Source organism: Cyprinodon tularosa, unplaced genomic scaffold (assembly GCF_016077235.1).
Source record: "Cyprinodon tularosa strain WSP-4 unplaced genomic scaffold, ASM1607723v1 ctg56, whole genome shotgun sequence".
NCBI classification, from domain to species: Eukaryota; Metazoa; Chordata; class Actinopteri; order Cyprinodontiformes; family Cyprinodontidae; genus Cyprinodon; species Cyprinodon tularosa.
The window spans coordinates 979,401-1,206,966 of record NW_024039296.1 but is presented as its reverse complement, the minus strand read 5'-3'; the positions used below and the strand labels follow the sequence as shown (position 1 = coordinate 1,206,966).

At 37.2% G+C, this 227,566-nt stretch overlaps 6 protein-coding genes across 14 annotated transcripts; 3 read left to right on the top strand and 3 right to left on the bottom strand.

Moving 5' to 3' along the window:
• Window positions 1-5,341: 5,341 nt before the first annotated feature.
• On the bottom strand, window positions 5,342-13,073 carry mlc1 (modulator of VRAC current 1). 3 transcript variants are annotated; one of them, XM_038305586.1, is made up of 12 exons: window positions 12,767-13,072; window positions 11,176-11,455; window positions 9,268-9,357; window positions 9,099-9,152; window positions 8,859-8,960; window positions 8,644-8,745; window positions 8,488-8,553; window positions 8,297-8,413; window positions 8,150-8,206; window positions 6,006-6,128; window positions 5,724-5,882; window positions 5,342-5,499 (listed from the first exon to the last, which is right to left on the bottom strand). In XM_038305586.1, exons 2-12 carry the CDS (start codon window positions 11,431-11,433, stop codon window positions 5,419-5,421), a joined length of 1,209 nt encoding a protein of 402 aa, XP_038161514.1. In that variant the 5' UTR covers window positions 11,434-11,455; window positions 12,767-13,072; the 3' UTR covers window positions 5,342-5,418. The 3 variants fall into 3 exon arrangements, with proteins under 3 accessions (XP_038161514.1, XP_038161516.1, XP_038161515.1); XM_038305587.1 differs by having other exon boundaries at window positions 5,344-5,496; window positions 12,767-13,071; XM_038305588.1 differs by lacking the exon at window positions 11,176-11,455 and having other exon boundaries at window positions 12,767-13,073.
• A 3,166-nt stretch (window positions 13,074-16,239) lies between these two features.
• Window positions 16,240-128,801, bottom strand: btbd11b (BTB (POZ) domain containing 11b). Of its 2 annotated transcripts, XM_038305565.1 has the most exons (17): window positions 127,949-128,801; window positions 46,149-46,298; window positions 37,266-37,470; window positions 31,146-31,298; window positions 30,743-30,908; window positions 29,734-29,823; window positions 25,597-25,698; window positions 23,003-23,096; window positions 22,645-22,780; window positions 20,506-20,726; window positions 20,191-20,369; window positions 19,523-19,628; window positions 19,204-19,306; window positions 18,959-19,040; window positions 18,264-18,332; window positions 18,009-18,122; window positions 16,240-17,860 (listed from the first exon to the last, which is right to left on the bottom strand). In XM_038305565.1, the coding sequence occupies exons 1-17, from the start codon at window positions 128,799-128,801 to the stop codon at window positions 17,651-17,653; spliced, it is 3,033 nt and encodes a 1,010-aa protein (XP_038161493.1). In that variant the 3' UTR covers window positions 16,240-17,650. The 2 variants fall into 2 exon arrangements, with proteins under 2 accessions (XP_038161493.1, XP_038161494.1); XM_038305566.1 differs by lacking the exon at window positions 25,597-25,698.
• A 6,537-nt stretch (window positions 128,802-135,338) lies between these two features.
• On the top strand, window positions 135,339-155,625 carry cry1b (cryptochrome circadian regulator 1b). Of its 5 annotated transcripts, none has more exons than XM_038305461.1 (12): window positions 135,339-135,411; window positions 135,781-135,944; window positions 144,253-144,361; window positions 144,868-145,010; window positions 145,103-145,287; window positions 146,948-147,036; window positions 148,955-149,095; window positions 149,243-149,554; window positions 151,281-151,432; window positions 151,750-151,952; window positions 154,364-154,492; window positions 154,837-155,625. In XM_038305461.1, the coding sequence occupies exons 2-12, from the start codon at window positions 135,787-135,789 to the stop codon at window positions 154,920-154,922; spliced, it is 1,707 nt and encodes a 568-aa protein (XP_038161389.1). In that variant the 5' UTR covers window positions 135,339-135,411; window positions 135,781-135,786; the 3' UTR covers window positions 154,923-155,625. The 5 variants fall into 5 exon arrangements, with proteins under 5 accessions (XP_038161389.1, XP_038161393.1, XP_038161391.1 ...); XM_038305465.1 differs by having other exon boundaries at window positions 135,381-135,403; XM_038305463.1 differs by having other exon boundaries at window positions 135,397-135,414.
• Window positions 155,626-161,651: 6,026 nt separating this feature from the next.
• Window positions 161,652-166,085, top strand: zgc:153031 (uncharacterized protein LOC557552 homolog). Its single transcript, XM_038305581.1, has 5 exons — window positions 161,652-161,766; window positions 161,856-161,961; window positions 162,074-162,200; window positions 163,922-164,037; window positions 165,907-166,085. Exons 1-5 carry the CDS (start codon window positions 161,676-161,678, stop codon window positions 165,995-165,997), a joined length of 531 nt encoding a protein of 176 aa, XP_038161509.1. The 5' UTR covers window positions 161,652-161,675; the 3' UTR covers window positions 165,998-166,085.
• A 4,267-nt stretch (window positions 166,086-170,352) lies between these two features.
• mterf2 (mitochondrial transcription termination factor 2) lies at window positions 170,353-173,792 on the bottom strand. The gene is made up of 2 exons (XM_038305580.1): window positions 173,739-173,792; window positions 170,353-171,883 (listed from the first exon to the last, which is right to left on the bottom strand). Exon 2 carries the CDS (start codon window positions 171,852-171,854, stop codon window positions 170,727-170,729), a length of 1,128 nt encoding a protein of 375 aa, XP_038161508.1. The 5' UTR covers window positions 171,855-171,883; window positions 173,739-173,792; the 3' UTR covers window positions 170,353-170,726.
• A 36,681-nt stretch (window positions 173,793-210,473) lies between these two features.
• Window positions 210,474-224,498, top strand: si:ch73-62b13.1 (uncharacterized protein LOC100002270 homolog). Of its 2 annotated transcripts, XM_038305600.1 has the most exons (4): window positions 210,475-210,847; window positions 213,234-213,377; window positions 214,781-214,952; window positions 218,728-224,498. In XM_038305600.1, exons 3-4 carry the CDS (start codon window positions 214,814-214,816, stop codon window positions 219,852-219,854), a joined length of 1,266 nt encoding a protein of 421 aa, XP_038161528.1. In that variant the 5' UTR covers window positions 210,475-210,847; window positions 213,234-213,377; window positions 214,781-214,813; the 3' UTR covers window positions 219,855-224,498. The 2 variants fall into 2 exon arrangements, with proteins under 2 accessions (XP_038161527.1, XP_038161528.1); XM_038305599.1 differs by lacking the exon at window positions 213,234-213,377 and having other exon boundaries at window positions 210,474-210,847.
• The last annotated feature ends 3,068 nt before the right edge of the window (window positions 224,499-227,566 follow it).

Genomic DNA, 227,566 nt, shown 5'->3' with positions numbered 1-227,566 from the left:
CTATCTATCTATCTATCTATCTATCTATCTATCTATCTATCTATCTATCTATCTATCTATCTATCTATCTATCTATCTATCTATCTATCTATCTATCTATCTATCTATCTATCTATCTATCTATATACACACTGGGTATGGAAAGTATTTTGTCTGGAAAATTTATTGGAATAAAATCCATGCCATTCTTCCTTGCAGGTCCTCTCCAGTTCTGTCAGGTTGGATGATGAGCGTTGGTGGACAGCCATTTTCAGGTCTCTCCAGAGATGATCATTTCAGTTTAGGTCAGGGCTCTGGCTGGGCCAGTCAAGAATGGTCACAGAGTTGTTCCTAAGCCACTCCTTTGTTATTATAGCTGTGTGCTTAGGGTCATTGTCTTGTTGGAAGGTGAAGCTTCGGCCCAGTCTGAGGTCCTGAGCCATCTTAAAGAGGTTTTCTTCAAGGATATCTCTGTATTTGGCCACATTCATCTTCCCTTCAATTGCATCCAGTCGTCTGGTTCCTGCAGCTGAAAAACACCCCCATAGCATGATGCTGCCACCACCATGTTTCACTGTTGGGATGTTAATGGGCAGGTGATGAGCAGTGCCTGGTTTTATCCACACATACCACTTAGATTTAATGGCAAAAAGTTCAATCTTGGTCTCATCAGACCAGAGAACCTTCTTTCTCATAGTCTGGCCTTGAGTCCTTCATGTGTTTTTTGGCAAACTCTATGCAGGCTTTCATATGTCTTGCTGAGGAGAGGCTTTCGTAGGGCCACTCTGCCATAAAGCCCCGACAGGTGGAGGGGTGCAGTGATAGTTGACTTTGTGGAACATTCTCTCATCTCCCTACTCCATCTCTGGAGCTCAGTAGCAGTGATCTTTTGGGTTCTTCTTTACCTCTCTCAACAAGGCTCCTCTACAGCGATTGCTCAGTTTGGCTGGATGGCCAGGTCTAGGAAGAGTTCTGGTCATCCCAAACTGCTTCCATTTAAGAATTATGGAGGCCATTGTGCTTTTAGAAACCTTGAGAGATGCAGAAATTAATTTATAACCTCGGCCAGATCTGTGCCTTGCCACTATTCTGTCTCTGAGCTCCTCGGGCAGTTCCTTCGACCTCATGATTCTCGTTTGCTTTGACATGAGCAGTAAAGTCTTATATAGACAGGTGTGTGCCTTTCCTAATCAATGCCAATCAGTTTAATAAACACAGGTGCATTCCAATTAAAGAGCTGAACAATCTCAAGGGGGATAAAAATAAATGACCATCATGTGAATCATGGGTCTGAATACTTATTTGATTTTTCAGTTTTTCTCTTTTAATAAACTTGCAAATATTTCTACATTTTTGTTTTTTTCTGTCAAGATGGGGTGCTGAGTGTACATTACTGAGAAATTAAATGAACTTTATTGATTTTAGCAAATGGCTGCAATGAAACAAAGAGCGAAACATTTAAAGGGGTCTGAATACTTTCCGTACCCACTGTATATATTTTGATAAAAAAAATTAAAATAACCTTGGTTGGAAATAGGATGAAAAGTCAGACATTTTAAAATCTTTTCTTAAACCTCTGTAAGGAACAGAAAGCAGTGCCCATTATCAAGACTGGAAAGGCTGTAACACGATAGCAAAGCTTTTAAGTCAGACCGTAATGTAATTATGAAACTGAGGTTACCAGGATAGTGGAAGTCTAGATTGGCTTTTGAAACCACAAAAAATAAATTTGCAAAAACAACAACCTCTTACAGGGAAAAGAGGGAGCTGACTGAGAGAGGTACTTTACCTCAAACGATCTAAATCAATATCTCTAATTGTCTAGTCTCTAATAATGTTGTCACACCTAATAACACTAATCTATACTGGATTTAAAGTCTATGAAAAAGTACAGTTTATGTAGTTTTGTGCACTTTGTTTCAGGTTTAAAATGATATTTTTTGGTCTACAGAATATATATTATATTTCATATGTATTTTGTGATGAATAATTTTATTCACCAATAGTAATGAAATTTAAGATTCCAGGAAAATATTTTACAAAATTAAAATGTTAAAAAGAAAATGTAATTTGTTTTTTAATGTTTTCCTCAATTTTTAAACCCATAGTCAATGCACTTTTGAAAGCTTATCAACATAGTGAGAAAAAAAATACAAGAGGTAGAGTAAAAATCCGTATGTACACGTATTGTCGGCTTTACAAATCTTCGACTTGAAACAGCCCCAAGAATCTTCCTTTGTTTTTAATTAAGAATCTTTAAGGCTTTTAAAGCATTAATGTTTTCTTTAGATCTTAGCTGTTATCACACTTCTTATTTGGGCATCATGCCTAATTGTCACACAAATGAATGTCATACAGAATAAATCTTGATAGAAAAGATATGAGGCACACGAGGCTTTCACTATCTTTTTTATTACCAGAACCACTCAAATAAATCTCCACACAGAACCTAAACTAGGAACATGTAGAATGCAAACATCCAAAACACTTATTATACAAATATTTATCTGAATACTGAATGGATCCTCATCCAACGCATAAGGGCTGTGTACACATAAGGGCGGTTTAATGTCGGTAGCGTGTGAAGTTTCCAAGCTATTCATACTTGGAAATCTAGGTCAGTTTGGATAGCTCACCCCCTTCTTAATGAATTAAATCACCATTTAAAAACTGCTTATTGTATTTACTCAGATTATCTTCATCGGATTTTAAAATTTCTTAATGATCTGAAACATTTACAAAAATAATAGAAATGGAAAAAATCACCTCTTAACCTCTAGCATACATGACACAACTCTAAGTAGAAAGCTGTTTAATCCAATGATGAAATCAAAATATGCTTTAACGTTTTATTAAAATATAGAAGGTCAAACATTTCCTCTGTATTAATTGTGTGTTCTTTACAGACCTTTCACAGTAGTTAACAGGAACTTTTGCCTTTTTTGTGTCTGCTATATAGCGCATTTTGCTCACCTACAACTTTTCAGATATGTTGACAATTATCTATACGATTCAGATCAGAGCTTTCCCTCCAAACACCAGACGTCATTTAGACGTTGGTTTTAAGTCTAAATCTGGTCATTGTCTAACATTTACCACATTAGTCCAATAACAGATGTTGAAAAGACATTGCAAACCCAGTGTTCAAAGCCTTTTCACCTCTCACTTTTAAACCAAATGTAGATGTCTTTACAATGTCTTTTCAACCAAGGTGGGTCAAAAACGTTGACTTTGTTGTCATTAGGCCTTTTGTAAGTACTTTGATAGTATACTTACAAGCATTGACCATATCCAATAACTCATTTGTGCCCAAGTTAAAATTTTCAGGATTGTTTTGCTTTAATACTTATCCCCCTAAACACCAGACATAGTTTAGACATTGGATTTTAGGCTGAATGTCGTTGGTGCATCATAGTCTGGCTTTGGTCCAGAAATCATTGTTGAAAATTGGGCTTTGTTTGGTCTGTCTGATTTTGTCCCACTTTATTTCAATAATAAATGATGAAAACCCAATTTTTAATGTCTTTTCAACGATCTGAATATGAGGGCTTTTCACCTTTCATTTTTCAACAAAGTGTAGACATTGTTTGGACGTAAATCATGTCGCCTTATCAATGTCTTTTCAACCAATTTTTGCTCTGTGGGATACGTCTTTTATGTCCACATATTGTCAACAATTTTGTAAAGCAAAAGATCCACACAGTATTATGTACCCCTTAGTTGAGATTATATATTCAGGTTTCACTTTTTTCTTCAAAATGTAACGGCAGCCATCATAGACAGACACTATCATTTTAATCTCACCAGACCACAGAAGATGGATCCAAAACAAACAGGCTTTTTGTGGTCAGATAAATAACTTCTTCCCAGCCCACATTGGTACAGGAGTTCTTTCACTGTTAATACCTACCCTCAGGCTTCATCAAACATCTTCACATAGTGTTTACCTTTTATTTTGCATCTTGAAGGTATAGCGAAGGATGCTCTTTTTCCGTGTGGATCATCTCAATAATTGGTCCTCCTAATTGTTAATCATTCTGGTGATATGTTTACATAAGGCCGTCCTACGTGCTTGTCTCCATTTTCACTCACAGGTGGTGAGTCTGAGATAGAGGCAAAATTGCAAATCTTCTTTTGGAAAGTAAGCTTGTATGAGTGATGCAAACAGCAACTTTTAAACAGAGTGTGTACGAAGAAAAATGGGCTTGTGCATGCTCTTGCATACGTTTAATAGTTGTTCAATCTCCGGATAGGGTTCAGGTTGTGCGTGTGCATTTTTTTTAAGTTGAGAGGGCGGGTCTTTTCAAAATGTGCGAAAATCCTCTACTATACCACTAACATTAGGTTATTTTCACCTTTTTACTTATCAGCTTTTTTTGTGGGACATAGCCCTCCTTCCTAAATCTTATGATTGCCAAACATTCCCATTCCATTAAAGTATATCAACTAGTTTGCCTCTATTTCACCCAATAAGATGCAAACAAAGCCATGAGATTTTCTTCCAGCATTCTATTAGCTTGTGTAAAATGTCTACAGAAATATTAATCTTGTATGTGACATTTTAACTTTAAAGAAATTGTATAAAAGAGCACTAAAAATAAGATATCATGATTTCAGCATTTGCTGAATTAGATTTCATTTTTAATCCTCAATGATCTGAACAGAAACAGTTAATTTGTTCTTTTACAGTTTATTACCATATGTCTGTTTTCTATTAGTGACCATTAAATGACGAATAAACATAACATGTCAAGTAAGTTGTAATTATGTTTTTTGATCATTTTTAACAACAGAGATTTTATAAATATCTGATCATATCGGCAGGATAGAATCAACACAAAAGCACCCTGATAAATTCCAATCTGGTTTTATAAAACATATTAATAAGTACTTTCTATTTACATCAATAAACCTTTTGGTTCACAGTAACAGATTAGCTGCTTTGCAATAACACATTGCCTTTGCTTTCTAAACACAAAGAATGAATTTACTATAGTGAATGCCTTAACATTTATTACATCTTAAGTATGAAATATAAAATAAGATGCTCCACTGAACCATTCATGTTTTATTATGTAACTGAAATAATGAGCTCTGTGTCAACTTAAGCCACTGAACCACTGCTGATTATAACCTCATTTTATTTATTAGGTAAAACTAAAATAATGGGTTGAAAAAAATCTGTTTTCTGATTAAACACGTCCTAATTATAACTGAAATCATCTAACAACAACAGAAAAGAGAAATTCCAATTTATGGAAATTATAAAAAAAAATAGACTTTCTTCTCAGTCTTTTTTTTTTTATTTTCAGTTCTGTTTCCCTCATTCTCTTTTATTCTTTGTTCACATACTTGCAGAGCATGCTCTTTCTTTCTCTTTTCTTGTTTTTTTTTTTTTTTCTTCAGCTCAGCAAACATCTGTATATGAGACAATATTGCTCACTGGGCCATTTGGACCAAGACTGCCTTCCAGGCTCTGTCTTTTTCGTAATCCTGCAGCGTCCCATTAGGCGTCTGCTGCTTATGAATCAAAACACAAAGGAGAAACAGAGATTAAAAGAATATAATGAAAAAAAGTCTTTGTAAAACACTTATTCTAAATTCGTTGTCAACGTCCAAGTTTCTGTTTAAATGTAGTTTTGATACATTGAAGCTGTAAAAAAAAAAAAAAAAAAAAAACTAAAGCAGAGTTTGTCACTTGAGAATGACCTTTGACCCATTTGTCCTGTTTAAACATGCTATACCTCATTGAAATGAGTGGTCTGCAAGCTGTCCTCGCACTCTGGAGCCCCCATGCGGAGCCGACTCTTGTATGCTGCACAGTGCACCACAGTGGCTGAAGTAAGTACTGCCTGCACCAGCAGCAGCACCATCAGGATCAACAGCAGGATGTCATAGGATTGCTGGGAGACACACACAGGAAATCAGAGGATATTTTTGGTTTTCTCAGGAATCATCACAAATCATTCAACCACTCTAGCTGTACAACCCTGTAAATCGTCAAGCTTCTTTTTATTTATAGTCACCTTGGCTGTAGGCACATCATAGAGGAAAATTTCTATAAAACTGATCACACTGCTAGAAAGGAAACCAGAGGCAGAAAAGAGGAGGGGTGATGTCACACTGCTGATGGCTATCAGCACCTCCACCTGAAACAACAGAACAGGGGCAAGTAAGAGGAAATAAGTTAATTGTTATTATTGGCTTACAAGAGAAGATACAGAAATGTAACACTAAGACACTGTTTATTATATACAACATGATGGTTAACCTTTGGAGAATGTGCAACATAATGATTAAAAACTACAATTTGGCAGATTTAATTAATTAAATTCACAATTTTTCATTTTTTTTGACTTCGGTGGTCTTTAGTATTGAAGCCACAGTCTCAAAATTTTTCTTCTTAAAGATTCTTTGAACTTGAATAAAAAAATTATTGTCAACTTTAAAAAATGTAACTGCCTTTTTTTCAGCCCAACTGCAGCCTTTAAAAAAAAGGTATCAATGTTAAAATTGCAGCATCAGCTTCCAAGCATCTACAATTTGGTCATGAAACTCGTTCGAAAGAAGCTACATAAGCACACCAATCATGATTCAAATGCGCAAACACATATCCCTCAAACAAGGCAGGAGGATGACAGGTTGCTCATTGATTGATCATTTATTTGCATCTAACTTGGAATGTGCTTTGGAGGATGGACATCAATGCTGCTTAAGAAAATCTGCTCTCTGACAGGCTGCTCTGGTGCAACCTGACAAAACTGAAAAAGACTACTGGGTATATGTGGAAACCTCCTCAGAATAACTGAGCGAAAGTCTGGATGCCTTCGATTAAGACTGCTTTTTGATTATTTATTAAATATAAATATATTCTATTTTACTTTACTAGAATCAGAGAGTGTATATTTTTCTTATTTGCATCACATTTTATCTACACACTGACATGTATTTCATTAGGATTTTATGTAGATTTCCAAATGGGTAAGAAATTGATATGTTATATAAGTAATATTTGTCCTGCATTTTATCTACCCTTCTTTACTTTGCCACTGCTAAATAAGACCGACCCAAAACCCTTTAGAAATGGCCTATTACCTATTGTAAGTAAATAGTGCATGAGCCATATTATTTCTGAAATTTTATTAATAAAAAAAAAGTATGTATGCTTTCCCTTCCACATCACAATTATGGACTATTTTATTCTGGTCTCCAACCCACAATTTAAATTAAATTCATTAAGGTTTTGGGTTCTAATATACCAAGCATGAAGGAATTTGCTATATACAGGCGGAGACAATCAATACTATTGGCTTTAAAATCTGTTGGGGGGGGGGTTCTGCTGGAGAAAATAATACATTTTATTGACTCAGTGAAGCAAATAGAGAATTAAATTGAAAGTGGAAAAAACATGCTTTTGTAGTACTATTTAATCATGAAATTTTAAAATTTATTTTCTTTCTCTGATCACATCTTCATTGAAAGTCATGAAGACATTTATTGCACTTATTGCACCAACCTAAAACCTTGAAAAACGATTGTTGTCTTTTGTATGGAAGAAATAAAATGTATAGACTGTAAGTTGATGCAGTCAGCTGAGCCTATACAGCTTAACACCTAAAAACAATAATTGTTCATACCCCTGGCAGCATCAGCTGCTGGAGTTTTTTTTCTTTTCTATGTTGCTTTGAACGGGTCTATTCTGTTGTTAATGATATTAACGTTCAAAAGTGAATATCATATCTATTATATATTCCTGAATATTCCTGAAACAAGATTATTGGTTTCATGACAAAAATAATGAATCTAATTTTTCCAGGAGAGTGAATCCTCTTGGACTTCATTGTAATTGTTTATAAACTGGTATGGATTCATAAATTGAACTTTAGACTGTACAACTGGATCAACTGGATAAGCACTGATTGGAATTGAATTAGTCAAAATATTAAATCTGATTCTTGCAATATGCAATAAGATGACATTTGGCTTAAAGCTGTGCAAAAGCCTGAGTAGAAATAGACAGAATTTAACTAAACCTTTTTGAAAATAAATATTAAAATATGAAACTATAGGTCTGCTGCACCTATGCATTGCTTTTTATTGATTATTTTTAAATTAAACAGCTATACTTATCATTTTTCTAATCTAAGAGTTACAAAATAATCATACTCACCAAGCATTTGTTGGGGTATTCTGACACAACATGACTGGCAATCGCACTTGGAAAACACTGCGAAGGATTAAATTCAAAGTTTCATTCACATCTGAATTTCTTTGAAATATTCAGATTTCTCAAGTGTAAGAGGGTGAGAAAACCTACAGCTACAAGGATCCAGAAAAATGTGACTGACAGGTATGGGCCAGGAAGCAGAGCGTCCATGTTGAGGGCGATAATCCCTCCGAATACAGCAGAGATTCCCACAATGACTTCGATCACCTGAGAGGAACACCTTCAGCAATTAAACAACATTTGAAGATTTTTTTTTTTATACAGGTGAAAACTTTACTCACAGAGTATGCTTTGAGGAGTCGAGTGGGGAACACGGCTGGTTTTATGACCATGGGTCTGTTATATGACTTTGAAATACACAGAAAGATTGAGAGGGATTAGGATGGAGGAAAACAAAGAGGTATTAGGTGGAAAAAGACAAAAGCAACCAGTCAAACCTTCCTATGGCAGCAGCAGTCGTCTGCAGAGCGGGCTGACAGTATGACAGTGGTAGCCATCAATACTTCCAGTACAATCATCAAGATGAGGTTGAAGTTGATCTGGGAACAGAAAGAGGCGTGTTTAAAAAAAATGGAAAACAAAAACCACTGAGGAGTAGAAACTAAATGTTCTTCAGAAAAAATAAGCAATCTTAGACTGAGAGAGGATTTACATTGACAGCAGAAGGATTCAGGACCAGTTTACAGCCAAACCACACAAGACAGGTGGTCGTCACTGCAAATGTTGACACATAGACAACCTGGAAATCTGACACCTGTAAGCAGAATAAAAAATAATCTTAAAATATAAAAAATAAAAGCTTTGTTATTGTCGCAACATAAAAAAAAACACTTATAAGTTGTAGCTCTTACATAAAAAGTAACAGCTCTTGTGCTTTTAAGCATTCACTTACCGCAACATGTCTTTTCTTGGCAATAGCAAAGCTAGCTATCGCTGCAGGTATGCCCTATGAAGAACATAAGTATCTTACACTAATTATCCTAAGGCAAATGCTGTTGCAATAAAATGCCAAAAAGCTCTCATTGAAATGGCGTTAAGTTGGGTCAGAGATGGTCACTCACTGAGCCCGCAGCACAGCGTAAGTAGTCCATGGCAACAGGAAACAGGTTTCCCAGGTACAGAGAAAAACCAGATGTGATGAGCAGACTCCCCTGGGGATGTTCAAACACAGACAGATAGAAGGACACAGATGCATGTATATTTGCCGACCCACACTCTACCAGTGAGTTTCCTTCCAGTCATCTTAAAAAAAATCTGTGTTTTTGAATTTGGTTAAAAGATGCATTGAGTCTTCAGTGTGAGATCATAATAACAACTTCAATGACACATAACACCCGATTGACCTGTGGCTCAATCGGGTTTTAGGTGTATTTTGCCCAATAGTGTTTCTTCAAACTTCTTTAGGTTTGGTGGTGAGACTGGTGAGCAGAATCCACAGCAATGCCTCCTCAAGTCTCAATATAGGCTACAGTGGTCAAAGAATATCCTGGAAAAAACACTTTTTTAAAGCTTTATTTTGCTTTAAGACTGTATGATACTAACCTTTTTGAAGTACACATATAGAGATGTTTTTTATGGGGACTGTTTGTAAAATGCGTCAAATACCCACACAAATACCTGTATAAAATTGTTATGTTATTTTACTTCTTATTAAACCTATAATGTGAGTAGGTAGGGTACGTATCTAATGCGTATTTGATATCTTGATCCCTTTTTTATCCCTACTTGTATATAAAAACTACTAACAAAAAAATCAGATGAGATGCATGTTTTAAATTTCCAGTGTAATCCAAGTTCAATTATTCCAAATTGTTAAAATTTCAATATGTTTTCTTGCTCGGGTTATACGGTTGAGGAAAGATAATATTATAATAATTGAATTTTATTAATCTTACACTGGAGAATTCACCTCTGTATTTTGAACCATCCCCTTGGGGAGCAGTGAGCTTCCACCATGTGGGGTGAAGGGTCTTACTCAGAAATCCAGAGTAGAGGGTGTGGGGATTTTTTCTTTAGAGTTTTGCCATATGATCCAAAAGGTTGAAGAATGGCATCTTTTATTTTTATTTTACCTTTATTTTACCAGGAAGTTCCTTGAGATAAAATCTCTTTTTTGATGGAGACCTGGCCAAGAGGCAGCAGTACAGTAAGACATATAAGAACAGAGGACAACATAATAAAATCAATCATAAACTAGACTCTAGAATAACAGTTACAATTCTCTGTGCAAGCGGTTTTCAATAGTGATTTAAAATGCTGTAGCGGAATAAGAGTCCATAATTGCAGGGAGTTTTAAATATTGTGCCAATTTAATTTGTAATTTGGTATTAGATAGAGTTCCCTACCTCAAACATGTCAAGGTTGATAATCAGTTTTGTAAGAAGGTTGTAACAGGGTGATAATCCCAAAAAATACAAAAAGACTAATTTGAAATACATTGATCAGGGTAACTTCAAAGTTATAGAAAGCTCTCATCTCATTTCTATTGAAAAACGTGGACTATGTCTAAAAGCCCTGTCTGTGTAAAGAAATCAAGAAAAAATAGATTAATTCTATGAGTTTGATTCAGATACCCAGACAGAATAGGTACAGAAGGTGGCTGATGGATTCAAAAAGCTGCCGTTAAGGTACAACCTGCTAAGGGTCATTTAATGAACACATTTATAATAATAATGATTCCTTAGAAATTGTTAAACCACATTGCTAACTTGGAGCAACCCACAGCCTAAATTAAGATCTTGACAGAAAGGAAGCTTATTTAATCCATCACTGACCATCTTTCTCTACTTCTGAGGCAGAAGCACAAAACAAGAATTTGTTACCATATTTCATTCAAAACTCGTAGACTGGGGTATATTTCTTCCTGAACAGAGTAAATACACCCAGCCTTCTAAGTTTTTATGATTTGGACAGGTAAATTCTTTATTGTGTTCCATTTTTTTTTTCTTTTCTGACCATTTCCCCCTCACCCCTATGAGGACACTGTAGAGCCAGGCCCTGTAGCTGAAGCAGGGGTGCCTTAGAGCCTCCGGCTGGGCCAGCTGCAGGTCACTGGCTCTCACGTCCACAGTGTAGCTGTCGCGCTCTGGCCTTTCTCTCTCCATGCGCTCTGGCCGTCTCTCCAGACTCCGGTCGCCTCGCCGTCCCAGAGTCCCATTCCCTCTCTCCAATGTGGAGGTTCGGCTGTAGGTGAACTCTTCTCTGGCAGACAGATCTTCACGCTGCATCTTTTAAATGACCTTTATCCAACTTAAGGAACAGAATGGAAAGCACATTAAAAAAATCCCCACAACTAGTATTTTGCCAAAGTCTTTACCCCTATCAAACTTGTATATTTTATAGATTGTTACCAACCCTGTAGCGTGTAGTTCTAGGGTAAAATGAAAATGCTTTCCAAACATTTCTACAATTATAAATCTTGAAAGCATTGCTTAAAGTCAATGCCATGTAGAATCGAGTCTGCCAGCTTTGCAGATGTAATTCAATTGATTCTTCCAATTCATCATTTCACAATTACTGTAGAGTTGCAATTTTCAAGACCTGCATATGATATCTAATTGTAATTAGTGCTGCTTTTTGACTGAACTGTTCTAGCAAGATAAACTGCTTTATTTTAAAGCATTCCATTTTAACTCTAGATTTATGTCTAGTCATTTTGCGCTAGTAGTGTTCTTCCTGGATGGCCCTATGCAACCATCACCACATTAGGATTTTTAAACCAACTTTATTTTTAAAGTTTGGTTGTGTTTTTTTTAGAATGATGTTCTGAGTAAATCTTCTGTAATGTATTTTATTTTACATCTAGGCACAAATGTTCAGCTATGGTATCACATGACCAGAACACCCTTTTCCATAAGTTTGCTTTGTCTTCTGCATTGCAAACTGGAAGCGGATTTTCCCATAACTTTATCCCTAACCTGTCTGAGGTGTTGATGGCCATTTAAAAAAATTGTTTAAATGCTTTAATAAAGCAAAGAGACCTTTTCATAATGGTTGAATTGATACTGACAATAATCTTCATACACGGAAGGCCAGTTTAACAGCCTGTTGATATTTGAAGGCAATTAGCCTAATTATTTTATTTAGGGTTATCAGACTGGAAAGAATTAAAGCAAAAATAACAACCATGTTCTCTGTAGCTAACCTTCCTTTTCCCAATAATCCCAATACTTGGTATTGGTCTGTAACATAAGTTCACATTAAAATACACTTGCGTTTTTAGTTGTAACATACCAAACTATTGAAATTAACCTTTCCATAATTTGTTGTGTTACATTCACGAACATAAATGTGATGCTTGTATATAAATATCTTTGCAAGGTCTAGTATGTCCATATTTCAACATTTTTGCCAGTTTAAGGTCTTTTAAGCATTTAACATGTAGACTGGAAGCATTTCAACATTGGCAATAAGTCCAAAAACGTTTAAAGCGTTAAATATAAAAACTTTTAAACTCTTAGTTATGGAAAACCGCAACCCCCATTATTTTCATGTTAAAGCTATGATGACACATTGCAATTCTAGCTTATTAATAATTTTTGGCACACTCTTTATCCTTACCTGTTGTTGCAAATGTTCCCAACAGAATTAACTTCTGTCAAAAATCCATATACAAGGCAGCTTATCTCTGGGCCATCCGATGTCTCATCTTTCTCAGAGTTTACTTCTTCTTTAACTGCACCCCCCGTTTTTTTTGTTTTTGTTCTTTCTCTCTCTGCCTGTCTCTCTCTCTCTCCCCTTTTCCCTCTGACACTGTGCAATGTTTAGCAGGAGCAGTTCTGAGAAGTTTTTGGTGCCCTTCAAAGCGTGGAACTGAAACACATGGCTGTTGTGTTGCCAGACTACTTTGTGCCAAACGGAGAGCGCTTGTGCATGACAACAAGGGGGAGGATGAAGGGGCTCACACTGGGGGCAGAGTTAGTAGGGCAGACACCCCTGTTTTATCCCCCCTCCTCTTTGCTCTTGCACACAAACACACACACACTCAAATATGTGCGTGTCAGCCCACTTAGAAAACTGAACAATGGGGCGTTCAGAACAGAACAACTCAGACTGTTTTTACATCATCAAAGTGACAGTTTCAGATAAATCTCTTTGGGGACAGTTTGCATTCGTTCTCCTGCAATATTTCCCAACACAGCTTCCCCTGGTGTTACTTAAGTGCTTCACTCTTGGTTTACAGCTCAGTAAATTAAGATACCCAGCAGTGCTTTAGAAAAGAGGCAGTCGAGACATTTCCATGGATATATCAAATGCTCTTCTGTCTGGCAGGGCTAATCAAGTAATGAATATTTTTCTTTGTAAATAAAATTTAGTTAGAAAAATGCCACCAATAAAGAAAATCCAAGACTAAGTGTTGATTATGTCTACATTCAGACATGTTGCTGTTTGTTCCACAGCATTCCCAGCTCCATATTGTTCTCGGGGAGCTGTAGCCATGGTGACGTCTAAACAACTGTCCTTCAATTACTAAGTGCGCTCTCAGAGGGAGACATGCACTTTTCAACAGTCTCCAGAAACATTAGAAGGGATCTGTGAAACTGGCTGGTTGCAGCACCGTTAAGCATTAGAGCACTAATGTAATCAGAGAATTGAGCACTAATATAAACTTAAATAAGTGTGGTGAAAATCAGCAAAGGGGAAGAAATATGGCATTTCAAACCGTTGCTGGCATTATCATTGTCAAATTGGACAAACTTCAAACCAGTATCAAACATTCCTTAGCTTCATAAAGACACCAGAAAAAAGCAAGAATGTTTCAAGCACAATGTTTGAAGAGAATCCAGTGAAATAAGAATATATTTTGTCAGCTTTTTCCTTGATTAGCCCAACAGAAGATGTAAAAATATAACAATATTTCTCCTGTGTAATGACATTTTGACATATTGTTAGTATCTTTCCCCTGATTACTGAATTCCATAAAACCCAGTGAACTTATTTATGTATAAGCACTAATCAATTCCTTTATTTATTTGTCATTTTAGGGGGAAATTATTTAGAGAAAGAAACATACAAGACCAAGTCATCTACAAAGGTAGTGTAAAGTAAAATGCATAAAGTTAACAGTTATTTTGTTTGATAAAAACTTCTAAGAGCTTCAGAAAGCCTGTGGATCCACTTTAACCCTCACTGAATAGTCCTGTGTACTTCAGGCAAAAATGGAAGGAGAAAATAATCATCGTGAAAATTTATGTTACACAACTTGAAACAATTTGGTAGATGAGGTTAAAAATTATATAAGGCCAAGTGGTCAATTTTTTTTTAGAATATATTTCATTGTTAGAAACACTGCAGGGTTTAACTTTCTTTTCCCTGGAGGAAGTAACTCTTTTCAATTTCAATTCCTGTTTGAAAAGAACTCCATTGGTTTAATGTTGTTTTTCTTCTGTCTGTCTACTGTCATTCTATCCCATTTGGTCCCAGAAATGGCCACTCATAGAGAGCCTGATTCTAATGGAGTTTTCTCCTTTCTGAGACAGATGGGTCCATTTCTGCCACATGCTTATTCAGAATGGGAAGTGGCTTCAGTGTCAGTTACTCAAGAAATCAGTTGAGTTTCCTTAGATAAAGAACTTTTATAATAAATAATTTTTACCTTAAACAAAATTGTATTGTATTAGATTATAATTTGGAATGAGTAGGTCAAACATAATTTTCCCTACATGAGTGAATTATTATAAAATCCATGCATTACAATATGTGGTCTTTCAGGCTGTGTTGGTTAAACACCATCCTCACCCACCAGCTGGAGAAACCCTTTGATTTCTCCTGAGCATTTCATATTTCAGTCATGTGTTGTAGCTGCAGGTAGCTGTCCAGTGTAAAGTGCCGACTGGTTGGCCTAGATTTGTGATTACTTGCTCAGAAATAGCTTTCTGCTGGTAAAATCTCTCATTGGCTGGACCATGGTTTATTCTCCACACTCTGAACCTTATCTATTAAAAACTACAACTAACTACTTCAGAGTAACTATAAAAATCAGAGTTGAATAAATTCAAGTCCTCAGAAGTTTCATGTGGTTTTATTAAACATGTACCTGGTTTAGTTTTGCACAACTACTTGAAAATGTAGTTTTAATGCTTTATTTTATTTTACTTTATTTATTTACGCATATGCAACCTTACAGGCCGGTGAATCTGATAACTTATCTTGGTTTTGCTTATTCTACTTCTATTATTTTGTCATTTGTGTTGCAGGAAAACGTTATTTTGTATTTTTCTGATAGAGCTGTAACATTACTCCTCTTGTCTTTTTATTTAAAAAAAGTTAACCTTGTAAACTGAAATATAAGCCTTTCCTGAGCATTTTACAATATTGCCATATGGCCTTCCTAACAAATTCTTTCTATGGAAGCTGCTTGCTTCCTAGCCTGAACCCTACCCTTACCCCCAGACCCCTTACATTAACCTTATTTACAAAGAACATTGGAAAGTCGTCAGATTGTGTGTTCTTTTATCAGAAATTGAGAACCAGAGGAGAAATGGTATAGATTTTCCTCAGTGTACATAATGGTGATCTTTGTTTTTAAGTGGTGAAGAAAGTCTGAGGTTATTTACTTTTAGGTTATCAACAAAGCTGAGTTCTGAGACTCACAAGCTGAGAAACAGAATCCTAAAATCAGCAAAATACCATAACTCGCCAAGTTATGCCAAAGCCTGATCAACGTGCCAGATTTGGTTGCAGTAATGTTACTTTTTTGTGTTAATCTTCTAAACTAAGGAACCACCAAGAATGTCATATGAACTCATCTTAAACCAACTGCAATCTAGTGGTAAGGTGGACTCAAAGCTGATTTAAAAATTATAAAAAATATTTCTATAATGATGCATACTTTTTTCATGTGTATCAGATTTTGTTTATCATTTATATATCATTTATTTATATATGTCAGAAAACTCTATTAGCAATATTCTGTTTTGGTTAGATCTCAGTAACTCAGCAAATATGAATGATTAAAGTCACAGACTCCGGCCAGTGTTTATAAGGTTCCTACGTAGTTTGTTCATTTCAAGCCAAAATGAGAATGCAGTTAATGAAGTGTTTTATATCTTTATTTTTGTCACAGATTTCAGGCAATTTGGACCCTACTGCCATGAGCACTGCTGGATCCTACATTAAACTTACTACCAGCAGAGATCTGACCTTTTGCTGCAGAGGATAAAATGACAACAGAGCTGCCCTAAAAACTCCTCATCAAACAGAATAAAAGATAAGAGCCAGCACCACAAGTAAAAAGCAAATCTCTGGGAAAGAAAATAAAAATTCCTGTAGCATTATGTTTGAATAAACATCCCTGCAGCCTCTAAGAAACAAACCAAAGATCTTATTTTACAGCGACACATTAATAGTGACCCACGGTAATGACAGACGATTCCAAAATGTGAAAACAGTTCCTTAGGTTCAAACATGCAACACTGAAACATTTATGTTTATAAGATGAACAAATTTCTTTTTACAGCAATATCTAACATTAAGACACATGATGTCTTAATGTGTGGATATATACATTAACTTACATCATCAATATCTCTGTTTTATCCACAAAATTTACAAAGCAGTTAAGGACATAAAATTCCTTTTTCAAAAGTCCCATTTCTTTAGTCACATCTTTCTTTTGTTGCCTTTTACTAGACTTGTTTGGCTTTACTCAGTAATTTGCAAATAACTGATCCATAAATATACAAATGATCTGCTCTGTACAGGTATTCCAGCAAACAATCACAAAATGAGGCAGTGGTTCTTCGTCATACCCAGGAATATTCTATTTAACCACATATTCTGAAGCTCTCATAATTGTGTTTGAGTTGCTATTGGCAAGATGAGATTTAATACAACTACCAGATGACAGTTGTGTTAGTAGATGCATATAAACAAGGCAAACAGACTTGTCACCATGTGCTAAGATAACAAAAAGCATGTTAGCAACTGATGACGAACAAAGATTATACTCTGAAGGTCTGTGGTTCTCAGATTTTATTCTCAACTGGAAATGTTCTACCACACAGATCCTTTTTTTTTTCAACTATTGCTCATGAGGTCTTGAGAAATGTTTTTTCAAAATAAAAGAGTATAGATTTTAAATCTGAGAGCAAGATTCCAAACAATCAGTATCTGATGTTAGAATTGCTTTACCTTAAATCTATTTAAAAACTAATGCTTGGTCACATTTATGCCTTTCTCAGCCCTCATGTTGCTTCTGTATTGATATCTGATGCTTCTTGACCAAATATTATTCCATCCTGTTTACTTCCCTTTCATCATGTACGTATTACTTATCATTTATCCATTAATAAACATTTCCAGCCAGTAGAATGACAGTGTGTTACTTCGATTTTAGTGCCTTCTATGAAGTGCACTTGCTTTTGCTATAGAATGGACTTCATATGCTAGCTAGATAATGTGGGCACACAATGTTTTAAACAAACATTTCCCCTATATAAGAGCTCAGACTATTGATCCTTTGGAGGAAGACAAGTGAATGGACTGAATGCGAATGGCCAGAGTTTTCTCCAAGGCCTGCAGGATGTCGCTGCCAGTGCTTTCAGGAGGTGTGTCATACAGCAGCTGTTTGAAAGGCTCCAGTTCAATCAGGATGACCATGTTTTTCAAGAAGAAGCCTTCTATGTAGGATGCTAAGTCTGGAGCGTCAAGAAACTGAGAAGAGAGGAGAATACCTAACTTTATTAACTTAAACGTAGCGTAAACAAAAATTTGACCACAAACATAAAAAAAAAATCATTAAATGAAAACATTTTGCTTTGAATTAAATATTTTTTGTAAAACTTTCCTGTTTTTTCTTTACCTTTGTGTGGTTATAGATCTCAACACAAGTTTCAGTGTTAATGTTCTTGGTGCAGATGATCTCACAGTGCCTCTGCAGAGCTTCCAGCTGAAAGAACTTGGCTGCAGACAACAGCTGGAAGAAAAACAACAAAAATTAGTTTAAAAATAATTAAGGCTACATAATAGTCAAGGTTTAAGAACTCATAGAGTGACATTTATTAAGGTTAAATTACAGGTTTTAGGATAAGAGTCGAAGGCTTATTGTTTATCTAACCTCCATAACATCTGTGCTCCTGATGTGAAGAGCGTCGGTTCCTCCGAAGTAAAGATACTGCATCACCAGCTGTTAAAATAATCACACAGGCACAATTATACATATATATATCTACATATAGACAGATAGATAAAGCAAAATCCTAGCATCATTTTAATTAATAATTAGATCACTCTCCTTAGTAGCGTTGACAATGATCATTTAAATTGATTGCTTCCTCTATAAGACCTTATATCTTCAAAAGTTTCAATAAGATTGACACCAAGGTTGGTTTGTTCCATATATCTATCATCAACATCAGCTTATCCGTGCATTATTGTCTAATTAATTTTGAGATACTGTATATAATGCAAGCTAATATTAGGCATCTGCCATGGCCTTACCAGATCTCACCCCTATTGTAAATTTGTACATCAGTCCAAAAACAGAAAAAAAATGTAATAAAATCCCATCATAAAATTCTAAAACAAATCAACCATTCCTTTATCAAATTCTGCCTACAAGAGCGGCCATTTTTACCATGTATTATACCATGAACCTGTTGATGGCTACAAAATGTGCCTGTTTAAACCTGTTATGCAGCATTTGTGTATATATTAGGGCAGCATGTATAATTTGTATTAGACTAAGTTCAAAGTGGATACATTTCACCAGCTCTGTTGGTACAAACCCATTATAGTAAGTATTTTCATTACCTGAAATATATGATATTTGACGTTGCTGATTTCAATGCATGTATTTTCGCCACAGGGTCTGTTTGCTAGAAGAGTTTTGAATCTTAAGAAAACAGATGACACAAAAAAGTATATATAAATTTGCTGAATGCAGTATTGGTCTCAGTTCAAAAATAACAAAACAAAATCACATTTGATGAGTCACTGCTTTTTTTTTTTTATCAGGCTGATCATACTTAAAAAGAGGAGACTTAAAATGTTTATACCTGTTGGAAGCTGTGAAGAGCAGGACTTTGTGAGCATAAAATGGCTTCCCGTCAACCAAAAAAGTCACATCAGACATGTCCTTATTATTCAGGAAGTGAGGATCTGAAAAACACAGTTTTTTTTTATTTTCTATTTTTTTTATTTTTGTCATCAACTTAGGGGAAAAAAACAGCAGCCCAAATTCCAGATCAGGGAAGATTTACATAAAAATTTAAATGCCCACTAACAACACTAGATGGTGTTATGAGCAACTTCATAACATTATGGATCCCTTTCAGAGCTGTTTTAAACAATAAAACCATAAGGAAAAATCCTTACCCAGTCGGGATGTCTGCTTTCTCTTTATCTCTGACAGTTTGGGAATGGGATAAGGGCCATAACACTGAGTAAAGATAGCAGACAGCTGCTGGCTGATCACTTCATTCTGGCAAAAAAAAAAAAAAAAACAGAGTTACAGAAGAGGTTAGCCCGCCATTTAGATATACTGCTTATTTCAGAGAGTTAAAATCAGACACAGTAAACTCATTAAACATTAGAAAGGAGCCAAACTGGTGGCTTTAGACACAAAAGCATGACTGCAGCAAGTGTGTAGAAAATTGTCAAAATAGTAGGCAGGACATGTAGAATGCAGTATAAGATATTTGTGTTTATAATTTATCAGAAGAAAAGTTGATTAGAGGGGAGTTGTCTTTTTAATATTAACCCTCACCTAAAATATCTACTACCATGATGATCATAGTTTTTTACCAATAGAAAAGGGATCAGATTTAAAAGGTGGCTCATTGAATCTAATGATGGAGGGTGGAAAGGAGATAAAGTAGAGACAGCAAAGCAAATATATTTAAATAAAAAAGTATATTATAGAGAAACTATGTTGAAGGAAAAATAATGATATTTATACAGAAATAAAAATACAAAAACATTTTGAATGCCATTGAATAACTGAAACCTAAGAGAAATCTGAAAGTCAGCAACTTCTGAAGTACCTTGCTGGCCCTAAGGATTTGAAACATCAGAGGAAGGCCATGTGTGATGAGCTCCTCGGTGTACTCCTCTTCCTCAATGCAGCTGAATTCTTTCAGTAGACCTTGGATCAAAGGTCGGCGGTGCTGCTGAAAACATGTACGCAGAGACTCAAGCCAAGTATGTAGTGTCCATGGGACCCCTGAGAAGCAAATAAGAAAAACATGAAGGATATAAGGAAGGTTTCTGCACATAGATGACATATATGTGGTAGATTATACAAAAAAAAAAAAAAACAAACAAACAAAAAAAAAAAAACATACGAAATGAAAACCCACCAAGGCTTCGAATATCTATGGTGATGTCAACGTGTCCATGTTCGGCACTGTGGTACATAGCTTCTTTGAGAGCTTTAAGTTTGGCCTTCCCACTTCTGATTAGATCAACCTGAGATGAACTTCTACTTTCTAGTTCTGAACCTTCAGCCAGAATCTCTTCCAATGACAAAACATCACCTTTTCCTTTATCCGAATGAGATAACAACCTTCGAAACACGTTTCTGTAAGCCACAAAACACAAAAAGAGAAAGCATATTGTACACATCATAAAACCTCAAAAACTGTTTTATCAAGGAAAAAATTATTATCATATTAATCTGTTTATTTAAAATTATTATAGAAACTATGTAAATAGATAAAATGGACACATTAAAAATTAACAGTCACTGAGTTGTATGTGAAAGACTACTACCAGAGTGACATGATGTGCTTGAAAGTTCCAGTTTTCTTTTCCAGTTACAGTTTTGTCTTCAAACAAGCTAAGATATAGTACAAAGAGCTATGGAAGAATTATGATTGTGGGATAGGGAAACAGAAATCCAGAGTTTCACAACAGAAACAAAATGAGGGTTTCTTTCTGTGTTTTAAAAGTAGGATCCTGAAATGACATTTTCTTATTGTGGTCACGAAAATTATAGATGAAAAAGGGGGATTTAGTTCCATAATACTTGACCACTAGTAAATTCAAATGATCTAGATTGTGGATCTGGGCTGCTCAGTGATACAGTGCATAGCACTGCTGCATTACAGCAAGAAGGTTCCGGGTTTGATTCCCGGCCCAGGTCTTTCTACATGGAGTGTGCATGTTCTCCCTGAGCATGTGTGGGTTCTCTCCGGGTACTCTGGCTTCCTCCCACAGTCCAGAAACATGACTGTTAGGTTGATTGGCATCTCTAAATTCTCCTTAGGTGTGCATGAATGCTTGTTTGTCCTGTTTGTCTCTGTATTGCGCTGCAATGGACTGGCGACCTGTCCAGGGTGTACCCGGCATTTCGCTCGAAGACAGCTGGAGATAGGCACCAGCCCCACCATGACCCCAAAAGGGATCAAGCGTGACAGAAAAAGGATGGATAGATTTTGGATCTATGTCATTTATTTTAATAAATATTTTATTTTTATGGATTCTTGAGATGGTTGGGTACTGGGTAGTTTTGAAAATGACTATAACACCACATGATTTGACAGCCTGCACTTAATGCTTACATACTAAAAAGAATTGCAGAACTTAAATTGCATTTAAGCATCCCTCATTTAGAAATAGGCTTACTTCCACTTGCTGAGATCTAATAATCTAAACCTTAGATTTTTAACTGAAATGAAACAACAATTTGATGCAAAAAATATATAACTGACGCATGAAATATGTTTTTATTCCAAAAAATAGAATACATACATGTGGATGACAGCATAAGCAGGTAAACTGTAGGTTTGTGAGATTAACAAATGCTTGCCATACATAAATTATGGAAAGACTCTCATTATTCCTCTGAATATTCCTCCTTTTTGAGGAAAAAAATCACTTATAGTAATGACTTAAATTGAACTAAGACTAATAGTTTTCGTCCTAAATGCTCAAATCAAGATGGCTGTCAAAAACAACACTGCCGTAATGGAAAATAGACTTGGACAACTTTTGTTGTCATTTTGTATACACAGAGTGAAAACAAAACGAAATTTTGTTTTGTACAGCTTTCAGAGAGTAAATGAGCAGCAGCTTAACAGTGAAATTAATATTTCCATTTCATAAAGTGCAGCAGTGATCAAATGTAAACATTGGTACAAAAAAAAAAGAACTATAGTTCAGTCAAGATATAGCACATAGAGGTAGGCCTTTTATAATTTTATATTTTAATTAGGTGGAAATACTTTTTTTGCAAAAATAAAACCAAAATTGAAGACTGACAACAAAATTAAGGTTGAGTTCATGTATATATATAAAAAATAAAAAAAATTAAAAAAAAAATGAAACAAAAATCAAATCAGTTAAGAAATGTAGTGCTTTAGTTTTGGGGTAAGATGTTATGGTTTTGTCTATTTGTGCATAATATACAGATACATTTTGAATAGAGTATGAATGTGTGAGCTAATCTGCGTTTAATGTATGTCTGCTGACTGAGCATTAATATATCTGTTGGCTACCTGTGTCCATGAGCAGCAGCAAGGCTGTAGGAGTTCATGTCTCCTTGTGGGGCAGTGGAAATCCCGTTACGGTACATGGTTCCCACCATGGGATCGGCACCCCGCTCCAGCAGCAAACTCACCAGCTCAAAGTTACCTGCAAAGGAAAAAAACACTGATGAAGCTACCAGACACACTTTATGAAAGCAATTTTTTTTTTTCTGCCCCTCTATCAAATTCATTCTCACTGGGAGCGTAGCCAGTGACCACACTGACAATCAGGTGTTGTGTTGGGCTACATATAGAAAGCCTCACGCTGTTATCAGTGTGAAGCAGTACATCTAGAGAGAAGTCTGAGATTGCCGCTGTGTGTCTGTACCTGCAGCGGCTGCCAGCTGCAGCGGGGTCTCTGTATAGTTCTCCATCCCATCCTGCAGGGAACCCTCCACATTAGCTTTGGCATCCAGCAGTAGCTGCAGATGGATAAACACAAGTATGGTAGGAGAGCAAACTGAGAAGACAGGGATCATAGATAAGTACAATTTCATAGGTTGATTTTTTATACCCGAAAAATAAAATGTATTTTATCAGGTTTTTACAAGGCAGACCAACTCAAAGTAGTACACGCCTGTAAACTGAAAGAATAAAGGTATATGGGTTTTGGATACATTTCACAATCAATATATCAAAAGTATGTATTGCTTTTGGGAGTATGTCTTTACCAGCTTAACTAATGTGATGACTGAAGTGTTTGCTAACTTTTATTGGCATAATAGCTAAAGCCCTTTTGGACAGCATCTGCTTAAATCAGATCAGTTGTTCTGGCTCAAATCTACTTTGCACACCCAGTAGTAGAACCAAACATGTAGAAGAATCTTTTAGGTTCCTATGATCTGGAATAAATTAATAGAAAACTGCATAATAAAAAAAGTTAAAAAACAAACCAATGGACTTTGTTTTCCAAGTTTGAAAACGATTCACTTTCTATTCAGGAAGCTTTCTTAATTCAAAATGTCTGGATTTGCGTTGAGTTCCAGACATTTTGAATTGAGAAAACTTCATGGATGGGGAGTGAAACGTCTTCAAAGTCGGAAAACAAAGTCAAGTGTTTGTTTGTTTTTTTTACATTTTTAGCTTTTTGGGACTGACTATGAGCTGAATGACTGAGAATCTTCACCAGCATTCAAAAAATAAAAAAATTGTATTTCAAGTGGCCTTTGACCGTACTATCAAAAGAAGAATATTTATTAAGTTTTAAGCCAACTTTCCTTTATTTTGTTTTTCCTCAATCATTGTATCTTTTTTTAATATAACCGTCTTATTCAAATTATTCATTTTTATTATGTGTATTATGTTGCCTTTATGCCAATGCAATGTGCCTTTTTTTCTTTTCATGTACTATTATTGTCTTGCCATTGAAATGTGCTGTATAAATAAACCTACCTTATCTTAATTCAAATGCCAAGTCAAGATTCTAAATGAAATTCAAGGTTTGGAGTTTGACTAGGCAAATAATGGATGCTTTGTTCTTAACAATTCAAGGTGCAGTTTCGATAGATGGTGTACATCAAGTCTCTTGTCTTAAAGCAGCCTCTCACAGGTTAATTTCTGTTTAGCTCCTTCCATCTTCCCATAAGCCTTGGACAGCAAGATTGAAAAAAAAAAAATCCCCAGCATGATACTGCCATCACCATACTGTTTCACAGTGAAAATGGTGAGTTCAGGCAGATTTCTTGCATTATTTTTTTTCACAAGAACACAATTTTGCATTTAGCCCAAAAAGATTTCAATCGAAGATAATTGGACAATCTTATACATCTTTGCTGCATTCAAATCATCAATCAGGCTTTAAGTATTTTTCTTTTCACCATCCCCAGAGAATAGATTTGCTAAGTGAATGAAGAACAGTTTTCTGTGTCTTCAAAATACCCTATGGGAATCCATATCTACTACCATGTCATTTCCTAAAAGATTAATTTTGTTGATACTCAAAAAACAGTTGTCATGTAAGATAAAATGGCCACCTGAGCAATGGATTTCTGCAGCTCTTTTAGGGCCAATGTAAATCAACCTTGGTGTTTTAATACTGCAGCTGCAATTTTGCCAATATTGTTCTCTTAAAAAAAAAAGACACCTTCACAGAACAGCTCCAGTTATTTAGCGATTAAATAGCATGTAAGCAGACTGTTTATTAATCAAGCAACTTTTTAATATTATTCAAGCAACCCTTTAAGGAAGCCAGTTGTGCAGCTTTTGATTTGTGGTTTTATGGAAAAAGGAGTTGACAACAAATGCACGTTGAACATTTATTCATCTTTTATTATATAGGCTAAATAACGTTTGACATTAACAGATAGTAATGTATTTCTGTGTTGGAACAGAGAGTTTCAGTTAACAAGGAAAATATGAATGTATTATTGGAAAATATAATATATTTATAATACGTTTTACAAAACTGCAACCAAATTACACTTTAGAACTTTACTTAGAAATAACCTTTTAAATTTGATTGTTTCCTGTATTTGATGCACTCCAATGCCAAATTACACATGCTTGGAATAATTTCCATTACTCTTTAATAATGCTTTAATCTAAATGACAGTCTACTTAAGGCAAAGTGAATTAGTTAAATGAGTTCAATACTAATTAGGCTGCTGAGTTTCCACTTTCCATTTCCTAAATGTGGCCCGAAACCATTTGAGTAAATTCAAAACTGGCAGAGGAACGTTCTGGATTGGAGTGACTATGTAAATGCCTTTTTTTTTTTTTTTTTTTAAATACAATAGGCTTTTAGTTGTAAATAAAAAAGAAACAGTTCCTGAATATTTTGTTTGAAAATAAGGACAAAACAGGAGAAATATTTTAGATGATTTTAGATGATTTGATGGTAGAAAATGACAGTAATGACCGACCAGGAGCTGAAGCAAAACAAAAGGATAATGATGAAAGAGTCACAGGTGAATGTGTCACTACCTGCACCACAGGCACATGTCCGTGTAACACAGCGAATGTGAGAGTTGTCGCCTGCCGCGTTTCGGGAAAGACTGAGGGGTGCTTGTGCAATGTGTTTGGCACCTGGGGAAGGGACACAGGAGGGTTGGATGGACAGGCAGAAAGGGTTAAGGGGTGGGTGGGGTTGGGGGAGAGAAATACCAAGCCATTAAAACTACTTCATGGAGAACAGAGCACCAAACAAGCAGCCACAGGGAGGAGAGGATAGAGGCAGGACAGGAAACAACAGGAGAAACATGAGCGATTAAGTAGAAACCCTGGGGCTGCAGAGGACATCCTGCCCTCCATGTTTACTTTCTAATGAACACAATGGATTGATCTGTGTCAATGGTCTTTTTTTTTAATGGCTTTACTCTGACTTGCTCTTAGTTTGTGGACTCTAAATTAATTTCTTTAGGAAGGTTGACCAAATGAAATATATGTAAATATAATTCCCTCCACATTGATTAGTAAACATTGTTAAAAAGTAATTAAATTAATTAGAACACTGACATAATGACTTTGAAAATATAAGAAAACCCAAATAAGTTTTTACTTGAAGGAGAAAAAAAATCTTAATACATGTTTATATTAGCTCAGCCTGTAGGTCAGCATTGAACATGGTACAGTTCAGGCTATACAGTATGACACAATCCTTTAATTTAAACCACAAGAGTGGCTCTATTGTTGTTCTTTTTGCTTTTCCTTTGATAAATTATTTTCAGAATCCTTTTGTCACTTCTACAGCTGTCTAACACTCACCTGTAAATTACTTGCATGGAAAAAAAGCTAATTTAAACCGAAGGGTTGAACAATAATTTTGTCTGCAGAGAAGACAATTGCACTTATTAAACTGGATCTCTAGATAATTTAGGGGAATAAAAAAAAAAGTAATATTAATATAAGGTGAATATTAAAATAATTATCACCACTGCTAAGTTATTTTCTGCACAGGATAATAAATATTATTTTTGTTTTAAAGGAAAAGCAAAACTGTAGTTTTATGTAAAGGTTTTGACACAGAATTTTAATGTAAATACATGTTTTTTTCTACATCTTGAGAATCTAGAAATGAGAGTAACTGAAACTTTTTATTTTTACAAAAAATTAGTTCAATGTTAGCCTTTTGTTCACACCTTTAAAGGGGTTACCAATGAACACAATACAAAGAGATACATTTTGTCAAACTGTTTAAGTAAGTCGATAAAAGGAATTAAGGTGAAATAAATATGGGTAAAAGTCAGTAAATGATGAAACAGCAGAGACATACATAAATAAGTGCTAAGTTATAGATAAAGCCAGTTGTGTAGTCAAGTATTATAAACATTACCTAAGACTGTGGTTTTACTTTTCTGCATTCTGAATACAACAAGAAAATTAAAAAATAACAGCCTATAAAAAAAAAAAAAAATTAGATCAAGAACCTTTGATTTCTTTTTAATTACTCCTTAATTAATTTGTCTTTCAACCACAATAAACACCAAATACTCAGAGTTGAAAACAACTTGGCTTGTATTTGGGAGAAAAAAAAAATGTAACGTCTATCTAATTTTTTCCAAATACTTTTTTACTATCCCTACCATTTTAAGGTTAACTGGTAACATACAAATTATTCTGTACATTTGATGTAGGCCTACTGCCCCAAATCATTAATCTGTAAGTTAACAAATTACTTCTCTAAGTTACCCTCTTCTGATCACTATATTTGTTTCGTCTTCAATAAAGTAATCATCCGTAACATTTAACAATCCAACTTCAATTTTGTGACAATATTTTAGGCACCAGAACTCCGACTTATCAAAATATGGATCTGGTGTCTGGCATCAGGCTGTGACAGAGAGTCCTAGGATCAGATGGAGATTGTTTGTTTGCCAGATGCTATTCCAGCTCTGTTTAGACCCACAAGGATCCAAATAGATTGGATTTTAATTTGATTTTATTATAACTCTACTCATGCTAACACATACAAAATATAAACATATATTAGGAGAAGCACAGGCTGAAGTGCAGTGTGTTCATACAAAAAAAACAACCATGTACTTTTTTACAACCTCAGAAAATCAATGCAATTCTTTAATAATTGATAAAAAAAAAATTGCTGCAGTTGCTGTTCTATTCAGTGAGCTGTACTGCTTCAATGAAACCATATTATCCACACCAGAATTGTCCATTGGAATAATAACAACAACACAAAAACTTATGTGGGACAGCACAACTGGGGCAGTCAAGAGAATGGACACAGTAGGCATTTTAATGTCATTTTAGGTCTTTAAATATCTGATTTTTGTCTGTATTGAATGTTTGTACTTATTTGTACATTTGGCGATCACAGTAGAGAATCTAAGCACTGATATGTTGTTATTCAATTTAGCACTTAGTTGACTTGAATTATGTCCTATAAAAATATAGAATAGTGAAGTAAATAAACTGCGATTAAATCATAATATCCATGAGCTGCTGTTAGTGGTAAATATGAATGCATGAAACAAATCTGAAACTTGTTTTAAATGCAATGGACTGAAAAGCAGATCTGGCAGAATGCTTAATGGGATGTAGAAATGCTGTAAAGATCAGGATCATGAGGCAATAACTGGATGAATTCGGTCAAGAATCTAGAATCTCTACACACCATGACAAATGTATTTTTTATTTTTTTGCAAAGATGATCCTTTCATGCACTGACAGAGACAAAGCATGACTCAGCAGCAAGCCTTTGAGCCACAGTTCTGACTCTAAATGCATGTGTTGTCATATTGACAGTTTGGGTGACCTCATGATTCCCACTTTCGATAACAAGACAACAGGAGAGAACAGGAGAGGATGAGTGAATGTATATTGTTTTCTCCAAATTTATGCCACACATTTTATGCTGATTAGTGATATCATTAGGAGTCATAAATCATCTAATTTTCTTATTTATCAACCTAAAAAAACTCTCTTATTATTTCCTTTACATTGTCATATCTACCATTATATTATTATTCTGATTACTTTAATCTGAGCTTTCCCTGATAATCAAACAGCGTTTTTGCCTTTCATAAAGATGTTGCAGTGCCCTGCCTGTTAGTGTGGTTTCACACTAATAAGCATTGTTTTTTTCAAACATGATTAACTTGTACCAAACTGAAAATAATTGCACGTCAAATCTTCGGTAAGTCATTTAAAAACTAAAGTTAGCCAATAATCAGATCATCAACAGAAGAAGAGTTTAAGTATCACTCACTTTAAGCTATTTGCAATTTATGCAGTTTAATTTACTTTAACTTACTATCTTACTTTACTTTAAATTATGTGTTATCCCCATCTTTTTTTTTTGATAATCTTTTCTTCCACTTAACCTTCAGTTAATATGTTTGCACACAGCACTTTATGAACTGTCAATTCTTTACCTGTTACCTTTCATGGCTAACAGAAGAAATTGGTCTGATTACAATTTAATGAAACTGAATAAAATATTATTAAGATTCAAGTAATTGTTTATCCATAAAAATAGTCATATTGAGTCAAAATTTTACTCCATCAACTCAAACTTGAACAAAAAACAACCCTTAGTGGAAAAAAAAACTTTTCAAAAGAAAAGAAAAAAACATTTTTCTGTGTAATCTATTTTTTGAGGGTGCAAAGTAGTCTTCCGTGGTTGCCTAGGCAGTTACATGCCCGCAAATCAAAAATAAGCATTTTAAAAATCCAAGTCTGGGTTAGTTTTTAATTCAAACATTATGAGGAGCTAAACTTTCATTAGCTGCAAGCCATAATCATTAAATCATCAGGAATAAACACATGACTGAGAATAACTGAACTGAATAAATCTTTTTAGTAATATTTAGAATTACTTACAGGCATCGGAATCTGTTGCTGTCAAGAAAAATGAATGCCATAGCATCTCGGGCATCATTTGTGAGTAAGATAGTGGGATACATTCAAAATGATACTGTAGAGGATGTAATGCTGATTAAACATAGGGTTATCTTTTCTTTCAAGTCGTTTATCCCAACCGACTTGAATTGGAACAAAAACATTCTAACAGGGACATCCCTTATCTGTATTTGAGTATTCTTAAAGTGCTGACCTACACTTCTTGAATCACAATTAAATGGGATGCTACTTGTAAGCACTCACCTCACTATTAATGTCTGCTCCTGCATCAAGCAGCATTTGCACCATGGCCTCGTCTCCACGGACACATGCATACATCAGCGGGGTCATCCCCTTCACAAGCACAGAAAACAATATGAGACATGAGTTCTATTTATAAATATTTCATCTTTCTGGTATGTCTCCAGATTAGGAAGTCATGCAAATAACAATAGATGACTCTTTAAAAAAAAAAAAAAACAGCAGAAATTCACATTCTGATCTGGTCTAAACTGCATCCTTAACCCCCCCAGGCTTATAGCTTTTGTGCAGATACTGTTATGGATTTTGTTTCTTAACCTTCACTCAATACTGCAGGCATCAATATTTCCTCAGGGTCACCTACAGTTGGTGGGAAATCCCAGAGAATTAATGAGCTTAAGAGTCTTGTTTTTAAAAGTTTCCACTAAGACCATAGGGTTGTATGTTTAATTTTCTCATGGAAACTCCTGAGTTTCACTTGAAGTAATACCCAGATGATTTACTGTTCAGGAGGTCAGTAGTCATGATATAATGCAGAGTGGCTTGGCAGGAGGGCTGCAGGAAAAAAGAAGCCAGAGAAAGATTTAATATGTGCTGCTGCCTTTTGCTCACAGGGTGAAGCAGCCGCAGTTTAAAAGCCAACAAAACATGTCTTTCCACAGGCTAAGTGTGTGTGGCAATGTTTCTGTTACCCTGTGGGGACAATTTCCTAGAAATATGCTACATTTTGGGGACTTATAGGTACTTGTGGGGACTAACAACTGTTCTGCATGAGGAGATCTTCCCTCCTTGGGGTTGGGTGTAGGTTTAGGACTATAATGTGAAATATGTTTAGGTTTAGGTGTGTGTTGGCAATGGTTAGGGTTATGCCATAGAAATAAATGCAATATGAATAGAAGTCAATAGAAAGTCCCAACAATGACAGTGTGACACAACATGTGTTTGTGTGTGTGCACTTGAGTGCAGGTCCACTAGGTTCTGCATTATTTAATATGTTGACTGTGCCTCTAACCTGCTCATTCATGCTGTTGATTCCATCTGGCCCAAGCAGGTTGACGGCCTGCTTTACCAGGTCTGTACGTCCACAGCTGAGCATACGGAAGCCCAAGTCCTGCAGGAACTTTGCCTCAGTAGAGGCAGCATCTAATTTCCTTGAGGCACAGAAGCAATCATCCGTTCTGAAGGGCAAAGCATGCACACAGATTATTAGTGTGACCTTAAGAGTAGGAGTAATGTCTTCTTTGTGTGATATATTGCCTGAAAAAAACCTGATGACATTGTTGTGAATGTAGAAGATTTTTTCTGAGAAATTACAAATATGGCAAATTATATTTGTGTCGGAAATGGGAAAAACAGAGGCCGATTTACAAGCATACTCTAAAGCCTAAATGAGGGGAAACATTTCACAGCCCTACCGGAGCTGGCGTGGCTCACAGTCGACTCCAGGCAGCAGCAGCCTGGCAGCCTGCCGGACATCATCGCTGTCTACAGAGAAGCTTCGCCTGTGCTCAGTATGGACAACAGCCACTCGCACCCACTCCATCAGTGGCGGCAGCACCATGAACGGCCTGTAGGAGGAGATAGAAGCACATTTATTCTGAACATCACAGAATCACTGAACTTCAGTCAGGCAGAGAACTATTTGTACCTCAACCCTGACTTGGAAAATCTGCCTCACACAGAATTTTGCATAAGATATTTTGTGCAGTGCAGTGGATGCTTGAGAAATGTTTGCAGAAAGCAGAGACACACTGAAATGAAGAAAATCTGAGGGGAATCTTACCATGTAACAAACATTTTTTGCAATGAAAAAAAGCAAAATGCAGGATCAAAAATCTGCTTACTATGCTTTTAATTCATTAAAAGTGACAGTTTTCTTTTTTTGCCATCATTTTTTTAAGTACCAATGCAGTATAACACAAGAGTTTCTATTATGCCAACCATATACAATCTCGAAACAATAACATTTATGCAGAACCATTTATAATACATTTTATGAGTCATATGTCATTTCTTCTTATCGGTTTTATAGTGCTCTTTGCAAACATGATGTGTGGAGCTGCTGCATGGCAGCATACATTATTTATGAGATCCCACTGCCAGCTGAAGGTAAACCCAAGGAGCAGCGATATTTTCTTAAATGTATATTGGCTCTCAGACAAGGGCAGGAGAAATCCATCAAACAGTTGATCCAGTCACCGGGGCTTTTCCTGGAAAGCATGAGAGAGTGTGGAAGAAGGTTAAAGGCAGACTGCTGTACAGACGAAAACCACGGTCTAGGCCGGATTAGGCAAAAGACTATGGTCCCAAAACTCAAATGAGCTCCAGCTTTACTCCAAATCATTAGGAACGTTTGGTTTAAATAAACAGCTCCTATATGTGGCTGTTCAACAAAGTCAACTGTGACAACTTCTCTGTCTTCCTTTGTTGTCACAGGGCAAGAATGAAGACTCTACCATTAGAGTTTAATTTAACATCCCAATAAAAAGGAAAGGAAAAGAATAAAACAACCTAGCTAGGCCATGAAGCTATAAAGTGTTCTTTAATATATAGGATTTTTTTAAAACACATTGTAAATGTCACTTATAATAAGAAATGTCCAACATTACCCACTGGAGGTTTGTTCTTATAAATGTATACAGCACAGTAACTAAAACAATGAATAAATTAAATATCTTCTATTCTTGACCCTCTGCCTTCTTTTGAATGGCTCTCATGATATACCTATTTTTTAATATGCAATGGCACTTGGGCAAGGACAGGGAAAGTCCATAATACTTCAAACAGTACAATCAGTTATCCTGCCCATTCTCATACATATTCATCGGCTGATTGTGGTAAACCACATAGCAGCCAAGGCTGCAGTAGGGCAGATTGAAGAAAGTGGGGCTATCATACGATCGATACCAGGTCAAATAGTATATTTAGTAGGTAAGCTCTTCTGCTGTTGTCAACACAGCTGCAGTATTTATTTGACTGATTCTATATATCTGTTATGTCTTAGTTTGTCAAAACATTTTAAGAGCAAAAAAGAAAATTGGCATGGCAAATTTTATTTGATAGTAAAACAAATAATGCAGTTTTGCTGACATGGAGACGTGGAGAAGATGAAGGAGATCATCATCGACTTCAGGAAGAACCGGCCTAACCACACTCCACTGCTCATCAACAGCTCAGCTGTAGAGGTAGTCAGCAGCACCAAATTCCTGGGGGTGTACATCAGAGACAACCTTAACTGGACTGTAAACACCACCTCACTGGTCAAAAGAGCACAGACTGCTTGTACTTCTAGCAGAGAATGAAGAGACCCCCCTGCCCTCGCCCATCCTCACGACCATCAACAGAAGCACAATAGAGAGCGTTCTGACCAGCTGTCTCGCTGTGTGGTATGGATGCTGCAGCGCCTCAGACTGGAAGAATGTGGGAAGATTGGCAAGGACAGCTAAGAGGATCATTGGGGCTCCTCTTCCCGCCATTAAGGACATTTCATCCCATCTCATCATCAGCAACCCCTTTCACCCCCACCATGGACTGTTCTCCATGCTGCCCTCTAGGAAGAGGCTTCGCCACATTCGCTGCAGGATCCGGTGGTTCTGCAACAGCTTTTTCCCCGCTGCCATCAGACTGTTAATCTGTTAAACTCTAAACTGCACTATGCATCACACTCACAGCATTATTTTGCACTACCAACGTGGTTGAAACTTTTATAATCATTTTAACTAGAACACAACTCAATGTACAGCATTTTGCACCATATTTACGTTGTACTGCACTGAACCTTTCCGTATCAATGCCTTTTGCACCATGACTTTTAACTGGTTTTCCTTTTCTCCTACACTGTCTATCTTCTTGATCACTGTTGCTCTTTATAAATGGTAATGCTCATTTCCCTGTTGCAAGATGCTTATTCAGTTTTTTTTTTTTTCCAGTGTCCAGTGTCTGGCAATGTCAGATTTTACTTGTACAAGTGGAGGAGTAGCGCTTTTACCATAGTGTTCTGCTTGATTTATGTATGTAAATAGCTTTATTAAAATTCATGCAGGGAGTATTTCAGATTATATGGACACTGCAATGGGAAAGTAGAACAGGAAAGAAAGAACAAGAAAAAGGAGAAAAGATGAAATGATATAACAATGACAAAACATCTTCAGTCTGCTTCATCACCTGCAAAGAGAGATGTAAAAATAACAGCACTACCAATGGATATAGTATAACAGATACAATAAAGTAAAACCTTGATATCATCTCTGAAGTATATGTAGTATTATTTAGTCTGACATGTAAATTGTTGTAGCTGAAGATAAAAATATGGGCTTTCTATAAGGAAGTAAATCTCTAAATACCTGGAACTAAGCACCTGTAGTTGTTTGTGAGAGTGCACTTGTGCATGTAAAGTTTATCCATAGGAAAGATGCTCAATAGTGGTGTGAGAAGCCAAAGACCCAACCCCCCAGAGCAGATAAGAGACGGCCCTGAGGAAATCCCCGAGCCTCCGCAATGTACTCTGGCTACGTCCCACAGTCTAAAAACATGACTGTTAGGTTAATGAGCTTCACTAAATTCTCCTTTGGTGTGGTTGTTTGTCCTATTTGTCTCTGTGTTGCCCTGCGATGGTGACCTGTCCAGGGTGTATCCGGCCTCTTGCCTGTAGACAGCTGGAGATTGGCACTAGCACCCCTTGCGACCCCGCTTGGGATAAGTGTGACAGAAAATGGATGGAATGGCAAACGAATACACTGTACATATGAAGTATATGCAGTATATCTGCACTTAAGACCAGGAGTTTTTTTTTTTTTTTTTTTGTAAACAATTCTAGGTCAACCTCTGAAACTCTGGCTGTACTAGAGGAGCTGGAAACTCTAGAACCCTAGATTTTTCTTACAGTAGCTTTGCTGCATTATGTTCTTAACTGTGCATTCCAAAAAGACTGAATTGAACCCATCAACAAAGGAAAAATTAACACACTACAAATATCGGTTTCTGTTCAAACTCATTGAAACTTTCGATTTCTGAATATCCCTTTTAAGCTTAATTTGCTCTGTTGATGGGATATCAACTTAAAAAAAATCTTTATATAGATATTTTACACCTGCTTAATCCTGTTGTTTTATCACACAAAAAAGAACAAACCAATATACATAAATACAAAACTGGAACAGCATCCATGAATCAGCTTATATTTAATATTAAATGTGTATATCTAGCAAGAATAGAATTCTTCTACACAGATAAAAAGTCACCCTGAGATGGCATTAACCCCAGTGAAATGCAGGAGGTGAGATTAAACCTAATAACTAGTCATGTGAAGTTAACAGTAGAGCTTTAGGACAATTTCTTTTCAAGCTCTTTATATGAAAACATCTCAACATATTAACAACCTACTGTAATCATAGTTTTTTACTTTATTTGTTTTTAAGAGATCTTGTTTCTGGGAATTTAATGATTAATATGTTACTTCTCTTTTGTCTGATGGTAGGTGGTAGGAGACCAGCCGACCAGCCGAATCTTATTCGCCCAACCAAATAGATCTCCTAGGAACTCTAAGCAGGATAATACTAATTAAGTTTAGAGTCCTGGTTGGTCAGACCTATAGCATCAAAACTAATGCCTGAACTCACCTTGATGCATATGGCTACAGCCATGATTCTACGGGTTTCATAGACACTCTTAAAGCAACACAGAAGGTTAGGAATATACAACGTGAAAGTTACACAAAAACGTAGAGTGGGGAAGTCAAAGTATCTTAGTGCTTTGTCCATGAGTGGTGATGTGATGGTGAAGGAGGGAGATGGAAGTGGAAGGTGGGAGATGGAAAGACGAATGGGAACTTTGTCGACGGCACTGAAGGCAGTTGATGGAAAGATGAAAAAGTTTGATTAAAAACTTCATTGCACAAGCAGCTCTCTGTTTTCTCTTAAAACGTTTTCTTTTCCAACATTCTGCTTAAGTATGTCTATAACAAAGTGTTAAATTCAATATTTGGAAGGGCAGGAAACTGAGCCAACACAGACTGGACACCTGGGACCCACATTAGCTGATAAACTGGTCCAATGCAAATGAAAAAGGCTGAACTGGAGCCCTAGAAGAATGTCAGGCTAATTCTCAACCGAAGGAAACTGAAAAGGGTTTTCTGCAGAATACTGAAGGGGAAAGGGGGGACAAAAAGAAAAACACCTCATAAAATCAGCAGAAAATGTGTTTCATGTGTTCAAACTGTAAAATATCTAAGTACTCTTGTGCACTTTTCACTTGAGGGATGAGGTGTGAATTAATTCCAATGGAAACCTAATCTAGTCCTGATGTCATTTAAAATAAAAAAAAGACTCCCAAAAGAGCAATTTCTTCAACAAGCCAAAGTATATCCCATAAAGCCCACTTTAATATCCAGCACATTGACAGTGTACTCATATAAAGCTCAGTTACTGATCAAAACACTTGGTGTGCCATTTTAGAGTACAGCTCAGGGGACCAGAAACACAATAAAAAGACATGTCTGCAGAGATGTACAATTGCAGCAGAATGATCCTCCCAGTCCTGATGGAGCTGTGCCGGTAAGCTGGAGCAGGAACGGAAAAAAGAAAAAAGAGACCAAATTGTGGACAGCTGTCGAAAATATCTGCCCATCGTTACAGTTTTCATAAATGGTTTCTTTATTTCTGACCCAGAGAACAGTAAAAAGGCAATATCTTTGACTTCCTCAAAGAGGATGGCAATATAAAAGAGTACAAAGAACAAATGAAAGCCAGACACAGTTTTCTAGTTCTCTTCTGTGATACTGCTTTTAAGGATTCTTTCGGTATTAAAATTACATTTTTTGGCAGCTTTTCCTATTAAGCAGTTCTTATTGCCGTGATTTACAGCCTGAAAGTAAATCAATCAAGGCTAGTATTAATTATTGTAGTATCTGTACATAGTATTTTAGATAATGATAGAAATAAAAAAAAAGCAGATTTGCTTCCATTTAACAGTCAGAAACCCTTTGGAAGAACAGTAATTTTAATAGCCTTTTATGATTCAAATAGTGTTTAGAAATAATATCTTCACAAAGCCTCTGATGCCACAAATAAAAAAAATGAATAAATGTGGCAAGCCATAACCTTACCTGGAAGCTTGCCATATGGTTTCAATAATGTACGTTTTGTAGAATTATCCTTCAAGGCTTGATCAAATATATTCAAAGTTTTTAAGGGTGTCAATTCTTTTTTAGTGTCTCAAACCCAAGACACAAACTAAAAGTGACCCCTGAATAAATTGGTATGATCACTGCTGCCCTTGGTTCCATCTAATGAGTCTAATAGCAGTCAGCATATTTATAAGGTCATGCATCATTTGACCTTTAAATGTAATGGAGTTGAACACAGTGTCAGACTTACAGTACAGTGACTGCCAAAGCTGTAAATGTCTATTTTGATTTGAGGCAGTTAGCGGAATAACAAATGCCTCCAGTCTATTTTTGATTTTTCTCTTGCCATATACTGTAACTTTTCTTTCAGTTTTCAAAGGAAAACCAGCATTTAATCCAGATTGGGTCTCACCTTTCTGTTTGTAAGGTAACCTTGGAGGGCTCAACGTTGGGGTTTTCCCACTCCATGTGAGGACAGTGCATAAAGTAGCACAGTGTGTAGATCGCTTCAGGCGACCAGTGAATCATGCAGCTTTTGTGGTGGAGTGGCGTCCCATTGCTGTGATTCTTCGTGTACAGTGGCTGAAGGAAATGCATGGCTCTGGACACCAGGTCACCTGTTCAGAAACACAGGTAAACAAAAAGCCATTGAGAAAGGGAACCGTAACTGTCCATAGAGAGGTAAAAAATATTCACAGTTATTTTTGCTCATTCCCTTGGAGCTTCTTAGATTTCTCACAGGAAATTGAGTTTCCACATTTTAAAGTGTGGATAAAGGCTACGTTTATCTAATTGTTTTTGGTAAATTTAGAAGATATTTGAATAAGTATTAAAAATATAACAGCATGTTTACAAAGGATAGGACTTATACCGTATATTAAAACTGTCTAAGCTAAGTTACCTGAATAATTGGTTAATTTTATTTTCAGGTTATATTCTACTTTTAAAATTAAAACTTGATGTTAAAAAACTCGTTTTTGTAAGCAAAGATTTTCTTCTTCTTTTCAATTTAAGATTTATATATCGTCCTACAGCAAGTGATGCTCTTCAGAAGGAAAAGTGTGAATTAAATGTTTCTTTTAGAGACATCCCACTTCTTTTATGAAAACATGATGACTGTGGCACCTCAGTTATTGAGTCGTAGTGAAAATGTCCTGTATTATTACAGCGTGGACTCAAATCCCATTTCAGTGCATTCACTCAGGTTTTTGTTGCTTCTCCTTCCTGTCCAGACCCATATTACTCGGAGTAAATGTAATAACATTCTGAAGCACAGAAGATAAATATATATTATAAAATGCATGCTGTGATGAATTACTCTGGCCGCTCTGATACAAGGCAGAGGCCTGTGCCTGTACAATACAGCATGAACAAAGCAGTCAATACCAAAGACAAAGCGGTTTGTTTAGTATTAAAATTGCACCCTTTATTGCGTGCCAAGATTCCATTTTCCCCTAAACAATGTGCAAGAAAAGTGTGAAAAGGATGCCTGAATGAGGGAAGCGCATTCATGCAATGAAGTCAATCTCTCAGCTGTCCTTTGGGATGACTGCCGCTGTGCTGATAGAGGAATGTGCTGGATATCACCCTGTGATGCAGTGAGCAGGAGACACTGGAATAGAAACAGTCACCTCTCATAACAGTAAGTGACTTGATCCATCTTTCTCTTAATTTCACATACCTCTCTGATATCTGGTGACTCAGCCACTTGCCTTCCCCTATTTATGTTGGTCTGTGATATTTGTTTTACAGGTTAAAGAGCTAAACAGGTCTGGTGAGAGAAATTTGATTTATGAAAAAAGTGCAGTTCATTGCAAAATAAAACACTAAGCTCTTCAAAGGTTTATCAAATTACATATTACCATAGATTTAATATAACAAGCCAAAAGAAATTAGCACATACTTGTGAAGTGATATGTAAATAATCTATTATTTTTACACAAACAGAAATATAAAAGTGTCATTAATTTGCATTCAGTTCCATCTATACCTCTAAATTAAACCGATTGTATAAGTCTGCAGAATTCACCAACAGGTCGTGGATCATCATTAAGATAAGGGATAACATTGTTGGGAGGTTAAAAAAGGTTGAATTACAAACACTTCTATGTGATAACAACATCTCATAAAAATGGAAAGAATAAGGAACAAATGTAATCTAAATATGAGTATACACCTACACTTACTTACATGCTAAGCAACTGGCCTAGAGGGCTATAGTAACTCTGGAGGAGCTGCAGCGATCCAAACATCTATTAAAAACATCTGGTGACCAGGCAACTCTAAGCCATGTACTTGACAAATTTAGCTTTACAGAGTGGAAAGTAGAAAGTTAAAGTTGAAGAAAATTCCATTAGTAGCAAGCCACAATCAATGAAGCAAACATGTGAGAAATGTGCTTTAACCGATGGCATTGAGATGGGATTTTTCTGCTTTTATGCAAAATACAAAATGTGGTACAACATGCATTGTTACAACCAAGATTAAGTTAAATCTAGTATTTAATTTTACTACAGTTTCTTCTCTGACTGTAAGTACTGTAATAACAACCTTCAGAAGCAGTCCAGCCAGAGTTTGAAAATCTAATGATTAGGAAGAGAGCAGGATGTTTTTCCAACTTTGAAAAGTTAATTAATCAAGAGAATTCATTGCAATAACAATGCAAAAATCATGTCTGTGAATGTAAGCAGCGTTTGATACCCTACTGGCAATAATTATGCTGGAATTAACATGACAAATATAAATATTAGTTGAAAATACGATATATAAAAGTTTATTGTTTGTGAATAACTGAAAAATACTGTTTGCATTTCAGTTTATCAATATCAAACTCCAATAGGCTCTAAGAGCATACGTCTAAGAATGTTTACAGGGTAACAAATTCGTTATCATGAAGCATTACTTTTATTGCTTTTAACTTGTTTGTATTGTACATCCATCTATGTTTTAAACAAGAATCAAACTCCCTTTAGAAAACAAAAAAAAGAAATAACCGGTAAGAGGCACACAACTTAACTCATTAAAGATTTTATAATGGATCCCACCTTTAAGATTGATATCAAATGTTTAAGATTAGGAGTAAACGTTGCATCATTAGAAATGTAGAAACATTCTCTTTAATGTGATTGTGCTAGTAAATTCACACCCCTGCAGAAAGTTAAACAGATATTAGCAATACTTTCACTTTGCATTTTGATGAATGGGTTTTCCCCACTTTGAGCTGCTGCTGAAATGTTCACACATTCTGTGTTCCAATTATTTGCTGCCATGCCACCATGATTACATTTAATGGGTGCCTGTAGCCATCCCGTCTCAACAAGATAAAGAGCCTTTCTTCCTACAGTTGGTGTCGTCCATCTTAAAAAGGTTTTTGCTTCTAACCTCAGAATAAACAGATTATATTGTGAGTTTACGTTGATTGTTAAACTACTGCTTTGTTTTTTTTCCCTTTTTATCTGAGTACACAGGCACAGAAACTTCTTTCCTATTAGCAATAGCACTCATGCAGTAATGATCCTTTTTTTGTTCTCACTTTTATCATAACCTTGAGGTTTTTAACACCTAGTTGGTGCAGGAATTATGGGACACAGCGGGGGAATATCCTAAATATTTCCTCAGGAAATTACTCAAATACTAACTGATAATTCCTAAAATAGCTTAGATGACTATCAATAATATCACTGAGACACTGAACAGAGGGATTAAATGTATTAAGCTATTTAACTTTGGTAGCTTTTAAATAAATGTTTCACTAAAACCTAAGCATAACATTATTACAAGTCTTGCTCAAAGGTCAAACTCATTGTCTAAGAAAGAAAAAGACCGCAGGTCTTAGGCCTCCAGAAAGAAGATTGTAGCAGCCTATGTATACGGGATTTAAATAGATCTCAAAAACATTAGATCAGTCAATTGCAAAATAGTCTATAAGTAGAGACAATTCAAAATGAAGTCCAACATCTTCACATATTCTTATTCAATGTTGCCCTGAGCAAAGATTGTTAGGTACTTAAAGAAGTCTCTAAAAACCCTTGAATGTCATCATAGGACCTAGAGAAGGGTTTTGCTACTTTTGATGTGGAAATTCATGACTTTATTAAAAAAATAAACAGATAAAAATAAAGAAATACTGGGTAGGTTCCAATTTAATATGAGGTGTGCAGAGAGGAAATATTTACCTATGCAAGAAAACTGTGACAGCCAGAATAAAATTTGCCAGATATCAAGACATTTTGACATTTAATGGACAAGACTCTAATTAAGTTAACGTTTGGGGATTTTTATTTGCAATGCTTATGTGGCTAGCTCACCATGGTATAAATCCATCATGGTTTTTATAGTGTGTCAAAGAGTGTTTGAAGAAAACTTGATTTCATCTATATAAAAAACCAAACCTTAAGCAGAACTGGACTGCACTGGAAAGCAAGGAGTGGAAGAAACACAGAGAAGGATAGATGGCCATGAAATTTCTAAAGTTATTTTTGTCAAAAAGATTAACAATTCTTTTGTCTATTCCCCAATAAGTAAAATGAGTTTGTTTTTGTTTTGTTGTTGCTTAGGGAATTAAATCACTCTCTCTTCCAACAAAAAACAAACAAACATTTAAATTAAACATCAATGCATGGCTGTACAACCATACCAATGAATATTTCTGAATTTCTACTATTGGGTTTCCAGAAGTATGATAAAAATAAACACTACATTGATTTGGTTCGTGCAATGTTATTATTCTAAAACAGTTAATGTCATGATAGGAGTATTGATTCAAGGTGTCTGAAAAACATTTCTTCTAAAAATGTCTGAAACCCCCAAAACCGACCGAATTGTCAGTATTGTTCTATTTTATTTTATTTTCCTCTTTTATTTTTTCTCAATTGTTTGTTTACTAAGAGCATAATTAAAAATCAACATATCTAAAACAAACAAAATATAAATAAACGAATCTGTTGTACCATACAGTTATCTAAATGAGGTTGCATTGACCATTTAGAGCCATCCAGAATGGTGCATGAAAAAATACAAAGATCACAAAAGCTTTTAAAACTATGAACATTTTTATTTTTATTTTATACCAATATTTCCTCCTCACTGACTCTTTGGGCCTTTTTTAATGGCAGAACTTAAAAAATGTATCTGAATTTTCATCCTGAAGTTAATGGAGGGAAAATCACCTACTAAAAGTTGCTATGTGGAGAAAATGTAAACATTTATGTGCACTTTAACTTTAGTGTTAACAAAATAAATGCTAAAAAAATACCCTAGTTCTAGTATTTAAAAACTCCTGATTATCCATTATTCCGACATTAACCTGCCTATATAATGAGTTGTTTATGGATATAAAATTAATTCTAACAGCATGTAGAATATATCCGCTGAGTTCGGCTTGAGGGTTAATTACACATTATCACAATTTTCAAGGCTATCATTTAGAAATATGTTAATATGACATTTCAGCAGAAGAGAAAAATACACAGGCAGAAAGAGTGAAGAACTGAAGTTGAGTCTAAATGTCAAATTATAAAACTGCCTGTTTACAGAAAATCTCCTGCTCTCTTCCTTTTTCATACTTGCTGTATGAGATCAAATGCTCCCTCCTACATCGCTTTAATAATTCTTGTTATTATGCATTTTCTCACTCATTCAATTTGTCTCCACTTGAACTGTGTGACTTTACATTTGTCTAAGTGGTTGTATGATCTGTCAGCAGAGGATGTTTGCCATGCCAACATAACAGAACCGATCATGGTTTGACCTCATCAATAAATAGGACTGGCAGTTTGCCCAGTTATGGCTTCTCCCCAGCGAGAAATTGGCACAATTTTTTAATGTATTGATAAATGTTTACAAAGGGTGTACAGGGATATTTCTTCAGTTATTTATGGAAAAAGACCCCACCACTCAATGGCTCTATCTCACTAATGAGGCAGCCAGTTCTTTTGAAGCCCTTGATTTTTAACCTTTATATCAGTTTTCTGGAATAACTTGAAGAGATCCTTTTTAATTCTGACAAAAAGCTTCTCTACATCCAAAGAGCACTTCAATTCTGAGTATATAACAGATTCATGTATTTACATTTAGTTATGTGCAGGACAGTTTACACTGTGGATCAGCATTATAAACTTCTCGCTGGATTTTAACCACGACAGCATATTGTATTATTTCAGTCAAGCACAATCTGTGAGTTTAGATTTTTGAAGCGATATAAAAGCTTATGTTAATTAATTCACACTGGATAAAAAAAGCCTATATGCATTGTGACACTATTGTGGCACAGCATTGTAAGGGGACAGATACTCAATAAACATTGTGAGGACTTGTCAAATGTATAAGCTAAACTCGTTCATTTTAATGAATGCTTCTGGTTCAATATAATAGCTGTCACTGACAATGCAACTCCTTCTAATTCAAATTCATTAAAATAGACTGGGATTAGGCAACTGAGATAGACAGACACTATTTAGGCTTTATTTAAAGAATAATTGTCATGTTGGTTTCTGATGCATACCAAATAGACATCCTGAGTATACATTTGGAAGAGTAGATAGTTTTCAGATTCATTTTTAAGAAGGAATAAAGATAATATAGAAAGACACATGATCATTAAGACATGGTATAAATCCATTGTTTTCAAGGGAGTAAAAACAACAGATTTATACTATGTTCATCGACAAATTGCTCCCTGCAGGTTAAGGTCAGTCTCTGATGCAAGTGGAGGAGTTGAAGCATCTTTGCATCCTCGTTAAGAGTGATGATAGAGCATGACAAAAACAGACTGATTCATGTCTACAGAGTACTGGGAAGTTTTAAAGCTGTGAACTGGGAAGCTCTTGGCTTCCTAGTTCATCTGTATTCTGACTTTCACCTACGGACATGAATTATTGGGTATTAACCAAAAGGTTCTGCTGAGAATAAGTCCTCAATAATGCTGGGCACAGGCGTAACTTTCTGAAGGACTGGTGTGGACATGCCCCCACCAATAATTTCCGCTTTTTCCCCCCCTTTCTGCTCATTTACTTTAACTGACCGCAACTGAGGTTGGGTGCAGCTAACTCAGTGCAGTCGCATTTCACCTTGTACAGACGTTGTTGGAGAAGAGACGCACAGTAGCACTCAATGAATATTAACCAGCAACTACTTCAATGTTTAGGTAAAAGTTAGGAGATGGGTAGGTTAAAAAATTAGAGATCATGCCACCGAAATATCTGTTCATTAGACATACGGAGCTTTTTCAGCTAAAAATGGCAACAGAGTGTAAGTTTATACAAGTTAGTATTATAAAGCAAGAAGCTTGAGAAAATATAGTTTAAATGTTCTTTAATGGGGAAAAAAGATTGGCTTCTCAGAGGACCATGACTCCCAGTTACAGGTTAAAATTAACACACGTTTTCTTATTGTATAGACAGAATCAGGCCATAGAGCTTCTACATATCTGGAAATTTAGATTCTGGCATCTTTATGTTAGTAAAGAGGTTCATAAATGTTTTTAAACAGAGCACAGAGGGAGGTAGGGAAAGTTGCAGATTTAAAGGTGAAACAGATTTCTTGGGATAAGCAACATGCAATAAAATATATATCCAAGTTTACCAGAAAGTTTACAAGAAAAAATATGCTATGCTATGTTTAAAATGCAGCATAATTATATTTTTCTGGATGGATGGATGAAATTGAAATTGTACATCTAGGGATGCATGATATATTGATTTTGGCTTCGGAATTGGCTGTTATTTTTTATACATTAATGTTTTTGGGCCCTATATATGTAATGGACTAAAATGTATCTCTCTAGCATCTACAAATATAAATATCAGTGTATTATGGTTCTCTTGCGTTGTTAACAATAGGAAGGCATTCAATAAATATATATTTGAGCTAATTTTGGGAAAATATAAAAACCTAATGAAAGCGCTTGGGTTGAGTTACTGTAGGTCCATCAGCCACCACCCTTAGAGTGTCCCAACCAACTTTTATTACATAGTTACACCCTTGAGGCTGGTTAGGCTTAATCATAGAGATAGAGTGAGGGGCCTTGTCATGCTGGGGGAAGTCAAAGTACAAATGTTACTCCTCTGCACTGAAGTCATTTTAAGTCCCAATGTATAATTATGCCTCTTAGGAGGTTTTGGTGGCATAACCTATTGTTAGAAGATTTCAGGACAGACCTAGAACTCACTAGAGTTACAAAATTTCAGTTATGACCTTGGAAAGCATTGGAATTCCCTAGAAAGAAAGGGAGTGTTCTGGTAGGGAGACAGATAGTTAGAGGTTTTTAGACCTGTTATCCCGTATCCTAACCTTGCATTGGAAATGCATCAAAGAACAGATCAAAATGTTTTTTTTTCTAATAAAAGATTAAAATAATCCATTGTAGTGCTTTAAAAAAGACCAGCAATTAAGTAAAGCTTTCTAAACTATGAAAATGTATACATATATTTTCTCCTCACCATCACTTTGGAGGGATTTTTAGGTAGAAGTTTTCATCTTGCAGCTAATGGAAAGAAAATTACATATGAAGTTGGAATGGGCTGCAAAGTTGCTGTTTGAACTGTTTTCTTACACCAAGAAGTTTAAATAAATATTTGCTGTATTTCTTTGTCGAAATGTCATGTTCTCCCTGTTTATGCATGCATCCTTTTTATAGGATATTAATATGGGTTAAACAGTCACTCATTATTGTCCTTACTTGTGAGTGAACATGTTTGTCTTTGTGTTGCTTTCGTTTTTTATCAAAAGACTGCCCCCTCGCAGTGAGTACCCTGCCTTACAAGGACTTTTAGAAACCAGAAAGCTGGCAAAAAAAAAGAAGAAGGTATTGAAATAGATGTCTTTGTGGGGTCTTGACACAAAATCGACTGATTTAAAAAGTGTGATAAGGTGCTATGTGACAAAAAGTCAGGCATCCAAATTAAAATCGAAGATTAATGTTAAAAGCAAAAATGATTTTTTGTTTGTATGGCTTGACACTTGATATAAAAGTTAGCATTTAATTACAATGCATATCCTTACTGCTTTATATTTTTTGTTTTATATAGAGTAACTGTTGGTTTTTTAGCTCAATTTGGACTTTGAAAAAGATATGAAAGCAATTAAAAATGATTCTAATTTAACTTTTCCAAATATAAGGTGTTGAATATGGGTGAAAGGGAAAGGGAATATCGGTTCAGAAAAATATTTTGGAGTAAAATATAAAGCATTATTGCAAACATCCTTTGTAAAATCAGAGTTTTTAGGTCATACACACACATGCTCTGACTATATCTAGCAAATAAGCTAGATAATAATAAAAATATCCAAAACTTACTGAGTTCAGAAATGCTGCCAACCCTTGTGGCCAGTAAGCATTGCTCAATGGTACGGAGCTCAGATTGAGTGAAGGAGTTACCCTCTCCGCACTTCACTGCTCTCTGCTGCTCCCTATGAAGAGTCAGACCCTCAGGAAGGCTGAGGACACCTGAGGGTGGAAGAGAATGGATTCAGTAAATCATCAATCATCAATCACATCAATGCAGTTTATTTGCAAGCCTTTGTAACAAATAGAAATGATGTGCATTTGTGCTCATTGCCAACCGATTCAATACTTTCTAAAACCACTTTAAGTTGCAAATATAATTTTTCTTTAAATAGGCCTTAAAGAAGACATTCTTTGATTTTGCTTTAATTTTAGCTCCCTCCATCTTCCCTTAAAATCTAAAAAAAATCCTTGTCCCTGCTGTAGAAAAGCATTCCATAATGATACCACCACCACGTTTCACCATGGAGATGATGTTTTTATATTTAGGGTTTTATGAATTCTTAATATTCTGCAACACAAGTCTTAGATATGGGTGAAATGATGTAATTTCAATCAGCCAGGTTTTGCTGTAGGTCTCTTGCTGTTAAGTAGGAGATTTCCTTACCACTATCACTACATGCATTCTTGATATGAGGGATTAATAAAAAAAAATGCAGCACATTGAATGCTACAGTCCAATTTTGCAACATGATCATCCACAGGGAGTTAAAAAAAAATAGATTTAATACTGTGCTCTGATCAATGCTCAAAATTTATAATATCCTTTAGTGACTAAATATTGCAGTGCACTTCTTCTAAACCTTGTTTTATGGTCTTCATAGTGGTGATTGTTCAATTACATTCTCTGATAAACCGCAAGGTTTTAAAAAGAGTAAGGGCCGGATCTATCAAAGGTTTGCGTGTATTAAAACGTGAGCTATTTCACTGCGCACGCTAAAAAAATGTACAAACTGATCTATCAACAGCGTGCTAAAAGCATTTGGTCTTTAAAACGTGCTAAATAGCGCCTCTGATCCATTTAGTACTTTTTCTGCAATGAATATGCAATATGGGGCGTTTACACGCTAAAGTGCGTCTTGTGGGAGGAGAACATGTAAATATATTAATTTAGCACTCGCAAAGTGATTTATCAAACTTGAACGCAATTTTGCTAACGGTATCTGACTCTATATTTAACACGTTTCAAAAGAAGGTGCAAATGGTCTGTATGCGTAATTGCGCACACATGGCAGCGGTTATTGTCGCAAGAAGGAGACATGGAAATAAAGCAAGGAGACGCAGAGAACGCATTTTTTCACTCCGTGTGAATATTTTTGCAATGAATGAGGAAACGATCATCAAAACATATAGTTTATCCAGCATTGCCATTTTGCAGCTGTTGGGGGAACTCCGAATGGATTTGGAGCCAGGCACAAGGAGGACCCACGCAATACCAGATATCACGAAACTCCTTGCAACATTGCACTTTTTTGCATCTGGGTCATTCCAGCGTACGGTTGCAGCGAGAGCTGGGATCTCCTAATCTCGTTTTTTCAGAAGTGCTGTCCGACGGGGTCGGGGTTCTCCCCCTGCGCCTGTGGAGCAACGTGCCAAATGCTGCGGGGATCTCATCCACAGTCACAGGCCAATACAAAACACCTGTTTTTTTTTTTGTTTTTTTTTTTTTTTTTTACTGCAGCACATACCACCTTAGGGAATAAAGGTTGCCAATTTATAAATATATATATATATATATATATATATATATATATATATATATATATATATATATATATATATATATATATATATATATATATATATATATATATATATATATATTTACTTATTTATTTTTTTTGTTGGGGGTCACTGTAAGATTTAAATTTCTTAATGCACTAGTTTGTACAGACTACAAACTACTTTGCCGCAAACCACAAAACGCGCAAAACCATCATTTAAATAGGGCGTCTCCAACAGTTTTGCACCTTCCACCAGTTACGCAATCACTCTTGTTAAATCACCCGCAAACCATGCTTCAGCCCCTCGCGCAAAATTCCAGTTTGCGAGCGCAAATTACTGCACGCAAAATTGGATCTTGATAAATCCGGCCCTAAATCTGTTTACCTCATTATGCAGTGACACTGAATATTCATTAGGGGTAATCACAGTAAAGGGACTCATTACAGATAGAAGTATAGCACATATTTACATGTATTAAATAATTACTATAATCTAGAAATAATGAAAGCCTGAGGAACAAAAAAGCTAAAGTATCTGTATTAAGTGTGAAACTGCTAGAGTAATGGATGTGACATGATGCAATCATTTTAAGTCCATTCTACAATTGTCAGAACTGTGCCAAATATGTAAGACTTTTTATACATGTTTCATTACTGACACCTCTTCCTCAGCAGTGTCTCTTTCTGTTTATCCTCCTAATCAGTAAGAGCCAAGCAGCTTTGGTTTTATTGTCCCCACTTTTATAATGTGCTATTAAATTAATGCACACACTGCCTGTGGCATATATAACCTTCTCTATTTAGTTTGCAGGCAAGGACAGCTGCTTATAAAGAAATTCATAAGAAAGTTTAGACTTTAGTTAGATGCCTAAAAAGCTAACTTAAAACTTCAGGCAATAAGCTCCAGGAATCATGGAAAAATTTGTAGTGGAAGTTATTGCGGGGACTCGAGATTCCTTTTATTAAACCAGCTCTCAGTAAACACTGCTTATCTCTGCTAAACAATCATAAGAAGAATAACACTATAACACTGTCAAAACAAAAGATTTGATTTACATAAATCAGGGTTTAAGCTCATGTAATTGTAAGGCTAGAACTTTCCCATTAAGCACAAATAATGCTGTCATCATCTTTATGGGTTTGCTGAGGATTTTATTTTGATTTTCCCAAATGAGTCACTTTGCAGCATAAGAGACAACATAGCAAGTTAAAGGTTAAGCGTACAATTCTTAGGTATCAATTCTTAGGTTTCAATGGTGTACTGCAGGTGTTTATTCAAAACTCATCTATGGCTGTTTTTTAAAGAACAACAATTATACCTCATGACATTTTGTTAACCCTTTTTATATGCCCTCTTACCAGGAGTTGAAAAAGTCAGCTTATGACAAGGTGTTATGAAATTGACATTTATGCTTTTTTTAGTTTTGTACATACATGTAGAATATACAACTCCCTAAAAGAGAAAACCAGCGAGGAACTTCTTTATTGGTGAAAAAAATAATGAATTATCCACTGGGGTGTTCAGTGTGGCAGTGGGTACCACTGCTGCCTTGCAGCAAGAAGGTTCAGGGTTCGATTCCTGGGCTGGGGTCTTTCTGCATGGAGTTTGAATGTTCTCCCTGAGCACGTGTGGGTTCTCTCTGGGTACTCTGGCTTGACATGACTTAATGATCACATGACTGTTAGGTTAATTGGCTTCTCTAAAGTCCCCTTAGGTGTGCGTGTGAATGGTTGTTTGTCTCTGTGTTGCCCTGTGATGGACTGGTGACCTGTCCAGGGTGTACCCTGCCTCTCACCTGGAGATTAAAAAATTTTTTTATGAATGCAACAGAAGCTTCTTCAATTTTATCAAGCAAGTACAGAAACAAAATGCATAAAAAGATTGCTTTAAAGGGCTGATTTAACTGAAATCATAGTCCTAGGTGATCAAATCAGTGTCATTTTAGGCTGTCTGCATGTAGGAGTTTTGAAGGTCAAGCAGGTGTCAGTCAACTTGGTATCAGTACAGTTTGACAATGTGTCGTAGTGCTTCATGACTCCTCATCAACTGCGATGGACTGGCAATCTGTCCAGGGTGTACCCCGCCTCTCGCCCATTGACAGGTGGAGATAGGCACCAGCACCCCTCACGACCCCACTTGGGATAAGCGTGTTTGAAGATGGATGGATGATGAAATTATTAACCTTGAGCTTATTAACAAATAAGCAACAAAATCAATGTCTTGTTTAGATAAGACTCAAGAACTAAGCATGATGTTTCATTGCCTAAAACAGACATCAAATACTGGGAAAAAAAAGGGTTGGTATTCGGGAAGATACAATAAGATCACAGTATATGGATCCGTCTGATATCCGGAAAATATCCAGACAAATCCGGTCTGATTGGTCAAAGATCTTTTCATATAGATCTGAGTGTTGTGAAGTTATGTTTATAAAAATGTTTTCTATGTACCTAAATTCAGTGATGGGAAGATAAAAAGACAGCAAAAATATGATTACAAGCATGTTAATTTATCTAAAGATAATATGTAAAGAATCTGAAACAGATCGAGAAAAAATATCTCTACTGGATCCTCACTAGTTGAATCCTTGAAAGATACTGATAGTGGTTATAGTGGGATCCATTAAAATTTGTCCTGCCAATTATACAAGCATATATTCATAAAACAACTTTGTGTATCTGAGTATTCCAAATTGTTCGATTTTTTCTGTCTGCTTTTTTGTTATATAAAAATTTTTAATAATGTACAGATCTTTCCAGCATCATGTGTGAGTGGCATTTCGGCAGTTAAAATAACAAAAAAGGAGTAACAGTCATTAAAATGATGTTGCTGAGTCAAAACTACAAAAACTATCGCATCCATGACATATACCGAAATTAAAAATGCCTTTTTTTTTTTAAAGATTTTTACTTTATTTATTTTGATATTATAGCCTCTAAGTTCTAACCTATTTTGTATTTTATAGTCTGTTTTTCATGTAACGAGGCTATATGATATTCACTCAACTAAGTTACCTTTTTTAAGATACGTATAAATTTCACCTTTAGGTGCAGTTGGAAAAACAAAGCATTGCTATTGGAAAAAAAACAAAACAACCCCAGTCATTTTCATTTTGCCTCAGTGTATACAGTGACCAATGACGTTTAAGTTGTAAGTATTTGGTGTGGCCAATGGAAAAAGGCGCAGACAAAGAGGGGTCAGTAGTTTAGAGCTACAGAGCAAAAGCAGTGCAGGTGGTTGTGGAAATGAAAATTCTGCAAAGACTGTTATACAGAATGTAGGGAATATAATTATTTTAAAGATATGGTTTTGGATGGACAGAACCCCCGTTTGTTTCACCATTGTTTGTCATTAGATGAGATGGTTCTAAGCTTGAAGTTAAATGAGTTAATTAAGTTCATCAATTAAAGAGACAGAGAATTTTGTTTTAATATGAAGTCTTATTTTTTTATTGCCAGCCTTTTAACTTTAAGCAGTGTGTCAGGTTTTAAACCTTGTCAAGAGTCTCAATATTCTCTATAAAATTCTGTTCTCTATTATAAACTTGCTTGAGCTTTACAGATTACCATTTATCATAACTATCCATTGATGTCATGCAAGTTCACTCCAAAGCCAAACCATGTATGCTCAGAACCCCTCTACCACCATAATTAGCATCTTAGATCAAATTTGAGGAGAAAACATACTTGATAGCATCATCTTAGTTAGCAATGTTAAAAGAATATAGTGTAACAATGACTTTTAGAGGGAAGAGAAAGTTATAAAGATGGTTTTATGAACCTCATTTGGCATAAACTAAATGCTAAACATCAGCAGACACCTTTTAGACCAATTGCGGTGGTGAAAGTATGATTATTTGTGCTTGTGTAGCAGGAAAAAAAACCTGAGCATCTTGCAGTCATTGAAATTGTTTCCTCTACAGTACATATCTAAATTTTGCAGATTCATGTAGGAGGGCATTGAACAGGCCAATGATCAAGGTGAACTTCCAGTGAAGCTGCCATAGTTTGAAAGAGTAAAGCAATTTCCCACTTTGAAAAAATCCAAGTCAATTTTTAAAAATTCATTTTTAACAGAGATTGCATTTTATGAATCAGAAAATAATTGCAGTTGGCTGCATTTATAACACATGGCACTTATCTTTCTGTCTTTAATTGTTAAAAAATGCTTAATTAAACCTTTTGTTGTTGAGTAATTCTGTAGATAAATATGTTTACACTTGAGCTCTTCCCTATCAACCTCCTTAACCTTGGTTCAAGGGAATGAAAGGCCCAGCTGACAGTGAAGTGGTGATTGCTATCAGGATGGACCAAGGCAAGGTGACTCAGTGACTCTGCCTCCTAATGCAAGGCTCAGTTTGTCCTCAGGGAGGAGCTGATGGAGCTCTCTCACCATGCCGGGGTTAGTATCCTCCTCATGGATCCACAAAACTAAACATCTTCCAAGAAACGTATTGTCCTGTGGTTTCCCAATTATAGTCATAATGACGCAGTGGCAGGTGTTGAATTTCCTTTGCAAAATGTTTGTAAGTTGAGGAATTAAAATAAAACACCTGAGTCTCTTTATGAAAGCCTGTGCTTTTAACCTTGTGGAGGATACAATATTCAGTGGCACTGCAGAAGAAAGACCAGATGATCCCTTTAGGCAAGAGACTGTCGCTGGAGAAGCAGTAATGAGGACTTTCCATTAAGATGTAGCTACCGTAAATGTGCACTTATCTTACTCCTTGATGGACAGCTGAATATTGACCATACTTTGTCAGGACAAATTACTGTTATTTTTTCTCTAAGTTATTTTATATGCTCATCAAGCTTAGGTTATATTGTTTTAGTTAACTGAGAAAGTCAGAACTTCTCATTATTTAAATTCTTTATTTAGGGCATTATGATAAAAATTACAAACAATATCAATGATTAAAAAGAAAAAACAAGAAGTAGGTGTAGGTTCCAATTTAATACTAACTTTTTTCTAGTCCATAGAGTGTCAGAATTATAGATACCATTTTAAATATGTAGGCCCTCTAAGTAATATTTTGTGAAATGTTCCAAACCATCCATAAGAGAAGATAAGTGTGTAAAGATATATGAGCAGCTTTCTTGGCAGAGAAATTGTTACTTTAAAATTGGTTGGTTTCCACACTAAGACTAAGCACTTAAGCATTTAATATTGCATGTGGGTCAAAACCTGAGACAAAACAATGACACCTGGGATATAATAATTAATAAAGGTCTTGAGAGAACTATACTATTGACTGCTCTGTACTCACTACCACAGAATGGGTTATTCATAGATGGTACTGGTTATTTTTGCATCCAACTTTTCAGAAAGACTAAAAATGAATAAACACAAGCTTCCTCCAAAGGACATCCTTTTGATTTACTGGTTTATACTTTAAACTCATTTCAACTTAACAGGCAGTATTTTTACAAGTTGTATAATAAAGAAGAAATATGTATTTATTCATTAAATTACTTAAATTTAAGAGCTGTTTACAAGCAAATATTTGTTTAATTTTCATTCATAGCTCCTAGTTTTTTTTCACATCACCCTCAGGTCTTAAACAGTGTAAGTGCCTGATGTAAAATAACAGTAAAAGATTAATTGGCTAGGCAAGGAATTGGCTATTTTTCAGTTAATGTAATGCACCATCAGACAGTTTTACAATAAGGTAAAATCAGTAAATTAGGCTACTGAGCCGCTGGTGGAAGTTGGACACATATATTAGCTATTTATTCATGTTTGATCAGTTAAAGTCGGAGATGAGATATTCAATTTAAATGGCAAATGATTTGCTTATCATTGACCACTTCATCAGCCACTTTTCCAGAATTCACTGAGGCTGGCAATATGCAAGCGTGGGCAAGTGATCTACAGGATGGGCCAATCCTAGGTTTGGAGAGCATCCATATTAAATTTTTGCCAATTATTTTTGTCTGGTACAGAGTGAACAGGGGAAATGTTACTCCTTTTAACACCAATACCACAGTCAAATATTCATTTCAAAGGTACTTTTATGTTTCTTACTGTTTTTTGCAGTTAGATCATTTTTCAATATGCTTTCAATTGAATCTTATTAACAGAAATACAGTTACTGTTGGCCTACTGGCCACAACACACGTTGTTTTGACTCAAAAATTATATAAATATACTGGGGAAAAAATAAAAAATCTAATTTTCATTCCTTTATGGTTACCTTTACTGGCGATCGTTCCTTAATAGTTACCACACCTAAACTTTGGAACAGGCTGCCCCTCTGCAGTTCTCAAAGATCTACCCCTTTTTAAGTCCAGATTAAAGAGTCATTTTCAAACTGGCTATTAATACTTAGGACGCATTGTTTCATGCTTAGGATTTTTGTTTTTTACAATGTTTTTATCTTTCTGTGAAGCTCTTTGGTCTTCCTGGTGTTGTTGAAAAGTGCTATATAAAAAATCTAATGCAACTTTTATGGAATTTTTTTATTTTCTATCTGAAGGCAACATAAACTTCTAAAGGACATTGAACCATTTTATTGTATTTAATTAAATAGGAGACTATAAAGAAATCTGAAGTAACTAATTTAATACAGTTTTGAGGATGGAAAATATATAATAAGCCAACTAGATTTCAAACAGGAGGAATTTTTTTTTTACAGACAATGCATTTTTGGACGCTTATATCTGAAATTGCAAATCTTGTAATTTTGCTGTAGGTTCTAATGCTTTCTCTATGCACAAGAATTAGTCTATGCACAAACTATGTTTTTTATGCATCTCTGCACAAATTAGTATCACCTTCAGAGATTAAAGAAATCAATAATTATATCATACTGTTAAGCAGCTAAACTTTTCAAATGGTGCTGACTTGCAGGCAACATTGAGATGGCATATAAAAACATTAAGTTCTCAAAGTTTTGTTCTTGGTCTGTCTGTCAAAGAACAGATGAGTGCAGTTTGGATGACTTGTCACAGGGTTGACTGAAGCAGGAGAGTAGGAACACTGACCTCAGTGCGGCTCCTACCCTGTGTTTAAATCTATTTTCGTTGGACACACAGGAAAGTACACTTCCCCAAACATATTTGAAATCTGTTGGAGCTCTTGCTTTCTGCTCCATACATAGATTAGAAGCATGGGCAGGAATTTCGACTTGGCAAATTGTGATTAGATTATTTGAGATCTGACTTTAGACCTGTATTCAAATCAATGGAAAAATGGAGAGGATAAATTAAATAAGATGAAGTTTCAAGGACGTAAAAAAAAAGCATATACTAAACATAATAGCGGCAGATTTTGAGTTGAGCATGCTTTTGATGCTGAAGGAGTTAATCATATTATTACTGTACATGGACCATGGTAGTGCAGCCCACTCCAGGCTCCAGCGCTGCTATGCCAGGCCAGATGGCTACCATATGCACACCAAGCAAGTGATCATAGAGGGAAACATAGCACACTGGAAAACAGGAAGCAGAGTCGTGACGTGAGTTTATATGTGTTAGAATGCCTTTCATCCCAGTTAAAGTAACTCACAACTGCATGGTAAGGTGTTGGAAAAAAAGAACTGTAACTGGGAGCAAAGGGTTTCAATGAGGAAAAACTGGAATACCCCTGGAAACTGTAAATCTAGAGAAACGACTTAGGTCTGGGTTCCGGAGGTGACCGCAGTATGGTCTGATGTATGGTTTAGTCTTGTTTTAGCCACAGGGATTCAAAGAAGGAATCCACAAACATGATTCCTGTGAGAAAATATGTGCATGCTTGCATATGTTTGCTAAAATTAAGAAACTAGCAGATGGTATAGTTATGTGAACACCAGATCCACCACAAACGAAACCACACACACACATAAAACACACCCAGAACTACACACAGTCAAAAATGAGCAAATAATAAATTGGGAAGTAGTTGTGCTTAAAACACAAAAATAACTCTACAATAAGATGTATCATGTCTGCTTCATGTGGGTTTTTAGTGCAGATCAATCAAGCCTGAATCTTTCTTCTATTGCTCTATAAGTTCAAGACAGACAGCTCAAGTTGCATGCCATAAATCAAGGGAATTACAAAGATCTCCTCAAAGGTGTTTAAACAATACAGAGCAAACAATGAACACTTTGAAATAGCATAAAACTTTTAAATGTCAATATTTTAAAAATGTTCAGGTAAAAGGCTTTCACAAAGTTTAAAGCTTGTGAATCTAAGAAAAAAAATATTTAGGCAGATCAAAAAGTGCATCCAAGGGTAAAAAATAAAATACCCAAAGAAATAATAAAAGACAAAATCACTGAGCACAGAATCAGAGTTTGACTGAAGACCAGCAAAATCTAGATATTGGTGGGCTGATTAGCCAAGTGGCTGCAGGTGAACAGAGGGGCAGAAAATGTCTGGTGATGCAGCTGGCAGGAAGTAGATTGAGTGGGAAGCCAGCTTGAAACAGTATAAGAGGTGATCAAGTGAACTCTGAGCTCATCAGACTGCAACCAAATCAAATGTACTGATTAAATTAGATTATCCAGACATATTGTTTGTGCCGCATCTATGAGTGATCACAATAAATTTGGGCATTTAGACATCACAAACCAATCTGTAGCTTACTGAAACAGTGAAAGGGGAAGGATATGCACAATAATTTTCTAAAATTCTTTTTTTTTCTTTTAATTTTTGTTTTCTGCCTAACATTTCCCAGAACATAATTAACTGTGACAGCTGTCCACAAACTCTTGTGTCCCATATTGTTGTCTTTAATTTGGCTCTACTACATTAAACTGGCAAAGTACCGATGCTGTTCAGCCAATAAAACTATTGTGTGTTGCACAGCTAAGTTTGCGTGACTACCTTTAAAAATTGAAAATAGCATAATGAACAATTGGTTGTAAAGAGAAACCACTGCTACTACTGGAAAAATAAATTAAACGACAGGTTGATTCACACACACAACTACCCAATATGTCATGAACTTTTCATTGATTTCCTTTGATGTATAAGGCATAACCCTGACCCTTAGTCTAACCATTTCAGGCACATTCCTAACCTAAACTGGATCACTAACCTGGTAGTAACCAGAGCGATATGTGTAGAACTGAGTTGAGCTCTGCATTATCAATCTGGGATGGCTGTCATTCAGTCTGTCCGTTAAAAGGAGGGACGTTTAGTAAAACACTTCGAGCTGATTAGGCGATGTGCCGTTGTAAGCTGATAAATAAAACTTTTTCCAAATCCTGTCGGAAGAAAAGCGCAGACATCTTTCCCATCTACAAATGAACAAAGTGCTTCTCTTTGCTCCTTTTAAAAACAACAAATTGTTGCTATTTTAGCTAAAACCAAATTAGTCAATTGTGGTGATTGGGTGATTTCTGCAGTGTAGCCATATTTGTAATGCCCCAGCAAAGCCCACCTGATTGTCCTCATTCCTACATGTCCCACCGAAAAAAACACTGCTGGCATGTCAATGGTCCGACTCACTGGTTGTTACAAGACGGACGTATTAGCAGGAGTCTTTCAAGATGGATTTGTTCTGAGACTGAAAACTCAGATCTCGTGACAATCCAGCTTGCAACGCAAGGTTAGAATCCACACCTTAGACCTAAAAAAACAGAAACCCCTTTTCCTTTTGGGTACCAGTTGAGTGGTCCCCGAAAGTCCTCATACATCCCCGCAAGTGCCTTTTCCTAGCAAAATGGTCCCAAGAAGGTAACAAATACATATGACCCCCCGCCCCAACACACACACACAAGATGGTGGCAAGCTACATTGTAGCATTAAGGGTAATTATTGGTCTGGCTAAACAGGCGAGATGTTCTGTATCTCTGTATGGGGGTGGGGGTTGCAATGATAGCGGGAAGGAATCAACTTGCAGCATTGTAGGTTTTTAAAAGCTGAAACTAACATAGATGGCTTCATTCTAACCACTCTCAAACCACCTGTCTTTGTGTAAAATGTGAAAGGAAGTGTTTTTTTTTTACTTTTTATGGAATAACTATGACTGACAATCTTCACCAGCAGATCCCTCGGTAGTTAGAACACACCCTCCGGTTCCCTTTCATATGGAAGCAACCATGCACCCAGTCTGCCAGTTTAGGGGTCTTGTCACCAAGTCAGCATCGACTGCCCAAAAACATTCATAGACCTAAGGTATACAGGGTAATGCCTATTAACCTCAAAAGCATTGCCACAGTGGAGTCTTCTAACCACCTCTGTGACTTTGGCCTGAATGATGAACAATGGGGCCAATTACATTGATGGATATCTTATGCATGAACACGGTGTTCATTATTGTCAACGCATAGCTTCAACAGAAGTCCAATAATCAAATACCATTTGGGTTCAGAACTGGGGTCCCAAAGACACCCCTTCAGGTGTTAAGGTCATTTCCTGCATGCACATTGAAGTCCCTCAGCAGAATGATGGAATTTCCTAGAGACCTCCATGGCTCCAGCCATATCAAAATATTACTCCATTTCCATTCCAAAATCTTTGCCATGTGCAAAATGTAGATGACTTTTTATCCTGACAGAGGAACTGTCCTAAACTACCTCTGAAAACATGAATTCTGACACGCAAAAGGGAGGTAATATTAGGGTTCGACAGACTCACACATCATAATTCTAACAGTCACTTTAAATGTCCGTGGATCAGGAAGCCTAACTCTCTGACTGTTGTCAAATCCTCTTTGCATCTGTTCCTTTTGGCATGGTCCCATGAGGAGGAACACAACCACCAGGCACTCACAGACTAACCCAGGCCTAGCTCCAAGGTGAGGTCCCGGCTCCCCTGTACCCCGTGAACTCACAGTCCTTGTCCTTAAGGCTTGACATTTTTATACCAATACCTAAATTTTTTCGTCTATATTTCCCAAGATATAAACAAGTAGATAATCTGTGTGGGTGCTCCTGTCTGGCCATCGGAGTCAGGACCATTTTTTCTGATTTGACCATCAAATCAAGGACTGGTTGTTATGAAGAGAGGACATTTTACTTATACATCTTATATCTATTATGCCAAAGGTAAGGTTTAGGGCTAAGGTGGAAATTGGGTTGAATTTAAGGTTAGGTAAGGTACGCATTGGTAAAGGTTAGGTTTAGGTTATTGTTTAGGTTATTGTCAGGCTGAAAATCAATGGAAGTCAAAGGGAGTTAAAATGTGGTCTTTACTAACTATAGATTGTCTAACTACTAACTACCAGAATGTCTGAATAACTATATGTGGTGTAAAGTGCTTTGGAGTATCTGGATTTGAAAGGCCCTATATAATTACAGGCCATTTGACCGTTTATTGTAATCCCGCTATTGTGTCAAAAACTATCTGTGTGGTGCCCCCCTTGGGTTATAAAAGTATTACTGCATCTGCTTTTCTGCTGTCAGCTTGGCTGGGGATGTGACATAACTCAGAAAGCTCATGTCAGCAGCTCTACAGTACCCTGGGCAGCTGCTCTCTGCTGACTTGCCACTCTATACACTATGGTTTGTTTACGGCCTGACAATAAATTAAATCATTTTCTAGAAAATGAAAAACAACATACTTTTATTTGTTATAAAAGGTAATCAAAATTATTAGATGTATTAAAAACTAGTCTGGATTATCTGTCCAGTCTAGTATAATAATTCAACATTAGTTTTGTGTTAGTCAATCACATGAACAAAAAGAATTGAAAAAAAACATTTTAATGAGTAACATTATGTAAAAAAGAAAATGCAATCCAATTGCACAAAAAGGAGTGTGTCTCGTCTTTCTAATAATTTGGCATAGAGTTGGTGTCATTGGGTCACAACCCTTAAAAGGTCCTTGTTTTTGTTCATCATGAGAGGTTGTGATGATGAAATGAGGACATGGGATAAAAAAGGAAGCAACTGTGTTTAGGTCTAGAGCAAACCAAGATGCATTACCACAAGTCAACAACACACACAAACACAGATGCAGTGACATCTTGTGACGGGTGACTGATGCACAACAAGGCAACTAGTGAACTTATGTAATCTTGTCCAATCAAAACCAGCTTCCCTGAAGGCTGTGTGCTATTTCACCCTAAGGGGCTAGCTCTTTCTATTATTTTCCTCTTTTCATCTCATTTCTTCTGTCAAGGGTAATAAGTCTGCGTGTAATATCCGTGAGTTGCACACTTCCCGCAGGACGCTTTCAAGAGTATACTGGCAATCATCAGCAGCAAGGAGAAGTCACTGAGCCGTAATCTCTCTGCTCATCCTACGATGCTTCTCTGGGAGCTCATGGTGGTGTCTGAGGAATAACTCTACAATATTTACATTCCTGCAGCTACCACCAGTAACAAGATACAGATAAGAAGGTTTTTTCTTTTTGTTTCTTTTTTTTTTTTTTTTTGCATTAGAGCAAAACATGGATATTGTTGCTGGAGGTCACCCTGGAAATTACAGGAAGTTGTGTAACCTCAGAGATATGCAGGCATAATGCTGAATGCAAGAATACTCTCAAGTAATTGCTCATTTAGTACCAAGGGCGCTGGGGTAATTAAAGGATATGACAAATTTTATAGAATGAGACTTTCTGCTCAGAGACATTTTCCTCAGGGTCATTTTAAGAATTGCCATCATTTTTAAGTTGTGCGTAAGGTTTTCAGTAAAAAAAAAAAAATGCTCCTGGACATCAGATTTCCACAAATATTAAAATATAAAGCAAGGGACGTAAGACGACCTGAGAGTTCTTAAGGCCACCAAAGTACAGTTAATGCCTCCTCTACAAGCTGTGCATGACTGAATGTTTAGTTTTGCGTTTTACTGTGTTTTTATCTCTATAACTGCATTTAAGTTTGGAAGAGGGGTCTCTATAGTGTTCGCTGTTCCTGTCAGGTGAAACCACAGCTCTGGATCTCTCTTAATCGTACTTAAGGATGTGTTTGCAAAATAAGGTTTTTAAAATACATTGGAATGGCAACACACTCCCTGCCCCCAACACACTTTATTCATTATAATTTGTCCCATTTTTAATGAACTTAGGAAAATGGCTTTTCTGATAAAAGTATCAGATGAAACATGCAACAGAAAACACACTTGCAAGGAAGACCAATGAGGATGATTCAATGCATTCTGGGAAAAGCATTACACAAGACAATGTACATAAGGAGCAGTGAAGCCTGATGACATTAGACTTTGCAATCCATCATTTAGTGAATCCTATATAGGGTAAAGGTTATGTCTGAATGAAATTTTCGACGATTAAGCTTATGATCATTGTTTCTTCACAGTGGTATCTTGTCTTACAGACAGACCAAAGAGAAAAAATCATTTTTCTCACTCACTCCAGGTGCTCACAAGAAGTCTGTGAGTTTTATATATATATATATATATATATATATATATATATATATATATATATATATATATATATATATATATATATATATATATATATATATATATATATATGTGTATTTTACTACAGCAATACTATGTTTCTTTTCTATCACCTTTATGTATGCATATAAATCTGAGATAAAAGATCTCAGCTGATCAAGGAGAAGTAAAGAATGATTAAACATTTTGTAGTAAGAGATACAATATTATATGTGTTTTTTATATATGTCCCTGCGATAGACTGTCCAGGATGTACCCCGCCTCTCACATGTAGTGAGCTGGAGGTAGGCCCCAGCACCCCTTGCTACCCCGCTTGGGATAAGCTTGACGGAAAATTGATAGATGTTATAGGCTATATGTCATATGTAAATATCTGCTTACAGCTGTGGCCTAGTAATATAAAAATGTCATGTAATTGTTGCAGGGATGTCTGGATCTGATTAGCCTTTGAGCACACCACATTCTGTACATCCTCACATTGCCAGCTCTTTATGCTATCATGATATACGGTTAATTAAAAAACAAACAGGAAATAGGCTCCAGCAGGTGAGTTGTTATCCACCCTTAAACCAAAATGATTGGGTCCTATATGCATTTTACTATGTTTTCTGTAGAATATTTTCTATAGACAGTACAGTAATAAATCAACCCTATATTTTTACCTCAGTCTTTAAATGTATGAAGTTTTAAACTGTATCCAGCTTTATGTTTATGGGTTGCCTTTCATAATTTAATTTCAATAATAAAACTTTTTAAGCTATTACAAATATTTACTTATGAAATCCAGAACAAATTACCATCATCATCATCATCATCATCATCATCATCATCATCATCATCATCAAAACTGCAAGCTACAAAATCTAATTTCCTCTTTTCTCCTCCTTTAAGTCCCTGGCCTGCAAGCATGCAGTAGGAATTTAATAAATGCTGCCATCAAAGTAGATAGACAAGACCCCTGCATGTTGTGCGTCACTGCAGTGCTAACCTATGGCATGCCTTTTACTCTCTTTGCATTTTCTATTAAAGGAATAGTACACCCAAAACATGATTAGCCTTCATTTTTTACTCACCCCCATGCTGAACAACACTCTGGAGTACTTTTTTGATATCTCAAATGCATCTGGAGATCTGGGAGGCTTCTTGCTGTCTGCTGACATTCAAATAATGGAGGTCTATGGCGCCCGAGGCAGAAAGGTCCATAAAAGTCCACAAAAAACGTTTCAATATTCCTCCATACTGCTCGTCCAATGTATTCCAAGTGTCCTGAGTGGGTAGCGTCCATAATTTACTCGAAACGAAGTCATTTAGAATGTTTTTAGAGCATAAACAGTAGTGTATAGGATTTCCTAAAAGCGCGTTCACGAGTCTACGGAAACCGCGGAAGACCAAACCAGACGAAAGTGCGCATTCAGCTCGGCAAAGAACTCATGCTCTTCCTCAACACTGAAGTCCTCAGACATTTTTCTTTCATTGTTTCTTTCTTTGCACAGGTAAACAGCACATTTCTTCCTCTATGCTTGCATTATCGGCAGAGCAGACGCTGAATGCGCACTTTCATCTGGTCTGGTCTGCCGCAGTTTCTGTAGGCTCGTGAACTCACAGGCGCGCGCTTTTAGGAAATCCTATACACTACTGTTTATGCTCTAAAAACATTCTAAATGATTTCGTTTCGAGTAAATTATGAACGGTACCCACACAGGACACTTGGAATACATTGGACGAGCAGTATGGAGGAATATTGACACGTTTTTTGTGGACTTTTATGGACCTTTCTGCCTCGGGCGCTATGGACCTCCATTATTTTAATGTCAGCAGACAGCAAGAAGCCTCCCAGATCTCCAGATGCATTTGAGATATCAAAAAAGTACTCCAGAGTGTTGTTCAGCATGGGGGTGAGTAGAAAATGAAGGCTAATCATGTTTTGGGTGTACTATTCCTTTAAAAACTTTATTGCACACAGTAAGCAGATCATTATGTTTTTATTCAACTGCAAGATAAAACGTGTTGCACTATAAAAATGTCTGTGTGATGATGTCATTACTTAACTCCTGTTTATATTCAGTTAAATTTGGTTTTCCCCAACCTGCGTATGCGCGCAAATGTGTGTAATCATATTCTGTAAGCCTCAACTTTTAAACTGCATGACAAGTGGATAAGGCAAGTACAGCTCAGAGTCCATGCAGTCAGAAAGCTCTCTTCCAACTTATATTGTTAGCATTAACTTCAAAAAGAAGCTTAAGAAGCTTTTCAGTCTCTCTTACCAAAAAGATGATCCATAATTCTTCCCAGAGTTGCTACATGTCAGGAAATCATCAATTCATGGGACACAGAGCTCCAAAGTGCCCCATAATTGTTTAACATACCTCTTGCAATCAATCATTCTGACTTTGCAAAGTGGCCTCACACAGCAAATACATCCACTAGAGGTGGGCCATGCCTGGCAGAGAATGATGAGGCCTCAGGCTGAGATCTGCTCCCAGTTGCTCCTTAACCATCCCCATCCCAGTCCTCCGAACAATGTCTCATACTGCCTAGGGCTCCTGTAAGCAGATATTTCTGCCATTTTCCTGATGAGACGACTCTCATATCGGGTGTGTAATCTTTCAACTTTCATCAGTGCACAAAACCTCAATCGTTTTGCTCTAAATGGAAAATGTGCATAGTCAGGAGAAAACAAAGCCCACTTTGTAAAGATTGGTGAGTGAATGATTGCATTTAGACTTCAAACTCAACATCAGCCCAACGGTAATTTGCAAGTCACATTATCACTAAATAAATCAGCTGTGCACTCTCGTAGCACAATGATTAAAGTCTTCACTTTGAACACCTTCAAGGGACAGTATGGATTTTCGAAGTGTGATTCTATTAATCTATCACCACTGTAATTTTTCTATACTGTCAAGGACAGATGTTCTATCGCAGTAAGTTAGTAAAAGAGATGAACAAATCTAAAGAATAATGGAAAGATAACAGTTTATCAAACAGATTAGGGTATTTAAGCCAATCTTAACAAATATGGAATGTTAATACAGTGATCAAGATGAGGACCTAGTAAATTCAAAACCCTATGTTAATTCACTGTTACTTTATAGTTAAATTTTGGGAACTATAAAAAGCAGAGCATAGATGTCCATAAGTGAATGACCCAAGAAGTTTATCTAAAACCCATGAGAACCTGGCTGAGCAAGAAAGGCTTCTTGACCTACCTTTTTTTCATATAACCAAACTAACTTGGACAAGAGAAAACCATTTGAAGTTTGAGTAAAATTAAGCTAAAATAATTTAAAACATAACGAACATCATGAATAATATGACAGCAGAAAAAAAACGCCCCCCATCTCTCTTTCCAGAGATGGAGGCGATCTCTTCTAGTATTGGTAAAGGGCTCTGATATCAATGTGTTTTACAGATCGGAAAATTCTGTTCAAATCCGGGTAAATTTCCGATCTATAAGCTATGTTTCTGCTGTAATATTTTCTGCTGGAAAGTCTTCAGTCTCTCTGTTGGCTGCTCTGCTAGCTGGCTGAGAGGTTTTCTGGAAAACAGCCGAGTTTCCTCCAGCTTTCAAGAAGAAACCGTTCTCTAGTGAGGAAATCCAAGTTACTGTGAATGTTTACACTTAACACTGACTGTCGTTTTCAGTAGAGACTCCACCTATCTGTGACCCAGTTTTAGGCCCTGCTGTCGCATGTTGGGGGACAAATCACTGAGAAAATACCGGTAAGGTGAGAAGGCATTCTGGAGCTCAGAGAGGAGCAGCAGGAAATCAGTGCAAGAACATCTGCAAAGAGAGCACCAGAACCAGGACAAGGAGGCCAGCTGTACCACCTTCTGGAGCTAAGGTACCACAGCGGCAGATAAGAGGAGCCCACTGGGCAGACAAAGCATCAGATTCGGTTTGAATGTACCTTTACAAAATGATAAAAATAATTTGGTTTTATATTTCACTTTACATGTGGTTTAAATATCTTGAATTGCTACAATTAAGATGGTAAAATCATAAAAGTATAATTAAAAAAAATTCAGAAAAAGTTGGAATAAAGTTAGGTTAAACATCTTGTCAAATTAACAATTTGATGAGAACAACCTTAAAACAAAAAGTACACTGGTATCGGAAAAGTATCGGTATAGGAAGATACCCAAATTCTGGGATCAGGATCAGATTAGAAGTGAAACAAATGTGAATCATTGCATCTCTAAATACCTTTAAACCCCTGGCGGCTGGCCAATAGAGGGCACTAGGGCGCCACCAAACCCATTAAGACATAATAAAAAAAGAAATTAAATTAAATTATAACATTAAAATGTTTCGAAGTATATTTATAAATATTTTTTAGATGTGCAAGATACATATTTAATCTTTAATGATGAGTAAAGCTGTTTCCTTTCTCATCGGATTGGTGGCATATTTCCGCCCTAGGGCGCAAAACTCTTTGGCTATAGGAGAGCTCTGGGCACACGAGAGCAGTTGTTGTGCGGGTGATTGACAGGCCCAGTCGTGTTAGTAAAATCCCTTAAAGCAAACATACCAAGAGAAGCTGAAGGTGAAAGCTTTTGGACCTGATCAGCCGGAGAACAAAATTAATCAGCAGTCCAAAAACAGATGGAAACGATACTCTTTTTCCAGGACCTGGTTTAGCTACAAGGCTTGACTAACTGCATGCAGCAAGGCTAAGGCTTTCTTCTGTTGCCTTGACTGCCTGCCTCCTTTTTCAAATGTCAGGATCTGACCCAGCATGGATAAATACAGGTAGGAGTAATTTGAAGCACGTTTTAGGAAAGGCAAAGAAGCATGAACAATCTGGGATTCACATGGAAAATAATATAGTATAGTGTACTTTTTCTAGATATTTGTCAATTTTCATAGTTGCTGTTAAATAAACAAGTTCTCAGAAAATAAATAGTTTTTATATATAAAAAAAATATATAAAGCTGACTAATAGTTTCTCCATTATTAAACTGGTACATTAGTTTTTAGGTTTATGACAATAACGGACCATTCAAAACACAGATTTGGCTTCACAAAACCTCACAACGGCAAAATTTATATACAAAAAGTAAAACATGAAATTATGTTTTGTTTTTATAAAGTGTTTTTATAATATTCTTTTATACGTCTATTTGGAACTTATAGATCTCCCTGGAGAAAACTCCCCCGGCCGCCACTGCTTTAAACAGTAAAGCTTTAAAAAGAGCTTATTTCTTACACATTATAAAATAAATAGCAATATGCAATGTTTCTTTACTTCTGTTGATCTGAGGTTATAACCCTATGATGTAATGTCAAAACTTTGTCCTATACCCAAACTGAGCAAAGATAAATATGTCTGGCAGCTGAAATCAGTAGGCCACAGGGAGTCAGGCAGACCGGGTTTCCCTCTTACTCCTCAGAATTCCCTTGTGTATTTTCCTCAACCTCTCCCCAAGCAGTTCCAGGTGCACTAACTTTGCTGTAAGATGCAAAGGTGGGGGAGAAGTTTCGCTGGTATGGAAAGCTACATTTCAGATTCAAAGATACAAAAATAAAATAAACAGTATATACACCACAGTGAAGCACAGCTCTCTCCACACTCAGAAATGTTTTGTGCAAATACCAGCACATACTGTAATTTTTTTTCCTCTTCCTGCTTTGAGTTGAAAATGCCATATCCAGCACATTCTGAGAATATGAAAGAAACAGTGTTAAAACAAACCATAAGTAATTCAGCTTTCAATCTTAGTTTTTGGGGTGTGGTTCATCTTAAAGTCTTAAAAGCACAAATATAAACAGGGAGGTCGCTCAAAAATACAAATATTCCACAGGGCACCATACTTAAGTCGCATACACTCAGGTTTCTTAATTAATCTAAATGGTGCCATAAAGATGGAAACTAGCACTTGTACAGAATTCCTCCCTCCTCTAATTCCTCTTAGTGAAGCTTCTCCCCTCAGTAATTATTTATACACCATCAAAATGCATTCATGCTGCTACACCCTTCCAACCAGCCCAGCCACATCCCCTCACATAACCCATCACAGAGTTGCAACCCATGCTTCTCTCTGATCAGAGCGGTTCATCATCTTCATCAGGTCACTCATGCTTAACTCATTAGTGATAATTAATGGTGGCTTGGTTATGGGCCGCCAAAGGCTTTACAGATTTCTGCTCCAACTTAGATCAGCTCTGCTCCACCCAGTAAAGAGTTGCGCAAGTTGCTTTTCAGCTTGAAAGGCTGTGGCACTTCATCCTCACACCTTAATGCACATGACTGCAGAGCCAAACACGAAAACTATACAACTCCAGAGAACTTGGATCCAAAGAAAAACAGGCAACCTTCTTAGAAAGAATAAGTAAATTTTCTGTTTAATGTATATCAGGTTTCCTCATAAAGAATGGCTGTCTGTGGATGCAAGCAAGAAGCACTATTATGAAACAGTTTTGTTGAAAAATTGCTCTTTAAAAATGTCTTCATAATAATTTAAAAAAATGCTTTTTTTAAGGAACTACATGACTGAAATATGATTGAACATTGCTGACAGTATTGGCTCTTTTAAAATTCTTTTTTTCTCACCTTTGGAAGTCAGCCTCTATGGTCATACAATCAGCGGTGCTTTCCTTTATTTGTAGTCAAGAGTTTTATTTAAGATTAGCACAAAGTGGCAATGTTACTCAATGCATGAGTGACTGACTGCTTTTACACAGAAACACTATTCTGTCTGTCATTAATTGGACAGAGTGTATGAGTCACATAAAAATCTGGGGACTTAAACTCATCATGCAAGTCGTATTATCTTATAGTTTGCTTGCCAAAATGGCAGAAATGTGAACAGCTCTTCCATGGGATAAAGTCATACTTTCAACAGTCTAGTGGAAAAATGGTACTGAACACTGCTGATGCCATTGTTTGATTATGGGTTGTTGTATTGCTTGCAGTTAATGAGTTTTAGTTTTGATTTTCTGTTTATGTTAAGCTCCTTGGTCCTTTAGCAATAAGCCTTTACTTTTATAACAGTAGCCACTCTTATCCGAGTTATATAATGATAGAGCAGCAGCCAGGGGTAGTACAGTCAAGCTTTTGATGGAGAGCATGAATAGAAGGCCTACTCATTGAACTAAAGTCTGCTTTCAAGAGTTTCCAAAAAGATTCGGCTGCAAGATAAAAGTCTAATTTCTTTGCAGTCATTTAAACTCAAAGTCTTTATTTGCTTTCCTTTAATTTTCCTCCATAATTCCCCTTCTTAACAGCAGCAGTGAGTGACCCACTAATGCATCATTGGCAGCAAAGCTTGACAAAGATCAGTGTGTCATCGTAATAATGCCTTTGGGGATGTGCGTTGTTCCTTTAAATTTGGATTTGTTTTCTGACATAAAACAGTTTAGTTTGCATGCCTTCACAAAATGTCATTAATTGTCCTTTTATTTAACCAAGAGTGTGATGACGGTCTGTGTTATCGTTTGATGCCATATCATATTAGCTTCCCTTATGTTATACAACCAGAAATATATGGTCCACAGCATTCACCAGTCATGTGAAAGTGAAGGCTAAATGACAGTGACAGAGGCCTTTAAACACGTCATAGGCCATCAAGATGGGTCCACAATATAGACAGCCTACATCAGACCATGTATATTATTTAAAGGAAAAAGTGTATAATTTGGTCACATCTCAAGGCAAAATTGTATATCAAGTTAATTTTGCAGGCTGAAACTAAGCATCATGTGGGACTCTCGATTTATTTGTTAGGTATCTCATTTTTGAATAATTACTTCTTATTACAAGGATAAAAATAGCGATTGCCGATCTGTATGTCAAAACAAGTTTGTATATTCAACTACCCTAGATACAAAGTTCCTCTGTGGGCTCTCTATATCCCTTGACAATGTACCATACAGGTTCTCGATACCTCGCGTAAATGCTTCCAACTGGTTCTTCATATCCCCTGGCTGACCACCCGACTTCCACTGAAAGTCTCTTGGGCTGTTCTCCACTTGACTCCAGAGTTCCTGCTTTGCCACCAGCATCCAGACCTCCTGCATTGCCGTCTTTAAGATTATTTTTTTTTCCCCAGACATTCTTCTTCTCAGGCCTCTACGCCATGAATATGTGTAAAAGGCAGGGCACACCCTGAACACGGTATCAGGCCATCACAGAGAAGTAGACAAACATACAACCATGCTTATAGACAAACAATGCTTATAGGACAAATTTGAAAAGCCAATAAACCTGTCTTGTTTTTGGACTGTGGGAGGAAGTCAAAGTACCTGGTGAGAACATGTCTACTCCATGCAGAAAGACCCTGTGCCAGGAATCAACCCCAGATCCTTTTTGCTGCAAGGCAACTGTCCTACAAACTGTTCCACCATTCAGCCCCCGCAACAGAAAAATAATGCTAATTTTGAATGTATCAAATTTTGCAAATAAGAATTCTGATACCAAATGCAATGCAACATCAATCCATCATCTAAAAATGAAGAGTACAGGACAAATGGATATCTACAAAAACATCTACCTCAAATAATGGGCAAGGCTAATGGTAGGTATGGAGGAGCTGCGTGGATGAAGGGGTCAGATAAGGGAATCAATCAAATGGGTGAGTATTACTCAGGCACATCTGAGATTTGGCCTTTATAGAAGAATGAGAACACACATGCCATTCAATGATATAGAGGATTCCGGATTTAGTCTGCTGGTGAAACAACAATAAACCACCTGCTTAAAAAAAAAACCTGAGGAATATTTTCCCAACCAAAGCCTTCATTCACTGCATGAATGTCTATCAGAAATCCCCAGCCAAATAAATTGTAAAGAGCAGCCTATCTGGAATAAAATACAGTGCCTAATGTGTCAAGGCCTCTAAGAAAAGCCCACAAAAAAAGTTTTTTGACTTATCTACAAAGTCTTCTTATGTATTGTGGGTCTACCATATTTTTAAACATCCTTTCATTTTTTCCTTCTATAGCACTCAAGCTTACACATACTAAGCCTGTTGGACCGTTTCGAGTTCAATATGACTGATGTGTCAACATGACACACAAGACCAAGGGCAAAATTTGTCCTCAGCAGCAGTTTTTACTGAATGCATGGCTGCCATGAAAAGAAGCAACCAAATTATACAGAGCGCTAGACACTGACATCTTAACAACAGAGCTCCATATTGCATTATGTAGGAGTTTAAAGTGTCAATTTTCAAGACTACATGGGCCAGAATATACAAAGTGCTGTGGAAAACGCTTACAAGTTGAAAAAATCAAACAGTAATTTGTTTCTACATGTTTTTCTGAAAATGCATTTGAAAGCAGAACGGCTTTTTTATACAGCTGAAGTGTGACTTTTTTTTTCCTGTCTTAGTACACCTGGTAGCAAAACTTGGGAATGCAACTTCCCTAAGTAAATGAATGTATGTTTTTCTTTTTTTACGTTAAAATCTACATGACAAAAGTAGGTGCATTTAGATAAATAGCAGATAGTGGGAAAAAAAGTGAAATATAAGCATAAGATAGGGTCTGCTGTTGGGTTGAGACAGTTCAGCATGTTATGCATTTTTTGAAGCTCACGATCTGGTGGAAGGAAAAAGCATTTGAGTTGTATGAAACAAAATGTTTAGGTTTGCTTAAGGGGTGAGAGAAAGCAACAGAGAAACAAAGACACGAATGAAAGTGGGAACAATTTGCTGGAGGGAGACAAAAAGACACTGGATAGACTTCCCATTAAACACTAATGGGAAGTTTAATAGAGTAAAGGCATATTTGTTTAGCTATAAAATGTTTGCTTAGGCTGCGTTCATGCCAGCATAGAACCATACTGAATTAAAAATCAACCAGAAGGTGGACAGCCTTTTCTTATATTGGAGTTCCTTTTTTAGGAAACATTATGAACAAAGAGTGAATCTTATGAGGGAGAGAACTGCTTCAGTATTACAGTATTTCTCATATGTTAACAATTCCTCTTACTTTATACTTTTTACTGGATTTTATTTTCATGCAGCATTACTGGATAGGGAGCCTGGAGTAACTCAGCTTATGTTGACATTTGCAGTTTTCATCTCAGAGCTATCTTGTCAAATTTCCAGTGCAAAGAAAATGCACTGGCTGCAAATTTATTTTAGATTTTTTTTTTTTATTGAATTGTGTTTTTAAAAATAAAAAAAAATCAAATCATAAATGGAGTCTCATTATGTAAAAAAATGTCAGCCCAAAAAATTCTGCATCATTTTACTATACAAAATTGTACATGTAATTTAGCACTCCCTATTTGGAGTCTGTGAAAAATTGGTCCCTGTCTCCAACATCCTGAGTATAGATGCACAGAATATATTTTTGATTTATTCATAAAAAAAAATTTTTTAAATCCATTAACTCCCGTTTTATAATTATGTACAATGTTTTGTCATAAAACTTTGAAATAAGATACAGATGATTATCTTTTTTTTATAATGAGAACATTTTAAAAAGATTTTTAAGGTGCTGTACTTTCAAAAGCTCTTTGGTAGAGATTATGTTTTATCAAATCAATAAAAACTACATCTGTATTGGTATGATAAAGAAGACATTTTTTACAAAATTCAAATATAAAATGTGATGTAGTTTTGGTCTGAATAGGAGGTAATTTCATTGTTACAGATAAGCTGTAAAGTACAGTTAAAACTGGATATGTGGATATCTGGTAGAGATAAACACAAAAATTATTTACATATTTTTACATCCACCTTCCCTAAGGTCACAGGTTGGAGGGGAATATTCATTTTGATAGAAATTTTAACAAGAGGCGTTATTAGTACAAATGATTTTTAGAGGTATCACAACTGGAGAAACACTCACAATTTTTCATAAGGAATGATAAATGATATAGTAAAGAAAAGCTACAGACAAACAGCTAACTTACAATTTAAGAAGCTTTAGAAAAGCCTAATTCAGTCTAGATACATTAGCATCTATAGCACTTTGAAGAAACCCAAGTAATATGATTTAAAGCATTATATAATTTCCCTTTGGAATTGATGAAGTATAATTTGAACTGATTTGAATGGAATAACAGCTACTTTAGTCAGTGGCTTGCCCTATGGGATGGCTAGTGTTTTTTATAAATCTCCAATCAATGGAAAAAGAGAGTAAAACCTCAGATACTAAACCTTTGTAGCCACTCTGTGTTTAATTCAACATCAGTCCTTACTAAAAGGAGGATGATAGCTATCTACACACAAACACACAAGAGAGATACAGGAAGAACAGTAATTGCTTTCATTTTTTTTTAAAGCAAACACATTATGTACAATTGTTGCCTAAATGTCTCAGTAAATCACTCAGCTTAACTGAAATGACAAAGTGGCATTTAGGGTTGTGCTAACGTATGCGTGGGTCAAACTAACAACTGATTCTTCTCCACCTTGGATGATCAATAAAGTGAATTTAAATGGAGGGATGCTGTGGTGCAGCTTTTTATATGCACCCTAATGAGAGAACAAAGTGTTCGATCTTTAAAGCACCACTTTAATGGCCAATATACTTTGAGCTTTGTGACTAAAAAGCAATTAAGTAAATACATATGCACTATTTACTGAGTGTGGAAAAACCTCTATGCGCTTTGTTGTTTGTGAATGGGAAGGGTGGCTGGACTAGTTTCAGTACAGCAGCTTGTGTGACACAGGTGCTTCTCCACTCCTGCAGGGATATTTTACTTGCCAATGAAAGTGGGCCATTCATATCTCACCCAATGGGTTGTTGTTGATGATTATTTATTCTTGGTCAAAACAGAAGAAAGACACAGGAGTATTAGAGGAGTTACATTTACCTTTATCTGCTTCACATGCAAGGAATGTAGTGTTGCTACAAAGTAAAATTCAGCTTTTGTCAAATATAGCAACCCCCTTTATTATGGGTAATCTGACTGGGCAACAGATGGCATTAAGCAGGCTTCAACGTTCCATTAGTATTTTCCAAGTTGTGCATAAGCATGCACACATACAAGAGTTTATTTGATTTGTTCGCCTGTGAAAAAAACAAAATAGAAAATACACAATTTTAGAAGAAAAAAGCTTTGATAAGTCTAAATAATATTGTTATTATACATAAAATTATTGTTTAAGAATATGGTACAGATAAGACACATTCAGTGGATGTCTTCTAAACCACCAAGAGATGGCTGTTGCTGAGTAGGCAGTCAGACTGCCTAGGCCACCTTCATTATTATTTGAAAGCATAAAGTTTCTTAGGTAGAAACTATGTTTTCTGTTCTGTTTATTTGTTGTTGTTTTTTTTGTTTGTTTGTTTATGCCAATGTTAAAAAAAATGTATGCTGATTTCCTAGGATCTAATGACTAAATAAAGGAGCACTATCCTAGTGATGCTACTGCATGTCTAAGATTTATTGCAGCTGCCAGTCTTATTTCCTCAGAGTCTGAGCCAAATTAACAGGGGAGCATTTGACTGCTGTTGTCATCCTAACGTAAAGCAGTATTCAGTTCTCTTCAAACCACCATATTTGCAGCATTAACCTAAAGTGCTTTTTTAGGGCCAATATTTTGTCTGACGGAAGCAACTAGGACAGCCTGATCTTCAATGGTTTCAAATAAACGGTGCTAAAGTGCATTTGGCTTGTGCAAGAAGTGAGTGAGGTAATCTGCAAAGATTGTCATGCAAATGTTAGACTGGCAAACTCCCTTTAAAATGACAATAATTATCTAAAGAACATAATATAGTGCTCTTGAAATTAGTAGCCTATTATAACGAGCTGCAAAATATAGGATTAAAATGATGAAAAACACTAAAGTTAGAGTGAAATATAAAAAATAGAACATTATAAATGTATGAAAGTCGTTTTCTATGCTGATTAATTCAGGTTTCTCTGAAAGTTTCACACATAGAAGGTTGTAAAAACAGTGCCCAGGATATAATGTTGTGTCTTCTATTAAGGTTTTGGTTTACCATGGTTAAAAAAGCATAAAGAAAAAATAAAGGACAAATTTGTTTAAAATGGGGACCAATTAGAAGACAGTGATAGACAGTCAAATGACTTGTAAGGATTAAGAGATGCACACTTGCTGCCAGGAACGAAATATCAATCATTGGCTAAAGTCTTTAAGTGTCTCTAACGATGACCTTGTGATACTTAAATTCAAGCATAGAAGAGACAAACCTAGAATCTTAGGTTGAGCTCAGTTCTGAGCTGTTTGGGTGGAAAATGTGATCATGTGTTTGCCTCTGTGCTGTGAGAGCTGGATGAAACGCCTGCAGGAGCATGTGAAACACAATCGTTTCTCATCAGCTGCAGGTCAGCAACTTTTACAGCACAGAAATAGGCCTTTACTTTCAACCTCTGTAATCAGAGTTTTAAACCCATATCCTAATTCATACAGCATTCGTCTCTCATTTACAGTTCTTTAAATTGTGCTGAGCTGAGCTAAAATAAAGATGCAAGCACAAAGAAAGCCCTTTAGAAAATGATGGAATGCATTGTGACTTACTGTTACCCTAGAGAAAAAAAACTAGTATAGCTGAGACTATTTCCTTTCGAGTGTTGATACCAGAAAAACTGCAGTGACTTCAGTAGCTGGAGGCCCTTGAAAACCCTGGCCTGCAGCCATTCAGTCAAAGATATCAAGATGAAAAGCTTCTTATTCCCAAATCTTGCCTGGAGAAGCTGCTCGGCCTCAATCAGGGGATTAACAGACTACCTTCACCCATCCAGAACATTCCACTGATTGATGAGAGATGCCCATGGACAAATTAGCTAATAGCAAAGGGAGTCAGAGTACCAGAGCACGTTGTTGGATTGGCAATGACGTGCAAAGCTATAAAAAATTTCTCCATTCAACCTAATGACTACAGCATGTGAACTGCAATCTACCCTTTATATTTATACTCCAATATATATATATATATATATATATATATATATATATATATATATATATATATATATATATATATATATATATATATATATATATAACAAATATATTACAAATATACACTTAATTACAAATATACACTGCTCAACAAATTTAAGGAACACATGAGATCTCAATGGAGAAAAAAAACATGCTGTTTATTTATACTGATATGGACTGGGTGATGTGTTAGGAACAAAAGGATGCCACATCATTTGATGGAAATAAAAATTATCAACCTACAGAGGGCTGAATTCAAAGACACCCCAAAAATCACAGTGAAAAAATGATGCAGCAGGCTAGTCCATTTTGCTGAAATTTCGTTGAAGCATCTCAAAATGGTATTCAGTAATTTGTATGGCCCCCACTAGGTGTATACATGCCTGACAACGTCGGGGCATGCTCCTAATGAGACAACGAATGTTGTCCTGGGGTATCTCCTCACAGATCTGGACCAGGGCATCACTGAGCTCCTGGACAGTCTGAGGTGCAACCTGGCGGTGTCGGATGGATCGAAACATAATGTCTCAGAGGTGTTCTATTGGATTTAGGTCAGGCGAGCATGGGGGCCAATCAATGGTATCAATTCATTCATCCTCCAGGAACTGCCTGCATACTCTCGCCATATGAGGTCAGGCATTGTCATGCACCAGGAGGAACCCAGGAGCCACTGCACCAGCATAGGGTCTGACAATGGGTGCAAGGATTTCAACCCGATACCTAATGGCAGTCAGGGTGCCGTTGTCTAGCCTGAATAGGTCTGTGTCCCCCCCCATGGATATGCCTCCCCAGACCCTCACTGACCCACCACCAAACCGGTCATGCTGAACAATGTTACAGGCAGCATAACATTCTCAACGGCTTCTCCAGACCCTTTCACGTCTGTCACATGTGCTCAGGGTTAACCTGCTCTCATCTGTGAAAAGCACAGGGTGCCAGTGGAAGACTTGCAAATTCCGGTGTTCTGTGGCAAATGCCATTCGAGCTCCACGGTGCCGGGCAGTGAACAAAGGGCCCACTAGAGGATGTTGGGCCCTCAGGCCACCCTCGTGAAGTCTGTTACTGATTGTATGGTCAGAGACATTCACACCAGTGGTCTGCTGAAGGTCATTTTGTAGGGCTCTGGCACTAGTGCTCCTACTGCTCCTCCTTGCACAAAGGAGCAGATACCGGTCCTTCTGATGGGTTGTATCAGGCCCTGTCCAGCTCTCCTGGAGTAACTCCCTGTCTCATGGAATCTCCTCCACGCTCTTGAGATTGTACTGGAAGACACAGCAAACCTTCTGGCAATGGCACGTATTGATGTGCCATCCTGGAGGAGTTGGACTGCCTGTGCAACCTCTGTAGGGTCCAGGTAGCGCCTCATGCTAACAATAGTGACAGTGACCCTAGCCAAATGTAAAACTGGTGAAAAAAAAGTCATAAAAGATGAGGAGGGGAAAACACGTCAGTGGCCTCCACCTGTAAAACCATTCCTGTTTTGATGGTTGCCTCATTGTAGTGCACCTGTTGTTAATTTTATTAACACCAAAGCAGCTAAAACTGATTAACAACTCCCTCTGCTACTTACCTGACCAAATGAATATCCCAGAAGTTTAATTAACTTGATGTTATACTCTGATTACAAAGTGTTTTGAGTAGTGTATATATATCTCACTCATTTTTGTGCTTGTTTAGTTTTGAAATTGTTCCATTACAATTAAATCAGTCAGTCAATGTCTCAGTTATGCCAGAGTAAAACAAAAAAAATAGAACCATCCTGATACTCATTTAATAGCCATAGCAGAACTAGTGTGTGTTTTTTTCTGTCTGTCCAGCTTTTGTGTTTGAAATTATTCAGGTGATCCATACAGTCGCCTGCAAGGAACATGGAATTTGACTCCAACCATGACACCTGCAAGGCTAAGTTTTCAATGTGCAGACTGATTAAAAACAACAGAAGCAATAAAAAGAACCCACAGGGTGGAATGAGATAGTTCAGCTTTGTTCAAAGATGTGTTCAGTTTCTGACCTGCAGGGTGTCCAGGTGCAAGAAGACCTTCTGGCCTTTAAAAAAACAAAATGACAAATTCCCTTCAGGATTTGCATAGAGAGCTGGATGAAGCAGCAGGTGGGATTTTTACCTTACCTTTAGAATATTTTGCTTATGAATAATGAATAATTAGCAAGTTGCATAATATCCTACTGTACAAATAGTTTGCTTTACTGGGGAGAGGTCTAAAGCAAAATGTTCAGCAGAGCGAAAACCCAAAGATTAACAAGAGAACATTAAAAAATATCAATCATCACTATATATTCACTGAGGTATCTTGTTTTAAAAACTGTTTTGAATACCTTTGCATCACTCTGTATTTTGTTTTCCAAGGAAAAAGATCTACTGATAGATGGACGGATGGACGGACAGCTGAATAGATACACTTTGATTCTCTATAATAACTGCAGAGCCAATGCAGAAATGCAAAGGATTTATCAATATATTTCATTATTCTATTTACCACAGCGAGTTTTGTGGAAAATTTTTTTTACAGCAAGTACTACAGAAATAACATCCCTAGTAACAATTAAGCAGCAAAGGTTTAAATGTAATATATTTTACTAGGGTAATAAAATCAATAGTTAAAAGACTTTTTGCAGTTCTAAACATTTATGTTTGGAGATTTTCCCTGTTCTGTATCCATCTCAGGGTTTTTGTCCAGACTTGTTTGTTATATATGTTGTTTGGGTTTTTTACCTTCTGTGAGTGTAGATATGAGCATGTTTGGACAAGGCTACTTACATTTTCTTGACTTATGAGCATCACAACACATCAGCTGAGCTTGATTGAAGTGTATCATCTTTGCCAAAGTTGCACCGCTGATAAATGTTAATAAAAAATTCCGTAAAAATTCAAAAAATATCCACTGGACTTGGTTTTCAAGATTTGAAGACGTTTCCCCACCTCTCCAGGAAGCTTTCTCAATTCAAATGTCTGGATCCGCAGTGAGTTTGAGTCTTATATAGACAACGCCTTGTATCGCTTGGAAACATGCAATGGTAACCGATGAATGGGTCGTTAGTTCCATCGTTAGCCTGTAATATCTGAACCTGTCTATGATTCTAGGAATCAAAGGACATTCTTTTGAGGACCAGAATGTCCATATTCTGGATAAAGAAAATAGGTGGTTTGAGAGGGGCGTGAAGGAAGACATCTATGTTAAGAGAGAAAAAACAACTTTAAACAGAGGTGGTGGACTCAGATTCCAGCTTCCAAAAACATACAATTCAATCATAGACATGATCCCTTCCAGATATCACCAAACCCCCCACCCCATCACAGAGGAACGAGGGACCTACCCGCCCCAGCCGGTGAACAATACCTCCTTAACGACCAACCCTTAACAATCATAGACAGGTTTCAGGTATTACAGGAGACAATCCCCCCCCTTAATGGCAATCCCCCCTTTAACGACCGACCCCTAGAATCATAGACAGGTTCAGATATTACAGGCTAACGATGGAACTAACGACCCATTCATCGGTTACCATTGCATGTTTCCAAGCGATACAAGGCGTTGTCTATATAAGACTCAAACTCACTGCGGATCCAGACATTTGAATTGAGAAAGCTTCCTGGAGAGGTGGCGAAACGTCTTCAAATCTTGAAAACCAAGTCCAGTGGATATTTTTTGAATTTTTACGGAATGACTATGACCTGGATGACTGAGAACCTTCATCAGTTAATAAAAAAGTTTTCCTCTTTTATAACGTGACATTTAGATTTGCATGTTAATTCAAAGTAAATTTTTATTTAACATAGAGAGATCCAGTTGGATAATGTGTTCTCTTAAACCTAATGTGTACATCACACCTGCCGCTTAATTAATGGTTTGATTTTCTCCAGAGTCCTGCAGAAGACCTAAATATTTGATTCAGGTGATGTAAAGCAGAGACGCATCCAAAAGGTGCAAACACCAGCCCTCGAGGACAGGATTCTGACATCCTTGGCGTAAAGTGTTTCTGGTGAAGAAATCTAAAGTTTTTGGCAAAAATAAAACTAGGGACATGAACCAAAGTTTCCTGCATGAAAGGTCTTGGAATCATTTTTTATTATGTAAGGAAAGAAATCCTGGAGAAAAAAAAAAAAGGTATTTCACAAATTGACCTGCACTCACACATTACACTAGAAATGATCCAGTATTTTTCAACTTCTTTCTTCCCTTTATTTTATATCTACTATGACACTTGAATGAAATAAGCCTCTACCTCTGGGAGCTAACCAAAAAACTAAAAAAACAACTGCCCAATATGAGTCTCTTTACCAAGGCAACAGTCCAATAAGTGCTGACCTTGTCATGGGATTCCATTGTAATTGATTGTGTCAGTCACAAATCTAAGCCCAGGTGGTACTCTGTTATTAAATTGGACTTCCCTGTAGTGTTTCGGGTCTGTATTGTCTTGGGTTAGTCACCAGTGATAATCGGAGTCTTGATGTTGGCATCACTGCGCAGATCCTAGAGCAGCTGAACACATTTACAATAATGCGTTCAGCCATGAGGGTAGCTGAATATCAGGCTCTTTTTTTCTCCAGCTTTTATTGTCATTACACTGTCACAAGTGCAGAGCAATAAAATGAACTCTCTGCATTTAACCCATCCCCTTGTGTGGCACCCAGGAAGCAGTGTAGAGTTAAGGGTCTTTGCTCAGGGACCCAGAGTGGCAGTCTGTGGGAGTAGGGCTTGAACTCAGAACCACCCAATTTTACTCTGTTGATCCAGAGCCACCCGAGTGGGTTGTAGGTGTACGACAATGGATAACTCAAGAGGTAACTGTTAAACTATTATGAGCTTAAGTTTAGTTTAGGAACCAAAACTTTTTACATTCTTGTTTTTTTATTTAGGGTCAAAAGGTTTACTTGGACATGAAAGCAAAAGTTTGGAAAATATCTGCAGAAAGTGCTGCTAATAATATCACATCCTTGAAAGCCTTCATTTTACTTCCTAAGCTAGTGAGGCTAGATCAAACGCTGAGTAAAACCAACCATGTGAACAAAGGTGACACAGCAACAGACTGTTTACCAGGGCATGCAGGGTGAGAGATCAGAGACACAGTGTGACATATTAATCTCCTCTCCCCCTCAGGGCAACCTGACGCCATCACAACACAACAGGTGGGTAATTCAGTTTGCTGTTTTCTGCACAACCTTTTGGTTTCCTGATCGTTTGATCTCTACAGTTCTGGGTCATCTTTTCACAACTGAAGCTCTCACTCACATCAGGATACATTCCCTAAAGCAGTAGTTTAAAAAAGGGAATGTGTTTACATTTTGTTTAATGGACACAAAGTATGAAAGCACTATTCTGTCTGCATTTTGATCTGGATTGTGTTCTCTCTGAAACCCAAGTTCCTAAATCTCTGCTGTCATGTGTGCTTTTTCAGATTCCAGGACAGGGTATTTAGATTATTTTCATTTAATCATGTGTAGAGGGACCTTTATCTGTGAGGCTGTTACTGCTTCTGCTTGAATGATCTGGAAACAAAGATTGCTTCTTTATCCAAATTGAGTAATTATAACTGTGATATAAGACCAATTTGGTTCTAATCTCAGTTTTTTTTTTCATCAAAACTTTGTTTCATAATTTAAGTAAAGTAGCTGACTAAAAGAACCTACAACTGATTTTGAACCAACACCAAAGTGTGCATATTGGACAGAGGAAAGGTGTTCAAGTTGAAAGAATAAAAATTCTGTACAAATCACTACTAAAAATATAAAGGTTCTGTCAAAGGAATTAACCCTAGTAGCTTATTTAGAATACATTACAATTTTATGAAAAGGTACACCTTCAAAAACTCTTGAATTATTTTTTATTTACAATTATCCGTGTTTACTACAGGAGAGGGAGCTCTGGTTATTTTTAGAAGCCATTGGTATGTGGCCAAAATGTACAACTACTCCAAAGCAGTTACATTCTAAGCCTAAATTAAAGAGACTTAGAGAGCTTTTAACCCTCTCCAGGCAGATGTTGCAGATTTGCAACAGCTAAATGCCACTTAGCTAATTACTCCACATCCATATTTTAAGAGCTTCTGTTACTCAGAAGTACAACAGAAGGACTTAGTTGTGCATTTGCAACAAACAGTTTCTTTCCAGCTCACCAGATAGCACAGCTGACTCACTTTCAACATGGCTAAGTCCTTGGTGTCACTGAAACAGATTTTTTAAGCCCCATTATGTACAGTAAGTATCACTACCAATTTCCATTATTTTGAAATCAATACTACATGAGATGAATCATGAATGTGTATAGATATGACACATGCCAATTAGTAGATTTTATCTCCTCTGGGTTTTTCACCAGAGGCATCTCAATTTCAATGTTGTGGATTCGCAACTTGTACCCAAACAGGTACCAATGGATGCTACATGCTTTATCTACTAGTTTGCCTATATTTTGAGCAACAGTTTAAAAGAAACGGCCGTCTCAAGAGGTGGAAAAAAAGTTTGAAGAAAAGTTTTCTCTATTTTTGTGAGAGAATTTTTTTTTTTTTCGAATTTTGTTTTGTTAATTTTTTGTTTGTGACATTTAAATAAAGTTAATGTTCATATCAGATTCAGTCTTCAGTGTTAATTTACCACTCCGTGCCACTGTTACAACATCCCAGAATTCATTGCATGTGAAGGTCTCTCTCAAAAAAAAGTCTGAATTCTATATTACTACACCATATGATCAGTTTCTCCAAATATCAGATTTTTCCTGCAACTACAACTTAATTTGAGCCTGAGAGGGCTAACTCCAAGAAGGAATGTAACAATTTAAAGATTTTTCATCTTTATATAATCTGTAATGTCTCCTATTTAATGAAACTGCACAAACAAAAAATCTAAATCAGATATTTGTGATGGTGCCATTTAGGGATTTAAACTACTTTGATCAGTTCTCGGAAAACTGCATGACACTATGAGCATGTGCAGAATTTCACTATTTTGCTACTAGTACTAGTTTATGAGAAGATAATTTTAGGAAGGTTTAAAGTTCTTCTGCAATTGCTTAGAGAGACTATTCTTTTACTAACTCGGAAACATTAGCTTTAATTTGAAGAGACATTATATCTATTCTATGCTCTTTACTGGGTGGATCTAATGCATATTTATGGCCATGTATCTGAAAGTCAATAAAGCTATGCAACAATCAGGGGAACCGAGAGCCAAGGGAAAAAAGCTTCCTTGACGCTTCCTGTCAAACTCATTTTTGTTATCATACAAAGGGTTCGGGAATTTCTGTTGGTAGAATGCTGCACTCATAAAAAAGATTTTCCTTTTTTTTTTCAATTCTGGCTCTTTGCCTCCTTTCCTTTATTACCCTGCAGGCCTAAAACCCCAAAACCAACATGACCACAGACCCAAGCACATGGGCCCTGTTGGTTCACTCTGCTGTCTCATCTGAATACGTCTGAAGAAGTGCTGTTTGGTGATGTAATGGGAAGATTTTTATTTCCTAAGTCCTACTGATCGAATGAAATCCTCACTGGTTTAGAGACAGATGACCAATTAATGATTATAAATGAACTCTGTCCCTTCCAGCTAGCACTGAGTATAAAGGAGCAGCTGCCAAGGACATACATGGGTAATTAAGAGCTGTTCATTTTATAAACACTAATCACATAATGTGATGTGACACACTTGTGTAAGAATGAGGGCTCTCTGAAGCTACTTTCATCCTGAACTGCATCTGCAGTGATAATATCGCTGCTGCGGTTTAAACCCCCAGAGATGAACTGTTGAAGGCAGTTTAGGATCCATCGTTACAGGGCTGCAGAGGGCCACTAAAAATTCCAAAGCACATGCAGAAGGTTTAGAAAATCTCAGTGATCTGAATTGCCAGAAACATGAACATAAGACAAAGGTAAAGATTTTTTCTTTTTAATTTTAGTAGTTTTCTTTTTTTTAGTAGGGTCAACTCAGGCTATGTCAGGATGATTGCAGAGGCCCCCAAATGTAAAGGTTGTTTCTTCAGATTTAGTGATGAGGGTGGTGGCAACAGAAGCATACGGAAAGTCTTCAGACTCCCTTAAATTTTTCACTCTGTTTCATTGCAGCCATTTGCTAAAATCAATAAAGTTAATTTTATTCCTCATTAATGTACACTCAGCACCCAATCTTAACAGAAAAAAAAACAGAAATGTAGAAACTTTTGCAAATCTATCAAAAATGAAATGTTGAAATAGGAAATGGAATAAGTATTCAGACCCTTTGCTTTGACACTCATATTTCATTCACATGCTCTCCATTTCTTCTGATCCTCCTTAAGATGGTTCAGCTCCTTCATTGGAGTCCAGCTGTGTTTAATTAAACTGATTGGACTTGATTAGGAAAGGCTCACACCTGCCTATATAAGATCTTACAGCTCACAGTGCATATCAGATGCAGAAGCTGCTAAAAGAGTGAAGCCAAAAGAAGTGATAAAGAAAGTTCAGTCAAATCCAACACCAGAACAAAAACAGAGTGGGATGGAAAATGTGCTAACAATTGAAAATATTCTGCTGTTCATTGCATATGTCATAAATTGTACGGATCAAGTTAAACAAAAAACAGAAAAAATCAAAATAATTGTGAAAGGGGCAGAGAGGTTTTTTGGTAAAAAGGACATATCCTGGGAACACATAAATAAGAGACTAGGGGCAGAAGGAAAGGCAGGAGGACAGGAAGACAAAATCTGAACATCTTACAATGGAACGCTAGAAGCCTTATTGCAAACGGACAAGAGTTTAAAGGATTTGTTAAAGAATTTAAAGAAGATCTAGATATTATATGTATTCAGGAAACTTGGCTTAAAATAAATCTTGATTTTGTTATAAAAGGATATGAAAGTATAAGAAGAGACAGAGAGGGAGGATCTGGAGGAGGGTGTATAACATTCATAAAACAGGGAATTCAATTTAGATTACTGGCTAAAGGTAAAGATTTAGAATACATCGTTACTGAAATTTGGACAGTAAATGGGCCATTTAAAATAATCAACTTCTATAATCCATGTTAAAGACTTTCAATAGATTTAATGGAGGAACTTGGGGTGTATTTAGAGGGTAAGGTTATATGGTGTGGGGACTTTAATGGACATAGTACATTATGGGGTAATCATAATGACCAAAATGGGGATATAATAGAAGAAATAATGGATGTTAAAAATTTGGTATGTCTAAATGATGGAAGTGGAACCAGAATCAATTTTAGAGATAATACAGAGTCAGCAATTGATTTAACATTAGTTTCAAATTCTATAGCAGGTGTTTGTTTATGGCAAGTAATCAATAAAACAACTATAGGAAGTGATCATTATCCTATTTTGATTGAAATAAAGTTAAATGTAGAAAGGTATTGTATAAAAGGGATAAAGAAATGGTGTTTTAGGTCAACAGATTGGAAAACCTTTAGGAATAGTAGTGAAATGAAAATGTTAAAAGTGGATATGAGTGGTAGTATTGATGAAATAAATGTTTCTATATGTAATGCTATCTTAGAAGCTGCTAATCAGGCTATAAGGAAGAAAGGTGGGGGAAGGGAAAGAAGGTTGGTGCCCTGGTGGACATCAGAATGTAAGGAGATTATCAAGAAACGAAATAAAGCTTTCAAATTATTAAAAAGAAATCACAATTTTCAGAATCTGACTAACTACAAGAAATTACAAGCAAATGTAAGAAGAATTATTAAATATGCAAAAAGAGATTATTGGAGGAGTTTCTGTAATTCAGTAGGGAGGGAGACAGATATTTCTAAGGTGTGGGCAACAATTAAAAGGATGAATGGGATTAAAAGAACGAGTGGATATCCAATATTAAATGAAGGAGAAATAACAGCAGTTACTGACAGAGAAAAGGCAAAAATGTTGGTAAATACCTTTGTTAAAATTCATAGTTCTGAAAATATTAGTCAAGAAGGGAAAAAAGGGAGAGAAAAGACTATTTTGGAGAACAAGTATTTATTACAGCAAATAGAAGATACAAATGAACCGTTGAACATGTTGTTTACAATAACAGAACTGAATAGGGCTTTTAAAAAATATAAATTATCAGCTCCAGGAAAAGATCAAATTTATTATGTTATGATTAGCAACTTAAGTGAATCTTCTAAAAATATTTTATTAGAAATGTATAATAGGATATGGGAAGATGGGGAATTGCCAAAGAGTTGGAAGGAGGCCGTGATTGTTCCAATCAGAAAACCAGGGAAAGATGAATCAAAACCAGGAAATTATCGGCCAATAGCTTTAACATCCAACTTATGTAAAATAATGGAGAGAATGATAAATGAAAGATTAATATATTATATTGAAAAGAAGGGACTTATATCATCTTATCAGAGTGGTTTTAGAAGAGGTAGAGGTACAATGGATCCAGTTTTGTGTTTAGAGCATGAAATTAGAAAGGCACAGGTGAATAAAGAAAGTGTTGTGGCAGTATTTTTTGACATTGAGAGAGCATATGACATGATGTGGAGGGAAGGGTTATTAATTAAAATTAGAAGAATGGGTATAAATGGTCATATGTTTCGATGGATTAAAAACTTTCTAGAAGATCGACGAATACAAGTGAGGATAGGGGAGGATTATTCTGAGAGTTGTAAAATTGAAAATGGAACACCACAGGGAAGTATAGTAAGTCCGTTATTATTTTCAGTGATAGTTAATGATATGTTTAAAGAAATAGAGGGTGGAATGGGATTCTCATTATTTGCAGATGATGGAGCAATGTGGAAAAGAGGAAGAAATTTTGAATTTATTGTAAAGAAACTTCAGGAAGCAATTTCAGTTGTAGAAAAATGGTCATATAAATGGGGTTTTAAATTTTCAGTAGAGAAAACTAAAATAATGTTTTTTACAAGGAAAAGAGTTGGTGAAAAAACTAACTTAAAATTATATGGTCAGGATTTGGAAAGAGTTAAACAATTTAAATTTCTCGGGATGTGGTTTGATGAAAGAATGACATGGGGTGTGCACATTAAGAATATAATCGATAAATGTAGGAAGGTAATAAATATAATGAGGTGTTTAGTTGGAACAGAGTGGGGAGCTGATAGAAAATCATTAAAAGCTATTTATACTGGGTTAATCAGGTCTGTCCTTGACTATGGATGTATAGTTTATAACTCAGCAGCAGATACAAACCTCCATAAGTTAAATAGCCTTCAACATCAGGCTTTAAGAATATGTACTGGCGCTTTTAGAACTTCTTCAACAGCAGCATTACAGATTGAAATGGGAGAAATGCCACTTAAAGTTAGAAGAGATCAATTATCTTTAACCTACTGGTCAAATTTACAGGGACAAAGGAAGGATCATCCAACATTAGAGGTGCTTAAACCTGGATGGGAAAAGGAAAAGAAACAATTAAAGAGCTTTGGATGGGTAATAAACACTAAAGTTAATGAAATTAATTTAAATCAGTTAGATATATGTCAGACAGTTCCAATAACAGCAATTCCACCTTGGATACTTCCTGATGCTAAAGTTGATCTCTCATTATTAGAAAAGAAGGAAAAAGATAAATATCATATTATGAATAAATATATAGTACAAGAACACTTAAATAACTATTATAATTATATACAAATATATACAGATGCATCAAAAAATACTTCTAATAAGGTAGGGATAGCATTTATTATACCACAGTTTCATATTAATGTTGGAAAAAGGATTAGTGATGGAGTTTCAGTATATACCGGTGAAATGCTAGCTTTGCTTTTAGCAGTTCAATGGGTGGAAGAGGTAAGACCATTAAAATCTATCATTTGCTCAGATTCCAGTTCGTCATTAGTCAGTTTGCAAAATAATCAGTCAGTCAGTAGACCAGATATATTACTTGAAATACAACAAACACTTTACAGAATAAATATGATGGGGCTAGTGGTAAATTTTGTTTGGGTTCCGGCACATAACGAGATAAAAGGAAATGAAAGGGCAGACAGGATGGCTAAAGAGAGTACCAATAAGTTAAGGGTAGACATTAATGTTAGTTTTGGTATAACAGAAATAAAGGGTATAATTAAACAAAAAGCAAAAGAGAGGTGGCAAAAGTTATGGAATGAAGAAAAGAAAGGAAGGTGGCTTTATAAAATACAAAAGAGAATTGGACCAATGAGAAGATCAGAAAGGAACAGGAGAGAAGAGATTATTATTTCTCGACTTAGAATAGGACACACAGGATTGAATAGATCGTTATTTTTGATAGGGAAACATCAGACAGGGAAATGTGACTGTGGGGAAGATGAGACTGTGGAACATGTCATTTTAAATTGTAGTAAATATTCGATACAGAGAAACAGGTTAATAAGGAAACTTAGTGACATGAAAATGAAACTTGACATTGTCGATTTATTGCAGAAGGAATCAGGAAGCAGAGGATATCGGGTTATATTTGAATTTTTGAAACAGATTAGGTCGTATAATAGGGTATAGTTTTTTTTTTTTTTTTTTTTTTTTTTTTTTTTTTTTTTTTTTTTTTTCTGCCATGTAGTCCACACTCCATACCAGTTGGTGGCGGTAATGCTCACCTAACGTTTTTTGCCAACCGCCAATAAAAATCAATAAGAAGAAGAAGAAGTGCATATCAGAGCAAAAAAAAAAATCATGAGGTCGAAAAAACTGCCCTAGGAGCTCAGAGACAGAATTATTGTAAGGCACAGATCTGGCAAAGGTTACAAAAGGCTCTCAATTATAGCTTAGATTATTTATTTATTTTTATAGTTTTCTGTCTGTCAATGTGGCAATAAGAATTGTTTATCTATTTTCATATTAGGTTTGTTTTAAAGAAAAATAAATAAATAGAATTGTAGCCTAGTTTAGTTTATGCACAATGAAAAAATGTTGTCTGGTGTACTAAAATGTGTGTAACTGGGTGAGTAAAATGCTGCACTATCTAGTTAATAATGCTTTTACTTAAATACGAACACCTTTATCACCCCGGGAGAAACATGGAGAACTTGTTGGAACTACTGGACAGAAGAGTTGGTTCAAATCATTAGATTTATAAATTATTAATGTTTTCATTTAGTTGTAGGTGCTAATATTGGACTACACTACATGTGTCCAAATTCATATATATTAGCGAAAAATATCTACAGGTCAAATTTCAGACAATCAGGTGCAAGGCATGCGTGCAAACTGATCAGCCAAACTGTTGTATGTAGTGATGAGAAACCAGGACCTATTATAATGTTGAGGCATAGTGACAGGACCACACCATCATATTGCAATTTCACAGGTCATACTTTTTTAATCATCAATTAATTTTTTAAATTATCAATTCATACAATTATTATCAATACTATCATTATGGAACACAAGAGTTCAATCTGAAAATATTACAGACATGAAGTTACCCGCTCAATTGTAGTTTTGATCATCCTTATTTACCAGTAATACCAATTAATGTGAGGAGTGGTTTATAATCTGAAAAATAATATGCAATGAAAAGATTGCTTTCATCTTATGCTACGTTCAGACTGTAAGCGCTGGAAGTAGCAAAAAAGCTTCTGCTGCTTCATTTTCGTTGCTTGTACACATTAAGGTTCGACGCACCTCCAGTGCATCTTTGACGCTGCTGAAAACCTGAAAACTTGATCTGTGCAGTCAGTTTATCAAGATTATGATCCTGCCTATTATTTCGCTGTCAGAGCTGCTCAGGGAATCCCATTAAACAGCAGCCTCTGGCCCGTCTGCACTTGGAGGGGGTTTTGCTACTGCTGCTTCAGCTGCTCAGATGCATCACGATGTGCTGCTCCTGCTACTCTAGACGCAAATTCTTGTTCTAGGCTTTTTTTCAAGCAGATATAATCACTTTTTGCAGTATGTACTGAAGAAGGTTAGAAAATAATTCTTTCTAACTTATGCTACGCTCAACAAAGATCTACTGCAGAGGCATTATGCAGTTTCCATAAGCAGAAAATATAAAGTAAATTGGATCTTCAAAGTAAGTGCCAGCATAGCTTAATGGTTGCTTGATGATGTTTCTTCTCTTTTGAGACTCTGCCAGTAGGAGAGAGACTTTTCTTCGGATGACTTATTTCTTCTTGTGATGTTTGGTTTTACTTATAAGATAGAGCAATATCTCTTTTGTATATACTCAAAGCTTAAGCCTAAATATAGCTATATTAAAACCTGTAAGATTCCAACTTTACCCACTATTCTACACTAAGTGTAGAGAAGCTTTCATGCCTCTAAATCACAAAAGGGAATCCACTAGAGCATGACAGACATCTACAATTTGCTTATTTCAAGTCTGTGCTTGGAGGAGTCTCTTGCTGTCACTCGTAAACTAATAAAACTAAGGAACGCTATTCAAGTAAATATGAGAACTTTCATTGTATGATAAATCAAAACAACTGTTAGTCAGCAAGGGCAAGATAAACTGCATTTCAATAGAGGAGCTATGGATAAACATCTAATAAGACTGAAATACTGTATGATCTCAGTGTCTAACCACTAAACTTTCAGAATTATTTATTTGATCTAGCATCATCACAATAACAATCCCCTACAGTCATTAAACTTAAAATCAGAATTGTGATATTATCTTCAGGAGCAAATATTAATCTGTCCCTCTCTGATCAGACTCATTCTAGCTCTGTTCTCCTTTTTCTCTTTCCCCTGAAAGACACTCTGTTCGAACTTGAACATGATTTATTTGTTTAGATGTGCATCACAAAGAGGATAAATGTTTTCAAATTTACAGCGTTTTGTTCCCTTTGTTTCTGAATTGATTTACCAGTATTGTAATCTTTTGTTTCCAGGATTATTTATATTGTTTTGTATAACTATATCTTCCATATGGCAAAAACAAACATGATTAACAAACACCCTCTTAGTTACATATCTGCATATATATTTTTAAGTGTATGGAAAGCAATAGTCCATTGTTGAGGCTCCCTTGTCTGACTTTATGTTCTGACGTTAGTCTTAACTTTTGCCGTCTCCTTCATCCTGAGACAAGTCCGTTCCTTTAACAAAATTCCAGAAGCGTCTCCAAATGTTTTTTAAATAATTAACTTTTCCCTTTTTGGAGATATGTTATGCATTCCAGAGGCAAGTTTTCAGCATTTGCCTGGTCCATTGTTTGGTCCCTGGTCTTGATGTATTCTTCCAGAATAGTGCTATCAGTCTTTCAGCTTGCATCAGACACATATCAATTAACATCTGTTCACATTTGGTAAGCACATTATTTTTTGGATTCTTTTTTGGATTTTTTAGATTCGCATTAACCATTTGTATTGCAGTAACCTTAAACGTGAGTTAATTGTTTGTTTCTGACCCCTTTGTATTGTATTGTAATCTTTAGTTGCTTCTTGTGTAGATTTAAATTGGAAGAAATTAAATGAATTTCTTGTTTTGTCCACTCACCTCCAGCTTGTTTGGGTAAATCTTGCTAGTAATGAGCTTTTTCACCCTTTTAAATTCAAAGCTGTGGCATAGGTCCAACAAGAAGTCCGACATATTTCTTAAAGATTATGGTCCTTTGCTCACATGATAGAATCTTGTAGTTACTGCATTTTGTTACAACACTTCTGTAACTTAAATATAATTCCCAATCATCTCTAAAGGCACTCTAGTGGATTGAGTGCTGGTGTCCGTGAGGACACCTTAGTACAAAAAATAACTGGTGTCAGACACAAGTTTATCAAAGACTTGTGTGAGAGAAACCAGTTGGAGATGATTTGAGATTTTCGACATGGTGGAATATTCTGATGCAAGTAGCCATCAGAAAATAACTGCACATTGATCTTACAGTTGTGGAGATGGTGTGTCTGAAACACTCAGATTATCTGTTGGTTTTTAAAAATGCTTAATGTCCCTAAACATAACAACGGACATAATAAAATGATGACCATCAGCCTCAAATAATTATAAAGGAAGGACAGTTGACTGTTCTTCCTTCATAGTCATTTCGCTTTCAGAGCTGCTATAACAGTAAGCTATAAAATAATAATTTGCCTTAGTTGTCAAATTATTATAAGCTAAATGATCAGAAAACAGCTGGGTATGCTGTTGCTTTTCAAGCACAAAGCATGATTTCAAACATCATGGCATAATCATATGAAGTAATCTTTATCTGTGTAGACAGAGCACCTGCATAATGTTGGTACAGTACATGATACACATTGTCTCTCTATTTGAGACTTTAATGCTTTGGAGATTTTTGATGTATAAAAAAAAAAATCTGTGTCAGCCCGTTTTCACTGAAGCTGGATATAAAATTACAAATGCATACAGAATCAGATGCATTTAAAACCATTCCTTGTGGGTTTTTACTTAAAGCTTGTTATCTTTTTATGCCACTGAAATGCAAGGCAGACAGCGAATAATGCTTTGGGATCATGGCAGCAGAGGCAGAGGTGCTCAGTATAGTATAACCTAAAAATAAACCCCTTCATAAACAGTAATACATCCACTGCCACATACCTGTATCTGTATCTTTAAATCAAATTAATTTGGGCCAAACTCCTTTATCCACTTTTTCCTTAAGCAAAAGCCTTGTGAACATATTTTTGTTTTGTAAAAGAGCACCTGTTTTTATTTTCTTGTTCTGGTCTGTTTGTTGTTTTTTTTTCTGTGCTTGGTTTTTCTTTCTATTTGTTGTTGATGTCTTGACTCTTCTGTCTGCATCTAGATATTTGAGTGACATTTGCACCTGGGCATCTAAGCTGTCAAAGTTCATTTTAAAAATAGATATCCTGGATAGAAGAATGACACAAAAAGAGCTAATTGGCAAGGGTTGCAAAGAGCTATGAGCAGAGAAAAAAGTTCCTGTTAGACACCATCATGAAGTTAGACATAAGTTTAAGAACATAAATATAAACTCATCTGGCTCAAAATAAATAAAAGAATTACGGAAAAATCATAAATACACTACTTTTTAGTTGGCTGCAATCTGTTTATGCAACTATGAATCCATGTTATGGGGATGCCATAACTTTTAGTATAATAATAATAATAAAAAAGAATAAAAAATGTACTTTTTTTTTTTTTTTACCTGCCTTGCTCCTCAATCTACACTTGAATCATCTCCCCTCCTGCTACTAATCAAGATCCTTCTGAGAGCAGAAATAGGCAAAGCAGTCAGCTTTTTATCACCTTGAATCTGACCTAATTTTATTCAATAAAGCTGAAATAGACCCTGAAATCAGTGCTGACGTGAAAACCTTGAGTGCTGCACTTTGGACAAAGTTTTTGCAGGAAGCAGAACAAGGAAAAATGAATAAACCCAAAACTATTAAAATGTTCTCGTGATATTTTCAAGAGGCTTTCCATAGGTGAGTCTTCTTTTTTAATTTTGTATTGTCTATTTCTATTACATAATGCACTTCTAACATACTTCCCAACAACAGGAAAGCCTCTGAATGCATTGAAGTCTTACAAAGCTTAACAAAAACAGAAGAGCTCCTTTCACTCCTGTTTTAATGTCCTTGCAATGATAAACTTTTTAGATTAGAGTTGATTAAAAAAAAAGAATCCATTTGACTTTCAAAGGGCTTGCATGCACAAGCTTCTTCCTATATTAAATATTTTGCTAAGGCTTATTTATTTACCTTAAGCCCCCAGGTCCTCATATCACAGTCTACTCATAGTTCTGCGAAACAGAGAGAAAAGAGTATCTTTGTTTCAAGATTCTGTATCCTTCATACAACAAGCCTCTTTATTGATACACTGCCCTGAAATGAATTTAAAAAGCAGCTAGATAACCTCCTGTTCTAACATTTTTTTATCTGTGCAAGGTAATATGTAAATGAAATTAACTCACTTTCTGTCAATCAAAGTGGGTCTCACTAAACCTCTATTAGTATACTCTAAAATAAACAAAGAGGATTTGTGCTTGTCTATCCAAGACTTACATGGAGTCCATTAGTAATGTAAATAATATTAACAGTCTTTCCCTCCAACCACAAATAAACCTGTTTATTCACTTAAAATAAATACTACAAAAATGTCTTACAATAGTGGTAATTGAATTATTTTTACACACATTTCTTATGGCCAATGAGGCTCAAGATGAGGTTTAGAAGATAAAGAATATTTAAAGAGCATTGAACAAAATTTTGTTTTTAAGGAATGCATCTTTGATGTTTAATTTTTTGTTCATTTTAGTATATTTAGGCCCAGTTCACATGCAGATTTACTAAGTTTGTTTGCTGCTTAAGCACTGTGTCCAGATGAGGCTGGCTTTTTTGGAAGAGCATAGAGTTTTGTTACTTATTTTTTTATTTTGTTTAACCAAGTCCAAGATTAAAAAGATTTCAAAACTAGTTTTGGATTTTTGTGTGAACCACAAAAGAATGATGTCATACCTCCCAGTTTCTTTGTAACCTACATGCTCCTCTTTGCAGCCGTGTCACTGTGTTTACCTCGCATGAAGTGTCTGCATGTCTAACAGTGCAAATCCATCCATCCATTTTCCATCATGCTTATTATGGCTGAGTTCGCGATGGGTGCTGGTGCCTATCTCATGCTGTCAGTCATATTAAAGTGAACATAGCCTTAATCAATAAGAAATGCTTTAGCTTAACATCGAATCCAGTCAAGTATCCAAACATTTAAGTCTAATTTGGAAATCCATTAACAGGTCATGATCTCATGATCATTTACTGTTACAGGCAACTGGAGGAGCATCTAACAGTCATAACAGTCAGTTAAGGTCACAAAGAGAAAGTAATCCTTAAAGAAACTTTCCAACTGCCCAACAGGATTGCAGTTTGGGGCTAAAGTTTATATTTTTTGCAGCAAGCATATGGCATGTGGACTATACAGATGTCAAATCAGCATAATGTTGAAAAAAGTGGGTGCATGTAAGGGCAAATTAACCTTAGTCATTATAATAATATAATGATATAATGACATCCAGTGGTGATAGAAAGTGTTATTATTACACCTAAAAAAGAACATCCCTTTTGAGGTGTTTTCTTTGGACTTTTCTTCTTACATAACGCTCTTGTCACTGCACATATAGAATTGTGTTTCAGTTTAGCATTGTGCTGTTGTGGCTTTCTCTTTGTTGTAATCATTTTCAGACATTGTACATTACAGTTGTACACCGCTCTGGCATCGCTACTTTTTGGCATCACTTACACAACTTCTAGCTACAGACAAGCGAGCAAAGAGATGAAAGTGGATTGCACTGCGTTCCCTGCAAGAGACGACCCTAATAGTTCACTTTAGATCACAGCTCAATCCCCTCACACCTGAGACACACATGCATGCGCACACCCACACACACACACACACACACACACACACACACACACACACACACACACACACATCCAGGTCCAAACAAAACACAAAGGCTGCCGTTCTCAGTCTCTCAGTTCCAATGTTTTTCACTTTGTTTTCACATCCTGTCCTCCACCGCCTTCTCTTCCTTCCTCAATCCAAATAAGTCTGTCTTCATGACTGATTTCACAAAGCAAACTGCACATGCTGCAGAGTAAAATTGATGCTGAGGGTCCCTGCATGCAGCTATAATATAATTAACTCTGAAGTTATGCAGGTGTGCAGGAGGTTAGAATTACAGGAAAAGGTTTTTCCAATTAGCTATCAAAGCCTAAGGACCATCAATAATTTATTTACAGGATGAACAATTTTACTGAGCTTCATCTCTGCACATATGGTCATTTGCTTTTTCATTTCAGACTCTCAGAGGATTTGTTGTTCCACTTAAATATGTAATAATGTTTAATAAATATAACTATACACTAAGATTAGAAAGCCTAGGCAGGGAAAAAGCGTGATAAACCTCATTCCTCACCAGAGATAAAAAATCAGACCTTATTACAGTTTTTTCTCAACTTCACACAAAAGTACAAAAGTATAAAAACGTATACTTTAGGCACAATGATTACAATGACCACAACATGTAACTTGAACACCAACCCCTTTTAACGGGTCCTGCTAAGTTACAAACACAATTCCTTCTCTTTAAAAAAATCACCCATTTCCCATTCATTAATAACAGTTTTCATGAATAACATGTCATGTTTTCATAAGGAACATGCTATCGTTCAAAATTATAAGTGCGGTTTGTCCAACCTTCCACACCTGTCACACAGTTTTATATTTAGCATTCAGTTTAAATATAAAAAAGCCACAGGTGAGACCTTCTGTTTTCTTGCAATATTGAAACACATAAAAGTTTTTTTACTATTACTACATAAACAGTACATTTCAGTTGTTTTATGTGTACCATCATGTGTAACTTTGTGTTGTATGATTACTTTTTTCCTGGGTAAATTACGTAAGACACTGTAGTGCTTATAAGATATACTGTTTGGGTTGATAAAAACATGATATGAAGATTTACAACATACCTTTGTACTAGCTGCAGCAAGCATAATGCTAAAGAGAAAAAGGTCTAAGTTGTGAGCTCTGATTTCCATTTATAATGGCGTTTTACTCTGAGTTAATCAGTGTTAAAAATGTTCTTATCAGTGTTTATTCATTTGATGGTCTGTGAGTCATGAAAACAAAATAGAGTACTCAGAGAGTTTCATATTGTTTTAAAAGTAAAGTTTGATTTCACAGCAGAAGACTGCATGTATTTTGTGAATTGTCTTTCAACTTCTGAGAATATGAGGCATATTTTCTGGGAAAGTGTTTTAATGTTCAAGAAATACAGTAAAGAGGCAAAATAACTAGTAAGAACCCTCTTCTCATATTATTTCTGAAACATTTTCTGCAGGTTCATCCTTCACTTTAAAATCAGAGTTCCAGCTGTGAGCAGCCCTGCGTGGATTGGAGCTGCAAGGTGATGCAATGTTGTGCCAGGTAGACAACTGGCAAGCACACCTGTTTCACCAGCAGCAGGACATCTATTTTACTCTTCTCCATCCTATGAGTCAGATCGTGCTCTGATTTCCTAGCGAGAAGCTGATGGAACTGAGAGAACAGAAAATTATAAAGTGGGTGAGTCATTCATAGTGGCAGTGGCCTTTATGTACAATTGTCCTGGGAAGTGGCGTGGGTTTTTCCCAGAAACTAGTGGTGTTTATTAAATACACCTGTTGTAAATTCATCCTAACGTGTAAAAACAGAAAACCAGATTTGTTGTCTTCAACATTTGATGCTTTTTACTTTTTATTATGGGGGACTGCTTAATAGAGCATCTTTGCCACACCAGCTTTAGCCTTAAATGTACAGAAATGTACTTCAATGTTATTGCACGGACTTTAAATACCTTCTGTATTACTGCATAGAAAATTATACAACAATTATACACAGTACATGTGCGCATTTACCTCTTCCTTACTAAAGCTTAATGTGGTGGAGCAGAAATGCAGAACATGAAGAAAGTCAGACTGACCAAGAAAATAAATTTGAACAGAGAAAAGGCTGTAAGGCTGGGAATCGAAGAAACTAGCAGAAGCAAATAGAAAATAAGCTATAAAAACTGTTATTCTAAATAAAAAAATAAAAAAAAAAGCAGTGAGACAATTAAGATATGAATTTTTTTTTTAATTTTTAAGGCCATATCTGGATGCCCAAAGAAAATAACTTCACATAAGACTGGGAAGGCTAAGACTCAAATTTTTCTAGCCTCAAGGGATGGTTAAAAGCAGCACAATTCGAAATAAAGGAGAAGGGGAAATCATTCAGTTCACAAATGTATTTGTTTTTCTGTGGATATTTTTGGAGGCTTAAAATTATTGAAATATCTAGTTAAATTATTCTATAATATTACATTTGGCAATACTGTAATTCTCCTTAATAATCAACAATATTTAAAGATTTAACATTATTGGTATTTCAAATTATACAAACAAACAAATCAAATTTTACCAAGAAAGCTATAAATAAATTGTGCAGTAATTATCAGTTTGAAGAATTTTTTTTCAAGAACAAAAGCAATCACTATAATCAAGTTCAAAATATATTGATGTATCATAGAAGATTAGATTTTTCTTCTACCTTGATAAGCCTAAAGAAAAGATTAAACAGGTTTAATTACAGTTTATATAATTACCTATTGTAGCTATAAGAAATCACTGAAAGCTAACAATTTTAGTTTCATAAAGCAACATAAATCAAGTGCAAAGCATGGAGAAACTGGTAGAGGTCTAGGTGAAATCCGATTTATTTTTATACTCTAGCAATAACCTAGTTTAACTGAATGCATATAATCCAATTTGAGTAGAAATAAAGCTGTTATTTAAAGACCTCTAAGTTCTCTTAGAGAACATTAATGAACATACAGATGTGTGAAGATGAAAAAACCTAAATGACTGAAATAAAGTTGTGGTGAAGTTTAAAGCTAAAAGTTTAAAGGTAAGTTCACTTTAAAACGTTGACACTACAGCCCAACAGAGAACTATTTTCATTGTTCTGCTCCATTCTATCTCTGTTCTAAATTTTTTTCAGTATTTGTTAGTTCAACCATCTTATCTTCTCTCTGTTTTCTTCTCACCACAATAGCTTCATCTGGTCTGTTCTTCACCAACCCGAAGTAAAATATTAGGTGAGCTGCTGACATCACCACCTGGGATTGTACATGATACAGTTGAGCCTATTTTTTTGTGCTTAGTCCTGTTTCTCTCCTAGAGGCACACACACACACACACACACACACACACACACACATATACACATATATATACTCAGCTACTACAATGGTTAAGTGCATATTCTTTCTTTCATGCCTTTTGGCATTAACTGATTTTAGTATTTATGGATCACTGCTGCTATTTTTTTCTTGTATATCTGCTTCTTTCTCCGTGACCTCTGAGTCGACCTTAAGCGTGGTTCTGCTGGAGACTTCTTCCTGTTAAAAGGGCATTTTTCTGTTCCATTGGTTTCTGCATATATGCTTAGTGTGAATGTTTGCTGCAGAGTCGATGAGACAGTGCAAGAAAATTTATACTGTTGCCACATACTCATTCAGGAGGAACAAATCCTGCAAAGTCAATGACTGAATGCAATGAACTGGTTTTCCAAAGATAAAAAAATTTGAACCAATCTGATCTGATTGAATTGTTTCTGCAATGTTCCTCGAGATGAAACCTGTTATAAATTGCCATGATATAAATAAACTGAACCAAATTGAATTTCACTTCATAGTTACTTTGCATTGTAAATACTGTTATTTTGCAATCACCAGGTTACTAAGTTATAGAGAGAAATAACTTTAGACCGTACACTAAGTCTACACTAGTTATTAGACACTAAGACTAATAGCAAAGATGACGCAGGCACCGTTTGGTGGAGGAAGAGTTACGTGACCACCGGGGAGCAAAAAATAGTGATCATCTGTCCGAACGGTAGGTTAAGTGAGTTCACTATAAAGTCCACTATATAGTCCCTGCTCTATATAGTGATTGAGTGATTTAGAGGTTAGGGTGGACGTTTGGACACAGTAAGCTTTTATGAGCTATGAGAACTGCAACTTTTAAACAACAATGCACGAGCTGAAATGGGCTTGTGCATGCTCTTGTACGCGTTTAATAGGCTTTCCCTCTCGGGATCAGGAACAGGGTTGTTCATTTGCATTTTCTTTTTTATAGTGGAGAGGGCGGGTCTTTTAAAACATCTGCAGAGATCCTCTACTACACCTTTAAGTAATTTTCCAAAAAGCGGTAAAGATAGCATCAATCAGGGAAGTGGTCAAGGGAATCATGGAAAATCCAGATTCACTGCAAATAGCTAACACTTCAAATTCCCCTAAATTTACCATCCCTCCTATGTGACATGGTGGTGGTGGCATCATGCTTTAGGGATCCTTTCTATTAGAAGGGAAAGGGAACCTAGTCAATGTTTCTGAGATGATTGATACAGCTATACACAATACTTCCAGAAGAAAAAACAGACATAAAAAAATCACTAAAGGCTACAAGCACAAGCTGCAACTTCTTATGGTCCATTATATAAAATTCAAATCAAGCTTAAAGGAATAGTACACCCAAAACATGATTAGCCTTCATTTTCTACTCACCCCCATGCTGAAAAACACTCTGGAGTACTTTTTTGATATCTCAAATGCATCTGGAGATCTGGGAGGCTTCTTGCTGTCTGCTGACATTCAAATAATGGAGGTCTATGGTGACCGAGACAGAAAGATCCATAAAAGTCCACAAAAAACGTGTCAATATTCCTCCATACTGCTCGTCCAATGTATTCCAAGTGTCCTGAGTGGGTAGCGTCCATAATTTACTCGAAACGAAGTAATTTAGAATGTTTTTAGAGCATAAACAGTAGTGTATAGGATTTCCTAAAGGTGCGTTCACGAGTCTACGGAAACCGCGGCAGACCAAACCAGATGAAAGTGCGCATTCAGCGTCTGCTCTGCCGATAATGCAAGCGTAGAAGAAGAAATGTGCTGTTTACCTGTGCAAAAAAAGAAACAACGAAAGAAAAATGTCTGAGGACTTCAGTGTTGAGGAAGAGCATGAGTTCTTTGCCGAGCTGAATGCGCACTTTCATCTGGTTTGGTCTGCCACGGTTTCCGTAGACTCGTGAACGCGCTTTTAGGAAATCCTATACACTACTGTTTATGCTCTAAAAACTTTCTAAATGACTTCGTTTCGAGTAAATTATGGACGCTACCCACTCAGGACACTTGGAATACATTGGAAGAGCAGTATGGAGGAATATTGACACGTTTTTTGTGGACTTTTATGGACCTTTCTGCCTCGGGCGCCATGGACCTCCATTATTTGAATGTCAGCAGACAGCAAGAAGCCTCCCAGATCTCCAGATGCATTTGAGATATCAAAAAAGTACTCCAGAGTGTTGTTCAGCATGGGGGTGAGTAGAAAATGAAGGCTAATCATGTTTTGGGTGTACTATTCCTTTAAGTGTAAATTCTATTTGTAAGATTCTTATCAGCTTCAATTGAACCACCTGCACTGTCCCTTGTTCAGCTCCAGCCAATCTACTCGGAGGCTCCACCACCAGTGTCCGGGCACCCGGGGAAGACTACTCTAATTCTTTTCTAGGTTACTCATCCAATGGTATGTTGATTCACAGCATCAAATTCTTCTGCCAGGGCCTAAGCACCAAAGAGCTTATTTAATTTGTATCCTTATTTGCTTCTGTCTCCTCAAACACTAGTCGGCCTTGGCAGATGACCGCTCACACCGAGCCTGGTGCTGCTGGAGGTTTCTTCCTCTTAAAAGGGAGTTTTCCTCTCCACTGTCGCTACATGCATGCTCAGTGCCAGGGATTGTAGAGAGTCAATGATTCCTTGCAATCAGCTGGTTTTCCTTAGATAGAAATATGTTGAAGAATATGATTGTGTTACCTGTATAAATAAATTGAATATTTTCTAATTGCAGCATTTCTCTGTGCGAGTCTCTCCAGGTTGGAATAAATATACTGGTTTGTGGTTTTAAAATAACAACATGTGAAAAAGTTTGAGTACTATCAATACATTTTGCAAGGCACTATGTCAATAACAAACAACCAATTGGGTGTAGATGTTGGGCCAGGTTATGCAACCGCACCATTCTGGTGGAGAAAAAGGGGAAACAGCTATTCTTGTATATCTAAGCAGAGCATGTGAAATTAATTACTGAAATATTTAACAACTGTAGCCCTGGATACAGTGATGCATTGTCAACGACCTGTGAAATTTTAGTTGTATTAATTCTGTGAACATAAAAAACAGTTGGAAAACAAGCATGCAACAGAATCTAAAAAAAAATGCTTAAGAGAGGCAACAACGCTGCTCTGAGAAGATAAAAGAGCGGCAGCTTGTCCAAGGCTGCAAGAAATTTCTTGTTTGTTTTCCACACTGTTTCTGTTCTAATGCTCAAATAAACACGTCCACACTTCAGCACACCTCCACACAGTCTCAAGGGAAGGAGCTGAATCTGCAGATTTTAGGTAAAGTCAGAATGTATTTGTTTGGCAAAGATGTGCACACAGATAGAAATATCATGCAGGAAAGACGAGAAGGTGATCCGAAAGGTTGCAGCCCCAAAACATTCTGAAAACAAAAATAGAAATCAGGAAAGTCCAGGTCAGTGTCTCTGCAGAGATAGGCACAAATGCCTCCATCTGAAAGCACCTTACATTAGCTTGTGTATCTTTCTTCTTTAATTTTATTTTTTGCAGTAGTCTGCCAACCTCAGATCGAATGTTTTTAGCCTTGCAGTGTGGTAATGCAGTGGTCAGCTCTGCAGCTTCATTGCTTACCAGCAACCTAAAAAACTGCTGATCAAAAAGAATATTTCTGATTAGTTTTAAAAATAGTAATCTGTCCGCATTATGGGTCTCTTGCAATGCTCAAACTTTATCCGGCATTTATATTTGATTAGCAGGGAACTCGGTACATTCCCATGACATTGTGTAAGGGATTAGCAAAAGTTTATAAAATATTAAGGTAATCAAGCAAGATTTAGTAGTTACATTTGCATCCAGCTGCAGCCCTCTCAAAGTGCAGTTCTCCTTCTAGTCTCTGATCAACATTGACAAATAATTGGAGCTAAAGCAGTAATATTCTCCAGCAGGAAAAAGCCATGAACATAATAGACATCTACCTTCAGCTGTGGTAATCTGTACCATATGTTGCTTGTTCAGATGGGGGTGGAGAAACTCAAAAGGAGTAGGAGTCAGAAATTGGGAAAGAATCCAGCAGTCATTTGTTTGCTGCACTTTACATATGGACACACAGATTCGCTCTTACATCATATGTACAACTCTGCCCACTCCCTATTGTAAACTAAAGTTACAGATTGTAGTTCGATCTAGAGGAGATTTGCAATGGCTCAGACGCACAGTGACTTTCCTTCTCTGCAGCTTGTAAGGCAGTCAAGGCTCCCCGACTTTTAAAGCTTTGACTGACAGAACTATTAGAGCCTCGCAAGAGATGTAGGGTGGGACAAGGTTACCTCAGTGCTGCATTTACTCCTTGTCACTCTGTTGGCTGACAGTGAATATGGGGAGTAAATAAAAACGCTGGACTAAAACAATCGAGATAAATTGAAGAAGCCCGAAAGAGGGAGTAAGAAGTAAGTAGAAATGATACAAACGGACGAAAAGGGGATACAGAAAAAAACTATAGTCATTCTGCTGAATCTTCTTCCAGGCAGTAGAGTGAAGTTGATTGTGTTCTTTAAAAAAGTGAATACAAATGCATATTCTACATGCACAGAGTAGTCTAGTGGATGCTGTAGGCAGAGACACAAACAAGATCTGAAGGTCAGTAGAGTGAAGTCTAATGGTGGGTAATGGGATACTGTACCAGTGGAACAAAATTGGAAGTGCGTCAGCAAATCTAAATCACACTTAAGCACCAATAAACTTTGTTATGAGCATGTATTTGTGTTATTCCACTTTTAACAAAATAACAAATTTTTAAGTCATTTATGCATTTATGGAAATAAAGAACCACATTTGTTCCCATTTAAAGGTCACATATATAGAAGAATTAAAGGTACACTATGCAACCGGTGTTGATTTTCCAGCGAGGCTCCCCCCAGAGAGTGAAAGTAAAAGTGCACTGTCGTAAATATGCTCAGCTGTTCTCCTGGTTTCTCCGTCAAGCCAGGCGCGGTTGTTTTGAGCTTAGCAGCGAATGACTAATGCTGCGTTCACACTGGACGTAGCTGGCGCGACAGAAGCAGCGAGTTTACATGCAAAGTCAATGGTTGACGTGCGTCAAGGCGCAGCAAAGGGTCCCGCGGCTCGTTTTGAGCACCAGGCGCAGCACGTCTGAGCAGCTGAAGCAGCGCGTCGGGTGCGCAGGGAGAGAGACACAGCGCTGATGATCACTCCTCCTAAACAGTTTATTGACGCCTAAATTAACTTAAAATGCAGAAATCTGCCGGCAGAATATGCAGTTTGGATTATTTAGATGAAAAACACCTACCAGCTGCCGCGGTGAACCGCTGCTGATGAAGGGATCCATACTGTCGGCGCATCCCTGGCATGTGGGGGTCTGAGTGGCTCCGACAGAAAAAATATTGAAGGCAGGATAATAATCTGAATGAACTGACTGCACTGATTACGTTTTCAGGTGTATTTTCTCACTTAAACACATATTAAAACTACTTTATTCCCACTGATCACAGCAAATATAGCTGCAAGGCAGAGAAAGGATAGTGAATCTCCGCCCAACGCGCCTCAGACACACTTTTGCACCGCACAGCCAGAGCAGCAAAGCTGCTTCAGCCGCGTGTCAGAACTAACTGGTACAAGCAGCAAAAAGGAATCAGCAGACGCGATTTTGCTGCTTTTGCTGCGTGAACGTAGCATAACTGCACAAAGATTGCCACTGTGCTAGCAACGAGAATGCTTTTAACTGGGGGGTGTAGCAGTTCTCGCCGTAAAGCAAGACTGACTCTCACGAGACTTCTGAGCCTGTGGGTGCGGGTCGGTGCTCCTGCAATTGCAAGTGCAGTATTTCCCCCACAGACCACCAGGGCGGCCGAGAATACCTTTGTTCAACCTGAAATGACTCATTTAATCATCCATAACGTTATGGAACACATTAATTAACTGAAAAATGTTGCATAGTGTGCCTTTAAATGGAGTGCAGATGATTCCAGTATTCACGTGCTTAGAATGTCTAAGAGGCTTTGTCGTTTTAAAACCTCAGTACCTTAGGTTTGATGTTCTTCTGACTGTAGAAGTAAAAGTGAACAAAAAACGCTCTTTGATGCCTTAAAGAAGAGAACTACAGTGTTTTAATAGGGTTTTAAAGGAGAATAAAATCAGCCATTCCACTATGTGTAAAAAGGGTATGTAGTTTGAAAGTGTTGGACATTCAAAACAACTGTAAAGATACCAGCTTTCTCACTCGATTTTTTTCTGAGTGTGGCGATATGCTCATTAAGCAACATATTCTCATTATGAGTGCCTATGAAATCGTACGAAAAGTTATGCACACTATTTCGTACGTTTTTTGACATTTTTCCTTAAAAAACCACATCAGTGCGCATGCGCTGGCAGACAGAAAAAAAAAAGCTGATCCGCGGACGGACGTAAAAATGGGAAAAACAGTGCAATCATCACTTATTCACGTCTCTAACTACGTTGCTTGCTGTTTTATATCTTAGGGTTAGGGTCAGGGGTAGGGCTAATTGTCATTTATATTCTATATTCGTGAATGGTGTGTCAGATGCGCATGCGCATACAACGAAAAAAACATCCAAAACGTACGAAATTACGGTGCATAACCTTTTGTACGATTTCACACGCACTCATAATGAGAATAGGTTGCATTAAGGCCACTCTTTTCTCTTTCGATCTTTTCTTCATGTTGGAGTCAATGTTCATAGCTTCCCTTAGTATGCAAACCATTAGACTGGCTCAGACAGACCGATCATTTGGGATACCTTACAAACCTGGTCACTTCAACCCACTTTTAAAGCCAGCATAGCCGGTAGAGCATGTGTTCAGCTAACTGAAAGTGCTGGTGACTCCATGACAGAGTGCAGGGCAAGTGCAAATAAGCAGGTAAATTTATAAAAAAAAAACATTCATTCAGTGTAAACAGTGTGTTGGCAAAATTTTGCTGTAATTTTGACTATCTTCAGCGTTAACACTATTTGTGATGAAATGCGCTGGACAGAGCCCTGGGGGAGGGAGGCCAGATGTCCTCAAAGGGCCAATAGACTTATAAAACATGTGTGTAGAAGCCTAATTCTCTGGATATTGGATGACAAATTTGAGCGTAGCAGCCTGCTAGACTGAAATACACAGGTGAGAACCCTATGTATTCAGGTCTGATAATTCAAGCATGTTCCTGAAAGTTGAATGTAAAGGCTAAAATAGATTTACAAAATCCCCAAAATGTTGTCCTGTTCAGAAGCCTCTTACAGTCGTTGATATGTAACACCACACAATTCAGTCAAAAAATAAAATAAAAACAGTTTTAGTGTGGGTGAGCAAAAATACTAATTCCAGACCAAAAGGCTGTTAAAGAAAAAGCTCGGACTTTAAGAATATTCTTTTATGGACAAACCAGTTTAAATCTAATTATTTGCAGTCATTTTAGCTAAAGAAATACAAACAAACTAAAAAGGCATTGAGCCTAAAGTGTCATAGTTTTGGCATACTTTGCTGTAGCAGGACCTTTCTAGCCCACAATCATAGAATCAAGTATGAGTCCTGCTGTGAATTAGAGGCTCCATCAGTGACTCCACCAAGGAGTGGTGGTAGCTTTGGGGGAACTAAAGAGCTCAGATTTTGCCCTCTTCAGATGCTGTGCAAAGATTATCAATGGGCATAACCAGCATAAAAAACCTCAAAAACATAAAAGCTGTTGCAAAAACTAGATGAAAACATAGGGGGATTAGACAAGCTATTAAGGAATGGGGTGTTTTCTCTTTTACCTTTTAGGCTAAAATACATTATTTTGTTGATATATTTTAATTGGAATAACAATGTTCATTTTGGATGCTTGGCTTTAATAGAATTGCCTAATTTTTTAAGAAGTCAATTATTCTGGTATATTTTGGTACAGTTACAGTTTAATTTGCATCAAAATCATTACATGAATTGTCTTAATAATCTTGCATCCACAGAATGCGTAGGAATAAATAACCATAAATAATATTTCCAATCCAAAGCATGCCACTGAACCAGTACCCAATAGCTTCATTACTGACTGAACAAAAGGAGAAAAATATTACAATACTTTTGAAATGGGAGATCTTTTCCCTTACTGTGGTAAAATACTTAGACTGAAAGTATTATCATTATTATTATCATTGTTATTATTATTGGATTATGCTATCACTACAAAAGTGGAATCTGTTTCAAGGTGTTTTAGATATCCTTATCAGGGGTGCCAATATTTGGGAAGGCCACAGAAGGATGATGATTGGGTGTCAAAGATTATGGTTTCCTGTTATATCTCTGTTTCTTTCTTTTTTTAATTTGTTCCTCTCTGTCTGCTTCTGGTTATTTTCCTCCTCCCTCTGCTCTCTCTCTTCATCAGTCTCAGCTGTTCCTCATTCTCTCCGGATTGCTCACATCTGCTTGCCCTGCTTTTCTCCTCATTGTAGGCATCAAGATTTTCTTCTCTCACTACTGAATTCTACTGTTATCATGCCAATTTTTTCTCGTATTTACTTTCATACCTGATCTCAGTGACCTATGCCTCTGTAAGTTTACCATTTCATTTATGGATAACTCCTTCTTCTCGTCCTCAACATGCTGCCCTCAGGTTCTGCAACCTGGTATGACAAACAATCCATCAAACCTGACAGCAGTAAGCTCTGCTGAGGATGCAAAGGTTTTGTTTGTTTATCTATGTATGTGTTTTTTCTCAACTGCCTCCTTTATATGCAAGGGGCTAAAACCCACTTAGATATCTGATTTTTCATAAAATCTTTTTTTTTTTTTTTCATAAGTACTCCAGATGAAGCAGGCTTATTGAGAGTGGGCACGTTCAAGCTGATACTATCATATTTGGCAGGTTTCTTAGACTTTAGGGTTCCACATTTCACTCAGGCCCAAGCCACTGAACGCCACATCAGAGTGTGGCAGAGATGAGAGTACCATTGTAAACTTGTCCATATATCCAAAAATAATTGTGTCCACCAGTGAAAACAGAGGGTGAAATGTAAATCTAGTTTGTAAAAGAACTTGAGAGGAAAGTGTGTTTATATCTGCCACCAGAATCTGTCCAGTGTTTATAAAGGTTTGCATAGCTCTGTGTTCCCCACATGCAGAGGAAACTGAAATAACCAAAGTTCAGCTGCTAGCAGTTACTACAGAAATCCTACATATGTTTATGCCCACATATCTAAGCATATGCTGGCCAAGTATCAATAAAGTCAGCAGAGTTGGACAATGGCAGATAAGGGAGGCAAAATATAAGAAATCTTCTGCACCTTAGGCAGGCATCTGATTATGATGAGGACATCCAATGATTCATTTAGGGAGGTTAATAAATAATACTTAAAAGGAGTAGTTTGACCTATTCAGGTCTCTCCACTTCGTTAGACCCATGAGTCTAGCTAAAATTTACTCAAAACAGTGGAGCAGTTCTTTGTAAAGTTTAGCACAAAAATAAGCTATAATATTTTTCTTTTTAGGTAGAACTTCTTGCTGCAAAAATAAAGATGAACAACCATTTATAAACTTGCATGTATTCAAGCTCCAAAAATTGTAAATAAAGTGGCCCCCACGATGCATAACATCATAGGGGCCACCCTTACCATACAAAACAGTTGCTTGATCTGATTACCTCCAATAAGGCAGGAACACTTAACCACCATAGCGGTGGGTCGGAATAATAAGTGCTATCCCAACAGTGTAAGGAAGGAGCTAGAGGAAGTAGGCTTCCTATTGCTAATTCAGTTAGCATAAGGATCTCCTCATTTTCCTAGCGGCCGCTTGGAGCTAATGGTTGCCCACAAATGACAAGATGCATAGGCAAAACTAGGGCTGCCAACCATCCCTTGAAAAATGGAATCGTTCCGTATTTAAAAATAGAAGTACCTGTCCCGTGTTGAGAGGAAAAGGAACGCACCATGTCCCGTATTACTGTGAGAGTAAAAAAATACTCAGTAAAAAGCTAATGGAAAATGTTGTTCATGGAGAAGATAGCAGGAGACAACAGCACAGCAGCACTGAAAGACAAACAACTCCTCACTGCTGCACGAGCTCACAGTAAACACAAGTGGAAAAAATAGGCTGTCGCCACAAAATGTGACATTGAACAATTTTTTTTTTTCTATTTTACAACTGTTGCCTACAGTGATTGCGTTTAAGGCACAAGTATGTTTACAAGTTTGTTGTTGCACCAAAAATCTGCACTATGTATTTATGGTTTTATATTCATTTTTTACAGTTTGAAGTTTAGCAGGACAGGCTTATTTTTAAAATACTTATTTTACTCAGCAAAGTTTTTTATTTTGTATTAAATTGAATTGCTGGACAATAATTTGTTTCCCATGTGTTCATGTCACTCACAAATATGCATCTAATTCAATGCAGATTTGAGTCAAATAGTTAAAAAAAATTATTTCATACACAAAAGGGGGCTTAAAGAAAAATCACTAGGCCAGGAAGGGTAAAGGCAATCGTGTCAGCTGGTACGCACATGAGGTGTCCCTTTTTTTCCAGGGAGTTTACAACCCTAGGCACAACCCACCGCACAGAGTTTCACAAAATTTCACTCTTCACTGTTTCTGTATGACACATGTTAATGTACACATCTTTATTTGTTTTGGGTTTATAATGGAGCGCTTCAGTTTGTTATATTTGTACTTGAATTTTTTGTAGTACGTTTCCGGAAGGGTCTAGTCCTAAATTCACAAGCATCTTTTATGCGCTTGAAAGCTGAAGGTTGTTCAGATTTAGCACAGCAGTCTGGAGCTCCTTTCCTACCTTGGATAATGTTCTTAATGTTGAGCATGTGAAAGTTTAAAGGGTAGGATCTCGGAACAAGAGGTAGAAGCAAAATTTTGAGGTATTTTGAATGAGCCAGTATCTCAGAATTGTATTTAACTTACTTTAAAGAAAGAAAGCATTTCCAATATAAGTTTACCACAAATGTCCCTGTAATTTCCAGGCCAGACTGGATGCTATTTAAAAAGGATAATTTCACTTTATGTAAGAAAAGGTATTTGGAGCTCCAAAAGAACGTGCTGACACTGACGCGTTATCCAGCTAATCCACTTGCTGGTACTTGTTTGCCCAGACTTTCTCTCTTGCTAAAAAAAGATACACACCGCTTGTTTGGGTCTCATCTGTCACCCACAGCCTCTCTTATGGATTTTCCTGTTTTGATCCTTGCCATCTGTGCCACTTTCTTTCCTCTCTATTTTGCATCCAAAGTTAACATTATATAAAATGTATTCATGACTTTGGCTGTAAATTGCAGATAAATTGTTCATACATTCTGGTCAATAGGTAATATGTTATTCATTCAAATCTAATTTACTAACAAAAAGGTAATGGTGAACTTGGAGGAAAATACCACTAATGTTTCTCTTTAAGGACACGATTTACTTTAAAAGAGAGCTGGAGTTGTGATGTTTCTATAATAAGAATAGAGGCACATTTACACTGGTAATAGATAAATAATTCAAGGTGATCTGAAAGCAATTGTTGGGTCAAGCATTAAATGAGTGAGAGACACTAAGTTATTTGAAGCTCCAGCAGCTCCATCAGTCAATAACTTAAAACAATGACCCTGAGCCTTTTTACACTGTGATTGACCACAATTGGGCCAGTGGTGCAATGTTCCTCTTCAAGGGCATAGCTCTATGACGTCTACATTCAATGAACTGTAAATGCTTGTTCTTTGTGCGCTGTCTAAAATGCTGCTTTAATTTGATTAGCACGTGAGTCAGAACGATCTCAATGGCAATTAGCCAGCTGCACATATCAACACTCAAAGAAATGAGGCAGACTGCAATAGAAAGAAGTTTACAGAAACCACTGAGCGGCATAAGAAAAAGGGATTGTACCAGAACTGAAAAATGACGTGCAATTTATTGCAGGCATTGCCATCTGGGTGCAGGACTTACTGTATTCTATCACTTGTCAACCCTTAATCAACTGGAGTAAACTTGGCTGGTGTTCTCCCTCGTACCAGACACTGTGTCTCATCAGCATTTCTCCTTACGCTCAAAAAAAGCATATTTTATACCACATCCTCTCTTGGGCACTGTGTGTGTCTGAGCTTGCTTGCAGCAGGGTTTTGCATGTAACTATATGCTGCTGTGTAAGGGTTTCCCCTGGAACAGATATGTTTTACTACTAGACATAATGGGAACCAGTCTCCACTAGTACAGAGTGGTACTGCTGTTAACTCCAATCATTCCTTTCTACATGCTCTATTTCTCCGGGTCACATGTCACTTCCGGGTCACATGTCACATCACTAAGTATCCACCTGACACGACACATAAAAGCAACAGATTACTTAAGAATGCAAGGCACCTCAACTTAATCACCACATATAAAAGGCCCTTAAAAGAGTAAAATCAGTGCAGAATAATTATTCTCAAAGTGCTCACATCATACACTAGGCATGTGCCCTGATATATTTTCTCACATTTTTAATGTTGACTTCAAAAGAAATCCTAGGTTACACACTTCAAATTGAAATGTTCTTGTTGTTTCCAAACGATGCTCTTTAACGCAAAAATTGACCTCTTTGCTTTCCAGAATGGGTTATCTTCTGGAAGGTGCATTATTTGTGCTGAAAACAAGGCAAAATAGAATGCAAGTTCTGAGCAAGAAAAAACAAGAGTGAACAAAGCACAATGCCAAAGAGCAGAAATACATTTGCTTAAATTACTCTTTTGCAGTGTAACATTTCACAGGCTCCTGCCAACAGAAACAAAAAGATACAAGATATTGCTGTGCATGATTTCTATCCACTTTGTAAGTGCAAAATCCAGCGTCCAGAGGTTGAGACTTTTCAGAGAACAAGAATAAAAAAAAAAAAAAAGTAATTCTGTAAAATGAATCATGTGAAAAGTAAGTACACCGAAGTGTAGCTTTAGAAAGTTAACTGATTAAACATGGGAAAATGTGATATACAACCTGGACTTGGGAAAGTTTGCTAGACGGGAATATTCTGTCATGGTCATGGCTCTGAGGGCTGGCCTAATTGCTAATTTCATTCATCTGCCTAACTCTGCCCGGTTTCCAATTTCTACTCATCTAATCCACCTGCTCCTGCTTCTATTTATACGGCTCAGTCCCAGCTATCACAGCAAGATTATTGAGGTAGAAATCATTGCTATTGCTCTTGTTCATGTTCTTGGTGCCAGTGATGAGAGGGTTTTTTTTAAGCGTTCATAGTGTTCATGATTTCCTGATCTGATTCTCTTATCCGCTGAGCGTGCCTGTTTCTGTCTTTACTCAGTGGAGAGAGCAAGTTTTTAGTGTTCCATAGTTTTCCTGTTATTCTGACCTGCTCTGCCTCTCAACCAGTGAGCTTGCTTGTTATCATCTGAATGTTCTGCCTGAGTTCTCTGTTGACTCCTGGAACTCTGAACAAGCCTTTTCCTATTCTGATCGTTATCCCTGATCGGTCTTTGGACTCCTGGAACTCTATGTTGGATCCAAATACTGTTGTTGAAGCAGAGCTACAAGCGTCACCAGCCGATTTACCACAACCTCACACACTGCGCATGTGCAAACAAGGGAGTTCTTCTTCTTCCAGATTGACGAGTCCGACCAGTGCCATCTCTATGCGCTGAGTCCAACTTGTGTTTTTTGGACGTGTAGTATGAGCAGGTAGATCACATCAAAGCATCAGGCTGCAAAGTGTAATAACATCTTTTGTGATCTAGGAACTATTAAACCCTGTAATTTCCTTTACGGTTTGAGCTGTGGCTGAGTGCAATGAGTATGAAAATATTGCACAGCGTATACCCGGACTTACAAGGAACATATTCCATGAAAGTTCCAGAGAAGCCTCTTGTAATTTCCAAAAAAAACATCCTTGGAAATTTCTGGAATTAGCTTGATAAGTCAGTTAATAAGTGATGAGTACTTTCTTGAAAAGTTTATGAAAGTGTCGGGTTAGTTCTGGAAAGTAACCCTGTATGTTTTTCTCAACTGTACTAAAAATAACCTGGTAAGTTTAAGAATATACCTGTGTTTCCTGGAAAATCATTATATTTGGTTAAAACCAATATCTCTGTTAAAGCTCCAAGAATGTATTAATAAGTTGGAAAGTTCTGTGCTAGTTCAAAGTTCCTGAAAATTGTGATGCAGTCCATCCATCCAGCTTCTCGCAATTATTCCATCAACGTCGCAGTGGGGCCGGTACCAATCTCCAGCAGTCTATGGGAAAGATGCAGGGTGCACCCTAGACAAGTCTACAATCTGTTGCAAGGCAACACAGACACACAATCATGCAGAACATTCTTTGCGCAAAGCAACAGTGCACCGAAATGTGCCACTATGCATATCATGCAGACTTTTAAAGTAATTTGAGTGACCTTAATAAAAAAAACATGGGGTGTTTCCTGAAATTGTAACTGAAGTTAAGATTTTTGGTAATAACCCAAAGCCTATTTTCTTTAAAACTTCGATGAATTGAAGCAATTCTATGAAGAAAAATGGGCCTAAACTTCATGATAATTCAGTGTTACTTTCCACGCAAGTAAAGTAAGCATATCTAATAGGCATGTTGGCAGGTTGTTAGACTTGTCTGCTCAGTGCACCTCATGCACATTTAGTATCTGACAATTTTAAAATGAAAGATAATTACATCAGTTTTCAGAAAAGTTTGCAAATTGATGTTCTTTATCTACCTTTGTTCACTTGACTTCAAGGTACATAAATATACCGTATTTTCACGACCATAAGGCGCACCGGACTAAAAGGCGCACTCTCAGTTATGTGTCCCATTTCTGTATTTAACACACACATAAGGCGCACCGGACTATAGGGCGCGTTTTTTATATACAGGTACAAGTCCTCTACTACCTTTAAATACCTCTACTGCGTATTTAAAAATACAGCGGGGGCAAAACTGAGTATGATTGTGCTTTATTCATGTATTTATTACAAAGTATTAATCAAACCTGGCAGCTGGCCGTGAGACAGAGACATCGCAGATGACACAGCGCTGTGGTCACTCCTAAATTAACTTAAAATCCTGAAACCTGCTGACGGAATATGTTCGCTTTTATTGCCGGTATCCTGGTGCCTGCAGCTAAAATTATTTAGATGAAAAACACCTGCCAGCAGCCGCGGTGAACCCCAGGCTGCCCAGCCTACAGGCTGCTGATGAAGAGATTTCTGCTGTCAGCGCACCGCTGGTATGTGGGGGTCTGAGCGCCTCCGACAGAAATAGATAATCTGGATGAACTGACTGCAATTATTAAGTTTTCAGGTGGACTTTCTCACTTAAAAACATATTAAAACTACTTTATTCCCACTGATCACAGCAAATATAGCTGCAAGATTTAGATTATTTAGATGAAAAACACCTGCAAGCAGCCGCGGTGAACGAAAGGATTTCTCCTGTCGGCGCACCGCTGGTATGTGGGGGTCTGAGCGCCTCCGACAGAAATAGATAATCTGGATGAACTGACTGCAATTATTAAGTTTTCAGGTGGACTTTCTCACTTAAAAACATATTAAAACTACTTTATTCCCACTGATCACAGCAAATATAGTTGCAAGATTTAGATTATTTAGATGAAAAAACACCTGCAAGCAGCCGCGGTGAACGAAAGGATTTCTCCTGTCGGCGCACCGCTGGTATGTGGGGGTCTGAGCGCCTCCGACAGAAATAGATAATCTGGATGAACTGACTGCAATTATTAAGTTTTCAGGTGGACTTTCTCACTTAAAAACATATTAAAACTACTTTATTCCCACTGATCACAGCAAATATAGCTGCAAGATTTAGATTATTTAGATGAAAAAACACCTGCCAGCCACCGCGATGAATAGGAGGAGACGCGCCGGGGATGCTGTTGAATTAAGTTTTCAGGGAGAAAAATACAGCGGGAGCAAAACTGAGTATGATTGTGCTTTATTCATGTATTTATTACAAAGTATTAATCAAACCCATCAAAGTCATCATCCTCTGTTTCTGAATAAAACAGCTGCGCTAAATCAGACATGCCAGTTTCCCCTTCTTCGCTGTCAGTCACTTTCCGTGCAGCGCGGCTCCTCAGAAATAATGCCGGCTTTTGCGAAAGCTTGAACAACAGAGCCAGCAGACACTTTAGTCCAAGCATCTACAATCCATCCGCAAACTGTGGCGTAATCTGCCCGGCGCTGCCTTCCACTTATCCTGAAACTGTGGTCTCCGTCGGTCATCCATCGCTCCCACGCCGCTCGCAGCCTTACTTCGAACGGCTGCTTCACACCGATATGGAGCGGTTGAAGTTCCTTTGTCAGACCCCCGGGATAACGGCGAGCACAGCGTTCATTTGATTCACCTTTTTTTCACATCGGCTGTGAGATGGGCACGCAGCGATGGTGATGCGTGGAAAAAACCACCTAGTCTTCTCACATACACCTGCCTCAGCCACGCATCCATCCAGCCTTTTCCATTTGCGTTAATATCATATGTCATCAGAGCGCTGTCTGTCTCGCTGGCAGCTCCCAGATCAGCTTCTCTGATTGGTTGATGCGGCGCGTCCAGCAGCAAAACTTCAATTTTTCCATCTCGAGCAGCAGAAGCGCGGCGCTTCAGATGCTTAAACGCTCCCGACGTGCTGCACCAAAATGCGCTGCGGGACCTTTTGCTGCACCTATATGCGCGTCAACCATTGACTTTGCATGTAAACTCGCTGCTTCTGCTGCACCTGCTGGGTCCGGTTCACACCGATGTCGAGCAGCGTTAATTTGTTTCCCCATGTTTTTCACATCAGCTGTGAGATGGGCACGCATGGAGTTACATATTAACAGCGATGGTGAGGGGTGGAAAAAAAACACCTGGTCTCCTTACATTCAGCCACTCTTTCATCATCTCCTCAATGAGGTGGTCTCAAAAGTCGCAGTTACAACACACATAAGGCGCACCGCACCATAGGGCGCACCGCACATTTTGAGGGGAAAAAAAGACGTTTAAGTGCGCCTTATAGTCGTGAAAATACGGTAAAGTAAAAAAAAAAAGATCAGTAGAATATTTTAACCAAATCTGAACTGCCTGAACTTGAAAGTCATGTCACAACTGTGAGTCAGATTGAAAACCTGTCCTCAGGGTGACACAGATCCCTGAGCACTGGATATAACGTTCCACTAAATTCATTTTCTGTGACATGCACACACCTTTAGGAATATTAAAGAATCCCTGTCTCCTGGCTCTGATAGGAGCCACATGAAATATTTCTCCATTCAGAGCAGTTTTCCTGTTCTGACAGGAACTCTGAGCTGAAGCAGGGAAACCCAACACCCACTTGCAAACAACACTGAGTCAGACATGGTGAGAGGAGCCCCTGACATCTTGATGTATATGCCTATATGGCGCCGCGTATCATGGGTTTGTGTGTAGTGAGAAGTGGGGGGGTGCTGCCATATGGTGGAAGTGCCAAAGTGTGACTGCAGCAATAGGTGAAAACAGACCTTATAGAATACAGTAATTATGGATTAAATGTTTAAGCCTGGCATATCTATTCATGAAACAGGCAAGAACAAGCATTTTCTTGTGTGTTTGAAATTGATAAAATGCAAAGAGAAAGACTCATGCATATTTTACAAAGTTCTGTATATCAGATCACCTACCATTAGTTTCACATTACAAGGAGTAATAACATTTTTAAACTTCCTGACAATGAACATTATATCCCTGAAATTAAGGATTTCTCTTTTTATTTATATGGATAACTGTATGTTTACCAGGCCTCTAGACCTTCTGTTGCAAGTCCAGTTTTAATGTTATGCTAATATGAATATACAAAGGGGGCAGCTTAAACCAAACAGCTGATAAATTACACTTTTTTCACAATTCCTTATTGCTTCATTGCATTTTCTAGAGTTTTGGATAATATATTGAAAACGCTGAAAAGATTTAGAAAATTTACTGAAATCTATAGGATTAGAAAGCGCTACAAAAACATTACTGTGCATTATTGGCTCAATTAACCGCAGGGAGAATATTTTGTCAAAGTTGAGAAGACATGGGACAAAGGTTGATGTTTCTAGAAGTAACCTTCCTACAGAATAAGGCTCCCAGAGCATATCTAAGGATCATCCTGAAGGTCACAAAAGCACCCAGAACAACATCTAAACCAATGCAAGCCTCTGTTTCCATAGGTCATTGTTTGTGATTTTATCAATAGACAACAGAAGGGTCTGTCTCACATTTGTCAACAACAAAAAAAAAAAAGGTTTTGTGAAAATCTTAGTAGAAGTCTAGAAACAACAATGATTAAAATGTTGCAAAATCCTACACAGGCTTTTCATACTTCAAAACCCCATTTTGGCTAAATGTAAACAATTCTGCACAAAAAATTCCCTTCTAACACTTGGCAGACAACATTTCTAGCATTTATTTTCACTGGCAAATGTATATCTTTACAAGTGCAACAAATTATACAATTTAAAAGACAGACTTTTTGAAGCCCTCATTGACTCTTCTGTACAATGACAAGTGTCAAGGTGAGAATAGTGGCCAATGGGTGCAAATGCTGTGTAACTACACAAATTCACAATGAACAACTCTTATGGGACCAGACCAATGGTAAAGACATGAAGAAGATGCTCAGTGAGATTAAGGGGCTGATATTTAAACATTCTTAATAAGGAGCACTAATTTGCACATGTATTTTTTATTTTTTTGCACATGCAATAAATGATAAATGATGCAATGCAGGTGATCTACAAAGATTGCTCACACAAATAAGGCATGCAAACAGATTTGGTTCTGCTCTATTGAAATGAGAAGATAATATGACAACAATTATTATAAAAATTTTAACTCTAAATATTATTTATAGTATACTTCACACAGGTGGTCTATTAAGTTGAAAAAGTTAAGATGCTAAAAGTAGTATAATATATCAAAAAGTTGTCTCTAACCCACCAAACCCCCTGACAGAGAATGACCTGATCAAGTTTACAGCTCAGCAATGTGTGAGCAAAATTTGTTTTTTCACATATATGCAAAACATAAATGGGATTCCACAGTTTACGTGTGGTACCATATTTGTTGATAACCATCTCTTCCTGGTGCTCTCGAGCACTTCTGTTATGAGGAGCTTGTATACAGTAATTCCTAACTTACAATTGTTTTTATATTTACAGCATTTTATCTTTTCATGTGTTTTGTGTTAGCATCATTTATATATTTGCAGAAGGTTTTGTGTTTGCAACACATCTGCACTTTGATATTTTCTGTGTTTGTAGCATTTCTCCTTGACAGCATTTTCCTTTTTGCATGAGTTCTGTTTGTTTGTGTTTTAGTGTCATTTTTGTGTTTGTTAAATGTTTGATTTTGTTTCATTTCTGTGTTTACAGTTCTTTCTTGAAATTACTAGAATTTTAAAGTATTTTCCAGACCTCATCACTCCTTGGCAACTGTACCCCAAAGTTAGGACATGCAATCAGGTTCACTAATCAGTAAAATAGTATAAGGAAAATAAATAAATAACGGCTTTCACAATCAAGTTGCGAACTCCCTAATGACATTCTCTTATATAGAAGCCATCCCCAACATCCAGCCCCCGGCCTGGTACCGTTCCATGTGCCACTTGGTACAGGGCAACACAAAAAGAAAAAATAACTTCCATTATTTCCAAAGGATTTATGTGTCAGGTCTAAATGGTGTTTTCCACTACATCTTTCTATGGCTTGTTATTGACATACGTCAGCCACAACAGCGTAGGTCATGTGATACCGCCTGCTGTAAACTCCCACTAGCAGCAAAGCAACCCCAGGGCTTCCACTGATTCAATGATATTGTGAGTAGTTGGCAGGTTGTTTTTATGCATTTTGTTATCTTAGAGGCATGTTTAACATTACCACACTGACCAAATAGCACTACAGTTACAGACCGGCCCATGAAAATATTCTGTTACATTAAATCGTTCTGCGGAACAAAGAAAAAAAGGTTGGGGGGTACTGTTATATGGTATCTAGATCTTAGCAGGAGATCTTTCAGGCACAGGTGTAACTTTCTAAAGGACTGGTTTGGACATGTCCCTACCAACTTTTGCCTGGTGTGGACATGTCCCCACTAATAATTTCAATACACAGACTTTGGCTCTCAGCAATATGTGGGACAAATTTCTAAATTTGACTTTGATGCTTTTGAAGGAGGATAATCACTGATGTAGCTGAAAGGGAAACCATCAATCAATCCCATTTTCCTGGATGGATGGATGGATGGATGGATGGATGGATGGATGGATGGATGGATGGATGGATGGATGGATGGATGGATGGATGGATGGATGGATGGATGGATGGAACTGAAATTGTGTACATACTAGGAAGCCATGATACATTGAAGTTGGCATCGGAATCGGCTGTTATTCATCCTTTTGTTTAATACATTATTGTCAAACTTCCCATACATTTAAATATCAGTGTATTTTAGTTATTTTGTGTTCTCAACAATAGAAAAGCATTCAATAAATATATGTTTGATGTAAATTTTGGAAAATACAAACCCTATTGAAAGGGTCTGTGTCAACCCTTAGAGTGTCCCCACCAACTTTCATCACAAAGTTACACCCTAGCTTTCAGGTAATGTAAATTGTGAAGATGGGGGCATACATTAAATCCCACAGAAGCTAGACTGGGCTGAGATATGGCACATTTGAAGGCCAGGTCAACGGTCAAAACTATTTTTGTGCTTTTCAAATCATTGCTGAAATATTTATGCACCTTGACAGTACATTACCATGAAGGAAAAGGGTTATAGCATTTAGAGAAAATATTGTTTACATGTTAAAGTGAAAATGGTCTGCGACAGTTCTTAGTTTTGAAAGGCTTTAAAGGCTGAAGTGACCCACGATATTCCATTGGCACACTACCCAAACCAGCTAATGTAGAAGATATATTTTTAAAGCTGCTTTGTTTTTTTCATTTTTCCTGGTTCCTGTATGTGTTCATCTACAGAATGTGCAAAAGCCCAAACTAATTTGACTTTATCACGTTTTAATCATATTTAATTTGATAGATAAAGGCCTGTCAAGATTAGCCACATCTAAGGAAGACAGTTAATAACCAACGGTGATCAAAATGTCTGCCTTTACATTTGCCTTAAAGGTATAATAGAAACCCTTTTAAACGTTGCTCCATCTGAATTAAGACCTAGTCTTGTATATTGACAGCTTATTGTCATATCTGGCATTCTTAAAACTCGGTTGTAAATACATAAATAGTAATATGATGTCGGGCAATTTATAGATGTAGTTCATATTTTGCATTGCAATATTTCTGTTTGTAGTTTTTAATGCCTAAGCAAGATAATTCCTATTGAAAAATAAATCAAATACTTTTTGGAAATAAATAAAAAACCTCTGATAGATTTATCTTAAATGAAAAGCATTATTGGCTGCCCTACCAAAGTATCACAATACCACAAATAGGGATTGCTTAGCATGAGTACCCTTGCTGGTCTCCGTACCGACTCTGAAACTCAGTGTATTTAAACCTCTTTCCCTTGAAACACCCTGGCTCATTCCTTAAGCCTCTTTTAACAGATACTGAACACTGCAGTCTAGCAACACCCAACAAGAGCTGTAATTTGGAGATCCACTGAGCCAGCTGCCTAGCATCATACTTCAAATCATCCAAATGAATCTCAAATCCTCACAATTGACAATTCATTCCGTTAAGAGGTCCAATCGTAGAAAAAAAAGACTTGCTTTTAGCAGATCCCACCTGCTAACATGTCATGATGAAGAGACCATCAGTTGTCAGTTGTCCATGTCCCCTGTAAGTGATGAAACTAAATTGAATATAGTCTTCACCTAGAAAAACTTTTTTTTTATTAGAAAAGTCCTAATTAGGAGTGTTAAAGTGCTAAATAATTATTTCTTAAAGTTATGAATGTTGCCTGAAGGTTTAAAATTGTGTTTTCCATTTGTTTAAATAATGAAACTTTGTGAAAAGAACAAAAGAAGAACAAAAAATATGATAATCTATCAGATGAAGGTAAAGAATTTGCTTGTTCAAGATTACTGGACAGGATGTGTACCTACTTTTTTTTCCATGTAACCTCATCACTAAGATAAAGACAAGACATGAATGCACCCACTGAGGTAACAACCTTATTGGATTTCTGACAGCACAGAAATGGAAATCGTCTTTGGTGGATGAGATGCAATAAAGATATTCATAAAAGCCTCCCCACAAAGCTGGGTCCCGAGTATCATGGCCTAATAGACAAAAAACACACAGCAGTAACCCCCACTTGGCAAACGGAGACAAATAGAATGAATGAAGCGATAGAGGGTTCAATTTTGCGGGCAGAAGCTCCGTTAAGGCCTATCCAGCCTCCGCCTTACTGATTCGGTTTTGGCAGGAGGAGAAAAAAATGACACTGTTTTAGCTTTCTCTGTCACTGAAGATGAAAGCAAGAGGAAGTTTAAGCATATAGGAGGTCTAACCATTTCAGAATAAACCACCTAACATACATGTTCGTAAATAATCCACTCCAGTATCTATCGACAAATTGTAATTTACCTAAACACAACATGAAGTGCCCTAGCCTAACAATGAAGATTTTGATTTCTGGGGAGTGTTCTTTAAGTATCATGAGTAGGGCTGCAACAACGAATCGATAAAATCGATAAAAATCGACTTTTAAAAGCGTTGGCAACGAATTTAATCATCGATTAGTTGTGTCGCGCGATTAATGCGTCATCCGCCGCCGCCGTCATCCGGGGGAAGAAAAAAAAATATGACGGAGCGAGTCAGCGCCGCAGTTGCAGTGTTGCCAACTCAGCGACTTTTCAGACCCCTCCAGCGACTATTTTTCAAAAAAGCGACTGGCGACAAATCTGGCGACTTTTTACGGTGTCACTGGCGGCTTTTGCCTGCCGTGGGGCGCCTCCCCCATCCCAACCCCTTTCTCCCTCTCCCACAGGAATCCCTCTCAGCGCGGCAGTCAGAGTCAGAGCCGCAGGATTTTAGTGAGGAGTTTACCCTCAGCGTCCAGACTGCAAATGAAGCGCGCATGCGCCGGGATTGACGGCGCAAATTGATCACAATAATTAAAATAGCCTGCGCTTTGTAAAGTGAAAAAAGTCGTAACATGCAACTTTTGTAAAAACAAATGAACATGGCACGGAAGCACCACTGTTATGACGCAGCACCTGAAAAGAAAACACGTTGGAGCCTTCAATGGCAGTGAAGAGAGCTGATCAGCAGGATGAGTAACCATGTTTGTTTCATTTTAAAGTGGGGAAACGTTACGTTAGTTTCTCAGTTCGCTCATCTGATGCTTTCCTTACCTTGTTAGTAGGTTACAGACAGTGATAAGGTTGGCTACTTATTTTACTTTTAATTTCATTTAAATTTGGTTAAGCAGCGTTTATATTTTCTTTATAAATAAATTAACTTGCAAATTATGAGGGCAAGGCTTTTAAAGTTTAAATCTTCTGGCAAAGATAAAGAAAAGAAGATCCTGCAATTTATGGAAGTAAAGCAGAACAAAATCCAGCAAGATCAGTAATATGTCAATTAATTATCTGCCACATTCCCATGTAAATATCTGTCTTTGGAGGATGTGTTTTTTTTACCACCCCTAGTTCTCTCATTTTTATTCCAAATACAATTTATAATTTGAATCACAGGGCTATTTTTATCTCTATGGTTCAGTATTTTCTCAAGTAGCAACTTTAACTGCTATACTTTCCTGTCTTAAAAGGCAGAACTCTTCTAGTCTAAAAAAAACTCATTTGTTGAAATGGGGGGACCTATTGTTTGAACCCCTTAGGGGCTTTAAAAAACAAAAATGCCTGTCTCTTTTTGCGCTTTATGAAACAAAGTAGCCTATATTTTGTGGATGTACAGCTAAATTTCTCATGTAAGTTTGCGTAGTTTTAACACAAACATTTATTTTTCATATTGCACCAGTACAGTTAATGAGCAACCTGTACTTGTGTGCTTGTTTGTTCTGTCTAAAATGTTTATTTTGGAATAAAGAAGTTAATATAAAAATTTTTTTTTGTCCGATTCATCGATTAATCGAAAAAATAATCGGCCGATTCATCGATTTTTAAAATAATCGTTAGTTGCAGCCCTAATCATGAGAGGATTTTTGCTGTGAAAAGTGATAAAAAATAAACTGAATTAAATTACAGTAATTTTACTTGCATTGAATAGTTTTATATAGAGTTAACCCATGGTTGTTAAATGGCTGAAGCAGAATTTAATTTTGGGGATCACTTAAGGCCAAAGGACACTACAGCTCCAATAACCTCCAGGCTTGATTATTTTTGAATTTAGTATTTAAAACAAATCTAAGCATGTTTTAAATCAACTAGTGAGCAAACAATTAACCAGTTTGATCAAAGTCTGCAATTTTCCATATAGTGCAAAACTTTTGCAAATTATTGCAGAAAATCACAGTGGTTTTGGCTCTTCTCTTTAAAAGTCATACATCATATAGCTTTTTGCTGATATTCTGTAGTAAAATTCATGAAAATCTGCATAATTTGTTTTCCCAAAAATCTCTAACATAAAAAAAAAACGTCTTGCTTTTTCAAAGGAAGTCAAGGCTTCAAGGCAGGGCTGCAAGACAGAAGTGCTTTACTCAACTTACACATCAAAGTCTGATTTTTAATAATCTGCATGCCAATATGGGTTTTGAGATAAAATATATTTTAAATCAATTGTCACACATTTAAAATTTATGATAGGTATGAAAATCAGAGTTTTACTGAAAGTACACCGCAAGGAGAGGCAAAGTGGTGGCAGCATCGTACTCTAGGGTTACTTTTCTTGAAACAGCTATGGGCCGTCATAAAATGAGATTAAATCATGAACAGTTTGCAAAAAATGTTCAGTTCAGTCTCTGCTTGAGAGCTAACATTAACAGATTTTATTTAGTTTATTGGAATATTGCAAATAAAAAAAATCTATTTTTATTAACTCCGACCAAATAAGACTTTAAGCTGAACTTCAACCAAAACATTGGTAATCAAATTATTACTTAAGGCTGTGAAGGGATTAGTAACATGGATATTATATACATTATTATTATTTCTTTTTTTTTCTTCTCAGAAAACTGCTTGACTGGCAGCTAAGTTTTACTGGAAACCACTGCCTATTATGACTATAAACTATAAGGCTATGAAGGGATTGCGATACACCTACGTCAGACATCAAAGACAGCAGTGGAAGCACAATCCACAAAGGTCGGAAATCAAAATCATCTACAGTAGATCTACTAAAAGATCTACTGCCTCCATTAAATATGGATGTTTTTTTACATGGCAAATGTTTTTGTGTGTACGAGTATTAAAAACATACACACAACAAAAAATACGCCAACACAACACCAAAATGGATGTCCCAATGAGTGCACCTCCAGTGGTGGTTTCTTCCTACTAAAAGCTGGTCTGTCCTTTCCACTTTCATCACATGCTTGCTTGGTCATTGACATTGCTGCAAACCCGATGACTCAAAGCTGTTGACAAACTTTTGCCAATAGGCAATATGAGCAAAATTGGATTTAAAACAACATCAATTTTAAAAAGATGCTAAATCTCCAACTGTTTAATTGTTGGTCTGATTTGATAAAACTTGGATCTATTTTCTTTCCAAATCGCTTTGAGGTCAGTTTTTCTATGGTACTATGTAGGTAAACTGAAATACTGTCAAGGTGAATGGGGCAAGACAACCTTTATGGCGAGACAAACGAAATAAAATATAATTCTCTTTATTTAAATACAAGGAGAATATGATCAAAAATGTATTTTGGACAATACTTTGGGTGCAATAATTGAATGAGATACAAACAGTAAAAAATGCAAATACGTCAAAGTTTCTGCAGGACATTTGACTTACCAAATGTGACAGTTCGTAAAAATATTGTCCTTAAGAGCAAGTACAAATAGAAATGGAAAAACACATTTCCCATCTTTCTTAAATCCATAATATTTTCGATAATGCTAACCTAGTGTGTTTGGTGTTAGATTACTCTGCATGTAGTTGAAGATCTTTGACTAAAACTCAAAAAGTTACATTAATAAATAAAATAGCATCAACCAAAAAAAGCATACAAGTGAGCCAACAAAAACAATGAGTAACGGCAATTTAAAACTGAGAAATTAATATCTGGTTATAAAACAAGGAAACCTTTTCCTTTATAATGTATATTAATACCTCTTGTAAGCACCAAGGTGTTCATCTAAATAACAACCTGGACTGGACTCACAACAGCTCTCTATAAGAAAGATCAGATCAGACTCTTCCTGCTGAGAACACTGAGGTCTTTTGGAGTGCAGGGGGCGCTCCTAAAGACTTTTCTGTTGGAGCAGTGGTTTATCTGTAGCTGAGAGAAAGCGGCTAGATAAGCTGATCAGGAAGGCCAACTCTCTGATTTGGATGCCCTCTGGACTCAGTGCAGGAGGTGGGAAACAAAAGGATCCTAACTAAATTAACATCTCTTTTGGACAATGTCTCCCATCCCATGCACGAAGCTGTTGCAGAACTGGAGAGCTCCTTCAGTGACAGACTGCTGCACCCTAAATGCACCAAGGAGCATTATCACAGATCCTTCCTCCCAGCTGCTGTAAGACTTTATAACCATCAATGTTCCCAACAACCTCAATAAGTTGCTACATTCATGCTGATTTTGCACAGTTTCTATCTTAGTAAGTTAAATAACATGCTGCTGTCATTTTGAACATCTCTGATGTTGCTGCTATTTTCAAATATCCATTACTGTAAAAATTTGCATAGCTGTATATTGGTTATTTATTCTCCAGGTGCACAGTTTTTTATATCGTACATTTACAGTACAGTATTTTGTTGTTTATCTTTAACTCTTCATTATTATGTTATTCTTTTACATTTTTTTCTAAGATCCACATTTGTGTGACCATTTTTCTATAATCTTTTTACTGCTGTAGACACCAGAATATCCCCATTGTGGGACAATAAAGGATTTTTTTTTTTTTACTCTATTCTATTTTGTTCTATTCTATATCCGTATTGAATCCACTGTTATAAAAAAGTACTTGGCACAGGGGTTTTTCTTAATATGTGACACTGTAACATAACTTGAGTTTTATGCACATGCACTAATGAGTTATGTCCAGACCTTTTCCAGAGGTGGAGGCTTGGACACTGGCCAAGTGAGCTGCAAATTTACACATGGTGATGCAACAAAGCAAAACAATGAGTATATCCATCCTGCATTGATATCCAACTGCAGAGCACTTGTCTGTCGGTTTTTGTAGAGTTTGTTATAATATGTGAGCAGTGGAACAATAACTCAAGCTATCCAAAAGAAACATTTGACAATATGTCACTGCTCCTACTAGTTAAAAATGGAAATGTGTTCTACCCTAACCGGCATTAAAAACAAATGGAACAGTAAAGGCAACCATTTACAACAAAATGACAGGTTCCTCTAAGTGATTCATAAAAACAGTCGGAGTCTTTCTAGCTTCCTGCCTATCCTACCCCTCTCTCATTCACTCTGAAGCTGTTTTATTTACATCACATTGAATAATGCATTGCAGCACACAGGTTCATTATGTAAACTTGTTGCAAGGAGAGCATCCATCATTACCTTGCAGGCTTTTGTTGGAGATGTGTTTGACATTTTATTGATGAAGCTCGAGGTAAAATACACAGTTTTTTACATTTGAAGCAATGAATTGAACACAGAATCTGTCAATCTTTCTGTACTAATCAACATACAAATGAATGAAACCCCCCCCCCGACCCCCAGGTAAAATCACTGAACACCAAAAAAGCTCTAAGAATGACTCCCTGATTCTAAGAATATTGGCCCTATCCTTATCAGTATGCACATTAAAAAAACAACTGGACACAATCTAAGATTTATATCAGGCAGTTGTGTCTATGGTGTCTGGAGATAAAGGGAGGCAAGGTGGTTACAGAGTAACTACCTTTTTCCCTCCTCTCTTACATCACATTCCTTCTTAGTCATTCATTACTTGCTTGCATACTCTTGTGCTCCTGCGATGTGCAGCATTGCAATTGCCTGCATTAGGTTCAAAATTTGTATTCATCTTTATAGAAACAATAAGAACAAAAAAACCCTGCTTTGGAAAAAAAATACACATCACTATTGAATATTATCATAACGCCTTTGCCTTTGTGAGTGTATAAAAAAAGTGTATATATGTATATATATATATATATATATATATATATATATATATATATATATATATATATATATATATACAGGCACGTGCAGAGGGGGGGCTAAGGGGGCTTGAGCACCTGCCCCTTTTGCTCCATGATCCCAATTTGCCCTTTTGGCCCCTTTTTTTTTTTTTTTTTTTTTTTTTTTTTTATTTGACACATGTACTGAAATTATTATTATTATCTTTTTTTTTGGCAAGAAAAACAATACAATAAGCCCTCCAGTCACATTGTTACCTTTGACCTTTTGCCAGTGACGACGCACTTGCCTCTCGCACAGTCAGATAAGGCGGCTAACTGCGGAGCTAAAGGTAGCGAACATTCCACATTACACTGTGGCCGCTGCTCATTTGGCCCTAAGCAAGATCAACCATGATCGGACGGATGGCTATGTCTTCAGTCTGCACCGCCTCTCCAATGTCAACCTGAATAGACATGTAAGTGAAACCAAATGAGCCCCATGGATGATGCAGTATTGTTTGATCTAAAACACTATTTACTCTGTGCTTTTAGTCTTTTACATTGAAAATTATGTTTTTTAATTCACAAAAAACTGTTCTGTAATGATTACAGAACAGTTTTTTTGTGAATTAAAAAACATAATTTTTGGTGAAAATACTGGAGTAGGTTTCCTACTTGTCAGACAACGGAAAACTTTGAACGTTGTATAATTTCTCTACTTTAGCAAAGAGTAGCGGTTTACACAGAGGAAAGTATAGGACGCGGCGCGCCTTTCTCTGAAGAACTACTGAGCGGGAGGAGAGAGCCAGGTGAGGAAAAGCTGTTCTTATCTATCGATTCAGTATTTTTATCATACAGACATTAGGCTGTTGTTCTTGTGCTATGAGCTAGCTGCTAGCTAATGACTTTGCTAGCAAAGCAAGATAACTAAAAAGCTTCCCTGTGTCGTTAATGATAGTAGGACATTCTTCAGTATTACTTATGCAATAGGGGCACATCGCCCATCAAAAACCTATCATCTCCATAATGGATATATGTCTGATTTTCTAATTTCCTTTGCTGCATGATGTACATTGCATTTATTCTAGCGTTAGGTAAATGTATCTTGAAAAAGAACTCATCCAGAACTACCATGATAGATATATGATAGATATAATGTATGAAGCTGGTGAAAACAAAACTGCGCAGCTTATGCAAGGAGGATTGGTTGTCAGAACTTCTTTTGTTGGCAATCGAGAAGGATGTGCCAATCATTCACAGTGAGGTTATTAACATTTTTAAAGACATGGCTAACAGAAAACTGCTGCTGTGAACAAAAGAGAACAAAAATAGCAAAAATGCTTAAAAGTTGGAAATTTGTTTTTAAACAGTTAAATCACCATGACGGAAAATAAGTTTTTGCATCATAATCTTGGATTTAGTTTGGGGGAAAAAGAAAGGCAAGAGACTGAAATAAATAAGACATTGACCTTCACTCAACACAGAAAAGATGAGACAATGCACATTTTCCCATGAGACTGGGTTGGACAATGAGGAAAAAAAGAAAAGAGAAACTGACAAGAAAAAACGAAGAGGAAAGATTGAAGAAAATGTATATAGGTACTTACAAAATACACTAAGACACAAACAGAGTAGGCTTTTCTCATGGTGACATGCATTAATAAAATGTTTGTTTTGTTCTTTTTTTTCTGCAGTTCCACGTTAAAGTTTGATGCAGCAGCTCTGCTTTTCTGAATGGACCGTCTCCATCTCCACTGTCAGTACAGCAAACCAGGCAGACATTCTTTTTTATAGATTACAGTACACTAAAAGGTTGCATTGTGCCCTTGTATGCAACAGTTTAATTCTGTAAAGACAAAATATGTCTGCTGGTCCAGCTCTGATTTACATCTTTGGCTAAATTGCAGGTTTGAATATTGTAATACTTTCCTATAACAAAATAGACCTGCAGAAAGAAATTACTAATAAAATATTTTACTTATGCATAGTTCTATGTTCTTTCCCTTATTTCCCTTAGCTTTGATTGTATGTCTCACAATTTTGTAATTTATCATTGTTCATTAAACTCTGAAAGCTATGTGACTTTGTTAATATTCTGTCCTAAAATGCGATAAGATGTGCCCTTTTTTTTTTTTGAGCACCTGCCCCTTTAGTGGTCTCTGCACGGCCCTGTATATATATATATGTATTGTTCCAAGAGTATGGTAGGTGATGAAGTGTAGGAACACCCTGTTGCACCAACTTCCAGGCTTCATAACTCACCGCTCGCATTCTTCCCGCAGATCAGGTGTTGCCAGGGCTGCACAGACCCCCACACCTCTGCGTCGCCGTTGATGGCCTGATCCACGATATCCACGGTGAACTTAGGGATCCCGTTGTCGCGCTCCAGCAGCGCACTGCGCAGCACCCGCGCGTACACCTCTCTGAAGAGGCCCTCCATGCTCGCGGCCAGGTAGATGGCCGCATGCTCGTGGATCCTGACCGCCACTCTGCTGTCCACCATCCACCTGAAGAACTTTCCCACGTTGAAGATGAGCCCGCAGCGCGCCGACTTCCCGCGGCCGAACTTATCCTCATCCGTGCTCATACTGTACATGGACAAGGCACTGACGGCCGCGCCGATGCAGCTCATCGAGACGCTCCATGACAGGATGATCTTTATGGCACTTTGGATCTCGTATTTAGTGCATTTGGCGTAGCGCAAACTCAGGCGCTGCGCCTCCTTGGCTACCCTGACCAGGACGCGGCTGACCAGCAGTGAAAGCCTGAGCAGGACGTCCTGGGGAGGTGTCGGCAGGCTCATCTCCTCGTCCTTGTTCAGCGCGCTTGCCACTTCCCCGAGGCTCCACGGCACATCCTCAAGCTCGGGTAGTTTAGCGCACTGGCCGCTGCACTCCAGGATCTCGGCGTCCTCAACCAGGACCGTGTTAACAGTGTCCAGACTGTTGTGTCGACTGTGCATTGAGTCGGTTAGATGCCAGTAATTCCCCCCATGTGCCTCTGAGCAACACAGAGACGCACTGGATGATCTGAAGGAGTCTGCGGCTCCACCATAACCAGAATCTAGCGTCAAATCCTCCAGGGTCCTTGCTGCTGACTTGCTACTCCTTGCCATAACTGCACTTCATACTGTAAGAAAGAAGAGCTTAGGAAAAGTAGGAGGAAATGTTCAAAACGTTGATGTTCTGGTACTCCTTGCGCGGGTTATGCTCACTGGATCTTTTTTTTATATTTTTTTTCCGAGGAAAGTCCATCCAATCCTGGAGTTGAAAGTTAAATTGCAGTATTTTACTTCAGTGCATCAACGATGCTGTACCAACGCAGAGCCTGACAGATGGAGGCGGGGCTCTGGGGAACTGAGAGCACCCCTCAGCCAATAGACTCTTGGGAAGGCGCAGCAAAGAGTTTTAATTGGATTGCTTTAAAAGATCAATAAAAGTAATGAAGCTCATGACAGAACAAAACAAGAAAAAAAATAAACATGAGACACTGAACTGTAAATCATGTAAACAAACTGTCAGCTTTTTAATTTACTATGTTTTTTTTGTGCATGCTTTTTTAACTGCATAATAGAAATAATAGAACCTATGTAAGGTAAAATGAAATACAAACTTAAATGTATCATGTAAAGGTTGCAAAGTAAAAGCACCTGCCTAAATAGGATCATGTGTAGGGGACGATTTGAAAGAGTATCAGGCTATATGGGCCCATGTCTGATGGTAACATGATTCAAGGCCATTAATAATAGATTGCATGCATAATGCAATCCTTGTTTCTCTGAAGGAGAATTCATTGTAAATATTTGCATTTTTTTAACTACATGTGCTCTGAGTGAATTTCAAGTGAAGTTCAGCTTATGGACGTCTACCTTCACAGCACATCCAACAAACAAAAGGTTCTGATAAGAAATCAAGAAGGAAACTGGAGCTGGGATATGTGGAGGATAAGATATATGCAGTGCTAATAGTAAAAAAAAATAAAAAAAGGGATTTGGTAAATTCAGACAGAGGAACATGCTGAGGTCAGGCAACAAAGCACCAGAACAAAAATAATGTAAACTGGTGCTTTGAAACTGAAACTCTGCGCTAGGATGAGTTTACATCACAGATGCAGTAGGAAGGTAGTTCTACTGCATTTCTCAGCAGAGTCGAAATGTGTCTCGAGCAACAGTGAACCCTGGTGTTTTTAAAGGATAACAACCGGTTTGCTCCATACAAGTCGCATTCTCAAACATTTAGAAAAAATCATATGGTGCATAAGTCTGCAATAAACTATTTAATTTTTCCAATACAGATCTCTGCAAAAGAACCTTTACAATGATGACTGTAGTTGTTACAAAAATGGGAATAAAAGCATTTATGATTACATTTAAAGGGTACAGGGTAGTTGTTTGCTGCATCTTATGCATCATCCCTAATTAATGGACATTGAGATTATGCATCAGTGATTCAATGAATAAGGCTTCTCTTCCTACAGATAAAACGCTGTAAATATAAATATAAATATTGCCCTGAGACATGAGTGTGTCATTGTCATCCAGTACAGTTACATTTTGTCTGCAGGAACAGGAGAGCTGGTCAGAGTTGATCGGTAAACACATGGAGATACTGTAACAATGAGGCAGTTCCTGATTAAACCTATCAGAGGCTGCACAAAGTAAAAAAGACGTTGTATTGAGCATCTATATTCTACCTCAAAAACAAGAGGAGACTAACAAACCTTATTGTATTTTCATTTGCCTCAAAATATTTTGACCTACTAACAAATAAACAGCAACATCCAGAATTTTTTGCTGGTTTGGCTTAGCCAAAGGTGAAATTTGCTTCAGTGGTTCATTAGAGACAATATTATGTCATATTTGTGGGTTTCCTGATTATAAACTGTTAGCAAGCTTTAAAAATGAGTGGGCCTAACAGAATAGTGAGTTGTTTTGATGGCAGTTACATATTTTGGCAACATTATCAAATGCTTCATTTCACTAAACACTAACTCCCTGTTTTGTTTTTTGTTTTTTGAAAAACTGATTAAATTAACATAACTTCAATCTATGACCTAAGTGTTTAACTGAAATTGTTGAAGTTCTACTGAATATGAGTTTTAAAATCGACCTTTTAAGCAAAAGAACTACATTGAAATACTTCTGGCAGGCCAGCATGAGGATAGAGAACAAAGCTTCTTTGGTGGCAAAATCATTCATCTAATTAAAACCCTCCAAGCAGCCTTGGCACAAACCGGTGACCTGGTTTTCAACCATGGTGTTGCTATGGTTTATTGGATGTTGTTCTGGTGTTCCTCCTACTAGATTATTCCAGAATGAAATGACCCAATCTAGACTGATTGGTCTGTTTATTTATTAACAAAGTGTTTTCCTCAATTTGTACAAAATATAAATCTAAATTATCTAAATTATAAACTTTATAAACTTATACTTTATAACTTGTGTAAAGAGAAAGATTTGCTGGAATGTCATAATACTAGCTTGCACAGAAATCTAGAAACCATGATGTTCTAAATAAGCCCCCAATGTGTAAGTCAGTTGAATAAGGCCAAGTTTGTCTTAGAAAGTCAAATAAAAACCAAAATAATGACCTTTAGATATAAGGTCATTATTCTACTGTAGCTATCACAGAATTATACAGGTATTAATATTGTTACATTTTAAAGAAGAGATAATTATAGACACAACAGTAACTGGAGAACCAAGCTGTCTGTTTCAAAGCACCAAATATTAATTCCTTAATCAGACTGCCATCTAGTGTCAATTTAAGGCTGCAACAAATACAATCAAACATTGTGTTAGGTTTGTACAGCCAATCATCTTTATATTAATTAATAAAATAATGATGATTGCCAAAATGGTGGCCTTGAAATTTGAAGATATATCAAAGAAAATAAAACACAGTAACATTAGTTACTTTGACAGGGATTGTTTTCTGCAAAGTTGGTGAGGGATCAGAAAGTCTAAAGGCAAAAACACATCCCATCTCCTTTGAAAAATAGCGTCTAATGATAATTAGTAGATAATTAATTACCTTTGCAGGAGCTAATTATTGAAACCACCTTCAATGATTAGCTAAAGGTAACAAAATAATAAAAAGGGGCCATATGAGTGCAATTTAATTTTTAATATTTGCAGAAATTCTTACTGTATAATCTCTTTAACCATTATCCTTGACTATTCTACTGTTCTGCTTTACCTCTTAAGCCATTTCCTCTTCTGCTCACCCAAAACCTTTTTGAAGGATTTAGACCTGAGTACAAAGATGAACATAAAAAAGTTAAATTTTCTGTCTGGTAAAACATTTCTGCATTAAACTAGGTACAAATTTTGATTGTCATCCTGCTAAAATATCCATTAACAATTCACTTTTTTTTTCTTTTTTTATGGCAGAAGCCAACAGATTTTTATATTTTATAATGTAGTAATGCGATTCACTCTAGCAAAGTTCCCTCAGTCTGTGTGCAACAAAAAGGTCCATAGCCCCGCAGATCATCCATAATACTAAGTAGTGAAAATGTGGTGTTTTCCATACATTGTGTTGCACAACACCCTTTGTGTCAGGCTAAACTCTCCTGTAGTGTCTGTTGTCAAAAGCTTATCTGTAGCCTCATCTGACTAATGTATACTACACGGTTAACAACCTTTCTTGCATTTGTTTTGATAGAACTTGAAAAGCTTTTTACTTCTATGGCTCCCAAACAACCAATGGACATCAAGATAGCAAATAATAGTTGTTGTTCCATTCTTCAGGTACTTCTCTTCTAAGAGTCTATTTTTCTATGTTGCTAACATCCTGCTATTAATACAAGGAGACAAGGTGTAAACAAATATATATATATATATATATATATATATACATATATATATATATATATATATATATATATATACATATATATACATATATACATATATACAGGTGCTGGTCATAAAATTAGAATATCATGAAAAAGTAGATTGATTTCAGTAATTCCATTTAAAAAGTGAAACTTGTATATTATATTCATACATTACATACAAACTCATATATTTCAGATGTTTATTTTGTTTAATTTTGATGATTACAAATGACAACAAATGAAAATCTCAAATTCATCATATCAGAAAATTAGAATATTACTGAAGACCAATAAAAACAAAGGATTTATAGAAATGTTGGCCAACTGAAAAGTATGAACATGAAAAGTATGAGCATGTACAGCACTCAGTATTTAGTTGGGCCTCCTTTGGCCTGTATTACTGCAGCAATGCGGCGTGGCATGGAGTCAATCAGTCTGTGGCACTGCTCAGGTGTTATGATAGCCCAGGTTGCTCTAATAGTGGCTTTTAGCTCTTCTGAATTGTTGGGTCTGGTGTATTGCATCTTCTTCTTCACAATACCCCATAGATTTTCTATGGGGTTAAGGTCAGGAGAGTTTGCTGGCCAATTAAGAACAGGGATACCATGGTCCTTCAACCAGGTACTGGTAGCTTTGGCACTGTGTGCAGGTGCCAAGTCCTGTTGGAAAATGAAATCTGCATCTCCAAAAAGTTGGTCAGCTGCAGGAAGCATGAAGTGCTCTAAAACTTCCTGGTATGTGGCTGCGTTGACCCTGGACCTCAGAAAACACAATGGACCAACACCAGCAGATGACATGGCACCCCAAACCATCACTGACTGTGGAAACTTTACACTGGACTTCAAGCAACGTGGATGAAGTGCCTCTCTTCTTTTCCTCCAGACTCTGGGACCTTGATTTCCAAAGGAAATGCAAAATTTACTTTCATCAGAGAACATGACTTTGGACCACTCACCAGCAGTCCAGTCCTGTTTCTCTTTAGCCCAGGCAAGACGCTTCTGACGCTGTCTGTGGTTCAAGAGTGGCTTGACACAAGGAATGCGACAGCAGAAACCCATGTCTTTCATACGTCTGTGTGTGGTGGTTCTTGAAGCACTCACTCCAGCTGCAGTCCACTCTTTGTGAATCTCCCCCACATTTTTGAATGGGTTTTGTTTCACAATCCTCTCCAGGGTGCGGTTATCTCTCTTGCTTGTACACTTTTTTCGACCACATCTTTTCCTTCCCTTCGCCTCTCTATTAATGTGCTTGGACACTGAGCTCTGTGAACAGCCAGCCTCTTTAGCGATGACCTTTTGTGTCTTGCCCTCCTTGTGCAAGGTGTCGATGGTCGTCTTTTGGACAACTGTCAAGTCAGCAGTCTTCCCCATGATTGTGTAGCCTATAGAACTAGACTGAAAGACCATTTAAAGGCTTTTGCAGGTGGTTTGAGTTAATTAGCTGATTAGAGTGTGGCACCAGGGGCCATCAATTTTGAACCTTTTCACAATATTCTAATTTTCTGATATGATGAATTTGAGATTTTCATTTGTTGTCATTTGTAATCATCAAAATTAAACAAAATAAACATCTGAAATATATGAGTTTGTATGTAATGTATGAATATAATATACAAGTTTCACTTTTTAAATGGAATTACTGAAATCAATCTACTTTTTCATGATATTCTAATTTTATGACCAGCACCTGTATTGACCGATATTATCATATGTATACATTAATAAAAAATAAATTTTCAGCATAAAAATACTCTGTCCTTTGTTGAAATTTATAGTAAAACAAAATAGGAACATATTTTCAAAATCTAAAACCTATTTTCTTTTCATGCGTAAAAAGATGAATATTTTTTTTGTTGTTGTTCTAAATAAGCTGTTATTATTTTTGAGAGGAAGATTTTTTTATATAAAGTTTTAGTGTGAGGATAATTTTTATCCGTTGAAATTGTACAGTGAAAATGACAGTGAAAATGTCGATGATGCTCTTCGGTCCATTTTTATAGCAGATTTAACCCTTTAAAGCCCGATCCAAGAATAAAACAAAACAGAAAATTACTTTTTTTGGTTTGAAGTCCTTATTTGGCCTTTTAACAAAATATGTAAAAAGAAAAAACAGAAATAAATTTTTGATATCAATAATTTATTACTATGCGATAAGTCAAGATTATTTTTTGTGGTCTTCTACCCTCTGTTATCAGGTATATCTGATTGTGTACAATAGGATTTTGAGCAAAGTTTTTACCATTAAATTATGCAAAAGGTGTCAGACGCAAAACATTTAAGAAACCGTATGTATCAAATATGATACATTTGGCATTACAGGGTTAAAGCTTGCATTTTTTTTTTTTGTGGGTCAATATCAATGTCTTTCATGGAGCCCCACATTCCTCGCAGCGCCCGTGCTTACAGGTTTCCTGTCACAGCTGAAAGTTTTATCAAAGTGGTTCACGTTGGTTTGAGATTATCGCTGCTGTGAGATTACAGGGAAGGCCGCGGCCGACATGGCAAACTGTTCTATTAAACGCACCAACTATGAGGAGCCTCGTCGTGCGGCATGTGATCATCCGGGTCCTAATGTGTAACCACATAATTCTAACTGACGCCTTTGATTTGCTGCATAAAATGCATTTCTTTTGGTTGTTTTACGGTTTTACGCTACAAAAAAATTTATTGTGACACAAACCACTGCGATTTAAGACCTTAAAATAATATTTGGAAAATGCAAAACAGCAGAAAACACATTTTAAACCATGATTGTAAAGCACATTACGGAAACGTGAGGATGTAAAGCTTACATAACATCCGGTTTGGACCAATCAGAGCGCGGGTTTCTCGCTCTGTGTTCCTGTGGGCGGAGATGTTGACACGGGAGGGACATCTGGTAGGCAGGTAGTGCGTGCTTTTTCTACGCTGTTTTTTTTTCCTTTAATTTTTGATTAGTATTTGGACGTTCATTCATTTTGAAATTATTTCCTTTTCCATTTGAAAAGTAAGGTTGATTATACTTCTGCCTGTTTTCCTTCTTGTTTATTGTTTACCTTCCTTCCGCACATGGTGCTCTGCAACTCTGCTTAAAGTCATGGAGTGCGGTCAAACTTTGATGTTACTAAGAGCTACCGAGCAGTTTTAAAACTACATATTCCAGTTTTGTTATTATATCCAGGGAAAATCTTAAAGGGACATCCCATTTGCTTTGTTTTTGTTATTTTTTTCCCTGGGGTACCACCCTCCTTTATTTCCCACGTTGATCTTAATTAGGACGTCATGGGTGTCAACACCATCCACTGGTTTAGAAAGGGTCTACGTCTCCATGACAACCCTGCTCTGAGGGCCTCCATCCAGGGAGCGGACACTTTGCGGTGCATCTACATCCTGGACCCCTGGTTCGCTGGTTCCTCCAGTGTGGGCATCAACAGATGGAGGTAAGGATCCAATTAAATGTCTAAATAAGTTTGTATTTGGACTGAATTGATGTTTGAGTTATTATTTCAGTGGAAGTATTTCTAAAACTGTAATCATGCAGTGTATATGTCCTGTGGGATATATATTAGATGCTATTACTTCATCTTCATTTGGTACTTTAAAGAGTAAGTAGATACATAACATAAGATACATTATTGTAATTGAAATAATCAAACAAATGAAAGATACTTCCTGATACATTTCATATATGATAAACAGCCCTTTGGAAATAAGGCTAAACAGAGACAACGACACTGGATGATGGACATCAATTTCCTTTTTCAAATTGTTCGGGTTCTCATATGACTCGATTTCAAATGACTGCTCAATTAGACTGTTGTTAGTATTTTTTTCCCCTCACTTCAATTCAGAGGCGTAGCCATACATGTTTCATAAGGGTGGACATTAGGGCTGGATATTTTCACCAAAGTCCTGAATCGTTTCGATTTTGATTCATTCAGTTCTAAATCAATTAAGTTTGATTCGATCTGTTTTTACTATAATGAAAGTGGTTCAACTGTGTTTTAAAATACTAACTCGTGTTTTTTTTTTTTCCTGTCATATTAAATACAAAATGCAAACTTGTACTTTGGACCGTTTAAACCTGAGATGTGAACAAAACTGTCTCAAAAGTGCAAACTTGTTTGTGAAAAGTGAAAAAGTGAAGCCCCACTCGAGCAAGCAGACGTGACACAACAGGAACACAGCAGGCATGCATGAGCTGCATTATCTTCACTGCACAAACCATATTTGCAGTGTTGTCTGTAACAACTACAGGGTGTTTGCTGGTCAGTCCCAATTTGTTAATGTCTTCAGTCAACCTATTGGGTATATTTGCAGCTGTCTGGCTTGAAGTAATCTTGAGTGCATCTTTCCTGCTCATTTAAATGTGAACGTCATGTGCTTCACTATATAACTAATCGATCTCATTCCCTAGACATCGATTTTGCAAAAATGTAAAGGAATCGATTCAAAATTGATTAAATCGATTTTTTTAACCCAGCCTTAGTGGCCAGGCAATAACCAATGTACACTGAGGGGTGGCCGAAAGCGGATAGGCGCCAGAACCTCAGGGTCAATCTACACTGTTCCAACAAAATTAATGAGCAAAACATCCAGATTTTCTAAAAAAAAGACTAATTTTACTTTCCTACAGTCTTTGCTAACAAACAGATGCATATATTTAAACATCCGTAATTTCTAAATAAAAGGTATATTGGATAAAACTCAGTTTTGAGTTCTGGGGCGTAAATCAATCATCATGGTCATTACTTACTACTTGTATCAATAAACATACCGCATAAAATGGATATTTACAAGCACTTGTATCTACATAAATTGATTAAGTTTTATTAAAATTGTAATTTATTTATCTTGATTTTACTGAAGACTCCTAGATGACTTGCAGAGACACATCATTTTCTCTTACCCCATATAAGACAAAATCTAGTTCTGAAAAGAGCATGAATTCTGTACTTATCATCTTTGATGTTAGTATAATGATGTGTATAATTAACCACAAAAAAAATAAATTGTTTTGAATATTCCACTTGAGAGTATTACTGCTGCCATTACTGCTGTATGAGAGGGAAAAAATGGTAGGGGTGGCCATATATATATATATATATATAATATATATATATATATATATATGCACACACTGCTGTGCTGCGCTTCATTCCAATGCATGGCATCTGAATGCACAAAGGGGTTGTTGACCCCATGCATGCATCAACTGATAATGGCTAATATCAGCCAAAAATGTCGGCCAGTAGATGTATCGGTATATTTCTTATGTGTAAAATGCAGTCTGGTAAAGTGAGTTTGTTGGCTATATTATTAGTTTGCTAAATAATAGTGTTAGTAAAGGCCATATTATCATTATTTATGTATCAATTTAAATGTTATTATCATGAAGGATGTAGTTGACCTCCTCCCACATACCTGATGTCAAGAGGGAAGAGACCCTAGCTTCTTCCTAAGTGGTGCTGGAAATAGGAGAAGATGGAATCTTGCTGAAAGGTGTTCTGCCTAATAGGGTTGTCACGATACTAAACTTTTCAACTCGATACCGATACTAAGGAAAATATTCGATACTCGATACTATTTTCGATAGCACGAGGATAAAAACAAAGACTCCAAAATTCTACAGAAATATTTTTAATAATAAATAAAATACAATAAAGGTTGTATGCTGTGCACAATATTAAGCAAGCTTGATAAAAAACTTATAAAATTCAAATTAAGTGTTCCTTCCTTGGCTATGCTTTGCACACATAGCAATGACACTAGCCAAACCGGTTAAGAAACAAAAATAATTCTCAGCAGCTGCACCTCTTACAAAAAAAAAAAGTCTGAAACTGAAATTATTCATTCTGAATTATTCAATCACACAGAGTTCAGAAAGTGCATTTTCCTCTATTCTGCACTTTAGATGAATGACTGCTTAGGTGCCACTGGTGGTGGCACTGTATCCATACTTTTAAAAACGAGTATTGTATCCGGATACAACATTTTAGTATCGATACTTTTTTGAGTTTCGATACTTTTGACAACCCTACTGCCTAATATACATCAAGGGAGAGGGCAGAATTCAAATGAATATATCCACCAAGTTTCTGTGTCCCACTAAACTACATGTGGAGCTGTTCTTCACATTGGTTCTGAAATGTGGTGGTACAACACTTAGGACTTATTATTGAACGTTATGCAAAGATATTTGCATTGTCAGAGCTGTGCCCACGGGTGTGAACATAACTAATGGACTGCAGACAAATCTGTGCAGTAGCCTATAAAGTGTATGGTTGATCATATGGCATGGAGATGTGCAGTGGTACTCAGAGATGGCCCATTTCTGGGTTTTAAAACACAGTTGACCTTGCAGGAATGCACTAGAACCAGGACCCTTTAATGGAATTTTCTGCAGAAGCTTGTAGAGGAGCGTTTAGCTGAGTTTATGAATGGGAAACAGCCATCAAGGCCGAGGGAACAAGGTAGTAATCTAAACCATAAGGAGTTAGCAGTGCAGCAAGTTAAAAAAAATAAGCTAATAACTGATGCAGAGAAGCTGCACCTGTAATACCTCAGACTCATTCAGCAGAGGCACAAAGTTCTGTGGGGGAGTTGTGTCAGGCGAACACTTTGTTTAGGCTACTTAAAGACTTAAAGACTTCCTGCTTGTTTTTCTACCTATTCAGAAATGGACATGCTGGTCTGCTCTGAAATATTACTCATCTGTGTGACTCAAATGTGCTTGACATTAAACATGTTTGGATATTTTGATCTTAGTTTTTTTTAAAGTACATTTTGACAATAATTTATTTTTACTTAAATTTAAAAATAGATGATTGCAGTAAGCTTGTCGAAAAGTACATTGTAAACATCCATGTGATTTGCATTTCCCTGGTTGACAAATAAAAGTTATCTTCAATACATCATGTTCAGTATGCAAAGTGTGGGGTTAATCTGGCAATGTGATACGTTTGCGTTAAAGCCATTGCGTGTTTTGGTGCAAATTCCTAAGTAAATTTTTTTAACTTTGATTTCATGTGAATGAATGTTATCTGGAAACAAGCAGCAAACTCCTTTGGTAAGGCTTCAGGGCAGGCACTTGAGTTTGCAATCTAATTGCAGGATTCACAGTTGCAGTTGAGATTTAATGAAAGGCTCTAAGACCGTGTCAGTGTGCCGTTATGCTCATTGCATTGGTAATCATAGCTTTAAACTACAATTACCGTATTTTCACGACCATAAGGCGCACCGGACTAAAAGGCGCACTCTCAGTTATGTGTCCCATTTCTGTATTTAACACACACATAAGGCGCACCGGACTATAGGGCGCGTTTTTTATATACAGGTACAAGTCCTCTACTACCTTTAAATACCTCTACTGCGTATTTAAAAATACAGCGGGGGCAAAACTGAGTATGATTGTGCTTTATTCATGTATTTATTACAAAGTATTAATCAAACCTGGCAGCTGGCCGTGAGACAGAGACATCACAGATGACACAGCGCTGTGGTCACTCCTAAATTAACTTAAAATCCTGAAACCTGCTGACGGAATATGTTCGCTTTTATTGCCGGTATCCTGGTGCCTGCAGCTAAAATTATTTAGATGAAAAACACCTGCCAGCAGCCGCGGTGAACCCCAGGCTGCCCAGCCTACAGGCTGCTGATGAAGAGATTTCTGCTGTCAGCGCACCGCTGGTATGTGGGGGTCTGAGCGCCTCCGACAGAAATAGATAATCTGGATGAACTGACTGCAATTATTAAGTTTTCAGGTGGACTTTCTCACTTAAAAACATATTAAAACTACTTTATTCCCACTGATCACAGCAAATATAGCTGCAAGATTTAGATTATTTAGATGAAAAACACCTGCAAGCAGCCGCGGTGAACGAAAGGATTTCTCCTGTCGGCGCACCGCTGGTATGTGGGGGTCTGAGCGCCTCCGACAGAAATAGATAATCTGGATGAACTGACTGCAATTATTAAGTTTTCAGGTGGACTTTCTCACTTAAAAACATATTAAAACTACTTTATTCCCACTGATCACAGCAAATATAGCTGCAAGATTTAGATTATTTAGATGAAAAAACACCTGCCAGCCACCGCGATGAATAGGAGGAGACGCGCCGGGGATGCTGTTGAATTAAGTTTTCAGGGAGAAAAATACAGCGGGAGCAAAACTGAGTATGATTGTGCTTTATTCATGTATTTATTACAAAGTATTAATCAAACCCATCAAAGTCATCATCCTCTGTTTCTGAATAAAACAGCTGCGCTAAATCAGACATGCCAGTTTCCCCTTCTTCGCTGTCAGTCACTTTCCGTGCAGCGCGGCTCCTCAGAAATAATGCCGGCTTTTGCGAAAGCTTGAACAACAGAGCCAGCAGACACTTTAGTCCAAGCATCTACAATCCATCCGCAAACTGTGGCGTAATCTGCCCGGCGCTGCCTTCTTATCCTGAAACTGTGGTCTCCGTCGGTCATCCATCGCTCCCACGCCGCTCGCAGCCTTACTGTGAACGGCTGCTTCACACCGATGTCGAGCGGTTGAAGTTCCTTTGTCAGACCCCCGGGATAACGGCGAGCACAGCGTTCATTTGATTCACCTTTTTTTCACATCGGCTGTGAGATGGGCACGCAGCGATGGTGATGCGTGGAAAAAACCACCTAGTCTTCTCACATACACCTGCCTCAGCCACGCATCCATCCAGCCTTTTCCATTTGCGTTAATATCATATGTCATCAGAGCGCTGTCTGTCTCGCTGGCAGCTCCCAGATCAGCTTCTCTGATTGGTTGATGCGGCGCGTCCAGCAGCAAAACTTCAATTTTTCCATCTCGAGCAGCAGAAGCGCGGCGCTTCAGATGCTTAAACGCTCCCGACGTGCTGCACCAAAATGCGCTGCGGGACCTTTTGCTGCACCTATATGTAGGGGTGGGTATTGGCAAAGAAGTCACGATTCGATTCGAATCACGATTCACATGCCACGATGCGATTCTATCACGATGCATCACGATACTTGAAATATTGCGATGCATTGCAATATTTTCACTGAACACTGTAGTAAAAGGATACAGCCCTTACCAGTGGCTGACTGGCTGGGTATGATCTGGATAGTGTCTTCAATTGATACATAACTGAAAGCAACCGAATTCATACATAGCTGTATTTATTGAAATGACTTTTGGAGGTGTTGCCATGAAAACAAATACTGGACAGAAATATTACTATTACCGGCGTGGACACACTGACAAAAAGATCTTAGGATTCATCAAACTTAAAATAACAAAATAAGGATAATCAGTGCCGTTTACATGGCCTCAGTGGTCCTTCAAACCAATGAAACGAAAACATTAAAATGTTTCAACTTGAAAACTGAAATGATAAAAAAAAAAAAAAAAAAAAATTTTTTTTTTTTTTTTTTTTTTTTTAATAATCGATTCTTGCCTTCAAGAATCGATGCAGTAGATCACAACAATTAGAATCGCGATGCATCGATATGACGATTATTTTGCACACCCCTACCCATATGCGCGTCAACCATTGACTTTGCATGTAAACTCGCTGCTTCTGCTGCACCTGCTGGGTCCGGTTCACACCGATGTCGAGCAGTGTTAATTTGTTTCCCCATGTTTTTCACATCAGCTGTGAGATGGGCACGCATGGAGTTACATATTAACAGCGATGGTGAGGGGTGGAAAAAAAACACCTGGTCTCCTTACATTCAGCCACTCTTTCATCATCTCCTCAATGAGGTGGTCTCAAAAGTCGCAGTTACAACACACATAAGGCGCACCGCACCATAGGGCGCACCGCACATTTTGAGGGAAAAAAAAGACGTTTAAGTGCGCCTTATAGTCGTGAAAATACGGGAATACACAGGAATTAACTAAGCTTTTCTGTGTTTTCTTTCTAGGCAAGGCAAGTTAATTTATTTAGCTGATTTTAGTGATAAGATAACTCAAAGTTCTGTACCCAAAGAGAGCATAATTAAAACTTTTCTTTTTTGTTTCCCTTATTTCACGTTATACATTTTCTCTCAATGCTGTTAGAAATGAGAGTCAATGCAACAATATGACTTTTGTATATTTTAGCTGTATTGCAATGGAAGATTGAGTCCAGTATATTAGTACAGAGGGCAGACTGCTGTTGGCCATGAAAACATTTTTTGAATGAAAATTCTATTTTTGAAAGATACACATTTTTGGAAGTAATATAGACCTGTGTGTGTCCGTTTGATAAAAAAAAAAAAAGACCCATGTATGGAGGCCTTAGTCCTCGACGCGGACCCTGATGTGATGGGTTCGAATCTGGCCTGTGGTCCTTCCCCACATGTCTCTCCTCCTAGCAACTAGTGCCGTAAAAAAAAAAAAATAAATAAATAAATAAATAATAAAAAGTTGTGGTTCATAATATAATTAATAATTGAAGTAATAATAAAAGGATAAGAACCCTAATAATTACCTCAGGCCAAACCTGAATTTTGGACCAGAGTCATGATAATGAATAGGATGTTCCACAACCCAGATCGACCAATGAAAGGACACTAAAGTACATCATCACATTTAAGGAATATTTTTGATTCATTCATTATTTTTGATTTGATTCAAGATAAAATGTTAACTTTTATTCAGTCATATTCAATATCATAGAATATGTGTTATGATGAGGTTTGGTAATAACTTTTTTATAAATAACCTTTAAGCTGGTATTAAACATACTTTTTGATCATCTTAATAAGCAGAAAGGAAAGCTAAACACAGTCCGTGTTTACTTAATCTATGTAATCTATTTCACAAGCTAAATTGACTTGCTGATATAAATAAACTTTTGAAAAGTACTGTAATTTTTCAATTATGACTGGGGGGGTGATTTATTTAACTTAAGAACTTCTATATCAATCCACAGTTTTCCTGCTGAGTCATATTGTGTGGTTTCACAGTCAGTTCTGTGTGTTTTTGCTTTCAGCCAGAGGCACATTTGGCATAACGTTTCCAAGAAATACATGTTCTCTGAAGTCTGTTAAAGCTACAGTGTGTAATAATTTCAGGGATATACAGTCAGAAATGTAATATATTATACATAACTATATTATTTATCATCATCTACGAGCTCAGCCTCTTAACCTTAATATTTGCATTGCCTTAGAATTCGTTATTTATAATTACATAGGAGCGGGTCTCGCAGCCATGGAGGCAGACATCTTTGCGCTACGGCAGCGCAGAGCCAACAAACTAGCGATTGCAAGATCGCCCATTACGCTCGAAAGTAACTACGGCAAGTTGAGAGAGATGAACTGAGACGGTACTGAACTCTCTACCCTACACAGACTAATGAAATACTATCTGTAAAATTATCTATGTAAACAAACCTCATCACTTGAGAAGGTAGGTGATGTGGACGTCGTTGAAGACATTTTGTCCCGTAACGCTCGCCGTACTGTTGGGGGGTAGATGTTGATGTTGCTGCGGTCTGCAGTCTGGACGTTAGATGTCGCTGAAAATTACACACTGTAGCTTTAAAGAAAGTTAAGAAAATTATTTATATTCCATTCACTTTAAAAAGAATAGTTTCAACCACATTTTTAAGGAAAAGACCCTCAGAGAAGTAGCAGTTGCATCCCTTACAAACATGGGGGTGGGTCATTTTCCTTGATGTGAGCTGTGTGACAATCGGAAAAATAAATGTCTGCTACAGCTGTGGAATACCCAATCTCTTTGTCTGGTATTTATTAACACCTGCTCTTCTGTTTTCTCAGGTTTTTGCTGCACTGTTTAGAGGATTTGGATGCAAGCTTGCGGAAACTCAACTCCCGTTTGTTTGTCATCAGAGGCCAGCCCACAGATGTCTTCCCTCGTCTTTTCAAGGTATGAAAGCGAAGAAAGACTTAAGATGCGCCTCCTGGATCACTTCAGAATTCCAACTATGATTTTTTTCTCTCTTCAAAGGAGGGATATGTAAACTTTCAAGCGCTACTGTATTGTATTGATTAAGGAAAATGTAACTGATTATATTTTCCATCAAAAATTATACTTTTAGGATGATTCTAAATTTTGTTTGAATGCTGCTCTTCGTTATTCTCTGTGATGGTGATGAGTAGTTCGCCAGCCATTGTGATAAAAGTAGGACTCCTTAAAAGGTTAATTTCTCTTATTGGTATAAATGTAATGTTAACTGAAGGCTGTGTTAAACAAGCAGATTTTAGTGCTGTACACTCATGTTTTGAAAAGCAATGTATTATATGTTATTGTAAACAATGCCTCCCCGTGGCCATTTATTGAAGAATAACATATTTTTATTGCATTTCAATCTGGCATAAATTCATAAATTCCAGTTCTGTGAAACTGAATGTTTTTGTTTCCGTGCTTTTTAGGAATGGAATATCACACAGTTATCCTATGAGTATGATTCTGAGCCGTTTGGAAAGGACCGTGATGCTGCCATCCAGAAACTGGCCAGTGAGGCGGGTGTAGAGGTCATTGTGCGGATCTCACACACTCTCTATAATCTAGACGAGTGAGTTAATCTAGATTATTCATTCTAACAACGTCTGAAACCACCCATTATATAATGTCTGTGAAACTAAGGGCTTCCTTTGTCTCCTAAAGGATTATAGAAGTAAATGGTGGTCAGCCTCCTGTTACATATAAGCGCTTCCAGGGTCTAATTAACCGAATGGATGATGTGGAACAGCCTGCAGAGACTATCTCATCGGAAATGCTGAAAAACTGTATCACTCTTGTTACTGATGATCATGATGATAAGTTTGGAGTTCCATCCCTGGAGGAGCTTGGTGAGATTTTTATTATTATGTTTTTTTTTTTTTTTTGTTCAATGTTGTTATAAAACAATTAGAGAAGTCATGTTTATCTAATTAACAGAGCTAATATTTTTTCAGCCATTGTGCTAAAACAGTCAGTACCTAGTTAAGGGGGCATTTTGATGTTTAAACAGTTTTATAAGCAGACTTTTTCTAAGACAACTTTAGGTTTCAGTGTTTTTCAGCAGTAGTGCATGTTTAAAGGGCTACACAAAAACATTTACCAACTCCTGTCTGGCCTCCTTTGACGGTAATGAAATATCTAAAAGTGACTCCAAATGCAAACAAAGTTGAAGTGGGTCAAATATCTGTTTTTGTTTTTTAAACACCGAAAGTATTTGCATGACTTAAAATTTTTATATTTCCTATTTTTCCCATAGACCTTAGATCGGGGATGTCAAACTAGTTCCAAAAACGGCTGTGTGGCTGCAGGTTTTCTTTCCAACCAAGCAATAGCACAACGGACTCCAAGCAATAGCACAACAGACTCCATTCATCTCATCAAGTCATGTTAAGACTGGACTCACTTGATGAGATGCCTGGAGTCTGGTGTGCTATTGCTTGGTTGGAAAGAAAACCTGCAGCCACACGGCCTTTTTTTGGAACCAGTTTGACACCTCTGCCTTAGATGGAATAAAAAATGAACCTTTAAAAGGGACTACGTAATATAAGTATACCAAAAAAATATATGCTAATGTTAGAATAACAATACATGGCAAGTATTTGTCCTGCTAGTGTTTACGTTGTCCCTTTCGAAGTTTTGCACTAGTTGTTATCAGCAGATCTAAACATTGTTATACATCATCGTATTCTGCTGGCGGTACTTATGCATCAATAAACGTGCTGGTTAACGCACCTTTAGCTACCACACCGTTGGCTCCCGCAACTTTGGATAACATACCTTTAGCTCCTGCCTAATTAAACTACAATGTTCATATTGTGTTCCAAATGCTACTTGCGTCTTGTAATTCTTAACATCAAATATTTTTATATGGCTTTTTCACATACAATCTTAGACTTTTCCTGTTTCTTTTCACACCTCGGCTGAGGGATGCTGTGCTTCTTTACTTCCTTGTTCACTTATTGGCTGCATGCATGATATAGGACCTCAGGTTATGTGATCCTGTTGTGGTAAATACTCAAAAGCCCGTGTTTCATAACAAATTGAGAAAAAACAACGTTTAAAATTGAAATTAAATACCATAAGCCAGAGTGTGCTACTGGCATAGAAATTTTATTACATATTATTTTATGACTGGGAATTTTGAAGACCAAAGCTTTTTTTTTCTATGTTAGCATGAAGTAGAAAATTCTTATGCCTCCGACATGAACTATAGTTTCAGAGCATTAATCTAAACAATCAATGATGACATTTAAGCCTTTAAAGCCTTCCTCCTTATTTTGATTGCAACAATTAATTCTGTTTTTTATTATAATATTAGTTTTTCTTTTATAATGCAAGGCGTCCTGCTCAAGATTAATAGCTGTGATTTATTAGTCAGCCTGAAATACACCAGTATGTTGAGCTCCTGGATGCTGGAAAGATTAAACTGGTTATATACCCTGTATGATAATCTAGCTAATCCCACCTCAGTGTTTTTGTCATGAACTAACAACCCTGTTCGTCTTTCAGGTTTTGAGACTGAGGGTCTCAGCACAGCTATTTGGCCTGGAGGAGAAACAGAAGCCCTCAAGAGGTTAGAACGGCATCTGGAGAGGAAGGTAAAAAAAAAATGGACCGTACTGATCCAAAGACATCAATTTTTTCAGTGTTAACATGAGCTATTCTGACCTGTAAATATAAGGCAAATATTTTGCTATCTTTCTTTCTGGTTAGTGATTTAAATGATCTTTGTATTAGTTCTAAATCCGCCTATAACTAAATTACTATGCTGTATTTTCAGTGGGTCGAAAGATTTGTTTTTTTTGTTTTTTTTTAGCGGGATTTAAATTTCTACTCCTTTTCGGTTATATGTTTGTGCCTTAAGCTGGGCTAGTTTGATAACAGATGATAACTTCCTTAGCTTGTTGACATTTGGTCATATAACATTAAAAATACCTTTTTCTTGTTTTCCTGCCTGATTGAATATAGTTTATTTACATAGCGCCAATTCACAACACGTGATCTCAATGCACTTTACAAATCAACCAGATCATCTAAGGAAAACCAGTTGATAGTATCGACTCATTGACTCGAAAGCAATCCCTCACACTAAGCATGCTTGTAGCAACAGTGGAGAGGAAAACTTCCTTTTTTTTTTTTTTTTTAACAGTGTCCTGTCTGGCAATAAGAATAATTGTCTTGATGCCAAAAAGTACCCAACAGATTTTACTTTCACAAGTGTAGCAGTATGGCAATTGCCATACTGCTCCACTTGTTTCATGCATATAAATTGCTTTATTATAATTATGCAGGGAGTTTTACAGTTTATATGGACACTGCAATGTAAATAGAGCAGAAAAACAGAAGAAGAAAAGGAAAAAAGAAAAAAAAAAGAGAAAAGATGAAAGAAAGAAGAGATAGAAAGGAGATAATGACAAAACATTTTCCTGTTAAAACTTCCTTTTAACAGGAAGAAACCTCCAGCAGAACCAGGCTCAGTGTTATCTTTGTATCTAATATATAAAATTGATACCTGTTATAAAATCTGCCACATTTGAATCACATCTTGGCATGATCGTTATGCATCTCAATACATCAATAACACTATCTTGAAAGTTGTTTCTCAGTGAGAGAGAAACAAACTTTTGTCCTCACATTTGAAGAAGCTAAAATTCATTAGGGCTGTGAAGTTTATGAGCAGATTTAAGGCAAACAGAAAACATTAAGTTAGGAGATAAATTTCTCTGATAGATAAATAAAAACCCCACAGCATGAAAATTCCGGTTGGAACTGGATTTGTACAGTTTTAAAGGCTATTACCATATTTTTTTGACTATAACTCACACTTTTTTCATGGTTTGGCTGGCCATGCGACTTATACTCTGGTGCGACATATACGTTTTGTTTTTTTTTCACCATGAGAGGGCGCTATTTAGTTTGCATGCAACAACATGTATTCTATTACCTGTAATACCATGGAAAGAAAAAACTTTATTAAACAAAAAAAAAGCAGATTAAAGGTGTGAATTAGGCTATGAAATAGGCCTGTACAATAGGCTTTTTACATGTACGCCTACAACGGTAGTGATGGTATTATTTAAAGTAGACAGGGCAACTGGCGCATTATTACTACTTCTCAGATGCTCGTTCATGAAATAAAACAATGCGGTCTTCGAGCAGTAGCCTACCATGCACTAGTTATCAGAACACGGATTCCATGGACAGAATAACTTTTCAAAAAGGTGCAACTGTTAGTCCAGTGTGACGTTTATGTTTTTTCGTCTTCATAATGTCTTCTTTGGCTGATGCGACTTAAAATCTGGAGCAACGTTTAGTCCGAAAAATACGGCACTTTTACAAAATGAATACTTTTTTGCTTTTACTTTCTGTTTTGACTAGCAGCAAAACATAAACTAATGTGGTTATAATAAACTAACATAAACTAATATGGTTGTAATTTATTCAAATAACTTCTGTTCCTTTGGAAAACGGCAATAGCTGTTGCTAAAGATACCATTTCCAAAATGTTTTTTGCAGGCTTGGGTGGCAAACTTCGAACGTCCAAGAATGAACTCCAACTCTCTGTTAGCTACCCCTACAGGCCTCAGCCCTTACCTGCGCTTCGGGTGTCTCTCCTGCCGCCACTTTTACTTCAGGCTCACTGACCTTTATAAAAAGGTAACAATTATCATGCAAGATTAAAAAAAGAAAGAAATGCTCTTTAATTCTGATAAATTGTTTTTTAATTGTTATCAGCTGAATTCATGCTCTGTTAACACATAAATACGTAATTATACCAAATAAGCTTGTCTATTATTTATTCAGGTAAAGAAAAACAGCAACCCACCTTTGTCCCTCTATGGACAACTGTTATGGAGGGAATTCTTCTACACAACAGCCACCAACAATCCCTGCTTTGACAAGATGGAGGGAAACCCTGTGTGTCTTCAAATCCCCTGGGACCGAAACCCGGAAGCACTGGCCAAGTGGGCAGAGGGACGAACAGGTTATCCCTGGATTGACGCTATAATGACCCAACTGAGGCAGGAGGGGTGGATTCATCATTTGGCCAGGCATGCAGTGGCCTGTTTCCTCACAAGGGGAGACCTCTGGATCAGCTGGGAAGAAGGCATGAAAGTAAGAATATAGGAGGAGCAGTTGGAAAAAATGTCAGTTCCTGTCTAAGGTTTATATGCTGCCTGCTGGTGATGATTCTCAGTCATTCAGGTCATAGTCCTTCCAAAAAAGTAAAAAAAAAACAATCCACTGAACTTTGTTTTCCAAGTTTGATGACGTTTCACTTCCCATCCAGGAAGCTTTTTCAATTCAAACTGTCAAAATGTGTCGCAGTGAGCTTGACGCAGACATTTTGGTTTTATGCTCAATTTTGAAGCGTGGTCTGCGCTATACGCTGTGGGTCTAGATACGGTCGAGGCGGTGAGGAAGTGGGGGCGAGTTTGTCTGACAATGGAGGGACATGACGGCGAAACAGAGCGGGGATATGGGTGGAAAAAAGGTCCCAGCGTTCTCGCGCACCTCGATCTTCTAGCTGGTCAAACTTCACGAGTCGTTTTCCGCAATTTCGGTCATAAAAACAAAACAAGCTGGCCTCCTGTCTTCGGCACTGTCTGCGCTCACCTACAAATTTGAAGAGGTGCGGCAGAGTGTCTTGGGAGGGGGCGCCGGGGACCTCTTTTTGTTCACTGAGACACCTATGCAGACGACCTAGTTTCGAAATATAAATCAGCCTTAAGAATTAGCAATGAGTTCCAAGCTTTATCGAGGAGCCAATACAAAGCTTTGTTTGGGCTTAGAAAACATGCATATTTAACTGGAAGAACAGGCCCTTCTCTTAGTAATGGGGAGTTGTTGACTTCCTGGATGGGAAGTGAAACGTCTTCAAACTTGGAAAACAAAGTCCAGTTGATTGGTTTTTAACCTTTTTTGAAATTAATATGCAGTCATTATGGGAATAAACATAATATTTTGGGGCATTTAAAATATTCTGTTCCATGGATGAAATGCTTTTATAGAATAAAACCTCACTTGGTTTAATAATAAGCCACTCAAGCTGTTTCCAACAAACTGTTTAAATGATCATAAAAGCTCAAAATCAAAACACACAACACATTGTGACACCAACAAGCTTTTGGTACAACAGCTAAAAATTAACTTTAAGCTATTCAGCTTTTGGTACCTATAATGAATTAAATGGAGTCTATAAAGTCCCTGTATGGTGAATTTCAAGGCTTTTCAGTAACTTGAGTCTAACTCTCCCCTAAATCAACTGTTTTGCTGATAACCTATAGAAACTGGGCCTATGTGATGCCACTGATGATGATGATGTTTTACATTTTCATGTGGACTTCAGTTCTGCAATATTTTTCTTATAGTGCACTCAGAGGCTTAAACTGCTGCTACTGCAATAGAGTTTTCCTCTTGGGCAACACATGTTTATTGCTGTTACTTGTTTTTTATTACCATAGTGCCATGTTTTGGTATAATTATCCTGCCTTCCACTGCCTAAATAGCTAGAAATGCTTGATGATGGCGACAAAAAGTCTGGTTTTTACCAAATATTTCAGTGGATGTATGTATTTCTGTTTTTTGCCCATGCGTATATAAGAGGAAAACCTGCATATGTTTAAAAAGCTGAATGCATTTTCTGTTTTGAACAGTTTTGTCACTGTAATTGTTTTCTGTGTTACTATTGGCCATAATCATGAGATGAAGCCTATATGGAATTAGGATACTGCAGCCATAAATCACATTTAATATCACAATAGGTTGTAAGATGCACCTAAAATGTTGGAAGTAATCTACGTAGTGATCCAAGTAGTAAAGTGGGTTTGTTTGTATGCAGGTCTTTGAGGAGCTCTTGCTCGACGCAGACTGGAGTGTAAACGCCGGCAGTTGGATGTGGCTTTCTTGCAGTTCGTTTTTCCAGCAGTTTTTCCATTGCTATTGTCCCGTGGGATTTGGTAGACGCACAGACCCCGGTGGCGACTACATACGGTCAGTAGCTGCTTTCATGTGCCTCACATGCCTCCCACTCAAAAAAAAATAAAAGTCTTTCATAATCTGTGTTTTTTTTTTTTTTTTTGTGGTTCTCGCACACATTTAACAGTGAAACTAGAATCTCATGGTTAACTTGTGCTTTTTCAAACCCTCACATGGGAGAAAGAAAGTCAGAAGGTCTGATTGAGGTTTTAAAAATAGAAGAGTAAAGTTTTATGAGGTTTTAATTTAAGAATGTTTCCTCAATATCTCACTGAATGAAAGGGTGACCTGTTCCCAGGTTTATTTTTCACATTCTTTTTTTTTTTTTCTAGGCGCTATTTGCCAGTATTGAGAGGTTTCCCTGCCAAATACATCTACGATCCTTGGAATGCCCCCGAGGAAGTGCAGAAGGCAGCCAAGTGCATCATAGGGACCAACTACCCGAAACCCATGGTAAACCATGGCGAGAGCAGTCGCGTCAACATAGAGAGGATGAAGCAGATTTACCAACAGCTGTCCTGTTACAAAGGACTAGGTAAAGGATTGTTAAATAATTTTGTCTAATTTATCCTAAATGGTGCCCTCTTTTCCCAGCACAACCAATCACTTTAAATTACATATTGCAATTTCATACAGTTGACGAAAGTGAAGGAGTTTGTTAATGTGGAATAAAAGGATAAATGTACATAGCTTTTGATTTTTTTCTTTTTACAAATAACAATTATAAAGCATATTTGATTTTAGTCTCCCTGAGGAGATACTTTGTCAAACAACCTTTTTTTCTATTAACTGCTTTAACAATTGATCTTTTTTTTTTATTTACTATTACAAAACAGTTGAAGATTTGATAGGATGGACCAGATTTGATGGATTCTTTGGTTTTCCTACTCTCAACACAAATTACTGAGTTTGAACTACATCTGGAATATACACTCACCGGCCACTTAATTAGGAACCCCATGCTAGTAACGGGTTGGACCCCCTTTTGCCTTCAGAACTGCCTCAATTCTTCGTGGCATAGATTCAACAAGGTGCTGGAAGCATTCCTCAGGGAGTTTGGTCCATATTGACATGATGGCATCACACAGTTACCGCAGATTTGTCGGCTGCACATCCATAATGCGAATCTCCCGTTCCACCACATCCCAAATATGCTCTATTGGATTGAGATCTGGTGACTGTGGAGGCCATTTGAGTACAGTGAACTCATTGTCATGTTCAAGAAACCAGTCTGAGATGATTCCAGCTTTATGACATGGCGCATTATCCTGCTGAAAGTAGCCATCCGAAGTTGGGTACATTGTGGTCATAAAGGGATGGACATGGTCAGCAACAATACTCAGGTAGGCTGTGGCGTTGCAACGATGCTCAATTGGTACCAAGGGGCCCAAAGAGTGCCAAGAAAATATTCCCCACACCATGACACCACCACCACCAGCCTGAACCGTTGATACAAGGCAGGATGGATCCATGCTTTCATGTTGTAGACGCCAAATTCTGACCCTACCATCCGAATTTCCCAGCAGAAATCGAGACTCATCAGACCAGGCAACGTTTTTCCAATCTTCTATTGTCCAATTTCGATGAGCTTGCGCAAATTGTAGCCTCAGTTTCCTGTTCCTAGCTGAAAGGAGTGGCACCCGGTGTGGTCTTCTGCTGCTGTAGCCCATCTGCCTCAAAGTTGGACGTACTGTGCATTCAGAGATGCTCTTCTGCCCACCTTGGTTGTAACAGGTGGTTATTTGAGTCACTGTTGCCCTTCTATCAGCTCGAACCAGTCTGGCCATTCTCCTCTGACCTCTGGCATCAACAAGGCATTACCGCCCACAGAACTGCCGCTCACTGGATGTTTTTTCTTTTTCGGACCATTCTCTGTAAACCCTAGAGAAGGTTGTGCGTAAAATTCCCAGTGGATCAATAGTTTCTAAAATACTCAGACCAGCCCTTCTGGCACCAACAATCATGCCACGTTCAAAGTCACTCAAATCACCTTTCTTCCCCATACTGATGCTCGGTTTGAAATGCAGGAGATTGTCTTGACCATGTCTACATGCCTAAATGCACTAAGTTGCCGCCATGTGATGGACATGTGTACCTAATAAAGTGGCCGGTGAGTGTATAAATATGCTTTGATCTAAAGCATCCAATTGGAGCTGTGACTTTATGTTCATCTGCAAATTGGACCCCCACCTTTGTTTAAAATCTTTACAGCCTTTACAGATAGTTTTCCCAGTGTTAGCTTTTGTTTAGGTCCCTTTGTCTACCCATATATCCTGACCAGTTCTCTTCCCTACCAAGGGAAAGCCTGCCCATTGCACACATGTGCCACTGTAGTGATGGTGTGTTGACACTGATGTTTAGTGTGAAGGTGATTTCCCACTGCAGGAACAGTTTTCAGGAACTAGGGACGTTTTTTTCTTTTCTTCGATTTCTACTGTTGCAACCAAACCAAGCAACCACTGTTCCTCACATAAAAAGCCTATAGATAAAAGTATTCCAGGAAATCAGGTTCAAACCACAGTCACGTAAATATGGTTGGTGTCATCTGCGTGGAAACCTTCTTATAAATACATCTGTTGTACTACTTATGTAGCTTATGGTCAACATAACAGGAAAATGATGTTTGGTCCTTTTTTACGCATGGTTGTGCTCTCTGTTGGTGATTTAAGTGGAATGTTTACACCTGATTTTCTGGTTGTAGTACAACCAGCTAAAAATTTTAGAGATTAGAAACACTTTTTCATGGATAACTATCTTTATTCTTAAGGTCAGTTTGTTTTTACTGCTGCTAGTAAAACATAAAACCCATGTTACATTAAGGTGATGCCTCAACTCTAGGGTGTTTTTGCATACCAGGTTAAAAAATTACTTCAGTATTATTAGTAGGAGAATGTAGTTTTTATAATTTATTTTTTTTTGTTAACAAATGTTCTGTTTATGTCTTAGGGCTCCTTACAACTGTGCCAGCAAATCCCAACAGCAATAGCAGCATTGGAGATGTCAGTACTGGGTCTGCTCATTATCAAAAAGGGTTCTTTGAAATCCATCCCTCGCAGGAGGAAACATCCCAAACAGGTACGGATTTAAGATGAAAATGAAGTTGTGCTCTCAGTACACTAGACGCTTTACATAACAATCCTCAACGTGTTCAAGAAAGCTAAATTTAATAACCATGAGACTTAAGCATGACACCCAGCATCTGACATGTTGCCTGCAGAGCTGCTGTTTACAAGTGGAGGATGAATACTGGTAGTTATTGTGGAGCATCACTAACCCTCTGGTGCACTGACATTAAAAAACACAAGAACAGTTAAATGACCTCAGATTTGATTCAACAACAGGCTCTAAAAGCCATGTTCTTTCATGAAAGCTGTTTGCTAATGTGACTGAAATCCTCTTGTGTCTCTTCTCTTTGAAAGTAGAAAGGAGACAGTCGACGCTGAAGCGCCACCATGAAAAGACAGAACCTGAATGCAGCTTTAAATCGTGGAAGCAGAGCAAGTAGTTTGGGAAAGGCACATGCATTGTGTTCAATGTCCTCAGGTAGCAACGATTAACTTCCACCAAATAACGATGGATAAGATGGTTAACCTTCTGGTACTGTTCAGTATTTCTGACTTTGGTTTATCTTTCATATAGAAACATTTAAACATGTGATCACTGATTAGCTTGTCGATTTTAACGTGTGTTCCTCACAGGATAAGACCTGTTACAGCTCTCAGGTACAATGTGATAAAACTGTAATACATCTGAAACCAAATCGTACAAATTATTTATTTTTTATTTTTATTTTTTTATTTGAAGCAGCCTGTTGTCTTCCAGCAGAGTGTATCTGCTTACATTAAAAACTTGGTAATCAAGCCTCTTTTCTCACTGACATCCACAAGGGGAGTAAAGCATTCTGTTATATCATAAAACAACTGTTTCACCTCAACAATGAACAATATAGCACAAGTTGGTTCTTCTTTCCTTGAAGGTCTGATGAACAGTGACACATTAGAAGCTATTTAATATTGTTTTATGAATATTTGGAACTTATTTTATGTTTTTGTACATTCTGTTATTTCGTTTCATTAATATTAGTCTATGAGTAATGTTACCAAAGTGTTGAAGTTCTAATATAAATATGTTATTGTATCACCTCAGTGATTTTAAATGTGTTTTGTATAATTAATGACCTTGTTTTAAATATTTTGATATGACAATAAAAGATGAAATAAATTATTATCTTCTGTCTTTTTTCTATAATACTTCAACTTTTCAGCTTATCTAAGGAAAATGAAGAAGTTTGCCATTTAAATGAAATGGTTCTGCAAAGCCTCTCTAGAACTTTAAAAGTCTCCATAAAACAATAAAGTGGATCTTTAAGATATGTGAAATGCAGCAGACTTTCAAACAAATCTGCCTACCCTGCATCAACTGATCAGATTGGAATTTCACTGCAGAAAAAGTTCCCAAATTAACCGAAAAATAAATATTTAAAAACTATTTTAAACCACACAAATACTAAATATACTCAAACTTTCTTTCTGATACTATTATAGAATAATGAACCTGATATTAATTATTTAATACTACATATCTGTTCATGACAAATACATTGGAGTATAAAAAAAATCCATAGTTTTTAAATAAGCATAGTGTTAGCCATTTTGACTTGTTAAACACCAATCCACATTGTTAGAAAATCATCGTAGTTCAGTATCTTGCATATATGGACATTTAAGTGTACAGTAGGTGTTTCTTCAGGTTTTAAAACAATTTGAATCTTAAGCATGGTTATCAATAGATATATCATCCCTAAATAAGTTCGCAACTTTTCTAAACAACCCCATGATCTCTAATTTTATGTTTACTGGTTTAGTCAACCTGATTTTTTTTTTTTTCAAAATTCCTGCTAGCTGTGCATAGAGGTCAAAAACCTCATGCACTAAGGTCCAAGGACTTTAAGAAGTGAAAGCCCCCCCCCCCTTTTGTTACACTGTCCTGTCTGGCGATGTGGCAATAAGAATAATTGTCTTGATGCCAAAAAGGAGCCTAACAGATTTTATTTTCACAAGTGGAACAGTACGGCTATCGCCAAAGTGTTCCGCTTGATTTATGTATGTAAATAGCTTTATTGTAATTATGCAGGGAGATTTACAGATTATATGGACATTGCAATGTAAGTAGAACAGGAAAGGAAAAAAAGGAGAAAAGATTAAAGAAAGAGGAGATAAAAGGGAAATAACAATAAAACATCTTCAATCTGCTTCATCACCTGCAAAGAGATGTAAAAAGGACAGCACAGCCAACGGATATAGTATAAGAGATTCAATAATGTAACACCTTGATACTATCGCTGAAGTATAAGTAGTATTATTTAATCTGACATGTATACTGTGGTAGCTGAAAATAGGAATACACGCTTTCTGTATGGAAGTGAAAACATGTATGGAAGCCTAATACATCCTTAACCACACACTTACAGTTTCCACAGTGTTACAGAAAATCCTATAGCTGTGGGACCAATGACAGCAGTTGAACCCTGTATGTTTTGTTTATCTAAATATTGGAAATGAAATATACTTCGATGTTCCAACAAATGCCCTTTTTTTTCTGTAGATAGGATATGCCATATTAGCAGTGACGTTTCTAGACCAAGTGTTCCAGGGGGCCAGCATCTTTTCGTGGGGGCCCAGAAAAGCATGAAATAAAAAACAGGGCTTCAAATATACAGGTGCTGGTCATAAAATTAGAATATCATGAAAAAGTAGATTGATTTCAGTAATTCCATTTAAAAAGTGAAACTTGTATACTATATTCATACATTACATACAAACTCATATATTTCAGATGTTTATTTTGTTTAATTTTGATGATTACAAATGACAACAAATGAAAATCTCAAATTCATCATATCAGAAAATTAGAATATTACTGAAGACCAATAAAAACAAAGGATTTATAGAAATGTTGGCCAACTGAAAAGTATGAACATGAAAAGTATGAGCATGTACAGCACTCAGTATTTAGTTGGGCCTCCTTTGGCCTGTATTACTGCAGAAATGCGGCGTGGCATGGAGTCGATCAGTCTGTGGCACTGCTCAGGTGTTATGATAGCCCAGGTTGCTCTAATAGTGGCTTTTAGCTCTTCTGAATTGTTGGGTCTGGTGTATTGCATCTTCTTCTTCACAATACCCCATAGATTTTCTATGGGGTTAAGGTCAGGAGAGTTTGCTGGCCAATTAAGAACAGGGATACCATGGTCCTTCAACCAGGTACTGGTAGCTTTGGCACTGTGTGCAGGTGCCAAGTCCTGTTGGAAAATGAAATCTGCATCTCCAAAAAGTTGGTCAGCTGCAGGAAGCATGAAGTGCTCTAAAACTTCCTGGTATGTGGCTGCGTTGACCCTGGACCTCAGAAAACACAATGGACCAACACCAGCAGATGACATGGCACCCCAAACCATCACTGACTGTGGAAACTTTACACTGGACTTCAAGCAACGTGGATGAAGTGCCTCTCTTCTTTTCCTCCAGACTCTGGGACCTTGATTTCCAAAGGAAATGCAAAATTTACTTTCATCAGAGAACATGACTTTGGACCACTCACCAGCAGTCCAGTCCTGTTTCTCTTTAGCCCAGGCAAGACGCTTCTGACGCTGTCTGTGGTTCAAGAGTGGCTTGACACAAGGAATGCGACAGCAGAAACCCATGTCTTTCATACGTCTGTGTGTGGTGGTTCTTGAAGCACTCACTCCAGCTGCAGTCCACTCTTTGTGAATCTCCCCCACATTTTTGAATGGGTTTTGTTTCACAATCATCTCCAGGGTGCGGTTATCTCTCTTGCTTGTACACTTTTTTCGACCACATCTTTTCCTTCCCTTCGCCTCTCTATTAATGTGCTTGGACACTGAGCTCTGTGAACAGCCAGCCTCTTTAGCGATGACCTTTTGTGTCTTGCCCTCCTTGTGCAAGGTGTCGATGGTCGTCTTTTGGACAACTGTCAAGTCAGCAGTCTTCCCCATGATTGTGTAGCCTATAGAACTAGACTGAAAGACCATTTAAAGGCTTTTGCAGGTGGTTTGAGTTAATTAGCTGATTAGAGTGTGGCACCAGGGGCCATCAATTTTGAACCTTTTCACAATATTCTAATTTTCTGATATGATGAATTTGAGATTTTCATTTGTTGTCATTTGTAATCATCAAAATTAAACAAAATAAACATCTGAAATAGATGAGTTTGTATGTAATGTATGAATATAATATACAAGTTTCACTTTTTAAATGGAATTACTGAAATCAATCTACTTTTTCATGATATTCTAATTTTATGACCAGCACCTGTATTAACATATCTGGATGAAGTGAAACTTCTATTCAATGAAGTTTAATTAAAACTATATATCTTATTAGGTCAATATACCTTTATAATTTAGGAATTTTACATATTTTTGACTTGATTTAAGTTAAAATTACAGTTCTCCATAAAATCTGAATTAGAACTCAAGAAAAGCTGATAAATTCAGCTGTAAAAATTTGTTTTGAAAAACGCATTTATCAGAAGAAAACTGGGATCCTATCTCAATACCACTGAAGCTATCACCTTATTGTTTTTAAATAATTAGTAAAACTGAATTTCTAAAGAAAAACAAATGAAATAGATCCAAAAGACCTATTAGTAACCATGTCTGTTCCAGCGCAGATCATCATTAGAACTTTTTTGAGTGTTATGTCTTCAGTGCAGGGGCCAAAACAGGGGCCCTGGCCCCCGTCAGCCCCTGTCTAGAAGCACCCATGCATATTAAAGCTTAAAGGAATAGTACACCCAAAACATGATTAGCCTTCATTTTCTACTCACCCCCATGCTGAACAACACTCTGGAGTACTTTTTTGATATCTCAAATGCATCTGGAGATCTGGGAGGCTTCTTGCTGTCTGCTGACATTCAAATAATGGAGGTCTATGGTGCCCGAGACAGAAAGGTCCATAAAAGTCCACAAAAAACGTGTCAATATTCCTCCATACTGCTCGTCCAATGTATTCCAAGTGTCCTGAATGGGTAGCATCCAGAATTTACTCGAAACAAAGTCATTTAGAATGTTTTTAGAGCATAAACAGTAGTGTATAGGATTTCCTGAAAGCGCGCACATGCGCGTTCACGACGCTACGGAAGCCGGCAGACCAAACCAGATGAAAGTGCGCATTCAGCGTCTGGTCTGCCAATAATGCAAGCGTAGAAGAAGAAATGTGCTGTTTACCTGTGCAAAGAAAGAAACAACGAAAGAAAAATGTCTGAGGACTTCAGTGTTGAGGAAGAGCATGAGTTCTTTGCCGAGCTGAATGCGCTGGTTTGGTCTGCCGGCTTCCGTAGCGTCGTGAACGCGCATGTGCGCGCTTTCAGGAAATCCTATACACTACTGTTTATGCTCTAAAAACATTCTAAATGACTTCGTTTTGAGTAAATTCTGGATGCTACCCACTCAGGACACTTGGAATACATTGGACGAGCAGTATGGAGGAATATTGACACGTTTTTTGTGGACTTTTATGGACCTTTCTGCCTCGGGCGCCATAGACCTCCATTATTTGAATGTCAGCAGACAGCAAGAAGCCTCCCAGATCTCCAGATGCATTTGAGATATCAAAAAAGTACTCCAGAGTGTTGTTCAGCATGGGGGTGAGTAGAAAATGAAGGCTAATCATGTTTTGGGTGTACTATTCCTTTAAGCTGAAACCAAAATAAAAAAAATAATAAAAAAACACACATTCAAGTCAGGTTTTTCTGCAACAAGGTACCAAGGCTATTCCAGATTCAGATGTTTTTATTGTTTGAACGATTAAATACTGACAAGTTACTGATTCTAAATCGCAGCAATTTCTCCATAAAACGGAAAGGAATTGTTAGTTTTTTCCTTGTGTAATCGCCAGAGAGCACAGCCCATTTTATGACTCACTCCGTCACGGTGTTTGTGATGCAGGCAGAGTAAAGAAAGGTAAGCTGCACCGCGTCCAATGGCAGCAGCCGCTCGGTGGGCGGAGACAGATCAGCGTGCGCTCAATAAAAGGTTTGCTCACATCTGCGCTGTCAAACTGTCCATTGCTTCCTGGTGGGGATTGCTTACACCGCCTGTTGCTGGATCTGTGGAAATCGAAAAAGCAAGGAGACCATTTATGACTCATCCGTCAGTGTTTGAATGGCTGGCAGAGCTAATTTACCGTAAAGTTAAATGAACTGCATTCAATAGCACATGCCGCTAGGTGCAATATATATATATGTGGTATATAATAAAGTTTTCATAATCTACTATTCAAATATATATGATATCTGGTGATTGATAATAACCTTTAAGCTAATGATGGAAAAATCAAATAAAGTGCAGAATAAAACCTAAATTCGCTATTTGTAATTGTAATATAAAGTTACTGAATAACGTGACCCTGTGGACATTTAGTAATTTCCTATCAATCAAAATATTGTAATAACAACCATCAATGTGATATGATATTTATCCATATAATATGTTTTTGCATATATAGATATATTTAAAATTCTATATACTATAATTATATAATATATATATATATTAAGCTTAACTTGCTGAAAACAAGTTAAGTTGCTGCAGCTTCAATACTAATCACCTAAATACAGTTATTTTGTAATTGATAATTTATATAGAGTTTAATTAATAACTGATTGTGGGCATGTTTATTATTTCTATTATTAGCACTAAATTTGTGTACTGCAAACCGTCAGACAATAGGATGTAGTCTGTGAGCTTGAACTGTTTTGCTGTAGATGTTTAGAGGCAAGACTTCTTTAGATCAAGATCATTCAACTTTTACTGTTTTCAAACCCTCATAGTCTTGTTGCTCAAGTCAGTTAAAATACTTGTCAAGACAAACAGTAGATCGGCAAGATGAGTCTCCCTTGAAGATAATAAATGTGCCTGAAGCAGAATCCATATCATTTATTGTAATATAACTTAGACTTTTAACAGTCAATAGGACTAGCAAATAAACGTTAGAAACTAATAAATATATAGGAAAAATTAGTGTCACTCTGATACTCAATCTCTACTTGTATTCATTAACCTGACGTTCTTTTAAGTTTAAAAGGAAAAAACACTCCTGCACTGTATCATCTATTTTATAACAGCTCCATGTGTTATAGTGCTGCCCTACATGTGAAGGATTTGCTGTAAAAGGTTTTCTTTGTTGTATTTTCTTCATAATTTGTTCCATGAAGACAATGGTCGTACTTCAGTTAAAGGTAAATGTTTCTTGTGATTAAATATTGGAACTGTGATTTCCACAGGTCTGAATTCCAGTACTTTCTGGACACCATCGCACGAGTGTCACGACCAGGTACTGTTCATCATTACTCACAGAAAAACAGTTTTAAGTATTTAATTTAAAACATTGATTGTGACGTGATTGTGATGCAATTTCTACAGGAAACATGAATTTGCTGGTTTGGGGGCGACTGTGTTGGCAATCCCACCCAGAAAATACGTTTCCAATGGCCAACGCTCTGCATGTCGTGCTTAGTAAGACGCTGAGGTGGGAATAATTGTACAAACAAAACAAGATTCTAATATCTGAATCAATAGAAGCTTTAGATGCAACTGTAGTCCAGAAATAAGTTTTACATCTTTTATTACTTTTCTTACAGCTCAGTCCCAGATCATGCCCACTTTTTGTGTCAAGACTTAGAGAGTGCTGTGCGCCTGGCTACTGAGCCCCCTCTCGCTGACATAATAGAAACTATCTGGATTATTGGTGGGACGCAGGTCTATGAGGTAAATCAACCAATCCAGAAACTTAGAAACAACTTCCAGTTCTTGTTATTGAAGAGTTTTGAAGTATATAGAATATATCTATTTTTCTATTTTTATAAAAATAGGAATATATATAACAGAAAATAATTAATTTGATAAAAACTAGACTTAGACTTAGACTTAGACTTCTTTATTTGTCATTTTGTATGCACAGGGTGCATACAGAACGAAATTGCGTTACATACAGCTTATGAACGTTGCATTGATATTTCACAATGGCACGAGTTATAGAAAAATACAAAAAGTGCAGCAGTGGTCAAAGTGTGAACAGTGCAGAGGATAAGATACAGTGTGCAAGTTGCAGTGGTTCAGTGCAAAATGGCATTTGTGCAAAAAATGCGTTATTGAAAAATACAATGAGATGAACAATTTAAAGGGCTAAAAGTTAAAAGTTCAGCAGCATTTGATGCCCGATAATGTGCAATAGGTGCAGAGTTCGGATTGTGGATCAAAGGTTCAACAGTCTGATGGCAGTGGGGAAGAAGCTGTTGCACAACCTGGTGGATCTGCAGCGGATGCTGCGGAACCTCTTTCCAGAGGGCAGCAGGGAGAACAGTCCATGGTGGGGGTGTGAGGGGTCTTTGATGATATTACGGGCTCGGGACACACAGCGCTGTGATGAAATGTCCTTAATGGAGGGAAGAGGAGCCCCAATGATTCCTTCCGCTGTCCTCACCACCCTCCTCACATTCTTCCAGTCAGAAGCTCTGCAGCCTCCACACCACAGAGAGAGACAGCTGGTCAGAACGCTCTCTATGGTGCTTCTGTAGAAGGTTGTGAGGATGGGCGGGGGCAGGCGGGCTCTCCTCATCCTCCGCAGAAAGTACAAGCGCTTCTGTGCCCTCTTCACTAGAGATGAAGTGTTTACAGTCCAGGTGAGGTTGTCCGTGATGTGCACCCCCAGGAACTTTGTGCTGCTGACCACCTCCACAGCTGAGCTGAGAACTAATAATCTTCTTAAAGATAGCTCAATAACAGCACAGTTTTATGATGTTGCTGTTATTGTTGTGAACAATACTCCAATGAATGTAATTAGTTATTAACAGTGTGTTACACACCATGCTGGAACTTCAAATTATATATGGCACCATCTTGTGGTAGATCAATGCACCTTCACTTTGTAGCACCACAAATAAATACATAGCACTCTACATATTATAACATTAAAAAAAATAATAGATTGAGAATAGCTTACTTCAAATAATTCACATAGATGAGTCTCTTTCTCATCTATGTTTTGTCATTTTTGTTTTCGGAAACTATCTTGCCAAGACCATTTTATTCTTGGCAAAATAAGGACTCATTAAGTGGGATTTACTTCAGGAATGTACTTATCCAACTTCTCTTCCTGCTTGTTTTGGCTTCCAATGCTAGAAATTCCTTCCTACTATAAACGGTTGAATTGTTCATTTGGCCTCACATGACTGCCAGCTTCGCCAAGATTCTTTCTAATCAACCAGAACAATGAGAGAAACTTTAAATCAGTGAATGGACTTCAGAAGACAATGAACATTGACTGGCTGGTATTACAGCAGTTTAATATTGTTTTATTCAGTGGAAATTTAAATACTGATCTTACACCAACAAAAGAAGAAAAAACACAATATTCGCTTGTTTATAACATATTTTCAAATATTTAACTGTGGTCAGATGCTCTACTGTCTTTTTTTTTTTTAAACCAGGATGCATTGAAGCACCCGTGGTGTGACCTGATTTACCTGACGGACGTGATGGCCGATTTTGACTGCGATGTGTTCTTCCCCGAGTTTGACAGAGAATTGTTTAAATTACAGGACACGTATGTTTTCCTCTCATTCTAAAACTCACAGCAATCTGTGTTCTCTTTATCTGAAATCGTAGGTGCCACATTTGAAACCTGTGGGCATTTAAACTATTTAATGGCAGAGTTTGTTTTCTTTTTTCCTCCCCCATGGCACTGAAATAAAAAGTAAGAGTCAGCAAGTTGTGAGTACAGCTCAAAAGAATTTGCTGATCTAAACCAAAGCAGTGAAGAGCTTTGTTGTTATAATAAGAATAAATCTGAATTGCAAATTAGTAAACGGGTGTTCTTCAAAGTGAATTTTTGTTTCAAGATGCTGAAAAACCTTGCTTCATTTAAACCATGAGCTATATGCTGTCAAAATATATCTTTCAAACACATTTCTATATCACACAAAGATAACCTTAGTAAAAAGAAACCCCTTTTTTTCCCCCAAAACAGCCTAACCATATTTGAAACATTATCTTATGATCGTAAAAACCATTGGCAGCAAATGCTGCTATTGAGTTTGTATGATTTTTGCAAAACGCATACATTTTTTACATTGCTGGTGTATAGTTCTGGCCCACTTTACTTAAGAGATTGTCTTCATTGTCTTAAATTGGAGTTTTTCGATCATGGCTGGCCTTTGGAAGGGTTGAGCTTCAGTGATCCTATAAATAGTCCAGTCTAGGATTTAACTAGGCCACCCCAAAAACCTTTATTTTGTTTTTTTAGGCTACTCAGAAATATACTGTGCATTGCACCCCCTTGATCATATCTATATGTTATATAACAATTGTGCTTGAGCTCAGGGTCCACAAATAAAGACTGGAGACAATCCTTCAAGATTTTTCTTTGGTTAACATCCAGGTCCAGTTTGACTGCCTGTTAATTGTTTTTCTTTTAAAAACATAGGGCCTGCCCTACAAAAATTCAAAATAAGGAGTTCTAAATTGCGCATGCCATTTTTTCCCTTTTTTTCATGTGCAATTAGTAGGTGTGTTGCACTCTAATATGAATATCACTGATACAGAAGAAGACTCAGGTAGATTCACAGCAAATTACAATCTATAAACAGCAGGATTTACCTCCACCACCTCGCCTCAGCAGCCTATTGTAACAATAATTGCAAAACAAGATAGGCTCATAGTAATCTGATGAAACATGCAGAGCTTATTAAAGAACATGCCATTTTCAGATGTGCCCACCCCTGTACCAACAGGATGTTTTCGGATTGGTCTCTGGTAGGTCTGCATAATGATGAAGGCACATACTCAAAAAAAAAAAAAAAAGTTTGTGAGTGGAGTCTGTTTAATTGCAAACTTCAAAACTTTGCACTTTCATTAAAGATCTTGGGTCTGTTGGAATAAATAAGCAGGTTTAACAAACTCAGATTCAAATCCTCAACTCCCAATTTATCTAGTCTAAGGTTGGAAACTCAACTTCCCTGCTCTGAAATTGAGCGCAATTTCTATTTCAGAGCACCCTGCTCTGCATGTGCTGACACGTTTGCACATGTTTTAAATGTGTTATTTTTATGCCAGCTGTAACAATGCATATATATCTTTTAAAAGTTCTGTTTTTATCTTTTTAATCTGAAAAACATTTCCCCACAAAGTCTTGGTGTATTCATAATGTGAATTGGCTAAATTTGCTTTAGGGGGTTTCTGTAAGCCGTTTTTGTTTTTTCCTGGAAACCTCTTATTTATATTTTCTCCCCTCAATCTATTTCTTATTGTTGAATCATGAACTCTGGCTTTACTATTTGGATACCGATATACCCAGGTTTTTGTAATACTTAAACATTACAGTCCACTTTAATCTGTCCATTTATGTTGCCTGTTATAGTTTTGGTTAGGTCTCATTCCAGACTAACTTCTTTTCTCTCCTTTTGATTCCCTTAAGGTTTCCTGATGTACCAAGTGAAATCCAGGAGGAGAATGGGATTAAGTTCAAGTGCCAAGTTTTCAAGAGAGCGACTGCTGAGCCCCTGTAGAGGGGGATGGAGGAAGGGTTGGGGAAATAGATCTCTACCTTCCAAGTTGAGAACTTGAGAATACTGTCAAATTCTAAACTTGTCAGTAGTAAAAATGTTTTTTCCAAAGCTTGTAAAGCTGATGGAATAACCTAATATGCAGTGAAAGAAGAATAGACTTCAACTTCATTGTCATTACACTGTCACAAGTACAAATCAACGCTGGGAGCAGTGCTTGTACTCTGAACCTCTGGGATCCAAGCGCAATGCCCCAACAACTAGGCCACCACCCCCTCTAAAGGAAAATAAACCATTTTTTTATACAATAACATATACCAAATATTTCTACTCTTTTTCTACAACCTCTAGTATTATGAAAGGTCTCCTTTTGACTTCAGCTTTCAGTCTTTTGGTTTTCCAAGTTAATGTAATCCTGAAATCTACTAATATATAAACCGTCACTGCAGGTGCCACTTTGGGGAGTAATACGCATAATTACTTCATTTCTTCCTTATCACAGCCTAATTTAAATAGATAAGGAGAAATGTTCCCATTTCTACTTTACTTTAGGTAGAAAAGTGCAACATCTATTTTTTTTTTGTTGTACTTTGTTTATTATCCAAACTTTACATAGAGCTATGTCTTCAAAAATATTGATTAAGCTTTTAATGAACATTGAAAACATTCATAAACATTTGGATTTTAGGCCAAATAAAATTAATACGTTTAGGTTGTATTTGATAATTTCAGCCACTAGATGGCGCCATTGGTGAGGACAGAAAGTCCGGATTTTGCTTGTGATTACTTTTATCCATTTTCATAAAAACAAATAATGATTTTAGCGGAATGTGTTAGGCTGGGTTTCATTTGATTTTCAAAAAAAGTCCACATCTGCTTTTTTTGGTTTGATCTGAAGAAATGCAAGAGATAATCACTCCACAGCCTTCTGTAAACCATAAGTAAAAAAATAAAAACAGTAATATATATAAAAAAAAAAAGAAGCATAGAGATTTGACCCAGGCAAAAAAAAAAAAAAAACTTACATCAAGTTATAATGTAAAATCTTTTATTATTGTTATTATTGTGTGAACCGATAAAATATTTTCCTAATATATGAGGAAATTATTAAGCATTGTGTGATAAAAGCAATGATGAAAATTCAACTGTAACTTGATAGTAATTGTACATTTATGAAAAGTGTACTTTTATAACCATAAAAATAATTCACCTGAATGTGACATTTCTCCATTTTCCTTTGCCCTCTGGGCCGCTTTGGCCTAAAAAAACCTGTTTTTTTTTCAAATTCGGCTCTAAATTTTCTCTACATTTACAACACGGGATGCTCTAAATAAGTTACTATTAACTTCAGCAGACAGAATCACTTAATATGTGATAAAAAGACAAATATGACTAGACTTTAAACTCAAACAGACATCTTGATAACAACAACCACAGGAAATTGAGAAACTTATCCAGAAATCGCAGGCTTGTGTCTCATTATTGGGCCTTTTTTCTTCGTACACAAAAGCAACACTAAGAACCCTCTATGTGGTACAACTTGCAGGGGGGATGTTCTGTTTGGAAGGTAGGGGGCTGGTTCCTTCCCACTTCCTGGAGTCAAAATCAAATTATTGGTGATGCTTACCTTACAATGCCCTCCCTCCCTATTCAAGTTGTTTAAAGATCTGGTCCTGCAATATACTAGTAGTTTATTTTGCTGGAAAAAGTCTATCTTGCCCTGAAGAATTGAATCTATAAAAAAAAGGAGCATAAATGTTTTATGAAATGTTAAAATCCATCATGAAGAGATAAGCAAATAAGAAATGAGCCAGTGTTCAATATAAAATGTTATTTTATTTTTGTCATTGAATGCCTGAAATTGACCTGTTTATGAAACGTGGGTTTTAAGACACTTTAATTGAACATATAGAAAGAAAATTTCCATGAAAAATCCTTTGCAGTAAAACCTTATACAGCCTTTGAGAGGGACGATGTGCATGAAATTTGAAATCAAATTTAATGAGTCAGATAGCTTTTACATTTCTCCGCTGCAAAGGGTTTATTTCTTCTCATTTAGATGGTGTTTGAAGAGGACCCTTTAAATATGAAACCCACATAGTGCATAAATCAGGTAATAAGGTCATCTGTGTACTTACTACAGTTGGAAATCATTGCATTTGTCATCTGTTTCTGCTGAGATACGACCCATAAAAGCACTAATTCAGGCTCACTTGAAATAACAAAGAATTCCACCTTCTTTCATATTTCCTTTCGTGCTTTGCTTGTCTGAGTAATTTAACAGCTTAGTAGGAAATGAGGCGGCTGTTGAAAAGGAGAAGAGGACGGTGGGTGAGAAATACCCCAAGCTCGTCTCATCTCACCTTGACTCATCCTGATTAACTCCTTGTTTTTATTACTCTGCATTGAAGAAAGGCATAAACCATAACCAAGCAGCACGGTCAGTTAGAATTACAGCCGCTGAAAAATAAGAGACCTTCAGGACGTCAGCTACAGTGTACTGGTGGTAATGTTGTTGCCCCTCAGGCATTCAATGTTGGGAATGGTCAGGAAAAATGAACTCTGGTCAGACATCCATCTGCTCGACTCAGATTCATTACCAGATGCTCTCAGTGTTGCATCACCTGCCTGCTGGCTATCACTCTGACTACAGTGAGTGATCCTGAAGGCAGCAGATGGGAAGAGGATGTTGTTAAAGTACAACTGCACAACTCTGGAGGCACACATCCTCTGTCTCAGTCATGACCCCCCTATTGTGGCACGAGGAAACCTTGAGGCATAAAGTCATGGCTTCATTAGCTGAGAAGCTCACTCTCATTAAAAAGTCTCCCTGTGTTTCAAGGGCTTTCATGGGCTCAAACATCACAGCAGATTCATTATAACATGCCCTCCTGATATGGACAAAGCACAGTATGATATTTTTTGCCTTTCCCTGCATCCCTTCCTCACTCAAAAGATTTTCAGAAGCATTTTAAGCTTTGGGACATCAAATTCGTTCACAAATAAAGCTGAGCATAAAGGCTTTTGGATGAAAGGCCTGACAATCATTTGATTTTCAAATACAGATGAAATTAAAGCTCGGAAGCATTCTAATAAATTATTACTGACCCAAATCTTTTCAAATGTTGATGTTCCCAGTCCATTTAAAGTGATAACTAAGCGGCACTTTAGTAGCTGATAATAAAGTGCTTCCATCTGCAGAGCAACAATAAAACTCCGAGCTGTATTTCCTCCCTCAGGGGAAGAGTTGCAGAGAATCCCGTAAAAATGAGACTCCGGCTGTAAATAAAATGGACTGAAAAGCCTAATTTATGCTCAATAATACATTTGACAGCAACTCAGCACGTCTGTCATTAGGCTGTTATGTCAAGCAGAGTTCTTATGAGAAGTTATTGTGACGGTGTGATGTTTTAATGAGCTGTGAAATTTTTCCCATCTGGAAAAAAAAGACAGCCTTTATTCAAAAAAAATAAATAACAAATACTGTTAGACATCATGATGGGGTTGCTTTTCTCTTTTTGTCATCACATTTTCCCCTTCATTTTTTCCAATAAAAATTTGCAGTGTAATAACAGCACACTGCTGTCAAGCTTAATTGGGAAAAACCACATGACTAAGTCAAAAAATAAGTATCATTTTCTACTACTACAGTAGCTACCTGCGGTAAAACATCACCCTGTTCTGCTGGAAGAAGCAAATAATACTCCATAATACTTGTAGGAGAATCAGTTATTGTTATGACACTGATGAAGTTTAAAAGAGTGAAAGTTTGAGGCATATTTGACTTTAAGCAGCATCTAGAGCAGTTGGAAACAGCATCACAACAGTTTATATGTAATGTAAGTGAAAGATTTCGCACCTCATGCTTAAGAGACAAAAGCAGGTGGATGCACTGAGATTTCAAGCACTTATCAGGTGTCTTTGAAAGAAAACATTCAAGAATTATTTTGTAAAAATGAACAAGAAAACATCAATAATAACTCCACAAAAATTTGGTTTAATTTCCATGCAGTGTGTAGAAGGACCACAACATCAATAAGCTTCTGTAAGAATATTGGATCATTTTCTGTGTAAATTGGGACGCTTTCAGGCAAAAAAAGACCCTCAACTGTGCTAAAAAGTTGCTTTAATATGATTTTATTAAGACTTACTTATAAAGCTTTACTTCCTGTAAAAAAAATTGCTCCTTGACAGAAAGAAAGGGTTGCTGTTCGGAGGCTCTAAAACCATGTTAAAGTTAAATTCCCTTTCCTGTTAACAGTGACGAAGGCGCCCCACCTTATTCCAACTTCTTTAGCTATTTCATTTATCCCATATCCCTAACAAAACCCAAAATAACACCAAAAATGACACATGGCTCAATGATTACATTTTAATTGGATATTATTAACTTAACATCCTGAAACCTGTGGAGGTTTGGCAGCAGTTGGAAAGAAAGCACAATACTTAAGGTTAATCTTTCGATTAATGTGAAGAAAACTGCATTAGAAGTTCTTTTACCCACGTTCAATTTTAAACTTAAACATTTCCCACCAGGGGTTGTTTCAGTTAAATATTTAAGGCATCCTTAGATATTTTATGCTGAATTTCCATCATGCAAACGTAACCTTAAAAATGAGTGCACCATTAAGTGTAGTACAGTATTATGATAGAGGCACGCATTAAAAATCCTCATCAGAACAACAAGCAAAGACTAATTATCAGTTACTACTTTTATAAATCCATCATCTGCTTAGTCATCTCCTTTTAGAGGAGCAACAGGATTAAAAAGAGGTCTCTCTCTGCGCAGCTGCAGTTTCCCAAAGCTCATCTCAAAGTCTTTCTTTGTACCGTTTATGATGTCTAGACTACCTGTGCTAATATCATAACCACGTATTTTCAGTTGGTGGATGCGGTATTTTACAATCTGCGTGGTCAGCTCCAGGACAGTTGGAGTCTTTATGATTTGAGGCATGCTGATTCCAGAGCTGAGGAGGCCCTCAAAGCGCTCGGCCAAAGTCGATTCTGGATAGTAAAGAAGAGCTGGACATTCGAGGATAATCTCCCTCAGCTCTGCATCAGAGCAGCCGATGGTTTCCTGAGAGAAAGCCAGGGTCCTACACATGCTGTCCGGATTCAGCTCAGTGACAAAACCCCTCAGTTTGGAGAGAAGTCGGAGGAGCTCTGCTGTGGTGAACCCTTTGTCTTTAAGGAACATCAGATTCTGTCTTAGCATCTCCGGTGGTTTTAACAGAACAAATGGGTTCTGACTCAGCAGCTTCTGCAGCCATATTTTCATGTTGGCTTCATCCCCACCAAGCTCCCTGTAGGCCTGTTGGAGGGTGCAGACCATCAGTTGGTTCTGCTCTACAGGCCTGCTGAAGCTCTGTGGAGCACTGGCCATCAGTTTGGTAATAATCCGTTTGTTGAGGTTAAGGCTCTGGAAGTAAGCAATGTTGTTCCGTTGGTTTTCATGGTGACTGGATGCGGTGAAGAAGGAGGCTGGGAATTTCTCAATAATACCAATCAGCTCTCTGTGGTTCCGACAAACAGACATCCATAGCTGCTGCTGAGCCTGCAGCTGCTCTGGATTGCAGAGGACAGCCTCAGGGTGAACGACCAAGATATGAGCAATGATGGGGCTCGAGGCTCCCATGTTTCTCAGCAGGCAAGCTACCTCCTTAGTGTAGGCTGGAGTTTGATGTAGCACCCATCCTTTAAGTTTACGAACTTTCTGGATGTCCACAGAGAGCTCATAAAGAGCTTCCACAGTCTGTTGGTTCTCCACAGAGCTGAGAGTCGAACAAGCCCTGAGGTTTGAAGGTAAAAGTGGGACATGTTGACATCGCAGGCACAAGGATGCTGCAATCCAGCGCAACATTGAGACGAGGTCCTCTGATTGCTCAGATGCTGTGTAAGAAGAGAAATGAATAAAAATCAGGAAACTAGGTTTCTGAAACAGCAACAGTCATCATCAAACGTCCCGATTGTATCATCGCTCTGCTTTGTTTTTAGATAAAGCTGAAATCAATGTAACTTGGGCAAAAGAAGACATAACTAAGTAGAGTTTCTACTCGTCACAAGAAACTATTTACTTGGTTGGCTATTATTTAAATGTTTACATATTTGTCTTTAGTCCACTAACAGTACTTTACGAAAGAATAAGTCGCCAAGAACCAAAGTTAAAGAAAACACAAAAAAATTACTGGTCTGCATCTACCCTGATCTTGTAAGGACTGTAGTTTGGCCTAAAAATCAGAATATTACAAATTTCTTGCTTACCTATAATTGTCCTACATTTTGGGCATATCATTAAAATATTTCTGCTCCAAACACATTGGTTTGTAGTACTGTTTTTTTTTTTTTTTTTACATAATTACTTTTTGCATGTGTTTTGTGTGTTAATCTAACTTTTGGATTAGCTAGTCGAATTTTGTGTCACATAGGCTAAGTTCACACCGCAGGCCTTGATGCTCAATTCCGATTTTTTGGGGGGAAATCCGATTTTTTTGCGTTGCCGTTCACATTTCAAAATCTATGCGACTTGTATGTGATCTCCTGTGTGAACTGGACTTATACAACATAAGTGTCCCGCATGCGCAGTAGAGGACGCAATGACTTCACAAGCAAGCGCGCTCTGTGTTTACGGAAGTCAGCATGGATGGTAGTGCTGGAGAACATTAAAGCGATTATTCCCAAAATTAAAAACTCAATCTTTCCAAGATGGTTAAACAGAAATACTAATCTCCGCATTATCGTCCACCATTGTTGTTGTTCTTGCTGCTTCTCCAGAAGAGTGACCACTGTCGGGTATTAATGGCGTTAAGGTTGGATGAATGCCACCTGGCTGTTCACACACAGGTCGCATTTGAAAAGATCAGATTCATATCAGATTCAGGACCACAAAGCCAAGCGGCCTGGGTCGCATTGGAAAAAATCAAATCTGTGTTGTTCAGACTGTCATGAAAAGATCAGATCCAGGTCGCATAGGGGCAAAAAGAAAAAAAAATCGGATTTGGGTCTCTTCAGACTGTGGTGTGAATGTAGCCTTAGTGTGTTTTTTGGTCTCACTAATGTATCTGCAGGATGTTTGCACATGTCAGCCACTGTAGAATAACCTTTTTTATTTCATGAATCTAGCTGCCATTGTGACATTAAAAAGGACAGTGGGAGCTCTACATTTCTGCTCCACTTAATCACTGCAGACTAAAGTCACCTCTGTAGTTTCTCATCTTATTTTGGGACATAAATCAATAAAACTTTAACTAAAGGATACTATGCCTCATTCATTTTTTACTGTAACACCAAACCCATATCACCCTGAACAAAAAACCTATAGTGTCTGCATCTTAAAGACCCATGTGTGATGAACTGTTATCTGTTTATTTTGTTACACTTTATTAGGTAATGTCAGTGAAAGTTAATAGAAGCTTTAATGAATCAAACGGTCAGCGAGGAGACCAAATAACAGAGTAGAAAGCAACAGGAATGTCTGGTCTGATTAAACCGAGACCGTTGAAGTCACATTAAAATAAATCCCTGTACATTGAGGTTTTAATTTAACACACAACACGAATTTTGGGATTCTAGCTTTGAAGCTACAGCTGGATTATATCTTAGTAAAATCGGTGCACAGCAGGAAGCCAGTGGCTCAATTTTATGCCCCATTCAATGCGTTTAATAATATATTGATTTATCTTCACTGGCTGGAAGCGTTCCTGTTTTAAATGATAGAGAAAAAAAACACAAAACTGAAATGAATTACCTTTAGCAGCGGTCACAGGATGTGACGTTTTGTTATGAAACACATTTTAGTAAGGTGCAGAACAGCGACACGTAGAGGTGGTCTAGGGTACTGTAGGAATAACAACTAATTACATTTCTTTCTTTCTTTCTTTCTTTCTTTCTTTCTTTCTTTCTTTCTTTCTTTCTTTCTTTCTTTCTTTCTAACACTATAATTTCAATGGCTTTTGCAAAACAATTTTCTGTCAACTTTGATTTTCATAGTGAAGTTGTAACCAGCTGATCTGTTTCAGCTGCCTGTAGTCAGCTGCTTTATCATCATGTTGCTCCAAATTCCGTTTTAAAGCAGCACATGACATGAGATGGTTGGTACTGCTTTCCTTTCCATGTGTCAGTTTATTTGGCACCAAAACTATTTCTAAATTGACTTAAACTGTACACTTAAAAAGTGGAGTAGACATCTAAATCTGGTAACTCTGTTTGGCGTTGTATTTAAAACACTTAAATTGTAGAAATTTTAAAATGGCAAATCTTTGCCTTTTCAAAGTACATATTTTGCAATATTTAGGAAATGCCTTACAAACATTGCTATCAAAAATCATAAAGGAGAGATAATAAACAACTGTTTAGCATTTGCCTTCGGTTCAGAAATACACACAATATCCATACTCACCAATAAGATCATTGAGATTAAAGATTTCCAAAAACTGCTAACTGGCAAAAAGTGTTTCTCGATCTTTTTTTCCATAGTAAACCTCATGGTCCTTTACAACTTGCACCTTTTTGAAACTCTGCTAATTTATTTACCCCCATATGTCCAGTAATCAAATATTTTTTAGAGAAATCTGGATCTCAAACAGCAGTTGGTGCGCCTCCAAACCCTGGAGCAAGAGGGGTCCTGATGAGTGTAATCAGCGCCAGACTGAATTGGACTGAACACATGGAGAGTTTTTCACAGTTGGTGCTTAATCATGATGCTTGATCATCAGCTCTGCAAGCTGTTTCCTCTGCCGAACAGGACCTGCTGCTGTTGCTGTGTGAGTATCTGGGTTCATTATAGTTTATGTGCTAGTAAACAGATTATTTGCCCCAAGGGAAAAGGAGTTGGCAAAAAAAATGATACCCATTACATTATCAGTAGAAATATAGTTATTTCAGTCATTTGTTCAAGGTTTTCCATGCACAAAGACATAAATGTGATTTTTTTTCTTTAGTACCGCCAGCAGATTAAGTGTCTTCCATGGGAAAGTCTATAGAGTAGAATCATAGCAAAAAATTGTTTCTTACATTCCCACTCAACCTGCTGATTGTTTATGTAGCTTTTATTGAGATGTTTTGTATTGGCGTTAAAACTTTGTTGGACAAATAAAAGCAGACAAGCCAAAATTCAACAAATAAAGAAAATGAGTTCATTCATACAGGTGAAACTGTAGGTTCCTGTCAAGATGCTCTGACAAATGAGGCTTTGGCAGCTTTCTTTGTTAGAATGTGTTGTGGTTTCTCTAATGTATAACTTTCTGTGGGGTCTGGAGTTGCTTCATAACAGAGCTATTGCTTAAACTTGATCAAACAATGCCACTTCTAATAACACATAAAAAAGAGGCATAATCTCAATATCTTCCCAGGCCCAATCATTGAAACCTCACAAAGAATTCCACTATCTAGTGCCATAAGGGTTTTTCACTAACCTTTGTCCAACATGGTTAGACATTTGTTTATGAAAGAAATAATTTTCCCTTGTAAAGAAGTTCCCACAGTAAAATTAAACACATTAAAAGTTTGGGGATTTCCAGCCGAGTGATTGTGCTCTCCTGATAACTCACTGTTCAGCTTACCTATTTGGAAATTTCTTTTACTGCCAAGTCTTGTTTTCTGTGTTGTATAAAAGAAAGTAAAAGAAAGAACTTGAGTAACAAATATAAATGCCTAAGTGGCATGATAATGTATTATAAAATTAGGCCATACAGTGCTGGAAGTGTATTTGCATAATTTCAGATTTACCGGTAAGCTTATTTTATTAAAGCTTTATTGTAAATTCAAAACTTAGCTTCAAACTTTTTTTTTATTAGCTGAATAAAACTATCCCAACAAGTATAGCCCATGTGGAATACACTCTCATTCAATCATGTAAAATAAAGAAATATGTTTCTTATAAACTGTACCTGTTATTGAAACCATTTCGCTCTCAACACCTGACCTGTTTATTGCTAGATCCGTAAAACTGATACCTTAAACTTTGTAAAATGTAAAAACCCCTGGTTTAAGACTTAGACCAACTTACAAATAGGGAGATATATTGCTAGTGAAGGGGACATCACTGATGTCTTTTTACAAATGCACACATGATAAATAGCAGATATTCATCCAAGTTTTAATTTGTGTATTGTTTTATCTGAATATGCAAAATTCAGAACTATTCATTTAGATTCTTTAGATCTTTTTATCATATATCTTATTATTTTCAAAAGAGTTATCTGCTATTCCTGACACTGTTTTTAAGTACGCATAAAAAAAAAAACTTAAAGGCCAAAGTTCGGATTTAATATGTTGCTGAAGTGGACTTTAACATGGGGTGGAGAAACCATTGAAAGAAAAAAAAAATCTCTACATATTGAACTGCATTTGTTATTTAAAGGCACAGCGTACTGTTATTAGAATTTTTCATTTTTATTGGAAGTTACTCAAACTTTCGCAGCACAGAGGCGGGCCATTTATAAAAAAGTCCAGTGTCCAAAATCAACAAAAGAAAAGATTATTTAAGAGCTGCTGTAATGGCTCATACTGGCACCCAGATAAAAAACCTTTTCATTCAACCTTGAATGTTGTGTATCATGTTACCCGTTGACAAACAAACATGAAACTAATCCACTTGCTGAAAATGTAAGGGATAACATTTTGACATTTTGCTTGTTTCACATCAGGAAATGAAAGACGACACTTACACCTTTACCGCAACTGAAACAGTACATGATTTTAATCACCTGATACATCTCAGATAAAGTATACTCAGATTTTCCTGTTTTATGATTGTTTATGCTGACCTTAACACATATTAGAATAATAATAATAATACAAAAACCATTGCATGCAATGTAGTTGCACGCACAAAAGCAACTTTCCAGAACGGTTTTTAACCACTCCTAACTGCTGTCAAGCAGCCTGTTTGGTGACTCTGCTTATCTACTGAAGAGTAAAAACCTCATAATGACAATCTCAGTTAAAGAACAACAGGAAAGGAAAGTCTCATTGGTTACTTGTCATACAGTTACAGTAAACACTTGCACACTTATCTGATTTGTTAATGTGTATGTGTGTATATGGTGGGAACCGTTTTCAATAAATCATAAGATCAGATCATGGGGATTGAGTGCTGTAGTGGGGACAATGTCTCGTCCCCATGAGTACAAATGCTGTTTTAGGAGTTAGGTTTACTGCTAAGGTGTGAATCGAGTTTAGTTTAGGAATAGGGTTAGTAATAATCCCATAATGTTTAGGTTTAGGGTTAGGTTCACAGTTAGACTGTAGAATTCACCTACAAATGAATGGAGGTCAATGGAAAGTCCCCACCAGAATAGCAAAAACAAACAGGTATGTGAGTGTGTGTGTGAGAGCATAGGGGTGTGTATTTTTGTGTTTGCCACTCCTTTTCTCTTTTGGCATTAGATTTAGAAGGAAACAGAGTTTGGTGGCGGAACAACTGAGAAAACGAGGTGGATTCATAGAACGAAAACTGTGTGAGTTTAGCTCAGTTTTGAATGGTGAAGTCTGCCAACATGACTTGGATTATGACCACAGAGCTTCTGCTTTCTCTTTTCCTCTTCAAGCTGGTCTGTGCTCAGGGGCCAGTGGCTGTATTCAGGGAGGAAGGCTCCAATCTTGTGATGGGGTATTGTTTTGGAGCGGATTACATTGTTATTTACAGATCTACTCCAGATGGAGACCAACTTCTAGGTAACTCCTCTAACAACAACCTACCCAACACACCTCCATCAGATCTCCAGGGTAGAATTCACATGAATAAAGAGGAGAATCTTCTTGGGATGCATCTGGATGGACTCACTGGACAGGACTCTGGGATTTACAGGAGGGAATGCTGGAAGAACTACAGTGTGGTCAAGAATCACACAGAGCAGCTCTTTGTGTGCAAAGAAGAGACTTCATCTGAAGAGATTGTTGTGAATGATGAAGGTGGAGCAGAGATTCGATGTGAGAACCCTTCTGTTGGAACGGACGGAACGTTTGTGCGCTGGTACCAGGAGCTTCATCCAGACTACAAGTCCACACTCCTGTTGGATAGCAGTGTTTCACTGGAGCCTGTGCTAGAACAAATGCAAGGTTTGGTGAAGGCTAAAGAAAACGGGGCTGTGCTCATATTAAACAAAACTGTGTTAAAGAGTTTCCCTCAGTATTACTGTCTTGTGTTCAAAGGTGAGACTTGCCTTGGTTTCCAAAACATATTCTTTCCAGACCACAGTGAAAGCATCGACATTTATGTCTCCAAAGGGGAAAGAGTGATTTTAAATTGTACTGGTGATATTAAGCAACTGCAATGGGAGACACCACTGGGACACATCAACAGCAGCAGCCAAAGGAAACATCAGATGTACATATCAGCTGATCAAGAGCCGACAAGCTTCTCCTTAACTATCCCTGTCATTTCTGATGAACTCAGTGGAACTTACTCATGCATTTCTCCTTCGTTTGAGATCCAGTACTCAGTGTTTCTTTGCCCCAAAAGTGTACCCCTGGAGAGAGTTGCATCTGTGGGAGAAACTTATTCACTGGAATGCCGTACTGGCCTAGATAGCTCTAAAAGAGTCCAGTGGTACCGCCATGTGCAAGCAGGGCCCTATAAAGTAATTGCTGACACACATGATGAAAGTTTTTCTACCCCATTTGATCTGATAGGTAGAGTGAATCTTTCTGATTCTGGATTATTAACCATCTCCAACGTGGACAGAAAAGATTATGGGATGTACAAATGTGTTGTTTTAAATGAATTCCTGGAAAATGCAATCACTGAAGATTATGACTATAAGGAGGAAGCTACGGATGAAGTGGAATACAATGATGAAGAATACACTGAGGATGTAGATAGATGCTTCTTTAAACAGGAGTTTATTATGAATATTAGAACAAGAGGAAACATTAGACATGGTAGTGGTCCTACAGATAGGCAAAATGAAGGACCACATGAAGGACACTCTAACACTACTACGATTGCAGCCGTTGTAGGAGTCCTGGCGTTTGTTGCTGTTGTAGTTATAATAACTGTAATAGTGAAAAAGAAACTATTTGCAACGAACAGAGAGACAGATCATGTGGAAGCAAATAAAACAGATGCTGGTTGTACAGAGCATTTAACACAGGAAAACCATTAACACTTTTTGGTTTAAAGTTATGATCTTATATTTGACCTTGACTATGATTTGTAATATCTTTCAAATTGTTTTTCTTGTAAAGTGCCTTGAGACAATTGTTGTATAAAAATAAACTCAATCAAACTGGCTAGCTATTAATGCTTTCAGTTTCTTTTTACATACCGGTACCTCAGAACTTTCTAAAAAGAATCCATTTTTAAAAGTAAATTATTAAATTATTAAACAATTATTTCCCCTTTCGTTTTTGTTTTTTTAGGTAAACTTTTTGTGTACAGAGCTGAGAGATTTGCACGGCTGGTAGGTGTAATAAAATAAGCAGGAACCAGTCGGACTGCTCACCTGTCACGACATTGTGACACTCAGAAAGTAATTAGAGTGTGAAAAACTTTACGCATGCCTTCCATGAATAACACAAGAAAATAAAATAACACCAACAGTAAGATTTAGATGGCGAGCAGGCAGCACTACATGGAAAACAAGAGAACTTTCTTCAAAACTTTCCCTACTCTCAGCAATTATGGTTAAAAAGAATTGCAGCGGATCAGAAAAGGCACGCCTATTTGTCAATTCTGTTTTAATTCTTTTGTTTTTCTTATTAATTATTATACTGGATTGTTTGAGCGCCATAAACTGTTGAACTGTTGTTACAGTGTGTAATTATAGTATCTCACATTGTTTTATACCTACTGACAAAAAACATATGACTGTTTTAAGCTTAAAGTAGATAACCTATTTAAAATCTCTGAAAAAGAAAGTGTTCTTTAAGGACACAAATACAAACCAGCAACCAAACTGAAGTGTTTGAAATGTTTGAAATAAATTAAAACATGTTTTAGTATATTTTTGTTTTTTTCCATCCATTACCAGGATTGTTTTTTCTATTGTACTTTGTTAAGCTTAATTAGTGACTAAATTAACATTAGATATTAATGTTCTTGAGTATATGCTGACTTTGACATGGACTTGGGTTAGGTGTAGGGTTAGGGTTTGACTGTTTTTATTTCAGCCTAAAATTGATTTGTGTATTTTTGCAAGTTAACCACAATTCTACTCTGAACCTGAAAAATATTGTACTTTTATGTGAAACAGCTTTGCAGTTAGGATTGCACAAGACTAACAAAATGCCTTTAAATAAAGACACTTTTTTAACCTAGTCTAAGTCCTCTATTTCTTATAGATGTTTTTTAGAGATGCTTAAGTCTGGCTGTGTTTATTTTCAATCTAGATCTTTTAGGGAAATCCATTTTATAAAAAGCAATACTTTACTACTTCATACAAATCAACCATTAATGCCACTTATTAACAGATATTTTGTCTAACCAGAGTTTTTAGAGGGCAGCCTGAATCTGCTGAACATTTGCTAAGCTAATGAAAGCTGCAGCAAAGTTCTTACAACCTGACCTAAAATGTGTTAACAACACATATAACTTCAGTCTTAGTTATGCTCAAATCTTAGTCTGATGACGATTTAATGCAAAATAGTCTGTTGAAGTAGCAGCCCAACATAAGCATGTTTGATCCCTGTTTTGAATATACTCAATAATTAGGCTCATAACATATCTGAAAATGGTTAAAGTAAGCTATGTGTCCTTTGAAGTAGGAAGTTGCACTTCTGCTTTATAAATATCTCCCTTTGCTCCACATATAAAAAGATTTCCTGACACAGAAAACTGTAACACTTCTCCTAAAAAAAAAAGGTTACAGGACATACACAGGAAGGTGATGTTAACTAAACATAATCTCTTTTTACAATGCAGAACAATATTAAAAGTTAAAAACACTTAAAATGGTTGGGTAAACCCACATTTGTCAGACATGGAAAATAATGTGGATGTTCTATTATAGTGTATAACTTTGCGTATATACCTTGAATGTGATCCTAATCTAACACTACAGCCTATGAATATCTGTAATGTTTTCCATTATATTTGCATTAAATCAAACTTTACAGGATACCTTCGGTACAGGAAAGAAAATAAAACATACCGTAAATTCTCTAATATAGGCCCGGGCCTTTATTTCACTCAAGTGCATCGCGGTCCAGGCCTTTATTGGATAGAGGCCAGAATTAGAGACAGGCCTCTATTGCTATTTGAGCAAAACAGACTACCAGTGGAATGAATAAAAATGAGATTTTGTGTCTATTTGAACCTATAAAACACTAGGTTCATTTATTGAAAAAGTACAGTTACCATGTCTCGCTTGGTTTGAAGTAAAAAAAAAAAAAAAAATCCTCCAATTCTGTTTAATTCTCCTCCTCTTCATCTCTCCCTTTAATCTCCTCATCACTCGCGCTCCTCCTCCTGTTCTGCTGCGTGTCTGTTCTCTTCCTCGCGCAGACGGGCAGCAGTCAGGGCCTGTCGTCCAGCTGCGCAGGGCTGTGGTACTTGTATGTTACTTACTACCACAAGTATAATGTTGAGGTATGCCCAGAAAAAACGTTTATAGCCCCGGCCTGTATTAGAGACCGGCCATTATTTACCTCCTCTGACAGCGAGACCGGCCATTATTAGAGACCCGGCCGCTATTGGAATACAGGCCAATATTAGAGAATTTACGGTAAATGCTAATCTAATATTGCAGCAGGTTGTATAAACAACTATCTTATAGATTTTGAATTACTACATTCATTAGAATAAAGTAGCCTAAAATGGATTGAAACTTCCTTACCAAGCCAAAACCTCCTAACCAATTACTAAACTACCAATTACAGTCTGTATAAAATGCTGATGTCAGGCTCTTGTTCTTCAAAAACATGTCATGTGATTCTTCTGCTTATGTAGCTTCATTTCCTTTGTTTATTTTAGAGTACTTTTTAAGTTTTTACTCTTGACTTCGAGAGATCTGCATGAACAGAAACCAGAGTACATCTCTGAATATTGTATACATCTTTAAACCTCTATTAGGCCCCTGAGATCATGTGACCCAGATCTGCTGACTGTCCCCTGTAAATAAATAGTAAAAATAAGAAGACAAAAAATTGCCGCTGCCCCGCAACTGGAACACCCTTCCTTTGGTTCTAAGATTAGCAGACTCAGTGTCTTCATTTGAAGGCCAGTCTAAAAAATATTACTTTAAATATGCTATTGTTTATTTAACCTAATATGTGTACTTTAGGACTGTGGATGGTAGACAGAATAATTGCAGAGAGACCCGAAAAACGCATGCGGAGGGCATGCAAACTACATGAATGTCATTTTGTAACCTAGTTACCAGTTCAGTTTGAAAAACTTTGAAAAATAAGACAACAAATTCCATTTTCTATCACTTTTCGGGCCTTGATAATAAACTTAATCATCAGTATGTGGAGACTTGATATGCAGCAGGAGGTAATGTTTATTCCCAGAGCTCTTGCACAGTGAGGTCACTGAAAGACCTCTGCTTTCCCTCTGGGTTTTCAGAAACAAAGCTTTCAGTTCCTGAAGGATATACTGTAGGTCAGTGTTAAATCTTTAGAAGAGATACAATGTTCCTGAGATCATTAAAAATTAAGCTAAAAAAGTAGTATTAAAAGATGTAGTTAAAAGTGTAGTTCTCACAAATGCTCCATTTTTATGAAACCTTTTACATTTTTGAAAAGGGTGATTGCTATAAGACCACTAGGGCTTGAAAAAAAATGATGAAATTCCATCTGTAATTGAATATGCAACATTATTTATTTTGCTGATCTTTTAACATACCTTTGTTTACAGCTGAAGTATAGATTAAAGGACCAGAGAGAGAAGGTGAAGACAGTCCAGGTGCAGTTAAATTGGTGCAGGATTTAGACACAAAACCTGGATGACTGGATAACTGTGTCGAAGCATAGCCTATGCATATGCTCACACACTCTACATCTACAGAATGTGGCACATGGATTATATAAAAAAAAAAAAAAAAAGCAACAAGGGTTCAAAACACACACAGCCCACCAAATGTTGACAACGATAAAGCAGTCTCTGGAGGCCGATCGGGAGGCCGGAGGGGAAGCAGAGTCTCTGGAGGACACCCAGGAGGCCGGTGTCTCAGCAACAGTATCCTAAGGGACCACTGACTGCGGCACAAGAACCCACAAAGAGGCCGCACAGCTTGAGACACACGAATAGGCAGAGCAGCTTGAGGCCCACTGAGGCGCTTGGAGATGATGAACTCCCATGAAGGTACCTTGGAGATAAGGAGCACCCAAGGAGGGGCATTGGAAATGAGGAACACCCAAAGAGGGGCCTTGCAGAGTGAGCTCAGGGGTCTTCAAGACTGAGCAGAGCGAGTTCAGGGGTCTTCAGGACTGGGCTGAGTGAGATCAGGGGTCTCAGGATTGGGCAAAGTGAACTCAGAGGTCTTCAGGACTGGGCAGAGCAAGCTCAGGAATCTGAGGACTGGGCAGAGCGAGCTCAGGGGTCTTCAGGACTGGGCAGAGCGAGCTCAGGGGTCTTTCAGGACTGGGCAGAGTGAGCTCAGGGGTCTTCAGGACTGGGTAGAGCGAGTTCAGGAGTCTCAGGACTGGGCAGAGCGAGCTCAGGGGTCTTAGGACAGGGCAGAGCGAGCTCAGGAGCCTCAGGACTGGGCAGAGCGAGGTCAGGGGTCTTCAGGACTGGGCAGAGCGAGCTCAGGGGTCTTCAGGAGAGCGAGTTCAGGAGTCTCAGGACTGGGCAGAGCGAGGTCAGGGGTCTTCAGGACTGGGCAGAGCAAGCTCAGATGTCTTCAGTACTGGGCAAAGCGAGCTCAGGGGTCTTCAGCACTGGGCAGAGCGAGCTCAGGTGTCTTCAGGACTGGGCAGAGCAAGCTCAGGTGTCTTCAGGGCTGGGCAGAGCAAGCTCAGGTGTCTTCAGTACTGGGCAGAGTGAGTTCAGGAGTCTCAGGACTGGGCAAAGCAAGCTCAGGTGTCTTCAGGACTGGGCAAAGCGAGCTCAGGGGTCTTCAGCACTGGGCAGAGCGAGCTCACGTGTCTTCAGGACTGGGCAGAGTGAGCTCAGGAGTCCCTGGACTGGGCAGAGTGAGCTCAGGGGTCTCCAGACTGGGAAAAGAGGGCTCAGAAAACTCCAGACCGGGCAGAGCAGGCTCAGAAGTCTCTGGACTAGGAAGAGTGGGCTCAGAAGTCTCTTGTCCGGACATAGCAGGCTCAGACTTCTCTGGACGGGACAGAATGTTTACTTTTCCCCTTCTTTTTTTAAAAACTCTGATTAATTTTGCTGGCCAGCCACTCAGGGTAAAAAACCCTACTGTTCCATGTATCTGTATCTGTGGATAATGACTCATACTGTGCTTTACTTGAGTCTTAAAGGCTAAGCAATTACCTAGCGAGGCTTTCCTTTCAAATAGGTGTTACAACTGGCGTCAATTAATGTAAATATCAGTGTGTATGTGCCTGTCGATGATTTGCACAACGAAGAAGGAGACGTCCAATTGGTGGTCTCCCGGAGTCGACGCATATAAAAGATGTGGACGCGGACTCCTTGCATCCATCCTCAGCTCATCTCAACTGGCCACACATGTAAAAGTTCTGGTACTTAGTTTCTGTTTCTTTTTACTTAGTTTTGTCATGTTTTTATTAGTTAGGGAGGTAAGTGTTTTGTCATTTGATTTATTTACTTTAAATTAGGTGAGTTGATTAACATTAAGATAGCCTCCTTTTTGTTTGCTGTTTTCAGTTCCATCCATCCATCCATTATCTGACACGCTTGTCCCGAGTGGGGTCACGAGGGGTGCCGGACTATCTCCAGCAGTCAATGGGCAAGAGGCAGGGTACACCCTGGACAGGTCGCCAGTCCATCGCAGGGCAACACAGGACAAACAACCATTCACCTAAGGCCAATTTAGAGAAGTCAGTTAACCTAACAGTCATGTTTTTGGACTGTGGGAGGGAGCCAGAGAACCCGGAGAGAACCCACACATGCTCAGGGAGAACATGCAAACTCTATGCAGAAAGACCCTGGGCTGGGAATCGAACCCAGAACCTTCTTGCAGCAAGGCAGCAGTGCTACCCACTGTGCCACTGGGCATTTGCTCCACTCTTTGTAAGCTTCCAGTCAAAAATACTTACTAAATGAATAGCTTCATAAAATATTCAGCTCTGTGAGTGTTGGCTGCTTTATCTGAAAAGGATGGTTCCTTCATGTTATGATCTGACCACCCCTACATGGGTCGTAACATGAATTGGGGGCTTGTCCGTTCAACCCCTCCCAATTTTTGAAAGTGTTTTATTTATTTTTTTTGTCTTCTCTCATTCTGTTTGGTAAGTGTTTATACATTGATCTGATTGGGAGTTGTTTTGTGCACGGGGGAATTATGGAGAACAAATGTTCTCTTGATGATTTTGTAAGTTTAACTACTTGGGTAAAATTCGGAAAAATTTAGAAAAAGGGACCAACTTAGTGTGAATACCATTATAATGTTGAGGTGTCTTGCAGTGATTGAAAATTGGAACTGAAGAAAAGCGCTGTGTGAGAAACTGGTGGAAAAAGGTGTGTTGCAAATGGCTACAGTGAAGGAAGTCAGAGCAGCCGCCCTTTGAGCGGTTGTTGACGCAGCACTGGCTGATGTGCATGCAGCAGTCTCAGAGATCAACCAAGACTCTAAAACTTTTGAAGGTATTTCGACTGTGGATCTGCATCTCACACTACATATTAGGGAAGTGGAGAACCACAACAAGGAGCGTGAAGGGGAAGGCTGCGTCTTCAAGTCAGAGCTCTTGCTCAAAAACAGTGCACCAGCAGTTCACCACAACCACCAAGCACCTTTTCCTCTTTTACTTTTGGTTAGTAATTTCGTGAGTCTGAGGTCGACTCTTATTTTGGTGCATTTCAGCGCATAGCTGTTGCTTTGAGCTGGCCGAAAGAATTCTGGCATATTTTTTTTTTAACCACAGTGTAAGCTTGTTGGAAAAGCCCAAAAAGTGTGTTCAAGTTTGTCTATTGAGCAGAGTTTAGACTATGATATTCTTAAGAAAACTGTGTTGCAAGCTTATTAACTTGTCCCTGAAGCATATCGTCCAAAATTTTGAAATATTAATAAAACTGCTAATCAGGCTTTTGTTGAGTTTGCATGAGAGAAGAACAGTTTGATAAATGGTGTCAGTATTGATATCTTAAATCGCAAATTTTGTTGGAAGAGTTTAAAAAGTGTGTGCCTGAATGGATTGACTTATTTAAATGAACAGAAGGCCTCATCGTTAACAAGTGCAGCACTTTAGGCTGACAAATGTATTTTGACTCACAAAAATTTGTTTTCTTCACAAAATTCGTTTAAGGAAAATTCATCTGAACAAAAAAAAATGCATCTTTAAGGTCAGTGAGTCAAAATGTGCCATCAGTTGTTTCAAAAGCAAACAACCGTGATTTCTTTTTTGACACGCACCTGGAGTCAGAGCTGGGGCTTGAACCGTCAATCCTTCGATTTCAGGGCAAACTCCTACATCCAACGCCACTGTCGCCCTTTTCAGTACATCTTAACTATAATGTGTGCTGTGACTCGTTTTCCAGAGGCTATTCCATTACGCACGTTAAAGGCGAAGAATATTGTGAAAGCCCTCAAACTTTTTTCAACTTTTGGTTTACCTAAAGTTTTTCAAACGGATTAAGGGACAAATTTTATGTCGAAGGTGTTTGCGCATGTGTTGAATGAACTGAAAATTAAACATCAAACCTCTAGCACTTATCATCCAGAGTCCCAGAGCAAGCTAGAGAGGTTTCATCAAACTTTGAAAACCATGTTGCGCAAATAGTGCCTTGAACATGGTAAAACTTGGGACAAGGGTCTGCCACTTATGCTATTTGCAGTTAGAGAAACCACTCAGGAATCCCTTGGATTCAGTTCGGCAGACTTGGTATTTGGGCACACTGTTAGTGGTCCACTCCAACTCGTTAAAGAGAAATGGTTGTCAGAGTTGCGTCAAACTGAAATTAATGTTTTGGATTATGTTAGTAGCTTTAGAGAGCGTCTTTTTCATCCATGTCAGTTGGCCCAAGAAAACCTGGCTAAGGCTCAAAATAAAATGAAAGCACATTATGATAAAAAAATCGGTGAGCAGAGATTTCACCCCAGGTAAAAAAGGTATTGGTGCTACTTCCCTTGAGTGGTTCGAGTCTTTATGCACAATTTTCTGGACCATATGAGGTGGGCAGAAAAATAAATTAAACTATGTGATTAAGACTCCTGATCCAAAAAGAAAAACGAGGGTTTGTCATATTAATTTGCCCAAACATTATATTTCCAGGGAAGGCATTAAAGATAAGAATCCTTCTGTTGCCTCTGTTTCTCTTTGTTTGTCATCCCCACCATATCATTTGGCAGATGACTATTTGAGTGAGAATAGCGGTTGTATGCCTGTGGCTCGATTGTGGAACTCTGAAGTGTTGAAGAATTTGGATATATTTTTTATCTCATTTGTCACAGCCTGTACAAAAACATTTCAGTGACCTGATTGAAGCAAATTTGTTGCTTTTCTCAGATCATCCACACCAAACATCCATGCTGTTCCATGATATTGATGTGGATAACGATAAGCCAATTAAACAACATGCTTACAGATAAATCCAACAAAGCGCATTTTAATGCAACACGAAGTGGCTTATCTGTTTGATCATGGGTTAGCAGTGCCCAGTAACAGCGCGTGGAGTTCGCCCTGTATTCTAGTCCCGAAACAAGATAACTCGGTTTTGTACCGACTACAGAAAGGTTATTACTGTCACCAAGCCTGATTCTTTTCTATTTCCTAGAATGGAAGACTGCATTGATCGTGCTGGCTCCACTAAATTTATCACAAAGTTGGACCTGTTAAATGGTTACTGGCAAGTTCCCTTAAGGCCTGAGACTTCTGAGATTTCCTGATTATTTCCTTCAATATACCGTTATGCCTTTTGGATTGCTAAATGCACCTGCTAAATTCCAAAGCTTCATGCAAAAGGGATTATTTGGAATGAAACATTGTGAAGCATATTTGGATGATGTAGTCATTTATTCTGCAACTTGGTCAGAGCATTTGGAAACTCTTTCAGAAGTGTTCAGTAATTTTCTTGATACTTCTCTCATATTGAACCTTTCAAAATGCGAGTTTGGTAAAACCACAATCACTTATCTAGGTAAGCAGGTTGGGCAAGGACAAGTATGTCCTATTGCTGCTAAAGTGCAGCCAATAATTGATTTTCCTATTCCACAGACAAAGAAACATTTGTGACGATTTTTTGGGAATGTGTGGTTTTTATCGCGGGCTTTGCAAAAAATGTTCAGATGTGGTTAGTCCCCTGACTGAACTTGTCAGTCCTTTGAAATCTTCTTTTAGGTCTTCATTTTGTCAGGTTGCGTTTGAGTCAGCAAAGGCATTGTTGTGCAGTGCACCAGTGCTGGTGCACCAAATTTTGAGCGTCCCTTTAAACTTGAAGTTAATACAAATTTGTGTGGTGCTGGAGCCGTGCTTCTGCAAGAAGATGAGCAAGGCATAGAACATCCTGTCTGCTACTTTTTGAAAAAGTTTAATAAACATCAGCTTTATTATAGCACAATTGAAAAGGAAGCTCTTGCTTTGTTACTTGCGTTACAATACTTCAAAGTTTATATTGGTTCTAGTGTGCAACCTGTACTAGTGTTTACAGATCATAATCTGCTAGTTTTTGTCTCCCAATTGCGAAATTCCAACCACGGACTGATGTGCTGCTCTCTGTTGCAGCAAGATTTTAACTTGTAGATTAACTACAAAAAGGGTAAGGATAATGTGTTAGCTGATGCTTTATGTAATTCTTTTTTTTTTTATTTAACACTTAGGGGTGTTGACTTTGTTTCCTATTTGTTGCTGAATATCTTTAGAGTAAGGCAAGAGAACAAGCTGTGGAAGAGAGTGAATAACTTCAGAGTTATTTGATTGCATAAATCATCAGGCAAATTGTTATGGGTGTGGTTAGCTTACCCGCTTTACAGTAAACCTTCATGAAATGTGGTTCATCCAAGTTATCTTAATTATTTAATACAGGGGATGACTATATTTTCTCATAGAGCTTTGTTGGGTTGAAAGTTTTCTTCTGCAAAAGAAAAACATTACTTTGAAAATAATATTTTTATTTACTCTGGTTATATTTGGTTATATTTTTTTAACAATTAAAATGAACAATTAATATTTTTTTTACCTGAAACTCAGGTGTGACAAAGAAAGAAATCTTTCAGGCAAAAACCACACCAGCAAAGTCTTAAAACGTGGACTGGCAACAGAAGAAAATAAACATTTGATGTATCCGATCGAAAACTGTTTTGGCCAAGAGAGGCTGGATTTGCCTGTCAGCAGTTCTGTGCTCAGACTTCTTGGCGCCAATTCAATTCAATTCAGTTTATTTATATAGCGCCAAATTCACAACACATGTCATCTCAAGGCACTTTACAGTTCAACCAGATCATACAGTCAAATTGATACAAAGTTTTCTATCTAAGGAAAACCAGTTGACTGCATTGACTCAAATACAATCCCTCACACTAAGCATGCTTGTAGCGACAGTGGAGAGGAAAAACTCCCTTTTAACAGGAAGAAATCTCCAGCAGAACCAGGCTCAGTGTGAGCGGCCATCTGCCGAGGCCGACTGGGGTTCAAGGAGACAGAAGCAGAGACACAAAAAGCAGCTGTAAAAGGCGGCCCCGTCCAGGAAACACACAGCCAGGCAGACGAGCTCCAATGATATCGCCATCTTAGCAGACATTAGTGCTTTGGTTGTTTCAGGATATAAAGTTATTGAATAACTTAACATGTCACTCCTATGCTGGCATTGGATATAACAGTTGGAATGTTCACGTGATTTGGTGGCTGGAATGATTGTTTAATATTTAGTAATTCACCAGCCTCAGCTTGGACCTGCCGTTACAGTACCCATGGCATTTCCTGTCGAGGTCTCATTGTCATTTCCCAATAAAAGCACAGGTGAAACTTAACTTCACGGACTAATGCCAAAGTGTTCTCTATGCACAACTTTTGAATCGGCTTGGGAGACCAATTTTTGGAAAAGCCCCAAAAGCTCTGAAAAAAAAAAGACTAGTTGCTGTAAATCTACACATGCAGAAAAAACACCAGTGCTAAGAAGTGGGCAGTGACAGATGGGGGTCCTTTAAGGGTTTAATTAAATGTCTTTTTATAAAGCCACCTAAAATCCTCTGGAGAGCATTCCTTACCTTTGTTACCATTATTTTATCTGTATTCAATTTTAACTAAAAAAAAATCATCTGCAAGTCCCTGAATGGTTGCTGCTTCGTGCATTCTGTGTCAGGTTGTGTGGAGGCTTTGAGGAACCAAATGCAGAGAGTAGGCACCGATGTGTTTGTGATGATTTAATGACAATCCAAGGGGGACAAGAGGCAAAAATACAAAATACAAAAATACTGAAAACCAAAAAAAAAACATCAGGGAAAATACTTGAAGGGAGCAAGAGACTAGAAAGCAATGACACAACATCAACAACACAAGAAACCAGCACTGAGTGAAGGCACTGCTGCTCTTTTAAGCCCAGCACTCTGATGAGAAAGATTATCTTCACCTGTGTAGGCTACTCAGGTTCTCCACAAAGATCCTCTCTGAGGAAGATGGATAACTCCCACTCACGCACACACAGGAACCCTGACATTCCCAGCGCAGTTTGCATAGGGATACTATATTAAAGAAGAACGCTGTTTTTTTACATTGGGCCGTTGATTTTAAGTTTTTACATCATGTTCTACTCACCCATATGAGTTTTGTGTCATTTTGAGCTTTTCTGAAGATATTCCGTTAGGTTATATCCAAGTAATGTCTTCCTATGGGCAAACGACTTGAAGGCACAAACTAAACTGTTCATAATTTATCAGTTATGGTACGCCAGCATTCATAACATGTTGGCAAATCACTGTCCCCCAGGCATCCGCAGTTATATTTTATTTTCTATGTTTATATCTTTTTAAAACAAAGCTTCGCGTGTACAGTAGGACGTCATCCGCGCGCCAGCTACCATTCATTCATCCTGTCCACTGAACTGCTGCTAGTTCAGTGGACCCATGTGTCCCTCCTCATGTTGATTCCTTCTTCTTTAACACAGTAAAGTGGATATTTTGCAGATATATGGCCATTATAAATGGCTATCAGTCCCATAGAATGCTCGAGCCAGTAGGCTCCTTAGGTGGTTATCATTGAATTAATCCTAAACCTAACATTAAAGTGATTCCTTTTCCCCTGCGGAAATAAAGAATCTATGTGTAATCTGAAAATAATTTCAGTAGTTCTAGATATAACTAAAAAAAAAAGTAAAATGATCAGCATCTCGCTCATATTAAACAAACCAAAAGCAAGTAATCTCATGCCCTGTCACTGAGTTGTGGGATGTTTGTTTTTAAAACCTAATGTGTGTGACCGACCGAGTGAATGATATATATATTTCTTTATGAACAAAACTCCAACAAATATCTGACTAAATCAGGAAAAAAAAAAACAGCTTGATTGGCTGTAATTAGAAAGGAGACAGCAGACACTGAAGAAAACCTGCCACCGAACAGGTTGGCTCTGAGGAGAATGTTAGTACGTGACTGAAACAGAGGTTGAGGACACTCTCTTTGTGAACCAGAAAAGTCAGAGTTTCAGGTTTATTTACATTGTTTAGACACTGTAAATAATTTCAGTTTTAGACAACTGACAGGTTTCGGTAAACCTGCTTCATGAAACGCCCCTGACGTGCTAACTGAGAAAACAAACTGACACATAAGGGGAACATATATACTGGCTGATCAGGCCATTTTAATCAATAGGAGACATTACATACATCTACCCAAACAAAGCTAGAAAAAAAAGACCAAAACAATCCATACAATACCAAAATCAACAAATCAATGAGAGAAAAAGAAGTAAGTAATCAAGTTCTCCTATTTCAAATGCAAAAAAACAAAAACAAAAAACAAGTGGAAGAGTCCAATTGGGTCTCAGTGCCATTGAGGAGACTCTTTGCAGCTGGTACTCCGTTTCTTCACTGGCCCGGCCATATTCACATGGCAGGATTCCAGGAACTGGCAGCTGAAATGAAACGTATATAAATTCGAAGTAAAGCAAACAAGCAAGCAGTGTCAAAATGAGTCAACCAAAGGTGTGCACCCCAATAGTTAAACCAGGCCTATGGACTAATATAAAATGATGTATTTAACTGAAAAAAATTACCAGACCATCAATTGTGTGTCTGTACATGCCATCACAGAAGGGTTATTCTAAAATTGTTGATGTGTGGATCAATCCATCTTCATATGTCAAAAATAAGTGTCTAAGAACTTTTTTTTAATACCCAAACATTTTATAGATCACTTTTAGTTAACATCAAACCTGCAAAATACCCTAAATGCCATTTTCTAATCAGTTCCACTTACTTTTATAGAACACAATCATATTTTACCTTTCCTTTTTTAATATTTATACTTCTAATTTTGTGATCAAATGAAAGTGGAGATGATGTCAAAATCCTTGTTTCCACAAACTTGGCAAATAAAGTTGATTCTGAATACTTAAGAATATGCATCTGTTGTAATGCTGTGCTAAGTTAGTCCTCAAATAGAGATTTCCTATATTTTTAGATATGCCACTGCTCCAACAAAGCTAAATAAAAAAAAAAAATGCTCCTATCTGGGCCTTTGTCTAACTTCACTACACATTGTGAAGTCATATATTTTAGGGACTATGGGCCCTTGAGGACTTTGGTTTAGATCCCTTCATATATATGTGGAAGAATATGAAAATTGATGCATTCTGTTGTATTTTAAACAACCTTTAAAAACTATATTATTAACCAACGAAAGACTAACAAACAAACAAATTTTGAACTGTGTTGCTGATGCTGCCCCCAAGTGGCACAAAAACATTATGATGCTGTATTTGGATCAAACATTCGTTAATGGTTGATTTATGTTTCTGTTGCTAAAAATTGCCACCAGTCAGTGAAACTGAATATGAGACATAAATCTTGCACTGGTAACGTTGTCAAATTTCTGGTTGTATCATGCCATGACACGTAAAGTACATAAATTAAAAGAGGACATGCTGAATTATTTTAGTACTTTTTTCAGCGACTATGTTCCTTGTGCTTGAACATCGTTATTAGACCCAAGAGAATAGCAAAACTTTCCATGTAATTAAAAAAGTGAGGTATGACCAGATGTTGTTCCATAACTGAGGCAGTAGAGCAGGTAGGTAGATCATTCCTGCAGAGTCTGAAGATTTAGAATGAGGTGATTAAATCAATGCGGCTTAAAAGAAAAAGCTGGGTTGCAGTTCTAAAAATCATTAAAAGCTGTTAGTTAGAGGACATGTTGTGCAACAGTGAATTAACTCAAAACCTATAATGTTTTTAAGCTCACACGGCGCATAAAACAGTGAGGGTCACTAGTGGCACAACAATGACAAGAGGAGGTGGGGTTTCAAGTCATGGCTCCAGCCATCAGTGTGTAAATTGAAACCCAACAGGTTCTGTGCAGAGCTATGTAAGATTCAATTAAATAAAAATATACTGTCAAGGAGTTGTTGTAGATGTAGGCAGAAAGGATCTTCTGTAACAGTCTGTCTTGCACCAGATCTGGAAAAGTCCTTGATTTGACTGTATCTTCTGAAAAGGATGCTCATTGTTGCCCATGATGTCCTTTATTTTATGAAGAAATATATATCTATATATATATCTATATATATATCTATATATATATCTATCTATATATATATATATATATATATATATATATATATATATATATATATATATATATATATATATATATATATTAATAATCTCCAGAGGTTCTTCAGGTGTTCCTAGAACAGAGCCAACATTCTTTATTAGTTTGTTGAGCTTTTTTATTTCATTTGCTCTGATGGTGTTAACCCCAACAGATCATGGAGGAAGAGATCCCGCTTTCCACAAGAGACTTTTAGAGAGCATCTTGGCTCAGCTTAAGAAGTAAAATGTTTTCTATCCTTTCTTGTCAATTACTTCACAGCTGGGTCTCCAATCAATGTGTTATCCAGGTTAACACCAGAGTATACTCCTGCACCACCTCCCCCTCCATGATTGTAACAGGATTAAACTTGTTTCTGCTTCTTCCATGATCTAGAGCAGGGGTGTCAAACTGGTGCCAGTAAGGGCCATGTGGCTGCAGGTTTTCTTTCCAACCAAGCAATAGCACACCAGACTCCAGTCATCTCATCAAGTCATCATGTTAAGACTGGACTCACTTGATAGGATCACTGGAGTCTGGTGTGCTATTGCTTGGTTCGAAAGAAAACCTGCAGCCACACGGCCCTTTCTGGAACCAGTTTGACATCCCTGATCTAGAGTCACAAGTGATTGTTTACACTCATTGCCACAAACAAATTCACCAGCTGCCTGTATTTAGCTTGTTGTCCGTCTCTGAAGTACTCCAGCTACAGAGTCATCTGAGTCTGCAGATGTTCTACTGGAAGTCAGAGGTGTACAGAGTTGAGGCGTGGTAAGGCTGCCATACCCTGGGTGCTTCTGCGTTTTTAAAGTAAATAAGGTTGACCCATACTAAATTAATTTGAGAAATCAAAGAACATGTCCCTCACAGTACTCTCTGCCTTGTTTGAATGACAGTAGGTTTGTTAAAGCAGATGTATAATAGGATTCCTCCAGTGAGATAAGCAAACTCCAGGGAGGTCAAGCACCAGCTGCTTTGCACAGGCCTTAAGGACTCAGGGAATGACACCATCCAGAACTGGTGCCTTATGGCGATTCAGCTTCTCCGGTAGCCTCTTCTAAAAGATCAAACCTTCTGACCCTCGAACCGTAAAAGGAGCATATCTCTAGCGGTCATTGGGTGAGAGGAAGGAAACACCCTGGACAGGTCCACAGTCCTGACCTCATGATTTAGGCCTGATATCAAGACCTAAGGCTGGAATTTAAAGGAGTAAGGAACCTTTTTTTCTCAAAAGGCAGCAAAATACCGACTGTGCCACCATGTAGCTTTAAAAAAAATAGAATTTCTCAAAATTGCAAATAAAATAAAAATAATTATTAAGTCTTTAGTAGCAGATGAAGCTCCAACCAAATTAAATGAATAAACATTGATTTTCTTATTTATTCATCTTTTGGGAGTCATAGATCAACACATTGCTTTCTCAAAGTTTTTCATATTACAAATCTGAGATGTTGTGCTTCAGCAGCATTTCAGCTGCTAGATCGTATCACTCCCACACACTTAACCTTTCTGAGTGTGTATAAATATTTATAATCCACAGCAGTGCCAATGCAAGATGGCAAAAAATAAGATGTTTGTTTAAAGATATCTGCTCTACTGGCTTATGTAAATGGTAAAATCATATTGCACTCTTGATTTATTGGTGATAATCCAGTTTTTGATGCAGAAAAGACTCAGATGCTGCTTTTAAGATAAGTGCACAAAGTTATTTTTTAAGTTTAATATTTACAAATATCCTTTGGCAAACATTCTTGGCCACATGCAAAATAATTATATAGGTTAAAAAAATGAACCCCAAATCACACTGAACACATCATACTCACCTGGAAATATGGTAGTGGGCACATCACGCTGTGGGGCGTTGGGGACTGTGGATGAATAAAGGAGCCAAGTACAGACCCACACAAGGAAAACCTGAAACCTGGGAAAAGCTGCAGACTTAAAACTGGGGCAGATGTTAATCTTCAAGGAAATGTATGAAGTGTAAAATTACAACACAAGATACTGTATGTGGTTATAAAAATTTTACACATCCCGGCCAAAATTTTAAACCCATACCTTACTCAGAATCTGCTGTCATCAAATCTTTGTTTGAATTATCCTATAAATCTGTGCAAAGCAGTGTCAAGGATCAGAACAGAGGGACCAGTTTTCAAAGCATACAGACAGTTTGGTATCTCAAAACAGCGTTTATGAAGAGTAACGGATCTGCAGTAAGCAGCTAAGGCAGTAACCTCTCCAGGAAGAGAACACAGGTTAGTGACCACATTAATCTGCTGGATGATGTCCTTCCAAAAAAAAGAAAATTAAAAACAAGCCACATGACTTTGTTTCTAAGTTTGAAGACGTTTGGCCTCCCATCCAGGAAGCTTGGGAAGCGAAACGTCTACAAACTTGGAAACAAAGTCCAGTGGATTGTTTTTAATTTTCTTTTTTTGGAATGACTATGACCAGGATAACTGAGAATCTTCACCGGCATACTGCTAGAGGATGATTATGAATGTGGGAGTCATTATCCTGATCTTTTAGTTCAATCCTGCCCAAGGAACCAGGTTTATTTCAGCCAGTCCGCTGCCGACACAACGCGTTGGACGCTGCCCAGAGAGTCCCAGACACTCAAGTCCTGAGGAGAGAAAACAGGCAGGAGATCAGAACCGAGCAGATGAAGGAAGGCAGGATAATCCAGACGGCGAAGCAAAAGCCACTGTCGATGAGGTGCCTAGGAGTCCGGACCAGAAGGTCAGAAGTCCAAAGAGGTACCGAAGGGAAATCCAGGACGGTGTCAGGAATCAGATCCTGGTTCGGTTAACAGGCAGAATCCAGAAGGAGTCCCAAGAGAGGTCAGGTAAACAGATCAGAACAGGAACAGGCAGGCTCAGAGGTCCAAAGGCAGAGTGGTAACTCAGGGAACTAAGTACAAATTTAGGCTGTACTTTTTAAAAATGTCTTATTTGTGAAAAATTCAAACCATCCTTTTTCGTCAACTTTTAGTATTACGCACAACTTTTGTGTCATCTTGTCAAATAAATCTAATGGCTAAGATGTGACAAATTCTGTAACAAAGTTTAAAAGGTAGTACTATTTTTTTAACTTTACTTCATATTTTATTAGTCCAAATTAATACTAATACTAATTAAAACCTGGTAAAATATTCAAATATTATGTTGGAAGAAAAGGAGGAGGAAACAGCAAAAAAGGATTTCCATATGTCCCCGCTTGATTTTCATACATCTCCGTCGCAGGGTTGACTAATGGAGACACAGATGTGGCAGAAAAGCAGCTGTTCTCCGTTCTCATGTGTAATTAAGAAGAAATTAAGAAGGCTCGGTCACACAGAAAGCCCTCAAGAATCCCAAGAGAATACAAGGAAGTGTTCATGCCTCAGAGAATAGCATCTTCCTCCAGCAGGCTTCCTTCAGCTTCTTACAATCAGGGACTTTAAATGGATTCACTTAATGGCTGCAGCCTCCCTCAGACCATCTGCGTGTGTGGGAGGATATGTTAGAGAAGTGGGCGGGTGTCTCTCTTAGTGCTCACAGGCCTTTTTGTTTAAGTTTAAGCACAGTGAGCCATTGCACTGGCAGAGATGCAAACTTTGTAAAATAAATAGTGTATTCAGTCAGAGCTGTGCTTTGTTTTCTGAGACACTCTTGTGTTTACTCCTGTAGCACATGCAAAGTTTTTGTGACAAGAGTACCAATTTGAGGATTACCTAGAGTATTTTTTATTTATTTATTTTTTTGTGCTCACACTGCAATTCTGCAAGATTTCTCGCGCAGCACCGTTTATCCGACACCAAATCCGCTTGGGGCAGTTCTGTTTGTCCGATCGGGAGCTCTTGTTCAGCAGAATAGGCACGTCTGTTCTGTGCTCCCTGGTGGCTGCCAGGCTGAGCCTGCTGAGGGCCGATCTGCTGTAATTTGCCAGGTCCATTACTCCAACAAATGTGATGGCTGCAAGCCCTGGGAGCGTGAAACAGTTGGTGGGATAAAGAGATAGAGAAGGAGAGAGACTGAGCGTAGGGTACCTCCCCATTGCTCCTGTCTGGCCATAGTGTCTGAGAGTGTGTCAGAGACTCCAACTAATGGCACCAATTATGCACCAGAGAGCAGGGCTGATGGGTTGGTTTTAGAGCAAAGGTGCACAGGGAAAAATAGCTAAAGGTCCACAAACTGCCAGAAAAGATATGTGCGAAAGGATTAAGATGAGCCACATGGGGCTTTTCCTCTCTAATAGCCGTCTGTTTGTTACTCAGACATGTGGATGTGTCTGGTTGGATTGCAGCCACAGGGATTTATGTGTGTTATTTACAGAGGAACAATCCAAGAGAAGCTATAGGGCCAATCAAATGTTCTTAATAAAGCAGACCTCACCTGGAACTATTAAAGGTTCGATTGATTTGATTTGAAGACTGTAACTTAGAGACTGCAAAGGATCGGGCTAAGATTGTGTTACTTTGTAGTCTGTCAAGTTGTAAAATTTCATTACCTACTTTATGTGATGCAACTGTTGAACACAATAGAAAGTGTTTGTCAGATATAACAACCAGAATTTAAAACTGTTCAATAGATTTGTTTTATGAGTGTGAAGTGGAAAGTAAACAAGCTCTTCTATCCAGCCTGCGAACCAGTCTGTAAACTCCTTAGATCCTCTTTGTGCTGCTCAATGTCAGAAGACAAATAACGCAACCCTAATAGTAAAATTTCAGGTGGAGTGTAATGGGCAGCATCAATATAACACATTAATGGTTCGTGGGAAGGGGGCCTGCAGTAGATCAAATATTTTAGAAATAAGGAATGAGCAACAGGTGCACAGAGCAAACAGCCACAGCAGTCAGCCAGGACCCTTCAGAGACATACACAGTGTCTGCAAAGCTATTCAAAACCTGAATATCTCCTCATTGACAACATTACAAACAACACAATTCAGGAATTTGTTTAGAGATGCACCAATGGAATTGTTGTTTATGCTCGCTGTAGATCACTGAAACTTTAAGATTTTAATAACAAAAATTGTCCGGATTGTAATGCTGAATTGGTGTCATTCATGCAAAATCTGATCCAGCTAATTAGTCAATATCAGAGCCAATATCCGACTTGTGTATCAGATCAGTGCATCTCTAGTTTCCTTGGCATTCTAATTGATCGACAAACAAAATGTTTTTTTTTTTTTTTTTTACAAATAATATTCCGAAAAGGTAATAATCCCTTGCCAGAATATAATATAATAAAATAAAATGGAGTAGAATAGAAAAATCTTTTATTTCCCCATAATGGAAAAATGTCGGTGCAACAGCAGCAAAGTGATAAGCAGTTAAAATAGGAAGATTCACCCAAAAATACAATCTTAAATCTAAATAAAGAATAAAATCCTTAACTGTAATGGCAAAATTGTACTCATAATTACTGTGAAGGTCTTGAAAAATACAGCATGTTAAATTGGTAGTTAATTTAAAAATACTGCATTATAATAGTTTACAGTTAATGAAGCAACGGCAAAGATGAACAAATTACAACAGACATGTTGTTGAAAGTGAGCAAAATAACTGTGAGGAAGGATCTGAAATAACGTTTCTTTGTGCATTTAGGATGCAGCAGTCTGTGAGTGAAGGAGCCCTCAAATTCAGCAACAGCTTCATGCATGGGACACATTGTTCATCAGTGATGTTGTTTTAGCTATAGTCCTTCTGTCTTCCATCGCCTGCACTAGATCAAGGGGGAAATAAAAATAAAAATAGAAAATTGCTGATGCCAACACACAGTCATAGAAGGTCTGTGAGGGCGCTGCCTGCACTCCAAAAGTACCCAGTCTTCTCAGCCAGAAGAGTCTGCTCTGACTCCTCCTGTAAAAGCTGTCAGTATTATGAGTCAAGTCCCTGTTCCTGTTTCCATGAAGAGAAAAATTATTTTAGTTAAAAAATTGAATTATTAAATTTTTTATTTTAAATAAACATAGAGGTCATCCAACTTTTTATGTATCAAATAAGTCAAACTTAATTAATTGCTAATTTTGAACAGACTTTCTAATTTCACATTCTATTGTAGTTTCCATCCTTTTCTTATTTAATCAAACAGTAAGTCATGCTTGTCCAACTCTGCTTGAAAAGGCCTATTATGAGTTGCAAATTTGTAATTATTTGTTCAGTTATGCAGACCAGTTCTGGTCTTTGAGTCCGTTCTGCAATAGATGTTTGTTCTGTTCACTTTAAGTTCACTGTTAAGGAGCATTGTTACTCATAGGCAGATAAAACTTTTTAAAATAAAGTTGGCAGTGGTGCTTCCTTTTCTTGTATAAGCCCCAATTTTGGTTTCAAAAATCAAAACAACAAAGCAAATTTGTTTACTCATGTCCAGATACTGTTAGATTAAAGCCAAAACATATAAAACAGAGGCAGGGCTTCTTTCCCCGATGTGGAAATGAGACCATCTAAATTCAAGACAGCAGAAGCAATCACAACACAGTCTTCTATTGTTAATGCAAGCTGGCGGAGCTGCACCTTTGATGCACAGATGGTGTGTGCAAACTTCTACGTTTCACCTCCTGCTCTCCCTTCGCTGTAATCTTTCCAAGTCTCTCATCCTTCATTTCCCACATTCTTCCTTCCTCTCTTCATCCAGTGCATCATTCAGAAGAAATCTGTCACCCTCCTGTCAGCAAATCGTCTCCACTCGAAAACACAAGTTTAGCTAAATAAGCTCAGCACATTTGGAAAACAGGATAGGAACACGATGGTTGCATGACTTTTGGCTGTACAGGTTAAAGTGAATAAACACTGACTACTTTTCTAAAGATTTCTGAGACTTCTCTTTTAAAAAAGCCCACTGACTGGCCTGTCCATAGTATATAAACCCTTGTCTTGGAATTGTCATGTTTTTTTTTATATTCTCCTAATAAGGGCACAAACAGACAGCCCAAGGATGTCAGGTGAAGGGTATCATTAATTTAAACAAAAGTCAAAATCTATCTATCTATCTATCTATCTATCTATCTATCTATCTATCTATCTATCTATCTATCTATCTATCTATCTATCTATCTATCTATCTATCTATCTATCTATCTATCTATCTATCTATCTATCTATCTATCTATCTATCTATCTATCTATCTATCTATCTATCTATCTATCTATCTATCTATCTATCTATCTATCTATCTATCTATCTATCTATCTATCTATCTATCTATCTATCTATCTATCTATCTATCTATCTATCTATCTATCTATCTATCTATCTATCACTTACTAACACTTAACATGTTGTAGTCCAGGAAAACACAAAGCACCAGCAGCTTTTATTTTGGCAATCATCAAAGATTTTGAAGAATTTTTGAAGCTTCTTGTCTGTCTGTGTCATCTCAGCATTTGTGTACGGAATGACAACTGTCATAAGGATTTAGATTTAAAAAAACCTATTATCAGCTCCTGTAAAATGTTTCAGAAAACGAAAAGGATAAACAAAAATGATAACTCTATAATTTATTTAAAGATGAAAGTCAAAAGATGAATAGAACATGTAGAGGAAAACAATAAGTGCATATGGTCCCGTGCTGTTTCACTGCACATAAAAAGCAAGTAATTAATCATAATGAAAGACTTTAATTGGCTTAAAAAGGCTTCCATTGCTAGTGTACATTCTGCATGGCATGGACACATCTGACTAATTTAGCTTTAAATAGTTAGCTTTTGGTTGTTCAGATTCAGTTTAATTTTGAACTCATGCTTTGTCTTAACATCTTGACTTACCCACCACTAATCTGCCTCTGCCACATCCTGATATTTGTACCTTAGCCTGCGCTTCTTCCCCTTTGCCATTTTGGCTTAATCCCATGTGTTAAGGTTCCATAGTTGTTTCATGTTCTGTCTTCTAGTAATGCTGTGACACTTTTTCTACTCTTGTACTTACCTCTGCTTTTTTATACCTATATGCTTGAATTGAATTTTTATTAACAGACCTCAGACTATTAAAGGACTGCAGATTTCCCCCTGCTGTGTTTGGTCTGGGATTTCAGTCTGCCATTCTTGTGCCTTGTAAAATTGCAGGTTGTAGACATGCATAGTCATCTCATATGACTTATAAGATTTGACCTTGTCTTACATTTTTCATATATGCTTTATTCAGGAGACTCAATCTAAATTTGGTTTAAACCACGTTGTATGCTTGTTGAAAACAGTATAGAAAAGTTAAATATAACACAATCTATTTTCATTTACTATTAACCAATATTAACTAAATATACAATTAGAAATCCTTTTTGTTTCTTAGCCCATTGCATTGTGCAAACCTGCCACAAACTTTCATTTTCAAATATGATTTTATTTTCATTACCGTAATTTAAAGTGTTTTATAACTATACATTTTCTCCTATAATGGCCCTAAACATGGGGGAGGGGGGTCACACTGACTATCATTGTCAGGGGCTTGAATGCCTCTGGTAGGGTCTCCCAAGACAAAGAGGTTTTGGGTGATGGCTCAGTCAAAAAACCCTTATAAAGCTCTTCCAATTATCAAAAGATAAGGCACGACATTGCAAGTTTCAGAGCTTTCTCTGCTTCATCACATTTGACATTTTTCAAACAGTTTAGGACTGGACTGTTTAGCATGGACACCAGACACAGTATGACAGTTGGTTTCTGGCCCCCTGTGAACTAATGGCATTTATTGCCATCCTCCTCTTGGGGAGGCTGACGAAACTTCCATCACTGAGTGATGCATTGTTCTCAAAACTGGGACACCCACTGATCATGGACACTATGGCTAAAAACTGCTTCGAAGACATTATGCAACACATTCGCTTTGATGACATGGACACATGCAGGGAATGAGATGAGAATGAAAAGTTTCCTGAAGATTCAATGTTTGGGGATTTTTCAGTGGTAACTGGATCTCATCCTACAACCCAGAGACGAACATCACCATTTGCGAACAACTTTCCCCAACAGAGACTTGCTGCTGTTTCCTGCAGTACATTGCAACACAACGCAACACGTTTGGCATCAAGTTCTGGGTGGCCTGTGACTTGACATCTTGTCACAGTAGAAAGAGACTATCTGAAAATGTGACAATGAATCTAATAGAAACATTCATACAGTTCAAAATACCTTTGGACCATAATGAATTCAGTACTCAGATATGTTACCGATATTTAGATTTAGTAGTCCTATGTTTTTTTTATTCTGTTGTTGCATTAAGTTATGTGCCAATATGATAAGTTTTTACTTTCTGGACCTGGATTATTCACCTCTGGAGTATACCGTCCACTAGGGAACACAGCGATGGCCAGTCAATGGATTTTATAACACGATTTACATGGCAGCACTAAATGCACATGTCCTTTATAAGGTGGACTTCTTGGTGGAGCTTGCTAGTGAACCTTTGCCAGAGAATTTTCTCAGTCACATTTGAAAACCTAGAATGCTGAAAAGGACAGACTTCTTTGGCGCGAACCTCTCACACCTTACCAAGGGAAAAGTGAAATATGCCAGATGAACTGTTGGTACAGGAACAATCAAGCCACTGTGCAGTGTGTCAATTGCTACACTACAATTAAACATATGGCAATTGCAGGGGGGAGGTGGTGTGGCAGTGCCAAATATGTTAAAACATTGTAGTAGTGAGCTGAAGTCCCAAGCAACAAGTGAAACAAACCAAAGGATACTCAACAATCTTTTTTAGCCTTATTGCATGCAGAAGGCCAATATCTATTCTCACTCACTTCACCCATATAAGGCACAGAATTGTGTATTTGTAAATTTTCTTTAGTACTATCTAATAAAAAAAATCTTGTTTAAATCTTGTACATCAACAATAAATCTCAGCAAGAGATAAAAAAGAAGGTTTTACTTAGAAGAGGGGAAGATAATTCTCTGTTGTGATCAGGAAGTTTACATATTATTACTTCAACACAGTAAATTTTTAGTGTTAAAGTAAGAGTTAAATTTAACATCAATCCCAAGTGCATTTGGTCCCATTCTGAATTAGTGTCAGATTAACTCTCTGCATAGTGTATATGTTACTCCAGATATTGTTGTAATACTGTAACTCTAAAAGAGTTTGACACTACATATTTAACACTGTGCAATTTACTGTAGCCTACTGCAGCCACCTGGCTGCTTATAATCTGGCCAATTAAATGCTTCTCCTCTCTCTCTCTCTCTCTCTCTCTCTCTGTGATCTCACATACAACATGCCCACTCGTTATATATATAGAGCAATCTTGTTGTTTCACACCTGAGTTAGGATATTAGCTTAAAACTAATCCCTTTGGACATGGAAGTTAGAAAGCCAAAATGTTTGGGCTTTGGGCCTTATAGATAAAGCATATACAATTAATCAGGAGTGGTTTCCACTTTGAGACTTCTAGGTCAACACCATTGCAGACCAATGTGACAGCCTCTGTCCATCTTGAGTATTTTACAGGGGCTTGTTTTCTCCTGTCTCTTCTGCTATGCAGTTCTCCCCAGGTGATTCTCATTAACGCAGCTTATGAAGAGGTTAGGCATTCAGTCCCAGATTCAGGTTCTGTAACAGCCTGATGGCTTCGGTTCTAGACAGTCCCAGCAGCAGTGAGCTCCTCATCCAGGGTTGGCACCTGTTTTAGACAGTTCCAACTCCAGACCTTTTATTGGATTCAAATAAATTATATTAACAGTTGGTCTTGTGTTGTCTCACCTCCCTTTGTTGCTGTCCCTGAGTCAGAGCATTAACATAAAAAACAAAAACAAAAAAAAAAACAGCACAAAATCACTCATGTTTTTCACAAAATATCTAAATAATAAAGACTTTCTGGAAAAGATTATTTGTACTGATAAGACAGTATCTGGACTTTTTGGTATGCATGCATCTACTTCCAGTGTAAAACTAAATGTATTTAACAAACAGAAAATGTGCTGTAAAGTTAGATAATCCTGGGCTGTTTTTATTGAATTTGTGATTCAATCAAAGTCTCCGGTGGAATAAGGAATTTTCTTCTTTACAAGAAAATCCCAAAGGAAAGTAACTGGCCATCAGTTTGCTTGCTGTTTTGTTACCTTAAGCTCAAACCTAACTATGTCAAGTGGCAATAAAAAATTACCCAAAGCACACCTTTCAGTAGGTCAAGAAAAGAATAGTACGGTAATCAAAATCTCAACCTAAATTTGTTTGAAATGCTTTTGCATAAATAAAAACTTTACAGTGTGACCTTAGTAAAAACTATTCAAATACTTGATAGTAGTTGTCACCATACAAACAGGTACAGTAACAGGTATGGGAAGAAGTTTTTTTAATACAATTATTTTAAATCTTAATTTTTAATATGACATGATTAACTTTGTCTAAAATATAACATATTTGATTATCAGAAATTATTTAAGTGTGAAAAAAATAATTAAGCAGAAGGTTATTTAGAACCTTTACCATTTAACATTTAAGCAGCAGAATTTAGCAGTAAATGCATGATTTGCTGTTTGAAAAATAACAAAAACATTTTCAGATTTTGATTTAGAAAACTTTTTTTTTTCACTGCTGTTGAAAGAAGCTACCTAAGGTTTTTGACTTGACTAAGCAAGAACTGATTATATTCCATCCAAAAAAATAAGCAGCAAAAAGCTGTCATACTGAGTTACCAGTTTTCTCTTTCAGGCACTAATGTTGCTTTTATAAAATGTTTCAAGCAGTTCCTGAGAATGCCATTCATAAAAAGCCACGGCAGTAATTTTTACTGCCATCTACATCTACAGCTGACTAAAATATGATTTTGGGACAAACAATACTTCCAGTTTTGGAGAGGAGATTTGTTTTAATATGTTCATGGATCTTTTGTTTCAGTTTACAGTCTTAATTTATGTATAATCTGACCTGACTTGCTCTAAATATTTCAGACCATGATGCAAAAAATTAAAACAGCAGAGACCTTAGACTGTGATTATCAGTTGCTGAAGGATGCAAACTTTGCTAATTAAACAAGGACTACAGTGAATATTTTCTATCCTATTGGACTGCTGTTTTATTAATTTTCATTCTTAATAGCAAAAATAAGCTCTTAGCAAGGTCTCAAAACTCAGAATGTAACAGGGGCATGAAGCACTAATTCAATACATGAGCTTATAGTATTGTTTTAGGATGACTTCCCCTGGTTCCATTATCTATTATTAAAAATGCCCTGTTCTTTAAAGTCTATGGTGAAGTGAAGATTGTAGTTATTATGTAGTTAAGATTGTAGTGGTCTGTAATATTTCATTCCCACTTATTGCCATTTCAGCTCAGGCTCCTTACATTTCATACATTTAAATAAATAAGTCATTTTATAACTTGCCTCATTTTTGCATATCTCTCCTTTTTGTCTAGTTTTATCATTTCTTTTGAACACGAAGATGAGCATGATGTGCTAAAATCTCCTGCAATATTGATTTTATTGCATTTTACTCTCTATCAGGGTTCTGGTCCCTACCTGGAACTGTTAACTTCTCTGAATTAAGATATTATACAAATACTTGTTAAACCAGAAAAAACTCTAAGTCAACCCCAGTATATATACGTATATATATATATATATATATATATATATATATATATATATATATATATATATATATATATATATATATATATATATATTTATATATATATATATATATATATATATATATATATATATATATATATATATATATATATATATATATATATATATATATATATATATATATATATATATATATATATATAAAGCTGATCTACTGTATAAGCACCTCAATGTGGGCATGAATCAGTGCCTGGCTGATGTAAGAGTTCCTATGGAAAAGGTTTCCTTCTACTTGAAAACAGTATTTTTTAAACACAAAATGGAAAAAATACAAAATTACAAAGGGATAAGATGGCTGTGACACTCTGCACATATTTGAATAATGACTTGCTGGGTCTTCAGAGCACATATTTTTTAACTTGCATAAATGGGATTATCAAAATCTAAGTAGTGGAAAAATGAAGTTGCAACATCACTAGTTAATATCAATTTACAATGTGAAGAAAAAGTATTTGCCTCTCTACGGGTTCTTCTATTTTTGCTTTTCTGTTAATTTTTTTTATGTCATTCTACAAATTCAAATCACAGTCAGATCTAACCTATCCAAGCCAATCTGGCACTATGGGAAAATACAGGTCCTCCCTCTTTATTCCATATGACATTAAGCTTATATTATTCCCTTGCCAATAGAATCAGGAAAACCATTAAATAGAATATCTGCTGACATGAAGTTGACTTAAAAGATCCTAAACAGCAACACATAATCACAGACTCATTTTCTTTCCAGGTTTAATCCAGGAGGTCATAAAAGAACCTGGAGCAAAAAAAATCCCCAAACAGAATGTCTGCCCTTCAGTTTATGACCATACTCTCAGCAAACGTTGGATATGCAAGAGGGCAACATAAATACCTACAAAAAAATACAAATGTAAAAATAAAAAAGAGGAAAGAAAACTATAATATTGTGAAGGGGCTCAGCTTTAGGAGTTATGTATTATTTATATACAGTTGCATGACCACCTTTTTCCTATGTCTTATTATGAAATCCTTAGTATTTAACAGTGACAAAAAAAAAACGAAAGAACAGTGATTTTTTTAGGGGAGAGCGCTGTATCTTTCCATTTGTGGATTTGCGTTGTTATTTTTAAGTCTTGCGTGGGGAGTTTTCTCTTTATGTCAGATTCTATCAAATTCAAAAGCAATGTCCTTTCATAAGCAACTTAGCTCTGTACTAAAACTGTTTTTTCCTCATTAAATGACAATGTCAGCATCCATAACGCCGGAGGAGGTCATGAAGGGGTTTGATGAGTAAGAAAATGATGTGACTGATACAGCGCAGGGTTTTTTTAGGCAGTAAACATCTTCAGTATCATGAGAGACATAACCAGTGGAAGAAATATATTTGAGTAAACAGAAACATCTGAGCAAAACATTTAAAAGTAGATGTTATTTATTTTTACTTTAGTCTATCATCTGCAAAGTGGCCGCAGGATTCCTCTGCTCAGAATTACATGTTGACTTTAATCAAAAATAATGTGTGTATATACATAACTACTAGTGTTTAAGTGATTGAGTTAAATACTGCCTGAAAGCAGAGAAAGTCTGCCATTGTATCCTGCACTGGTGGACTGCTGAATTAAATTTAGTTGTCTCCACTGGCATGAGTATCTAAAATGAGATTTCTTTCACCTGCTCTCTGCAAACAGCAAGGACAGCCTGAATAAAGGGACCACAGTTTCAGTGCTGTGAAATTAGATGAAGTGCAGAGAATCAGCAGCCTTCTTCCGCTGGCGAACTTTGCAAGAGCAGGATCCTCCTGTGACAGCCTGACTAAACGGATTGCTTCTTTTAACAGGAAAGGAAAGTGCACTGGAGCTTTCCCATCCATTAGATGATGAGTTACTACTGTCATGTTTAAAACACAGATACAGGGGGGAAGCTGGGAAATATGGAAAACATAGATTGATGAAACATTTGTTAAGACAAATGACAGACACTCTTACTTGTTCATGCCAGTATATGCATATCTGCTCTTTATATCTTAGTGTTGGGAACAAGTACAGGCCTAGCTAAATGGAGCGGACCCCAGAGGATTCAGTGTTCGCCTGCAGGAAAATTAACTTTTTCCTCAAATCTCACCAAAAAGCTGTGGGGGCGTTTGGCTGCTCAGAACGAGAGAATTTATACTGTAGGCTGGTAGGGTTGGATTCAGCAAAAAATGAGGGAGGATGCTCCGCTTTTGTATCGCTTGCTAGGTGTTCTTGGCAGCTTGTCGTCCTTTGTGACTAGTAATGTGCCTCCAACCTCGGGCACCAGAAAGCTGCTTTTTACCTGCGTGGGAAGACTTTCCATCCACTCTTCTTCCAATTTCAGAGGACATTTTTACCCTCCTGTTATATTTAACTTGTTCATCCTGAGAAGGGGAAAAAATTCAGTTTAAGTAGCTGAAAACTGTTGGGCTATTTGATGGGAGAAAAACATTCAACCACAAAACTTTAATCAAAAACAATCAAGTACAACCAGACCAGATTTACAAAAGGCCATGTAAGCTCTCTTATGCATGAGCTCATTGTCAACCAATACAGTACCACAGCACCAATAATGTTGCCTTGTTTTCATCCAAGTTGTATGGTTTTTGATGTTTTGATATTTTGTCAAAAGCGCTAAGTAAATTGTATTAAAATGAACTGCAGTGACTAAATTGAATGGAATTGAGAGGATATACCAATATTATAAATTGCACTCATTGCTTCACACCATAAAGCGGTAAGATGGGGGGGACTAGAGCCCATCTACTGTATAAAATTCCTTAATTTAAAAAAGTCACTATAATTCTTCCATATTAGAAGGATCCCAGATTATACAGCCTAATGAATTTTAAGTCGATTTAATGTAGAGTTTATCCAGTTTATTTGGCTGTCCTTTGTTTTGCATACATTAATGAAAAAGTGCAGAATGACACGAAAGTAATCAAGTCTTGGATTTAAAGATAGAGTAATAGCTTTCTTATTTTACTTAGCTAATCTCTTTTGTTGAGTTGGGTTTCTCTCATCTTCCTTTTTGACTATACCACTGTAGAGTTAAGTTCAGATAAAGTATTAATCGACAAAATAAAGTGTTACTATGGTTGTTATACCTTAAGATGACATGGCCCCTTACATCAACATCATCAAATGCTGAGGTTTCAGAGCAGCAACAAGCAATGCTACCATTCTGGATATGTCTGGATGTAGTTTTTCTTGAAGCACTGCCTCGAGCTGCAGTCCACATCTTTTGACTCTCCAGGAAATTCTTGAATAGACTTTTACTTTCAGATTCTCTCCAAGCTGAAGTTATCTTTGTTCCTTGTGCTTCTCTTTCTTTCACACTTTTATCTTCCACATCTTTTTCTGATCAGTTGTTTGGATACAGCACTCTGATCAGAATCTTATTGGTGAAGGGTTTTCAGCAGTCTTAACCATGATGTGTAGACATATTAACACATAATAGGACTACATTTCTGTTTTGAGGAACCATATCATGGGCTTTACTGTGTTTATTTAAGATCATTAAAATGATTACAAAATAAAAGCGTGAAGTTTGTAGTTTGGTGTATTACAAATTGTTTTATTTTTAGGTATCTTTATCGCGGTGTACCTGTGTCTTTTCCTTCGCCAACTTTCTGCAGACCCCCGCTGATGTCTTGTATTGGCTTTGTAAGAGAGACCCAACAGCTGCATTATTTCACAAATATCTGTAAAGACACGTTTGTCAGTGTGACTCAATCTTGGTGGGAGATACATTTTAAAGACTGCCAACAGAATCCACCCACATTTTTAGGAGTAATGGAGCTGTCACTGGCTAAATCTGACCCCAGAGTAACCCTAAGAGGGGCAATGATATGCTGCCCATCCGTCCACAGGAAGGGAGAGGAGAGTAGGCAGCGGAGTGAGGGGGGGCTTTATCTGATGATAGCAGTCATCTTCACTGAAATGAGAAAAAATAGAGGTCATTGTGTCACCGTAGCCCCATGGGATGAAGTGTTTATATGTGTGTGGGGAAGGCTGAATCCCTGCAGAGAGAAGGATGCTGGTAGGATGCTGAACTGATTGTAGATGCTTGGCTGGAGCTGATGAAGTCTCCCTCTAGGCGATATGAAAAATATCACGTCCTCCCATTCCTGCAAACCAGTTAAATTACAGGTGGTGATGTGTGGAAGCGCCCCCTCACTCTCTTTCTCTCTCACACACACATCACAGCAGTCAGAGTAAGTCGTTCCTCACTAAGTAGGTTACTTCCTCCCTGGTTGGCGTGCATCGCTGGGGCTTAATGAAGCAAACCTTAGCCATGAGCGCGTAATGGACGGAGGAGGGGGGTAAACTCGCATCCAATCTGATGCCTCAGGATGGGGGTTACATTGCATGCTTCTTTTCCCGTCAGCTCTCCATCCGTGGCGCGTCTCAGTCTCTGAACGCACGGCTCCGGACACCAGCGACTGCTGACGCCCCCACATACACACACCGATGCGCTCTCTCATCCCCAGTTTACAGATGCATCGTTGGCGATTGAACTGATCGAAGGAGCACATCTGTTGAAAGCGCTGATGGTAGGGTTGCTTTTTCTATTTCCCCATGTTGTTCCTTTTACGCGCAGAAAACCGACAGTTTGCTGGTGGAGCAGCGGATCGAAGGCAAAACAATCATGCCAAATGGGGTTTCGGTGGATATTTCATTGCATAAATTCCTAAACTTTTGTAAAATGTATAAATTAGAATTTTAAGAGACGTTTTTCTTTCAAATCGGGTATATTATAGAAATCAGATCCTTTAAAAGTCTTCATAACTTTCATCCACGTGTTTACACCAATCGGGCATAAGATTAGGATGAATGGACCCCATTAGAGCTTTGAAAATGCTCCGTGGTGTCTGGAAGATTTTTATTATAAGAGTTTTATTTTGTCAATCACACCCAAAAGAAACTTGATTAATAGTTGTGCTCCAGGGTGTGCCAGGGTACAGCAACATGCTTAAATCAGAATCAGTATCAGAAATACTTTAATAATCCCTGAGGGAAATAAATGACTTTTGTTGGCATCTGATCTGTTGGAAAACTTCAGTTCTTTTATCAAATAAGGATTTCTTAATATTATCTCTTATCCAAAATATAAAGAGTTTAAACTGGCCAAATTATTTTCTCATACATACTTCTCAGTAATTTTTTTAAAACATGGTTTAAAGCTTAAGATTCCATTTTAATTAAGAAATCACAACAAGCAGTCAGCTTTAATTTTTTTTTTTTTTTTTTAGATTCACCCTAATATTGTTTTGCACCATGGTTTTTCTCCCACAAGGTTTACATTTGATCACTGCTGCACTTCAAGAAAATTCATCATGGAAATTTCATGAGAGCTGTACAAAACAAATTTTTGTTTTGTAAATGACAATAAATGCTGTCTAAGTCTAAGTTTTCCAAGGCACCAAAGTTTTATTCAAGCACCACCTTATTTGCCACAGAAAACTACAACGCATTCTTTTAATCATCACAATTACGCTCAAACTTCAACCCCAAATCTTAAGCTTAAATATGCAGAAGTTACTGTTGTTAATTATAATGATGAACTTGATTTGTATATATTTATTTTGTTTAAGCCAAACAGGTTGAATTGGCTTTTTTCCCTGAATTTATGTGACCAGCCTCCATTCCTTTTACAGCAACCTTTTAAAGCAATGCTGTCATGATCATGGACAAGACACGATGAGAGTTGACCTTTTTCTTCATTTTTCTATCTTCCACCCCAATGCCTTTTGCCCATGTGTGTATTTTGTCCTTTAGGAATCATGTTGGACAAGATTAATCTTTTTACCGCACAAGAGTTCCTTGTGTAGCCAAGGGGTCACATGCATCATGTTTGCTGCAGCTATGTACGCGTGGAATGGGTTAAAACAGAGAGAAAAATGGTAGGAAAAGAAGAGATTGATAAACGAGGAACAGAGCAAAAAAGACCAGCCGCGGGCTCCCGGCGATGCTGCTGCTGTTGCTCGGCCCCTCTGTGTTTTCCAGGATTGATCATCAGCCTTCACCAATAAACAGCCTTGCTTTGTGGATGTGTGAACTCTCTGAGGGGCCCCTAATAGAAAAATCTATGGCTCTGTCCCCATCCCTCAATAAGTCGGATCCCAAATCCCTCAGTCCCACCTTCATCACTAACTTCTAACCTCATTTGTTGCTTTTGTTTTTCCACAGAGGCAATTACCTTACTCACGCCGTGCACCGCAGCAGTCTTGCTGCTGGCTGTGTTATCTCAGCAGCAGCAGCGAATGCGCTCACTGAATTTACAACTCAAACTTGGCCGAGGAACGTGTGCCACACTGCATAATCTTTAGTTGATCCTGTCCCCCAGGCTTTTATCCCTTGTAAGAACTGTTATTTTATGAGGGATACAAAAAGCTGAACCCTCTAGTCTCCCTTCCAGCTGTTGACAGAGTGTCCATTATTTCTGACGCAAGTCCGTTTGCTGAAGGAGTTATAAGACAGGCAGCAGGGGGGACTTGCAAATCAAATTGCTGAAATCTATTGAAGCATCTGTCTTCATTCTCCGGAGGGCGGTGAGGTGAGGAGAAACAAGGTTCTGAGCCCTGATCATGTCTGGAAGGGAAAACAAAACCTGCCTCTGAGGAATTATGTGATGCTCCTGGGTTAGAAAGCTGGATGTGGATGGCGAAGTTATTGAATTGACATTCTTTTTTAAGTGGCAGGGAAAAAAAGACTGGTCAAAGGTTCTTATATTTGTACCCATTCATGCACTTGTTATATACAGCTGCCAACTCGGTCGACTTTTTTTAAAGAAATTGCGTGTTCCTGCTTTTCTGTCTTTCAGTAGGTTCCAGTCCAAGAAGGTCTTTCCCCTTGATGAGTTCATTCCCTATTTATTTAACTGTATTCAAACAGAATGTCTCATGATGTCAGCTTGATTCCGCTTCCCTTCACCCACAGAGTAAACGTCTTTCGGTTGCCACTGTTTGTGATTAATGGAACATCAAAAGCTCAGTGTGATACATTCCCGAGGATACGAGTCTGCCAGGGACACATAAACATCATTAATGAAGAGGAAGCAGATTGAAGAGAGACGGAACGAGGGTGAGGAGGCTAAAAAAAGGGGAGGGGAACATTTATTCTTGTCAGGAATTTGATGTATAGGGTATTTACCTGTGGTTTTGATAATGATTGCCTCTGCAAAGCCACTTTGAGGGATGAAGGGATAGTTTGCACTCAGTGATCAGATGTCATTATCTACCATCAGTTTTCTGCATGCAGCGATGAATGGATGGCAGCTTTTTTTTATCCCAACTCCATCTGGAAAAATCCCATCTCCCTTTGCTTTTTGATGGCCAGTGGCAAAAAAGATGGAGAAGCCCACAAAAGAAACTTCTCTACTCAAGAAGTGAGCTTTATTTATCTGAGTATGCAGCTCTCTCGTGGGCTTATAGGCTTAATTACCCAGAAGAGAGGGAAGTTAAGATGAAATGCAATTACACAACTGTATGCAAAGTGTCCTGAATTGTGGAGCTGTTGTAGATGCATCACTGCTATATTATCCAAATGAAGGTCTGACGTTTGCACAGTCATAATGTAGTTTTTTGACAGTGTAAAAATGTTCATGTTCACTGTTCATACACAATATTTAAGCTTTTTTTTAAACACTCAACAATAATATTTAATTCCTTTTATAAGAAACTAATCCGATAAATAAAGAGCGAAGTTCTGCAAGCATTTAAAGAAAATCCTGTTATAGGCTGCAAAAGACTTGAGACATGAGTAAAGGTTAAAGGTTCAGCTTCAATAATAGCTTATTCAAAGTCTGGACTAGGGTTGCACAGTAAAATCTTCCAATTATCCAATTTTGCCCTCAGTCCAATTGAATATTCAACTTCCTGTATATTTAAAAGTATTTCTCAATTAATTTATCACTAACTTTATTAAGAGTGGAAGGTTAATAGAGCTGTTACTGACATTTAAAATTAATTCTTATAGGTCTGTGGCCTGAAGATATCTGTCAGCAGATTCTTTCCATCAAAACGGACTGAGCTTCTCTGTAGTGTTTTGTTTTCTTGACAGAACACCCTGGCAAATATTTTACCTTTTAGATGTGTCTAGCTTTGGTCAAACCACTAAAAACCTTCTGGATTCAAAAGAAATGTCCTAATTTTCCACTTAATCTTTACACACTACTTTATTATGGCATATAATATAAAACCTTTTATGAATTATGTCGAAGTTTAGGTTGTTAATATGTGCATGCTAGACTGGAAAAAACGTGGCACATATGGTAGAAAAGAATGTTAAACATTTATGCAAATGTCTGTCCAGGAAGTGCCTTTAAGCAATATTTCCAACAACTCCAATAAGAGCTGCTCTGAAGACCATCAGTAAATCCCCTAGAGGTTTCACTATATGGGAGTTGAACATGCAAAAAACTGAAGAAAGTCATCGAAACAAAATCTCATTAAGTGTCTTTTACTGTGTCTTCCCTACGGCGCCAGCGTGAAGGATGTAGAGCTGGAGGTGGGGGCAGGATGGAGTGTTCCTGGAAGACGGTGTTGCTGCTGGTGTGTGCTTCTCTTGGGGTCCAGTACACGGCTATCCAAACCCTGAGGGACTCTCTGTCTGGACCCTGTCAGAGAGCCTACCGCTGCAGGAGCAGGTACCACAGAGGTACGGTGTTATAGCAAATTAAAAGTGTGCTAAAGGCTGAAAAGTGTGCATATACTACAGGAGAATTTAGTATTAATCTAAACAATATTTTGTTCAGGCTACATATTTAAGTGGGACTACTGACATTGCATTAACATCGTATGTGGCTAACAATCCAAGTAGTCTCCACCTAGAAAGATATCAAATCACTCCATAAGTTTAATTTTGCGAAAATATACTAGAAACAAACAAGCGGTGTACAGACTGAAATCAGGGGGTGTGCACTATAAAAGCCTTTTATTTGTAATAACAGCTTTAGGAAATGCCCTGTGTGCATTATTGAGGTTTAATGTGACATAGTCTGTTTTTAGACCTTAAAGGTTCTGGGAATCTTTTTGATGCCCTCCCATCTTCAGTTCATTCCATAGATTTTCAATCGGTTTGAAGCCTGATGATTAACTGGGTCTTTCAAGTAGCTTTATTTATAGGTCTGAAACCAACTGAGAGTTTCAGAGGTTTAAATTTGGATCGCCGTCTTGTTTAAAAAGAAACCCTTGAATGCCATTCAGATTCTTACAAGAGCATTGCTGCAGGTTTCTTCATTCAACCTTCAATGATATGAAATATGCAGGTACCATATGTTGTTATCTTTAGTGTGTGTTGGTGTTTGTACTTACTGCAAAGTGAGGACACATTTTACTAGTAAAGTAAGGACTGATACAAAGTGAGGACCTTTTACAGGTCCTTCCTTTCTTGGTCTAGGTTTAGTACCAAGGTGTGATTTAGGTTTAGGTTAAGCACAGGTTAAGGTATGTACCACTAATAGTTAGGTTTACCGGTAAGTTAAGTGTCATGGTAACGCTATACGTTAAAGGTATAGTGGAGGATTTGTGCTCATTTTTAAAAAGATTATAATAGTTTTGTATATTTCTATTTATCGTTTCGTTTATTAACCTCATAGGTTTTAAAAATGTGTCTAAGTTCAAAGGTATTATAGAGGATTTCCAAGTTTTTTGAAAAGACCCCGCCCTTCTCCACTTTAAAAAAAATGCACATGCACAACGCTCTACCCACTCCCGAGTGGAACGCCTAGTCAACTCATGCGAGAGCGTGTACAAACCCATTTCTCTTCGTGCACGGTGTTTAAAAGTTTCTGTTTCAATCACTCGTATAAGCTTACTTTCCAAAAGAAGATTTGCTATTTTCTACTATTTCAGACTCACCACCGGTAAGTGAAAATTAGTACGAGCATGTAGACCTTACGTATACATATCACCAGAATGATTGACATTTAGGAGGACCACTTATTTTGATGATCCACCCGGAAGAACATCCTCCGATATACATTAAATTGTAGTCAAAGAGATTGTAAGCAAGATCCTCGCTTTGTATTTAAAATGTGGATATATGTGTGTGTGTGTTTTCTTTTTTTTTAATACATTATATGTTAAATTTTCTGGAAAGCTAGCATGATTTGAGGAACCACTGCTCCTTGTGGGGCCTGATGTCTGGACCGCATAAGAGGAATTGCTGTTTTTGGGTCAGGGGTCTCATTTAATGATTAAGGGTTAATTGAGTTTAGGTAAGGGTTAGGGCTAGCTATGTATGAACTTGTGGGTGTGTATTTGTTTATGTTTATATTTAGGACTGTTTTTTTATATATTTTTTTACCTTCTGAGGACCAACAGGTATTGTGGTGGGCACTCATTTTAATGTTAGGGAGACAGTTTAGAAATATGGTGTGAAATCACTTTAGGTTAGGGTTAGAAGTATGCTGTTAATGGTTAGGTTTAAGGTAAATGTCAGGGTTAGGCATAAATACAATCACTAAAATGAATGTAAATCAATGCAAAGTCTTGATATGGATAGAAATAACTTGTTGTGTTTGTGCTGTTTGCACAATGATCTGTAAAGCCACTCCTCTTTATAATGACATCAAGGTGTTTTTGTCTAAATGTTCATCCGCATGTTTTTATCAGCTTCAACATGTGTCTCTTCAGCAGTGGACTCTTCTGCAAAAAGGGTTCTAGGGTGGTAGATGTATAACCTATTCTTTACGTGTACCAACTATGAATTAAAGTCTAACCCGTTTGATTTTAAATCATTGTTGCAATAGAATTGTAATGGTAAAAAGGGGAAAAGACTAGTTAATGGCAGCATTTCTGCCTGCACATAATAATCATAAGAAAGAGGACCATACCAGGGCCAGGACCAGCTCTACAGGGGTGGTGGCCCCGGCTGGCCTCTGTGTAGAACCGTCCATGGTGGTAGTAAACTGAAGAGTGGTTTTAATAAAAGAACACCATTATTGCATAGGAAAAAAACCTCAGTAAGAGGAGATGCCCTCTTCAACATTTTTTGCATAGCCAGAGACAGTTAACCGTCCCTGCTCAGCCCAGTCCATTGTTTCCTTTGAATCATGATAAAGCTTTCTGCACTGTGTCACATAGAAAATATCACCAGGGAAATCATCTTGCCATGCCAGTAATGATAAAAGCATTTTTCTTGTCAAAGAATGATAGTTCTCTCCATCTCTCTGGGTCCCTTGTTTGGTGCTCCCTTACAAAGTCCAAACATGTAAATGTTTGATGTGGGAGAAGACATGGCCTCTGGAGATGATTTTTGTTATTCACACCATTCTCTCACACGGGTCAGCCTTGTGTTAATGGGGCAACAGTATCTAAAAGAGACTTCATTTGAATCTAAAAACAAAACCTGCCTCTTATTTTTCGGGGTCACCCACTTGGTTTTCTTGCCCAACTGTCAGGACCCTTAAATAAATTTAGAATTATTGTCTCAATACATGAAAACCCTTTTGCCTTTCATAACTATCCAGGGGTTGTGACAGTCTGTTCGTGTTTAAATTAAACCTTTACAAATTTACCTTCACTCTATATTTTGTCTGTTGCTTTTGTTTATCAGTCTACATTTTAAAGCTGATGCTAAAACAACTGTTACGATCTATAAAACATGTCTTTCTCGGGATTGCATCTCCTTGTTTACCTATGCTTTCTGCCATTTCTTCCCTTATACTTCACTACTTATTCAATATTCCACAGTAGGAGTATTGAAAATTGTTTTAATCCCTTTGTTTATGTGGACTAAGGTGTTAATTTCATATCAATAGCCCCATTTAAAATACATTTACTCAGAAAATACATTTACACATTTAAAACTTTTTCAGCATCTTTATTTGTGTGCCTGAAACTTAAAATGCTGCAGCTGTGGATGCACTTTAACATTTAACATGCTAATGGTAGCGTCAGAATTTTAAACAAAGACTTTCAGAATCAGGTTTCAACATTACTTCTGCTACAGGTGCAAATTAAGAGGATCTCCCTGAAAAGAAAGAAAGGATAAATAAAACTTAATTTTCCTTCCATTTATGATCATCTCTCTCACCACACAAATGTAACTTGCAAGCAACAGCCTACTGCATAAAAAATATCCCCTTTGCAATCAACTATTCATCAGCAGTGATTACGCATCAGTTATTTAGCTCTATATTTAGAAATCCACCATTTCATAACCCACCTTTGGAAACCACCATCAGTCTCCTCCGTGTTTACTCACTACATTATTCAAACTGTATTGGCTTTAATATGCAGTTTTCCAGGATTCAAATTATACTGTAATTCACATGAATGAGTTAAAGTTGCTCATTAAAATTTGCTACTGCTTTACAGTAGTGCAGATTTTTTGGATTTGAGTTTTTAAAGCCTTTTTGTGATAACTTTTTGTGAGAATTAGACATGAATGATAAGAATTTTGTGTTTTTATTTTTTCTTTGTTTAAGATTACAGATGGGCTGCCTTGTGCGATGAAAGCTGGATACCCATCGAGTTACCTCAGAAACATATATTGCTTTTTACAACCACACGCAGTGGCTCCTCTTTCACCGGACAACTCCTCAACCAGCATCCTGGGGTCTTCTATGTGTTCGAGCCCCTCTACCATGTCCAGCAAGCCTTCACCAACTCCAGCAGTAGGCTCCGCCGAACTTTAGATCGCAGAGCTTTGCTGGGAGCATATAGGGATCTCCTCTTAAACCTGTACACCTGCGATCTTCACTTTATGGAGAATTATATCCGCCCTGAGCCCCAGGAACATATCACAAGCTCATTTTTCCGAAGGAGCTCAAGCCATGCCCTCTGTTCTCCACCAGTTTGTTTGGAAGGGGGGACTGCTGCGATATCTGATTTACCTGATGAAATCTGGTGTCCTAAAAAATGTGGAGCTCTGAACCTTACTTTAGCATCCATGTCATGTAATTCAAAAGGACATATAGCCATAAAAACCGTTCGGATTCCAGAGGTGGGAGACCTGCGTACTCTCACTGAAGATCCGCGCCTGGACCTGAAGATCATCCACCTGGTGAGAGACCCTAGAGCCATCCTGGCCTCACGCATCACTGCATTCTCTGACCAGTTTCGTGCTTGGAAAATATGGAATGCCACTGGACGCCAGCCCCGATACGTGGACCTTTCACAGATCACCAGCACCTGTAAGGACATGGTTGCCTCTGCAAGAACAGGGCTGCAGAGACCAGCATGGCTGCGAGGACGCTACATGCTGGTGCGGTACGAGGACTTGGCTCTTAACCCAAATGTCAGGGCCACTGAGATTTACAGCTTTCTGGGGCTAGAGATGGAAGAAAGGGTGAGGATGTGGATTGTGAAAAACACCAAGAGCAATGTGTCTGCTCCTTCTGAGTGGAATTACAAATACTCCACCACGAGAGATTCTAGAGCGACAGCAGAAAGCTGGAGGCTCCGTCTCAGCTTTGACATTGTAAGAACAATTCAGGATCTTTGCAGCGAGACTTTGGCTTTGCTTGGATACAAGCAGGTTCATTCTGCTGCAGAACTCAGAAACATGTCACAAAGCTTAGTGCAGCAGAGAACATTTCAGTCTGTCACGTGATAAGGCAAATAATCTGCTTATTTATAAATGTATATTTGATCAGATATCAATCTCTCAAGATGCTGATAAAAAGAATGTAAGTTGTGAATCTGGCCAATACCGAAATTCCTTTGTTCGATTCTTGTTGGTTTGTTTTTTATTTTAAAAGTGACAATTCTGTAAATGTTGGATACTACTATTTCTGCTGCATACCCACACAGATATTACCTGGGGTTTCGATCAAGGATTATTTTTTAGATAAATGGCATTTGTCCAGCTGCAACCCTGGGAACAGTGGATTTGGTTTTACTTTGCCAATTTTTAGGAAAGAAAATGCTGCCTATTCTTTTTTATTTGATTAGCTTTCATATCTCCATTTAGCCCATGCTCATTATTCTGCTGATTCAAAAAGCCATTTTTTTTCTTATTCCAATTGTTGAACTCCAAATTAATTGGTACCTTTATAAATTTTAGATTTAGGGTAATCTTTCAGACTGACAGTGATGTTAAGATTTTTTGTGCCTTAGGCAGAGTCCGACATATACCCACATGAGGAGTTAAAAGGCTAAGTTGATGGCTTTCAAAACTCAAAGATCTTGAGCTTATTGCAAAAGGTGATTGGTAATAAATATTAGCATGCAATAATATTCTCAGTAATTTTTAAAAGCTATTTATTTCTATAGTCCAAAACAAGCTTTTCTAATGATTAATGGAAGGGCACAAATACAATGTTTTGAATTGCATTACTATCATGAGTCCTCAGAATTTTGAACTTAAATAATTGTTTTTTTCTCTCATAAAAAAAAAGCTTTAATATGTAGGGACTGTTTTTGCTTTTTCTTATCTGTCTACACAATGCAACCCGCTCTGCACTGTGCACAGCAGAACACAGCTGAATATGTAGCCATCAGATTTTAAGATGCTCATAGCAAAAAGTAATTCTTTTTCAGCACAAAATAAACTGCAACCACACCGGAACATGTCACTTAAACCCTGTTTAAAACAGAGTAAACATACTGATGCTAGCCTAGCACTTGCTTTGCATAGGCATAATACCTGTCTATTGTTTGTTTTCAAGCGGAAATATCTTTAGAAACAAAACTATGTTTGTTCTGAGTAAAGCCACTATTAAAACAATACAGTCACTTGTTTAACCCTGCTAGCTGTGGGTTGACACAGATCATCCAAGCTCTCCAGCAGAATCTGGTCGGTAAAATATCTGCTACTTTTAAGAGAGAAGAACACTGCTCCAACTTTATTTTAGATTCTTAAGTGAGATATAAGTGTCAGAAGGACAGGAAGCATCATCTCCAATTGCAGTATGTTGGAAAAAAAACCTACAGCACTTTCCACGCTGTATTTTCTATAATGCCTTGCCTCCTGTGAGCTAAAGTCAGTGTCTCTCCCTTATAACTTCATCTCTATTTCCAGCTGTATGAAGTGCCTCTGCAGCAAATAAAAATCCCCGCAGTGAGGTATGTGTAAACACCATCTGCAAAAGAAACTCAGAATCAACTGTCCACACATTTCTTTCACCATCTCTAGTGTTTCCATATGAAAACAGCTTTGATCTAACATTTAAGAGTGAGAGAAAAGGTGGAACTATGCTACACTGATGAAGACTCTCAATGTTTTGTTCTTTATCTGTCTGGCTTTCAAAGTTCAAAGCTAGTTAAGGAAAAGCAGATAATGACCCGAAATTATATGTCTGCAGAAAATCTGCCAAATAATCTTCTGCAAAACAGAGAACTTCTTCTTCACCAGCTTTGTACTGAGAAAGCCCATCGGATGAAGGATGAAATATAGGTGGTGTTACTGTGGCTTATTTGGCAGATTGTATAGCAATGGGAAGATTGTAGGTTTGATCACACCTCCACCTGTCACATGTAAATTAGCCCTTGGGCAAGGCACTTAACTTCAGTCTGTGTATCAGTTTAAAGATGTCTGTTAAGGAGTGTGGATGTGATTGTAGTGTAAAGAGCTTTGAGTGAATAAATTAGTGCATTGTTTACCATTTGCACAACTAAAGGTGGAGTCCATTTGTTTTGTTTTTACATTTTATGGAGTTGTAAATGTAGTAATAATTTTATCTTGCAACCTTAATATAAGGAAAAGTAAAAATGAGTTGGTCATGTTAACTCTAAAGCTACATTCACACAGCAGCCCGAAGTGACCCAAATGTGATATTTTTGCACATTTGCGACGTGTATCTGATCTTTTCATGACAATCAAAGGAACATAGATCAGTTTTTTTCCTATGAGACCCAGGCCACTTTTCTATGTGGTTCTGAATCTGATACGTATCTGAACTTTATTTTCAACCTTCTTGAAAAGATTGTGTTGTTAATACACAAGCTGAGGTTGAAAAAGAAATGAAAGATCGCATGATGCTCTCCAACAGTACCATCAATGTTTATTTCTGTAAACACAGAGCATGCTGGCTTGTGATGTCATTGGGTCCTCTAATCTTTATTCAGGACACTTTGGTTGTATTAATGCAGTTCACACAGGAGATCACATACAAGTCGCATATATCTGGAAATGGGAACAACAACACAAATTGATTGGATTTCATAAAAGAAAAACCTGATTTGATTTTTTGCTTAATTTTGATTTAACCTACAAGTTCAAATGTGTTATCGCACAATATTAGCACTGGGCCTTTAGCAGTCATTGAAAAATGCTTGAGTCTCACCTTTTATCAAACAACAGGGCCTACAATTATCTATGTTCTATCTCTCATTCATTCACATGCAACTATCCCACTATAACTTTCATCTCACTGGAAAAATAAGCATGTTTTGCTGGAACATGCTAGTACATTTTATAATATTCACAGCAAATTATCACAGTATTTAAAAACAATTAGATAATTGATCATAGCGATAAAGCAACTTGAAACTACAATCCTTAACGTCCTTAAACGTTTTTGGGTTTAAGCTCTCATGTCACATACACTGTGTTGACTCAAAATACCTGCTTTAATGTGCCTGATAGCACAGCAAACCATTGCTGAAGCAAAAACAACAGCTTAAAATCTACTCTGGTGTTGCTTATATTTTTGTAACAGATGTACTGAATACTTGAACTTTGGAATTTGAGGCCTTCAAACTGAATAATAGCTAAAAATTCAGTGAAATTGTTTAAAAAATAGATATACTCTAGACTGTGTAATACACAATGGCAATGGTTAATACTTTTATCCATTATCTGTTGGCCTTTTGAGCCCTGATTCCCACAGCAATAGTTTATATTTTCACATTTCTGGCTCAGTAATGGTATCATTAATAATAATCCCTGTACTTCTTGTAAGAGTTCTTATAACAGTGAGTTTGTAGAAACATAAAGAAATCCTAAAAGCGCTAGAAGGCTGATATTTGAAAGCATTTTTTTTCTGATTTTTGCAATTCCCAACAACTCAACTCAGACAAAAGGTTGCATTAGCCAATATTAAACATCTACACTTTCACAAGAGAGCTACCGGGTTTGTCGTTCTGTACTTAATCTGTGTTATTACCCCAGGGCTGACATTTGTATTGTGAGTCTACCCAGATGAGTTTTTTAACAAGACTAGCGTAATGTATCTTCTTCTACAAGTAAGGGCCTGTGGCAAAATTGAAAAGTTAGCTTTATTGTTGGCGGACACAGATTGGAATGATCAATCACAACTGAAGAGACAAACCGATACAGCCGACTATAGAGGCTGAAACAGCAGTTTAGCATAGTAAAACATTTGCTGTGCAGCTTGGAAGATGCCAAAATAAACTTAAATTATGGATCTTTGTGAAAGTCTTTCTGCATTAATGCAGTACTGTCTTCAAGAGAACTACACTGAATAAATTTAGTCTGAATTGAACAAAGTTATTGGGATACACTAAAACAGGACTGTTATTTATCTGACTGCCTTCCAGCTCTCTGAATTCCCAGTGATATTGTGACTGTCTGCTACAGTTAATGAAAATACTGATGATAATCTGATAAGATAAAAAAAAAACTGAACCATCCTTTTAACTAGTTCCTGAGCTGTCATTGATTACATATGTTGGTTTTGTTGCTAAGTGAACCTCAGCTCAGAAGATCTCTTGAATCCATTTACACCTGTGAAAGTGTTGATTGCGCTTTATTCACACAGGAAAACAAATAGTTAGAAATATTCAAGCTTTTCTTTTTAGCTTTTTGCTGCTAGAGATGTTGAAGGGGAAAATGAAGGGTTTTACTTCTGCAAAGTCTGCAAACTGATTTATTGTTAAATCTTTTGGAGGTAGAAACTGTTACATTGAACAACTCTTGATGTTATTAAATGTATTTTGTCTTTATTTTCATATCTAATTATTAATCCCAGCTTTCTGTGGGGCTTTAAAAGTGTAAAGTTTATTTACTGAAAAGGTTTATAGATTGTGTGGTTTTATTCATTATTTGAGATCCTTGATTAAAAAACTGAGTGCACAAACACAGTTTTTTTGTGATTTTTGTTGGATTTAGGTGTGTTATGGTCTTGCTTCTTTGTATTGTGTCTTGTAACTAATGTTTCACTTACAAATAAAAACAAATCCATGTATTGTGTTTAATTTATCTTCAAACCTAGAAGGAACAACATCCATACCATTCAGACTCTGTCTGAAGTGCAATGTATCCAGATATTTGACAGCTAAGAGATGCATTTGTTCTGGTCTTTGTGTCTAAATAAAGAAAGGATGGGTGTCGTCTCCAGGCACCGGTCCATTTCATCTAATGTGGAGCTGCTGTCTTGTGATAAACACTAGGAGTAGTTTCCGAGGATGCACTCCTCGTATAAACCATAGACAAACCACTGAGTGGCTGTGATTTTATTCCAGTTTGAATTTTAACATTACATTATGCAGAGGTTTTGGTTCTCTCTCAGTAGTAGATATGAGCTTTCTAGCATGTGATGTTGATGAAAGCCACAGTGGGTGATGGAAAATATGCAATTTAAGTAGAATCATCCTGCTGCTCCCTGAGTAGAATTAAATCTGAGGTGAAATTGTTCCTTTAATAATGTATTTTTAGGCCCCCAGTTTTTCCCCCCATCTTTCTTTCAGCTGCTGACACCAAAGTTCTCTCAGCACAAAGAATTGATCTTCAGATTCAGCTGAGGAGAAGCACGATTTTAAGATGCATTGAGGAAAGACCAGCCCCTTTTCTTTGAACTTAATCTGCAAGGCTACACAAACTGGCCATAAAGCAAAGCTTTATGACACGCAGGAAGACGTACTTCATTGGTTTTTCCATTCCTGCCCTGACACACAAAGCTGCGACTGGCCTGAGTCAGCCAGCAGCTAATTACCCATTTCTTTTCCACTCAATACAGACAACCCTTTCTGTCTCTTTAACTTTGCTGACAAATTCAGATCTTGGATGACTTGAATGCAGTGGGATAGAAATGCACAAAAGCACACCTTTTATCACTGGTTCTTATCCTCACAGGACTGTCAAGACTGATAAGCGATACTATTTTATGTTTCAAGAAACCACCAATGTTTTTAACATTTCTTAGAACTAGATGAGGGGTTTTATAGAACAAGTAAATCTTCCACTTTAATGGAGCACTTCAGGGAGAAGTCAGTTTAAAATCAAGTTATCTTACCAACTCATTTTGTACCCAACATTTACTGTACTGTACTGTACTGTTACTTTATATTTATCTGGATTGTAAGTAAGGGAAAACAAAACTCTTAAAACTTGGGAATCATTCATGAAATTATCCTAAAATATTGAAGACCTTTGCTTCAAATTCCAGATTTAAAGTCATTGGCCATCTTTTTGTGCAACATCACAAGTAAAATAATGTGTGAAAATAGCAGTTAATCTTGTTAAAGGTTTTTTAGAATTGCAAGTGTTGCAAGACTTACTTTGACACACAGACTTTTAGCTAATCTATAGACTGCTTTGGACATTCCTTTTCTCTACAGTACTTGTGGATCCCTGAGGTATTGATAATAAGACACATTCTATAGGGTAACTGCACTTTTTTTGCATCATGTCCTACATCCTGTGAGCTCGGAAGACACTCCTACTCCTTTGCAGCTCCTTTAATAAGAGTACATCTTTAGCACAGATTGCTCTGCTGAGAAATCAGTGTGTGAATTGCAACTGTGTAAGACACGCAGAGCAAATTGCTGTTTAGTGTGAAAACAGTTTTCTATTTGACCCAGGAGACATAAATAAAAGTCTCCCAGGTTAAGGTTTTCTCTAGTATTGTCTCCAATTTAGGATTTATTCTACTTAATATTCCAGTGGCTTGAGATAAGGCACACGTGCATTAGGTAACTTTGTTCATTAAAGTTACCGAATGCATCTGAAGGATTTACTTATCAAAGGTATATATGTGTCTTTCTTGACACTCTCAGGGTTATGTACTTCTTTTATTCCCTTTTTGTGAAAATCCTCAAGAATACCGACACAAAATATTGTATGACACAAAGGAGGAAGGTGAAATTATTCATGATTCTTTTTTTTTTTTTTTTTTTTTTAGAAAGTATGGTGGTTCAACTGTGTTCAGGGTTCAATGTCTAAATGTTCGTCTCTTGTTTTGTGGCTTTACGTACACAGCAGAGGTGCAGATGCTAGTACTCTTGCAAAGACTAATACACTTTTTTCAGATAAAGAACATTTGCTGTAGAAGAACACATTTTCAATCCAGTGATGGTTTCTCATCGTGTGGAGAGGACACATGTTGACATCTGTCACCCCACAGCTTCTTGGAAGTCTGCATTGCAACAGAGATTCCCCTAAGAGCTTATTTTTCAGATATCAGTGTGTTATTTCCTGTATGTATTTTGCAGTAACTTTTCTTGCATCAGCTGGTGCTGAAAAAGTGATGTCTTTTACACAGCTGGACAGTGATGCTCTGCCTAATCTGCATGATACTAGAAAGAACGGAAAAAGAAAACATACTTGGATTGGAGCTTTTTTACTGCAATTAGATTTTTGTCAAACAGATATGTACAGAAAGCATGACATTCAGGAACCTCAAATTGATTGTAGTCTGTTGATTCATTTTAGTAGTGTGATATTTAACTTGTATTTTAAATACATTAAAAAGTAGATTCAGAGGATTATTATTGAGTTTTAATGTCACAATAAAGATTGTAATTATCTTACTGTCTTTTACATTAGGAAAAATTAAGAATGCATTTTTATTAAAAACGACACCTTTTTTTTAAATTCTATTTAAGCTTTTTATAGTGGATTATAGAAATATATTTCTACATTTTTAAAAGTAGCTAAGTGAGTACACAACTGAATATTGCCAAGATTGATTTAATTTTGCGTGGAAAACCGACCCCCAGCAAAAACACAGTAACTACCAATTGATCGTAGCTCCACCAGTGTTGAGCTCATACTGTATTATCAAGGTTTGCGTAGCAATTTGTCAAGTGCCAGAGTCAGAAAAAAATAAAGGCTGTAGTGGAAAACCTAAAAAAAAAAAAACAGGAATTTACAAGCAATTTATTGGAACAGTGGAAAATCACAACTTTAAGTTATATTTAAATTAAAATAAAATGATTTGCAATGGTTGCATTCAAGAGGACATTCCTGTGTTTTCCCTGATTTGACCAGCAACACAGTAAAAGTCTATTAAGTGTCATCTAGATGTTCACAGTTTTATGAAACACGGCAATAGAGACTTTGGTGGAATTTTGCATCTTCCTTTAGAAGTTTTCACCATCCTTTTAAAAGTCAGAGTAAAAAATGACAATGTGGTAAAAAAA

Coding starts and splice junctions, on each gene's coding strand:
- mlc1 (XM_038305586.1), bottom strand. CDS start 11,433: ATGCAGCGTGAAGATCTGTCTGCCAGAGAAGAGTTCACCTACAGCCGA. Junction 8,961..9,098: donor CCAAGAAAAGACATGTTGCG/GTAAGTGAATGC, acceptor TTCTGCTTACAG/GTGTCAGATTTCCAGGTTGT. Junction 8,207..8,296: donor TTTTCTGGATCCTTGTAGCT/GTAGGTTTTCTC, acceptor AATCCTTCGCAG/TGTTTTCCAAGTGCGATTGC.
- mterf2 (XM_038305580.1), bottom strand. CDS start 171,854: ATGTTGCGCTGGATTGCAGCATCCTTGTGCCTGCGATGTCAACATGTC.
- si:ch73-62b13.1 (XM_038305599.1), top strand. Junction 214,953..218,727: donor CAGGAGCAGGTACCACAGAG/GTACGGTGTTAT, acceptor TCTTTGTTTAAG/ATTACAGATGGGCTGCCTTG.
- cry1b (XM_038305461.1), top strand. CDS start 135,787: ATGGGTGTCAACACCATCCACTGGTTTAGAAAGGGTCTACGTCTCCAT. Junction 144,362..144,867: donor TCTTCCCTCGTCTTTTCAAG/GTATGAAAGCGA, acceptor CGTGCTTTTTAG/GAATGGAATATCACACAGTT. Junction 149,555..151,280: donor GCTGGGAAGAAGGCATGAAA/GTAAGAATATAG, acceptor GTTTGTATGCAG/GTCTTTGAGGAGCTCTTGCT.
- zgc:153031 (XM_038305581.1), top strand. CDS start 161,676: ATGTTTCTTGTGATTAAATATTGGAACTGTGATTTCCACAGGTCTGAA. Junction 161,962..162,073: donor GTGCTTAGTAAGACGCTGAG/GTGGGAATAATT, acceptor CTTTTCTTACAG/CTCAGTCCCAGATCATGCCC. Junction 164,038..165,906: donor TTGTTTAAATTACAGGACAC/GTATGTTTTCCT, acceptor GATTCCCTTAAG/GTTTCCTGATGTACCAAGTG.
- btbd11b (XM_038305565.1), bottom strand. CDS start 128,801: ATGGCAAGGAGTAGCAAGTCAGCAGCAAGGACCCTGGAGGATTTGACG. Junction 20,370..20,505: donor CATAGATATTCGAAGCCTTG/GTGGGTTTTCAT, acceptor TTTGCTTCTCAG/GGGTCCCATGGACACTACAT. Junction 19,629..20,190: donor AAATCCTTAGGGCCAGCAAG/GTACTTCAGAAG, acceptor TTTTTTTGCCAG/AATGAAGTGATCAGCCAGCA.